Raw genomic sequence first — 288,358 nt, forward strand, 5'->3', positions numbered from 1 at the left:
GGATAAATGAAGCATGGTCTGGATGAATGATACTTGGTTGGACAAATGAAACAAGGTCTGGATGAATGGTACTTGGTTCATTATCTTGGTTGGACAAATGAAACAAGGTCTGGATGAATGGTACTTGGTTGATTAGCTTGGTTGGATAAATGAAGCAAGGTCTGGATGAATGGTACTTGGTTGATTAGCTTGGTTGGATAAATGAAGCATGGTCTGGATGAATTGTACTTGGTTGGATAAATGAAACAAGGTCTGGATGAATGGTACTTGGTTGATTAGCTTGGTTGGATAAATGAAGCATGGTCTGGATGAATGGTACTTGGTTGGATAAATGAAACAAGGTCTGGATGAATGGTACTTGGTTGATTAGCTTGGTTGGATAAATGAAGCATGGTCTGGATGAATGGTACTTGGCTGGATAAATGAAACAAGGTCTGGATGAATGGTACTTGGTTGATTAGCTTGGTTGGATAAATGAAGCAAGGTCTGGATGAATGGTACTTGGTTGATTAGCTTGGTTGGATAAATGAAGCATGGTCTGGATGAATGATACTTGGTTGGACAAATGAAACAAGGTCTGGATGAATGGTACTTGGATGATTAGCTTGGTTGGATAAATGAAGCAAGGTCTGGATGAATGGTACTTGGTTGATTAGCTTGGTTGGACAAATGAAACAAGGTCTGGATGAATGGTACTTGGTTGGACAAATGAAACAAGGTCTGGATGAATGGTACTTGGTTCATTAGCTTGGTTGGACAAATGAAGCAAGGTCTGGATGAATGGTACTTGGTTGATTATCTTGGTTGGACAAATGAAGCAAGGTCTGGATGAATGGTACTTGGTTCATTAGCTTGGTTGGATAAATGAAACAAGGTCTGGATGAATGGTACTTGGTTGATTAGCTTGGTTGGATAAATGAAGCATGGTCTGGATGAATGATACTTGGTTGGACAAATGAAACAAGGTCTGGATGAATGGTACTTGGTTGATTATACTTGGTTGGATAAATGAAACAAGGTCTGGATGAATGGTACTTGGTTGATTAGCTTGGTTGGATAAATGAAACAAGGTCTGGATGAATGGTACTTGGTTGATTAGCTTGGTTGGATAAATGAAGCATGGTCTGGATGAATGGTACTTGGTTGGACAAATGAAACAAGGTCTGGATGAATGGTACTTGGTTGATTATCTTGGTTGGACAAATGAAACAAGGTCTGGATGAATGGTACTTGGTTGATTAGCTTGGTTGGATAAATGAAGCAAGGTCTGGATGAATGGTACTTGGTTGATTATCTTGGTTGGATAAATGAAGCAAGGTCTGGATGAATGGTACTTGGTTGGATAAATGAAACAAGGTCTGGATGAATGGTACTTGGTTGATTAGCTTGGTTGGATAAATGAAGCATGGTCTGGATGAATGGTACTTGGTTGGATAAATGAAACAAGGTCTGGATGAATGGTACTTGGTTGATTAGCTTGGTTGGACAAATGAAGCATGGTCTGGATGAATGATACTTGGTTTGGACAAATGAAGCAAGGTCTGGATGAATGGTACTTGGTTGATTATCTTGGTTGGACAAATGAAACAAGGTCTGGATGAATGGTACTTGGTTTTTGTGGGATAAATGAAACAAGGTCTGGATGAATGGTACTTGGTTGATTAGCTTGGTTGGACAAATGAAGCATGGTCTGGATGAATGGTACTTGGCTGGACAAATGAAACAAGGTCTGGATGAATGGTACTTGGTTGATTAGCTTGGTTGGACAAATGAAACAAGGTCTGGATGAATGGTACTTGGTTGATTAGCTTGGTTGGATAAATGAAGCATGGTCTGGATGAATGATACTTGGTTTGGACAAATGAAACAAGGTCTGGATGAATGGTACTTGGTTGATTAGCTTGGTTGGACAAATGAAACAAGGTCTGGATGAATGGTACTTGGTTGATTAGCTTGGTTGGATAAATGAAGCATGGTCTGGATGAATGGTACTTGGTTGATGACAAATGAAACAAGGTCTGGATGAATGGTACTTGGTTGATTAGCTTGGTTGGACAAATGAAACAAGGTCTGGATGAATGGTACTTGGTTGATTATACTTGGTTGGATAAATGAAACAAGGTCTGGATGAATGGTACTTGGTTGATTATACTTGGTTGGATAAATGAAACAAGGTCTGGATGAATGGTACTTGGTTGATTAGCTTGGTTGGATAAATGAAGCATGGTCTGGATGAATGATACTTGGTTGGACAAATGAAACAAGGTCTGGATGAATGGTACTTGGTTGATTATCTTGGTTGGACAAATGAAGCAAGGTCTGGATGAATGGTACTTGGTTCATTAGCTTGGTTGGATAAATGAAACAAGGTCTGGATGAATGGTACTTGGTTGATTATCTTGGTTGGACAAATGAAGCAAGGTCTGGATGAATGGTACTTGGTTGGACAAATGAAACAAGGTCTGGATGAATGGTACTTGGTTGATTAACTTGGTTGGATAAATGAAGCATGGTCTGGATGAATGGTACTTGGTTGGACAAATGAAACAAGGTCTGGATGAATGGTACTTGGTTGATTAGCTTGGTTGGATAAATGAAGCAAGGTCTGGATGAATGGTACTTGGCTGGATAAATGAAACAAGGTCTGGATGAATGGTACTTGGTTGATTAGCTTGGTTGGATAAATGAAGCAAGGTCTGGATGAATGGTACTTGGTTGATTAGCTTGGTTGGATAAATGAAGCATGGTCTGGATGAATGATACTTGGTTGGACAAATGAAACAAGGTCTGGATGAATGGTACTTGGTTCATTAGCTTGGTTGGATAAATGAAGCAAGGTCTGGATGAATGGTACTTGGTTGATTAGCTTGGTTGGATAAATGAAGCATGGTCTGGATGAATGGTACTTGGTTGGATAAATGAAACAAGGTCTGGATGAATGGTACTTGGTTGATTAGCTTGGTTGGACAAATGAAACAAGGTCTGGATGAATGGTACTTGGTTGATTATACTTGGTTGGATAAATGAAACAAGGTCTGGATGAATGGTACTTGGTTGATTAGACTTGGTTGGATAAATGAAACAAGGTCTGGATGAATGGTACTTGGTTGATTATCTTGGTTGGACAAATGAAGCATGGTCTGGATGAATGATACTTGGTTGGACAAATGAAACAAGGTCTGGATGAATGGTACTTGGTTGATTATACTTGGTTGGATAAATGAAACAAGGTCTGGATGAATGGTACTTGGTTGATTAGCTTGGTTGGATAAATGAAGCAAGGTCTGGATGAATGGTACTTGGTTGATTAGCTTGGTTGGATAAATGAAGCAAGGTCTGGATGAATGGTACTTGGTTGGATAAATGAAACAAGGTCTGGATGAATGGTACTTGGTTGATTAGCTTGGTTGGATAAATGAAGCAAGGTCTGGATGAATGATACTTGGTTGGATAAATGAAACAAGGTCTGGATGAATGGTACTTGGTTGATTAGCTTGGTTGGACAAATGAAGCATGGTCTGGATGAATGATACTTGGTTGGACAAATGAAACAAGGTCTGGATGAATGGTACTTGGTTGATTATCTTGGTTGGACAAATGAAGCAAGGTCTGGATGAATGGTACTTGGTTCATTAGCTTGGTTGGATAAATGAAGCAAGGTCTGGATGAATGGTACTTGGTTGGACAAATGAAACAAGGTCTGGATGAATGGTACTTGGTTCATTAGCTTGGTTGGACAAATGAAACAAGGTCTGGATGAATGGTACTTGGTTCATTAGCTTGGTTGGATAAATGAAACAAGGTCTGGATGAATGGTACTTGGTTGATTAGCTTGGTTGGATAAATGAAGCAAGGTCTGGATGAATGGTACTTGGTTGGATAAATGAAACAAGGTCTGGATGAATGGTACTTGGTTGATTAGCTTGGTTGGATAAATGAAGCATGGTCTGGATGAATGATACTTGGTTGGACAAATGAAACAAGGTCTGGATGAATGGTACTTGGTTGATTAGCTTGGTTGGACAAATGAAGCATGGTCTGGATGAATGATACTTGGTTGGACAAATGAAACAAGGTCTGGATGAATGGTACTTGGTTGATTAGCTTGGTTGGACAAATGAAGCAAGGTCTGGATGAATGGTACTTGGTTGATTAGCTTGGTTGGATAAATGAAGCAAGGTCTGGATGAATGGTACTTGGTTGGATAAATGAAACAAGGTCTGGATGAATGGTACTTGGTTGATTAGCTTGGTTGGACAAATGAAGCATGGTCTGGATGAATGATACTTGGTTGGACAAATGAAACAAGGTCTGGATGAATGGTACTTGGTTGATTAGCTTGGTTGGATAAATGAAACAAGGTCTGGATGAATGGTACTTGGTTGATTAGCTTGGTTGGACAAATGAAGCAAGGTCTGGATGAATGGTACTTGGTTGGATAAATGAAACAAGGTCTGGATGAATGGTACTTGGTTGATTAGCTTGGTTGGATAAATGAAGCATGGTCTGGATGAATGATACTTGGTTGGACAAATGAAACAAGGTCTGGATGAATGGTACTTGGTTGATTATACTTGGTTGGATAAATGAAACAAGGTCTGGATGAATGGTACTTGGTTGATTAGCTTGGTTGGATAAATGAAACAAGGTCTGGATGAATGGTACTTGGTTGATTAGCTTGGTTGGATAAATGAAGCATGGTCTGGATGAATTGTACTTGGTTGGACAAATGAAACAAGGTCTGGATGAATGGTACTTGGTTGATTAGCTTGGTTGGATAAATGAAGCATGGTCTGGATGAATGGTACTTGGTTGGATAAATGAAACAAGGTCTGGATGAATGGTACTTGGTTGATTAGCTTGGTTGGATAAATGAAGCATGGTCTGGATGAATGGTACTTGGCTGGATAAATGAAACAAGGTCTGGATGAATGGTACTTGGTTGATTAGCTTGGTTGGATAAATGAAACAAGGTCTGGATGAATGGTACTTGGTTGATTAGCTTGGTTGGATAAATGAAGCATGGTCTGGATGAATGATACTTGGTTGGACAAATGAAACAAGGTCTGGATGAATGGTACTTGGTTGATTATACTTGGTTGGATAAATGAAACAAGGTCTGGATGAATGGTACTTGGTTGATTAGCTTGGTTGGACAAATGAAGCATGGTCTGGATGAATGATACTTGGTTGGACAAATGAAACAAGGTCTGGATGAATGGTACTTGGTTCATTAGCTTGGTTGGACAAATGAAACAAGGTCTGGATTAATGGTACTTGGTTGATTATACTTGGTTGGATAAATGAAACAAGGTCTGGATGAATGGTACTTGGTTGATTATACTTGGTTGGATAAATGAAACAAGGTCTGGATGAATGGTACTTGGTTGATTATCTTGGTTGGATAAATGAAGCATGGTCTGGATGAATGATACTTGGTTGGACAAATGAAACAAGGTCTGGATGAATGGTACTTGGTTGATTATACTTGGTTGGACAAATGAAACAAGGTCTGGATGAATGGTACTTGGTTCATTAGCTTGGTTGGACAAATGAAACAAGGTCTGGATGAATGGTACTTGGTTGATTATCTTGGTTGGACAAATGAAGCAAGGTCTGGATGAATGGTACTTGGTTGGATAAATGAAACAAGGTCTGGATGAATGGTACTTGGTTGATTATACTTGGTTGGATAAATGAAACAAGGTCTGGATGAATGGTACTTGGTTGATTAGCTTGGTTGGATAAATGAAGCAAGGTCTGGATGAATGGTACTTGGTTGATTAGCTTGGTTGGATAAATGAAGCATGGTCTGGATGAATGGTACTTGGTTGGATAAATGAAACAAGGTCTGGATGAATGGTACTTGGTTGATTAGCTTGGTTGGATAAATGAAGCATGGTCTGGATGAATGGTACTTGGTTGGATAAATGAAACAAGGTCTGGGTGAATGGTACTTGGTTGATTAGCTTGGTTGGATAAATGAAGCATGGTCTGGATGAATGATACTTGGTTGGACAAATGAAACAAGGTCTGGATGAATGGTACTTGGATGATTAGCTTGGTTGGATAAATGAAGCAAGGTCTGGATGAATGGTACTTGGTTCTCTTGTTGGATAAATGAAACAAGGTCTGGATGAATGGTACTTGGTTGATTAGCTTGGTTGGACAAATGAAGCAAGGTCTGGATGAATGGTACTTGGCTGGACAAATGAAACAAGGTCTGGATGAATGGTACTTGGTTGATTATCTTGGTTGGACAAATGAAACAAGGTCTGGATGAATGGTACTTGGTTGATTAGCTTGGTTGGATAAATGAAGCATGGTCTGGATGAATGATACTTGGTTGGACAAATGAAACAAGGTCTGGATGAATGGTACTTGGTTGATTATCTTGGTTGGACAAATGAAGCAAGGTCTGGATGAATGGTACTTGGTTGATTAGCTTGGTTGGATAAATGAAGCAAGGTCTGGATGAATGGTACTTGGTTTTTTTTTTGGATAAATGAAACAAGGTCTGGATGAATGGTACTTGGTTGATTAGCTTGGTTGGACAAATGAAACAAGGTCTGGATGAATGGTACTTGGTTGATTATACTTGGTTGGACAAATGAAGCAAGGTCTGGATGAATGGTACTTGGTTCATTATACTTGGTTGGATAAATGAAACAAGGTCTGGATGAATGGTACTTGGTTGATTAGCTTGGTTGGACAAATGAAGCATGGTCTGGATGAATGTTACTTGGTTGGACAAATGAAACAAGGTCTGGATGAATGGTACTTGGTTGATTATCTTGGTTGGACAAATGAAGCAAGGTCTGGATGAATGGTACTTGGTTCATTAGCTTGGTTGGATAAATGAAACAAGGTCTGGATGAATGGTACTTGGTTGATTAGCTTGGTTGGACAAATGAAGCATGGTCTGGATGAATTGTACTTGGTTGGACAAATGAAACAAGGTCTGGATGAATGGTACTTGGTTGATTAGCTTGGTTGGATAAATGAAACAAGGTCTGGATGAATGGTACTTGGTTGGATAAATGAAACAAGGTCTGGATGAATGGTACTTGGTTGATTAGCTTGGTTGGATGAATGAAGCATGGTCTGGATGAATGGTACTTGGCTGGACAAATGAAACAAGGTCTGGATGAATGGTACTTGGTTCATTAGCTTGGTTGGATAAATGAAACAAGGTCTGGATGAATGGTACTTGGTTGATTAGCTTGGTTGGATAAATGAAGCATGGTCTGGATGAATGATACTTGGTTGGACAAATGAAACAAGGTCTGGATGAATGGTACTTGGATGATTAGCTTGGTTGGATAAATGAAGCAAGGTCTGGATGAATGGTACTTGGTTGATTAGCTTGGTTGGATAAATGAAGCATGGTCTGGATGAATGGTACTTGGTTGGATAAATGAAACAAGGTCTGGATGAATGGTACTTGGTTGATTAGCTTGGTTGGACAAATGAAACAAGGTCTGGATGAATGGTACTTGGTTGATTATACTTGGTTGGATAAATGAAACAAGGTCTGGATGAATGGTACTTGGTTGATTATACTTGGTTGGATAAATGAAACAAGGTCTGGATGAATGGTACTTGGTTGATTATCTTGGTTGGATAAATGAAGCATGGTCTGGATGAATGATACTTGGTTGGACAAATGAAACAAGGTCTGGATGAATGGTACTTGGTTGATTATACTTGGTTGGACAAATGAAACAAGGTCTGGATGAATGGTACTTGGTTCATTAGCTTGGTTGGATAAATGAAACAAGGTCTGGATGAATGGTACTTGGTTGATTAGCTTGGTTGGATAAATGAAGCATGGTCTGGATGAATGGTACTTGGTTGGATAAATGAAACAAGGTCTGGATGAATGGTACTTGGTTGATTAGCTTGGTTGGATAAATGAAGCAAGGTCTGGATGAATGGTACTTGGTTGGATAAATGAAACAAGGTCTGGATGAATGGTACTTGGTTGATTAGCTTGGTTGGATAAATGAAGCATGGTCTGGATGAATGATACTTGGTTGGACAAATGAAACAAGGTCTGGATGAATGGTACTTGGATGATTAGCTTGGTTGGATAAATGAAGCAAGGTCTGGATGAATGGTACTTGGTTGATTAGCTTGGTTGGATAAATGAAGCATGGTCTGGATGAATGATACTTGGTTGGACAAATGAAACAAGGTCTGGATGAATGGTACTTGGTTCATTAGCTTGGTTGGACAAATGAAACAAGGTCTGGATGAATGGTACTTGGTTCATTAGCTTGGTTGGATAAATGAAGCAAGGTCTGGATGAATGGTACTTGGTTGATTAGCTTGGTTGGATAAATGAAGCATGGTCTGGATGAATGGTACTTGGTTGGACAAATGAAACAAGGTCTGGATGAATGGTACTTGGTTGATTAGCTTGGTTGGATAAATGAAGCATGGTCTGGATGAATGATACCTGGTTGGACAAATGAAACAAGGTCTGGATGAATGGTACTTGGTTGATTAGCTTGGTTGGATGAATGAAGCATGGTCTGGATGAATGATACTTGGTTGGACAAATGAAGCAAGGTCTGGATGAATGGTACTTGGTTCATTAGCTTGGTTGGATAAATGAAACAAGGTCTGGATGAATGGTACTTGGTTGATTAGCTTGGTTGGATAAATGAAGCATGGTCTGGATGAATGATACTTGGTTGGATAAATGAAACAAGGTCTGGATGAATGGTACTTGGTTGATTAGCTTGGTTGGATAAATGAAGCATGGTCTGGATGAATGATACTTGGTTGGACAAATGAAACAAGGTCTGGATGAATGGTACTTGGATCATTAGCTTGGTTGGATAAATGAAACAAGGTCTGGATGAATGGTACTTGGATGATTAGCTTGGTTGGATAAATGAAGCAAGGTCTGGATGAATGGTACTTGGTTGGATAAATGAAACAAGGTCTGGATGAATGGTACTTGGTTGATTAGCTTGGTTGGATAAATGAAGCATGGTCTGGATGAATGATACTTGGTTGGACAAATGAAACAAGGTCTGGATGAATGGTACTTGGTTGATTATACTTGGTTGGATAAATGAAACAAGGTCTGGATGAATGGTACTTGGTTGATTATCTTGGTTGGACAAATGAAACAAGGTCTGGATGAATGGTACTTGGTTGATTAGCTTGGTTGGATAGATGAAGCATGGTCTGGATGAATGGTACTTGGTTGGATAAATGAAACAAGGTCTGGATGAATGGTACTTGGTTGATTATACTTGGTTGGACAAATGAAGCAAGGTCTGGATGAATGATACTTGGTTGGATGTCTGACACAAGGGGAGGATATACGAGTCATTTGCTGATGTATCAGCCATGGCTGTACATCTACACAGTGCTGAGTGTACTGTGGTCTGTGGTTCAACTGTCTCTGAGCCAGCCAATGGTAGGCGATTTCATTCATGATCTCATTCAAGGTCTGGCATGTATAAGCCCTCACACAAGCACCATTGACATTACAGCCTGTGAGGCTTCTGAGAAGAGGTGGTTGACTCACATTCTACACCGGTAGACTACAGGGCGCTTAGTATTGTGTACAGCCTGGCTGATATAAAACGCAACACTGTACATTCCCATTGAAACCAAGTGCCTTTATTGAACGACATACAGCAGAATGGAGCCTAAACCAACGACATACATCGTGACAGAGCGCCCTCCTTGGTATTTGACCTCGGATTGCAAATATGGCTTTAGCTGTAAACGTACACAAGGACTGTTCGACAAAGTTGTGGACCTGATGATGTGCAAGCAACAGGGACTATCAGAAAGAGAGAAAAGATACAAACCGAAGACTATCTACAAGACTATCAGGAACATGGTGATCCGGGACGCTGACACTATACAGCAAAGGCCTTCACGCCCCCTGCTGCTTGCGCTGATGGACCTAGTGGACATTGAAGGCGGGAACAACTTTGAGTCTATGGCATCTGTAGACAGGGCTGGTATAAAACATGTGCTGCTTGCATATGGTAACTACACCACCTTCTATATACCGAGTAAAGAGCTGACAGTTGCCAACGGCAAGAAGGTGATTCCCGTGGTCACACAGTACTCTGACAAACACACCTTTGTGCACTACGACAGCATCAGGTCAATGGTCGGAACTTACACAGTCGTCATCCCTACGACCGGGAAATGTAACAGTAAGTCGTACTTCGTGCAAGAGGTACTGTGTGTCCCGGGACTGGAGAGCCTTGAGTTGCTGAAGGTGTTTGAATTCTGGGACATGACACTCGAGGTGCCCACGCACTCCACAGCTCTCACCCCGGCCTTTCAACAAATCCAGCCTGTGCAGTTGTTGCGCACTGAGGACAAAACTTCCTCTACCCAGAACATCGACGAGGTGCTGGCCTCTCACATGGAAGTCATAAAACCCATGTGCTGCGTGCTAGGCACGGCCTCAGCCAACATGTTGAAGAGAAAGCGTGAGGCCAGTGTCGATTGGTTCACGGAACCCCAAGTGATATGTGACCTGAAGCACTTCCACTACGAGACCGGTGACACTCGTGCCGTCTACTTTAGAAGGAGCGGTAGGTTACTGGATGGCAAGCGGGTGAACCTGGTACCGGTTGTCGTTCTGAGAAAGGGTCAGGCTCAGGCTCCTGAGCTGTATGTGTCCACGACATTGAGGTTCTGCCGGGCCGTGAAGCAATTATGCGTCAAGGGCAACGGGGAGCTGGTGGGGTGTTGGAATGAAACGCTAAAGGAATTGGATAGGGAGACGTTTATCACAGGAACCGACATGTATCAGGAGATACACAATCCTGCCTTGTCAGCGTTCATCAAACGTGTTAATCCAAACAGCTGGTGCAATTATATACCCAAGCACGTGGAGAGTATGATTGTGGATCCTATCATGGTAGAGGTGGTGGAATTGGCCATTAGATTCATGGAAAACAAGATTCCAACTGCCTTCGCAGTGGCCGAGTTGCTATATTGCCCACTTGACAAAGTGCGAGAATACCTGACGTTTTGGAACGTACACTCCTCTGACAGCGCCATTCACACAAATGTGACAAAGAAGCGTATCAGTATGGTGGAGGAGCAGATGAGAATGGACTGGGTGGCCTTGGCTGAAATCGTCTCCGGTTACGTTCGAAAGAGATATGGTGAAAGTGGGAACACCGCAATGGTCTCAGCGTGTGAGGAGTTGTTCAAACATAAGACCGGGGACAACGTAGCCAAAGCACAGAGGATGTGGCACACTCTGATCAAACCTGATACAGGCAAGAACAAGGACAATGAGTTTGTACACACGTACGCCACTGCCAAGGTACTCTTTCTAAAGCTCCGCACTTATCACAACAGGATGAAGAAAGCTCAGAAACTAGGAGAAGGAGAGCGCTGTGATACAGAGAGCGGATCATGCTCCCCGCAGTCATCCACTGAAGCGCAAGATGCGTCCTCTAAGTGCAAGGCTGAGGTCGAGGATAACAGGGAAGATGATGCTACTGCAGCTGGAGTCAGTGAGAAACATGACCGTCTCTACTCTATCGTCACACAGGATTCAAGTCCGATTACGACATGGATCAAGAACATGTCGACTCTGCTGCTGAGCGAACCCTGGTTGAACGATGACCATCTCAGGAGAGAAGCTGTTTGTACCCTCCTGGGATTGGACAACACTCTGCTGGACAGGCGATATAGTGACATCCTTCGCGACTGGGTAATTACCAACCGAACCGTTGTAAATATACTCAAGACGTACGGCTTGCAGGATAGACTCAGCATAGCTCTGGTGAATTGCCTAGAGTCTACGTCCACCGACAATTGGAGAGGCAAGGTATTGTCATCTTTCCAGGGCACCCGGGATTACCCCAGGGTGACTTCGGACCAGCTGGTCTCTCCACAAAGGTCAACCAAGATCAACCCTAATGCTAAAGGCAGTAAGAGCGATATGCGTAGCAAGAGCGGTGTTGGCAAACTTGGTACGAAACAAGCACCTTCCCACCACCACCACCCCACATCGGTGAAGCGAGATCCCTCTGCCTCACAGTCAACTAAACATTCAGCCTATAAGGCATCCAGGTCCAAGAGTGGCAAGAAGGCCCGCGATGTGCCAGCACACAGTTCCCGGCGCCTCAGGTACAGTCGCGACGACGACCACCCTTGGCTGAGCGAGGCTGAGGAAGCGAACAGTGAAGATGATGACAGTCTTCAAGAGTTTGCAGAAGATGAGCATGAGACCCCGGGCGAAGATTTGGAGGATACGATGATGTACGACAACAGCCAGATGCCTGACGAATACGATTACAGTGATGACTTCATAGACGACGCATCCACAGAGGATGAATACAGCGTCGAAGATGAGGATGAGGATGACAAAGCTTTCTGTGCTCAGGTTGAAAGCAGTGCAAAGAAGGCTAAGTGTAAGACAAGTAATGTCAGTCGGCGACGCAAGTGTAGACTTGTGTATTCTTCAGAGTCCGAAGAGTCCGAAGAATACCAGTACACGCACCAGTACTCGCCTGAGCCTAGCTGTAGCAGTATAAAAGATGACGGTCTGGTGTATAAGCGAGCACTGCAATCAGACTCTGAGGATTCAATCAAGCCAGATGTGAAGCGTGTCAAACGTACAAAGGGCAAACGCAAGTTCGACAAGAGTGACGATAGACGTAGCAAGAGTGCCAAGGTGGTCAACAAAGTGCCCTTTGTCAAGGCCTTTGACAGGGAAGAGAAGACTCATGCTAAAAAGAGACAGGACAAGTCTGACACTAGGTGCAAAAGAGTAAGGCCTGCTATGAACACAGGGACCAGCAACCGAGATTCCCCTCTATACAAAAACATGCAGTCCTCCTCCTCCTCCTCCGACAGTGATGTCTACGACGAAGGGGAGGAGAAACGTGAGCTATGTATAAAGGGGGCACATCGTTCCAAGATACACTCCGCTCGCTCTCCCGTCATCAACACCGACTCTGAGCACGAAGATATAACAGTCTGCAATAAGACTCAAAGGGGCAAAGTGGCCAATACGCCCAGACAGAAACAGGGAACTAGTGAGGGCGGGAGGTCCCTCAATCAGCAGGAGATTGTCAAAACGCACGACCTCATCAACCCACCAGGAGGCTCTACATCTTCACATCGGAGTCCAGGTCTTTCACAGTCCAAGAGACGGCCCTTAAGCGGAGACGCTGCAAAGGTGACCAAGGTCACCCATCAAGCTGCATTGCCCACTGACACCCTTCAACAACAGTCATCCAATCGCGACGGTGAGAGTGAGGTGGATTGTGAGGAGCAAGGGCTACTACACAGAGAGGACACCCATCCTGTTGGGGCTATATCTGCTGCAGATGCAGATGAAGAGTATCTTGACTTCGAGTCCGACGGTAACGATAGACTAGACAACAGTCCAGAAAGGACAGGGTATAATAAGCGATCCTGAAGACCAGGAAACGGACTTTGACGAAGACAACGAATATCTTGTCTCTATGTGAGAGTTGTTATCATGTCTTTCCATACGGTGAAAAAGAAGCAGCCTGTACCCGGGCCCCAAAGTGCTTGTATGATACGATATTTAGAGGTGCTGGCTAACACTGTGTGTGTGTCTCAGTTAGAGAAACCATGCACGTCTGTAGTACTGTCATCCAAGTATTCGATTCGAGAGCACAAGGCAAACAAACCTAAGTTCTTAATACACTCGATAGGTATTTTGTTAACAAGTGATTCAGATTGCATAATGTGTGACATCTACCTTAGCTAGATGCTCTATACCTGTGTGCCTGTATGTATAGCACATCCCTGTTCTCTTACCTGTGTGCCTGTATTATAGCACTCCGTAACACAGCTATCCTATTGGGCGTTGTATAGCCATTGTATAACCCACATTGTATTATTGTGTGTATGACATAATAAAAAATAATTACATGTATCAGTATCAAGACGATCTCTTGGAATCATTCATATACCTGCACCATCAACTGTATGAGAGAAGCCCAATGAAAGCAACCGTGACAGATGAGGCTAATGCAGATATAACACACATGGATTACTTTGTATAACACAGCGTATGGTGTGTGTGGGACTACTGACAGGGTCAACAATCATACTGACATTGACAGGAGCCACAGGATAGCAATGAGGCTAATTGCGATTTAACACAGTATTATTACGTTAGAATACTTTTTTATAACCCAATTGTATAATAGTATAACCAAATAGTATAACCAAGGTTATGGTGTGTAGTATGACATATAAATAAGTACATTGTGTTTTGGTAGAAAGAACGGAAATGCCTCAGCGGCGCTGGACTAATGACAGGGTCATCAATCATACATGCGTTGACAGAAGCCACAGGATAGCAATGATGAGGCTAATGTACATGTAACACACCTTTATTACGTTAGACACATGGTACAACATCGACATGGTACATCAACAATAGTATATCACATTTGTACAGAGACATCACAACATCACACATACATTTGTACATGTCACTAGAAGTTCAATCGCTGTGCATCCTGTGGTACATCAGCATGTAAGCTACCCCGACATTGTAGGTAGAGCCTAACGCTTGGTAGGTTGACATGACATCCTCCCATGAGCACAACCTTACGCAACTATCGTCTGCAAGATACCAACTGTCATCTTCCCGCACGTAAGCTGTGTAATGTCCACAGTAGGGTGTACCACGGTGAGCTACAACTGCATACAGCTCGTACAGAGCTGCTTCTGGTTGGCCTTTCATAATGTATTTCAGATTCACAGTCTCCGGGAAAGCAAAGCGCTTCTCCACCTTCACTATGTCAGCGGTATCTCTGCCAATGTTTTTAACCCGGCATATCCTCATACACACAACCGGGGGTATTGTCAATACCTTGCCGGTGATTTCCATCTGTGTTCTATTGTGTGCATTATGCACAATTGTAGTCACACATCCTTAGCGTAATGGTAAAGACTGGTTTAGTACATCGGTACATGTACAAGGGGATGACCTACAAAACAACCACATCCTAGGGTGTCCTGTCTTTGCACTTAATAGTCTGTCACGCTGAACATCACCAAGTTTTCAAACAGCTCTCTGAGAGATCTCACCGAGCCCTGCTGGCTCAGTAGAACCACCAGGATCGTCATCCTGTAATATTCGATAGTGAACTCCTGCACAGGTCCCGGTCTCTTACACCTTGTGAACATTATGACTGGGGCCCACTTGGACTCACTCTGCGAAACTGAGTCATGTGCAAAACATACGCCGTTGTGGTTGAGTAAACTCGACCGGTCCAGGTGATCTAAGCTGGAAATCCCAGAGAGTGCAGAGTTGTTGAGAGTCACCTTCGCCAACCCCTGTGTGCAATCCAGTGTGGTCACTTGGAGCCTCGATGAGCCGAATATCTTGACTCTCATCCTGAGCACTATGTTCCTAACCAGTCCATTCATCTTGGTATCACCCATACCCTCTGCTGTCTGGTTGCCTCTGGAAGGCTTCGGGTCTCCGTACACCACGAGTTTGGCGCTGCTTCTATTACAAGCTTCTTCTTCCTCACCCAGGTGTGTCAGCCAGTTTGGTATGTCGGACAAATAATCCCTGAACGTGAAACAGTTACCGTCTATGGTCGACAAGTATGGAGTAGTCCTTTCGATGATATCGAATTGTCTCAACCACTGGATGGCATTGGTCAGCACATGCGAGGAGGACGTACCGGTGCTCAGGTTGCAAAGCCATTTGCACAGATTGGATTTGGGTAAGTGCTTTGCCACCATAGTAGTACAGAGACTGACCAAGCTCCTACATTCTTTGCCAAACATCGAGGACTGGGGCATGTTGAAGTTCCTGCTGAGATAAGGGACAATGTCGATCATCACGGCCCCCTTTACCGATCAGGACATCCCTCCATTCGGTCATGTGAGTGGGCACCAGCTCCAGGTCTACGGATGCCTTGAGTGTGAGAAAAACCTGTTGCAGGAAGGCGTGTACCGAGTTAGGTGATTCCGACTCATTCCAGTTCAACACCTGCTTGCACCCCTGGAAGAACTGGGCATATTGGAAGATGAACATGCCGTTGCGCCTAGAGCACCTACACAATCCGTCTCTGGGACCAGCGAATATGAGAGGGTGCGTTCGGGTCATGTCCTGAGACTGGACAACTACGTTGTCTGTGAAACGTGCTATCTCCTTCTCGTTGTGGCTCTTGAGAATGACCATGGTCGTGTCTATCTCCCCGTCAATCTGTTTGCCTCGCAAAATGACTGAACCATACTGCTCCTCTACGGCTAGCGGGACTGGGTCCTCGGCCAATTCTCTTTGTGGTTTTGGTTGCGGGGCATCTTGGAGACAAGCTTCAATGTCCTGCCCTTGGGCCCTGCCGCATATGACACGGGATGTCAGTTGACCTGACACAGTGTTTAGAGTGCTGTCTGCGGTATCGCTCATGAAAGACATGTTGGCATCATCGCCACTGCTGAGTATCGCATCACCAGCATCACTACAGGTCAACATTTGTACCGAGGCGTTGCTGCGTTGTAGGTCAGTGTAATCTAGGATGAGGGCCCCGGATTTTCCAATATCTCTTTCCGCGCGGTGAGCATCGGTGTTTGGTACGGGCAGCAGCTCGTCCTCCGGGTGGGATGCCTGTGTCACATCCGTAACGGCTGGTTGAAAAGGAACCTGTTGTCTTAGTCCGAGGACCCTGGAAATTCCCTCTTGTCTTGAATTGTCTACTACCTTACCTCCAGGAGCCATTTTCGACAGCCTTTCCCCTACAAGGTTGTCGTTGTCACCAGCCTTGCGTTTGTTATACTTGCTCTTATATACATCTTCCAGCGCTTTCACCTTCTTTGAGTACCAGGTGTAAGGCTGGATAAGATCAGGAGCCAACCTCATAAAGTCTATCCCGTAGTACACTTTTGAGTCGGACGTGATCACTGAAATGGTGGATCCCGTCGCCGATCCATCTGACACCAATTTAGTGAGTCCCTCGGGGACGCAGTCGTCTCCGACTATGATGTCGGTCGACCTATACTCCCCTACCTGTACGGACAACGGCATCTGTTCGGAAGGTAACCGTGCGTCACTGATATCCCCACTCAAACACTGGTATCGAGTGAGCTCCAGCAGTTGGGATGGAGACCACCTCTCTTGAGGGAACAGCGTAATGCAAAGCACTCCCATACAGATAAAGGTCCTGTCCGCTATGGCATGTCCCATCTGATGGAGGTTGTCCAGTATCCTCTTTACGTTTGGCCTTTTGTTTTTGTGTTTGGCATGAAGGGCGCGAGCGTTGATCGCTTTCATGTGGCTGAGCTCGAACGCTGAATCCCTTTCAGGGCTGTATACCCCAACCAGCTTGGAGAGATTCTCAGCGTATGTCTTTTTACAATATGTGTGATCTGAAGCCTTGTAATTTACCAGGGGCAAGCCACTGCGTAACTCCCACATCACGCAGTACCAGCTGAATATATCACTCCCGGTGGCTGAGTTCAAGCACCACAGCACTTCTGGAGCCATGTTAGTGCGGTTGCCCCTAGGCTGATCTGGGGTAGAGAAGTTGCACGATGTGCCAAAGTCGCTGATCTTGAAAGCAAAGGGTAATGGTTTCCTGTCCGGCTGGTGACAGACCAAGACGTTCCTGTACGTGAAGTCTCTGTGCTGGATCGTTCTGGATCTCAGGTACTCCAGCCCTCTTAGGGTGTCCAGTTCGACCGCGGGTACTACAGAGCTAGAGTGTTCGCGTATACGCCACATGAACTCCTGCAGCGAGAAGAGGGCTCGTTCCATGACCAGCACAGCTCTACCTCCCAACTGGTAGCCGGGAATGTCGCACCAGAAACCTCCGAATGTGCGCAGGATGTTTGGGTGTTGTATGGAGACGCCGATCATGACCTCCTCCACCTGAGAAGCGATATGCGCGTAGCGATTGAATTCCTTGTCTACGAAAGGAACGCTCCAGTTCACCATTTCCGGAAACAGGTTGGTCTTTGCGACCATGCTATCGCTGAGGGGCACGGTCACCCCGAAGCCTCCTCTACCCATCACCTTGTTTGGCGTTGTTATCAGTTCTTCTATGTCGAATTCACATTTCGAATCCCGGGGTACCGCTATGTCTGTGTACACACTCCATGGCTTGGCCTCTTCGGTAGATGTTAGAAGCTCGTATTTGCGGCCAAAGCTGTCTATGATCACCGTGGACGTCCTGGGTGTGGTCGTTTTATAGCTCGAGGGCAAGAAGCCGTCTATAACCGGTTGCGCCTGCTGAGAGATGGCTTCGACGTGCTGAGGACTACACCTGGCAAACCTGGGGAATATGGGGGTCCGGGGATTCCCGATCAGTGTATGTGTGTCTCGGATCAACTTGGTCAGCTCATGAGAGTACGGGGCTCTCGTATTGCATTGGATCACCAGGAACAGTACAACGGAGTCATACTTACAGGTCCTGATCTCTGGCTTGTAGTCTCTTTTTATGTGTACCACTAAGCGATCTCTCCCCTCGACCTGAGGTTCCTCGTGAATACCCATTACTCCTACGTTCCGGAGTTTACACTGTCCCACAGCCCTATTGAGTACCGCTACGGTGTCTTCATAGTGGGCGAAGGTGAATTCCCCCGTGTTTACCCCAAGCCACTGCAGCACGCTTGTCACATCGCTGTAATGTAAGGTCTTAACGTGATACAGATTGTAACGCTCTACCAAGTCGAGCAACCTTTCTGCGCAGCTCCTGGTGTGAAGCCTCTCCTCTGCCATTTCTGTCACACGTAAAAGCGTGTTACGATATAGCTTAGGTCTCTGTAACACATCTGGGGTAGTAAATAGGAGATGAACGGTTCGGGTCGTAGAGAGATCGTGTTCTCTGAACATGCGTCCGTGTCGCTGTTCGAGTGCCTCATAGTGGCAGGTGCGCCAGCTACAGGGTTGATGACATATACAGTGTCCAAAGACAGAGACACCCTCCAGATGACCTTGCGGGTCTTGCGGGATATGTGGCAAAGAGCTGATATGTTGTACATTCCCAGAGCTGATGTAGATTCACTACACCGCATGGAATGCAATAGCACTGGGCGTTGCGGAACGCCTATACCGGATCCGATATTGTTTGAGGCTGGCAAACTGTCCAGATACTACATATATCTGTTGTTTCGGTATTGCATTAGCTCAGCATGCCTTAAGCCATACAACCAGCAGGGATTGGGGTCTAACCGCCTGGTCCATGTATCACTGTTTGAACCCAAGAACATCTCAGCTCCCTTAGTGGATGTACCACTGGGCTGGCTCCAGAATAGAATGTGTACAACCTACCCTTCTGCTCCACCTATCCCAGAAGGCAATTTCATTAGCAGGATCCCCAATTACCTTCCCCAACAACCGCTTAAGCAGCTACCCCAAACTTTACAGCATCAGCAGTGCCCACATCAGCAGCCGCATCAGCAGCTACCCCAGACTCAGGACAATGATCGGTATCCACAGCTTCGGCAGCACGGTCTTCCGCAGCAGACATTACAACAGCAGCCACCAAATTCGGTTCGAGAGTATACGCAAGAGATGGACTACACCAAGCAAAATGATCAAGGGCTCCAGTTGCAAAGCAACAACAACCAATTGTATCCAGACCTGACAGATCAGCGATATAGAGGCAAGACACATGGCAAACCTTTCAAAGGTCCGGATCGTAAGCCAGATACTAAACCAAGAACTGTGTTTCTCAAAGGATGTTATGATTCAAACTTGGAGAGTGAGGATGAATTTTGAGTGGTTAAAACGTGTACACTTAACAAAGGGTACACATCGACACCTAGTACCATCCGGTGTGTACCAATGACATTGGTACGGACCATTTCAATTCTAATTGTCACAATAGACTATGTAGCCCTTAGTCAATGTAATACCACACAATAGACAACACTCCTTGTTAGCATGGGCTGATACCCTGTCCATGGTTGGAGACATTCGTTTACTTTACTACCACTAACAGTGGTACTGTTCACAACAGCCAGGCTAATCCCTACAGATAGCAATGGCAATGGCAGCAGCAACATCTACGGGGCAAGATGTGATGGACTGGGTAACGGTTGCAGTGTGTGGTCAGGGACAACCTTACCGTGGTCCGAGTGAGCTCGCAAATGTGGAGAGACAGCTCTCAGAGACACACATGGAGACTGACGAGGGCACCCCCATTGCCATCCAGCACAGTAGAGACAAGGTGTGTTGTGTGTGCCTGGATGTGGTGTTGAACAAAGACAATCCGAGGGAGCGGAGATTCGGAATTCTGGCCAACTGTAACCACTGTTTTTGTTTGGGGTGCATCCGCACATGGAGGAGAGTGACATTCCTCGATGCCAAACAAGTTAAATTGTGCCCAGCGTGTAGAACCAGATCGACCTTTTACATCCCAAGTGACCACTGGGTCGAAGATAAAGACGAGAAGCAGAAACTGATCCAGATATACAAGGACTACATGGCGAGTAAACCGTGCCGATACTTCGATGAAGGCCGTGGGACGTGCCGCTTCGGCTCAACCTGCTTCTACCAACACCACCGTCGGGTGGGTTCCAATCCCCAGAGTAATTTCACCAACACAATGCCGATGATCTGGAGCTGTGCGGTTCCCAGGACACCTACACCAGAGCCGGAAGAGGGGTACTTCTTGGCCTTCTTGTCTTTTCAGCAGGAGCTACACAGAGCCGGAATAGGGGTATGTGTATCCCCTTGCCCTGTCAGAGATGTTGGTCAGCATTATGGAAGAAGATTGTTGACACATTCAGAAGGCTACAGGACTGGGCTGAAGTGCTATAGCTCCACACACCCCCAGGGATGGACTGTCTTTCTCTGTGATAGGCAGTTAGATAGGCAGGTTTGATGTCCTCTTTTGTGAATGTCAATTTAGAATATACATGTTGAATACACACCTTTATATACACCACTTTTGACCGTGTGTAGTGAGTGGAGATTTGGTATATCTATCCCTATGTAGTGTACTGTCGAGTATTGCATTGACATGTAAAGAATGAATTGAAATAAATAAACTGCTCACAGTCACACCTCTGTGTAGACATCATTTTATTTTCACATATTGTCACATTACAAGGACCCGATCACACATACGCATATGCCTGAGAGCTGCGCCCTCAGTCAGCCATTATCAGGTCAGTCATTGTAGTTGTTTCTGAATCTCAACATGTTAGCTCTGTGCCCAGGGTCTCCGCCTCGACGTGAACGTTCTCTATGAGGGTGAGGTCGATGAGGGTGAGCTCTATGGCTACTGTGTCTGCCAGTGACCATGTTGGTACCAGTACACTCAGAGTGCTTGTTACCCATCCTGTGCACCGGTCTCAATCTGAATCCTCTCTCTCGCCTCCAGTTGTTGGCTCTCCACGGGACCCCCATTCGGTCCCTTGCGGAGACACGTCGCTCACAGTTGGTGACAGTGGAACCCATGTCTGTGTCACGGGGTGAAGAGTTGAAGAATATTCTCCTGACGCTCGGTCGATCCTTGACCGATAGTCTCTTCATGGTCGACGCTAGACCGCTGGGATCTGTGCCTGTACTTTTCCATGGCGTAGGTGTAACAGCGTCTGTCCGATCTACCAACAGTTTCTGCATCAGCGCTTTTCGTAGAGTATCGCAAAGGTTCCGATGGTGCTTAGCGAAAACTTCTCCGTATGCAGCCATCACCTGTTTGTTTGGGATGGCTAGGAACCTATCGAATGTGACATCCTTGAGTTTGTCACTCAGGTGACATTGATTCCATCTCTTGAGGTATACGTGTACAGCCATGACTTGCAGCTGTGGGTAGTCTACATGAACCTAGGTTGAGATGTATAAAATGGTAAGTAACAGCATCTATGGGACCTCTAGACTTTGTCCACTTTCCACTTTGTCTCTCACCATGCGGTAAGGTCTGGATGTATTACACAGGGTTGGAGGACCGATACAACGATATAACAGGATCACATACAGTATTTACACAGTTGCATGTCCAGCTCTCTGAGAGGCCAGAGCAGACACACAGAATGGAACTGACTCAGAAGTTCAAAATGGCCAACTACCTAATGAGACATAAAGATGTCTATGATAAAGTAGTGGCAGCTATACAAGACCACAAAGGTCTTGGCCTAGATGGTAAACTGACAGACAGCATTGCCATGATGAAAAGGAAGCTGAGGCCTGATATGAAACACCCCGAGAAGCTGATCCATATGATGGAGGCCTACCTGAACAATAATGTAGCCTGGGATGTTCTGGTCCACATACTCAAAAGGCACAACCCTGACTTCAAAGTGTCGGATCTCGAGGCTCACGGCCTTGAGAAACTTGTGAAGTATGATATGCGTTGGAACCCGGAGATAAAGACATCATTTCAAGACACAATGTGGAACCTCAGTGATGCTACTGTGAAACGAGTGAAACTGTTGCTGACATTGGAAATCATCAAGGGGTATGAGCCTATTCCCTACGGACGTAGTGAGAGGCTAGACGTTTGTGACCTAGCAGACATGATTGTATCCCATCACCATAAACGCACATTGGTTGTGATGAGTCTGATCTTCACCTATCTCGAGGAAATTGACCTGGTTGTGGAACTAACCTCAGCTGCGGACAGATCAACAACACAGTGATCCCGGGTGACTACACTGATTTTAATGGAGCTGCAACGACACCGCACACTGTTTAAACCATGGACAACACTGAAGGCTATTTGCTTGCAATGCGGTTCCAATGTACTGTCACGATGTATGTGCCACCTGTGTATATTAAAATGAAATAATTCTTTATATACTAATAGTGTGTGGCAAGTGGTCATTGTCAAAGCGGACATAAAAAAAAACTGTCAGTGCAGGTGTGGGGTTGTCTAAACTACTAACAATCGGTGATTTAAAAAAAAGTATATGTCTAGGGCATGAAATTTGGATTCAAGTAAGCTACACAAAGTAGTGGGCTCTCAGCTCTTCACAATAGTTGACACAATGGTTGACTACTACGACTACTACAGTACTAAGTCTTGGTGGAGTAACAACAAAGACGGGTGGCTCAAAATCAGCTTGATCGGGGCTCCATTGTTAATTGTTTTTGGGCTGGTGTTGATCACCTACTGGACCCGTAGCAGACGGCCCCGTATTTATAAACCATGTTCGAGTCCACATTCACCTTTGTACCACCCTGTGTACGTTCCCACGACTTGTTCGTTTGGCGATCACGAGGTATGATGTGACAAACATGCAGGAGGACGTACATGTCATCTGCGCTACAGATGTGTCGGTGATCGGAGCTGTGGAAAGGGGTAAGGACATCTTACGTTCGTACATATAAAAGCAGCAACTGTGACCAGTGGTCAGGTTACGGTTGTCTCACTCCCACTCTGTGTTTCACTCTACAGAACCTGAAAAGATCGTGTGACACCGGGACCCGTGGTTAGGAAGACAGCGTTCGGCCTAGCCCTTCTACACCCTGGGACTTTTCTTCTTCTTCTTCTTCTTCTCACCAACACAACTGTCGGATGTACATACAATACACTATATACAACATATATCTGTAATCATCATGTCATTGCTGTGTTTATATGTGTGAGACAAAATAAATGATGGAATACCTCACTACACATAATGCCTGTGGATGTTTATTAGCCGATGATGCATTGAGTAACCACAAACATTATACAAGTATGCAATTGGCAAAGGTGCTGATATTTCAGCAGAGGTTGGGTACATCCAAGATCATGGCTCTTGTATCCAAACAGGGGTACCTCTACTAGACCATTCATCCAGACATGGGGTATATATATATGAAGGAGTAACGCATTACCACATATACATTCACAGTCACACATATGAAGGAGTAACCCCTTTACCACATATACATTCACGGTGACAAACAACATCAGCCTGTATAATGGAGTATCGTAATACATTGGAGCGGTTCAAGGATGACATAGCAGAGAGGCATACAGTGATCGGAGGTACCGTTGAACAAGTCCTCACGCGATACCCGGATGGTGGGGATACACTCAGGCCATATGACAGTAAGACCAATACGGTCACGCCGATGTACAAGTTAAGCGACCACTGCCTCAAGACCGAGGAACGGGTGATTCGATTCCTCGAGGTTATACGTGAGAGAGATCCCTACCTATATGGTGACCTGTCAGTGTACGGACCAAGGGGAAAGTCGGTGAGTGCAAACAACTGTACTGTGAAGTCAAGGCCTGGATATGTTGATCATGACTCGCTCTTAACTTAAGGTACTCTATGTGTCTGTGTGTCTGTTTCAGTCAGGACGGATCCTCCCGAATATAACCTCACAACCAAGGTGCGACGCGCACTTGGTGATAGAGTCTACGATTTACTGTCTATGCCTGCGATGTGTTCCTACATCCAGAGGATCACTAGTATCATGCCCGCAATAGAATTACTGATTGATCATGGTCAACTGCTTCCTGAAGAAGAATCAGAGTTCCGTGTACACCGAAAAGATCAAATGGCATTGATTAATACACTGGAACAACTGTTCAGGGGCAATACACCCTTCACTACGGTCCCTGAGGCCAATAGGAGTTTCATCTCCTTGGTAGTGTTTTCGTTTAACATGCATGTGTTTGATATGCCAACAATGTCTATGGAAGATGTCTTTGTGTTATGTAGTGCCTGACTAGTAGAGCTGAGTCCTTTACCAAACCAACCAAGATCTGTGTACTACAAACGAAATAAACACCTGTGAGTGGAAAGAGTGAAACACCTGTGTCTCCTTGTTCATTTCAAGGCCAGAGGGTTACATCCATACAATTATTCCATTGTCAAAGGCAGTCTAACAGTGGTAAGTGGTCTGATATGCCAGCCTATCTTGGGTCCATCCTCGCTCATATATCCAAGCATGGGTATGTGTGCATCTACTACACCATTCAGACCATTCAGAGAAGATGTTATTGCATGTGCACGTATACCTTAGCGAGTATAGTATATCCTATACATATTGTCATATGTATGTTATCGTATGTTGTCCTCATTACTGTCCACATTAGGGCACATGTGGTGCACATTGACAAGGGCCCGTGATGTTCCAGACCTTATCAAATGACAAGCTTTATAAGTAAGAGACTAGAGTAAGAGACTAGATGTATTTCAGTCAGATAGGTATGATAGACTTTATTGTATACAGCATAACACACTTCGTACAGACAGACCACAGTCACCTCACATCCTCTGCTGTCCATATAGAACAGCATGTAAAACATCATCATCACGGCCTCAAGGTTCCATTTCATTAGAGGCGTCACAGTCAAAGCGGACTATGCCACCGCCGTCGTGTACAGAGAACCCATAGTTGGGTCCGGGTCTAGGCCTCTCCAGGTTCCACAATTCCCAGACATATTTCATGGTCTTAGCCATTAATCCGCAATTCAACTCTGTCCAGTACCTAGACCGGGTCTTTGTTGGGATCTTTGTGATATCAGCCAGCTTCATACCCATAGTGTGATAGTCACACTCCCGAGGAGATCCTGCTCCCCACAGTAGCATCTTCACCTCTTTGCACCAAGACGAAAATGACTGGTAGTTGGTCACCACTCCGGTCAGCAATCTCTTCATCCCTAGTCCCATAGGAACGATGTTATAATCGGTCCCACATAGAATCATGAAAACCAGCTTTTCCGTTCGGTCTGTCTCGTCTCGGAGTACATCTCCTTTCACGCGCATGTAAAAGTGGGGCCCTGATCGGTTCAACCTCAAGAAACGTCCGTAACTGCCCCTCGGTATCATCCCGTTCATGTACGCTTTACTCAACCGCTTGAGGCAATTCATTACATGTTTCTGTTCTTTCATCAGGACCACCTTATATTCTGCGTCTTTGTCTAGGTAGAGGTCGGGGACTTGGTGTCCCTCGACACAGGAGATCGTCCTCTTCTTGCCGGTAGACGGGGGGTTATCCGATTCGGATCTCGATAGCGGACTCTCGTCAGATGTGGGGCACAGGGTTTCGAAGATATAACAGGCTGTTTCGGCACAGAGACGGCCGTTGTTTACAGCCAGGGCCAAACCGTGCAATCTGTTCCGGGCGGTTGACTCAAAGAACCTATACAGAAAGGTGCAGTAGAGAGATCCCCTGATCCCGCCTAGGTAAAGGTACCTAGCTAGTTTCTCTTTAAAGTTGACATTGCCGTGATCATCCAGAATGACCTCCAAAGCGTCGTGTTGTTTTCGAGGCGCCGGGAGCAGGTATTCTTCCTCGGCTGAGATGTCGGAAAGCACTCGGAACCTATTCTCGCTCGAACCCAGCTCCCCAAACGCCATGTTTCTTTGGGTGCTGTGTTCGGGAATGGCAAACAGCAGCTCTCCAAAGGTTGACATGTGCATGTCTCGATCCTCGTGGTAGCTCTTGTTGTCTAGCCTCATGGTAATGCCCTCGCGGCCGCAAGCCGTCAGCACGGCCACCACATCTGAATCTCCGGTGCACACGGTCACACTACCCTTCAGAATGTTTGCCAACTCCACGAGCAGCGTGTCGGCCTCTGTGGTGGTACACCGTAGACACGCGTCCCGCAATACAGACACTTGTATAGTCTCGGGGTCCGCGAAGGTCGCCACAAAGACGCCCTCGAGTCCCTCGGGTCTGTCTATCGAGCCGTCTGCGGGATCTACGGCGGAGAGTTGACACTCTGCGGGATTCAGATCTTCGAAACGGTCGAGCATGTTTGCGAATAACATGTCGTCCTGGCACTCCCGGTACTCCAGGTACTTCTGGTGGAAAGACACCAGGTTATCGACCGAGGTTCCCTTTAGGAGCTCGCCCTCGGAGGAGTCTCCCTTGGCACCGGTCACTAGAAACAAGTCGTTTTTCATACCCATGTCGGCCAACAGCTTCATCATGGTGTATTCTATGGCGCACAGATTACGCTTACAGAACTCTATGTAAGGTACAGGGGTTCGGTTGAGTCTGAGCTCCCTCACGGATGGTTTCTGGGCCACGGAGCCGTCCTTTACGAGCACTACACACAGGCTGGCTGCAGTCTCAGAGATGTAGCAAAGTGCCAGAGTTCTGGCCATGTTCACTATGGACGCCTGATAATCACCCTCGATGTAGTCACTTTCCTTCACTTTGTGGATTACCATGAGATGGTCTATCTGAGTCCAATCCTGTCGCTTGCAGGGTCTGTCGATCAATTCGAACGGTGCCAGGTGAGGGTTTGCGAGCATTGCGTGGATAGCCTTGTGTTTCAACCCCATTTCGGTTCAAAGCGTTATCCGATCGAGTAACAGCCAAATGGAGTAGGTCTATAGTCTGTGCACACGGACAGTCTAACCTGGCCCACATTTAAGCCCAGTGCACACCTTGGTTGGATGTGGTTATGCACCCTTTGACAAATGCTCTAGGCTAGGGGCCCGGGGTTGGTCAAATGAGCCCTAGTTGGGCTACACGCTCTACGTGTGGAGACGTTAGTCCTGGTTCGGTAAGTGTTTTCCTTGGTGCTTGGTTGCTGCTGTGGTGTTGTGGCGTAGGGAGAGTCCTGCTAAAGGACTATACAAAGAGAACATGTAAAATGTACACCGCATGTACGTTTTTTATTCCTCTTAGCCGTGATCTTCCTTGTCGTGATCTTGGTCGATGTCAACACGAGAGACATCATCCGAAACCCAGGTCAATGGCCCATCTACAGTCTTCCTGTTTTTCATTTTTTCCTGGTTGAACATTATGTTCCTATAACACAGGTCTTTAGGGTCTACCCAGGATACCCGTCTACTTGCCGAGGAGGCCAGCTGAGTTTCGACTCTCATGTTCACACACATAAGGGCTAGACAATTAAGCACCTGGGTGCAGAAACAGTTGAGCCACGGGAACTTGCTGCGTATACTTTTAGATATCGTGGGCCTTAAACAACTCCGTATGGTAACCTGGTTGGTCCCCGGTCTGATTATCACAAGGTATGCGGCTGACCGCTCTGCCATGCTCGGGTACGTGAGCGAGAACATCACCCAGGTCAGCCACAGCTGAGTGTTGTATCGCCACAGGGTAGTCTGGTCGATAATGTCGTTGTTCCTGGTCTTGAGCTCCAGCAGCGCTATGTTGTCATTTACTGTGTCGTGGGCAACAAGGTCCACCTCGGTGTAGGAGCCCCATGTGTCACGGATGGCCTTGCAGCCTCGCGTACAGCCGTTGTGATACGTGTAGGATCCGGGTTCACCGAACATATCGGGCGTGGGCAAACCGGCAACCTTGAGGCCTGCGCAAATGGGAGTCAGGCACAGGGCCTCGAGCTGTGTGAGAATGAGGCGAGACACGGGCCCCACGTCACTTATCTTCTTCTTTCCGTTGAACACGTCCCTTGCACTGTGCGTCTACCGCAACGCCTATACCTGTGGACATACGGCTCCTGTCCCACAGGCGTCTGCAGGCATCTGGGGTCAGGGCTTTAGACCTCACCAGTTGCAGCAGGTCTTCCGTGAACTTGGTGCCCTTGGACTCGGGAGCATTCAGGTTTCTTACATACTCAGGCACCCACTGGAGCGAGCTCTCCGGGTTGGCGTTCAGGTCCTTTACAACCCTGGTGAACAGATCCATGCTTATCATGTTGTGACCGGATGACCACTTCCTGCAGTACACCATGGAGTGTATGGTTTTGGTGATACCCTGAACCTTGTACCAACGGTGGTCGCCTGTAGACTTCGCACATCGTTCACCTCCTGAGCCTAAGAACTCGATCACGGGGTCTTGGAGCTTCATTGTATTAAATGTTCAAGGATTGGTAGGCTGATACTATAACCGGATCCCATTGATAAACAAAACCACAGAAAAGAGGACCGTTCGGGTACTCCCAATCTTGCAACGTGAGTAAATAAGGAAGGACAAAGAGAACCCGGGTAACCTAGGAACCCAGGGAGGAGGCCAGCGATTCCCTAAACAGATATGAATCGCAAGAAACCAAGCCTTGGAGGCTTCGAGTCATTGATATCCAAGAGCAAAGATCTGTTTAACAGCAGAATGTCAGCGATACCTAACGGCCCCATGCTGAGCAAGGTCCGTTTCAGGGGGCAAGCTGGGAGGTGCCATTGCAGTCATCACCTCTCTCATCGTGGGATTTCTCACCATTCCCAACAACGTTCTCTACTTCATTGACAACAGGCACGTTACCAGGACCACGGGCCGGCTGGACTCAGCCGCAACGCAGTCGCCTCCTTCCGAAGGCAGACCCGAATACCAGCACGCTTACATCCACGCGGGGATAGCCCTCATCACGCTCGGTTGCCTGGCCATGGTGGTGAGCATAGTGCTCAGCTACTTCGCAGCCAAGAGCAAAAGGAAACTGGACGACTCCGAGGGCTCCTACGGGGGTCCGGAGTCTACCAATAGCACCAGGACCGTGCTGACGTGCCTGATCATGATGAACATTGAGCTGTTCATGGCCGTGATCGCAGGCTGCATGGAGTTGCTGTACCGACCTCTGATCAGCAACCAGCAGAGGTTGCATAACATGGAGTGCGCTATCGCCGTGTTCAATATCATAATCTACCTCATGTACGTGGTGACCATGGTGCTGACATCTACCATCCTAAAGGGGAAGCACGAAAGGATCCCGGTTGATTGTCAGAGAGACATCCCGGATGTGGTGACCATACCCTCCTCAGCTCGAGACTACATGAGCAGCAGAAACGTCAACCCTTACAATTCGCAGTCCAGCTTCATGTAAGGACCTCCATCCATCGTCTCTGTAATCTCCACCTCTGTCTGAGCTGAGAACCGAGGGGATGGTAGCGCTAGACCTTACCCAGACCGTTTGGTATGGCTATAGTAGTGATATTTTCATGGAACCCAGAGTATGTTGAGCGTTGTGCACGGTGTTGTACGTTGTGTTTACAGCCCCAGTCCCCGGTGTAAAGATGTGCATCGCCCGAAACACAAAGCTGTCTACAAGACCCGGAGCTTCAGAAGGAATGCAAAACAATCTTGACACTGTCCCTCATGGATAGACCCTAGGTCTCCTTACAATGTAAAATCAGTTGTGTAGCTTAACACATGTTGTCCCTATTGTGCCTTTGTTACTTGGTTGTTGGCGATGAACATTACGTGTCCCACTAGTGGACTACCCTCCCGTGTGCATTTCAACCTGAAATATATATGTGATTTTTTGTGGTGTAAATGTGAGTAAATGACAGTGAATAAATGACAAGGAACAAATCGTCTTAGCCTCTGGTGTATCCTTTATTGACACAGGTTCATCACTTCAACATAACAATACTATGCATAGGAACATAGACAACATTCACAGGTGTAGGTAGGGATGATATGAAAGCGTACATGAGCTGGGTACATATTACCGAGTCACGCCACTTCTTTATTCCAACCGGACAAGCGTGGCAGAAAGAATAGTGGTAGACTGTGTAAAGACCTTCACTATAGGGCTATGCGTGCAGTGTGTACGGACATATATATTTACATGCGAATGGCACACATTAATACATCTCACACCACACTACATTACCCATATACACACACACACACACACACACACACACACACGGATCCCATAGACGCTACAGTATAATAATCATAGAACCGAGTCATTAGGTTTCGAACAGCATACATGATGTCTCACGAGGCCAATATCGATACACACAGACCTAAACCCAGACCGATTACCAAGAAACGGTGCTTGGGGCACAACGATCACAACCTCTCTACCGAGACAGCCCAATCCTCCATGACATCCCAATGCAATGCCCTGTGTGACGTGCAAAATGAGTGCTCAAATCACGAAAGTCCTCCACGACGCAGACGCCCGGAGCGGACGTTACCAGGTACCGGGCGAGGATGAAGTGGAGACAACCGTGAATGAGAAGAACAACAAGAAGCAACAAGACCAACACCGCAGTGTACATTTCAGCAAGCCCATAGCCCAGGTACCGGGCGAGGATGAAGTGGAGACAACCGTGAATGAGAAGAACAACAAGAAGCAACAAGACCAACACGGCAGTGTACATTTCAGCAAGCCCATAGCCCAGGTACCGGGCGAGGATGAAGTGGAGACAACCGTGAATGAGAAGAACAACAAGAAGCAACAAGACCAACACCGCAGTGTACATTTCAGCAAGCCCATAGCCCAGGTACCGGGCGAGGATGAAGTGGAGACAACCGTGAATGAGAAGAACAACAAGAAGCAACAAGACCAACACGGCAGTGTACATTTCAGCAAGCCCATAGCCCAGGTACCGGGCGAGGATGAAGTGGAGACAACCGTGAATGAGAAGAACAACAAGAAGCAACAAGACCAACACCGCAGTGTACATTTCAGCAAGCCCATAGCCCAGGTACCGGGCGAGGATGAAGTGGAGACAACCGTGAATGAGAAGAACAACAAGAAGCAACAAGACCAACACCGCAGTGTACATTTCAGCAAGCCCATAGCCCAGGTACCGGGCGAGGATGAAGTGGAGACAACCGTGAATGAGAAGAACAACAAGAAGCAACAAGACCAACACCGCAGTGTACATTTCAGCAAGCCCATAGCCCAGGTACAGTTCGTGTCCATGTCGGAAGACTCCAGGGAGGCACGCTCATCATATTGGTGGCGGGTTGCAGTCAATACCAAACTGCTCCGAAGGAGGATACGTCAGTTAGAGCCGTCAATATCTAGATGTCTAGACGAAAATCACCGGGACCGCATGAGGAACTATATACGGGTTAGGCTCGAGAGCGATTGTCACTGAGCGCTCCTCTGGGGGAAACCTTATCTGGGCACAGCAAACTCTGCCCAGTCGATCACTGTGACAACAACTCGCTCTGCGCTCTCATCAAACCCACCTCGGATAACCCAAGCAGGCCTTCCTATACACTCCTACATCGCCACCAGTAATCTACACCAGGATCACCCACCGAATCGACTAACGCAATGGCCTCGTGGTACAACTGTCTCCTGTTGAAGAACAGGACCCTGACAGATCACGAGAAGGAAACCCTGGACCGTGTCAATGTGAAATCCCTCAGCCGTGATGGAGTCAATGCAATGATAGGACCCAAGGACAGTCCCTTCACAAGACCCATGTACCTAGAGTTGACACACTACCACCATCTCGACTCTCTGTTAGCCATGCTTGCGAGCTACGTCGACCCGTCAGTGAAAAGCTTGTCTGACTACCCCGTGAGACACGTGCAATTTGCAGCACCGCAGCAACTCCTAGTCCAACCTTCACAAGACTCAAAGTAAATAAGATGACAGGGGCAACAGTCATCGTTGGAAACAACCAACACCACAAGATTTCCTGGACCCTGGATCTAGCACCAGCTGAGGCCGATCACTAATACCAACCCCAGTTCCATACCCTCCTCAGCTCGAGACTACATGAGCAGCAGAAACGTCAACCCTTACAATTCGCAGTCCAGCTTCATGTAAGGACCTCCATCCATCGTCTCTGTAATCTCCACCTCTGTCTGAGCTGAGAACCGAGGGGATGGTAGCGCTAGACCTTACCCAGACCGTTTGGTATGGCTATAGTAGTGATATTTTCATGGAACCCAGAGTATGTTGAGCGTTGTGCACGGTGTTGTACGTTGTGTTTACAGCCCCAGTCCCCGGTGTAAAGATGTGCATCGCCCAAACACAAAGCTGTCTACAAGACCCGGAGCTTCAGAAGGAATGCAAAACAATCTTGACACTGTCCCTCATGGATAGACCCTAGGTCTCCTTACAATGTAAAATCAGTTGTGTAGCTTAACACATGTTGTCCCTATTGTGCCTTTGTTACTTGGTTGTTGGCGATGAACATTACGTGTCCCACTAGTGGACTACCCTCCCGTGTGCATTTCAACCTGAAATATATATGTGATTTTTTGTGGTGTAAATGTGAGTAAATGACAGTGAATAAATGACAAGGAACAAATCGTCTTAGCCTCTGGTGTATCCTTTATTGACACAGGTTCATCACTTCAACATAACAATACTATGCATAGGAACATAGACAACATTCACAGGTGTAGGTAGGGATGATATGAAAGCGTACATGAGCTGGGTACATATTGCCGACTCACGCCACTTCTTTATTCCAACCGGACAAGCGTGGCAGATAGAATAGTGGTAGACTGTGTAAAGACCTTCACTATAGGGCTATGCGTGCAGTGTGTACGGACATATATATTTACATGCGAATGGCACACATTAATACATCTCACACCACACTACATTACCCATATACACACACACACGGATCCCATAGACGCTACAGTATAATAATCATAGAACCGAGTCATTAGGTTTCGAACAGCATACATGATGTCTCACGAGGCGAATATCGATACACACAGACCTAAACCCAGACCGATTACCAAGAAACGGTACTTGGGGCACAACGATCACAACCTCTCTACTGAGACAGCCCAATCCTCCATGACATCCCAATGCAATGCCCTGTGTGACGTGCTAAACGAGTGCTCAAATCACGAAACTCGTCCACGACGCAGACGCAGAGGCGGAAGCAGACGCAGACGCAGAGGCGGAAGCAGACGCAGACGCAGACGCAGACGCAGACGTTACCCGGTACCGGGCGAGGATCAAGTGGAGACAACCGTGAATGAGAAGAACAACAAGAAGCAACAAGACCAACATCGCAGGGTACAGTTCAGCAACCCCATAGCCCAGGTACAGTTCGTGTCCATGTCGGAAGACTCCAGGGAGGCACGCTCATCATATTGGACGCGGGTTGCAGTTAATGCCAAACGGTTCCAAATGAGGTTACTTCAGGTAGAGCCGTCAATATGTAGATGTCTAGACGAAAATCACCGGGACCGCATGAGGAACTATATACGGGTTAGGCTCGAGAGCGATTGTCACTGAGCGCTCCTCTTGGGAAACCTTATCTGGGCACAGCAAACTCTGCCCAGTCGATCACTGTGACATCAACTCGCTCTGCGCTCTCAGGGGCAACAGTCATCGTTGGAAACAACCAACACCACAAGATTTCCTGGACCCTGGATTTAGCACCAGCTGAGGCCGATCACTAATACCAACCCCAGTTCCCCGTACAGCATGTTGTATGTCAATGACACCGAATAAACGTAAACAACTAAACATGTCATTGAACACGTCTGTGTCTCTCATTTCATTGGTTATGTTTATTTATCCTTTAGATCTGTCTCTCCGTTATTGCTATCATATCCGAACTAGCATATTCATTACACTTGTATCAGATCATTGCAGCCGCTATTGCCTATGCATGAATAGGTAAGGACACTATAGGAACGCTATGGGGAGACGATGAGAATGCACACACAAGCACACCTAGATAAACGTGCTCACGATCATTGCAAGGCTCAGTGAAGCCTAATCTAGGTTCCATTCAACTGTCCAAGGACAGCGTGTTAGAGTGAAGTTATTAGAAAAGCATCGTTGCAGCCGCTATTGCCTATGCCTGAATAGGTAAAGACACTGTAGGAACGCTAGGGAGACAATGAGAATGCACACACACAAGCACACCTAGGTAAATGTGCTCATGATCATTGCAAGGCTCAGTGAAGCCTAATCTAGGTTCCATTCAACTGTCCAAGGACAGCGTGTTAGAAAAGCTATTAGTTAAGCATCGTTGCAGCCGCTATTGCCTATGCCTGAATAGGTAAAGACACTGTAGGAACGCTAGGGGGAGACAATGAGAATGCACACACACAAGCACACCTAGGTAAATGTGCTCATGATCATTGCAAGGCTCAGTGAAGCCTAATCTAGGTTCCACTCAACTGTCCAAGGACAGCGTGTTAGAAAAGCTATTAGTTATTAGAAAAGCACAGTCCACAAGCCGGTGAAGCCCCCCTGGCGGTTATGCGTTGTGTTTGCATGTGTTTTCGTTCACCCTGTATGTTGTATGACCACTAGATGTCGGCATTGTACCGCTGTAAAATGATAGGTCTTTGATAACCCTCCCGTTGTCCTGTCCGGGTCAAAAAGACCCAGGCTACGTGTTAGAGTGAATGGCTTTGTAACCCCTAGCGTTGCCCTGTCTTGTCCGGGGTCAAAAAGACCCAGGCTACGTGTCAGTGCCTATGTGTTAGAGGGAGTGGCTGTATATCCCGTGCCGCTGTCCTGTCCTGTCCTGTCCTGTCCTGTCCTGTCCTTTCTTGTCCGGGGTCAAAACGACCCAGCCTACGTGTCAGTGCCTATGTGTTAGAGCGTGTGGCTGTATATCTCCTCCCGCTGTCCTGTCCGGGTCAAACAAAAATAAAAATAAAAATAAAAAGACCCAGGCTACGTGTCAGTGCCTATGTGTTAGAGCGAGTGGCTGTATGACCCCTAGCGTTGTCCTCTCGTGTCCTGGCTGGGGTGAAAACGACCCAGGCTACGTGTTAGAGTGTTAGAGCGAGTGTGTGCTGTGCTGTGAACGGGACCCTTGCAAATGAAATTAAATCAACTTTTATTGGTCACATTGTAGGTACAGACATTACAGTGAAATTTTTAACTTGGTAAAAGAATCTGGTGATGTCCTTGTAATATTGTAGGTGTGTGTCACTAGTCGAGGACAATGCTGGAAACCCAAGATAACCATTTCCTCGACAAGTGAATATATGTCATCTGCTCTTCGGCTTGCTGACAATTGAACATCTCCGCACGTGTTTCATTCTGACAGTCTGTCAACTTGTATACTTGCGGTACAACATTTTGGGTTTTCGTGAAATCACAAGGTATGCCTAGGCTCGAACGGATCCCCATCATGGCGTGTTGTTTGGGGCCAACAGAAAAGCCTTGAAATATCCAGGCGACTTTCTTCATCAGAACTGTCTGTTCCTCATCTGAGAGATCTGTCATGTGGACACCGCTACACACGGATGAGATGTCGCATGGCATTTGCCGATATGTCCGATAATATGTCAACAAATGGTCTCGGACGTGGCTGTGACGTAACGTCCATGTCCCACATGTCGTAGTACAAAGCACAAGTACAAGACTCGCTGTCGTCGAAACCGGTCAACGTTGCAGCACAGGGACACCATCCCACAGCTTCACGGTGTATCTTCTGCACATGGTCCCGGTGTGTCACCATGATGTGTGACACTGCACCGTGGTAAAACCACAAGAGCAGAGCCTGTCCTACGACCCGAACGAGCCACAGCTCATACCTCAACAGACTATATTTGGGTTCGACAAATAGTCTCACCTCCAGTTTGTTGTTGGGCATGACCGAGAGGCTTTTCACCGTGTAGCCGAAGTATGGGTATGTTGTTCACTACTCGATTGAACGCAGAATAGATGTCGTTGAAGTTGATGGTGCTCAGATTCAGTCGAGTCGACCCTCCGATGCCCAGACCGATCACGGTGCCGACGACGGTGGTGGTGGTGGTGGTGGTATTGTCGGTAGTAGTAGTTACGTGACTGGAGTCCGACGTGTGTATGTCAAACACTGCAGTGATGCAGCGAGAATCGCCCTTTGCCTTTTCTGTGTTCTGGAAAGTCGACATAGCTTCGATGGATGGATGTTGTTTGTCTGTGAGACACGAACCTGTTATATTGTGGATTCAATGACCACTCCCATAAAAATAATAAATTATATTATATTCATTTATTTAATTTTTGTTTGGTTAATGTTAGAGCCTAGGTGTTACAGCGAGTGGCTCGCTGTATATCTCCTCCCGCTGTCCTGTCCTGTCCTGTCCTGTCCTGTCCGGGTCAAAAGGACCCAGGCTACGTGTCAGTGCCTATGTGTTTGAGCTAGTGGCTGTTTAACCCCTAGCGTTGTCCTGTCCTGTCCTGTCCTGACCGGGCCAAATCCAATGGTGCTCGGTGCCCTGTGACAACAATCGGGGCGTCGGAGGGGCCGCAGCAGCGGCAAAAAGTAACAGGCCGGTTGCTGAGGTGCCGGAGGACATGAGGCCCGGGCCTACTAGGCAGGCCGTAGGCCAAGCCCGCGACATCCTCTCCACGTTTCGCTTGTTTTTCACACCCGAGATAGAAGACATCATCCTGGAGATGACCAATCTGGAGGGCGTTCGAAAATACGGAGCCCGAGGCGACGGCGACGACGACGACGACGACCACCGCCACTACGCCGACGACCACGAAAACCACGAAAACCACGAAGACCGTGACCGCGGCGGCGGCGGCCGCTGGAAAGCGATGGACTCCACAGACCTGAGAGCCTACGTAGGGCTGCTCATCCTAGCCGGCGTGTACAGGTCCCGAGGCGAAGCGGCCTCTAGTCTCTGGGACGCCGAGAGCGGAAGGACCATTTTCCGCGCAACCATGCCGCTCAAAGTCTTTCACGCTTACTCGAGACTCCTTCGCTTCGACGACCGTCAGACCAGAGCCGAGAGACGCGCAGCAGGCGGCGGTGACAAACTTGCGGCCGTGAGAGAGGTCTGGGACAAGTGGGTCGAGAGGCTGCCGCTCCTCTACAACCCCGGGCCCGACGTGACGGTGGACGAGCAACTGGTCCCTTTCAGAGGTGTGCCGGGGCCAACAACACCGTACAAGAGCACAACAACAACACTGAACACAACACTGAACACAACACAACACAACACAACACGCTAAAGCTAATCTCTTGTCTTTCCTCTCCTCTCTCTCTCTCTCTGTCTCTCTCTCTGTCTCTCTCTCTCTCTCCTCCAGGCCGATGTCCTTTCCGCCAGTATATCCCAAGCAAGCCGGCCAAATACGGCATCAAGACATGGGTGGCCTGCGACTCCAAATCCAGCTACGCCTGGAAGATGCAGGTCTACACCGGCAAGGCCACATGCGGAGGCCCCGAGAAGAACCAGGGGATGAGGGTCGTGCTCGATTTGACGCAGGGACTCAGGGGTCACAACGTCACCTGCGACAATTTCTTCACCTCATACGAGCTCGCGCGCCAGCTCCTGACCAGGAACGTCACCGTGGTCGGCACAGTCAGAAAGAACAAGCCAGAGCTCCCGCAGGCGCTGCTCGCCTCAAAGGACAGGCTCCTCTTCTCCTCCAAGTTCGCCTTCACGTCCACCACCGCTCTAGTGTCCTACCTGGCAAAGAAAAACAAGAACGTCTTACTCCTGAGCACGCTGCACACCGAGGCTCACGTTAGCCGTCGCCAGGACAAGAAGCCGGCCATCGTCCTAGACTACAACAGCAACAAGGGAGGTGTGGACAACCTAGACAAGGTGATTGGAACCTACAGCTGCAGGAGGATGACCGCGCGCTGGCCCCTGGTCATCTTCCACAACATCCTTGACGTGTCCTCTTACAACGCTTTTGTCATATGGCGAGAGCTCAACCCCACTTGGATGCCTGGCAAGCGAAACAAGAGGAGGGTGTTCCTCGAGCAGCTGGGAAAGGCACTAGTGACTCCGTTCATACAAAGAAGGGCCCGTCTCCCTCACACCGAAGCCTCTGCGGCGCTCGTCAAAGCTGTTCAGAGGGCTACGTATCGTGATCAGCCCGGGCAGGATCACGCCCCCGCAGCACCGGACCACGCAGCACCGGCCCAAGCACCCAACCCCGCACAACCCAGTAAGAGGAAGAGGTGTCAGGTCTGCCCCACAAAGAAGGACTGTAAAACACACATGGTGTGCACCAGGTGTAACAAATACATCTGCAAAGGCTGCTCGCACCCATACTGTCCCACATGTTCCAACTGGGCCTTTAGTGAGAGGGGGACAGTTCGACCCGGAGGGCACGGCGTGTGTACAGAATACCAGGACAACGGGAGGGTTAAAGAAGTATGGTTTCAAGTGTCTCCTGAAGGTGGTCAGTGAGTAGGTGTGTCCAAAGTTTTGACTGGTAGTGTGTGTATGTGTATATATGTGTATGTATATGTGTATGTATATATATATATATATATATATATATATATATATATATATATATATATATATACACACACACACTACCGTTCAAAAGTTTGGGGTCACTTTGAAATGTCCTTGTTTTCGAAAGAAAAGCAATTTTTTTGTCCATTAAAATAACATCAAATTGATCAGAAATACAGTGTAGACATTGTTAATGTTGTAAATGGCTATTGTAGCTGGATACGGCAGATTTTTAATGGAATATCTACATAGGCGTACAGAGGCCTGTTATCAGCAACCGTCAGTCATGTGTTCCAATGGCACGTTGTGTTTGCTAATCCAAGTTTATCATTTTAAAACGCTAATTGATCATTAGAAAACCCTTTTGCAATTATGTTAGCACAGCTGAAAACTGTTGTGCTGATTAAAGAAGCAATAAAACTGGCCTTCTTGAGACTAGTTGAGTATCTAGAGCATCAGCAATTGTGGGTTCGATTACAGGTTCAAAATGGCCAGAAACAAAGAACCTTCTTCTGAAACTCGTCAGTATATTCTTGTTCTGAGAAATGACGGCTATTCCATGCGAGAAATTGCCAAAAAACGGAATCTCGTACACGGTGGCCAGCATTCAAAAGTGACCAAAACATCAGCCAGGAAGCATAGGAACTGAGAAGTGGTCTGTGGTCACCACCTGCAGAACCACTCCTTTATTGGGGGTGTCTTGCTAACTGCCTATAATTTCCACCTGTTGTCTATTCCATTTGCACAACAGCATGTGGAATTTATTGTCAATCTGTGTTGCTTCCTAAGTGGACAGTTTGATTTCACAGAAGTGTGATTGACTTGGAGTTACATTGAGTTGTTTAAGTGTTCCCTTTATTTTTTTGAACAGTGTATTAATGCCAAATATTTGATGGTCCGACCGCATTCTGTACCTTTTTTTTTTTTTTTTTTTACTTTTGGTGCCAGCGAGAATGACATAAGAAAGTAGTCAAGATGACTAGCTTGATAGAGCTTCCGCCATTTATATCTCACTAGGTCAGGATATTTAAGCCTCCAAAAATCCACTACTTCCAATATATCCATGACATTTGTGATTTCCTTACACGAGTCAATACTTTGTAGAGCACCTTTAGCAGTGATTACAGCTGTGAGTCTTTCTGGGTAAGTCTCTAAGAGCCTTCCACCCATTGATCCCATTATTATTTTCAAAATTCTTCAAGCTCTGTCAAATTGGTTGTTGATCATTGCTAGACAGCCATTTTCAGGTCTTGCCATGGATTTTCAAGTAGATTTAAATCAAAACTATAAAATCGGCCACTCAGGAACATTCACTGCCTCCTTGGTAAGCAACTCCAGTGTAGCCTTGGCCTTGTGTTTTAGGTTATTGTCCTGCTGAAAGGGTTTGTGAAACCCTGCCTTAGACCACTTCAGCTGGGTTACAACCTGAACAATGTTTAAAATGTTGATGCACCCCCCCCCCCCCATAATCCGTAGTGTATACCTTTTTTTCTAATCAAGATGAAGAACCCAAAAATACAAATTTCTCACAATTTGGTAGGGGAAACTGTATCAAGAGATGACCTACCTTTTCACAATGTAGTTACAATACAATAATATGTTAAATCCACAGTCGATCCTTTATTAAAAGGCTTTACATTTGTCAATCCATTTTGTAGATTAATCAAGGCCTAGATTCAATTCAGACGGCGTAATTGAAATTTAAAGGCCACATTTGCAGAGACTGCATTCATGGCAAGTGTTATATATGTCGGCTCAATCAGAAATTATATAATTATCGCACTATAACGTGGATCTTCTGTCGTCCGAATTGAATCCAGCCCTAAGTGGGGCAATGCCCCTGTTGTCCCTATGAAAGGGCCAACCCAGCAAAGTTTTCCACAGATTGCTGGGGCATGCTTGGCATTTAAATGCATTATTAATGGAAACAATTGTCATTTAACACACAGCGCTTTGTTCAAGTTAAGGCAGCTTACGTAGCTGTGATTAGATATAAGTGTCATGCTCTACAGAACTACAGAGAGCGAGTAGTGTCTGTAAAACATGAACATTGTCCCATTTGACCTACGTTGACACCTGACATACTGTATTAATTCCTCAAACACTTTCTTAGCTATCAGTTCTACACAAATACAGTGGTATCACATTCTTTATCTACAATAGCAACACAAGTTTGCTGTATCCAATCAATGAAATAGAAGGCATAAAGTCTTGTCAATGTCCGTATCGTTTGCTGCAAATCATAAATTGCTTAATCCCAGGAGCCTGGGAATATTTTGGCAAGAAAAACAAACTTCAATTGAAAGAGACCAGAAGTGAAACCAAAATGTCAAGCTGACACCCAAGAATGGTGAAACACAGACTCTGAAAAAGATGGGATTACCAACATATCTACAGTACCCCCGTGCTTCATGAATATTGATCTTTATTATTATTGTAAATCAGACGTAACTCTCAAAGTTCTCTGGCCCTCTTTGGAAGCGTGGCCTGGGCAGAGGCGGGATGTGTTCCACTGGTTACACTCAAGTTAAAAATACATGTCATCCACGCAATCATCTCAAAGAGAACTTTCATAGGTCTGCAATAAAATGGTGATTATCTCACAGGATCTCTTCAAGGTGAAGCTACCGCTGAGACTTGAAGTAGCATAAATTGGTTATCATCATAATTGAGAAACGTGTAAATGGGAGAAATGCACCACAGACTTTAATAGTTGGGGTGGGTTTTATGGGATTCACTGGCATAGTCATGAGCTAATGGATGCTAAATGAATTTTAAAAAACAATGAGTAATAATACTTAATATAAAAAAGAAATGTTGATAATGCGTAGTATTTTTCGGTAAAAACCAACGAATTTGGTAGCAAATAATGAGGTTAAGAGCAAAAACGGAAAACGGAAAAGGAAGGACAAAAACTATGACAAAGATACACACTCACATTCTCACATAGAAACCATACACTCTCAGGTACACATATAGACACTTCCTGGATGAAGGATGACAGTTTCCTGTGTGGAAGGACTCGGTGATGTGGCACGCTGTGATTGGCCGTGGGGGGACTGAAGGTCAAATAATGGTTGATTGAACATTGCCCCATATCCCTCTCGTCCATCCATCTCTCTTTCTCCCTCCCTCTGTCTAGTCTTCTCCTGCTTTCATTCCTCTGACAGATCCCTCATTCCGCATCTGAAAAAAGCAGAGGATAAACCATACATTATATCCCTGCAATGTAAAAATGCATCCAAATCACAAATTTTCCAGACATTCCACGAGAGCAACATCATTTTTGTTAAAATATGATTTTAAGCCTTAGCAAAACACATTAAGTGTATATTCTTATATGACAACTGCTGCAATAGCTTATACAGTATGTGCCGAGCGGCTAGGGTCAACTTGTCGTATCTGGTGTGTCGTGTGATCTTAGGCATGCTCCCACTAATTCCCCTATTTTCTCTCTCTGTCTACACCCTTCCCGGAGGGTCTGAGACCCTAGGACCGCGGCTGAGGACACCCTGGCACGATTATTGCTGGCTGTGCCTTTCTCCAGTCCACCTGATCGTGCTGCTGATCTGACAGCAGCTGTGGACTGCCTGGCCTGACTACACTGGACATGCTCGTAAGATAGCCTTGGCTTGGAAAGGTTTTTTCGCCTGGTCACATACAGCTGATGTGTTGTGCATTGAAGTCCACAAGTGAAGGAAAGAGAAGGAATACAACGTGGCTGTTATGAGAGTGAACTCTGTTTACACGTGATCAGGGGTGTATTCATTCCGCCGATTCTGTTGAAAAACGTTTCTTAAAAGGAACAAAACGCGGATAAACATAGCTGAATTTGTCCAATAGAAACTCTCGTTTGCAACTGTTGGACTATTGATTACACCCTATATCAGCTAGATGCAGGCAAGAGTGTGCAAGGGGGTATTGAATGTCACTGTCTGTCACCTCAAATTTGTCTCTCGACCTGTGTATACCTACATTGTAAACTTTCATTCATAGGCTAGGTTGTAGCAACCTCATGATGGGTATAGGGAAAATGTGAGTATCATGTAGTAGCCTAAACCTATCGCTGTTAAGTTGAACTTGGTGAATGGAATTTGAATGAGAGTCATCCAATATGCTGTAATAGAAATAAGGCCATGGTCATGAAAAAAAATGTGTCCTCCCTCATCTTAAACGGCACTGACCGCCACTGTGGTTGACATAGGCCCTACGCGCACTGCACACACACAGACGGGGTATTCCCGTGCCGTTGTTGCCTCTTTGGAAAGTTGGTTTATTTTTGGTCAATTGCACATTACTGTTTGAATAAAGCTAATTGTGAACCAAAAACTAACGTGACCAGGCTAAAAAAAAAATATCACTGGCACCCTTGAGACCAATAAAAAATGTTGTGTCGCACTGCCAAGTCAAACAGTCGCAAATGTGACTGTTTGGTCGCAGTATCAAACCCTGATGTTTGACATTTGCCAGCAAGAGCTTCCCTCTCGGGTTAAAGCAACAACTAAAAAATCCAATGACTGGTTTGTATTAACCTTGGACTGCCTCTCCGACCTCAATGTTGCAATTTACAAATGTGATTGTCCTTGTAACAGAGTGAACAGTGTCCTAACAAGACAGCAACTTTTCTGAGCAAGGAAAAATCATGCATCAGCATCATTATTATGTTAAGTGCATTCATAAAGTATACAGACCCCTTGACTTTTTCCACATTTTGTTGATTGGTGGAGTGCTGCAGAGATGGTTATCCTTCTGGAAGGTTCTCCCATCTCCACAGAGGAACTCTGGAGCTCTGTCAGAGTGACCATCGGGTTCTTAGTCACCTCCATGACCAAGGTCCTTCTTCCCCGATTGCTCAGTTTGGCCAGGCAGCCAGCTCTAGGAAGAGTCTTGGTGGTTCCAAACTTCTTCCATTTAAAAATGATGGAGGCCACTGTGTTCTTGGGGACCTTCAATGCTGCAGAAATGTTTTCGTACCCTTCCCCAGATCTGTGCCTTGACACAATCCTATCTCGGAGCTCTAAGGACAATTCCTTCAACCTCATGGCTTGGTTTTTACTCTGACATGCACTGTCAACTGTGGGACCTTATATAGACAGGTGTGTGCCTTCCCAAATCATGTCCAATCAATTGAATTCACCACAGGTGGACTCCAATCATGTTGTAAAAAACATCTCAAGGATGATCAATGGAAACAGTTTACCTAGTTAGCAACATTTCCCATGTTAAGTTAACTGTAGCCATTCTAACAAGTTTAAAAATGGGGCACTCAGATTTGTATATCAATTTTTTTAATTATGATACAGTGAGGGAAAAAAGTATTTGATCCCCTGCTGATTTTGTACGTTTGCCCACTGACAATGAAATGATCCGTCTATAATTTTAATGGTAGGTTTATTTGAACAGTGAGAGACAGAATAACAACAAAAAAATCCAGAAAAACGCATGTCCTTGTTATACATTTATTTGCATTTTAATGAGGAAAATAAGTATTTGACCCCTCTGCAAAACATGACTTAGTACTTGGTGGCAAAACCCTTGTTGGCAATCACAGAGGTCAGACGTTTCTTGTAGTTGGCCACCAGGTTTGCACACATCTCAGGAGGGATTTTGTCCCACTCCTCTTTGCAGATCTTCTCCAAGTCATTAAGGTTTCGAGGCTGACATTTGGCAACTCGAACCTTCAGCTCCCTCCACAGATTTTCTATGGGATTAAGGTCTGGAGACTGGCTAGGCCACTCCAGGACCTTAATGTGCTTCTTCTTGAGCCACTCCTTTGTTGCCTTGGCCGTGTGTTTTGGGTCATTGTCATGCTGGAATACCCATCCACGACTCATTTTCAATGCCCTGGCTGAGGGAAGGAGGTTCTCACCCAAGATTTGACGGTACGTGGCCCCGTCCATCGTCCCTTTGATGCAGTGAAGTTGTCCTGTCCCCTTAGCAGAAAAACACCCCCAAAGCATAATGTTTCCACCTCCATGTTTGACAGTGGGGATGGTGTTCTTGGGGTCATTCCTCCTCCTCCAAACACGGCGAGTTGAGTTGATGCCAAAGAGCTCAATGTTGGTGTCATCTGACCACAACACTTTCACCCAGTTCTCCTCTGAATCATTCAGATGTTCATTGGCAAACTTCAGACGGGCATTTATATGTGCTTTCTTGAGCAGGGGGACCTTGCGGGCGCTGCAGGATTTCAGTCCTTCACGGCATAGTGTGTTACCAATTGTTTTCTTGGTGACTATGGTCCCAGCTGCCTTGAGATCATTGACAAGATCCTCCCATGTAGTTCTGGGCTGATTCCTCACCGTTCTCATGATCATTGCAACTCCACAAGGTGAGATCTTGCATGGAGCCCCAGGCCGAGGGAGATTGACAGTTCTTTTGTGTTTCTTCCATTTGTGAATAATCGCACCAACTGTTGTCACCTTCTCACCAAGCTGCTTGGCGATGGTCTTGTAGCCCATTCCAGCCTTGTGTAGGTCTACAATCTTGTCCCTGACATCCTTGGAGAGCTCTTTGGTCTTGGCCATGGTGGAGAGTTTGGAATCTGATTGATTGATTGCTTCTGTGGACAGGTGTCTTTTATACAGGTAACAAACTGAGATTAGGAGCACTCCCTTTAAGAGTGTGTACCTAATCTCAGCTCGTTACCTGTTTAAAAGACACCTGGGAGCCAGAAATCTTTCTGATTGAGAGGGGGTCAAATACTTATTTCCCTCATTAAAATGCAAATCAATTTATAACATTTTTGACATGCGTTTTTCTGGATTTCTTTGTTATTCTGTCTCTCACTGTTAAAATAAACCTACCATTAAAATTATAGACTGATCATTTCCCCTTTACCCCAACAAACATTGAGCTTTATATCTGGTTGAAAAGTGGAGATTCTAAGCTATAACTTGCATATCAACAAATTTGAGCGCAGTATAGCTAGTTACAACAGAGATATCCCTGATCAGCTGTTTAGAGAAAATCAGCCCTGAAGTTTGTCGTTTGTTTTCAGTGCGGTGCATTTGCATTCTGCATGTCGCAACGCATGTGCTACTGTAGAAGACATTATGTCTGTTATTTGGTGTAACTTGTAGCTTGCTTGCTACTCATTTAAAAAGGTTGACAAGACAACATACTATCGAGCTGGTTAATGTGTTTCTGGGTGAGCTGGCAAGCAAAACAGCTAGTTAGCTACACTATATATACAAAAAGTATGTGGACACCCCTTCAAATTAGTGAATTTGGCTATTTCAGCCACACCCGTTGCTGACAAGTGTATAAAATCGAGCACACAGCCATGCAAATCGCCATAGACAAACATTGGCAGTAGAATGACCTTACTGAAGAGCTCAGTGACTTTCAACGTGGCACCGTCCTAGGATGCCACCTTTTCAACAAGTCAGTTCGTAAAATGTATGCCCTGCTAAAGCTGCCCCAGTCAACTGCAAGTGCTGTTATTGTGAAGTGGAAACGTGTAGGAGCAACAAAGGCTCAGCTGCGACTAGGAACAACAACGGCTCAGCCGCAAAGTGGTAGGCCACACAAGCTCACAGAACAGGACCGCCGAGTGCTGAAGCGTGTAGGGAGTAAAAATCGTCTGTCCTCGCTTGCAACACTCACTAACAAGTTCCAAGCTGCCTCTGGAAGCAACGTCACCACCAGAACTGTTTCCATTGAAATGGGTTTCCATTGCCGAGCAGCAGCACACAAGCCTAAAATCACCATGCGCAATGCCAAGCGTCGGCTGGAGTGGTGTAAAGCGCGCCGCCATTGGATTCCGGAGCAGTGGAAACGCGTTGTCTGGAGTGATGAATCACGCTTCCCCATCTGGCAGGCCGAATCTGGGTTTGGCAGATGCCAGAAGAACACTACCTGCCCCAATTCATAGTGCCAACTGTAAAGTTTGGAGGAGGAATAATGGCCTTGGGCTGTTTTTCATGGTTAGGGCTAGACCCCTAAATTCCAGTGAAGGGAAAACAACGCTACAGCATACAATGACATTCTAGACGATGCTTCCAACTTTGTGGCAACAGTTTGGGGAAGGCCCTTTCTTATTTCAGCATGACAATGCCCCCATTCACAAAGCGAGGTCATACAGAAATAGTTTGCTGAGATCGGTGTGGAAGAACTTGACTGGCCTGCACAGAGCCCTGACCGCAACCCCATCGAAAACCTTTGGGATTAATTGGAATGCCCACTGCAAGCCAAGCCTTTCTCCTTCTGAGGCAAGGGGGAATGTTTTACTAGCACACCACAAGTTCCTGCCCGGGTCCTGCCTCCATTTGGAGCCATTTCCTTCGCAGTCGTGTGATTCGCTAAAATGAAATGATGATTAAAATACTTTACTCAGTAAGGTCACACAATAGAATTCTATGGTCACTCCTACTAAGGCCAACTTTTAATGGTTGATATCCCAGGCTTTGGAGCGGTTTCTGTTTTCTTCCTACAAATTTGGCTAGCTTTTGAACGGTTGGCGGCATCAGCTATTATGACACCATTCCTGAAAGCTAAGACTCTCAGGAACACGTACAGGATACGTTAGAAGGGAATGTGACGAAACCACAATTGAAAGCAATGCAGATATTTTCTACACACACACAATTATTACCCGATTATCTTCCCTGATGTTTTCCTGAACTTTCCAATGCATTTCAGTCACTCTGTGAAGCAAGTATAAATTGTTGCCTTTTCCATATTCCAATCCTTCGACATATTTTCGTATTAGCCTTTATAAACAGAAACTTGGTTGCAGTTTCTATCTGTGCTAGAATGGTTAAAAGGGCCATAAAATGGGGAAAAAATATTAGATAGCGGTATGGCCCAGAATTTCCACAACTTGAACTGGTGTAACCTACTCATTCAAGGGTTTTTCTTTATTTTTACTATTTTCTACATTGTAGAATAATAGTGCAGACATGAAAACTATGAAATAACACATATGGAATCATGTAGTAACCAAAACAAGTGTTAAACAAATCAAATTATATTATATATTTGAGATTCTTCAAATAGCCACCCTTTGCCTTGATGACAGCTTTGCACACTCTTGGCATTTCATTCCAAGAAAAACCCTGGAATGAGTAGGCGTGTCCAAACTTTTGACTGGTAGTGTATGTAGAAGCCCCTTTTCTGGCCTGCAATTTCTTCTCACCCCAAAACATCTGTGTGGCCCTCGGTTGTATTTCGAAATCCCAATGTGGCCATCAAGCCAGAGAGTTTGCCCACCCCTGATATAGCCTCAAAACATTGTTGAAACTATAATTTTTATGTCATGGATGGTCAGTCCTTGCATCCCATAGCTAATTTGAGAGTGGTTACATTTCTCTAGCCAAAACAGTGGCGGGTGACCGCTTTATTGTTTAAACTGCAGATTTAATTACTCTGTCAAGTGACAAATGAAGTAATTAACTTCAAGTAAGTAGACCACAGAACCTACTTCATTGAGTTGGTTCCATTTCTCTCATCACTGTCACTGTAACAGCTGGCAGCTCACGTGTGCTCCGGTCAGTTGTTGCATTATGGGAGTTGTGGTTTCAGGTAGTTATTTTTCAGTACTTTGTAAATGTAATGTTTAGCTTATATAAATGAACAAAAATATAAAACGCAACATGTAAAGTGTTGGCTACATGTTAAATGAGCTGATATAAAATAAATGTGAAAACATGATCTTATGTGAAATAAATGCGACACATGGGGATGCAAATATGAAACTACATGTGACAACATGATCTCATGTGAAGTGTTTGCAAATTATTTCCTATGTGAACTTTCCCATGTGAAGTGTTCCAAAAACACGTTTTCACATGTAGTTTCATGTTATCACATGTTGCTTCGTCCGGGTTTGGCCGTCATTGTAAATAAGAATTTGTTCTTAACTGACTTGCCTAGTTAAATAAAGGTTAAAAGATACAAAATAAAATATTGCTCCACACCACCACAAGGGTGAGTTAGAGCGCTGATTATGCTTTTGGGTCCGAAGGCACTACTGTGTCTCTACCTGAATGAATGCTGACAATGACTAGGCGATATAAACCAAATAGAAACTGATAATTGTGCACGACTTCAAAATTGAATTTGAATTAGCTGAATGCTGAGGATGAAGAAGAGGGTAATTGAATTTAGAACAATAGTGTAAGAATTGCTATTCCTCTGTCTTGTATGGACACCCGAAAAAACACTTATTTTTTTGTTTCTACTTGGTCAGAGGAAGCTGTAACTGGACTGTAGCGTATTACTTACTAAAACGGTTGTTACACTAAGGTTTTAATTCTAAGTGAAACTAAAATGTTCTGTTATATTCCATGATATTCTTAAAATATATGTTGACTGAATATAAGCAGCAAGTGATGTCTGCAAAATAAACAAGTTGATGGCGCAGTCATATAGAGTGCCTTCAAAAAGTATTCAGACCCATTGTCTTTTTGCAGCATTGAAGGTCCCCAAGAACACAGTGGCCTCCATCACCCTTAAATGGAAGAAGTTTGGAACCACCAAGACTCTTCCTAGAGCTGGCCGCCCGGCCAAACTGAGCAATCGGGGGAGAAGGGCCTTGGTCAGGGAGGTGACTAAGAACCCGATGGTCACTCTGACAGAGCTCTAGAGTTCATCTGTGGAGATGGGAGAACCTTCCAGAAGGACAACCATCTCTGCAGCACTCCACCAATCAGGCCTTTATGGTAGAGTAGCCAGACGGAAGCCACTCTTCAGTAAAAGGCACATGACTGCCCGCTTGGAGTTTGCCAACAGGCACCTAAAAGACTCTCAGACCATGAGAAACAAGATTCTCTGGTCTGATGAAACCAAGATTGAACTTGTTGGCCTGAATGCCAACTGTCACGTCTGGAGGAAACCTGGCACCATCCCTACGGTGAAGCGTGATAGTGGCAGCATCATGCTGTGGGGATGTTTTTCAGCGGCAGGGACTGGGATTGAGGCAGATGAAAGGAGCAATGTACAGAGAGATCCTTAATGAAAACCTGCTCCAGAGCGCTCAGGACCTCCGACTGGGGCGAAGGTTCACCTTCCAACAGGACAACGACCATTAGCACATAGCCAAGACAACGCAGTGGCTTCGGGACAAGTCTCTGAATGTCCTTGAGTGGCCCAGCCAGAGCCCGGACTTAAACCTGATCTAACATCTCTGGAGAGACCTGAAAATAGCTGTGTAGAGAGGAATGGGAGAAACTCCCCAAATACAGGTGTGCCAAGCTTGTAGCATCATACCCAAGAAGACTTGAGGCTGTAATCGCTGCCAAAGGTGCTTCAACAAAGTACTGAGTAAACGATCTGAATTCGTATGTAAATGTAATATCAGTTTTTATTTTTTTATAAACTTGCAAAAATATCTAAAAACCTGTTTTTGCTTTGTCATTATGGGGTATCGTGTGTAGATTGATGAGGAAGAAAAAAACATTTTAGAATAAGGCTGTTACGTAACAAAATGTGAAAAAGTTGGCCAATATTCATTCAATATCTGGGTTTGTGAATGCGTACCTGGTCCAGCTCTCTACGTGTCTCCTCCTCCATCCGGCGGATGTCATCCATAGTCAGGTTCACCCAACGGTCTAGCCAGCAGAAGAGCTGCCGATGGAAGTTCGTGAAGAGGCGCTTCTCTTGCTGCTCCAGGAGGGGGAGGGATGGAGGGCAGAAGAGGGGATATGAGAGTGTGGTGAGAGAGAGAGATATATTCTTATGTAGCTCTTTTTCTAATTGTCATTGCACTGATCTGAAAGAAGTGACTAGGTAAAAACCAGCCTAATGACAACCTTCACCTTATTGTCTTCCCCTGTCAAGTTCTTTCCAATCAGTGCAGATGAAAGGGAGGAGACAATGAGAGGATGTGTTTTTAAGCACTGCAGGGGTTCTCAACCTTGCTTACACAATTAGAATTCTCTTATTGACCAATACTAAATCTAGTAGTGCATGTTACAAATATATATATTTTCCAATCTGCTTTATATATATTTTTTAAAGATCATGGGAATGTACTCCCACAAAGAGATCATGCAGGACAATTGATTTTTTGCCGGGATCTTTGAAGGCTTTCTCTCTGTGGGAGGGAACTGCAGTTTACAGCAGCTCAGAACCAGTTCAAGTGAAACTGAAAAAGTTCTTATACCAAATATAAAACCACACATTTAAAAATACATGTTGTTCTTGAAGAAAAACTGAATTATTCAAGCAAAAGTCTCGCTCCCCGACTAAATGGTGGGTAAATAGACTGGAGCAGTTATTCTGAAAATCCTAACGTGTCTTTCTATTGTGAACACGTGTTTTTCATTACTTTTTGACAGTTCATACAAATGTGAAAAGGCTCTGTGTTCACCTCAACAGTTTAATACTGTATCTTTATTATGATTGGGGTGTTATGCCCAAACCCAGCCAGAAGTTTGCTCTTAATCCAATTCTCAGACATTCACCTGCATTTATCTTGCTCCATGTTATACCAGCACTGATGTACAGTGGGGAGAACAACTATTTGATACACTGCCGATTTTGCAGGTTTTCCTACTTACAAAGCATGTAGAGGTCTGTAATATTTATCATAGGTACACTTCAACTGTGAGAGACGGAATCTAAAACAAAAATCCAGAAAATCACATTGTATGATTTTTAAGTAATTAATTTGCATTTTATTGCATGACATAAGTATTTGATCACCTACCAACCAGTAAGAATTCCGTCTCTCACAGACCTGTTAGTTTTTCTTTAAGAAGCCCTCCTGTTCTCCACTCATTACCTGTATTAACTGCACCTGTTTGAACTCGTTACCTGTATAAAAGACACCTGTCCACACACTCAATCAAACAGACTCCAACCTCTCCACAATGGCCAAGACCAGAGAGCTGTGTAAGGACATCAGGGATACAATTGTAGACCTGCACAAGGCTGGGATGGGCTACAGGACAATAGGCAAGCAGCTTGGGGAGAAGGCAAAAACTGTTGGTGCAATTATTAGAAAATGGAAGAAGTTCAAGATGATGGTCAATCACCCTCGGTTTGGGGTCCATGCAAGATCTCACCTCGTGGGGCATCAATGATCATGAGGAAGGTGAGGGATCAGCCCAGAACTACACGGCAGGACCTGGTCAATGACCTGAAGAGAGCTGGGACCACAGTCTCAAAGAAAACCATTAGTAACACACTACGCCGTCATGGATTAAAATCCTGCAGCGCACGCAAGGTCCCCCTGCTCAAGCCAGCGCATGTCCAGGCCCGTCTGAAGTTTGCCAATGACCATCTGGATGATCCAGAGGAGGAATGGGAGAAGGTCATGTGGTCTGATGAGACAAAAATAGAGCTTTTTGGTCTAAACTCCACTCGCCGTGTTTGGAGGAAGAAGAAGGATGAGTACAACCCCAAGAACACCATCCCAACCGTGAAGCATGGAGGTGGAAACATCATTCTTTGGGGATGCTTTTCTGCAAAGGGGACAGGACGACTGCACCGTATTGAGGGGAGGATGGATGGGGCCATGTATCGCGAGATCTTGGCCAACAACCTCCTTCCCTCAGTAAGAGCATTGAAGATGGGTCGTGGCTGGGTCTTCCAGCATGACAACGACCTGAAACACACAGCCAGGGCAACTAAGGAGTGGCTCCGTAAGAAGCATCTCAAGGTCCTGGATTGGCCTAGCCAGTCTCCAGACCTGAACCCAATAGAAAATCTTTGGAGGGAGCTGATAGTCCGTATTGCCCAGCGACAGCCCCGAAACCTGAAGGATCTGGAGAAGATCTGTATGGAGGAGTGGGCCAAAATCCCTGCTGCAGTGTGTGCAAACCTGGTCAAGACCTACAGGAAACGTATGATCTCTGTAATTGCAAACAAAGGTTTCTGTACCAAATATTAACTTCTGCTTTTCTGATGTATCAAATACTTATGTCATGCAATAAAATGCTAATTAATTACTTAAAAATCATACAATGTGATTTTCTGGATTTTTGTTTTAGATTCCATCTCTCACAGTTGAAGTGTACCTATGATAAAAATTACAGACCTCTACATGCTTTGTAAGTAGGAAAACCTGCAAAATCGGCAGTGTATCAAATACTTGTTCTCCCCACTGTATGTGCCGTTTGGAATGTTGAGTGAAATACAGTTGAAATTCTGTTATCACATAAATTGTGTGAATTTGAACAATTTAACCCATTAACAAATTTGGGAAATGTTTGTATTGTACAGCATTATACAATACAACCCTCCTCCCCAGGTTGAAAATCAATCAAACACGACTACTGCAGAGAGTAGAGCAGAGGTGTAAATGTGGATACTCTTTCTTAACCCTGTAACTTTGTGGTATTTAGGCAGTGACATGGTCAAATAAAATCATAGAGAAAGGAGGTTTGGGTTACTGCTGTCAGGTAGACTCACCTCACACAAATAGATCGTTAATATACACTCTGAACTACAAGACACAGGATCATTAGAATTAAACAATACATTTAACAATAAATATGTGCGTATACACACAGTGAGGGAAAAAAGTATGTAATCCCCTGCTGATTTTGTATGTTTGCCCACTGACAAAGACATGAGTCTATAATTTTTAATGGTAGGTTTATTTGAACAGTGAGAGACAGAACAACAACAACAAAATCCGTAAACACGCATTTCAAAAATGTTATCAATTGATTTGTATTTTAATGAGGGAAAGAAGTATTTGACCCCTATGCAAAACATGACTTAGTACTTGGTGGCAAAACCCTTGTTGGCAATCACAGAGGTCAGACGTTTCTTGCAGTTGGCCACCAGGTTTGCACACATCTCAGGAGGGATTTTGTCCCACTCCTCTTTGCAGATCTTCTCCAAGTCATTAAGGTTTCGAGGCTGACGTTTGGCAACTCGAACCTTCAGCTCCCTCCACAGATTTTCTATGGGATTAAGGTCTGGAGACTGGCTAGGCCACTCCAGGACCTTAATGTGCTTCTTCTTGAGCCACTCCTATGTTGCCTTGGCCGTGTGTTTTGGGTCATTGTCATGCTGGAATACCCATCCACGACCCATTTTCAATGCCCTGGCTGAGGGAAAGAGGTTCTCACCCAAGATTTGACGGTACATGGCCCCGTCCATCGTCCCTTTGATGCGGTGAAGTTGTCCTGTCCCCTTAGCAGAAAAACACCCCCAAAGCATGTTTGACGGTGGGGATGGTGTTCTTGGGGTCATAGGCAGCATTCCTCCTCCTCCAAAGACGGCGAGTTGAGTTGATGCCAAAGAGCTCGATTTTGGTCTCATCTGACCACAACACTTTCACCCAGTTCTCCTCTGAATCATTCAGATGTTCATTGGCAAACTTCAGACGGCCCTGTATATGTGCTTTCTTGAGCAGGGGGACCTTGCGGGCGCTGCAGGATTTCAGTTCTTCACGGCGTAGTGTGTTACCAATTGTTTTCTTGGTGACTATTGTCCCAGCTGCCTTGAGACCATTGACAAGATCCTTCCGTGTAGTTCTGGGCTGATTCCTCACCGTTCTCATGATCATTGCAACTCCACGAGGTGAGATCTTGCATGGAGCCCCAGGCTGAGGGAGATTGACAGTTTTTGTGTTTCTTCCATTTGCGAATAATCGCACCAACTGTTGTCACCTTCTCACCAAGCTGCTTGGCGATGGTCTTGTAGCCCATTCCAGCCTTGTGTAGGTCTACAATCTTGTCCCTGACATCCTTGGAGAGCTCTTTGGTCTTGGCCATGGTGGAGAGTTTGGAATCTGATTGATTGATTGCTTCTGTGGACAGGTGTCTTTTATACAGATAACAAGCTGAGATTAGGAGCACTCCCTTTAAGAGTGTGCTCCTAATCTCAGCTCGTTACCTGTATAAAAGACACCGGGGAGCCAGAAATCTTTCTGATTGAGAGGGGGTCAAATACTTATTTCCCTCATTAAAATGCAAATCAATTTATAACATTTTTGACATGCGTTTTTTCGGATTTCTTTGTCTCACTGTTCAAATAAACCTACCATTAAAATTATAGACTGATCATTCCTTTGTCAGTGGGCAAACGTACAAAATCAGCAGGGGATCAAATACTTTTTTCCCCTCACTGTATTTTAAATAATCCATCCACCTTGCGGATCTGTTTGGACAATTTGCACATTCGGATCAAAATTAATGTTAATTAATATCATCACCCCTTTTGAGTTTCTTTGCCCATGGGAGAAGTATATTTTGCCCCACCCCCGTCCTTTTTCCACACAACTTCATCTAAAATTGTTGAATGGGTTTCAAAATCAAATTCAATTTTTTTTGGCCACATGCGCCGAATACAACAGGTGCAGACATTACAGTAAAATGCTTACTTACAGCCCTTAACCAACAGTGCATTTATTTTTAATAAAAAAGTAAAATAAAACAACAAAAAAGAGCAGAAGTAAAATAAAATAACAGTAGGGAGGCTATATATACAGGGGGGTACCGGTGCAGAGTCAATGTGCGGGGGCACCGGCTAGTTGAGGTAGTTGAAGTAATATGTACATGTGGGTAGAGTTAAAGTGACTATGCATAAATAATTAACAGAGTAGCAGCAGCGTAAAATGATGGGGTGGGGGTCAGTGCAAATAGTCCGGGTAGCCTATGATTAGCTGTTCAGGAGTCTTATAGCTTGGGGGTAGAAGCTGTTGAGAAGTCTTTTGGACCTAGACTTGGCACTCCAGTACCGTTTGCCGTGCGGTAGCAGAGAGAACAGTCTATGACTAGGGTGGCTGGAGTCTGACAATTTTGAAGGCCTTCCTCTGACACCGCCTGGTATAGAGGTCCTGGATGGCAGGAAGCTTGGCCTCAGTGATGTACTGGGCCGTACGCATTACCCTCTGTAGTGCCTTGCGGTCGGAGGCCGAGCAGTTGCCATACCAGGCGGTGATGCAACCAGTCAGGATGCTCTCGATGGTGCAGCTGTAGAATTTTTTGAGGATCTGAGGACCCATGCCGAATCTTTTCAGTCTCCTGAGGGGGAATAGGCTTTGTCGTGCCCTCTTCACGACTGTCTTGGTGTGTTTGGACCATGATAGTTCGTTGGTGATGTGGACACCAAGGAACTTGAAGCTCTCAACCTGTTCCATTACAGCCCTGTCGATGAGAATGGGGGCGTGCTCAGTCCTCTTTTTTTTCCCCCTGTAGTCCACAATCATCTCCTTTGTCTTGGTCACGTTGAGGGAGAGGTTGTTATCCTGGCACCACACGGCCAGGTCTCTGACCTCCTCCCTATAGGCTGTCTCATCGTTGTCGGTGATCAGGCCTACCACTGTTGTGTCGTCGAAGGAATATAATATCTATTGCAGATTCTTACCTTTTGATGTGGCTTGGCAACGCAAGATTCTTGCTGCGCAGCTCAAATTTAGCATGCATTACACAAACTATTCAACTTTGCCAACAACTTTTAATGGCGTTGCCAAGCCACATCAAAAGGTAAGAATCTGCAATAGATATTATATTCCTTCTCTTTGAGCCATGTAAATATTTTTCTTATTTTCTTATTATCTGCTAAACCATTACAATTATAACTGGCTAAGAATGTGTTTGTTTCATATGATTGTGTTTTGCTTTTCATGTTCTGTGTTTGCATTTCATGCAGTGTAATTTTATGTGTATAGTGTAATTATTGTTTATTGACTTGTTCTTGCACAGGGCTCATCTTCAAAAGAAACCGTGGTCTCAGCATGACTCCCTGGCTAAATAAAGGTTAAATATATACTCCCAGTGACCAACATCTTCAGTCACAATTTGCTTTTATTTCATGTAACGATTTTCATGATATTGATCAAACCATGGTTCAGATAGTGGCTAACATTAGTATTCAGCTAACTAGTACCCAACAGTCTATTATTTTCTTTAGCATGCTACCTAGCAATGCGTAATAAAAATAACACTATGATAACGTTACTGTACTAGGCTAATGAAGCCAAATAATAATAATAATAATACTAATAATAATATAATAATGAAGCTAATGTTGTTAGCTAGCTAGCAGTAGCTGATATGTGCTATTGTTTTGTAATTGAGTTTACGGATGAGAAAATAAACATTTTAATTGTCTGTCTATGCTTGTGAATTGTTGCATTATTGACGAGTGAAATATGTTTTAGTTGCATTATTCAACAGTGTAAAATGTTTTCCATTCAAAGTTGTTGGCAAAGTTGAATAGTTTGTTTAATGCATGCTAAATTTGAGCTGCGCAGCAAGAATCTTGATTTGCCAAGCCACATCAAAAGGTAAGAAAAGGTTGTAATGTCAATAGAAACGTTTAAAATCTGGGGACCTGTGAAGAAGACGGTGCAGCAACAAGTCTAGTGAATGTAATGATGATCTTAACTCTTCTGAGCTCTTACCTTGTGAATAAAGTTCTCCACTCGTCCCTGCAGCCCCCACCAGCGGAAATGCACCGTTACAAGCTTATAGGCAGTCATATAGGGACAGTTACTGTTGTGGAGCTCCTTCTACACAGGAAAATAGAGAGTGAATAGACACAAACAAGGGGAGGAATGAGAGGGGCAAAGGATACCCAGGTTTAACATGTGAATCACATTTCTATTCAAAGCTAGATTGGGGAAACAAATATGCTTATTTTACTTTGAAAATGTCACGCTGCTTTTATGATACATAAAATCTATGGTCCCATATGGTAAATTAAAGTGTGATTTCAGACATGCCTTCCATCCTGGTCCCAGGGGTCCTCTTCCAGTTTTCTCAGAATGGAAGATGGATGGGTCTTCCTCTGGCTTATAGTCCTACATATGAAAACAGAGAAAATGTATTTAATATGTATACATTTTATATACAGACTACAGTATCCATAGAATTAGGAATTAGACTACTAGAATGGACATGAACCTTCTTAAATGTTATAAAAAGTCAACAATTTTGGTCAGGGAGTTTGTCAACCATGGTTTGCCAGTGCTGTGATAAGATATTTGTGACCGACTGGCTTGATTCGGTCTTATGTAGTAAAATTTTAATATTATTATTATTTTTATTTTATTTTTTACATTGGATAAAAGTACAGACTCAGAGCTAGATAATGGTATATCATACACTACAGTTGAGGAACAATGGGAAAGTAATTCTGCTTTGAAAGTTGATAAACTTTGAATGTTTTGGTACCTAAGGGAGAGCTCCTCTTTGTCTACACCCATTCAGCATCGTTCACAGCCTCTTAAGCTTTAGCCCCACCCATCTCTTTAAGGGTTGATCTGAGCGTTCTGTCCTAACAACAGCTGTCAAGCACCCAAGCTAACTGGCTAACGTTGGCTAGCTACTTCCAGACACAAATGAGAGAACAGCTCACACTGACCATTTTACTTGCCCTAGCAGAGCTGGTTAGGCTGTTATCCAGAGCGTTGGTGACTGCAACTGTGCTGCTTGCAACAATTTAATTACACTTTTTTGCCAACGTTTACTGACACCGGCCATATTCAATGGGTGTTGAGCATTCGTAAATTTGTCAGTTATTCTGCACTCTGGCACACTCAGACGAGAGTGCTCTGAAATCGAAGTAGATAGCCAGAGTGAATTCACCAGCTACGTCTATCAACAGCTGTCGTGTCGCAGTGACATCATGAACATTCTATTGAAATGGATACTTGCATAGTAAAGTATTTTGTTAAGACATGTGCTAGCTAGCTAAACAATGAACCATAATCCCAACTCATGACGTTACTACCCTGCATGAATCTGCAGGTAGCTAACCAACCAGGTTCAATGTCAGCTAGCTAACATTAGGCTATAACTAGCAAAGCAAATGGCTCTGAGATACGAATAATATTACTACACAGATCATACGCGTAACGCTAGCTAACAGTACACTTTAACTTGAAATGAAAACGACTTTCTGACAAAATTAGAAACGTGTATTATCTGAAAATGTAGCTAGCTACACTATCTTACCCGTATACATGGCTGGACGCTTCTCCCTCTCTGTCACGGATGCCATGGTTGCCCTTAGTTTGAAGATGTAATCCGGAGACAGGTGTTTTCTCCATCGCCTTAGCTATCATACTCTAATTCCACTGATTTTAGAAGTCAGTCCTCCAGAAAGTGGAGAGCAACACTTACGCAGTTCTACTACGCGATATATTTAAAAAATAAAAGCTGCATTAGACAGGATTACCTACACATACTGACCAGCTCAAATAGACAGAAGCGTGTGTACTCCGTTTTACTCTATGGCCCCCACAAGCCCCACAGAACTCGTCTGAAGGTAACCCATTCAAATAAATGGAAGTATGGAGGTACTTTAGTGCAAACAAAAATAAGGGGTTATATATGTGTCCAAAAAATATATACAGTTGAAGTCGGAAGTTTACAAACACTCGTTTTTCAACCACAAATGTCTTGTTAACAAACTATAGTTTTGGCAAGTCAGTAAGGACATCTACTTTGTGCATAACACAAGTAATTTTTCCAACAATTGTTTAGACAGATTATTTCACTTATAATTCACTGTATCACAATTCCAGTGGGTCAGAAGTTTACATACACTCAGTTGACTGTGCCTTTAAACAGCTTGGAAAATTCCAGAAAATGATGTAATTGCTTTAGAAGCTTCTGATAGGCTAATTGATATAATTTGAGTCAATTGGAGGTGTACCTGTGGATGTATTTCAAGGTCTAACTTCAAACTCAGTGCCTCTTTGCTTGACATCATGGGAAAATCCAAAGAAATCAGCCAAGACCTCAGAAAAAAAAAACTGTAGACCTCCACAAGTCTGGTTCATCCTTGGGAGCAATTTCCAAACACCTGAAGGTACCACGTTCATCTGTACAAACAATAGTACGCAAGTATAAACACCATGGGACCACGCAGCCGTCATCCCGCTCAGGAAGGAGACGCGTTCTGTCTCCTACAGATGAACGTACTTTGGTGCGAAAAGTGCAAATCAATCCCAGAACAGCAAAGGACCTTGTGAAGATGCTGGAGGAAACAGGTACAAAAGTATCTATATCCACAGTAAAACAAATCCTATATCGACATAACCTGAAAGGCCGCTCAACAAGGAAGAAGCCACTGCTCCAAAACCCCCATAAAAAAGCCAGACTACGGTTTGCAACTGCACATGGGGACAAAGATTGTACTGTTTGGCCATAATGACCATTATAATTATTATTTTCTTATTATTATTATTTATAATGACCATCGTTATGTTTGGAGGAAAAAGGGGGCAGCTTGCAAGCCGAAGAACACCATCCCAACCGTGAAGCACAGGGGTGGCAGCATCATGCTGTGGGGGTGCTTTGCTGCAGGAGGGACTGGTGCATTTCACAAAATAGATGGCATCTTGAGGAAGGAAAATTATGTGGATATATTGAAGCAACATCTCTAGACATCGGTCAGGAAGTTAAAGCTTGGCCGCAAATGGGTCTTCCAAATGGACAATGACCACAAGCATACTTCCAAAGTTGTGGCAAAATGGCTTAAGGACAACAAAGTCAAGGTATTGGAGTGGCCATCACAAAGCCTTGACCTCAATCCTATAGAACATTTGTGGGCAGAACTGAAGCGTGTGCGAGCAAGGAGGCCTACAAACCTGACTCAGTTACACCAGCTCTGTCAGGAGGAATGGGCCAAAATTCACACAACTTATTGTGGGAAGCTTGTGGAAGGCTACCCGAAACGTTTGACCCAAGTTAAACTATTTAAAGGCAATGCTACCAAATACTAATTGGAGTGTATGTAAACTTCTGACCCACTGGGAATGTGATGAAAGAAATAAAAGCTGAAATAAAATCACTCTGTACTATTATTCTGACATTTCACATTCTTAAAATAAATTGGTGATCCTAACTGACCTAAAACAGGGAATTTTTACTAGGATTAAATGTCAGGAATTGTGAAAAACTGAGTTTAAATGTATTTGGCTAAGGTGTATGTAAACTTCCGACTGCAACAATAAAATGTCCTTTCTTATATCTCCTAGGACAGACACTTCAAAACCTTATGATTTATTTTTTCACTGTCTTTTTTGCCATTTATGAATGTGTTATTAAAAGCGTTTCTATGGACTATAGGACCAAATTCATTTTTTTCCCAAATAATTGTTAATTATTTTTTGATACCTAAAATTCATGGTATTTGACTGTTATGGTGACCGTATTACCGCCACACTGGCGGTCACGAGTCATGATGGCAGTCAAATTCCACATGACCATTTAGTCACGGTAATTAGGCTTTTCCAAGCTCTGATGCTGCTGATGGTCATCAGTAGCCTACCAAACTTGCTAACTGCCTGGTACTCAGCACTATTGTCCCTCTAATCACTCTGACATCAATAGAAAATATGTTCGAAAATCTAATCAAACACTTAATGAGAGCCCATGAGCTCATGTTGCATAACATTTTTATAGGCAATGCAATTGCGTGAGAAAACAGAGTGATGTCCTCTATTAAAAAGAGGATCCCATCAGCTTTCTATAGACTAGGCCTACTATATTTATTTCTCAACTTTCCTAATATTAAGCACATTGCTTCTCTTTACAACATGAGTATAGCCTACCTGACTGGCATGAAAATGAACCACAGGAAAAGCGTCCTCCATTCACTATTTAAGTGCATAGATGACAAGTATTTTTTCCCCCTGCCACTGTTGAGACAGGTGCATGATAACGGTCCATTCTAAATCAAAACAAATTTTACATATTATTTAGTAAAGACAAGATTAAATCAAGAACAGTCTGATGGGTGACAATATTAGCCTATCACTTGTGAATGATATTTATCACTTGTGAATGATTCCCAGCTTGTGTGCAGTAAGGAAAGAAACAGTGCATGCCTGTTTTTTGCAACTTTTTCAAATCATAGTCCCAAACTCATGTAGCCTAGCCCATAGGCCTATACAGAATACGGAAAGTATTCAGACTCTTTCCCTTTTTCCACATTTTGTTACGTTACAGCCTTATTGTAAAATTGATTGAATTAAAAATATTCCTCATCAATCTACACACAATACCCCATAATAGAAAAGCGAAAACAGATTTTTAGAAATGTGTGAAAATGTATTTATTTACATTAGTATTCAGACACTTTGCTATGAGACTCGAAATTGAGCTCAGGTGCATCCTGTTTCCATTGATCATCCTTGAGATGTTTCTACAACTTGATTGGAGTCCACCTGTGGTAAACTCAATTAATTGGACATGATTTGGAAAGGCACACACCTGTCTATATAAGGTCCCACAGTTGACAGTGCATGTCAGAGCAAAAACAAAGCCATAAGGTCGAAGGAATTGTCCGTAGAGCTCCAAGACATGATTGTGTCGAGGCACAGATCTGGGGAAGGGTACCAAAAACAGTTTGCAGCATTAAAGGTTCCCAAGAACACCGTGGCCTCCATTATTCTTAAATGGAAGAAGTTTGGAACCACCAAGACTCTTCCTAGAGCTGGCCGCCCGGCCAAACTGAGCAATCGGGGGAGACGGGCCTTGGTCACTGACAGAGCTCCTCTGTGGAGATGGGAGAACCTTCCAGAAGGACAACCATCTCTGCAGCACTCCACCAAATCAGGCTTTTATGGTAGAGTGGCCAGATGGAAGCCACTCCTCAGTAAAAAAGCACATGACAGCCCACTTGGAGTTTGCCAAAAAGTACCTTAAGGACTGAGACCATGAGAAAGAAGATTCTCTGGTCTGGTGAAACCAAGATTTAACTCTTTGGCCTGAATTCCGTCACGTCTGGAGGAAACCTGGTGCCATTCCTATGGTGAAGCATGGTGGTGGCAGCATCATGCTGTGGCAATGTCTTTCAGCGGTAGGGACTGGGAGACTAGTCAGGATCGAGGGAAAAATGAACGGAGCAAAGTACAGAGAGATCCTTGATGAAAACCTGCTTCAGAGCGCTCAGGACCTCAGGAAGGTTCACCTTCCAACAGGACAACGACCCTAAGCACAGCCAAGACAACGCAGGAGTGGCTTCGGGACAAGTCTCTGAATGTCCTTGAGTGGCCCAGCCAGAGCCCGGACTTGAATCCGATCGAACATCTCTGGAGAGACCTGAAAATAGCTGTGCAGCGACACTCCCCATCCAACCTGACAGATCTTGAGAGGATCTGCAGAGAAGAATGGAAAAAAACTCCCCAAATACAGGTGTGCCACTCTTGTAGCATCATACCCAAGGCTGTAATCGCTGCCAAAGGTGCTTCAACAAAGTACTGAGTAAAGAGTCTGAATACTTACGTAAATGTTATATTTCCGTATACATTTGCAAAAATGTCTAAAAACCTGTTTTTGCTTTGTCATTGTGGGGTATTGTGTGTAGATTGATGTGGGAAAAAAAACAATTTAAATCTTTTAGAATAAGGCTGTAACGTAACAAAATGTGGAAAAGGTCAAGGGGTCTGAATACTTTCCGAAGGCACTGTATGTTTTGATAAGGTTTGGATGACAACTAAAGTGGCCAAATAACTTCTTAAAATTTAGCACATTAATTCGCTTTACAACGGGTGTACAGCCTAAGTGGCATACATACGCAGCGCATGAGTTTCAAGTTTGGGGAAGATACCTTTCACCATAAAAATGTGCCTTCATAATAAAAGCATTACATGCTAATCACATTTGCGGTCACTTTTGAAAATTGTGTTTTTAAGCAAATTGACTGCCTTTTGGAACATTCGCGGTTACAGCCTACTGCCGTATGCGCTTATAATGTGAAGAAATATCCTAATAATTTATCAACATTTTAAGCTAAACGTTCTATATCTGTTGCGCCAGCCTCATTGCTTAAAAACATTTTTTTTTTTTTTTTTATGCTAGTGGTTGTATTAATTTGGGATCTATCGCATCCCACAACTGTCCCAGACTATGTTTGGAATATTTATTTATAATAATAATAATAATAATAATAATAATATTCCATTTAGCAGACGCTTTTATCCAAAGCGACTTACAGTCATGTGCGCATACATTTTTACGTATGGGTGGTCCCGGGGATCGAACCCACTACCCTGGCGTTACAAGCGCCATGCTCTACCAATTGAGCTACAGAGGACCACAAACACTAAGTTGACTGTGCCTTTAAACAGCTTGGAACATTCCAGAAAAAGTCATGTTTTAGAAGCTTCTGATAGGCTAATTGACATCATTTGAGTCAACTGGAGGTGCACCCGCGGATGCATCCCAAGGCCCACCCCCAAACTCAGCGCCTCCCTGCTTGACATCATGGGAAAATCAAAAGAAATCAGCCAAGACCCCAGAAAAAGATTTGTAGACCTCCACAAGTCTGGTTCATCCCTGGGAGCAACCTCCAAACGCCCGAAGGTACCACGTTCATCTGCACAAACCATAGCACGCAAGTACAAACACCATGGAACCACGCAGCCGCCACACCGCTCAAGAAGGAGACGCGCTCCGTCTCCCAGAGACGAACGCACTTTGGTGCGAAAAGTGCAAATCAATCCCAGAACAACAGCAAAGGACCCTGTGAAGATGCTGGAGGAAACAGGCACAAAAGCATCCACAGCCACAGCAAAAGTAGTCCTATATCGACACAACCTGAAAGGCCGCTCAGCAAGGGAGAAGCCACCGCTCCAAAACCGCCACAAAAAGCCAGACCACGGTTCGCAACTGCACATGGGGACAAAGACCGCACTTCCCGGAGAAAAGTCCTCTGATCCGATGAAGCAAAAATAGAACTGCTTGGCCACAACGACCATCGCCATGCTTGGAGGAAAAAGGGGGTTGCCTGCAAGCCGAAGAACACCATCCCAACCGCGAAGCACGGGGCGGCAGCATCACGCTGTGGGGGTCCTCCGCTGCAGGAGGGACTGGTGCACCCCACAAAACAGACGGCATCATGAGGAAGGAAAACCACGTGGATATATATTGAAGCAACATCTCAAGACATCAGCCAGGAAGTCAAAGCCCGGTCGCAAATTGGTCCGGGTTGGTATTTCTCGCACAGAATAGGTCAACTTTTGTACTATGGGGGATAGTAGATTGACATAGGCTAGTGCTTTTGCTGTTCGTTAGGCCTACTCATCTTGTTGGCTGACGAAAAGTAAATGTGGACAGTTCTTCCAATATCCTCAATATGCGCCTCGGAATTGGATAAGGACGCGCGCAGTTGCATCCCCGATGTGTCGGTCTTCACTTGTAGCCTGTGAGAAAGACCCGATCATGTGACAGGCATTGGTTAATAAGAATTGAGCTATCTGAAAGAGCCATGTGAGTGAGAGGTGCTTTGGAGCACACAGCCGGGAGAAGGGAATTATAATTATTATATTCAGCCCATGGACACCAATGGCCACTGGCTGCAAAAGGCATGGATTTTTTTAGGGGGCATTACGGCCACACAAAGGGGATGCCGCCAGGAAATTCTAGGCATTATCAAGTGCTTGTCAAATTGTGAATGAGAGACTGATGAAGTGTGTGCAGGCTGCGCAAATAACTAGGAGCTCATGCCTTTCATGTTACTTTTTTCAAATCATTAGTCGCATCATGCAGCCTTAATGTATTACAAATCCAAACATATAGCCCAATGTTTGTATCACAACTAAAGTTGCATAAATAACTCTAAATTAAGAATATAGGAGGACCTGTTTCTTTGTTAACCGCTCAACACAGAATAGCCGCTTGTGCGCACTCCCTCAAATCGTTTGTGGAGAAAATATCCTTTCCATTTTATTCAGCTATGTTCAATTGTATAAACTCTTCTGAAATAGACTACATTTTCTTCATATCTTAATAAATAATAAATAAACAATGGATTTATTGTGATGGTGTAGGCTACATTACATGGATTTATTAGACTTTTTAAAACGTAGATGTTCCAAAAGGTCTGCATCAGTGGCTTGTAGGCTATGCGTGGAATGTAGCCTACACCATGCTAAATGTGTTTTTGTTAATTAACAGTCAATTACCGTGAGACCGGCAGTTATTATCTTGACAATCACTGTCTTGACAGAATTTCATGACCGCCACAGCCCTAGGTATGAACATCTTAAAACAATTAAATATGCCGTATGGTTTCCTATGCGTTCTTGAGTTCAGCTCTCCGACGTTCGCAACCCGGAACGGCTTTGTTCACAAACATTCTGATTTGGTCTATTGTATCATATAATAGAACTCACAGCTTTCCAGTAAAAAAATAATGTATGGTCAGTTTACATATATTTTAGAGGCTATTTATACAGAACATTTGCTTAAAACCCGTATAAACTGTATTTATGATTATATGACAATATTTTAGGTTGACTATAATTCTATTACACAATTTCTGATACATCACATGCCATACTTTTATTGTCCTGCACAATTAAATCAGGAAATGCGTCACCTATACCTCTGATGCCATTCATTCCAATTAGACTGGTTTGGATTTCTCCCTGACCACAATGGCTGCCATTTTCAACTAATTTCCGGGGGCATTTTGTTGCCCTCGTCATCGTAATTGAAAACGTTTAAATTAATTTTACAGAGCATTTTTACCCTGAGCCCTGGTTAAATTCCTGACCTGGATCAGGGGATATACAGTCAGGTCCAAAAGTATTAGCACCTTTGATAAAGAAGAGCAAAAAGACAATAAAATAAATACAAATATTGAACTATATTGTATACCCAAACAATTGGTGGAGTTATAATGTTATATGATGTACTGTTAATTTTTTTGTTTTATATGTAATGTAAGTGCCTTAATGTGTTTGGACCCACCCAAGGAAGAGTAGCTGCTGCCTTGGCAGCAGCTAATGGGGAAATCTTATAAATAGACAAACAAAGGTAACCTACTTTTTGAAGTTATTTGTTTGACAATCAGATGAAAACATCATGACTGGTTGTATTCATGCAACATTAAAAAGGTAATACATTTTTCAGTACATTTTTAAAACCCATTAAAAAAGGAGGTCCAGTGAAGAAAATGTACCCCCCTATGTAAATCAAAGGCCCGTCCAAATGATTCGTTATGGTGCCTGCCCTGAACCCCATTGAAAACCTGTGGTTTGAATTGAAGAGGGCAACCCATAAGCACAGGCGAAGTATATCAAGGATCTGGAAAGATTTTGTATGGAAGAATGGTCTAAGATCACTCCAATGTCATTATATATTTTTTTAAGGCTCAGTGCTGTTATCCTTGCAAAGTTAGGCAATGAAAGGTATTTAAAAACAGGGATGCCAATAATTTTGATTACTAGTTAAACAAACTCTTTATCTGAGCAACTGTATTAGTACAAAATAATAATGATTTATTTGATAGTCTTTTTTGCTCATCTTTATCAAGGGTGCCAGTAATTTTGAACCTGAGTGTATATGGTTGTGAGGGAAGCTGAGGGGGGGGGACTGGTGTAACTATCTTTACTTTCAACAGCAAGGTCTGAAACAAAGCTCCAGGACAGGAATTTCAGAGGAGCAGACGGCCCTCTAGTTTAGTCGTGATAACCCTGAAAAACAGCAACGGTTACAGCCAAGTTGGCCACTACGCACTCGAATGGTAAGACAACGTGCCCCTGACACATTAATATTGCACCTCTTCAGGTCTGCTGGAGTTCAAATGAGACATTTTTCAGTATAATTTTGCTGCCCAAACTCACATTGTTTCCACTTCCATCAACTAGGCATGTAAAACAACAGTTTACTGTTAAGTTCGGAATCACCTCTTCAATGTTGGGTGATTTTCTTCATCTCACTTTAGCCTAAATGAAATGACATACATTTTTTAATGATACCTAAACTTTTAAGTTTAATCTTTACTGCTGATTGATTTACAGGTACAAGAACAAGGGCTTTGAATGTGGATGGGTTGACAGGTTTTCATAACATGATTGACTTATATGAAATATAAATATTTTATAACTTTGACAGCAGATCCCAGGTTGAAGATCCCTGCAGCTATACATTGTTCATTCACAAAATCATGATAACAAAAACAAACAGAACAATAGATTTTACGTTTTTTGGGTAAGATGAGGTAAGACAGTGGTCCTAGCCTCATTGTCATTTTTCAACAATTAAGGAAGTTACAAATCAGCAACAGGACACTATGGATTTAAAAATACATTTTCAACAGAAATATTTCATTTTCTCTAGAGGGGGTCTCTAATAGGTACTTACCACATCATCAACTTGTGATCGGTCAGCGATGTCAATTGGCACAACCTCAGCCTCCTCCCATTCCTCTGGGGAAAGACCATGGGGCTTCAAAGAGAAAGTAAGGGGGATTTATACTGTTAATACGATTCCACTGGTGTAATACAGATTAGACTGAAAGTGACAGAAATACATGACATATACCTTGATAAATGCCACAGCTATAGATGGCCAATGCCAGAGAGTTTGTCTTATTATCTCTGCATAAATTAATGTAGAATATCTTGGTAAAGGCATTGCACATACATTGTAAATCGAGAAAATTCTGAATGGCAGAATGATCTTTAGTTTTGGTATTGCCCAATCCAAATACTGTGTTAAGTCTGCATTAAGGTAATAATTACTTGAAAAAAATGTTGAGAAATTCTCACATTTTCTGTGGTCCCCATGTCTGGTTTGTGCCAGGTTTCAATCTTAATGAAAAAGTCATCCTTCATGTATTCATTCTGCGAAAAGAAAAATAAGTAAAAAAATGTCTGCATAATGTGTACACGCACACTGTAAACAGAAATAAGGTATTATAAATGAAAAACACTTACGGTCACAACTGATCCCAGATTTAGAGCAAGATGAACAAGGTAGATGGGGGGAGAGAGAGACATAAAAGAAATAGGAAGGTAGGTGATAATAGAACATTAAGGAAGTTACTCATTAAACTTTACCACTACAGTATAATTAGCCACACTTCAAAGTCCAAGCTATAAATCAATTACAAGTTATTTTTTAAAGCTAGATACACCAAAGTTGGTGAACATATTCTGACTATATTGCTGTGCTTCTAACAATGAAGTTAGATTGGATGGTGCCCATCTCTCCCATTTCTTTGGGATTGAGGTATATAGGATGTCCTGAAACATGTCTTAGACATAAAACAACTTTTTTATGTCAGATGATGTCTGACAAGATGTGAAATAAACATTAACATGTAGCCTATTTGATGCATCATCATGTTCTGTTAAAACATCCACCCCTTCATTACGTGCCTCACCATCTTGTGGATTTGGCACATTTTTGGGCTGCATTTCTGACTCAATAATGTATTTCCTATAATATTTAGATCATTTGGTTTTCCACGGAGTAAAAATCTGACGCACTTTCCAAATTCCGCAGTTTTCTGCAAGTTCCCAATCACTTAACATTTTGTCCTAAAATGCAGTGGCAGAACACAGTTTCTCAGGAGCCCCCGCAAGGTCGGAGTTCTCCCCTCCCACATAAATATCAAAAAATGGAATGTGTCAACCAGACAGCCACTCACAAAGTATAGGCTACTGATCTCTGTCCATGGTGCTGAAATTGCAACATGTCTATGCGGCTGCCTATCGAATCGATGATAGGCTTTTTGTGGTGCCAGGGCATGTAGCCTATAGTTTTGCTTTAGCTAGTGGATAAATGTTTATTGGTAGACCCTATTTGGTGGTCACTTTCTCATGTTTAGCCTAACATTTCACGAAGCTATACACGGTGTCGCAAGGCTGCCATTTAGACTGCTGGCTGGTGGCAATAATGTTATTAATTGATCAATAATTAAAGTTGGAAATTCAAACATTGCAGATTGTAAAATACATTTGCAATATTTTGGGGGGGAATATACAACTGTCCTTTCTAGCCTACCTGAACCTGCATGACATGAGCCGTCCTCGAGCGCTCTCCCAGCTTGGATAAAAAGTTGCGCGTGAAACTATATTAAGGCCAAATAATACAGTCAGTCCACCCTCAAAACACTAATTTACTATGGATAATTTCATTATGCAGTGTAGCCAACCATCTATAGCTACAAGGGTTTCCGTCAGCCGGTAAACTTTCAAAGCCGATAAATAAAATTGGCAACGGCCAATTCTCCCCAAAAAATTAAATTAATTCCATTGCGAAATTATGCATTTTAGCCCATTCATTGATTGAAAAACCAGTGCATTTGGAATGTATTCAGACCCCTTAACTTTTTCCACATTTTGTTATGTTACAGCCTTACTCTAAAATTGATTAAATCATTTCCCCCCCCTCAATCTACACACAATACTCCACAATGACAAAGTGAAAACAGGTTTAGACATTTTTGCAAATGTATTAAAAATTTAAAATAAGTACCTTATTTACTTAAGTATTCAGACTCATTGTTATGAGACTCGAAATTGAGCTCAGTTGCATCCTGTTTCCATTGATCATCCTTGAGATGTCTCTACAACTTGATTGGAGTCCACCTGTGGTATATTCAATTGATTGGACATGATTTGAAAAAGCACACACCTGTGTATGTAAAGGTCCCACAGTTGACAGTGCATGTCAGAGCAAAAACCAAGCCATGAGGTCAAAGGAATTGTCCGTAGAGCTCAGAGACAGGATTGTGTCGAGGCACAGATCTGGGGAAGGGTACCAAAACATTTCTGCAGCATTGAAGGTCCCCAAGAACACAGTGGCCTCCATCATTTTTAAATGGAAGAAGTTTGGAACCACCAAGACTCTTCCTAGTGCTGGCCGCCCGGCCAAACTGAGCAATCAGGGGAGAAGGGCCTTGGTCAGGGAGGTGACCAAGAACCAGATGGTCACTCTGACAGAGCTCCAGAGTTCCTCTGTGGAGATGGGAGAACCTTCCAGAAGGACAACCGTCTCTACAGCACTCCACCAATCAGGCCTTTATGGAAGTAGCCAGACGAAAGCCACTTCAATAAAAGGCAAATGACAGCCCGCTTGGAGTTTGCCAAAAGGCACTTAAAGGACTCTGGCCATGAGAAACAAGATTATCTAGTCTGATGAAACCAAGATTGAACTCTTTGGCCTGAATGCCAAGCGTCACGTCTGGAGAAAACCTGCCGCCATCCCTACGGTGAAGCATGGTGGTGGCAGCATCATGCTGCGGGGGTGTTTTCAATTGCAGGGACTGGGAGATTAGTCAGGATAGAGGGAAAGATGAACGGAGCAAAGTACAGAGAGATCCTTGATGAAAACCTGCTCCAGAGCGCTCAGGAGCTCAGACTGGGGCGAAGGTTCACCTTCCAACAGGACAATCACCCTAAGCACACAGCCAAGACAATGCAGGAGTGGCTTCGGGACAAGTCTCTGAATGTCCTTGAGTGGCCCAGCCAGAGCCCGGACTTGAACCCGATCGAACATGTCCCCATCCAACCTGACAGAGCTTGAGAGGATCTGCAGAGAAGAATCGGAGAAACTCCCCAAATACAAGTGTGCCAAGCTTGTAGCGTCATACCCAAGAAGACTCGAGGCTGTAATCGCTGCCAAAGGTGCTTCCACAAAGTATTGAGTAAAGGGTCTGAATACTTATGTAAATGTAATATTTCTAAAAAACAGTTTTTGCTTTGTCATTATGGGGTATTGTGTGTAGATCCATGAGAAAAAAATACAATTTAATCCATTTTAGAATAAGGCTGTAACGTAAGAGAATGTGGAAAATGTCAAGGGGTCTGAATACTTTACGAATGCACTGTAGCTTAGGCTTACATTAGGCCTAGGCCTATACGCATCATACCTTTGAAGTACATCCTTTGAGTCTCTATCCCTTTTCCTTTCTTCCTATGCCATCCAAATGTACGTCTAACCTATTGGTAAAGTTTGAGGTTGTTAGCCAGCTAGGTAACATGACTGAACAAGATTGTTTGATATCAAACCAATAACTAGCGGGCGGGATTTGTTTAAAACCACCCACGATCTGGTTTATGAAATTATATTAAAATGTGCAAACGTATGCGCGAAATAACAAAAGTTAGCTCCGATAATATGGGTCATAACTTTGGGCTAGAGACAAGCCTTTGTCTTCGTCGTAAAGGTGCAAGCATGACTGTCACGAAGCTGTGTTTCGTTTTTCCTCTATGGCACTGTATTGACTTTGTTCAAGCTGTGCGCTGTTCCAATAATTCAACAAATATTACAAACAGAAGACTCATCAGGGTGTGTACCTCCGCTCGCCATCACAGCTAAAATACATTTCAAAAACTGATAGAGGATTAGATGCACAGGAAGAGAGAGTGGAGAGAAGCAGGTGAGTGATGGCTGTTAGGGGATATACAGTAGCTGGCTGATCACAGATCAGATCGCATGAAAGCATAGTGGACTTGCTGCGGTTACTGAAAAATGGAACTGACTTTATAAACGTTTTATAACAGTGGGTAGGACCGAGAAATTAAGTTGTATCATATGAAACGGTATTACGGTTTTCTAAGACTGAGTATGATGCTTGTGCCATTTAGCAGGTGGGAGTAGAGGGGGAGGAGGTGGGAGGAGAGGGGAAGGAGGTGGGAGGAGAGGGAGAGGAAGTGGGAGGAGAGGGGGAGGAGGTGGGAGGAGAGGGAGAGGAGGTGGGAGGAGAGGGAGAGGAGGTGGGAGGAGAGGGAGAGGAGGTGGGAGGAGAGGGAGAGGAGAGGGGGAGGAGGTGGGAGGAGACGGGAGGAGAGGGAGAGGAGACTGGGTGCTCCAGGGGAGGGAGGACAGCGGAATGCATTTGGGAGAATTCTGTAAGACTCTGCAGCAATGGTATTATTTCGCAGATGAAGCCACATTTCTGAGATGAGTAGGGTTGGGCAATAATACGATAGCATCATCTATCGAAGATGATTGACAGCCATCGTTGATAATGACGACATAGTGATGTGACAGACCATGGTTTAGCCTATTTGAACTTGACTGGTGCCACGCAGTAGACCTAAAGAACAGTTTCGAAGTGCACAGCAGGGCAGCACACAAGTTACATTCCGAGTAATTTGCTTATTCCCATTTGCTATAGCCTATTTCAATAAATAGGCCTGTTATATACAGAATGCAAGGGAAAATCCCTCCATGCGAAGTTGAAAACCAAATGGCCAACAGCCCATCCTCCTACTAGGTCTATCATCAAAGCTTTAAGACAAGTTAAAGTTATGAACAGTAGCTTATTTCCAAAATATTCTAGCCTAAGGTGTTATCCTAAAGTTGACGCTTAAAAATAATAATGAGAATGAAAGTATGTAGCCTAAGCCTACATAACCTATTCTCAAATATATTTATGAAAAATAGAACAAAGAATATTAGTTATTTACTATTATTTTATGAGGCAAAAGGCAAATTGTATTATCCAGTTCTGAAGCTGGTAGAGTGCTTCTCTATCTAGCCCATGATGTAGAGTGCCTTCTGAAAGTATTCATACCCCTTGACTTATTCCAAATTTTGTTGTGTTATAGCCTGAATTCAAAATGGATTACATTATTTGTTTTCTCATCCGTCTACACAAAATACCCCATAATGACGAAGTGAAAATAAATGTTTCAGAATTGTTTGCAAATGTATTTAAAATGAAATACAGAAATCTCATTTACATACAGTACCAGTCAAAAGTTTGGACACACCTATTCATTCAAGGGTTTTTCTTTATTTTTACTATTTTCTACATTGTAGAATAATAGTGAAGACATCAAAACTATTAAACACATAATAACAATCACGTAGTAACCAAAAAAAGTGTTAAAAAAATCAAAATAAATGTTATATTTGAGATTCTTCAAAGTAGCCACCTTTTCCCTTGATGACAGCTTTGCACACTCTTGACATTTTCTCAACCAGCTTCACCTTGACTGCTTTTCCAAGTCTTGAATGAGTTCCCACATATGCTGAGAAATTGTTGGCTGCTTTTCCTTCACTCTGCGGTCCAACTCATCCCAAACCATCTCAATTGGGTTGAGGTCGGGTGATTGTGGAGGCCAGGTCATCTGATGCAGCACTCCATCACATCTCCTTCTTGGTCAAATAGCCCTTACACAGCCTGGAGGTGTGTTGGGTCATTGTCCTGTTGAAAAACAAATGATAGTCCCACTAAGCCCAAACCAGATGGGATGGCGTATCGCTGCAGAATGCTGTGGTAGCCATGCTGATTAAGTGTGCCTTGAATTCTAAATAAATCACAGACAGTGTCACCAGCAAAGCACCCCCACACCTCCTCCTCCATACTTCACGATGGGTACCACACATGCAGAGATCATCCGTTCCCCTACTCTGCGTCTTACAAAGACACGGAACCAAAAGGACAAATAGACCAAAGGACAAATTTCCACCGGTCTAATGTCCATTACTCGTGTTTCTTGGCCCAAGTAAGTCTCTTCTTATTATTGATGTCCTTTAGTAGTGGTTTATTTGCAACAATTCGACCATGAAGGCCTGATTCACACAGTCTCCTCTGAACAGTTGATGTTGAGATGTGTCTATTACTTGAACTCTGTGAAGCATTTATTTGGGCTGCAATTTCTGAGGCTAGTAACTCTAATGAACTTATCCTCTGCAGCAGAGGTAACTCTGGGTCTTCCTTTCCTGTAGCGGTCCTCATGAGAGCCAGTTTCATCATAGCGCTTGATTGGTTTTGCGACTGCACTTGAAGAAACTTTCAAAGTACTTGAAATGTTCCGGATTGACTGACCTTCACGTCTTAATGTAATGATGTACTGTCGTTTCTCTTTGCTTAATTGAGCTGTTCTTGCCATAATATGGACTTGGTCTTTTACCAAAAACGGCTATATTCTGTATACCAACCCTACCTTGTCACAACACAACTGATTGGTTAAAACGCATTAAGGAAAGAAATTCCACAAGGCACACCTGTTAATTGAAATGGATTCCAGGTGACTACCTCATGAAGCTTGTTAAGAGAATGCCAAGAGTTTGCAAAGCGGTTTTCTTTCCTCTCCGGCAAATAAGTTAGGAAGGACGCCTGTATCTTTGTAGTGATTGGGTGTATTGATACACCATCCAAAGTGTAATTAATAACTTCACCATGCTCAAATGGATATTCAATGTCTGCTTTTTTACTTATTTTTACCCATCTACCAATAGGTGCCCCTTCTTTGCGAGGTATTGGAAAACCTCTCTGGTCTTTGTGGTTGAAATGCACTGCTCGAGTGAGGGACATTACAGATAATAGTATGTAGGTTGTAATTCAAAAATCATGTTAAACACTTTTATTGCACACAGTGTGTCCATGCAACTTATTATGGGACTTGTTAAGCACATTTTTACTCCTGAACTTATTTGCCATAACAAAGGTGTTGGATACTTATTGACTCAATACATTTTAGCTTTTCATTTAATTATTTGTTTAAAAAAACTGAGTAACATAATTCCACTTAGACATTATGGGGTATTGTGTGTAGGCCAGTGACAATCAATTTTAAATTCAGGCTGTAACAACAAAATGTGGAAAAAGTAAAAGGTGTGTGAATACTTTCTGAAGGCACTGTATAACATAACTCACCAGACTGTCACTGCTCCATCATGTGTGTGCCACACAGACACTAGTCCTGCATCGGGTCGGATACCCACAGTTCCCCGCGGGTGATCAGCAAAAAAAAAAAAACTTCCGCTGGTGGGTGGGCTTGCCGTTCAGAACAATTACATTGCGGGCCGGAATCATTTTAAATCAAGATAATGCACTTTTTTTAAACCCAGGAGCTTGTTGCGTTTCGAATTCCTTTCTGTGAGCGGCAAGGCAGACATTAGGCTACCAGCCACGCACGCATTGAGTGTGTGTGGAGCTGGGAAATGTCCCTTATTTATGTGGTGCCAAAACTACTTTGTCCACGCGGCGAGCTTATGGTCCCTCTCCCCACGTGAGAATACGACACGTTGCCAAGTTAACTTTCCCTGGATAGCCTAGATCACGTGAAAATTCCTAACGTAGGCCTAATCAGAGAAATAAAAATATATCTATCTATCTATCTATCTATATATATATCTATATATATCTATATATATCTATATATATATACAGTGGGGAGAACAAGTATTTGATACACTGCCGATTTTGCAGGTTTTCCTACTTACAAAGCATGTAGAGGTCTGTAATTTTTATCATAGGTACACTTCAACTGTGAGAGACAGAATCTAAAACAAAAATCCAGAAAATCACATTGTATGATTTTTAAGTAATTAATTTGCATTTTATTGCATGACATAAGTATTTGATCACCTACCAACCAGTAAGAATTCCGGCTCTCACAGACTTGCTAGTTTTTCTTTAAGAAGCCCTCCTGTTCTCCACTCATTACCTGTATTAACTGCACCTGTTTGAACTCGTTACATGTATAAAAGACACCTGTCCACACACTCAATCAAACAGACTACAACCTCTCCACAATGGCCAAGACCAGAGAGCTGTGTAAGGACATCAGGGATAAAATTGTAGACCTGCACAAGGCTGGGATGGGCTACAGGACAATAGGCAAGCAGCTTGGTGAGAAGGCAACAACTGTTGGCGCAATTATTAGAAAATTGAAGAAGTTCAAGATGACGGTCTTTCACCCTCGGTCTGGGGCTCCATGCAAGATCTCACCTTGTGGGGCATCAATGATCATGAGGAAGGTGAGGGATCAGCCCAGAACTACACGGCAGGACCTGGTCAATGACCAGAAGAGAGCTGGGACCACACTCTCAAAGAAAACCATTAGTAACACACTACGCCGTCATGGATTCAAATCCTGCAGCGCACGCAAGGTCCCCCTGCTCAAGCAAGCGCATGTCCAGACCCGTCTGAAGTTTGCCAATGACCATCTGGATGATCCAGAGGAGGAATGGGAGAAGGTCATGTGGTCTGATGAGACAAAAATAGAGCTTTTTGGTCTAAACTCCACTCGCCGTGTTTGGAGGAAGAAGAAGGATGAGTACAAACCCAAGAACACCATCCCAACCGTGAAGGATGGAGGTGGAAAAATCATTCTTTGGGGATGCTTTTCTGCAAAGGGGACAGGACGACTGCACCGTATTGAGGGGAGGATGGATGGGGCCATGTATCGCGAGACCTTGGCCAACAACCTCCTTCCCTCAGTAAGAGCATTGAAGATGGGTCGTGGCTGGGTCTTCCAGCATGACAACGACCCGAAACACACAGCCAGGGCAACTAAGGAGTGGCTCCGTAAGAAGCATCTCAAGGTCCTGGAGTGGCCTAGCCAGTCTCCAGACCTGAACCCAATAGAAAATCTTTGGAGAGAGCTGAAAGTCTGTATTGCCCAGCGACAGCCCCGAAACCTGAAGGATCTGGAGAAGGTCTGTATGGAGGAGTGGGCCAAAATCCCTGCTGCAGTGTGTGCAAACCTGGTCAAGACCTACAGGAAACGTATGATCTCTGTAATTGCAAACAAAGGTTTCTGTACCAAATATTAAGTTCTGCTTTTCTGATGTATCAAATACTTATGTCATGCAATAAAATGCAAATTAATTACTTAAAAATCATACAATGTGATTTTCTGGATTTTTGTTTTAGATTCAGTCTCTCACAGTTGAAGTGTACCTATGATAAAAATTAGACCTCTACATGCTTTGTAAGTAGGAAAACCTGCAAAATCGTCAGTGTATCAATTACTTGTTCTCCCCACTGTGTATATATATATATATATATATATATATATATATATATATATATATATATATATATATATATAGATAAGGGAATATAGGCTACAACACCATCGTGGAAACAGGTGCTGCGCGAGTGAAATCCCCAGTTTGGAAGGACAACAACGCAGTAGATGGACACAGCCTGCACAAAGTGCAAGCAGGTAGGTTTGCTTTCGACTATATTCGATTCAGGGAATAGTTTATTCAAGTTTGAATTAAGCCTAAACTATTTGATTATCTAAACAATATTGAATGTAAGGGTAGGCCTATTGTTTTGTTATGTCAGTTATAGGCTTTCATTAGGTAAGAAGGCTAATTAGAAGGCTATTTTTCTCAAAGCGATTTGAGTGATGCATCACATTGTGAAAAGATATCGTTCTTAATTCATGGCATGGTTTCCTTTAATCCAAATGTTGAATAGACAGGCAGACAAGTTAATTTATGCAAGAAATAAGAATAGTAATAGCATAATAATAATAATAATGATAATGATTATTATTATTATTATTATTATTATTATAGTGAGGGAAAAAAGTATTTGATCCCCTGCTGATTTTGTACTTTTGCCCACAGACGAAGACATGATCAGTCTATAATTTTAATGATACGTTTATTTGAACAGTGAGAGACAGAATAACAACAAAAAAATCCAGAAAAACGCATGTACAATTTTTTATGAATTGATTTGCATTTTAATGAGGGAAATAAGTATTTGACCCCTCTGCAAAACATGACTTAGTACTTGGTGGCAAAACCCTTGTTGGCAATCACAGAGGTCAGACGTTTTTTGTAGTTGGCCACCAGGTTTGCACACATCTCAGGAGGGATTTTGTCCCACTCCTCTGTGCAGATCTTCTCCAAGTCATTAAGGTTTCCAGGCTGACGTTTGGCAACTCGAACCTTCAGCTCCCTCCACAGATTTTCTATGGGATTAAGGTCTGGAGACTGGCTAGGCCACTCCAGGACCTTAATGTGCTTCTTCTTGAGCCACTCCTTTGTTGACTTGGCCGTGTGTTTTGGGTCATTGTCATGCTGGAATACCCATCCACGACCCATTTTCAATGCCCTGGCTGAGGGAAGGAGGTTCTCACCCAAGATTTGACGGTACATGGCCCCGTCCATCGTCCCTTTGATGCGGTGAAGTTGTCCTGTCCCCTTAGCAGAAAAACACCCCCAAAGCATAATGTTTCCACCTCCATGTTTGACGGTGGGGATGGTGTTCTTGGGGTCATAGGCAGCATTCCTCCTCCTCCAAACACGGCGAATTGAGTTGATGCCAAAGAGATCGATTTTGGTCTCATCTGACCACAACACTTTCACCCAGTTCTCCTTTGAATCATTCAGATGTTCATTGGCAAACTTCAGACGGGCCTGTATATGTGCTTTCTTGAGCAGGGGGACCTTGCAGGCACTGCAGGATTTCAGTCCTTCACGGCGTAGTGTGTTACCAATTGTTTTCTTGGTGACTATGGTCCAAGCTGCCTTGAGATCATTGACAAGATCCTCCCGTGTAGTTCTGGGCTGATTCCTCACCGCTCTCATGATCATTGCAACTCCACGAGGTGAGATCTTGCATGGAGCCCCAGGCCGACGGAGATTGACAGTCTTTTGTGTTTCTTCCATTTACGAATAATCGCACCAACTGTTGTCACCTTCTCACCAAGCTGCTTGGCGATGGTCTTGTAGCCCATTCCAGCCTTGTGCAGCCATGGTGGAGAGTTTGGAATCTGATTGATGGATTGCTTCTGTGGACAGGTGTCTTTTATACAGGTAACAAACTGAGATTAGGAGCACTCCCTTTAAGAGTGTGCTCCTAATCTCAGCTCGTTACCTGTATAAAAGACACCTGGGAGCCAGAAATCTTTCTGATTGAGAGGGGGTCAAATACTTATTTCCCTCATTAAAGTGCAAATCAATTTATAACATTTTTGACATGCGTTTTTCTGGATTTTGTTGTTGTTATTATGTCTCTCACTGTTCAAATAAACCTACCATTAAAATTATAGACTGATCATTTCTTTGTCAGTGGGCAAACGTACAAAACCAGCAGGGGATCAAATACTTTTTTCCCTCACTGTATAAAGCCTACTACTCTGGAGTCATAAAAACAATTAAACAAATTGATGTTAAATGGCGGGTAACAGATTAGCTCTCGGAACAATTCTATGAGTCAGGTTGCGAAGAAAAATCTGTCCTGATGTCTGGTATGGGGCGGAGCTCGGAATTGATGTGGGCGGCATTGAACAGGTGCGGCTCCAAAACACTGACCAGTGCAGGACTCCAACACATACACCTGTTCCAAGCTCCTCCACCATAAAGAATATTTAAAAAAAATGCCTGCACTTAGCCTCTGCCCAGGTTCTCATAAACATTATGTTTAGTCATGATTCGTCCAGTTGTAGCATAAGATTTTGCGCTATAGCCCAACTTTTGTTACAGCAGTTTGTTTTTCACCAATTCTTTAGGTTACGATACCATCTTATATCACAATGTTTTATGGGTACATAATCACAATAGGACAGAGGTTGACATTGCACAACCCAGATGACTGCAATTCTTCTAGAACAAATGGTGACCACAGAATCCCGGAAAACCAAATGCTATAAACATTATTCAAGAGATAACTTGAGCTGGAAACTCAAATCAAACCCCTCACACACACACAGTCCTGAATACTCACTGGTGCGACAATAGGGGTAGGCATTCCAAGCTTTCTCGTGAAAGACCAGGGCTCCCTCTGGAGCAAACATCTGGATGAAACTGGGTACCTTGCTGTAAGGGTGAGAGGATGGAATGGATTCATTCATACAACATACACAGTTATGAGTTAGTGTTTCAACATAAAATGTCCTCCCAGTAGGGTACTTATACTTTCCACACAGGTGGAAAAAAATCAACACAATCAGAAAATAAAAATAAATAAATGGTAGCTAATAGTAAAAGTAATTGAAAGTTCTACATACTCAACTAGCTAGCTACCCTCTGATCTGACTGAAGCAATTTTCCAGTGACGATTGTTTGTTCTGTATTGGGATTTCCATCAAAACATTTTTATGCAAAGTCCTCTTGTACCCAAAAATGCTTCAACTGCGAAGCATGTATTGGGGACCAGCGTTTATCACAGTTTGAGGTGTTGAAAGTCCAGCTCACCCTTTTATGATGTGGTTTACTAGGTCTACAAGTTGACAAAAACAGCTACTTATAATAGGTTGTGTTCAATACACTGCAAATGTTACAAAAGGAGGGAACTAATCAGTTATCTCTGATTACAGATTTGCATTTTGACATTCAGAGATCAATCATTCAGTGTGAAGTAGAGGTGCTGTAAAATTCCATCGGCAGACAGGCAAAATGTGTGAATGTGTAATTACACTTTTTTAACCCGGCGCTTGGTAGAGACCACCGTTTTTTAAATAAAACGTAAACAAATGCCCGGCACTTGACGTGGTTGGATAGAATTGTTAAGCCAAGTGATATAAAGGTAACTGCCAAAATAAAGGAAACACTTGAGTAAATGAGGGATACAAAAGTATATTGAAAGCAGGTGCTTCCACACAGGTGTGGTTCGTGAGTCAATTAAGCAATTAACATCCCATCATGATTAGGGTCATGTATAAAAATGCCCAGTTGCCCATTATTTTGGCAACCATGGCTAGAAGAGATCGCCGCGACTTTGAAAGAGGGGTCTCAAAGGATGTGTGTGTGTGTGTGTGTGTCTCAGTCACCAGATCCTAACCCAATTGAACACTTAGCCTGCAACAATTCCACCACCAAAACACCAAATTATGGAATTTCTCCTGTTGCATCCCTCCAATCGAGTTTCAGACACTTGTAGAATCTATGCCATAGGGCATTGAAGCTGTTCTGGCGGCTCGTGGTGGCCAAATTCCCTATTAAGACACTTTATGTTGCGTTTCCTTTATTTGGGCAGTTACCTGTATAATGTGCATGATGCAGTGGAAATTGTGATCTATATATTTTAAATGGAATTGGCAATCAAGTCATGTGGTGCTTTGTTGTGTTGGCCTACCACGATAGCCAAGAAAAGCTGAATAAATTACAGTGAATTCACGTAGTGATGCCCTGTGATCCCAGAGCTTGGTCATTTCCAATAAATAGTGTAGGTGGGGCTCTGTCTATGAGTTTGTTTGAAGTGGTTACCACTTTTAAATGATATATCCCTTAACCTCATCATGTGCATTTTCCACTTCCAATCTGTGAAATGTTGGCTAGAGAGACGGGAGTGGGCAAGTTTAACCATTTATTCGAAAACATTCACATGTACGCTTTTCAACCATTCAACAAGTGTATTGAAACCTAATTAATCTTGAAACGTTACATTTCCAATTCCAAGACTGTTATCTAATAACCGTATTTCACTAGTCTATTACGTCAACTACTTCTAAACAAATGTATTTTGTAAATGACGCTGCTAGCTTAGATTATCCAAAATGATCATTGTACAATGCCAAAACAGAACTGTTTCACTCCATTTTTGTTGCTCTGACTGTAAAAATGCATAGGTTAGCCTAATGTGTTATTGCTTACCTAATAGATTGCTACACTTCCAAAAAAACAAACATTAAATCCCTACCTGTTGAGTAGTATTTACCTCCCTAGCAGAACGCATCTCGCAGCGTTATTTACACTTTGAAGTAGACTAATAGTGAAGTAGGCTCATTGCATGTAATAGAAAAAAATGACGGGAAATTGTGTAGGCTAGATGTACTTTTCCAGATGTACTCACCTGTGTATGTGGTAGATCTTGTGCGTGTACTGGCCTTTCTCTCCATCCTTTTCATATGGTTCATTTCGAAGCACTTCAATACCCTCTCCTCCTCCAGTGTTATTCTTGCTAGCCTCAGCAACAGAGAACAGCTGGCCGACCTGGTACTGTAAATGAGTGAAGACGTTACATACAGTGCCTTGCAAAAGTATTCATCCCTCTTGGCGTTTTTCCTATTTTGTTACATTACAACCTGTTATTGAAATTGATTTTTATTTGGATTTCAAAGAAAATATTTGTTTCAGAAAATTCTAAAAAAATAAATAACCGAAAAGTGGTGCGTGCATATGTATTCACCCCCTTTGCTATGAAGCCCCTAAATAAGATCTGGTGCAACCAATTACCAAAAAATGGAAAGAATATGGCACCACAACAAACCTGCCAAGAGAGGGCCGCCCACCAAAATTCACAGACCAGGCAAGGAGGGCATTAATCAGAGGCAACAAAGAGACCAAAGATAACCCTGAGGGAGGTGCAAAGCTCCACAGCGGAGATTGGAGTATCTGTCCATAGGACCACTTTAAGCCGTACACTCCACAGAGCTGGGCTTTACAGAAGAGTGGCCAGAAAAAAGCCATTGCTTAAAGAAAAAAATAAGCAAACACGTTTGGTGTTCGCCAAAAGGCATGTGGGAGACTCCCCAAACATATGGAAGAAGGTACTCTGTTCAGATGAGACTAAAATTGAGCTTTTTGGCCATCAAGGAAAATGCTGTGTCTGGCGCAAACCCAACACCTCTCATCACCCCGAGAACACCATCCGTTTTTCGTCGGCAGGGACTGGGAAACTGGTCAAAATTGAAGGAATGATGGATGGTGCTAAATACAGGGAAATTCTTGAGGGAAACCTGTTTCAGTCTTCCAGAGATTTGAGACTGGGACGGAGGTTCACCTTCCAGTTGGACAATGACCGTAAGCATACTGCTAAAGCAACACTTGAGTGGTTTAAGGGGAAACATTTAAATGTCTTGGAATGGCCTAGTCAAAGCCCAGACCTCAATCCAATTGAGAATATGTGGTATGACTTAAAGATTGCTGTACACCAGCAGAACCCATCTAACTTGAAGGAGCTGGACTAGTTTTAAATCCCAGTGGCTAGATGTGCCAAGCTTATAGAGACATACCCCAAGATACTTGCAGTTTCAATTGTTGCAAAAGGTGGCTCTACAAAGTATTGACTTTGGGGGGGGGGGGTGAATAGTTATTCACGCTCAAGTTCTGTTTTTTTGTCTTATTTCTTGTGTTTCACAACAACAAAAAAGTTTTGCATCTTCAAAGTGGTAGGCATGTTGTGTAAATCAAATGATACAAACCCCCCCAAAAATCTATTTTAATTCTTAGGTTGTAAGGCAACAAAATAGGAAAAATGCCAAGGGGGGTGAATACTTTCGCAAGCCACTGTAAGTATGTATGTGTAGCTAATGTAGCCAGCCTCCCACCAGCTTAATCAGTTCACAGCATAAGAAAGTCATGGAAGTTGGTATTCGATGTGGTAGATGTTGTCTTTACAATTACATTATAAAAGCAATACGCTGAACAAAAATATAAAATGCAACAATTTCAAAGATTTTACTGAGTTACAGTTCATATAAGGAGATCAGTTAACTGAAATAAATTCATTAGGCCCTAATCTATAATTTTCACATGACTGGGAATGCAGATATGCATCTGTTGGTATCCACCATTTGCCTCATGCAGCGCGCGCGACACATCTCCTTGCTTAGGGCTCCATTTTCGGCTGCTAAACGCACATTAGTTTGCAATTTCATAATGTAAAAACTGCCGCACTGGCATTTTTCAGCCCTAAATGCCCCACTGGCATTTACCTGTCTAACATCACCTCACTTGCGCTGTCGTGGGAGGGGTGGCAATATTTTAGGTGTGTCCTTAAAAACACAAGCAAAAGTAACAATTTCATGTAGCGCTAATTAAAAGTTAAGACTCCGGTCTTAACAGTAATGCAGTTAATGATGGCATGGACTTTGAGAGCAGAAGCGCAGCCTATCCAGCCATGACGCACAGTGAGTGCCCACTGAAGAGAGATCAAAATCAAATCAAATGTATTGGTCACATACACATATTTAGCAGATGTTATTGCGGGTGTAGCGAAATGCTTGTGTTCCTAGCTCCAACAGTGCAGTAGTCTAACAATTCACAAATCTAAAAGTAAAATAGAGGAATTAAGAAATATATAAATATTAGGACGAGCAATGTCGGAGTGGCATTGACTAAATACAATAGAATACAGTAAATACATCTGAGATGAGTAAAGCAGTATGTAAACATTATTCAAGTGACTAGTGTTCCATTATTAAAGTGGATTTTATGCTTGTGAATCTCGTATTTAGAAATATAAACTATTGGTTTCCCCCCCATTTCGTTTTAATGTGATTAGGAACCAAGCATAGCCTACCCTCCCCTTAATCAAGGCTGGTTTAGCAGCATCATATAGGTGTGTTTTTTTATCCTGGCCATTAGCCAACAAGCCTATGAATAAATTAGTTTTACTGAGCGTGCTTTAAAATATGAGGTTTTTGCCCTCATGCGTTTTCATTTTTCATAATTCACATACATGCATACTTCATTTCGCTTGTTTGAGTAGGCTATCATCCCCATTTTCAAAGAGGGCCCCTGGTCCGTTGCCAAAGACATGCGCGCTCCTCCGAACTATTCAAACCTCCTATAAGGCCATATCAACGGCTGATTTGAGAATCTGCCTCGCCCATAGGCAATGATACAATTGACAGGAGCCTAGTTTGTATATAGATGTGAGAATGTAATGCATAAACACATTTAGGCCTACGTGTGCACACATGCCATGGAATGAGATACAGTGGGGAGAACAACTATTTGATACACCGCCGATTTTGCAGGTTTTCCTACTTACAAAGCATGTAGAGGTCTGTCATTTTTATCATAGGTACACTTCAACTGTGAGAGACGGAATCTAAAACAAAAATCCAGAAAATCACATTGTATGATTTTTAAGTAATTAATTTGCATTTTATTGCATGACATAAGTATTTGATACATCAGAAAAGCAGAACTTAATATTTGGTACAGAAACCTTTGTTTGCAATTACAGAGATCATACGTTTCCTGTAGGTCTTGACCAGGTTTGCACACACTGCAGCAGGGATTTTGGCCCACTACTCCATACAGACCTTCTCCAGATCCTTCAGGTTTAGAGGCTGTCGCTGGGCAATACGGACTTTCAGCTCCCTCCAAATATGTTCTATTGGGTTCAGGTCTGGAGACTAGCTAGGCCACTCCAGGACCTTGAGATGCTTCTTACGGAGCCACTCCTTAGTTGCCCTGGCTGTGTGTTTCGGGTCGTTGTCATGCTGGAAGACCCAGCCACGACCCATCTTCAATGCTTTACTGAGGGGAGGAGGTTGTTGGCCAAGATCTCGCGATACATGGCCCCATCCATCCTCCCCTCAATACGGTGCAGTCGTCCTATCCCCTTTGCAGAAAAGCATCCCCAAAGTTGGATGTTTCCACCTTTTTTCCACCAAAAAGCTCTATTTTTGTCTCATCAGACCACATGACCTTCTCCCATTCCTCCTCTGGATCATCCAGATGGTCATTGGCAAACTTCAGATGGGCCTGGACATGCGCTGGCTTGAGCAGGGGGACCTTGCGTGCGCTGCAGGATTTTCATCCATGACGGCGTAGTGTGTTACTAATGGTTTTCTTTGAGACTGTGGTCCCAGCTCTCTTCAGGTCATTGACCAGGTCCTGCCGTGTAGTTCTGGGCTGATCCCTCACCTTCCTCATGATCATTGATGCCCCACAAGGTGAGATCTTGCATGGAGCCCCAGACCGAGGGTGATTGACCGTCATCTTGAACTTCTTCCATTTTCTAATAATTGCGCCAACAGTTGTTGCCTTCTCACCAAGCTGCTTGCCTATTGTCCTGTAGCCCATCCCAGCCTTGTGCAGGTCTAAAATTTTATCCCTGATGTCCTTACACAGCTCTCTGGTCTTGGCCATTGTGGAGAGGTTGTAGTCTGTTTGATTGAGTGTGTGGACAGGTGTCTTTTATACAGGTAACGAGTTCAAACAGGTGCAGTTAATACAGGTAATGAGTGGAGAACAGGAGGGCTTCTTAAAGAAAAACTAACAGGTCTGTGAGAGCCGGAATTCTTACTGGTTGGTAGGTGATCAAATACTCATGTCATGCAATAAAATGCTAATTAATTACTTTAAAATCGTACAATGTGATTTTCTGGATTTTTGTTTTAGATTCCGTATCTCACAGTTGAAGTGTACCTATGATAAAAATTGCAGACCTCTACATGCTTTGTAAGTAGGAAAACCTGCAAAATCGGCAGTGTATCAAATACTTGTTCTCCCCACTGTATGTGATTTATGATATCATGCTTCTGACTCGATAATTAGAAATATTGTTGCTGGTTTAAAAAGCAGATTGGTTTTGTTTAATTTGATAAATCTCCCGAGTGGCGCTAGTAGCTGTGCCACTAGAGATCCTGGTTCGAATCCAGGCTCTGTCGTAGCTGGCCGTGACCGGGAGACCCATGGGGTGGCACACAATTGGCCCAGCGTCGTCCAGGGTAGGGGAGGGAATGGCCGGCAGGGATGGAGCTCAGTTGGTTGAGCATGGCGTTTGCAATGCCAGGGTTGTGGGTTCGATTCCCACGGGGGGCCAGTATGAAAAATAAAATAAATAATGTATGCACTCTAACTGTAAGTCGCTCTGGATAAGAGCGTCTGCTAAATGACTAATTTTTTTTTTTAAATTTATAAAAAACCAATCAAACTTATTACGAATATTAACCATTCATGGGTTTATTGTGATAAAGTAGGCTGCTACATGGCTTGAATGCGATGCAATTTCATCTGCCATTTGTGGAAAAGTGCAAATATGATCTGTAAGATGGTTCTATAATGTTTATAAAACATGACATTTGCCAGTAGTATAATGGACACTTCCCCTTTCTCTTTATATTGGATCTGTATCCTGCTACTGTGAAAAGTTTGGATGTGCATAAAACCCTCCATAGTCTAAGATGCCTTGTCTGAATGATTCGCCCACAGGGAGCAATTACAGTGCCTGTAAATGTATTTAGACATATCCTATTTAATACACGTTGTCGTTTAGTTTTTATTAGAATTTGATTCGAATTATAGTCTTTTTAGGCAGCCTAGTGAACAGCCTAGTGAATTTAATCTTGCTTATTGACTACATTTGGCATGTCCAGACTGCAATTCACAGTAGGCCTAGCCCCGATATCAGTGCAAATGCTATAACCTATTTAACAATGTATGTCCATACTAAAGCAATGCAATTAGAAAAATGTTGACTGCAAACATGTTCAACATATATAGGCTATTTAACAAACTAGGCTACAACGAACTAACATTCGAATTAGAGTTGATGACAACGCAATACATAAAAAAACGTAAACATACAACTTGAAACAACCACATATTTAGACATGGAGCACGTTCTGATTGGCGAGTGAGGGGCAAGCCTCGACACAACCAAAACTGGTATAGTCATCAAAACCCAGCCCTTTCGCGCCACCACCAGCAACTGCGCCTATAACTGTGGTGGTGAAAATAGCAAAACTATTTCTGACACACACCCCCAAACCTATAGCACTACCACCAGCGCTTAGATTTACCACTGCATTAGGACTGTTAAAATAAAGCCCATAGAGTTTCAGGCTATTGTTTGCGGCCTGTGGAATGTTGTCCCACTCCTCTTCAATGGCTGTGCGAAGTTACTGGATATTGGCGGGAACTGGAACACGCTGTCTACACGTCGATCCAGAGCATCCCAAACATGCTCAAAGGGTGACGTCTGGTGAGTATGCAGGCCATTGAAGAACTGGGACATTTTCAGCTTCAAGGAATTGTGCATAGATCCTTGCGACGTGGGGCCATGCATTATCATGCTGAAACATTAGGTGATGGCGGTGGATGAATGGCATGACAATGGGCCTCAGGATCTCCTCACGGTATCTGTGCATTCAAATTGCCATCGATAAAATGCAATTGTGTTCATTTTCCGTAGCTTATGTCTGCCCATACCATAACCCCACCGCCACCATGGGGCACTCTGTTCACAACGTTGACATTAGTAAACCACTCGCCCACACGATGCCATCTGCCCGGTACAGTTGAAACCGGGATTTATCCATGAAGAGCACACTTCTCCAGCGTACCAGTGGCCATCGAAAGTGAGCATTTTTCCCACTGAAGTCTGTTACGACGCCAAACTGCAGTCAGGTCAAGACCCTGGCTAGGACAACGAGCATGCAAATGAGCTTGCAAACAGACAGTTTTTGACAGTTTGCGCATACATTTTTCAGTTGTGCAAACCCACAGTTTCATCAGCTATCCGGGTGGCTGGTCTCTGACGATCCCGCAGGTGAAGAAGCCGGATGTGGAGGTCCTGAGCTGGCGTGGTTACACGTGGTCTGCGGTTGTGAGGCCGGTTGGACGTACTGCCAAATTCTCTAAAATGACATTGGAGGCGGCTTATGGTAGAGAAATTAACATTTAATTATCTGGCAACATCTCTGGTGGACATTCCTGCAGTCAGCATGCCAAATGCACGCTCCATCAAAACTTGAGACATCTGTGGCATTGTGTTGTATGACAAAACTGCACATTTTAGTGGCTTTTTATTGTCCCCAGCACAAAGTGCACCTGTGTAATGATCATGCCGTTTAATCAGCTTCTTGATATGCCACACCTGTCAGGTGGATGTAAACAAATGTGTGCACAAAATTTGCGAGAAGAAAAACGTTGTGCCTATGGAAACATTTTGGGATCTTTTATTTCAGCTCATGAAATATGGGCCCAACACTTCACATGTTGCGTTTATATTTTTGTTCAGTGTATGTGTTGTTTGGCTAAACGAAATATTGAAACCATGCTCTTACCTCTTCAACTGAACAGGGCAACAGCACTTGGCTACCAAGAGATGGAGGATAAATAAAAAGGGACATACATGTCAATACAATTGGCTAAGCAGTTATTGTGGTAACATTAGCAGAGTTTACTCAACTCCACGATATGTTGAGTAAACTCGGCTATGGACCATAGTACGGTAACATCAGCTCGTGTTATGGTTGATTAGACACCCCACACGTTAGCATAGCCGCTAGCTAGCTAACTACGAAAAAGGTCAGCTAATTCAACCAGGTTCGAAATTGGCAGAGCCGTTATCGTTAGCTAGCTTGAGACAGTGGCTAGCTAACGTTAGCTATATTTATACACTTAGTAACGTTAGTTAGCTAGCTATCACCCACCATTCAACATTTCTGAAACCTGTCATCGGCTCAAGGAGTGCCATACTGTAGTGATTTAACTAGCTATTTATGTCCCAAAATTGCGAGTTACAGTAGCTAGTCTAATAGACAGCCAGTATTATCGAACACAAAAATTGGCATTGCTTAGCTAACTAGTTGAAGATGGGTGGCTAACGTTAGCTACTAACGGTAGAAGCTAGCCAGCCGCTAACATTGCCTCTAACCAAATCACTGCTTCACATTCCTCCTTGCATTCGCTATTTAATGTATTCTATGCACTAAATAACACACATTTGTATATATTGTGTTAACGATTAAGAGTCGGGATGGAAGCAATGATATAAATAGAATTCGCGTGCATAATGTACTCACTATTCCTTTATGAGTACCATCCCGAACCTGGACTGAACAACTGCTTCTTCTTCTTCTTCTTCTTCTTCTTTAAATTTGTATTGGCGGATCGCAAACGAGGCGCATACACCGTCCCCTACTGTACTGGAGTGTTAGACCGGTCACGGCCTCCCTTCTCCCTCTCCTGCTCCTGCTCCTTCTTCTTCTTCTTCAGTTGGGTATATCGGCGGTTGGCATCCGACGTTATGGTGCATTACCGCCACCTACTGTACTGTAGTGTGGGCTAGAGACCGGGAGAAACTAAATCCTACATGCTTAAAAAAGATAACAAAATATTTGAGACTATATCTAACGACATTCTACTCAATATACTCTTTAAACTAATGTCCTGTATCCCCTTTCCCCTCATACTAGATCTCATCCTCTCTCTTTCCCTCTGATACTGCCCACACTGTAGCAATACATGCTCCACGGTCTCTGTTTCCTGACAATAATCACACTTTCCTGTTGGATGCTTTCCTATCATATTTCATGTCTTATTCAACTGGCTGTGTCCCACCCTTAATCTTGTAAAAATAGCCTCCTCTCTTCTGTCCCTTCCTGCCGTCCTCCCCTCCCCGACTTTCCTCTGTACTTGAAATAAATGCCTTCCCTTATTATCTCTATTCCACTGCTCCTGCCATCTCTGCACCATCACTGTATATATCAGTCTTTTTGCCTCTGCCTTGCTCAATTGAAACTTCAACATCAACATCCCCACTACTAAGTGCTTGTTTAGCCTGTTCATCTACTGCCTTGTTCCCCTCCACCCCCACATGGGCTGGGACCCAAGTAAATCTTATCTGAATACCCATCTGTTTAATCCTGCCATGGGGTTTGTAGCACCTCATAAAGCAGGTAGTGTCTGCTACGTGAGCTAAAGGACTGGAGACTCATTAACACTGCACATGAATCAGAGCAAATAACTACTCTGTCTTGTTTGACTTCCTCCACCCATTGCAAGGCCGTATATACAGCCAGATGATCTGTAATACGTTTCCTGACTTCCACACCACATTCCTGCACTACAAATGCTGACCCAGTACATCCTGTCCTTGGATCTTTTGAACCATCTGTGAAAATGGCCACAAAATCCTGATGCACAGTTTCCAGATGTCTCTTAAAGAAATCAGATGGATCAACACCCTCCCTATCTTTCTGTAGTCTCTCCAACACTTCTAGATCAACTACTGGAGGTGGGAGTAGCCATGGTGGATTTAAAGGAATAACTACCGTTGGACTAAACTCCCTTCCATACAGTTCCATCTCCTTCGCCTGGGTATTACCCACCCACCCAAAGTTTGTGTTCTGTCTGCTCATGTTCCCAGCATGCCTGTAAAATCCCTTTCGCAGGACAAGACAATAATTAATTGCCAGCTGCTGTCTCCTAATCTGCAATGGCATATCCCCCATCTCCACCTGTAATGCAGCCACTGGGGACGTCCGAAACGCCCCACTACATATTCTGAGTCCTTGCCCCTGTATGACATCTAGCCTTTCCAGTGAGGTCCGGGCTGCCGAACCATATGCTATACTGCCATAGTCTATTACAGATCAGCTCCTGCTCCTGCTCCTTCTCCTTCTCCTTCTCTTTCTTTTCTTCTTCTTCTTCTTCTTCTTCTTCTTCTTCTTCTTCTTCTTCTTCTTCTTCTTCTTCTTCTTCTTCTTCTTCTTCTTCTTCTTCTTCTTCTTCTTCTTCTTCTTCTATGATGTAATGGCGGTCCGCAAACCAACGTTAAAGGTGCATGCCACCACCTACTGTGCTGGAGTGTGTGGTCAATCACGGTTGACAACATTTCTAAATCCTCCTACCTAACTCAGTACTTATGAGAAAACAAAAAAGAGCCCTACTAACTTCTAATAGACCCTCCCCCATCCCAAAAATCCATTCCAAGCCCCCCCAACCCCGTCCAACCTCAATGACCCTACACTTCAATCTTTTTCTCTCTTCAACATACTTACAACAATATAACAACACATGCTCCACCGTTTCATCGACCATACACTCCAGACACAAACCATTCGCATTCTTGCCAACCAGATGTAATGACGAGTTCAATGTACAATGTCCTAAGCGCAATCAAGCAAACACCACCTTCCTTCCTAATCTGACCTTTGAATCTTGGTCAACCGACCTTTCTTTGGAGGGCATATAAATGCCGGCTCTTGTGCTCAGAGTCCCATCTCTTCGGCCACACATCTATCATAATGGAGATGATCTTACATTTGGCCTCACCTCTACCCAGTGTAACATTAATATCAATTATATCTCGTTTTCAAAGCTCTTTTGGCTAACTGGTCTACAATTTCATTCCCTTCCACACCCGAATGTGCTGGGACCCAGCAGAATCTCACTACTACACCCATTCTCTCAATTCTCCATAATAACATTAATACCTCCAAAAGTAGGTCACTCCTATTAGATTTACCAGATGATAAACTATTCAATACTGTTGTGGAAAATAACCACTATTCATTATTACAAATAAGGTCTTACAGAGTTTTTGTTACATCAAGAAATGACTTTATTAAAGTTTTCAACAAAGCCGATACCAGTCTGCAGAATGGCACCCCGTTCTCCCTTCCTCACGTCACATTGTATACCATCATCCCCAACTCTTCTAGCTCAAAATCCCTCCCTCTTCAGTTTCCCGCTCTTTATCACTCCACACCCACTTCCTTTGTCCCTGAGGACGGCTGAACTATTACTCCAACCAATCACTCGCTCCCCTGTCACACTCATGTTTAGTTTAAAAATGACAAGGCCCTAAATTCTTGAATCATACACAAACCTCACCCCCTCATGCTGTAATCAATCAAGAAGATACCAAGGAGACAAAGGTCTAGCCCAAACTCTATTCAACCCTGGTGCCGCTCCCTTCACTGTGTTTGAAGAGAGAGACAAAAGGCCACAAGCTAGTTTCAGTCTCTCATCAGATAAGACAGCCATGGATTTAAGTAAGAGCAAGCACTCTGACCCTAGGGCAGATTCCCTCTCTACTCACCCACACAGTGAAATTAAATGACCCAATACAATTCCTGGCACAGTAACAAAGAATTCTAACTTTATGCTCTTGATTAACCCAGTTCTACCGCATAGTTCATTAAACTCTACAGTTCATTTATAATAATTCACCACAATACAGACAGAGAATCTGAGCATACTATAATTCATTATTTTTTCATGATTTCCAATTGCAATCTTCTCTCAATTGCAACTCCCCAACGGGCTCGGGAGAGGTCAAGTCATGCATCCTCCAAACCAACGTGTCAGAGGAAACACAATTCAACTGACGACCGAAGTCAGCCTGCAGGCACCAAGCCCACCCAAGTAAAGCCCCCCCGGCCAAACCTTCCCCAATTGTGCGGCACCCTATCGGACTCCCGGTCATGACACAGCCTGGGATCGAACCCCGGTCTGTGGTGACGCCTCAAGCACTGTGATGCAGTGACTTAGACCACTGTGCCACTCGAGAGGCCAGACATACTATAATTCTAACAGGTTATACGTCCTCCACCCACTGGAGGGAACGTCTCCCTACTAATCATTTTTTTCTTATCTAGCCATGTGTTTCCGCATACTGTTCTGGTCCCAGTTTCCCAAAAGCATCTAAAGGCTAAATCTATCTTTAGAACCTTAAATAGAGCCCCACTGTGGAGGTGTCATTATAAACTCAGCAAAAAAAGAAATGTCCCTTTTTCAGGACCCTGTCTTTCAAAGATAATTCGTAAAATTCCAAATAACTTCACAGATCTTCATTGTAAAGGGTTTAAACACGGTTTCCCATACTTGTTCAATTAACCATAAACAATTAATGAACATGCACCTGTGGAACGGTCGTTAAGACACTAACAGCTTACAGACGGTAGGCAATTAAGGTCACAGTTATGAAAACTTAGGACACTAAAGAGAACTTTCTACTGACTCTGAAAAACACCAAAAGAAAGATGCCCAGGGTCCCTGCTCATCTGCGTGAACGTGCCTTAGGCATGCTGCAAGGAGGCATGAGGAATGCAGATCTGGCCAGGGCAATAAATTGCAATGTCCGTACTGTGAGACGCCTAAGACAGCGCTACAGGGAGACAGGACGGACAGCTGATCGTCCTCGCAGTGGCAGACCACGTGTAACAACACCTGCACAGGATCGGTACATTCGAACATCACACCTGTGGGACAGGTACAGGATGGCAACAACAACTGCTCGAGTTACACCAGGAATGCACAATCCCTCCATCAGTGCTCAGACTGTCCACAATAGGCTGAGAGAGGCTGGACTGAGGGCTTGTAGGCCTGTTGTAAGGCAGGTCCTCACCAGACATCACCGGCAACAACGTCGCCTATAGGCACAAACCCACCGTCGCTGGACCAGACAGGACTGGCAAAAAGTGCTCTTTACTGACAAGTTGCGGTTTTGTCTCACCAGGGGTGATGGTCGGATTCGCGTTTATCGTCGAAGGAATGAGCGTTACACCGAGGCCTGTACTCTGGAGTGGGATCGATTTGGAGGTGGAGGGTCCATCATGGTCTGGGGCGGTGTGTCACTGAGCTGGTTGTCATTGCAGGCAATCTCAACGCTGTGCGTTAAAGGGAAGACATCCTTCTCCCTCATGTGGTACCCTTCCTGCAGGCTCATCCTGACATGACCCTCCAGCATGACAATGCCACCAGCCATACTGCTCTTTCTGTGCATGATTTCCTGCAAGACAGGAATGTCAGTGTTCTGCCATGGCCAGTTAAGAGCCCGGATCTCAATCCCATTGAGCACGTCTGGGACCTGTTGGATCGAAGGGTGAGGGCTAGGGCCATTCCCCCAGAAATGTCCGGGAATTGCAGGTGCCTTGGTGGAAGAGTGGGGTAACATCTCACAGCAAGAACAGGCAAATCTGGTGCAGTCCATGAGGAGGAGATGCACTGCAGTACTTAATGCAGCTGGTGGCCACCTCAGATACTGACTGTTACTTTTGATTTTGACCCCCCCTTTGTTCAGGGACACACTATTCCATTTATTTTAGTCACATGTCTGTGGAACTTGTTCAGTTATGTCTCAGTTGTTGAATCTTGTTATGTTCATACAAATATTTACACATGTTAGGTTTGCTGAAAATAAATGCAGTTGACAGTGAGAGGACGTTTCTTTTTTTGCTGAGTTTACCTATAAAACCTACCATCAAACAAGGACATGGTTCCAATCGTTTTTCCACCATTCATTTTTCCCATAGGGAATTTTATGTAGAAACACTTTTTTTAAAAAGCTGTGTTTTTGGGTAGCCTTACCCTGGTGTGACGTTTTGATAACCATGTAAATCCCTCTCGGAAAAAATACTAATTAGCATCAAAGTAGACATCATGCGCTTCCCGAGTGGCGCAGCGGTCTAAGGCACTGCACTGCAGTGCTCGAGGCGTCACTACAGACCCTGGTTCGAACCCAGGCTGTATCACAGCCGGCCGTGACTGGGAGACCTATGAGGCAGCGTACAATTAGCCCGCGTCGTCCAGGTTAAAGGAGGGTTTGGCCGGCTGGGATTTCCTTGTCCCATCGCGCTCTAGAGACTCCTTGTGGTGGGCAGGGTGCCTGCAAGTTGACTTCGGTCGCCAGCTGGATGGTTTTTCCTCTGACACATTGGTGCTTCTGTGTGAAGCGAGCAGTGTTGCTTGGCATGGTCGTGTTTCAGAGGACGCATGGCTCTCGACCTTCACCTCTCCCAAGTCTGTAGGGGAGTGGCATCGATGGGACTAGACTGTAACTACCAATTGGATATCGAGAAAAAGGGTTAAAAGTAAATAAAATAATAATCATCTCCACTACTTGGCCATATCTTATCCTACACCAGGCCGGCAGCTTGGGACGATGGGACACTATCGTTCAACACACCTTATAACTCTTCTGCAGTAAAATCTCATACACCCAACTACTTCTCTGCAGCTGCCACCACAACATCTATTTTCTTTGATATACAGTACGTTCCATTTCTGCAATACAGTTGATAACTATGGCTATGGACGCTAACAAACCAACCTTACTGCAGCACATATTATTCCTATCACTCTCTACTTGCCTCGGCCTACTCACAGGAAGCCTCTTAGGATCCCTCGCACTGGACCCATCTTCCTCTACTACTCTCTTCACTGCCTCAGCATACAACACTTTCTGTACTGAACTGATCCTGGCAACCTCAACCTGCCTTTCTCTCACCGGACACTTCTGATCTCCAGCAACATGGGTACCCCTACAGTTAACACACAACTTTTTCCACCGATACTACACATTATTTTGTCTCATGCCCTCCTGCACACTTCTCACATTTAGGAGTCTCCCTCCTACTCACTGCTGCAACATGACAATAAGCTTGGTACCTAAAACACCGTAAAGGGTTTGGGACAAAAGCTCTCACCGGATAACTGACGCATCCTGACTTTACTTTGTCGAGTACAGACAGTGTCTTCTCTGTTTCACCATGCTCTCCACCAGGTCTGCGTCACACCAAACGGCGGGCATCATAGACACTGGGAATCTTCAATTTCAGTTGATCATCCTCAACAAAATTATGATAGGGAAATGCAGGCTTCAGACAATCTAAAATACATGTAATGATCTAAACCTTAGCCAGCTGGTGACTAAGCCTACACGACCCAACCCTAAAGATCCTTCAAAGTCAACTCTGATCTTATTTTAATGAATACACAAGATAAATATGTTTCTACTGGTGTCTTCGCCCAAGACATTAGTGACCATTGCCAAGTTGTTTGTGTTAGAGATGTGAGAATACACAAATCTAAGCCTTGTGTCATCACAAAGAGGAACTTAAAAAACTTAAGTGGACAGGCTTTTTAACATGATCTTTATTTGAGTGACCTTGATGGTATTTCAGCTATCCCTGAACCTAATTTAGCTTTGAGCATTTTTTCAGGTGTCTTCAATACTATGCATGCTCCCTTAAAAAAACTAAGGGTTAAAGGTAGGTCGAATACCTGGTACACTCCGGAATTATCAGAAGTCATTCATAAAAGAGATTATGCTTCGGTCAAGGCCAGGAACACAGGCTTAGGCCCAGAGTGGCAAGCTTTTAAGCAACTGAGGAATCATTGTGTAAGACAAATCAGAAAGGCTAAAATTTTTTGGATTGTAATGGGAACCCGGCTAAATTCTGGAAAACTGTAAAATCCCTGAAAGGTTCTACCTCCTCTCTGCCACAACAAATTAATTCAGACACTGGCCATCATTAATGCATTTAATCATTTAATTTTATTTCAGCAGGCCCTCTTTGAAATAACTTCAAAGTCTATTCACAATGATACTGGGCTGGATGCTGATAAGGGACACTTGTTGTTGTTATCAGGAAATATTCCAAAAGTATAGAAATCAATCAATCTATCAATAACAATTTCTTTATAAAGCATTTTTTACATCAGCAGATGTCACAAAGTGCTGAACAGAAACCCAGCCTAAAACCCCAAACAGCAAACGATGCAGATGTAGAAGCGCGGTGGCTAGGAAAAACTCCCTAGAAAGGCACAAACCTAGAGAACAACCAGGCTCTGAGGGGTGGCCGGTGCCCTTCTGCCTGTTCAAATCAAAATCAAATCAAATCAAATCAAATCAAATTTTATTGGTCACATGCGCCGAATACAACAGGTGCAGACATTGCAGTGAAATGCTTACTTACAGCCCTTAACCAACAGTGCATTTATTTTAAACAAAAAAAGTAAGAATAAAAACAACAACAACAAAAAAGTGTTGAGAAAAAAGAGCAGAAGTAAAATAAAGTGACAGTAGGGAGGCTATATATACAGTAAAATAAAGTGACAGTAGGGAGGCTATATATACAGGGGGTACCGTTGCAGAGTCAATGTGCGGGGGCACCGGCTAGTTGAGGTAGTTGAGGTAATATGTACATGTGGGTAGAGTTAAAGTGACTATGCATAAATACTTAACAGAGTAGCAGCAGCGTAAAAAGGATGGGGTGGGGGGGCAGTGCAAATAGTCCGGGTAGCCATGATTAGCTGTTCAGGAGTCTTATGGCTTGGGGGTAGAAGCTGTTGAGAAGTCTTTTGGACCTAGACTTGGCACTCCGGTACCGCTTGCCGTGCGGTATCAGAGAGAACAGTCTATGACTAGGGTGGCTGGAGTCTTTGACAATTTTGAGGGCCTTCCTCTGACACCGCCTGGTATAGAGGTCCTGGATGGCAGGGAGCTTTGCCCCAGTGATGTACTGGGCCGTACGCACTACCCTCTGTAGTGCCTTGCGGTCAGAGGCCAAGCAGTTGCCATACCAGGCGGTGATGCAACCAGTCAGGATGCTCTCGATGGTGCAGCTGTAGAATTTTTTTGAGGATCTGAGGACCCATGCCAAATCTTTTTAGTCTCCTGAGGGGGAATAGGCTTTGTCGTGCCCTCTTCACGACTGTCTTGGTGTGTTTGGACCATGATAGTTCGTTGGTGATGTGGACACCAAGGAACTTGAAGCTCTCAACCTGTTCCACTACAGCCCCGTCAATGAGAATGGGGGCGTGCTCAGTCCTCTTTTTTTTTCCTGTAGTCCACAATCATCTCCTTTGTCTTGGTCACGTTGAGGGAGAGGTTGTTGTCCTGGCACCACACGGCCAGATCTCTGACCTCCTCCCTATAGGCTGTCTCATCGTTGTCGGTGATCAGGCCTACCACTGTTGTGTCGTCGGCAAACTTAATGATGGTGTTGGAGTCGTGCCTGGCCATGCAGTCATGGGTGAACAGAGAGTACAGGAGGGGACTGAGCACGCACCCTGAGGGGCCCCCCGTGTTGAGGATCAGTGTGGCAGATGTGTTGTTACCTACCCTTACCACCTGGGGGCAGCCCGTCAGGAAGTCCAGGATCCAGTTGCAGAGGGAGGTGTTTAGTCCCAGGATCCTTAGCTTAGTGATGAGCTTAGAGGGGCACTATGGTGTTGAATGCTGAGCTGTAGTCAATGAATAGCATTCTCACGTAGGTGTTCCTCTTGTCCAGGTGGGAAAGGGCAGTGTGGAGTGCGATAGAGATTGCATCATCTGTGGATCTGTTGGGGCGGTATGCAAATTGGAGTGGGTCTAGGGTTTCTGGGATTATGCTGTTGATGTGAGCCATGACCAGTCTTTCAAAGCACTTCATGGCTACAGACGTCAGTGCTACGGGTCGGTAGTCATTTAGGCAGGTTATCTTAGAGTTCTTGGGCACGGCGACTATGGTGGTCTGCTTGAAACATGTTGGTATTACAGACTCAGTCTGTTCCGGGTGGAGATTATAACAGTACGTGGCCATTAAGGGCACATTTTTCTCCAAGATGTTAAAACGTTCATAGATGACCAGCAGGGTCAAATAATAATCACAGTGGTTGTAGAGGTTGCAACAGGTCAGTACATCAGGAGTAAATGTCACTTGGCTTTTCATTGCCGGGCATTTAGAGGTTGAAATAGCAGGTGCGGTAGAGAGAGAGAGTTGAAAACAGCAGGTTGAAAACAGCAGCACGACCAAGTGGACTGGGGACAGCAAGGAGTCATCAGGCCAGGTAGTCCTGAGGCATGGTCCTAGGGCTAAGGTCCTCCGGGATGGGAGGGAGAGAGAGAGAATTAGAGGGAGCATTCTTAAATTCACACAGGACACCGGATAAGACAGGAGAATAACACCAGATATAACAGACTGACCCTAGCCCCCCGGCACATAGACTATTGCAGCATAGATACTGGAGGCTGAGACAGGGGGGGGTCGGGAGACACTGTGCTGCCACTCCATAAGGGCGGGGATAGTAGTGATCTTAATTATCGCCCCATTTCAAGGCGTCCTTGTCTAGCAAACAAATATCTGCTCCTGTGGGAGGGAGGGTACTGGGCATAGAATTTGAATTTCTGTCTGTTAAATGTACACTGTATAACATCTATGCACCAAATGTGGAGGTGGAAAGAAGGGCGTTATTCGAGACACTGGGTCCACTGTGTAAAGAACATTGTGTCGTGTATTGAGATTATGACTGTTTTGGAGGAACAAGGAATGTTGTTTATGTTAGTATCAAGAGGGAATGTTTTAGGTGTAATACCACATACCACAGACAGGAGGTGGGTTGTAGACAGGGGAGACTGGTGATTGGCCAGAAGAGGGGGCATCATTGTTTATAAATAGGGGGGAAAACGACGGAGAGGGGAGAGCAAGCAGCCATTCTGAGGCATCGCTCTCCGGGTGTCATGTCACCTGTTACTCATGCTGAAGCTTGTGATCTGAATAAACCTTATGATCAACGTTCAGTATGAGCAGACTCTTTAATTGATGGTAACACCTACGATTGACGTATACTACAAATGGAGGCTCCGCTGAGATTTTGATTGCATCGTTGTTGGTCCCTTTCCTGGATTCGCGAGGTGACTACTGTCCAAGCCGGCTTTAAAGGTGAGAGATTACTCACAAAGAAATTTGGCCATTGGTTATCCCGCTGATTCATGAGAGGGCTTTGACGGTGTACAGTTAAAAGTACTTGGGTCGTGGTCAATGTGGGGTGTTGCTGTTGATTGGGAGTCTGATAACAAATATTCTAAATTTGGTTGATGTGTAAACGCTGTTTACAACAATGGATTGTACAAATGGATTGGAGAATAATGTTGGGATACGTATGCATTTTTAGGGCACCGTTAATCTGGAAAGACCTCAACACGGGGCGACTCACAGGAGTGGGCCAGAAATCCAGGTCTTAGTTAGACTGAGTCAGGTTGATTCCTTAAGCGGGAATTATGAAGTGAATGGTTGTAGCTATGTTATACTCCTCCTCTGGTCGACGGGAAATTGGTTGGGGGTAACCTCTTGATATGAGATTCATCTTTCAAGGCAGCATAAAGTTAGACGGGGAGAATTGGACGATTATTTATTTGGCAACGGTGCAGGATATTGATTTGTGTAGTAGGCTGCAGTTGGCTAGAGGCTGAAGCTAAGGCTGGATTGTTTTGGGCCACGTGGTACATCGTTGCTCAGGCTAATCTTTGTAAGGCTAAAGTGTGAATCATGCTATAGTGTACCTTAGGCTAAGCTAAATGCTAATGCTACAGGCTAATTGTGTTGTGTGCTACATGTTAACGTATCCTTAGAGATTCCGTTGCGACGGGTGAAAGTCTCTTAAACTTGTTTATGTGTTTGTAAGTCAGGTTATATGTTTTGTGAGCGCTGTTAAATGTTGTTTGACTATAAGGGGGAAATGGGAATTACAGCTGGACTGGTATTCTGTTTGGAGAGAGAGTAGAGAATCTTCCTTTCACGGTGAAAGTGTAGTGAGGAATGATATTTGCGCATGCGTTTAATTTTGCGACACTACAGTACCAAATGTGGGAGTTGGAGTTTATGGTACGAGATTAGGGAACGTTTTGTTTACGGCACCATGAGGGGATGCTGAGACTCAAGTGAGGTTAAAATGATATTTGCGCATGTGTGATTTTACGGGGCTAAAAACTACAACATGTGGTTATGTGCTAAGCCTACAAAGCACGGCATTATGGGTAAGGGTCATAGGTCCCATGTGGGGGGTTTTTGGGGAAAAATCTCTTAGGTGTTAAACGGCTGTTGTTCGAACGGGAAACTATTTGGCGATATGTAGTAAAGTTATAAATCAAATATATGTTGACGGAGTATAATTAATTAAATTAAAAGACGATTAAAATTAAATGAAATGTTTTGGAGCGATCTATGTAATAAATGATATTTACGCATGCGTGGATTTCTGTAAAACAACACATTGGTTAAACTGCAGGGGGAGACAGAGGAACACAGACGACGGAACAAATACGCATAAAGAGATTTTAACACGAATCTTATAAGTTTAAACGGCGGTGGGTTAAGATGAAACTTGTTTTGGGACCTATTGAATTTATAAATTAAATATATGATAATGGATTATAATGGATTGAATTAAATAATTAAATAACGGATTAAAATAATGTTTTTGAGCGATCTATTTAGTTCTGAGTTTAGTCTTAGAGTGAATAATGTAGAACGAATGAATATTGAATGGTTGGAAATACTCAGTGATGGCATTAACTACTAAAATGTGATTCTGTGTCTCTGTTTTTTCCTGTCATATGAGTGGAGCGATACGATACGACAGGAGAGAGGAGGGTTAACGTGTGACTGACGTGCGTCACGTGACAAGGTGTGACGAGGCAGAGTCAGACGAGAGGATCAGATCAGGCTAGTGCACAAAATCATCCTAACAAGATATGTGATGTTATGACAATTTTACATCGGCTTGGCAAATACTATTTCATTAAAAGTTGTATTTTGGTGGCTCTGTGTATCACTGGGGTTTGATTACAGATGTGTTGGGAATCCAGGATGGATTGAGGATTCTTCTGTAAATTTATGATAATTAGGGTTATAGAGCAAGGGGTTAAAGGCTTTGTTTATGGGTATTTTAGTCTGAAGATGACTAACTTGCATTTACTTGCAGTTGATGGGTTGTGGTAATATAGCCACCACTAATTGATAAATTGGTGACATAGAATATAGGAATAAAAGAATTGTTTTAAATTATTCATAATTTTTGATTGAGGTTTTAATTGTTTTTTTATTTTTAATTAAAATGGTTTTTGAATAAGGTATTTAATTGAATTTTTTTAATATTCATATTTTATTTAATTTGATTTTTTGGGGGGTTCTTAGGGTTATATTAATAATTTAAGGGGGGAAGTCATAGCCATAGGCTATACAGTCTAAAATAACATAGGTCACAATAAAGGAATATAAAGGGCTTGATATAGGGGAAAATTGATTAAAATAGTCATTTTTTAATCAAAGTAGGGTTAGAGTAGTGTTAGGAGAGACTAATGGCAGAAGTTAGTACACCTTTCTCACATATGGATTCAGCAGAAAGACATCATCCAGCAGGGTGATTATGGCATCAGAGATGAAGACGAATCACGAGCAGAAACGACGATGAAGATGAATTCAAAACTCCAGAAGGAAGGAAAACCGGGATGTCTGGGAACTTAAGGAGATGAGGATGATGAAGATGAGAGTGATTGAGAGAGGTCATGGGTGGATATGACTCTGTGATCAGAAGGAAGTTGGCAAGAGAGAAACGAAGAAGGGTACAACGAGATTTGATCTCTGATGGAAGTTGAAGATGAAGAAAGCGATGAAGATTTGGAGATTAAAGGTGCTTTATTTTCAAGAGGAGTTTGTCCTACAAGGACTGGCACAGAAGAAAAGTAAGAAGATGATGGAAGATGATATTTCGAGGACAGAACTTAGAAGAGAACCTTTTGAAGAATACTGATATGTCAACGACGAGAACAACAGGACGAAGAAAACTCAATCAAATACAACTTATAACTGGTGGTGGAGAAGAAGAAAATAAGTGTTGGTTATGAAGAATCAGAGTGAATCAAATCAACAATCACTGTTACAGCTTTAACTGAACAATATCAAAGGCAATTGTACCAGCCAAGGGGGGACCAGATGTTCCATATCGACCGCCAGTTTCTGGACAGACACAGAATTGGAGAGGGAGAAGAACAAAGAAGAAGGAGGAATATTTCAGCTACACTTTCAGCAACTTTCAGAAGACTGGTATAATTATGGACAGATTGGGTACTTTACCTGTTCATGCAACAAGTTAGGAGGAAGAACAGAGAACATTTTTAAGGAAGATACAGGGGCAATTCAAGATCACCTGTTAGTGTCTAGAGGAGATCCGGAAGGGGGGTGCATTGCTGAGAGCCTCGATTAGAGGAGAAGAGAAAATAGCCAACAATTGAAGTAAAAACAACCGACCATTAGAAGTGATAGTGAATAGGGGAAAAACTTATCTGGGTTCAGCCTAAAGAGGTTATCCATATCCACTCTGTAAAATAAACTAATTAGGTTAGGATAGGGATTTGAGGTAGTAAAACAGTTTACTCTTCGGGAATCAATTGAGCTCTGCTATAGAAGTCAAATAGGAATTACAATAGACATACTAATATTAGGACAATATATCAAGGATATTGTGGGAAGAGATGCATGGTGTAAATTGAAGTGTTCAATCAGAGGCACACTAGACGACTGACTGTCTGGTAGAATATTTTAAGAAGTAGGGTTTTTGGGAATCATTTGCTTAAAAGATAATATCATAGGAAGGATGATAATGTATTAGATTGCCTGTTAGACAATCTGTCTGGGAAAAAAACTTAATAGGGGTGACTGTTATTTTGGGTTACATTCTTACATTAAGAGATTTGAGGTTAGGCTAAAAGGTGTTTAGTCGTTTTGCCAAGTCTGTGTAAAGGAGTCAGGAGCAGGTGGGGAATTCCCAATCACGTATTCTAAAAATTGGTGGGGAAGGAATTTTGTCAATAAATCAGTGGAAAAAGGTTTGTTTAAAGGGTAGGAGAAGATTAGATTAAAATAAGTTAGGAGAACTAGGGGTGAAGGAACTCTGAGACAGTGAGCTAAGTTCAAAGTTAGTAGTAAGAGAGAGAGAGAACAGTAATGAATGACACTTTAGAATAGGAAGATCAAGGTAATTGTGGGTACTTTTTGTTATAATCAAAAGGTTTAAAGTTTAGAGGTAGAACTGAAAGGGGGAAAAAGTGACACTAATGGTGATGGATGGAAGTACAAGTAAAGAGTTCAGAGCTTTGGGATGAGGTAGTAACAATAATGACATCACCACGTGAGTCTATTAAAACAACAGTGAGAAGTAATTTAACTCTTTCAACATTGATAGTTATTAAAGCCATAAATATAGCGCATTTGATTATAAGGGTCCAGCATCAATTATAGGGGGAAAATACTGTTATTAGAGTTAGGATAATAATAATAATAATATGCCATTTAGGATGATGACGTTTCTTTCACAGAGAGAGAGAGATAATTAGGGAGAATAAGTATTGTTAGCAGGATCAGAAGTAGAAGCTGTTGCACTTAGTCAAATAAGGGATTATTTTGTGTAAGGTTACAGATAAAGATCAGGGAGAATATGTGTACTTATCTAGTGAAAGCATAGAAATTTGTTCCGGTTAAGAATTATGGGTTAAAGGGCTATGTAATTTATAAGGTGATGCTTATAATGGAAGATTTGAAGTCTGTAAAACTTTCTACAGTCACAGAGGGAGTTAAGGATAAGTTTATTACAGTAGTCACTCCAACAGGGAATAATCGAATAGGATGTTGGTAGTTTCCCACTAGAGGGAATTAAGGGTTTTAATTCATCAACTAAATCAACAACGTTAATGGTAACTTTGGGAAGGGATTAATGATACGATGGTAATAGCAAATGTAGGAAGGATGACAACAACTTTTCTGAAATTAAAGGAGGCAGCAAGAGAGACTCAGGGGTTTAGGTTACTGACGAATAGGGTTAAAAAAGCAGAGCAGATAGTAGTAGAGAGCAATATAGATTAATCTGAAATGGAGAAGAGAGATTCATCATGGAAGCTGCAGGATGAGGTCTTTTGATTTTGATGACAGAGGGGGGGGGCATCTGATCAGTGCTGCTCGTTCCTCTGTTGTGAAAATTAGAGATAGATTAACTCATTCTGTAAGAATCAGTGAGGAATCTTGAGGGTTGATGTCTGTTGGGGATGCCAGCCCAAGACCTGTTGGACGGTTGCGCAGCCTCTAGTGGGTCTGGGTCAGGGTTATGCTTTGTCATGACTGTGGTATCGGCAACAGTCATTGACAGATAAAATAATGTAGTTGTCAGAACAGTAGGGTTTAAGTGTTCTGGGGTAAAGGGATTACCCTATGGGAATTGTTAGATGGAAAGTAAGGTCAGGTAACAGTGGAAACCTGAAGTATTCAGGTGAAACATTGAGGGCTAAAAGTTATTGTTGTTATAATAAAACATATGAGGTAAGGGGTATGTTTATGGGAATATCAGAGGGTGATGAGTATAGTATAACTTTGGATAAGTATGACTTTAAGGGTAGTAATGACAAATAATAGGTTACTTTTTATGTACCAGGTAGTAGAAAAGCAGGACTTTGATGGTTAAACGATTAGCTTTGACTGACAGTGTGACTATGGGAATTTTAGAGATATTTGGTGGGTTTGTGATGATAGAGTACATTCTGACCCTATGGAGATTTGAGAGGATTTGGTTGCAAGATCAGTTAGGCCAGTAGGGGCAGTGATGGGTCAGATTTTAGTTTCAGCTTTGATAACACTGTGTGATGTTGGTACTGACTTTTGAGAAAGTTATGAGATTGAGATAGGTTGGAGAAGTGGTGCCTGGAGACAACACTCAGATGCCGGTGATGACTGTTCCTGATCTGGATAAAGATGGACAAGTGGAACTGATGGATAAATATCCTTTTTGATTATTTGATCATTGTATTTTTATTGTTTCAAGGAAAACATTTTGTAGGCTGATTTTAATATGATTTTATAATGATTTTATGAATCAAGGGGGGATAGGTTAATGTGATTCATACATCATTGATATGTCATTTTTTATATTCTTAAATTGATGTTGAGGTTTAATTTGAAAAAGTTGTTTTGCAAAAGATACTGTTTGGTCGTTTCTTTTCTTTTCATTCCAGAAGCATTTGGGGGAACATGTGAAACAAAGACAATATGAAGGGACAATATGAATGGAGGAGATGAAACAAGGACGGTGTGGCTGATTTCATCATCAACAAGTCCATTGGAGGAGGAGAATACGGAGGAGATGAAGTGTAGTGGACTACATTCCAGTGTCTGCAATGAAATATAGACATATTTGATGTGTAATACATAATTGTGTCATATTCTTAGGTATTGATTTTAGTAGAATGATGTTTGATGTTATTGAATGCAGATGAGGATCTTAGATGCTTTTGTTTATTTCGATGGGGGTTAGGGAAAGGACGTTTAGGCAGGGAGAGATTCCTTTTCAAGTCCTATGGGTTGACCAGCTTGAGAGTGGATGTTTCTGGATAGGATTTTGTTTGCAGGGGAAACATGTGTATTTAATGGCATCATAGTTTCAAATGTCTTTACATGATTTATGAGTTTATCTGGAGTACCGCGGTGGTTGCCTGGGGCAGAGGGACCGTGAGAGAATTTTACTGTCTTGATTGATGGATGGATGGATTTGGAACAAAGGTTGCCGGACAGGTTTTTCGCTCTCACACTCCATAAAGATTTATTCATAATTCATAGTAATGTGTTCACACTTCATAAACAGTTTATTCATAATTCATAGTAATGTGTTCACACTTCATAAACAGTTATTCATATTTCATAGAAAGATATTTACACTCTAGAGGAGAATGGTTTGGTTTAAGGTTAAAGATACTCAATAAGATAAGTTGTTACTAGTCATAATCCTATTCTGTTTGGTTTCGAGACGTTTAGTTCGTCTCGAAGGGGGGAATATGTCGTGTATTGAGATTATGACTGTTTTGGAGGAACAAGGAATGTTGTTTATGTTAGTATCAAGAGGGAATGTTTTAGGTGTAATACCACATACCACAGACAGGAGGTGGGTTGTAGACAGGGGAGACTGGTGATTGGCCAGAAGAGGGGGCATCATTGTTTATAAATAGGGGGGAAAACGACGGAGAGGGGAGAGCAAGCAGCCATTCTGAGGCATCGCTCTCCGGGTGTCATGTCACCTGTTACTCATGCTGAAGCTTGTGATCTGAATAAACCTTATGATCAACGTTCAGTATGAGCAGACTCTTTAATTGATGGTAACACCTACGATTGACGTATACTACAATTGCATCATGGTGGGCGACATTAATGTTTGGTGTGACCAGATGTACACCACGGTGAGCTCACATTTCAGGTGGGACGAGTCCAGGACCACCCTGCTGAACGTGATGGCCACAAAGGGCCTGGTTGATGTGTGGAGGGAGAGGAATCCTGGCAAGAGGGAGTACTCCAGGCGGCAGGTCGTCATGGGAAAGATGCGCCAGAGCCGAATCGACCTGTGCCACGCAACGAGGGAGACGACACGCTACTTGAAAAAGTGCTGGCATGGTGTGTGGAATAGGTATGGGAGGAGGAAGAAGGGGATCCTACCAAAAGAATCCAGGTCATGTGACAAGATGGTGTAATGAACACACAGCTGTGCGAATCACCTCAAGATAAAAACGTAATATTTAATATCAGCAAGTTAGACTAAATATTAGCACTTCATATACTCGTGGGTAATAACATTCAATCTGGATAATAACACAAAATAAATCATAAGGCTAGAGAAATGTATCGACAAATATTACAACAACAAGCAACACTCAAACATGATGGAGAGAAAACGCGACTCCTCGACGGATACAGATGATTTATGCTTTTCACCACTGGGACTGGTAAGTGTGGAAAGCAATCTGTTGAAGTCGATAAATGACAAACTGGGCATACTAGAGTTGGTCAGTAAGGATGTAAAGGAGTTGAAGGCGAGTCTTGAAATGAGTGACGAAAAAGCTGCGATAATGGAGAAAGCTAAAAGGGACAATCACTAAGATAGAAACGGACGTTAAAAAGGAGAACAACTTTCTGAGAGAAGCCTTACTAGACATACAGACTAGATCGATGAGAGAAAATCTAGTACTTACGGGTATCCAAGAAAAAGAAGGAGAGGTTACCGAGAAAATAGTGGACTTCTTTCTTACGGCACTTCAAATCCCACTCGATGCTGTCGATAAAATCCAACTCGAACATGTACACTGTTTCGGACAAAGAGGACAGAGATATGAGCGTCCAATCATTGCCAAATGTACTTTCTTTAAGGATAAAGTAATGGTTAAAAGCCTAGGTAAAAGACTTGCTGGCACGAGAAAAGGCATGAATGATCAGTTCCCGCGGGAGATTGCAGAATGGCGCAAAGTTCTGTACCCAATCTTCAAGGAAAATAGATTAAAAGGGAAGCGTGTTGCTCTCGTAGTCGATAAACTGTATATTGACAACCAAATGTTCCGCGACACAAGGACTACTCCATGGTTATTCTGAAAGTTCTAATAGAGGAGTTGAATAATGGAACATCCAATACTAGCCATGGTAGAGATTGTAATAATAAAACACATTTATAGTATTTATAGTATTCTATAAAGGGACAAGGCGGCATTACAAGAAAGGATAACGAGCTAAATACTACATCTTCAAACATAACTCATTAGAACACAAAAGTACTCAATCAACATAGTGGAGATAAAAACACAGAAAACAGAAGACATAGAAGGCACAGTATGTGGGTATGTGTGGCAGTATTGTGATGGAAGGTGTGGTGTGTGTTTTTGTGTTTGAAAAAGTGTGGCGTTAAGTGAGTGAGAAAGGAAATGATTGCATATCCCAGAACCAACGTGTGTCTGTGAGCAGGGGTTGTGAGAGAGACCTTTCAATTTTGGGCAGATGAGGGATATACATTTTAAAATAAAGTATACATTGAATTTATATTTTATTGTCCTATCATGATGGAACGGTCCCCAACCCATATCCTAGACACCCACCTGAGCGACCCATACACAAAAGAGAAGTCCCCATCTGTATTATGGCCCTGTAAGTTGCCTATATGCAGCCAAAACAGAGAGATAAATGCGGTCAGAGACCTACTAGAGCAGCAACACCCCCTCAAGATTCTGAGCCTGCCTGGCAGGGTTGGTCCTACAAAGCCAGAGCCCCCTGATTGGAGAGCATAATATACATATAAATTCTCAAAGCTGCTAATGAGAACCTTGACGACCTTGTACCTAGCCGGTGGGAATTCCGGTGGGGTACCCCCACCCAGGTAGTGGCAGTGCTGGCAACATTGGCTGCAGTAACCCATGGGGAGGGGGTCACACTGGGACAATCAGAGAGGGGGCATATTATTGTGGCCCTAGTGGCACAAAATAATCAAAGGTCTGACTGCACGGAGATGCTTGGGACAATGGGTACAACGGAGGACCAGAGTGTTTGTGTTTCAGGGGAAGAGGGTGGATCTGATCTCCATCACCTAGGACTTGACATAGGTTAATCAAATCTCAAAATGTTGTCAATTTTTGCTAAATCTTGCATGCTTTCTCAAACAGCTGTAAATGTATATGCATTCATAAATCAGGTCCTTTCTTGAGTTGGTCTCTGGGATTGTCACGGATTCTGCCGAGGCTGCCCTTCCTCGTTGCTTGGGCAGGCTTCGGCGTTCGTCGTCACCGGAGAACTACCTGCTGCCGATCTATGTTCTATGTTTCTATGTTCTACCTGTTGTTGTCTGATTGTTTCACACCTGTTTCCCATCTTGTAATTACTCCGTCCCTATTTAACCCTGTGGCTCCGATTGTGCTCTGTGCGTGTTTTTTTTTCTTTTTCGGGTGTCGTTAGTGAGCGGGTTTGTTCCTCCCTGCGTGGAGGTTTTCTTGTTTCTTTACATGTTCAGTAAAGTTACGTTTTCATTGAGTTCTGTGTCCTGCGCCTGCCTTCGTCTACCGCATTTCACTGACACCATTACAGGGATGTAACAACAATTGAGCAACTGAGCTTATGGTTGATTGTGGAGGAAAGGGGTTGAGTGTGTAAGAGTATGTGCGTGTGTGTGTGTGTGTGTGTGTGTGTGTGTGTGTGTGTGTGTGTGTGTGTGTGTGTGTGTGTGTGTATGTGTGTGTGTGTATCCCACATCTGTTGCAAGGGGGTAAGGATGTTAGGGAGAATATAGGATGAAACATAATAATGATTTACTAAAATAATAATTGCTTGACAAAAATGTAATGTAATGCAATGGCAATCCGGGTTATAGGTAATAATCCGTCGCATGAACTGCCAACATTATCATGCATATTAATTAATAATGATGGAAATTAAGATATGCAAGATATTTGAATAGATATATATTTTTAATAGCTATATATATATATATATATATATATATATATATATATATATATATAGCAAATTGAGGTGAGAGCATTGGAAATGCTTTTGGCGGTTGACCTGCTTCTGTTTTGTGGGTGGCACTGTGTGCTGTTTTCGAAGGATGGGTCCTGGCCTCTCGGGGGGCCTAGGGATCCGAGGGGATGGGGGTGGTCTGCCAATCACTGGGATGACAACCCAACTTGGGTTGGGGAGGGGCTTTAGCGGGGGGAATAGTGGAGAACAATTCGAGGGTTAATCAGTAGCAATGCAAATATCATGGTACAGCTTTATGGACACTTAATCACTATGGTACTTTGTACTGGTAAATTTACAAACATGATAAATAGATTTGAAACTTGTATCTCATTATGGTAAGTGGTGAAATAAGTATAGCTGTCACGCCCTGGCTCTGGGGACTCTCGTATGTTGAGCCAGGGTGTTTATTTTGTTTAGGTTCTAGTCGTTGTCTATCTATGTTGGCCTGAGTGACTCCCAATCAGAGGCAACGAGTGTCAGCTGGTTGTCTCTGATTGGGAGCCATATTTAACTGTCTGTCTTTCACTTTGTGTTTGTGGTTTCTTGTTCTGATTTGGTTTGTGTTATACTGTAGACGTCACGTTATCGTTGTTGTTTTGATCGTGTGATCATTCTAAATAAATATATAATGTTCGCATTCAACGCTGCGCCTTGGTCTCTCCCTGACGATCGTGACAGAAGAAACCACCAAAACCAGACCAAGCAGCGTGTCCAGGAGCCATCGCTAGCAGATCTCCGTGGCAACCTCGACTGGGTCAAGCCTAGTGAGGAGCAGAGAGGGTGGACTTGGGACCAGTTGAGGAAGAGCTTCGACTGGGTCAAGCCCATTGAGGAGCTGAATGGCGGGAGTTGGAGACAGAGGAGCGAGAGTTGGGCGAGAACGATGGAGGCCTGGCCCACGGGGAGGAGAGACCCCCAGAAAATTTTTAGGGGGGGGCTCACGACGTCGGGGCAGCAGGAGGCCGCGATAGAGCGGTCCAGCGGGTTGGCAGAGGAGGCCGCCAGGTTACGGGAGTCACTGGTCACCAGGGGGAAGGAGGTTGTAGAGGCACGGCGAGAGGTACTGGCGTGTGTTGCCAGTCCGGTCCGGCCTGTTCCTGATCCCCACGTAGGGCCAGTGGTGTGTGTTCCCAGTACGGTCCGGCCTGTTCCTGCCACTCCCACCAAGTCAGTGGTGCGTTTCGTCAGCCCGGCGCGGCCCGTTCCTGCTCCCCGCACCAAGTCAGTGGTGCGCGTCGTCAGCCCGGTCCGGCCCATTCCTGCTCCCCGCACCAAGTCAGTGGTGCGCGTCGTCAGCCCGGTCCGGCCCATTCCTGCTCCCCGCACCAAGAGAGGGGTGAGCTTCGTCAGCCCGGTCCGACCCATTCCTGCTCCCCGCACCAAGGCAGTGGTGCGCTTCGTCAGCCCGGCTCGGCCCGTTCCTGCTCCCCGCACCAAGTCAGTGGTATGCTTCGTCAGTCCAGCACAACCCGTGCCTGGGTCATGTCCGGAGCCGGATCCGCCGCCGAGGCGGAGTGCCCACCCGGTCCCTCCCCTGTTGTGGTTGGTTGGCGCGGTCGGAGTCCGCGCCTTTGGGGGGGGGTACTGTCACGCCCTGGCTCTGGGGACTCTCGTATGTTGAGCCAGGGTGTTTATTTTGTTTAGGTTCTAGTCGTTGTCTATCTATGTTGGCCTGAGTGACTCCCAATCAGAGGCAACGAGTGTCAGCTGGTTGTCTCTGATTGGGAGCCATATTTAACTGTCTGTCTTTCACTTTGTGTTTGTGGTTTCTTGTTCTGATTTGGTTTGTGTTATACTGTAGACGTCACGTTATCGTTGTTGTTTTGATCGTGTGATCATTCTAAATAAATATATAATGTTCGCATTCAACGCTGCGCCTTGGTCTCTCCCTGACGATCGTGACAATAGCCAGTTATACAATATATATAATAAATTATCAACCCTGCAAGCAATTCAAGACTCTATTATTATGGTGGGAGATTATAATACTGTTTTAAACAGCTCAATTGACCGTAATGGAAATCACACTACAAACTATCACTGTCATGCTCTTAAGGAAATCATGAATGTCATGGATACATTAGAACTAGTGGATATATGGAGGCTTAAATATCCTGACCTAGTGAGATATACATGGCGGAGACTCAATCAAGCTTGTCGTCTTGACTTATTTTTTATGTCATTCTCGTTGGCACCAAAAGTTAAAAGACTGTTGATAGGGGACAGAATGCGGTCGGACCATCGTATAATTGGCATATACATTACTCTTACTGAATTTCCTCGTGGGCGAGGAGATAGCAATAAAAACTAATATATAGGCTCAGAATAAATTAGAGGAAAAAAAATAAATAAATGGAGAAACGTATTCAAAAACGATCAAGTGTAATATATTATAAAAATAAGGCAACCTGGATGGAATATTGGGACAAATGCACACAATTATTTTTGAATCTTCCACATAGAAATGCTACCAAAAAGACAAATGACGGAGTCACCCATGATTCACCAAGTGATATTTTGAAGGAGGAAGCAAAGTACTTTAAGCATATGTTTTCATTTCATTCGCCTCCATCTCCTCTAACTGAAGGTAATTGTAGGGATTTTTTTCTATTGATAATGTAAAATTAACAGCCATACAGAAAAACTAATATGAAGGTGAAATTATAGAGGAGGAACTTCTGGATGCAATTAAAGACTTTAAGTCCGGGAAAACTCAAGGGTTGGATGGCATACCAGTTGAGGTATACCAAACCTTTTTTGATATACTCAGAAGACCGTTATTAGCATGTTTTAACCACTCCTATGTAAATGGTAGATTATCAGACTCTCAAGAAGAAGGTGTGATTTAATTATTACTGAAACAGGATACAAGTGGGAAATATAAAGATACAGTCCATTAAAAAAATTGGAGACCCCTTACACTTCAGTGTTGTGATACAAAAATTCTAGCAAAATGTATAGTGCATAGAATTATAAAGGTATTGTCAGACATTATTCATTCTAATCAGACAGGTTTTTTTACATGGACGATACATTGGAGATAATATAAGGCAAGTACTGGAAATAATGGAACACTATGAAAAATCTGGGAAACAGGCCTGCTATTAATAGCTGACTTTGAAAAGGCATTTGATAAAGTACGACTGGAGTTTATATATAAATGCCTGGAGCATTTCAATTTTTGAGAATCTCTTATAAAAAGGGTTAAAATCATTTATGGTAACCCTAGGTGGAAAATAGTAAATAATGGCTATTTCTCAGAAAGTTTTAAACTCTCAAGAGGAGTAAAACAAGGTTGTCCACTTTCGGTATATCTATTTATTATGGCCATCGAGATGTTAGCTATTAAAATCAGATCCAACAATAAAATCAAGGGATTAGAAATCCAGGGTTTAAAAACAAAGGTGTCACTGTACGCTGATGATTCATGCTTTCTTTTAAATCCACAACTTGAATCCCTCCACAGCTTCATAGAGGATCTATATACATTTTCTAACCTCTCTGGATTACAACCAAATTATGAAAAATGTACTATATTACGTATTGGATCACTAAAAAATACATTTTTTACATTACCGTGTAGTTTACCAATAAAATGGTCTGATGGTGATGTGGATATACTCGAAATACATATCTCAAATGAAATAAATGATCTCACTCCAATACATTTTAATAGAAAGTTAGTAAAAATAGATAAGATCTTGCTACCATGGAAAGTTAAATACTTGTCTGTTTGTGGAAAAATCACCCTGATTAACTCTTTAGTATTATCCCAGTTTGCCTATTTGCTTATGGTCTTGCCTACGCCTAGCGAATAGTTTTTTAATTATATGATAAAAAAAGATTCAATTTTATTTGGAACGGCAAGCCAGACAAAATTCAACAGGCCTATTTATATAATGAATATGAATTCGGAGGACAGAAATTATTAAATATTAAAGCATTAGACCTATCACTAAAAGCTTCAGTCATACAAAAGTTATACTTATATCCGAACTGGTTCTCTAGCAAATTAGTAAGATTGTCTCACCATGTTCAAGAATGGCATTTTTCCCTTTATTCAGATTACAACCTCTCACTTTCAGTTATTTGAAAAGGAAATAATCTTCCAAATATCACTATTTCTAAAACAAGCCATTCAAAGTTGGTTGCAATCTCTATTTAATCCTCCAGAAACGACAGAACAAATAATGCAACAAATATTGTGGTTAAACTCAAATATACGAATTGATACACTGTATAAAATCAATGCACCAAATGTGGAGGTGGACAGAAGGGCGTTATTGCTGGTTCCACTGTGTAAAGAACATTGTATCATGGTGGGCAACTTTAATGTTTGGTGTGAACGGCTGTATGCCATGGCAAACTCACGTTTCAGGTGGGACGAGTCCAGGACCACCCTGCTGAACGTGATGGCCACAAAGGGCCTGGTTGATGTGTGGAGGGAGAGGAATCCTGCCAAGAGGGAGTACTCCAGGCGGCAGGTCGACACGGGAAAGATGCGCAAGAGCCGAATCGACCTGTGCCTCGCGACAAGGGAGACGACACGCTACTTGAAAAAGTGGAGTTTTAGTAACCATGATGCCATGGTGTGTGGAATAGGTACGGGAGGAGGAAGAAGGGGAGGCGGCCTATGGTGCTTCAACACCAGCCTTCTAGGAGGGGGGGTAAAAGTAAAAAGTGACAGAATACATAACCAGTGAAATGTCTAACCCCATGTATACGAGTGATGTATGCCTGTGGTGGGAAAAAGTTAAGGTTCGTTTGAAGGAAATTACCATGGCCTTCAGCCAGCAACTGCACTCGGCTAGGAGGCGGGAGGGAGCAGGCCTCTGAGGGCAGATGAGGCAGGAGCTGGAGAGGCCGGCCATCAATCCGGACTACACTGTGGATGAGTATGAACATTTAAAGGATAAATTAAATGTGTATGAATGGAAGGAGTGTATGGGAGCGATTGTAAGGAGCCAGGTCCAGTATGCAATGGAAGGTGAAAGGAGTACAGACTTTTTCCTGGGCCTGGAGAAGGAGAGGCAGGCCCGGTGCTATATCGAGGGGTGTCCTTGTGGAGGACTATGTGGGGGTCTTACAGGTGGTGGAGGAGTTCTACAGGAGCCTCTACACATCGGCTGGAGTGGATCAGGAGGCGGCGGACCGGGTCCTGGAGGGAGTAGGTGCCAGGCTGTCGGCGGTGGACGTGGCTTCCTGCGATGGTGACATCACGGAGGAGGAGGTAGCAGCGGCCATCGCCGGCCTCAACACCTTGAAGAGTCCTTGCGCGGACGGCCTGACGGGGGAGTTCTTCAAGGAGTTTGTGGAGCTGCTGACGCCGGTGCTTCTCCGTGTGTTCCGAGGAACATGCGGTGGTGCCCGACTTGATGACGATGGGGGTGGTGATGCTGCTGTATGTGTCGCATCCCTCCAATAGTGTTCCAGAAACTTGTAGAATCTATGTCAAGGTGCATTGAAGCTGTTCTGGCGGCACGTGGTGGCCAAACGCCCTATTAAGACACTTTATGTTGGTCTTTCCATTACTTTGGCAGTTACCTGTATGGTTCTTCATCTTTGGTAGATGGTAGATGAGATGAGAATCTAAGAGGATCTAGCTAGGCTGGTATTTGAACTAGTTGATTGGAGAAGTAGCCAAATATATTAGCTAATTTAATGTTGATAAAAAAAACGATATTCCTGTGTTCTATATTTGATAAGCTATAAAAAAAAAATTTTGATTAAAAACAATGAGCATAAAAAAAACACTTAAAACAAATAAATGATGGATCATTTTGCAACCATGATAAAAATGTATGTATTTCCCCCCCTTTTTCATTCCTTTTTTATGCACTGCTTCAGAAATATGTCTTAGCCTAGGACTCAAAGCGGTTTTCTTTCATTTCAATCTGGTCTCGAAGCATTTCGTATGATTATGTATGTAAATCCGAGACACTCCATTTAGTATGATATGTTACGTTTTGTAAGGTATGTATTAATTTGTGGATGTCCCTCACCCATTTTGTATGATATGTTACGAATTACAATTCGTATTATAAGTTACGAATTTGCAAAATGTACAATATGTTATGAATTTGAAAAACGTATGATATATTATGAATTCTAGCTAGATGGCTAGGCGACTAACGTTAGCTAGGCTAGGGTTAGGGTTAGGGGTTAAGGTTAAGTTTAGGAGTTAGCCATGTGCCATTGGAAAAATGAACTAAAACACTATCTGAAGAAGAACATGAAGAAACGCCAGAAGGATGTGCCAGGAGGGAGGGTGGGTGGACATCCATGCCCGTAATTGATTTAGGCTTATCCAAAATTGTGATGAGAATAGTTAATGCTAGAAATATAAGATGAATATACTGTATGTCAATGTAAATGTACATTCTGTCAGTATCGGTGTGTGCTAAGTTGAGGGTCTTAAATTAAAGTGATAGAACCAACATGAAGCACTAAGGACTGTCATTTTAAATTTGGGTTGCATATAATTTATCAATATTTCTTATAAAATATTTGGAAAGGTGAGGCTTCTGGAGCCATAGCTATGACCCGAAAAATGTGAGGAGAGCCACTAGATTGTAGCTTGGGCTAAACTTGCCCCAATCTCATTCTTATCAAGGTTGGTGTGAAACTGTTATAATGTGTTCTCTCTTCCCTGTGAAAGTCAATATGCATGTGCCCTAGAACAAATTCGGGAGATCTCTAGAGACATAGAGAAAATTGGAAATGCTAAAATAATTGCTTAAATTTGCTCTGCAAAACAGAGAGGCTCTTGACTATCTTTTGCAGGTCAAGGGGGCACTTGTGCAATCATTGGCGATGAATGTTGTACTTTTGTGCCAGATCACTCTTCTAATATGACTGATCTCGCCGAATATATTGCCACTGTTGCTAAGAATAATTCCCCACAACCAGAGTGGACGCATGCAACTTGGTTGGAATCCCTGTTTGGAAGTTGGGGATCCCAAGTTGCCAAATGGGCTGCAGCGGGTGTTTCTTTTCTTAGTTGGTCTAAATTATGTTATTTAACATGCTGTGCATGTGTGTGTATTTCTGATAAATTCACTCCCATTAATATACGTATAACCTTTATTATGATGATAGTATTACCATACTACATTTACATTTACATTTACGTCATTTAGCAGACGCTCTTATCCAGAGCGACTTACAAATTGGTGCATTCACCCTATAACCAGTGGGATAACCACTTTACAAAATGTATTTATTTATTTATTTTTTAAGAGGGGGGTAGAAGGATTACTTTATCCTATCCCAGGTATTCCTTAAAGAGGTGGGGTTTCAAATGTCTCCGGAAGGTGGTGAGTGACTCCGCTGTCCTGGCGTCGTGAGGGAGCTTGTTCCACCATTGGGGTGCCAGAGCAGCGAACAGTTTTGACTGGGCTGAGCGGGAACTATGCTTCCGCAGAGGAAGGGGAGCCAGCAGGCCAGAGGTGGATGAACGCAATGCCCTCGTTTGGGTGTAGGGACTGATCAGAGCCTGAAGGTACGGAGGTGCCGTTCCCCTCACAGCTCCATAGGCAAGCACCATGGTCTTGTAACAGATGCGAGCTTCAACTGGAAGCCAGTGGAGTGTGCGGAGGAGCGGGGTGACGTGAGAGAACTTGGGAAGGTTGAACACCAGACGGGCTGCGGCATTCTGGATGAGTTGTAGGGGTTTAATGGCACAGGCAGGGAGCCCAGCCAACAGCGAGTTGCAGTAATCCAGACGGGAGATGACAAGTGCCTGGATTAGGACCTGTGCCGCTTCCTGTGTAAGGCAGGGTCATACTCTCCGAATGTTGTAGAGCATGAACCTGCAGGATCGGGTCACCGCCTTGATGTTAGCGGAGAACGACAGGGTATTGTCCAGGGTCACGCCAAGGCTCTTCGCACTCTGGGAGGAGGACACAACGGAGTTGTCAACCGTGATGGCGAGATCATGGAACTGGCAGTCCTTCCCCGGGAGGAAGAGCAGCTCCGTCTTGCCAAGGTTCAGCTTGAGGTGGTGATCCGTCATCCATACTGATATGTCTGCCAGACATGCAGAGATGCGATTCGCCACCTGGTTATCAGAAGGGGGAAAGGAGAAGATTAGTTGTGTATCGTCAGCGTAGCAATGATAGGAGAGGCCATGTGAGGATATGACAGAGCCAAGTGACTTGGTGTATAGCGAGAATAGGAGAGGGCCTAGAACTGAGCCCTGGGGGACACCAGTGGTGAGAGCACGTGGTGCGGAGACAGCTTCTCGCCACGCCACTTGGTAGGAGCGACCGGTCAGGTAGGACGCAATCCAAGAGTGAGCCGCGCCGGAGATGCCCAGCTCGGAGAGGGTGGAGAGGAGGATCTGATGGTTCACAGTATCAAAGGCAGCAGACAGGTCTAGAAGGACAAGAGCAGAGGAGAGAGAGTTAGCTTTAGCTGTGCGGAGAGCCTCCGTGACACAGAGAAGAGCAGTCTCAGTTGAATGACCAGTCCTGAAACCTGACTGGTTAGGATCAAGAAGGTCATTCTGAGAGAGATAGCAAGAGAGTTGGCTAAAGACGGCACACTCAATAGTTTTGGAAAGAAAAGAAAGAAGGGATACTGGTCTGTAGTTGTTGACATCAGAGGGATCGAGTGTTGGTTTTTTGAGAAGGGGTGCAACTCTCGCTCTCTTGAAGACGGAAGGGACATAGCCAGCGGTCAAGGATGAGTTGATCAGCGAGGTGAGGTAGGGGAGAAGGTCACCGGAGATGGTCTGGAGAAGAGAGGAGGGGATGGGGTCAAGCGGGCAGGTTGTTGGGCGGCCTGCAGTCACAAGTCGCAAGATTTTATCTGGAGAGAGAGGGGAGAAAGAAGTCAAAGCATAGGGTAGGGCAGTGTGAGCAGGACCAGCAGTGTCATTAGACTTAACAAACAAGGATCGGATGTCGTCAACCTTCTTTTCAAAGTGGTTGACGAAGTCATCCACAGAGAGGGGGGGGGAGGAGGATTCAGCAGGGAGGAGAATGTGGCAAAGAGCTTCCTAGGGTTAGAGGCAGATGCTTGGAATTTAGAGTGGTAGAAAGTGGCCTTAGCAGCAGAAACAGATGAAGAAAATGTAGAGAGGAGGGAGTGAAAAGATGCCAGGTCCGCAGGGAGTCTAGTTTTCTTCCATTTCCGCTCAGCTGCCCGGAGCTCTGTTCTGTGAGCTCGCAGTGAGTCATCAAGCCACGGAGCTGGAGGGGAGGACCGAGCCGGCCGGGAGGATAGGGGACACAGAGAGTCAAAGGATGCAGAAAGGGAGGAGAGGAGGGTTGAGGAGGCAGAATCAGGAGATTGGAGGGAGAAGGATTGAGCAGAGGGAAGAGATGATAGGATGGAAGAGGAGAGAGTAGTGGGAGAGAGAGAGCGAAGGTTGCGGCGGCGCATTACCATGTGTGTAGGGGCAGAGTGAGTAGTGTAGGAGGAGAGCGAGAGAGAAAAGGATACAAAGTAGTGGTCGGAGACATGGAGGGGAGTTGCAGTGAGATTAGTAGAAGAGCAGCATCTAGTAAAGATGAGGTCAAGCGTATTGCCTGCCTTGTGAGTAGGGGGGACGGTGAGAGGGTGAGGTCAAAAGAGGAGAGGAGTGGAAAGAAGGAGGCAGAGAGAAATGAGTCAAATGTAGACGTAGGGAGGTTGAAATCCCCCAAAACTGTGAGGGGTGAGCCATCCTCAGGAAAGGAACTTATCAAGGCGTCAAGCTCATTGATGAACTCTCCAAGGGAACCTGGAGGGCGATAGATGACAAGGATATTAAGCTTAAATGGGCTAGTGACTGTGACAGCATGGAATTCAAATGAGGAGATAGACAGATGGGTTAGGGGGAAAATTGAGAATGTCCACTTGGGAGAGATGAGGATTCCTGTGCCACCACCCCTCTGACCAGATGCTCTCGGGGTATGCGAGAACACATGGTCAGACGAGGAGAGAGCAGTAGGAGTAGCAGTGTTTTCAGTGGTAATCCATGTTTCCGTCAGCGCCAGGAAGTCGAGGGACTGGAGGGTAGCATAGGCTGGGATGAAGTCAGCCTTGTTGGCAGCAGAACGGCAGTTCCAGAGGCTGCCTGACACCTGGAACTCCAGGTGTGTGGTGCGTGCAGGGACCACCAGGTTAGAGAGGCAGCAGCCACGCGGTGTGAGGCGTTTGTGTAGCCTGTGCGGAGAGGAGAGAACAGGGATAGGCAGAGGCATAGTTGACAGGCTGTAGCAGATGGCTACAATAATGCAGAGGAGATCGGAATGAAATGAACTAAACATCCGGGAAAGGAGAGAGCAGGGCCTCCCTCACCAAAACTCCCAAATATAACTCTCCCAACTTCCACCTCAGAAACTATAATTGTTTCACTGAACCACCCGAATAAAACTCTCCCAACTTCCACTTTAGAAATTAGAATTGTTGTAAACTACAGCGGTTCAATGTTTCAAAGAATAGACTCAACTTACTTTATTCAGCTAGCTAACTATGACGCCATAGCTAACTAGCATGCTAGCATCCAATAACACACAGTTTAGCACCAATACTTGGTTACAACAAACTACCAATAGTGTGTTAACACACTAAACAGATAATTCGTGTCCGTGTCTAGTTCCTTTCATAACGCAGCAATAATTAAACGTTGGCTAGCTAGCACAAAGATATTGTATTTAGCTGCTACAGTACAGCTAGCTGGTAGTGTTGGCTAGCTAGCAATGGCTGCTGTGTTGACTTTGTTTGAAAAACGGCGTCGCTGCGAACGAATGTAGCTGGCTAAAAGGATATTGTATTTAGTTGCTACCGTTGCTAATAGCTACTCTCCAGCTAGTCCAGGAGGTGAGTTAGCTAGCTAGCTAGCTTCGTGCTACACCCGGCACCGCTGAATACAATACTAACCTACAATAATTACATACAATAACTACCCACAACAACCCACGATGCCTACCTACAATACCTAACTACAATCTAAATACATAGTTTAAGCCTTACTCGACAAAGCCCAAGCTATGTATAAAGCCAAACTTACCCGACGCCAGCTGTCTGGGTGGCAGACAAGAAGACATTGGTCTTCTGCAATCAGTAGCTGTAATTAAGTACAGTAGCTACTAACTACCTAACGTTAATGCTTCAGATAATGAGGTTAGAAAAACAGCTGAATGGTAGGTAGTTAGCTGGCTTAATTACAGGTACTCTTAAGCGTGAAATAACATTGGAAACAACTATCCACAGTTGCTAAAAGTTACCAGTAGCTACCCGCTAGCTAGCTAGCTTTATTGGTCCAGGTAGTGGGTTAGCTAGCCTCGTGCTTCACCGGGCTCACTCGAATACAATACTTACCTACAATAACTACCTAAATAAACTACCTACAATACCTAACTACAATACCTACCTACAATCTAAATACATGGTTTAAGCTTTACTCAACACCATATAAGAAGCCAAGCTTACCTCCTGCTAGAGAAAACACAACCTCACCCGACGAGTGTGACACACGAGTGTGACACTAATTGGATTGTGGAATAGAGTTCCATAGAGTGTGTCTGTACCTGTGTGTGTGTCTCTTCACTATGTCATGTTTTTTTCACTGATTTTATTATTAGTTCTGCATGTATTCTTTCTGCCTGTTGTTTTCTCCAACATTTTTAGCAGCTTGAGCTATATTCAATATCAGATATCATGACATACGTAGTGATGTCACTACATGGAGGGGAGGGGGAGCTTGAGGGAGAAAAAGGGGCATCATTGGACACTGTTTCCATGCTGGCAAGCCACTTTGGAGCTTAGCTTTTCCATCTCATGTAATATGATTTACATTTCAATTGATTGTGCCTTATTGTGCTACCATGGTTCTGATTGAATAATCCCATATTGTATGATTTTAAGTTTCGACTCAACACTTTGCGCTCTTATTCCTCCAAGGCTCGAATTCAACCGTCACATCATCACAATTCATTTTAAAAAACGAGTAATATGTGCATATGTGTGGTAACATCTGGGATCCAAACAAATACTGACAATGTTCAACATGAAAATGTTAACATGATGTTAATACTTGAGTGCACATTCAGAGGCACGTAAACATGAGAGAAATGACCAGCCTGGTCGTAGACTAAACGTAACATAGTACATGTACAGTTGAAGTCGGAGGTTTACATACACCTTAGCCAAATACATTTAAACTCTGTTTTTCACAATTCCTGACATTTAATCCTAGTAAAAATTCCCTGTTTTAGGTCAGTTAGGATCACCACTTTATTTTAAGAACGTGAAACCCCCACAGCATGATGCTGCCACCCCCGGTTGGGATGGTGTTCTTCGGCTTGCTAGCAGCCCCTTTTTTCCTCCAATCATAACGATGGTCATTATGGTCAAACAGTTATATTTTTGTTTAATCAGAACAGAGGACATTTCTCCAAAAAGTACAATCTTTGTCCACATGTGCAGTTGCAAACCGTAGTCTGGCTTTTTTATGGCGGTTTTGGAGCAGTGGCTTCTTCCTTGCTGAGCGGCCTTTCAGGTTATGTTGAAATAGGACTCACTTTACTGTGGATATAGATACTTTTGTACCTGTTTCCTCCAGCATCTTCACAAGGTCCTTTGCTGTTGTTCTGGGATTGATTTGCACTTTTCGCACCAAAGTACATTTATCTCTAGGAGACAGAACGCGTCTCCTTCCTGAGCGGTATGACGGCTGCGTGATTTCTTTTGATTTCCCCATGATGTCAAGCAAAGAGGCGCTGAGTTTGAAGGTAGGCCTTGAAATACATCCACAGGTTCACCTCCAATTGAGTCAAATGATAAAAATTAGCATATCAGAAGCTTCTAAAGCCATGACATAATTTTCTGGAATTTTACAAGCTGTTTAAAGGCACAGTCAACTTAGTGTATGTAAACTTCTTACCCACTGGAATTGTGATACAGTGACTTATAAGTGAAATAATCTGTCTGTAAACAATTGTTGGAAAAATTACTTGTGTCATGCACAAAGTAGATGTCCTATCCGACTTGCCAAAACTATAGTTTGTTAACAAGAAATTTGTGGAGTGGTTGAAAAACGAGTTTTAGTGACTCCAACCTAAGTGTATGTAAACTTCCGACTTCAACTGTAAATCTGGAACACTCAAATTAGTATGATGATATGTTTGGTATGGTTACATAAGACAGACAGTTATTTCAGGCAAAAATAAAAGTAGGGCGGTTGGGTGGTCGTATAACACAAATGTCTAGCAACACAAAGGTTGTGAGTTCAAATCCCATCATGGACAACTTTAGTTAATTAGCAACTACTTAGCATGTTAACAAAGTGAAGGGCCCTTGATGAGTGGCCACTGTCCTTTACAGTCTATTATGTCTTGTCCATTTTCCTACCAGTACACCAGCAAGTTTGGACGGGATCTCTCTCCATTCTCTCTCCACGTGGACTCATGTCACAATCATGAGAGAAAAGGCTGTTGATAGCTTTGACTGGATACTGTGTACAGATTGCTGGCTCGGACTCAGGTCTCACGGTAGAAGTGGTGAAAGTCCATACTGAAAATTAATTTGCATATTTACCGAAGGGCCAGGGCCCACCAAAGGGCCAGGGCTCCAGGGGACTGGTAATTCCCCCTTTGGACACATGACCCACATCGTGATTCATGCGTAAAAAAACAACAACAACACTGCCTGTTAAATAAAAAATACACAAATTAGAATAACATATCAAATTAGAATTACAACACTTGATAACTTCTTAAGGAAATAATTGTATCCCATAAGGTAATGGTAAAATATGGGCAGCGCTCTCTCTGTGTCCTTCTCGTGGTCCGAATCACACGTAGGACTATTGATACATTTAAACCGCTTCTAATTATTAGTGTTTACATAGCCCATTTAAATCTCACCCAATGTCTCCAGTCTTTCTAGTGAGGGTGATCAGGCCTAACCAGGAAGTCAGAACAGAGGTCAGTCAGCCCTATTAAGTGAGTGATTTTCCCCCTGTACCTCAGACATTATTTAAAGATCTTTCAAACATTTCAAACATTTTGTGTATCAGGTTTACATTGGGTTTTTCAGTACATTTCTTATCAGGAGAATTTACATGTGTGCAACCAAAACTCAGATAATGTCATTTGTGTACAGCATCCTGTGAAAAACCCACTAAAACAAAACAATAAATCAGAGTATTAACCACTAACAAATATTAATCAACAGGTGGGTTGTGTGTGTGTGGTGAAAATCGCAGGTTAAAAACAAACAAAATGGCCAGGCCTTACATAATTTGGGAGTTCCCTTAACAGCTGGATCCAGGTACCTTTAACTGCTCTCCCAAGGCACTTGCCTTAGGAAGCCTTTCAAAGGGAGAGATACAGAATCGTTGATAAACATGTAAAAACAAAAACTTGGTAGCGGACATTCCATCAGTCGTATACAGAATAATACTTCAGACACATCAGATGAAACAGTGTCCCGTCAAGCTGAATAGGCACTTTCTAAAGTAAACAATCTCATAGCCCCTCTCTTGTAATCATTGTCATTTTGACCTGTTGCATTGACATACAATTATGAACACTGTCCCAGGGACATAAACTTAGTCAAAATATAAAACCTGTTGTTTAACAAATCTGCTAGGACCTTCAAAAAGTTGGTGCTGGCTCATTCTGTAGTAAAAACATTTACTTGGATCTACTTCAATTCTGGACACAGTTCCACTTAATGGCAAAATATTATTGTTTTAGATGACACTACTTACTTAAATCACTGGACACAGTTCCACGTAATGGAAGCAGATTATTGTTTTAAATAAATATAAATAATATGCTATTTAGCAGACATTTTTATCCAAAGCAACTTACAGTCATGCGTGCATACATTTTTAGGTATGGGTGGTCCCGGGGATCGAACCCACTACCCTGGCGTTACAAGCGCCATGCTCTACCAATTGAGCTACAGAGGACCACCCATGACATATTAGATGACATTACCTTCTTACTTAAATCCCTTTGATGCCACCCAAACTATAGAATTGAGAAATAAATAGTCAAAAACGTGTCTTATTCAACTATTCATACCTCTGTCCCAAATTTCCCCACTGTCTCTCTTAAAGCCTGTTTGAGTTCAGTGTGTACTAGCGGCTATCGATTGTTCCACAGGAAGCTTATCTCTAACCCAAACAACAGATGACTTAAACACAAGTGCAGTGGACCAGGCCTTGAAGAGTGAACATCCCTCTGTTCGTCATGTGACCTTATATTGAAACATTTACTTCTTCAAATTACTAAGACATTGCATTATTAGAATGCTGTCTGAAAGCATTATTACCATTCACTTTGTTACTTTCACTAGTCTCCACATTTGTTTCCTTCAACTAAAACCCTTCTGTTCTTTCCAGTAGAAAAAATTGAATTCTCAATCACTACTCCTAATACACACGGATCACTCTCAAACAATTTTCTGCTTTTACCCCTATTGAAAGGTTTAAAACAAAACAACACGACACAAACATGATAACTTTCTCCATATTGGAAGGCATTGTTTTTATTTTAGTATACCTTCAAAAAGTGACTCTATATTTTTTTATCACCAATCTCTGTTGGATATTCACTTTCTGCTTCAATATTTATTAAATGTTTATAATTTAAAGATTCATATGTAATGCTTTGGAGGGATCAAAATGTATTAACTGTGTTGGCACTGTCTATCAGTCCCCTGTAGATGGCATGGTACTCTGTCTATATTACATCTCTACTTAGCAAGTTAAACAGTTGAGTAGGTGAATACAGAAAATCATTGGTTCTATTTAACAGGGTATGAGGTATATTTCAAAATGTATTACCAGGGCATTTATAGTTTTATTGGTTAGGTGTAAGTCAAGTCCTGTACAATGCTTTAACCTTATCTTTATCAAATGATCCATAAAGGGACCACCCTGAACATTTCTCAGAATACTTTTTACACCACTTACGTGTGGGAGTGCAAATTGTTAATTATTATAATTGTTTCTATTGTTTCTTCATCAGATCTCTTGTAACCCATTATACTCAATATTATGTTACTTTATCTGTAGTAACCCATTATACATTAGTGTTACATCACAAATTCATCCGCTACACCAGTGTTCTATTCATACAGAGGTTTAAATATTCCCTCTAGTGTTCTATTTAACAGCATATTCGGGAATAATACTCCCTTCTTTAATATCTCCATAGAGAATCCCTTTATAACGTTATAAATCTTTAGCAACGACCACAGTGCAGCAGCCTGAGAGGTACACATATCATGTTCTCAAGGAAATCTCAGTGTCCGGGGGCATCAATGAACTTCATTGTTCAGCCCTTACCCATCTCAGCTGTTACCCTGTCAAACTTTTCAATTGCTTCTCCTGTCAGTGCTCACTACCTGTAGATCGATGGGCAGTGGTGGACAGAACCCCTAGATAAGGTTATAGATCTAAAACTCAGCTCACACAGAACTGGTTGGGGTATTCATTATTTTCCCTATATGACTATACTTAGGTATTCACACCCACACGACTCCATGTGCATCTATGCACCATATGTATCTTCAACGGTTCAAGCCTCCCAGAGACAATGGTCCCAGACCACATAGACAATTCAGAAATGCTACAGACTGCTACTTCCTATATATATATCGATATATCTATATATCTATCTATATATATATATATATATATATATATATATATATATATATATAAAACAACACCGTGTTCAATAACACCACGCACTATTATTAGTAGTCCCAGACTACGATTGGTGGTGGTGGACGGAACCCCTAGATAATCTTATAGATGGAAAAACTCTCTCACACAGAACTGGAAATCTCAGCTCACACAGAACTGGAAAACTCAGCTCACATTCACACTGGAGCTAGTCCCCTGACAGCTCTCATTCACTCAGTACATTATAGCTAAATTGCAATCTCTTATTATCCAAATTTCAATCAGCTTATTATCCCTATTTCAATCTTGTTATCAAAATGTCAATCAATTTATTATCCAAATTTCAATCAGCTTAATATGTCATATCTCACAATCACACAACTTTCACATCCACATTCACTTAGTACTAATCTCCATTATTACCCATGTGCATCTTCAACGATTCTCTTGTCGTTACTTGCTATGCACCATATGTATCTCCTGCACATATTTAATAAAACCACGTATTCAGAACACCTCGTATTATTTGTAGTGGCTGCAGACCACGTAGACATTTCTTATAAATGCCTACAGATAGCTGTCAGCGGGGCTTTCCATGGTGCCGTTACGCCCTCGCTCTAGTCTTCTCATAAAACCGTCTCTCTATAAGACTATGGGTACCTTTTTATGCGTTAGTCGCCTTGATTTTCCCTCACGCATCATAAAATGCACCACCGGTTTTCCTCGCAGACCCCACTGGAAAGCTCCACAGGCAGAATCAATCATCCTGTTCGTTGACGCCAAATTGTTGTGGAAATTCTTACACATGGACACTCAAAGGAAATCTTAAATGAATCATTGTTTATTGTCAGCGCGCTGGAGAGGTTCCAACAAACTTGATGCATCATAGTGAACGTCTGTCAGGAGCTCTAACAGGGCAGTCCCGTTTAGTTCCCTTATATACTGGATACAGTCATGTTACATAGGCATAGTTCATAGGGTTGGTTTAAAATTTCCTACACAATGTAGTATTTAAGAAGGGAGCCCTGCTAAACAAGATCAGCAAGCAATTACACATTAAGAAGTTAGACACAAATACTTAAATCAAGGCAGGAGCACAGAAAAAACAAAAATACAACTATAAAACACAAACACATTCCTCTGTGAAGAGATCCTCCACCAACACTGAATTGCTCAAAATAGATTTCGCACCATCTGCTCATCTGAAAGTCCCATGATGGAGATTACAGCGATTGAACTAATCCCCACTAGAAAAACAGATTATGCCAGAGATTGTTTTGTACGTGTCCTTTACCATTGTTTCATTCATTCATAATTCAATAATTTCATTGGTTCCACCTTGTCCGTACCATTTTAATACCAGCAGTCCATCAACCTTGTCCTACACACACACACACACACACACACAGCTTTAATTTTCTCTTGTACATACGTCAGATCTTAATTTGATCACCCTGTTGCAGGAGAACAGGACATTTAAAACTTGCACTGTATTTGAGGTTTAAAAATAATTTGGAAGTTTGTAATTTGCATTTTGTAATTTCGGACTTGCTTTTCCCTGCTGTTGCAAATTGGCTCAAATTAAGATCCTACATCTGTATAAGATGTAATACTGAGTGACGTCATCAGCCCTATTAATCCGTCCATGTACATGCTACTGTATGTTGTATGAGAATAGCATGCACAGGGAAATTAATGGTGGTACAATCCACAGAGAATATCAGAATCTGCTTTTCTCTTCAACTCAAATTCAAGTACATAAATTAGTTTGTAATTTTCCATGAAAATCATAGAAATGTATAGCCTATTATATACACTACATGACCAAACATCTCCTTCCAAAATCATGGGCATTAATATGGAGTTGGTCCTCCCTTTGCTGCTATAACAGCCTCCACTCTTCTGGGAAGGCTTTCCACTAGATGTTGGAACATTGCTGCGGGGACTTGCTTCCATTCAGCCACAAGAGCATTAGTGAGGTCGGGTACTGATGTTGGGCGATTAGACCTGGCTCGTAGTCGGCATTCCAATTCCCAAAGGTGTTCGATGGGGTTGAGATCTGGGCTCTGTTCAGGCCAGTCAAGTTCTTCCACACTCTCGACAAACCATTTCTGTATGGACCTCGCTTTGTGCATGGAGGCATTGTCATGCTGAATCAGGAAAGGGCCTTCCCCAAACTGTTGCACAAAGTTGGAAGCACAGAATCGTCTAGAATCTCATTGTATGCTGGAGCATTAAGATTTCCCTTCACGAGAGCTAAGGGGCCTAGCCCGAACCATGAAAAACAGCCACAGACCATGATTCCTCCTCCACCAAACTTTAAAGTTGGGCATGTAGTGTTCTACTGGCATCCGTCAAATCCAGATTTGTCCGTTGGAATTCCAGATGGTGAAGCGTGATTCATCACTCCAGAGAATGTGTTTCCACTGCTCCAGAGCCCAATGGTGGCGAGCTTTACGCCACTCCAGCCGACACTTGGCATTGCGCATGGTGATCTTAGGCTTGTGTGCGACTGCTCGGCCATGGAAGGAGCTCCCGACAAACAGTTTTTTTGCTGACGTTGCTTCCAGAAGCAGTTTGGAACTCGGTAGTGAGTGTTGGGACAGATGATTTTTACGTGCTTCAGCACTCGGCGGCTGTCCAATTCTGTGAGCTTGTGTGGCTACCACTTCGCGGCTGAGCCGTTGTTGCACCTAGACATTTCCACTTCACAATAACAGCTCTAGCAGGGCAGAAATATGACAAACTGACTTGTTGGAAAGGTGGCATCCTATGATGGTGCAACGTTGAATGTCACTGAGCTCTTCAGTAAGGCCATTCTACTGCCAGTGTTTGTCTATGGAGATTGCATGGCTGTGTGCTCGATTTTATAGGCCTGTTAGCAACGGGTGTGGCTGAAATAGTCGAATCCACTCATTTGAAGGGGTGTCCACATACTTTTGTATATATTGTGTATTTTTGGAAAAATACTTAAGGGATGAACACAGGACAAACATACAGAAGTTAAAAAGAGCTATGTGGCATACCTACAGCTCAGAACTGCCTGTTAAATAAAAAATACACAAATTAGAATAACATATCAAATTAGAATTACAACACTTGATAACTTCTTAAGGAAATAATTGTATCCCATAAGGTAATGGTAAAATATGGGCAGCGCTCTCTCTGTGTCCTTCTCGTGGTCCGAATCACACGTAGGACTATTGATACATTTAAACCGCTTCTAATTATTAGTGTTTACATAGCCCATTTAAATCTCACCCAATGTCTCCAGTCTTTCTAGTGAGGGTGATCAGGCCTAACCAGGAAGTCAGAACAGAGGTCAGTCAGCCCTATTAAGTGAGTGATTTTCCCCCTGTACCTCAGACATTATTTAAAGATCTTTCAAACATTTCAAACATTTTGTGTATCAGGTTTACATTGGGTTTTTCAGTACATTTCTTATCAGGAGAATTTACATGTGTGCAACCAAAACTCAGATAATGTCATTTGTGTACAGCATCCTGTGAAAAACCCACTAAAACAAAACAATAAATCAGAGTATTAACCACTAACAAATATTAATCAACAGGTGGGTTGTGTGTGTGTGGTGAAAATCGCAGGTTAAAAACAAACAAAATGGCCAGGCCTTACATAATTTGGGAGTTCCCTTAACAGCTGGATCCAGGTACCTTTAACTGCTCTCCCAAGGCACTTGCCTTAGGAAGCCTTTCAAAGGGAGAGATACAGAATCGTTGATAAACATGTAAAAACAAAAACTTGGTAGCGGACATTCCATCAGTCGTATACAGAATAATACTTCAGACACATCAGATGAAACAGTGTCCCATCAAGCTGAATAGGCACTTTCTAAAGTAAACAATCTCATAGCCCCTCTCTTGTAATCATTGTCATTTTGACCTGTTGCATTGACATACAATTATGAACACTGTCCCAGGGACATAAACTTAGTCAAAATATAAAACCTGTTGTTTAACAAATCTGCTAGGACCTTCAAAAAGTTGGTGCTGGCTCATTCTGTAGTAAAAACATTTACTTGGATCTACTTCAATTCTGGACACAGTTCCACTTAATGGCAAAATATTATTGTTATAGATGACACTACTTACTTAAATCACTGGACACAGTTCCACGTAATGGAAGCAGATTATTGTTTTAAATAAATATAAATAATATGCTATTTAGCAGACATTTTTATCCAAAGCAACTTACAGTCATGCGTGCATACATTTTTAGGTATGGGTGGTCCCGGGGATCGAACCCCACTACCCTGGCGTTACAAGCGCCATGCTCTACCAATTGAGCTACAGAGGACCACCCATGACATATTAGATGACATTACCTTCTTACTTAAATCCCTTTGATGCCACCCAAACTATAGAATTGAGAAATAAATAGTCAAAAACGTGTCTTATTCAACTATTCATACCTCTGTCCCAAATTTCCCCACTGTCTCTCTTAAAGCCTGTTTGAGTTCAGTGTGTACTAGCGGCTATCGATTGTTCCACAGGAAGCTTATCTCTAACCCAAACAACAGATGACTTAAACACAAGTGCAGTGGACCAGGCCTTGAAGAGTGAACATCCCTCTGTTCGTCATGTGACCTTATATTGAAACATTTACTTCTTCAAATTACTAAGACATTGCATTATTAGAATGCTGTCTGAAAGCATTATTACCATTCACTTTGTTACTTTCACTAGTCTCCACATTTGTTTCCTTCAACTAAAACCCTTCTGTTCTTTCCAGTAGAAAAAATTGAATTCTCAATCACTACTCCTAATACACACGGATCACTCTCAAACAATTTTCTGCTTTTACCCCTATTGAAAGGTTTAAAACAAAACAACACGACACAAACATGATAACTTTCTCCATATTGGAAGGCATTGTTTTTATTTTAGTATACCTTCAAAAAGTGACTCTATATTTTTTATCACCAATCTCTGTTGGATATTCACTTTCTGCTTCAATATTTATTAAATGTTTATAATTTAAAGATTCATATGTAATGCTTTGGAGGGATCAAAATGTATTAACTGTGTTGGCACTGTCTATCAGTCCCCTGTAGATGGCATGGTACTCTGTCTATATTACGTCTCTACTTAGCAAGTTAAACAGTTGAGTAGGTGAATACAGAAAATCATTGGTTCTATTTAACAGGGTATGAGGTATATTTCAAAATGTATTACCAGGGCATTTATAGTTTTATTGGTTAGGTGTAAGTCAAGTCCTGTACAATGCTTTAAGAAATGCTACAGACTGCTACTTCCTATATATATTAGTACTAATCTCCATTATTACCCATGTGCATCTTCAACGATTCTCTTGTCGTTACTTGCTATGCACCATATGTATCTCCTGCACATATTTAATAAAACCACGTATTCAGAACACCTCGTGTTATTTGTAGTGGCTGCAGACCACGTAGACATTTCTTATAAATGCCTACAGATAGCTGTCAGCGGGGCTTTCCATGGTGCCGTTACGCCCTCGCTCTAGTCTTCTCATAAAACCGTCTCTCTATAAGACTATGGGTACCTTTTTATGCGTTAGTCACCTTGATTTTCCCTCACGCTTCATAAAATGCACCACCGGTTTTCCTCGCAGACCCCCACTGGAAAGCTCCACAGGCAGAATCAATCATCCTGTTCGTTGACGCCAAATTGTTGTGGAAATTCTTACACATGGACACTCAAAGGAAATCTTAAATGAATCATTGTTTATTGTCAGCGCGCTGGAGAGGTACCAACAAACTTGATGCATCATAGTGAACGTCTGTCAGGAGCTCTAACAGGGCAGTCCCGTTTAGTTCCCTTATATACTGGATACAGTCATGTTACATAGGCATAGTTCATAGGGTTGGTTTAAAATTTCCTACACAATGTAGTATTTAAGAAGGGAGCCCTGCTAAACAAGATCAGCAAGCAATTACACATTAAGAAGTTAGACACAAATACTTAAATCAAGGCAGGAGCACAGAAAAAACAAAAATACAACTATAAAACACAAACACATTCCTCTGTGAAGAGATCCTCCACCAACACTGAATTGCTCAAAATAGATTTCGCACCATCTGCTCATCTGAAAGTCCCATGATGGAGATTACAGCGATTGAACTAATCCCCACTAGAAAAACAGATTATGCCAGAGATTGTTTTGTACGTGTCCTTTACCATTGTTTCATTCATTCATAATTCAATAATTTCATTGGTTCCACCTTGTCCGTACCATTTTAATACCAGCAGTCCATCAACCTTGTCCTACACACACACACACACACACACACACAGCTTTAATTTTCTCTTGTACATACGTCAGATCTTAATTTGATCACCCTGTTGCAGGAGAACAGGACATTTAAAACTTGCACTGTATTTGAGGTTTTAAAATAATTTGGAAGTTTGTAATTTGCATTTTGTAATTTCGGACTTGCTTTTCCCTGCTGTTGTAAATTGGCTCAAATTAAGATCCTACATCTGTATAAGATGTAATACTGAGTGACGTCATCAGCCCTATTAATCCGTCCATGTACATGCTACTGTATGTTGTATGAGAATAGCATGCACAGGGAAATTAATGGTGGTACAATCCACAGAGAATATCAGAATCTGCTTTTCTCTTCAACTCAAATTCCAGTACATAAATTAGTTTGTAATTTTCCATGAAAATCATAGAAATGTATAGCCTATTATATACACTACATGACCAAACATCTCCTTCCAAAATCATGGGCATTAATATGGAGTTGGTCCTCCCTTTGCTGCTATAACAGCCTCCACTCTTCTGGGAAGGCTTTCCACTAGATGTTGGAACATTGCTGCGGGGACTTGCTTCCATTCAGCCACAAGAGCATTAGTGAGGTCGGGTACTGATGTTGGGCGATTAGACCTGGCTCGTAGTCGGCATTCCAATTCCCAAAGGTGTTCGATGGGGTTGAGATCTGGGCTCTGTTCAGGCCAGTCAAGTTCTTCCACACTCTCGACAAACCATTTCTGTATGGACCTCGCTTTGTGCATGGAGGCATTGTCATGCTGAATCAGGAAAGGGCCTTCCCCAAACTGTTGCACAAAGTTGGAAGCACAGAATCGTCTAGAATCTCATTGTATGCTGGAGCATTAAGATTTCCCTTCACGAGAGCTAAGGGGCCTAGCCCGAACCATGAAAAACAGCCACAGACCATGATTCCTCCTCCACCAAACTTTAAAGTTGGGCATGTAGTGTTCTACTGGCATCCATCAAATCCAGATTTGTCCGTTGGAATTCCAGATGGTGAAGCGTGATTCATCACTCCAGAGAATGTGTTTCCACTGCTCCAGAGTCCAATGGCGGCGAGCTTTACGCCACTCCAGCCGACACTTGGCATTGCGCATGGTGATCTTAGGCTTGTGTGCGACTGCTCGGCCGTGGAAGGAGCTCCCGACAAACAGTTTTTTTGCTGACGTTGCTTCCAGAAGCAGTTTGGAACTCGGTAGTGAGTGTTGGGACAGATGATTTTTACGTGCTTCAGCACTCGGCGGCTGTCCAATTCTGTGAGCTTGTGTGGCTACCACTTCGCGGCTGAGCCGTTGTTGCACCTAGACATTTCCACTTCACAATAACAGCTCTAGCAGGGCAGAAATATGACAAACTGACTTGTTGGAAAGGTGGCATCCTATGATGGTGCAACGTTGAATGTCACTGAGCTCTTCAGTAAGGCCATTCTACTGCCAGTGTTTGTCTATGGAGATTGCATGGCTGTGTGCTCGATTTTATAGGCCTGTTAGCAACGGGTGTGGCTGAAATAGTCGAATCCACTCATTTGAAGGGGTGTCCACATACTTTTGTATATATTGTGTATTTTTGGAAAAATACTTAAGGGATGAACACAGGACAAACATACAGAAGTTAAAAAGAGCTATGTGGCATACCTACAGCTCAAAACTGCCTGTTAAATAAAAAATACACAAATTAGAATAACATATCAAATTAGAATTACAACACTTGATAACTTCTTAAGGAAATAATTGTATCCCATAAGGTAATGGTAAAATATGGGCAGCGCTCTCTCTGTGTCCTTCTCGTGGTCCGAATCACACGTAGGACTATTGATACATTTAAACCGCTTCTAATTATTAGTGTTTACATAGCCCATTTAAATCTCACCCAATGTCTCCAGTCTTTCTAGTGAGGGTGATCAGGCCTAACCAGGAAGTCAGAACAGAGGTCAGTCAGCCCTATTAAGTGAGTGATTTCCCCCCTGTACCTCAGACATTATTTAAAGATCTTTCAAACATTTCAAACATTTTGTGTATCAGGTTTACATTGGGTTTTTTCAGTACATTTCTTATCAGGAGAATTTACATGTGTGCAACCAAAACTCAGATAATGTCATTTGTGTACAGCATCCTGTGAAAAACCCACTAAAACAAAACAATAAATCAGAGTATTAACCACTAACAAATATTAATCAACAGGTGGGTTGTGTGTGTGTGGTGAAAATCGCAGGTTAAAAACAAACAAAATGGCCAGGCCTTACATAATTTGGGAGTTCCCTTAACAGCTGGATCCAGGTACCTTTAACTGCTCTCCCAAGGCACTTGCCTTAGGAAGCCTTTCAAAGGGAGAGATACAGAATCGTTGATAAACATGTAAAAACAAAAACTTGGTAGCGGACATTCCATCAGTCGTATACAGAATAATACTTCAGACACATCAGATGAAACAGTGTCCCGTCAAGCTGAATAGGCACTTTCTAAAGTAAACAATCTCATAGCCCCTCTCTTGTAATCATTGTCATTTTGACCTGTTGCATTGACATACAATTATGAACACTGTCCCAGGGACATAAACTTAGTCAAAATATAAAACCTGTTGTTTAACAAATCTGCTAGGACCTTCAAAAAGTTGGTGCTGGCTCATTCTGTAGTAAAAACATTTACTTGGATCTACTTCAATTCTGGACACAGTTCCACTTAATGGCAAAATATTATTGTTTTAGATGACACTACTTACTTAAATCACTGGACACAGTTCCACGTAATGGAAGCAGATTATTGTTTTAAATAAATATAAATAATATGCTATTTAGCAGACATTTTTATCCAAAGCAACTTACAGTCATGCGTGCATACATTTTTAGGTATGGGTGGTCCCGGGGATCGAACCCACTACCCTGGCGTTACAAGCGCCATGCTCTACCAATTGAGCTACAGAGGACCACCCATGACATATTAGATGACATTACCTTCTTACTTAAATCCCTTTGATGCCACCCAAACTATAGAATTGAGAAATAAATAGTCAAAAACGTGTCTTATTCAACTATTCATACCTCTGTCCCAAATTTCCCCACTGTCTCTCTTAAAGCCTGTTTGAGTTCAGTGTGTACTAGCGGCTATCGATTGTTCCACAGGAAGCTTATCTCTAACCCAAACAACAGATGACTTAAACACAAGTGCAGTGGACCAGGCCTTGAAGAGTGAACATCCCTCTGTTCGTCATGTGACCTTATATTGAAACATTTACTTCTTCAAATTACTAAGACATTGCATTATTAGAATGCTGTCTGAAAGCATTATTACCATTCACTTTGTTACTTTCACTAGTCTCCACATTTGTTTCCTTCAACTAAAACCCTTCTGTTCTTTCCAGTAGAAAAAATTGAATTCTCAATCACTACTCCTAATACACACGGATCACTCTCAAACAATTTTCTGCTTTTACCCCTATTGAAAGGTTTAAAACAAAACAACACGACACAAACATGATAACTTTCTCCATATTGGAAGGCATTGTTTTTATTTTAGTATACCTTCAAAAAGTGACTCTATATTTTTTATCACCAATCTCTGTTGGATATTCACTTTCTGCTTCAATATTTATTAAATGTTTATAATTTAAAGATTCATATGTAATGCTTTGGAGGGATCAAAATGTATTAACTGTGTTGGCACTGTCTATCAGTCCCCTGTAGATGGCATGGTACTCTGTCTATATTACGTCTCTACTTAGCAAGTTAAACAGTTGAGTAGGTGAATACAGAAAATCATTGGTTCTATTTAACAGGGTATGAGGTATATTTCAAAATGTATTACCAGGGCATTTATAGTTTTATTGGTTAGGTGTAAGTCAAGTCCTGTACAATGCTTTAACCTTATCTTTATCAAATGATCCATAAAGGGACCACCCTGAACATTTCTCAGAATACTTTTTACACCACTTACGTGTGGGAGTGCAAATTGTTAATTATTATAATTGTTTCTATTGTTTCTTCATCAGATCTCTTGTAACCCATTATACTCAATATTATGTTACTTTATCTGTAGTAACCCATTATACATTAGTGTTACATCACAAATTCATCCGCTACACCAGTGTTCTATTCATACAGAGGTTTAAATATTCCCTCTAGTGTTCTATTTAACAGCATATTCGGGAATAATACTCCCTTCTTTAATATCTCCATAGAGAATCCCTTTATAACGTTATAAATCTTTAGCAACGACCACAGTGCAGCAGCCTGAGAGGTACACATATCATGTTCTCAAGGAAATCTCAGTGTCCGGGGGCATCAATGAACTTCATTGTTCAGCCCTTACCCATCTCAGCTGTTACCCTGTCAAACTTTTCAATTGCTTCTCCTGTCAGTGCTCACTACCTGTAGATCGATGGGCAGTGGTGGACAGAACCCCTAGATAAGGTTATAGATCTAAAACTCAGCTCACACAGAACTGGTTGGGGTATTCATTATTTTCCCTATATGACTATACTTAGGTATTCACACCCACACCACTCCATGTGCATCTATGCACCATATGTATCTTCAACGGTTCAAGCCTCCCAGAGACAATGGTCCCAGACCACATAGACAATTCAGAAATGCTACAGACTGCTACTTCCTATATATATATATATATATATATATATATATATATATATATATATATATATATATATATATAAAACAACACCGTGTTCAATAACACCACGCACTATTATTAGTAGTCCCAGACTACGATTGGTGGTGGTGGACGGAACCTCTAGATAATCTTATAGATGGAAAAACTCTCTCACACAGAACTGGAAATCTCAGCTCACACAGAACTGGAAAACTCAGCTCACATTCACACTGGAGCTAGTCCCCTGACAGCTCTCATTCACTCAGTACATTATAGCTAAATTGCAATCTCTTATTATCCAAATTTCAATCAGCTTATTATCCCTATTTCAATCTTGTTATCAAAATGTCAATCAATTTATTATCCAAATTTCAATCAGCTTAATATGTCATATCTCACAATCACACAACTTTCACATCCACATTCACTTAGTACTAATCTCCATTATTACCCATGTGCATTCTCAACGATTCTCTTGTCGTTACTTGCTATGCACCATATGTATCTCCTGCACATATTTAATAAAACCACGTATTCAGAACACCTCGTGTTATTTGTAGTGGCTGCAGACCACGTAGACATTTCTTATAAATGCCTACAGATAGCTGTCAGCGGGGCTTTCCATGGTGCCGTTACGCCCTCGCTCTAGTCTTCTCATAAAACCGTCTCTCTATAAGACTATGGGTACCTTTTTATGCGTTAGTCGCCTTGATTTTCCCTCACGCTTCATAAAATGCACCACCGGTTTTCCCTGCAGACCCCCACTGGAAAGCTCCACAGGCAGAATCAATCATCCTGTTCGTTGACGCCAAATTGTTGTGGAAATTCTTACACATGGACACTCAAAGGAAATCTTAAATGAATCATTGTTTATTGTCAGCGCGCTGGAGAGGTACCAACAAACTTGATGCATCATAGTGAATGTCTGTCAGGAGCTCTAACAGGGCAGTCCCGTTTAGTTCCCTTATATACTGGATACAGTCATGTTACATAGGCATAGTTCATAGGGTTGGTTTAAAATTTCCTACACAATGTAGTATTTAAGAAGGGAGCCCTGCTAAACAAGATCAGCAAGCAATTACACATTAAGAAGTTAGACACAAATACTTAAATCAAGGCAGGAGCACAGAAAAAACAAAAATACAACTATAAAACACAAACACATTCCTCTGTGAAGAGATCCTCCACCAACACTGAATTGCTCAAAATAGATTTCGCACCATCTGCTCATCTGAAAGTCCCATGATGGAGATTACAGCGATTGAACTAATCCCCACTAGAAAAACAGATTATGCCAGAGATTGTTTTGTACGTGTCCTTTACCATTGTTTCATTCATTCATAATTCAATAATTTCATTGGTTCCACCTTGTCCGTACCATTTTAATACCAGCAGTCCATCAACCTTGTCCTACACACACACACACACACACACACACACAGCTTTAATTTTCTCTTGTACATACGTCAGATCTTAATTTGATCACCCTGTTGCAGGAGAACAGGACATTTAAAACTTGCACTGTATTTGAGGTTTTAAAATAATTTGGAAGTTTGTAATTTGCATTTTGTAATTTCGGACTTGCTTTTCCCTGCTGTTGTAAATTGGCTCAAATTAAGATCCTACATCTGTATAAGATGTAATACTGAGTGACGTCATCAGCCCTATTAATCCGTCCATGTACATGCTACTGTATGTTGTATGAGAATAGCATGCACAGGGAAATTAATGGTGGTACAATCCACAGAGAATATCAGAATCTGCTTTTCTCTTCAACTCAAATTCCAGTACATAAATTAGTTTGTAATTTTCCATGAAAATCATAGAAATGTATAGCCTATTATATACACTACATGACCAAACATCTCCTTCCAAAATCATGGGCATTAATATGGAGTTGGTCCTCCCTTTGCTGCTATAACAGCCTCCACTCTTCTGGGAAGGCTTTCCACTAGATGTTGGAACATTGCTGCGGGGACTTGCTTCCATTCAGCCACAAGAGCATTAGTGAGGTCGGGTACTGATGTTGGGCGATTAGTCCTGGCTCGTAGTCGGCATTCCAATTCCCAAAGGTGTTCGATGGGGTTGAGATCTGGGCTCTGTTCAGACCAGTCAAGTTCTTCCACACTCTCGACAAACCATTTCTGTATGGACCTCGCTTTGTGCATGGAGGCATTGTCATGCTGAATCAGGAAAGGGCCTTCCCCAAACTGTTGCACAAAGTTGGAAGCACAGAATCGTCTAGAATCTCATTGTATGCTGGAGCATTAAGATTTCCCTTCACGAGAGCTAAGGGGCCTAGCCCGAACCATGAAAAACAGCCACAGACCATGATTCCTCCTCCACCAAACTTTAAAGTTGGGCATGTAGTGTTCTACTGGCATCCGTCAAATCCAGATTTGTCCGTTGGAATTCCAGATGGTGAAGCGTGATTCATCACTCCAGAGAATGTGTTTCCACTGCTCCAGAGTCCAATGGCGGCGAGCTTTACGCCACTCCAGCCGACACTTGGCATTGCGCATGGTGATCTTAGGCTTGTGTGCGACTGCTCGGCCATGGAAGGAGCTCCCGACAAACAGTTTTTTTGCTGACGTTGCTTCCAGAAGCAGTTTGGAACTCGGTAGTGAGTGTTGGGACAGATGATTTTTACGTGCTTCAGCACTCGGCGGCTGTCCAATTCTGTGAGCTTGTGTGGCTACCACTTCGTGGCTGAGCCGTTGTTGCACCTAGACATTTCCACTTCACAATAACAGCTCTAGCAGGGCAGAAATATGACAAACTGACTTGTTGGAAAGGTGGCATCCTATGATGGTGCCACGTTGAATGTCACTGAGCTCTTCAGTAAGGCCATTCTACTGCCAATGTTTGTCTATGGAGATTGCATGGCTGTGTGCTCGATTTTATAGGCCTGTTAGCAACGGGTGTGGCTGAAATAGTCGAATCCACTCATTTGAAGGGGTGTCCACATACTTTTGTATATATTGTGTATTTTTTGAAAAATACTTAAGGGATGAACACAGGACAAACATACAGAAGTTAAAAAGAGCTATGTGGCATACCTACAGCTCAAAAGGGCACATGCTGTACATTGTTCTATACAATTTGTGATTATGAGAATATGACGACTGTAGTTGACTCTTGTGAAGGAATGTATTACCCCTTCCACTCTTCCACTCTCTCATCTTCTCTTCATTCCCGTGACATCATTTTTACAAACTCTGCAAGATAGGGAGAGAGAAAAAATAGGAGATCTGACTTGCATTGAGAGGAGGTAACTGGAGCAGCTTAGAGAGGGGTCTCCTGGCACTCAGAAAGATGAGATCAAGTCACTGGAAACTTATTGAGCATAGATGAGAAATGCAAAATGTTCGACAGCTTCAAATATTCGACATTCACAAATATTTAATTGAGCTCCGCTAGTGAGTGTGAATGGACTGTTTGAGATAAATGATGTCAAACAAGAGTTTTCCCTAGTACCTTTCTGTTTGACACGGCATCCATTCTGAATACCACTCATTGGATTTATATGTGATTGTAATTCGAAGAGTTATATGAAGTGTTTCATAAAATGGTTTAAGTATCAAACACAAATAAATATTCATATATACCTTCTTCATGTATGAAAACGGTCAATTTAAAACTATTGCTAATAAGCTGACCAGTTCTAAAATTTTTGAATTTGTGTGCGTGTGAGTGTGGCGGCATACATACGTGCATGTGTGTGTATATTTGGGGTTGTTTTCGGTGTGTGTCTGCGTGTGTATTTGTGGTTGCACGTGTGAGAGCATAAATGGATGTGAATGTTTGTGTCCTTGTCTCACCCTCAAAATCAACTGTGCCATCTCCGTTGTTGTCAGCCTCCCTGACCAGAGCCTCAATCTCTTTTCTGTTGGTATTTTCTCCCAGTAGCTTAGTCATGGCGTGCCTCAACTCATCGATGGTAATTGATCCGTCACCATCCATGTCAAACTATAACCGGGAAGGAGAGATAAAAGAGATGTCGTCTTCTATAAAGCTAAAACTAACCCACATGGAGAAGGTGGAGAGATAATTCTCCATATAAAACTATTTGAAAGGGAGATAGGAGAGAAATAACCTATCAAAGTGTGTGCATGTGTGTGCATGAATGTGTGCGTGCATACATGTGGGTACCTGGTCATCAGGGATGGTAATAGATGGAAAGAGAACAACAAATTACAAGGATAATCATCTGGATGGTTCACCTCTTTAAAAGCGTCTTTCAGCTCCTTTAGTCCAATCATACCCGCAGTCTCAGCCAGTAGTTTAGGGGCCATCAGTTCCACAAAGTCCTCAAAGTCCACTCTCCCTCCCACTGTGAGAGAGGGTGGTGGAAATCAAAATCATTACATTAATGAAATCCCATTGTCTTATACAGTCATAGGATTGGTGTTGCAGTGTAGATGACCACTGTGTTACATGTTGTGGAGTTATGTTACTGTGACAAAGATTGATAGATGTGATCTTTGGGTAGTGTAAATTGTAAAATAATGGTACATATTTCTTTCTTAATGTAACCTCCAGAGATGGGAAAACTTGTTTTTTGTTAATTTGAACATTTGCTCTGTATGACAATGTTAAAATGTGCCTTTTATTTTGGTAACACTTTACTTGACATCCAGTGTCATAACATGTTATGACACAGTCATAACCTGTCATAATATGGTCATAACACTGTCATGACCCATATATGTACACCTGTTGTGACATATATTGCGTTATTTTATGTCTGGTTATGACACCTACATAAGAGTGTCAAAACCCACATTTATTCAAATTAGTTTTTTCCCTGCCAAGAAGTTTCGTTTGAAAGTTTGTTTCTTAAATCCTTTGTTGTTCTTGTAATTAATTCTTTACAGTCAAATTTTCTTCATCATATTTTAAATACCTTATAGAAAATAGACTTTATGTCATGAAGCATTATGACCATCCTGTGTCACTTTACTTGGACTAAGAAAATACACTTTCGTAACACTGTCAAGAAGCGTTATGACCATTATAATCAAATAAGCCAGATAGGCCTATCACGTACATCAGTCATCAGTCAAAAAGAGGGTGTCTTGTCCTGCTCCTGAAGTCTGCTCCTGCATTCATCCCAGTCACCAGCAACAGAGCATTGGGGTTGGTGCAAGTCTGGCATCAATGTGTTCGCAATTACTATGATCATTGAATATGGTAATATGGACTTTTTCCACATTTTATTACGTTACAGCCTTATTCTAAAATGGATTAAATCATTTTTTCCCCTCGTCAATCTACAGTACACACAATACCTCATAATGACAAAGCAAAAATAGTTTTTTTTAATTTTTGGCATATGTATTAAAAATAAAAGACTGAAATATTACATTTGCATAAGTATTCAGACCCTTTACTCAGTACTTTGTTGAAGCACATTTGGCAGTGATTACAGCCTCCCCGATTGCTCAGTTTGCCACACCTGTATTTGGGGAGTTTATCCCATTCTTCTCAGCAGATCCTGAAGCTTTGTCAGGTTGGATGGAGAGCGTCACTGCACAGTTATTTTCAGGTCTCTCCAGAGATGTTAGATCGGGTTCAAGTCTGGGCTCTGGCTGGGCCACTCAAGGACATTCAGAGGCTTGTCCCGAAGCCACTCCTGCGTTGTCTTGGCTGTGTGCTTAGGGTCGTTGTCCTGTTGGAAGGTGAACCTTTGCCCTCGTCTGGGGTCCTGAGCAGGTTTTCATCAAGGATCTCTCTGTACTTTGCTCCGTTCATCTTTCCCTCGATCCTGACTAGATGGTGCCAGGTGGCGCTTGGCATTCAGGCCAAAGAGTTCAATCTTGGTTTCATCAGACCAGAGAATCTTGTTTCTCATGGTCTGAGAGTCCTTTAGGTGCCTTTTGGCAAACTCCAAGCGTGCTGTCATGTGCCTTTTACTGAGCAGTGGCATCCGTCTGGAGTTTTTTGGTACCCTTCCCCAGATCTGTGCCTCGAAATAATCCTGCCTCGGAGCTCTACAGACAATTCCTTCAACCTCATGGCTTGGTTTTTGCTCTGACATGCACTGTCAACTCCAATCAAGTTGTAGAAACATCTCAAGGATGATCAATGGAAACAGGATGCACCTGAGCTCAATTTCGAGTCTCATAGCAAAGGGTCTGAATACTAATGTAAAGAAGGTATTTCTGTTTAATATTTTTAATACATTTCTAAAAACCTGTTTTTGCTTTGTCATTATGGGGTATTGTGTGTAGATTGATGAGGATTTTTGAAAAATGTAATCAATTTTAGAATAAGGCTGTAAAGTAACAAAATATGGAAAAAGTCAAGGGGTCTGAATACTTTCTGAATGCACTGTAGGTGTCATAACCAGCCATAAAATAACTACCGTGGTAGGTTTCGTGGGTATTTACACTCTTATGCCATAAAATAACACAATATATGTCACAACAGGTCTAAATAGATGTGTCATGACAGTGTTATTACCATATTATGTCATGGTTATGACCATGTCGTAACGTGTTATGCCTCTGGGTGTCAAAAAGGGTAATAAAAGGTGGCAATTAAATTAACCGGGTTGACCTTAACAGGGTTGAAGTTTATTTTAAATCAGCCATAACTCCCCTTGCGACAGGGGGAATGGAAGCTTGTTGTGTGCAACAGGGAGGGGCAATTGATTGCATGCTTCATATAATTAAAAAAAGTATATAATGTCTAGCCTATCTATCCATAGGTAAGAGGGTTGATGTGTTATGCTCGACTCACTCAGTTTTCCACCACAAAACACCAGAAAAAGGCCAAAAAGAGTGGAACCAGCTCACCTGCTTTTACACTATGATTTGACTATAAGATGTTCATTGTTTCTTTTGAAAAAATAATTTAAAAATGAATCGTTTCACAATATAAAAATGAGAGATCCGTTCACGTGACAGAGGGACAAACTTAAATGAATCACTAATCACACGAAATACAGTAAATAATCATCTACAGATATGACTTTAACAAAGTAACAAGGGCTTTACAATGATAATGAAAACTTGGGGAAATTGTTGGGGAAATGCAGGTTTCAGACAATCTAAAAGACCTGTGTAATGATCTAAACCTAACCCAGCTGGTGACTAAGCCTACAAGGCCCAACCCTAAAGATCCTTCAAAGTCAACTCTGATTGATCTTATTCTAACAAATACACCAGATAAATATGTTTCTACTGGTGTCTTCAACCAATATATTAGTTACCATTGCCCAGTTGTTTGTGTTAGAGATGTGAGATTACAAAAATCTAAGCCTCGTGTCATCACAAAGAGGAACTTTAAAAACTTCAGGTGAACAAGCTTTTTTACATTATCTTTATTTTAGTGACCTTAATTGTATTTCAGCTATCCCTGAACCTGATTTAGCTGATTTAGATGCCTTCAATACTATTGTGGATAATCATGCTCCCTTCAAAAAACGAAGGGTTAAAGGTAGGTTTAATGCCTGGTACACTCCGGAATTATCAGAAGTCTTGAATCCATGGTAAATGTACAACTTTGCTCTTTTTTATCTGAGAAATGTATTTTGAATGTAAACCAATCAGGGTTTAGGCCTGGGCATAGCACTATTACAGCAACCACTTTAGTGGTTAATGATCTTGTCAATGCTTTAGACACTAAAATGAAATGTGGTGCTTTGTGTGTGGACTTCATGCTATTTTATTGAATACTGTAAGTTGTCTTTGATAGTCCTGAGCTCTGACGCCTGTTCATGGTTTCATGATTATCTTAGTGACAGAACTCCGGCCATAGTGATTGATGGGGTTAAGTCTGAATTTCTTGAAGTGCATAAAGATGTACCATGGGTTGATTTTCTAAACTTAATCTATGTGCGGATGATACTATTACGTATGCTATTGCCCCAATTGTTAATCTGGCTGTGTCAAAACTACATAAACGATTTTATAACTATGCAGGAATCCCTTGCTGAAACTTGTGCTTAATACATGCAAAACGAAATTCATGTTGTTTTTAAACTCTCGTAAGAATGTTTCAGATTAATTACATGTTCACTCATTAGATGGTTCTCCAATTGAACGCGTTCTCGCATATACATTGTAAATACTCAGGCATTTGGATTGATATGGATTTGACATTTAAAAACCATATAGATGAGCTAGTTAAGAAGCTAAGATTTAAAGTTGGCTTTTCTACAGAAACAGATCATGCCTTTCTCTAAGCAGTAGGAAACCTTTTTATCTGTTCTTGATTATGGTGATATTATTTATCAAAGTGCAGCTGCTAATACTGTTAAACCTTTGGACGCCATCTACCATAGTGCCCTTTGTTTTGTTACAGGTGACAGTTTTGATACTCATCACTGTATCAAAAGGTTGGCTGGCCTTTGTTAAAGACCCATAGATCTTTACATTACTCCCTTTTTGTTTACAAGGCCCGACTTCATAAACTTCCATCTTATCTAACTTTGCTGTTGAAGTATAGACACCTGAGTTGCCTAAGCCGTTCACAGTATTGGTTAACTCGAGGTTCCGAGGGTCTCCACCGAGCTAGGTAAATCTGCTTTTAGTTTTAATGCATCGAATCTGGAACAAAATTCAAAATGCATTTCATCTTAATGTTCTGGTGTCGTTTGGGCAGTTTAGAGTATTGATTAGGGAATTATTTGTGGAGGAATGTAGCAGTTTTTCTGGGTGATTTGTGATGTTTTACTTGTGCTTCCCATGACTGTGTTTTTGTATTTTAAGGTGTATGATATGTATATTTGTGTTGTATTGTGCAGGGCACATTTGAAAAAGAGACCTATGTCTCAATATGTCTTCCCTGGTAAAATAAAAGTAAAATAAAATAAAGAAAGAAGTGGGTTAAAATCTTCCTGTAAGTCGGAAAAACATGAGGGACGTCAAAATGCTATTTAGCAAGTCCTTATTCATATTTCAAATCTGATTTATAAAATATTCCTGTGGTATATATTAAAGGGCACTTCATTTAGTATAACAGGCTTTTAAAATTCAATATTGGTGCACAATTTCTACTAAAAATATTATAAAAATATCAAAGGGATGCAAAAGGCACTCTATTCGTGGAACGACACAGATAGGTACAGAGGGAGACGGACGGCCTGACAAAGTGACTTACAGTTCATGTTTATGTTCTGGCTGAGTTCAATAAGCTCCATCTCAGTGGGCATGTACCCCATTGTTCTCATCAAGTTCCCCAGATCTTTACAGCAGATCAGTCCGTCCTTGTCCTTATCAAACTCTGCAAAGGCCTCACGCAACTCTGGATCAGGGGAGCGAGCCAGAAAGATTTAGTGAAGATGGCAATGTTATTTGGATCATGGGGCTGGCAATACCATGGTTGTGGGTTCAAGTCCAACATCGATCTTAACTAGGGATAATGTGGGATAACTTTAAGGTAATATGATGAAAGGGTCTAATCTAAATAACTGAATGATCAATCTATCAAAGAGGGAATGCTGTCTGCAAAGTTGCAGAAATAGTATTTGACTACTCAGGCAATCACTCGTTAGAAATTCATTTAAAATCAATATATACAGTGCATTCAGAAAGTATTCAGACCCCTTGACTTTTTCCACATTGTTACGTTACAGCCTTATTCTAAAATGGATTAAATAAAAATAATCCACATCAATCTACACACAATGATGACAAAGTGAAAACAGAAATACCTCATTTACATAAGTATTCAGACCCTTTCCTATGAGACTCGAAATTGAGCTCAAGTGCATCCTGTTTCCATTATTCATCCTTGAGCTGTTTCTAGAACTACAAATTCAATTGATTGGACATGATTTGGAAAGGCACCTGTCTATATAAGGTCCCACAGTTGACAGTGCATGTCAGCGCAACAACCAAGCCATGAGGTCGAAGGAATTGACCGTAGAGCTCAGAGACAAGATTGTGTCGAGGCACAGATCTGGGGAAGGGTACCAAAACATTTCTGCAACATTCAATTCTGCAGTCCCCAAGAACACCTCCATCAGATGGAAGAAGTTTGGAACGACCAAGACTCTTCCTAGAGCTGGCGAAGGTTCACCTTCCAACAGGACAACGACCATAAGCACACAGCCAAGACAACGCTGGAGTGGCTTCGGGACAAGTCACTGAATGTCCTTGAGTGGCCCAGCAAGAGCCCGGACTTGAACCCATTGAACATCTCTAGAGAGACCTGAAAATAACTGTGCAGCGACGCTCCCAATCCAACCTGACAGAGCTTGAGAGGATCTGCAGAGAAGAATGGGAGAATCTCCCCAAATACAGGTGTGCCAAGCTTGTAGCGTCATACCCAAGAATACTTGAGGCTGTAACCGCTGCCAAAGGTGCCTCAACAAAGTACTGTGTAAAAGGTCTGAAAACTTATGTAAATTAGATATTTCCATTTTTAATACATTTGCAAACATTTCTAAAAACCTGTTTTTGTTTTGTCATTATGGGGTATTTATTGTAGATTGATGAGGGGAAAAAACAATTTAATAAATTTTAGAATAAGACTGTAACGTAACAAAATGTGGAAAAAGTCAATGCACTGTATATATAGATAGATATTTTTTTTTACAGTTAGCATTTTGGAGTGATTTGCAAAACTGTATTACAATATTTGGTAATAGTGACCCAGGCATTCAAATGCTCCAGGATGGAAATGCCTTTAGAATCTGAGTTGAGAAAGTTCAGAGTAACATAGGGAGGCAAACTTATTTTCTCAAGAAGAGAAATCTTACCTTCTATTTCATCATCTGCTAGTGATCTGGTCTGCAAAACAATTCAATAGTTATTTTATTAATTGCTCTCCTGGGGCCTCGTGAACAAGTGCCCCGCCTGGAAAACACCCTCCATTCACCTTTTATGGTAACAAAAATGACTTCATTTTCTATATCATTTTGAAATGTTGGAACTGGGCCATGTCAGTTTCTAAAATAATAATGTGCCATTTAGCAGACGCTTTTATCCAAAGCGACTTACAGTCATGCGTGCATACATTTTTACGTATGGGTGGTCCTGGGGATGGAACCCACTACCCTGGCGTTACAAGCGCCATGCTCTACCAATTGAGCTACAAAGGACAACAAAGAAAGAGCATTCGAAAATTATATCACATTTCTGTAGAGATGTGGGCAGACTGTTTTCATCTTTTGCAGTGACTTTTTCAAACAAAAAATGCCAAACACTGGCCGTGCATTCTGTATGATTGATTGCCTATTCGAACAATTTAAAAAGTAAATGCAAAATTGTTGTTCAACAGCCCACACTATTCAAAAGACACATTGTTGTTCAATATTTTGTTCATTAATAGATAATTGTGTTTCTATCTCCTGTCTTGGTATAGGCTCTGAGATTAAGACACATTGTTGTTCAATATTTTGTTCATTAATAGATAATTGTGTTTCTATCTCCTGTCTTGGTATAGGCTCTGAGATTAAATAGGCTATGATGTTGCGCTCCTAGCATGCTTGGCTATTAAATGAGTGATGGATAAATGGTAGCCTAATGTTTGTGTTTAGCTGGAATAACCCAGTCATGTCAGAAAATATTATTATGATATATATCCAATCCGTATAGCGGAAGTTCAGCGTTACAGCGTGATTGAAATTTAAAGGCAATGTTCCCGTGTTAGCAGAGACTGCATACACGGTAAACGCAGCATATGTTGGCTCAATTGTAAATTATCTTTACATTTATATCTGTTACAGAATGAATTGAGTCTGTTTTGTGTGGACCCGTCTTTGATAAATGAGGCCCCCTTCCATAGCCGTGGGAAGCAAGGGTGCTGAAGCACCCCCTGAAAAATCAGAAGAAAAAATATATTTAAAAAAAAAAACTTTTTTTCACAGAAATAGTGCACTGGGCCTTTAATAGTGCTGTATTAGCGACCGATATAGCGTGTGTAGCGCATGCAAAAATATTTGTTCAGCTCCCCCCGACAAAACAATTACAATTAAAACGCCCACTCCTAAACTACTATGGCCTCCGCCCTCTGAGGTTCTCCTACACACCAATATACTTCCTTTATCTGTACATTCTATCTTATTCTTTCATCCTCACATCTTGATCACTTCTCTTTTGCTCCTCATGAATAAAAAAATGATTCTATAAAGCATTTGCAGAGGTAACAATGTTTGAAGTGGAGGACAGATGGTGATTTATGACAATGATCTTAAGAATGATACCATCTGTCAGATGACCATCCAAAACACACTTTAGAGAGACATAAAATATTATTTTGACAGAACAGTGTAAAACAGTGACCTAAATAATGTCTCTCACAGAAGCTGGATAGACAATTTTGTGTGTGTGTGTGTGTGTGCGTGCGCGTGTGCATATAAGCAGGCAGGAGCAAACTTCAAAATTCCTGCCATAAAGAATACTTGTTTTACAAATACTTGCGTTTGGATTTTTAGAGTGTTTTGAGTTAACCCTTTTTATTATGAGTATACTATAGGTAATTTTTTTTATGTGTGTGTGCATATGTGCGCACATCTGGCTGTATGTCTGAGTCCTTTAATTACCTTTCCTTTGGTGTGATCAAGAAATCATAAAGAGTCGTAAAATATGACAAACACTTGAAACCTCACAGACTAAAACAGACAGTCAAATACATGCACAATTAACATTTCACTATCCCTATAATGAAACACACTAACCACATGCTCAGGGTTGAGGTCATTTCCAACAGTCAATTCAGGAATTGAACTTATTCACTCACAGCAAATATTTGCTGTTCATCTCGTGCAGATGTCACGCTGCTTGCTTAGCGAGAACCACTTCCTCGTGATTCGGCTCATACTAAGGCTCCAACCCAGGACCTCTGTCTCACAAACATACGTGACCGCCCTCCTGAAGCATCTTACCCTGTCACACCATTGAAAAGCTAGCTATTCGGCAGCGCAGGTGGAGACACTATAAGCTGAGCAGTGGGTTTCACAGATCCCCATCTGCTACACTAACCAATTCATGTTTAGACAGGCTCTAGACAACTGTGAGAGTTGGTTGTCAAAAACAGGTGCATAAATTAACATCTGTTAATTCAAAGGTCGAACTTATGAAAAGTTTCAGCACTGTTTTCCATAGAGCACTTCCGCAACCTACCCTGCAAATTATTTTTAATCATTATGGCTGCAGTGTGAATAAATTAAAGTGTATTTCAATGGAGAAATTCCATGTCAAATTCAAGCTATGAATTTAACTGAAATTGACTTCAACTCTGTTGCACACATAAAGCAGGCACAACATAGCACGGGTACAACAAAGGCACAGGATTGAAGGAAAAACTCAGCACTCAACACAGGCACAGCACAGGTATAACATATTTTGGACTTACAATGTTATTCCCTCCTCTAAGAAAGATGCATGCTGGTCCCAGATTCATGACCGAGAGGGTTAGGAGGAAATGTTTGTGTGTACTTTCTGTGTATGTGTCTTTCCTTTTAGTGCGTGAATACAGTTGTGTCAATAGTCTTAGTGAGTATGTGTGTACTTGAGGTCTGTGTGCTTAGGTTTGTCCCCTTTGTTTAAGTCTATGTGTTACTGTGTGAATGCTGCGTTACACCATCCTTTGGGTATCTCCAACACTAATCCGTTTAAATGTGTTGTGTGTACTGGTGACATAGAACTGAAGGTTTATGACAGATTACTTCAGTCTTCTTTATCTAGAAAAGAAGAAGAAAAATGCCATTGCTATTTACAATACAGATAGCTACACATGTTATTTCATTCTCCAACTCTGTATCATCAGGTTTTCTGGACATAACAAAGGGTGTCCCACAGGGATCAATTCTTGGTCCGGTTCTTTTCACTATTTACATTAACACTACTGGTTTATCTGTATGCAGATGGCACTGTGGTCTATGCTATTGCATAGCTGAACAGGTTCCGTCAGAGATTCAATCTGCCTTTATTGCCCTAAAGAAAGCCTTTGTTGAACAAATTGCTACTTAAAACCCCCTAAGGTTAATGTCCACGCCCCCCCGCAATACATTTAATTAGCATAAAATCCCAATAAAAATCTGTCAGTTTAAGCTAGAGACATATATATTTTTTGTTGCATTGGATGCGTCTCAATCCACCGCATCCACCTATGTCGCTCCTCTGCATCTGCTGTGAAAGGTGACAGAGCTAGAGCTGTGTTTGTCAGACCATGAGACATCTCAAAAACTTGTCTGTAGAGTCCGAACGGTTTGGCCTACAAAACTATTATGACCCCTCTGTGAAAAAATTAGACTCTCACGAACACGATGGTTTCGTTTTGCTCTATGACCCCCACAAGTGTCTTGGGACTTGTCTGAAGTCGGTACAGCCGATCTGCCAACTTCTCTCTGTAGCGATCGAACAGTTTGAGCTACACACTTCCCCTCTGTGGAAAGGTGAGACTCTCACAAACACATACAGTACCAGTCAAAGGTTTGGACACACCAACTCATTCAAGGGTTTTTCTTTATTTTTACTATTTTCTACATTGTAGAATAATAGTGAAGACATCAAAACTGTGAAATAACACATGGAATCATGTAGTAACCAAACAAGTGTGCCTTGAATTCTAAATAAATCACAGACAATGTCACCAGTAAAGCACCCCCACACCATCACACCTCCTCCTCCATGCTTCACGGTGGGAACCACACATGCGGAGATCATCCGTTCACCTACTCACACAAAGATACGGCGGTTGGAACCACAAATCTCAAATTTGGACTCATCAGACCAAAGGACAGATTTCCACCGGTCTAATGTCAATTGCTCGCATTTCTTGGCCCAACCAAGTCTCTTCTTCTTATTGGTGTCCTTTAATAGTGCTTTCTTTGCAGCAATTCGACCATGAAGGCCTGATTCACGCAGTCTCCTCTGAACAGTTGATGTTGAGATGTGTCTGTTACTTGAACTCTGTGAAGCATTTATTTGGGCTGCAATTTCTGAGGCTGGTAACTCTAATGAACTTATCCTCTGCAGCAGAGGTAACTTTGGGTCTTCCTTTCCTGTGGCGGTCCTCATGAGAGCCAGTTTCATCATAGCACTTGAGGGTTTTTGCGACTGCACTTACAAAGTTCTTGATATTTTCCAGATTAACTGACCTTCATGTCTTAAAGTAATGATGGACTGTCGTTTCTCTTTGCTTATTTGAGCTGTTCTTGCCATAATATGGACTTGCTCTTTTACCAAATAGGACTATCTTCTGTATACCATCCCTAGCTTGTCACAAGACAACTGATTGCCTCAAACACATTAAGAATGAAAGAAATTCCACAAATTTACTTTTAAGAAGGCACACCTGTTAATTGAAATGCATTCCAGGTGACTACCTCATGAAGCTGTTTGAGAGAATGCCAAGAGTGTGCAAAGCTGTCATCAAGGGGTGGCTACTTTGAAGAATCTCAAATATAAAACATATTTTGATTTTGTTTAACACTTTTCTGGTTACGACATGATTCCACATGTGTTATTTCATAGTTTTGATGTTTTCACTATTATTCTACAATGTAGAAAATAGTAAAAAATATAGAAAAACCCTTGAATGAGTAGGTGTGTCCAAACTCTTGACTGGTACTGTACATGTTGGTTGTTTTGCTCTAGGACGCCCACAGGCCTCACAAGACTCATCTGAAGGTCCCCCGGTAACAGTTACAGAAAGTTATGCAAGTATATATAGACACTGTTTAGTGCCAAAAATAAGGGGTTAAATACATGTAAAAAAATTAATAAGAAAAATATGATCTGTCTTATATCTCTCATACAGGACAGACACTTCAGAAACAAACTTCCTTTACATTTTTTGAAGGGATTATTTGTTGTTCCATGTAGTGAATCTATTATTCAATGTGTTTGTATGGGCTAATAGCAGTAAGGCCAAAAATACATTTCCATCAAATATTTTTTTGTATACATTCTTTGAATACTTCATCAAATTCCAAATCAAATCTTGCATAAACTTCCTACTTACCTCATTATTAGCCTATAGATGTACAGGCTACTGGACCCAGGCTCAGGGATGACTAATTCTGGAGATCCCTTCAATCTCCACTGAATTGGTTAGATCTGCTTTAAGTGTGGAATAATCTATAATACACTTTTAAAAAATTCAGGCGGTTGTCAGGGGACCTTTTTACTGAAGGATGTGCTTTTTATGATTGTGTTTGGCTTTTCGTTTATTGTTGTGTATAATAACATGTATTTTAATGTGCATATGAATGTGTAGTTTAATGTGTTTATTGTATTTTGATGTGTATTGTGATGCTATACAGGGTTCATCTGGAAAAGAGACCTTGGTCTCAGCATTGACTCTCTGTCAAAACAAAGGTTAAAAAAAATCATAACTGAAAAGGAATTTTGCTTTAAGCATTTTAGGAAAATTGTGTTTATTGATTTAGGTGTTTATTTACTAATATCATACATAATGTGATAAGATTCACAATTCTAATTCACATAGTGCCTTATATAGTGCAATTTGCACTATGATAAGGCTATGTATTGTAACAGAGCAATAATCAGGATTCATAGAAATTATGCAGTTTCAGTATTTCAACGCAGGTCAGCAGCAGCACCAAAGTGAAGCTAAATTATTTTGTTTCTCACCTCCCCACTTCAATCCTCAGAAGTCAACAGAATGGAACGTCCTGCCTGAAGAGTAGTCCTTTCTCCCCTCACTGTGCTCTCTTTCTGTTTTCCTCAAAAATAAATATCTTCCCCTTTTTATTTGCTCTTAATTTCTTGTTGCACTTGTTGACCAATGAGTGACTTACTTTGTCCATCCAACTGCTATGAATGATTGACGGAGGGAGCGAGAGAGAGAGAGAGAGAGAGAGAGAGAGAGAGAGAGAGAGAGAGAGAGAGAGAGAGAGAGAGAGAGAGAGAGAGAGAGAGAGAGAGAGAGAGAGAGAGAGAGAGAGAGAGAGAGAGAGAGAGAGAGAGAGAGAGAGAGAGAGAGAGAGAGAGAGGAATGGATGCAGAGATGGGATATGGAGAGTGGGAGGGACCAAACTAGAACCAGATGGGACAGGACACTGAAACACATGTAATGAGTCAATCCTGATATCAATCAATGATTAAGGGCTCTATTCAATCGTGATAGAAATGTAAAATGTTTACTGTGAACGCAGTCTCTGCTAAAGTGGGAACATTGCCTTTAAATTTCAATCACGTTGTAAAGATGAACTTCCGTGATACGGATTAAATAGAGCCCTAAATTATTTATTTAATGTGGAATAATTAAACATTCCATACAAATTCAGATGCATTGACTTGAATGAGTACAGTATTCTTAAACTAATTAAATTCTTCAACATTTAATGATCATGCTTGTGTCTGTGTGTGTGCCTTCTGGCATAGAGTACAGGATGTGTGTGTGTGCATATCCAAGCATGTATTCTGTCTGAGGCCTTTACATAACCATTCATATATGATAGTATTAACCCTGTTTATCTCTGTGTCACTTTATGTAAAACGTTAATAGCTCCAAAGGTCTTTGACCCCCCTCTCAAATCTGTTTTCGTAAGAGCATTAATCTGGGGGTCTTTATACAAATCAAATACATTCAGATTCAGCTTAATTCTCATTATCTCATGAAACAGTGCCATTAGAATGAGATTTGTTTGAGTGTTTCAATGTTTTAATGTTTATGTGAAAGGAGAAACCAGGGTGTTGCCGAAGAGAGCATGAAGTGAGTAAAGACAAGGGCGGTGGTTAGAGTAGACTGAGAATTCAATGACCTTGTGGTTAAAGTGTTCTCCCTGAGATTTGAAGGTTGGGAGTCATACCAAAGAAAAAAAAAATGGGATCAAATGCATCTCTGCTTGGCACTCAGCATAAGAAGATAGGGGGTAAGGCCATGCGATAGACTAGCATCCTCTACAGGGGTGTACTTGTACATCAAGCTGCCTCACGTTATAGAAACAGTAGATCTGCTCCTATGAACTGTTCCAGCTTGCAGCTACTTACTTAATAGACAGAAAAGAATGCCCGTCTACATTACAGAATGCAACAAATGTACCAACAAAACATTTGTGGGCTGTGGGTACACACTATGACCCATCATATCCTCATCTCATTGTTTACGTTTAAAATGTCCTGTGTAGGGAATGGGTCACATGGCAGAGATGTTAATGGAAAATTCCACCCCAAAACCATATTTTGTTATTTGTTTCATTAGTCCATTGTTGATACAGTCCCAAAACGTTTTGCATGTCAGCAATCATGTTTTCAACATATATAACTTTCAAAATACAGAAATACAGCCAGTATGATGCATTTTGCATAAACGCAGCATCAAACGATGCAAACTGCATCATATCGTCATTTTTTTCTGTATTTTGAAAGTTATATATCTTGGAACTATATCAACAATGGACTAATGAAACAAATAACAAAATATAGTTTTGGGGTGGAATTTTCCTTTAAGAAGGATTCACATTTGGGCAGCACAATTTGATTATTTTAATAAAATAATTTTGATTGCATTATTGTGTGAACTCCCAAAGAGAGAGATGGGGTTAAGAAGAGAGTGTGTGAGATGAAAAAGTTACCTTGACTGCAATTGACTGATTCCAGAAAAAGGAGTGGGACACAAATCGAGAGATTATCGAGAGAAAGAGGGGGGATTGAAAAAAAACACAAGAGATATGAGGAAAACAAACATAGGCCATTATGTTAGAGATCATGGGAATGACAGTGACAGATGTAGCTGGATTAGAGCCCAATGCATGCATTGCCATGGAGATATAAATTGCAACGTTATAATCTTGTTGTTTATGTGAAAAGTCTTCGTTTCTGATTTACATAACATTCACAGGGGTTTGGTTAAGGAGGAGAAAGCCATTCAGTACATTGAGCAAAGGTTAAAGCGAGGGCTTAAGACGTTATTCAGTGCCAAAGAGTCTCTTAATACACTAAAGTAAGAGAGGCAAAGCAAAAGGAATAGTTATCTCAAACGATTTACAAGGTATAATGCTCTAGAGAATATATACCCACATAGGCAGTATGTTATTCACTGCTAACTGGAAGGTATTGAATACATAGAGATGTCATCTTGGTCATCTTCTATCTTTCTGAAGTGCCTCCTTCAGTTTGGGTCAACGTTTGCTACGTTGGGTGACGGTTTGTACAGAATGACTGACGACTGCCGTGACGGTTTGTCTCTCTGACTTGCGTAGTTAAATGTTAAAATAAATACAAATACAAATTGTACTGTACTGTCCCCAAAATGGTGCACACCATTCTTAAACAGCCTTTGAGATACAATGCCTTCAGAAAGTATTTACACCCCTTGACTTTTCCCACATTTTGTTGTGTTACAGCCTGAATTTAAAATGGATTAAATTGAGATTTTTAGTCACTGGCCTACCACACACAATACCCCATAATATCCACTAGAAGAATTGCAAATGTGAGAATCCACGTACTACAGAAAGAGTTATTAGACGGTTAAACGTTTTCAAAATCTTATCAAAAGTGGTGCCAATAACTCTAGTTCCAAAAGTAGACAAGATTCTAAGAATACAGCATGTACTGCTTTTGTAAATCTGAGGGATGATTTTATTCATGACTGACCAGTAATTCAATGCAGGACATTACATGAAATGCATGACAACCAAGCTGGTTCAATGAGATCCTACTAAGCAACAAACCTCTGATACTGATAAAACTGTTCAAAATCTAATCTAATCAATTTTTATTTGTCACATGCGCCGTATACAACAGGTGGAGACCTTACCGTGAAATGCTTACTTACAAGCCCTTAACGAACAATGCAGTTTTCAGAAAAATAAGAGTTCCGAAAAATATTTACTAAAAAAAAGAAAGTCAAAAATAAAAGCAAAAATAAAAGAACAATGACGAGGCTATATACAGGGGGTACCGGTACCGAGTCAATGTGCGGGGATACAGGTTAGTCAAGCTAATTGAGGTAATATGTACAGTACCAGTCAAAAGTTTGGACACACCTACTCATTCAAGAGTTTTCCTTTATTTTTACTATTTTCTAAATTGTAGAATAATAGTGAAGACAACAAAACTATGAAATAACACATATGGAATCATGTAGTAACCAAAAAGTGTTAAGACACAGCGGTTGGAACCAAAAATCTCAATTTTGGACTCCAGACCAAAGGACACATTTCCAGCGGTCTAATGTCCATTGCTCGTGTTGCTTGGCCCAAGCAAGTCTCTTCTTCTTATTGGTGTCCTTTAGTAGTGGTTTCTTTGCAGAAATTCGACCATGAAGGCCTGATTCACACAGTCCTCTCTGAACAGTTGATGATGAGATGTGTCTGTGACTTGAACTCTGTGAAGCATTTATTTGGGCTGCAATTTCTGAGGCTGGTAACTCTAATGAACTTATCCTCAGCAGCAGAGGTAACTCTGGGTCTTCTATTCCTGTGGCGGTCCTCATGAGTGCCAGTTTCATCATAGCTCTTGATGGTTTTTGCGACTGCACTTGAAGAAACTTTCAAAGTTCTTGAAATGTTCCGTTTTGACTGACCTTCATGTGGTTCCCAAACTTTTTATAGTCCCGTACCCCTTCAAACATTCAACCTCCAGCTGCTAACCCCCTCTAGCACCAGGGTCAGCGCACTCTCAAATGTTTTGTTTTGCCATCATTGTAAGCCTGCCACTCACACACACTATACAATACATTTATTAAACCGTTTTTGTCACAACCCGTCTCGTGGGAAGTGACAAAGAGCTCTTATCAGACCAGGGCACAAATAATAATATAATAATATATTTGCTCTTTCTTTAGCCATCTTACATATAAAACCTTATTTCTTCATCAATAATTGTGAATAACTCACCACAGGTTAATGAGAAGGGTGTGCTTTAAAGGATGCACATAACTCTGCAATGTTGGGTTGTCACGATCGTCGTAGGGAATAGACCAAGGCGCAGCGTGATGAACGAACATGGTTCAACTTTATTATCTTTAGTGATAATAGACAACAATAAACAAAACAAGAAACGACTCGTGAAGTCCACGGTAACAATGACCAACATGGAACAAGAACCCACAAACACAAAGGGAAAACAGACAGTTTAAATATGGCTCCCAATCAGAGACAACCAACGACAGCTGACACTCGTTGCCTCTGATTGGGAGTCACTCTGGCCAACATAGAAATAAACACAACAGAAAGAACACACCCTGGCTCAACATATAGAGTCCCAGAGCCAGGGTGTGACAGTACCCCCCCCTAAAGGCGCGGACTGCGACCGCGCCTCAACTTGAACAAAACAGGGGAGGGCTGGGTGGGCATTCCTCCTCGGCGGCGGTTCTGGCTCCGGCCTTGCCCACCACCCTCCAATAAACCCCCCATAGCGCCCCTGGTCCAGTCTGGCCCCGCTGGCTGGAGCTGAACTGGACGCAGCAGGAGCGGTTAGCTTCAGCTCCGTAGTGGAGCAGTTGACCGGTACCTTACCAGGCACCGGTGACCCAGGCACGGGTTGTGCTGGACTGACGACGCGCACCCCTGGCTTGGTGCGTGGAGGAGGAACGGGCCTTACCAGGCTGACGACGCGCACCCCTGGCTTGGTGCGTGGAGGAGGAACGGGCCTTACCAGGCTGACGACTCGCACCCCTGGCTTAGTGCGAGTAGCAGGAACAGGCCGGGCCGGGCTGGCGACGCGCACCCCTGGCTTGGTGCGTGGAGCCGGAACGGGCCGGACCGGGCTGATGATGCGCACCCCTGGCTTGGTGCGTGGAGCAGGAACAGGCCGGACCGGGCTGACGACTCGCACCCCTGGCTTGGTGCGTGGAGTAGGGACAGGCCGGACCGGGCTGGCGATGCACACCGTAGGCTTGGTGCAAGGAGCAGGGACAGGCCGGACTGGGCTGGCGACGCACACCGTAGGCTTGATGCGTGGAGCAGGGACAGGCCGGACCGGGCTTGCGACGCACACCGTAGGCTTGGTGCGTGGAGCAGGGACAGGCCGGACTGGGCTGGCGACGCACACCGTAGGCTTGGTGCGTGGAGCAGGGACAGGCCGGACCGGGCTGGCGACGCACACCGTAGGCTTGGTGCGTGGAGCAGGGACAGGCCGAACCGGGCTGTGGAGACGGATAGGAGACCTGGAGTGAAGAGCGGCCACAACCCGTCCTGGCTGAATGCCTACCCTCACACACTCTGTGTGAGGCATCCGCACAGGACGTACAGGGCTGTGTACCCGTACTGGCATAACAGCACGTGACACTGGAGCAGGATATCCGGGACCGCGGAGAGGCATTGGAGACCACGAGCGTTGAGCCGGCACACTCCGTCCTGGCTGCATACCCCCCTTCGCACGACACGTGCGGGGTGCTCGCACAGGACGTACAGGACTATGCCGGACCACTCGTGGCACAGTACGCCGCTCCGCATACCGCGGAACCTGCCCCGTCCCATGCTGCCATGCCTGAGTACGGGAAGTTGGTTCCGCTCTCCATCCAGGCTCCGCCAACCTGCCTTCTGGCCCCCCTAACCCGGTGGCCTCCTCTCCAAATCGCCCTGTGGCAGCCTCGCCGTGTGCCCCCCTCTAAAAATTTTTTGGGGTTGCCTCTCGTCCGTTCAACGATGACACTGCTGACGCCGCTGCTCCTCTCTCGCCAGGGCCTCCTCTCCTAGCCCAAGGTCCCTTGCCCCCGAGCATGTCCTCCCAGGACCACGATTTGCCCACCTGGGCCATCGCCAACCTCTCCATCTCCTTTCCCGGCGCTTCCTCCCATGTCCAGTCCAAGATCTGCCCCTGGACACGCTGCTTGGTCCTTTTATGGTGGGTTCTTCTGTCACGATCGTCGTAGGGAATAGACCAAGGCGCAGCGTGATGAACGAACATGGTTCAACTTTATTATCTTTAGTGATAATAGACAACAATAAACAAAACAAGAAACGACTCGTGAAGTCCACGGTAACAATGACCAACACGGAACAAGAACCCACAAACACAAAGGGAAAACAGACAGTTTAAATATGGCTCCCAATCAGAGACAACCAACGACAGCTGACACTCGTTGCCTCTGATTGGGAGTCACTCTGGCCAACATAGAAATAAACACAACAGAAAGAACACACCCTGGCTCAACATATAGAGTCCCAGAGCCAGGGTGTGACATGGGTTGTATTGGAGTCTCAGTCTTAAATCATTTTCCACATACAGTCTGTGCCTGTATTTAGTTTTCATGCTAGTGAGGGCCGAGGATTCACTCTCACATAGGTACGTGGTTGCAAAGGGCATCAGTGTCTTATCAGTGTGATTTGCCAAGGCAGGATACTCTGAACGCAGCCCTATCCAGAAATCTGGCAGTGGCTTCTGATTAAATTCAATTTTCACAGAACCGCTTGTTGCAATTTCGATGAGGCTCTCCTGTTCAGATATCGGTAAGTGGACGGGAGGCAGGGCATGAAAGGGTAACGAATCCAGTTGTTTGTGTCGTCCATTTCGGGAAAGTACCTGCGTAACTGCGCACACACTGATTAAGGTGCTTTGCTATATCACATTTGACATTGTCCGTAAGCTTGAGTTCATTTGCACACAAAAAATCATACAATGATGGAAAGACCTGTGTGTTGTCCTTGTTAATGCAGACAGAGAAGAGCTCCAACTTCTTAATCATAGCCTCAATTTTGTACCAAACATTGAATATAGTTGTGGAGAGTCCCTGTAATCCTAGATTCACATAATTCAGGCGAGAAAAAACATAATCCAGATAGGCCAGTCGTGTGAGAAACTTGTCTGTCATCACGCAAGCGGTCAGACAAGTGAAAATGATGGTCAGTAAAGAAAACTTTAAGCTCGTCTCTCAATTCAAAAAACATGTCAATACTTTGCCCCTTGATAACCAGCACACTTCTGTATGTTGTAAAAGCGTTACATGGTCGCTGCCCATATCATTGCATAATGCAGAAAATACACGAGAGTTCAGGGGCCTTGCTTTAACAAAGTTAACCATTTTCACTGTAGTGTCCAAAACGTCTTTCAAGCTGTCAGACATTCCCTTGGCAGCAAGAGCCTCTCAGTGGATGCTGCAGTGTACCCAAGTGGCGTCGGGAGCAACTGCTTGCACTTGCGTTCCAACCCAACTATATCTCCCTGTCATGGCTTTTGCCAGTACTTTTGACAGTACGGTACAGATACCAACATATCTTGACCACCAAAGTCCATTTGATGTCACAAAGCTGTACAGTACTTTAAAAATATCCTCTCCTGTTGTTCTGGTTTCCAGTGGTTTGCAGAAGAGGATGTCTTCCTTAATTGACCCCCCATAAATGTAACGGACACATAACAGGAGCTGTGCCCTCCACGTCTGTTGACTGATCCAGCTGTAACGCATAGAATTCACTGGCTTGTATGCGAAGAAGTAATTGTTTCAAAACATCTCACTGACGTGTCGTGAAACAGTGTTGTTTGATGAAGGCATTGTCTGTATAGTTTTTTGGGCCTTTTCCCCCAGCATTGTCCCAGCCATATCTACGGCAGCAGGAATAATTAAGTCCTCCACAATAGTATGGGGCTTGACTGTCCAAGCCACTCGGTAGCTCACCATATAAGACGCTTCTAGCCCCTTCGTATTAGTGGTATCTGTTGTTTTATACATGTCTTACTACTCGAAAGACGTCTTAATTCTTGCTCAAAAAACTCCTGTGGCTTATTTTTCAAATTGGCATGTTTTGTTTCCAAATGTATGCGCAAGATTGAAGGTTTCATCGAGTTGTGAGATAGTACTTTTGCACATATAACACACTGTGGCTGAGGAAAGGCACTACTCCCAATATAAGTGAACCCCAAACCAATGTACTTACAAAGGTCACTTAGAAATGTCCTTGTTTTCGAAAGAAAAGCAATTTTTTTGTCCATTAAAATAACATCAAATTGATCAGAAATACAGTGTAGACATTGTTAATGTTGTAAATGGCTATTGTAGCTGGAAACGGCAGATTTTTAATGGAATATCTACATAGGCGTACAGAGGCCTGTTAACAGCAACCGTCAGTTATGTGTTCCAATGGCATGTTGTGTTTGCTAATCCAAGTTTATCATTTTAAAAGTCTAATTGATCATTAGAAAACCCTTTTGCAATTTTGTTAGCACAGCTGAAAACTGTGTGCTGATTAAAGAAGCAATAAAACTTGCCTTTTACATTTACATTTACGTCATTTAGCAGACGCTCTTATCCAGAGCGACTTACAAATTGGTGCATTCACCCTATAGCCAGTGGGATAACCACTTTACAATATATATATATATATTATTTTTTTTAATTAATCTTCATTTAAAAAAAAAAATTATTTTATTTTTATTTTTTATTTTTCATTTTTATTTATTTTTTTATTTTTATTTTTTATTTTTTTGGGGGGGGTAGAAGGATTACTTTATCCTATCCCAGGTATTCCTTAAAGAGGTGGGGTTTCAAATGTCTCCGGAAGGTGGTGAGTGACTCCGCTGTCCTGGCGTCGTGAGGGAGCTTGTTCCACCATTGGGGTGCCAGAGCAGCGAACAGTTTTGACTGGGCTGAGCGGGAACTATGCTTCCGCAGAGGAAGGGGAGCCAGCAGGCCAGAGGTGGATGAACGCAATGCCCTCGTTTGGGTGTAGGGACTGATCAGAGCCTGAAGGTACGGAGGTGCCGTTCCCCTCACTGCTCCATAGGCAAGCACCATGGTCTTGTAACGGATGCGAGCTTCAACTGGAAGCCAGTGGAGTGTGCGGAGGAGGGGGGTGACGTGAGAGAACTTGGGAAGGTTGAACACCAGACGGGCTGCGGCATTCTGGATGAGTTGTAGGGGTTTAATGGCACAGGCAGGGAGCCCAGCCAACAGCGAGTTGCAGTAATCCAGACGGGAGATGACAAGTGCCTGGATTAGGACCTGTGCCGCTTCCTGTGTAAGGCAGGGTCGTACTCTCCGAATGTTGTAGAGCATGAACCTGCAGGATCGGGTCACCGCCTTGATGTTAGCGGAGAACGACAGGGTGTTGTCCAGGGTCACGCCAAGGCTCTTCGCACTCTGGGAGGAGGACACAACGGAGTTGTCAACGGTGATGGCGAGATCATGGAACGGGCAGTCCTTCCCCGGGAGGAAGAGCAGCTCCGTCTTGCCAGGGTTCAGCTTGAGGTGGTGATCCGTCATCCATACTGATATGTCTGCCAGACATGCAGAGATGCGATTCGCCACCTGGTTATCAGAAGGGGGAAAGGAGAAGATTAGTTGTGTATCGTCAGCGTAGCAATGATAGGAGAGGCCATGTGAGGATATGACAGAGCCAAGTGACTTGGTGTATAGGGAGAAAAGGAGAGGGCCTAGAACTGAGCCCTGGGGGACACCAGTGGTGAGAGCACGTGGTGCGGAGACAGCTTCTCGCCACGCCACTTGGTAGGAGCGACCGGTCAGGTAGGACGCAATCCAGGAGTGAGCCGCGCCGGAGATGCTCAGCTCGGAGAGGGTGGAGAGGAGGATCTGATGGTTCACAGTATCAAAGGCAGCAGACAGGTCTAGAAGGACAAGAGCAGAGGAGAGAGAGTTAGCTTTAGCAGTGCGGAGAGCCTCCGTGACACAGAGAAGAGCAGTCTCAGTTGAATGACCAGTCCTGAAACCTGACTGGTTTGGATCAAGAAGGTCATTCTGAGAGAGATAGCAAGAGTAGTTTTGGAAAGAAAGGAAAGAAGGGATACTGGTCTGTAGTTGTTGACATCAGTGGGATCGAGTGTTGGTTTTTTGAGAAGGGGAGCAACTCTCGCTCTCTTGAAGACGGAAGGGACATAGCCAGCGGTCAAGGATGAGTTGATCAGCGAGGTGAGGTAGGGGAGAAGGTCACCAGAGATGGTCTGGAGAAGAGAGGAGGGGATGGGGTCAAGCGGGCAGGTTGTTGGGCGGCCTGCAGTCACTAGTCGCAAGATTTTATCTGGAGAGAGAGGGGAGAAAGAAGTCAAAGCATAGGGTAGGGCAGTGTGAGCAGGACCAGCAGTGTCATTAGACATAACAAACGAGGATCGGATGTCGTCAACCTTCTTTTCAAAGTGGTTGACGAAGTCATCCACAGAGAGGGAGGAGGGGGGTGGGGGGAGGATTCAGCAGTGAGGAGAATGTGGCAAAGAGCTTCCTAGGGTTAGAGGCAGATGCTTGGAATTTAGAGTGGTAGAAAGTGGCCTTAGCAGCAGAAACAGATAAAGAAAATGTAGAGAGGAGGGAGTGAAAAGATGCCAGGTCGGCAGGGAGTTTAGTTTTCTTCCATTTCCGCTCAGCTGCCCGGAGCTCTGTTCTGTGAGCTCGCAATGAATCATCAAGCCACGGAGCTGGAGGGGAGGACCGAGCCGGCCGGGAGGATAGGGGACACAGGGAGTCAAAGGATGCAGAAAGGGAGGAGAGGAGGGTTGAGGAGGCAGAATCAGGAGATTGGAGGGAGAAGGATTGAGCAGAGGGAAGAGATGATAGGATGGAAGAGGAGAGAGTAGTGGGAGAGAGAGAGCGAAGGTTGCGGCGGCGCGTTACCATCTGTGTAGGGGCAGAGTGAGTAGTGTTGGAGGAGAGCGAGAGAGAAAAGGATACAAAGTAGTGGTGGGAGACATGGAGGGGAGTTGCAGTGAGATTAGTAGAAGAGCAACATCTAGTAAAGATGAAGTCAAGCGTATTGCCTGCCTTGTGAGTAGGGGGGGACGGTGAGAGGGTGAGGTCAAAAGAGGAGAGGAGTGGAAAGAAGGAGGCAGAGAGAAATGAGTCAAATGTAGACGTAGGGAGGTTGAAATCCCCAACAACTGTGAAGGGTGAGCCATCCTCAGGAAAGGAACTTATCAAGGCGTCAAGCTCATTGATGAACTCTCCAAGGGAACCTGGAGGGCGATAGATGACAAGGATATTAAGCTTAAATGGGCTAGTGACTGTGACAGCGTGGAATTCAAATGAGGAGATAGACAGATGGGTTAGGGGGAAAATTGAGAATGACCACTTGGGAGAGATGAGGATTCCTGTGCCACCACCCCTCTGACCAGATGCTCTCGGGGTATGCGAGAACACATGGTCAGACGAGGAGAGAGCAGTAGGAGTAGCAGTGTTTTCAGTGGTAATCCATGTTTCCGTCAGCGCCAGGAAGTCGAGGGACTGGAGGGTAGCATAGGCTGGGATGAAGTCAGCCTTGTTGGCAGCAGAACGGCAGTTCCAGAGGCTGCCTGAGACCTGGAACTCCAGGTGTGTGGTGCGTGCAGGGACCACCAGGTTAGAGAGGCAGCAGCCACGCGGTGTGAGGCGTTTGTGTAGCCTGTGCGGAGAGGAGAGAACAGGGATAGGCAGAGGCATAGTTGACAGGCTGTAGCAGATGGCTACAATAATGCAGAGGAGATCGGAATGAAATGAACTAAACATCTGGGAAAGGAGAGAGCAGGGCCTCCCTCACCAAAAAAATATAACTCTCCCAACTTCCACCTCAGAAACTATAATTGTTTCACTGAACCACCCGAATAAAACTCTCCCAACTTCCACTTTAGAAATTAGAATTGTTGTAAACTACAGCGGTTCAATATTTCAAGGAATAGACTCAACTTACTTTATTCAGCTAGCTAACTATGACGCCATAGCTAACTAGCATGCTAGCATCCAATAACACACAGTTTAGCACCAATACTTGGTTACAACAAACTACCAATAGTGTGTTAACACACTAAACAGATAATTCGTGTCCGTGTCTAGTTCTTTCATAACGCAGCAATAATTAAACGTTGGCTAGCTAGCACAAAGATATTGTATTTAGCTACTACAGTACAGCTAGCTGGTAGTGTTGGCTAGCTAGCAATGGCTGCTGTGTTGACTTTGTTTGAAAAACGGCGTCGCTGCGAACGAATGTAGCTGGCTAAAAGGATATTGTATTTAGTTGCTACCGTTGCTAATAGCTACTCGACAGCTAGTCCAGGAGGTGAGTTAGCTAGCTAGCTTCGTGCTACACCTGGCACCGCCGAATACAAAAGTAACCTACAATAACTACATACAACAACTACCCACAACAGCCCACGATGCCTACCTATAATACCTAATAATATACAGCCCACGATGCCTACCTATAATACCTAACTACAATCTAAATACATAGTTTAAGCCTTACTCGACAAAGCCCAAGCTATGTATAAAGCCAAACTTACCCGACGCCAGCTGTCTGGGTGGCAGACTGCAATCAGTAGCTGTAATTAAGTACAGCAGCTACCAACCACCTAACGTTAATGCCTCGGATAATGAGGTTAGAAAAACAGCTGAATGGTAGGCAGCTAGCTGGCTCAATCACAGGTACTCTTAAGCGTGAAATAACATTGGAAACAACTAACCACAGTTGCTAAAAGTTACCAGTAGCTACCCGCTAGCTAGCTAGCTTTGTTGGTCCAAGTAGTGGGTTAGCTAGCCTCGTGCTTCGCCGGGGTCCGCCGAATACAATACTTACCTACAATAATTACCTACAATAACCTACAATAACTACCTAAGTAAACTACCTATAATACCTAACTACAATACCTTCCTACAATCTAAATACATGGTTTAAGCTTTACTCAACACCATATAAGAAGCCAAGCTTACCTCCTGCTAGAGAAAACACAACCTCTCCCGACAACCTCTCCCGAGGTTGCCTTCTTGAGACTAGTTGAGTATCTGGAGCATCAGCAATTGTGGGTTCGATTGCAGGATCAAAATGGCCAGAAACAAATAACTTTCTTCTGAAACACGTCAGTCTATTCTTGTTCTGAGAAATGAAGGCTATTCCATGCAAGAAAATGAAAAAAAGAAACTGAAGATCTCGTACAACACTGTGAACTACTCCCTTCACAGAACAGCGCAAACTGGCTCTAACCAGAATAGAAAGAGGAGTGGGAGGCCCCGGTGCACAATAGAGCAAGAGGACAAATACATTAGAGTGTCTAGTTTGAGAAACAGATGCCATACAGGTCCTCAACTGGCAGCTTCATTAAATAGTACCTGCCAAACACCAGTCTCAACGTCAACAGTGAAGAGGTGACCCCGGGATGCTGACCTAGGCAGAGTTGCAAAGAAAAAGTCCAGTGTCTGTGTTCTTTTGCCCATCTTAATCTTTTATTTTTATTTGCCAGTCTGAGATATGGCTTTTCCTTTGCAACTCTGCCTAGAAGATCAGCATCCCGGAGTCGCCCGAGGGGGTCCACCACCCTGCAACGCCCCCAACCTAACACACCCCACTCAACTTTAGGATCTTGGTGAAACATTCATTACTGGTTTTGGGTGTGTTATACCAAGGCCAGAGTGACAACCCACAGGACGGTAGTCCCCCAGGGACAGGACTGAGCAACCCAGAAGCTAGGGATTGCCTAAATAGGCATCTCCTGTGACGTGGGCATGTTTTCAATACAGACTTGTTTGTCGTATTGTATTCCATATAAGGCATCAAGTCCTTATGAAAGTTGCCAAGTATACCCTTAATCTTGTAATAAAGCAAATCTAGTGATACATAACCTGACATTTCTGACATCCATTATGACATTGTGGGGGGATAACCAACCTTCCAATTAATGGCAATGTATTTCTTAGATGCTTGGTTACACAATTTTGTCAGTTAACAGTCTCCAGCATCAACATTTACAAGCAAACAAAAACAGGGAGAAGGGAGAATCTGTAGACGTGCTGAGATAAAAGCCATACAGAATTCAGCAAGCCTTCACAAGACCATAACATATGCAAATGTATCCCTTTTGTGTATGTTACACCTCCAGCAGAGGAATTATATTTCTGAGTGCATGTTATTCAGTTACTCTGGCATATAGTACATTCTATGGATGGTCTTAAACTGCAGCAATTTATGTCTACGACTATGTTAACATGACTGGGCATTCAAAAATGGTCAGACTCCGATCACCCAAATCATAGACTGTTCTCTCTTCTACCGCACGGCAAGCGGTACCGGAGCGCCAAGTTTAGGTCCAAAAGGCTCCTTAACAGCTTCTACCCCCAAGCCATAAGACTGCTGAACAATGAATCAAATGGCCACCCGGACTATTTACATTGACCCCCGTTTGTTTTTACACTGCTGCTACTCGCTGTTTATTATCTATGCGTAGTCACTTTACCCCTACCTACATGTACAAATTACCTCGACTAACCTGTACCCCTGCACATTGACATTGACTCGGTACCCCCTGTACATAGCCTCGTTATTGTTTTATTGTGTTACTTTTTATTTTCTTTGTTACTTTAGTTGATTTAGTAAATATTTTCTTAACTCTATTTCTTGAACTGCATTGTTGGTTAAGGGCTTGCAAGTAAGCATTTCCCCTGTATTCGGTGCATGTGACAAATACAATTTGATTTGAGTTAGGGTTAGGATAAATTCATTAGAGTTACCAGCCTAAGAAATTGCAGCCCAAGTAAATTCTTCACAGAGTTCATGTCACAGACACATCTCAACATCAACTGTTCAGAGGGGACAGTGTGAAACATGCCTTCATGGTTGAATTGCTGCAAAGAAACCACTACTAAAGGACACCAATAAGAAGAAGAGACCTGCTTGGGCCAAGAAACACGAGCAATGGACATTAGACCGGTGGAAATTTGTCCTTTGGTCTGGAGTTCAAATTTGAGATTTTTGGTTCCAACCGCTGTGTCTTTGTGAGACGCGGTGTGGGTGAACGGATGATCTCCGCATGGAGGAGGAGGTGTGATGGTGTGGGGGTGCTTTGCTGGTGTCACTGTTTGTGATTTATTTAGAATTCAAGGCACACTTAACCAGCATGGCTACCACAGCATTCTGCAGCGATACGCCATCCCATCTGGTTTGGGCTTAGTGGGACTATCATTTGTTTTTCGACAGGACAATAACCCAACAAACCTCCAGGCTATGTAAGGGCTATTTTACCAAGAAGGAGAGTGATGGAGTGCTGCATCAGATTACTTGGCCTCCACAATCCCCCGACCTCAACCCAATTGAGATGGCTTGGGATGAGTCGGCCGGCAGAGTGAAGGAAAAGCAGCCAACAAGTGCGTTTGAGCCAATCAATTGTGTTGTGACAAGGTATGGGGGGTATACAGAAGATAGCCCTATATTGGAAAAGACCAAGTCCATATTATGGCAAGAACAGCTCAAATAAGCAAAGAGAAACGACAGTCCATCATTACTTTAAGACATGAGTGTCAGTCAATCCGGAAAATGTCAAGAACCTCCAGGCTGTGTAAGGGCTATTTTACCAAGAACGAGAGTGATGCATCAGATGACCTGGCCTTCACAATCCCCCGAACTCAACCCAATTGAGATGGTTTGGAATGAGTCGGACGGCAGAGTGAAGGAAAAGCAGCCAACAAGTGCTCAGCATATGTGGGAACTCCTTCAAGACTGTTGGAAAAGCGTTCCAGGTGAAGCTGGTTGAGGGAATGCCAAGAGTGTGCAAAGCTGTCATCAAGGCAAGGGGTTGCTATTTGAAGAATCTCAAATATATAAAATATATTTTGATTTGTTTAACACTTTTTGGTTACTACATGATTCCATAAGTGTTATTTCATACTTTTGATGTCTTCACTATTATTATACAATGTAGAAAATAGTCAAACTAAAGAAAAACCATGGAATGAGTAGGTGTGTCCAAACTTTTGACGGGTACTGTATGTAGCCTAAGAAACTCACTTAGATAATACCTTGGATTATACAGTGGTAGCAATACATGGTAATACCATCTACAGAAAAGACAGAAGTGCCAATGGGGGCAGTTTTGCGGTCTATATTCAGAGCCATATTCCCGTAAAGCTTAGAGAGGATCTCATGTTAAATACTGTTGAAGTAATATGGCTACAGGTTCACCTGCATCACGTAAAGCCCTTTCTTGTGGGAAGCTGCTATAGACCAAGTGCTGATAGTCAGTATCTGGATAAAATGTGTGAAATGCTTGATAATGTATGTGATATCAAAAGGCAGGTATATTTTCTGTAAGTACCAGTTTACTTACAACGCACAGAAATGAAAGAATCAACATGTACTGATCACATCTTTACTAATGCTGCAGAAATCTCCTTTAAAGCAGTATCCAAATCAAACCATTTAGTGATCACAATATAGTAGCCATATTTAGGAAAACCAAAGTTCCAAAGGCTGGGCCTAATATAGTTTATAGGAGGTCATACAATAAGTTTTGTAATGATTCCTATGTTGATGATGTAAATAATATTTGCTGGTCTGTGGTGTGTAATGAGGAGTAACCAGACACTGCAGTTGACAAATTTATGAAACCCACTGATGCCAACTACTTTTTAAATCGGTAAGATTAGCCAATTTAGGCATGACATGCCAGCAACAAATGCAGACACTAGACATACCAGTATGACTGACCAAATTATGAAGAACAAGCATTGTAATTTTTTATTCTGTAAAGGGAGTGTGGAAGAGGTGAAAAAATTATTGACAAGCCACCGGGGTCTGACAACTTGGATGGAAAATGACGGAGGATAATAGTGGACGATAATGCCACTCCTATTTGCCATATCTTCAATCTAAGCCTACAAGAAAGTGTGTGCCCTCATGCCTGGAGGGAAGCAAAACTCATTACACTACCCAATAATAGATAAGCCCCCTTTACTGGCTGAAATAGCCGACCAATCAGCCTGTTACCAACCCTTATTAAAAATGTGTAAAAAAATGTTTTGGACTAGATACAATGCTATTTTACAGTAAACAAATTGACAACAGACCTTCAGCCCGCTTAAAGGGAAGGACATTCAACATGCATGACTGATGATTGGCTGAGAGAAATTGATGATAAAAAGATTGTGGGAGTTTTTTTGTTAGACTTCAGTGCGGCTTTTGACATTATTGATCATAGTCTGCTGCTGGAAAAACTTGTGTTATGGCTTTACATTATGCTATTCTGTGGATAAAGAGTTACCAGTCTAACAGAACACAGAGGGTGTTCTTTAATTGAAGCCTCTCCAACAAAATCCAGGTAGAAATAGGAATTCCCCAGGGTAGCTGTCTAGAACCCTACCTTTTTCAAATATTTACTAATGACATGCCACTGGCTTTGAGTAAAGCCAGTGTGTCTGTGTATGTGGATGACTCAACACTATACACGTCAGCTACTACAGCAAGTGAAATTATGGCAACACTTAACAAAGAGGTGCAGTCAGTTTCAGAATCGGTGGCAAGAAATAAGTTAGTCCTAAATATTTTCAAAACTAAAATCATTGTATTTGGGTCAAAACATTCACTAAACCCTAAACCTCAACTAAATCATGTAATGAATAATATGGAAATTAAGCAAGTTGAGGTGACTAAACTGCTTGGAGTAACCTTGGATTGTAAACTGTCATGGTCAAAACATGTTGATTCAACAGTAGCTAAGATGGGGAGAAGTCTGTCCATAATAAAGCGCTGCTCTGCATTCTTAACAACACTATCAACAAGGCAGGTCCTACAGGCCCTAGTTTTGTCACACCTGGAATACTGTCCAGTCGTCTTGTCAGGTGCCACAAAGAGGGACCTCGGAAAATTACAATTGGCTCAGAACAGGGCAGCACGGCTGGCCCTTAAATGTACATGTAGAGAAAACAATAATATGCATGTCAATCTCTCATGGCTCAAAGTAGAGGAGAGATTGACATCATCACTACTTGTTTTTGTAAGAACTATTGACATGCTGAATGCACCGAGGTGTCTGTTTAAACTACTAGCACACAGTTAGGAAACACATGCATACCCCACAAGACATGCCACCAGAGGTCTCTTCTCAATCCCAAAGTCCAGAGCAGACTATGGGAGGTGCACAGTACTACATAGAGCCATGGCTACATGGAACTCTATTCCACATCAGGTAACTGATGCAAGCAGTAGAATCAGATTTAAAAAACAGATAAAAATACACCTTATGGAACAGCGGGGACTGTGAAGAGACACACACACACACACAGGCACAGACACGCGCACTCTAAACACACATACACATGGATTTTGTATTGTAGATACAGTATGTGGTAGTAGAGTAGTGGCCTGAGTGCACACACTTAATGTGTTGTGAAAAGTGTTGTGAAATGTAATGTCATGTAATATTTTTTATTGTATATAACTGCCTTAATGTTGCTGGACTCCAGGAAGAGTAGCTGCTGCCTTGGCACCAGCTAATGGGGATCCTTAATAAATACACATACAGACTAGTCTTCCCTGGCTGCCTGACCCTGCTGAAACCCGCCACCATCTGATCATCCAAAGATGAGGCAAGACAAAGAATTACCTTGGTGGGCATTTGTACATTATATTACCCAAGAATAGAATCAACGGTTCAATAATTGAAATGACCATTATTCAAAGATCCCAGAATGTAGCTTTAAGCTTAAGTTGCTGTCCTGTAGCTACGGTAGGTCTACCCATCAAATCAAGATGGAACTTTGTATCATTCACTGATATTGTTAATATACTGCAAAATTCACCTGAGCTCCGTAGAATGGTCTTCCTTGGCTGTCTGACCCGGCTGGGACACCTGTCACCATCTGATCCTGCTAAGACATGATGATCATAGTATTGTGTACCGACGATGCACCATGACAGTGAAGCCTGTAGAGCTGTTTATTACTGTGTCAATGTGAAAGGTAGGGAATTAGCTAGGGAAAATGACAAATCAAAAACAATACATTGCTATACTGACTCTAATTAAAACTCAGGTTGAAAGAAAAAAAGTCTGAATTATTGGTCTTCAATCGTTTGGCCGCTGGTTTCATCATTTGATTCAGGTCTACTGTGATTGAAAAAAACTACTTTTGGCCAGCTCCCTCTCTAATAGTACATCAACTTGCGAAAGCTAGCTAAGTTAATTTACTTCTGTTGAAATGGGACAAAATGCTACAAAACATTTCCATACAAACAACAGCTGTTAGATAGTAATAATAGCCACCTCATATCTGACAGATAGCTACAGGCTAGAGAGCTGAACTGGCTGGGGTAGCTACTAGCTAATTAATTCACCTCAGGCATGGCCTTCCTAGAGGAAGATGCCCTTGATGCTGAGCTCCACGGAGAAGACGAGGATGTATGAGATGAGATCAAGGAACCATAGAATGTTGAGAAGCCACCACGAGGCCTCTCAGCCAAGCTCTTCAACTGGAAGGTAACTACACATTAAGTGTTATTGTTATGTATTATGAGGCCTTTATACTGTTTACAGTGCATTCGGAAACTATTCAGACCCCTTGACTTTTCCAACATTTTGTTACGTTACAGCCTTATTGTAAAATTGATAAAATTGTTTTTTTTACCTCATCAATCTACACACAATACCCCATAATGACAAAGCAAAAACTGGTTTTTAGTTTGTTTTGCAAATGTAATGAAAATAAAAAACTGAAATATCACATTTACATAAGTATTCAGACCCTTTACTCAGTACTTTGTTGAAGCACCTTTGGCAGCGATTACAGCCTTGAGTCTTCTTGGGTATGACGCTACAAGCTTGGCACACCTGTATTTGGGGAGTTTCTCCCATTTTTCTCTGCAGATCCTCTCAAGGTCTGTCAGGTTGGATGGGGAGCATCGCTGCACAGCTATTTTCATGTCTCTCCAGAGATGTTTGATCGGGTTCAAGTCCGGGCCACTCAAGCACATTCAGGGACTTGTCCCGAAGCCACTCCTGTGTTGTCTTGGCTAAGTGCTTAGGGTTGTTGTCCTGTTGGAAGGTGAACCTTCGCCCCAGTCTGAGTTATTGAGCCCTCTTGAGCAGGATTTCATCAAGGACCTCTCTGTACTTTGCTCCATTCATCTTTCCCTCAATCCTGACTAGTCTCCCAGTCCCTACCGCTGAAAAACATCCCCATAGCATGATGCTGCCACCACCATGCTTCACCGTAGGGATGGTGCCAGGTTTCCTGTAGACGTGACAGTTGGCATTTAGGCCAAAGAGTTCAATCTTGGTTTCATCAGACCAGATAATCTTGTTTCTCATTGAGTCTGCGTCTCTCACATGGATTGGCAAACCATTCCATAAAAATGTAGCTCTATATGAGAAAGCCCTGTTTGCTTAGAAATGCTAAGGACAATAAGGAGGCCTGCGTCTTGTGACCGTAGTGTACATGTAGGTATGTTGAACATAATAAACGGCTCCCTATCCTCCGAATGTGTACCAAACTCACTAAAAGTGGCAGTAATAAAGCCTCTCCTGAAAAAGCCAAACCTTGACCCGGAAAATTAAAAAAACGAATCTGCCTATATCGAATCTCCCATTCCAGGAAGTAGCTATTTCAGTAGTTTAGTTGGAATAGGGTCCAGTAGGCAGATGGAAGGTTTAGAGGCCATTACTATTTTTGTGACTGTGTCGAGAGATACAGGATTTAAAAACTTGAACGTCTCAATTGATCCTAGGTCCTGGAAGTTCTGTGCAGACTCAGGACTACTGAGTTTTGGAGAAAAATGCATATTCAAAGAGGACTCCGTAATTTGCTGTCTAATGATCATGATCTTTTCGTCAAAGAAGTTCATGAATTCATCACTGCTGAAGTGAAGACCATCCTCACTTGGGGAATGCTTCTTTTTAGTTAGCATTGCAACAGTATCAAAAATACATGTAGGATTGTTTTTATTCTCCTCAATCAGGTTGGAAAAGTAGGCTGATCGGACAGCAGTGAGGGCTCTTCGATATTGTACGGTACTGTCTTTTCAAGCTAGTCAGAAGACTTCCAGTTTGGTGGAGCGCCATTTCCGTTCCAATTTTCTGGAAGCTTGCTGCAGGGCTCTGATATTTTCTGTATAGCAGGGAGCTAATGTCTTGTGACAAATGTTTTTTGTTTTTAGAGGTGCAACTGCATCTAGGGTATTACGCAAGGTTAAGTTTAGATCCTCGGTTAGGTGGTTAACTGATTTTTGTACTCTGACGTCCTTGGGTAGGTGTAGGTAGTCTGGAAGGTCATCTAGGAATCTCTGGGTTGTCCGAGAATTAATAGCGTGGCATTTGATAACCCTTTAGTTGGGGTCTGAGCAGACTATTTGTTGCGATTGCAAAGTAATAAGATGGTGGTCTGATAGTCCAGGATTATGAGGAAAAACATTTAGGACAAAACTAGATCCAGGTGTGATTGTTACAATGCATAGGTCCCGAGACCTGTTGGACAAAACCCACTGAGTCGATGATCACTCCAAAAGCCTTTTGGAGTGGGTCTGTGGACTTTTCCATTTGAATATTGAAGTCACCAATATTATCTGCCATGATTACGAGGTCCGATAGGAATTCAGGGAACTCAGGATGCCTGTAAACAGTAGCTATACAAAGTGATTGAGTAGGCTGCATAGATTTCATGACTAGAAGCTAAAAATAAAAAAACTGAGTAATTTTTTCTTCGTAAATTGAAATTTGCTGTCGTACATGTTAGCAAAACGTCCGCCTTTGCGGGATGCGCAGGGGATATAGTCACTAGTGTAACCAGGAGGAGAGGCCTTATTTAACACAGTCAATTCATCAGGCTTCAGCCATGTTTCAGTCAGGCCAATCACATCAAGGTTATGATCAGGGATTAGTTCATTGACTATGACTACCTTGAAGTGAGGGATCTAACATTAAGTAGTCCTATTTTGAGATGTGAGATATCACAATCTCTTTCATTAATGACAGGAATGGAGAAGGTCTTTATTCCGGTGAGATTGCTAAGGCGAACACTGCCATGTTTAATTTTACCTGACCTAGATCGAGGCACAGACACGGTCTCAATGGGGAAAGCTAAGCTGACTACAATGACTATGCTACTGGCAGACTCCACAAAGCTGGCAAACTGGCTAACAGCCTGCTGCCTGGCCTGCACCCTATCTCATTCTGGAGCTAGAGAAGCCCTGTCTTTGCTGATAGATAAGATGAGAGCACCCCTCCAGCTTGGATGGAGTCTGTCACTCCTCAGCAGGCCAGGTGCTGTTTGTGGGGGAGTCCCAGAAAGAGGCCAGTTATCTACAAATTCTATATTTTGGGAGGAGCAGAAAACAGTTTTCAACCAGCGATTGAGTTCTGCGAGTCTGCTGTGGAGCTTGTCACTTCCCCTAACTGGGAGGGGGCCAAAGACAATTACTCGACGCCAACACATCTTTCTAGCTAAGTTACAGTTGAAGTCAGAAGTTTACATACACTTAGGTTGGAGTCATTAAAACTTATTTTCAACAACTCCACAAATTTCTTGTTAACAAACTATAGTTTTGGCAAGTCGGTTAAGACATCTATTTTGTGCATGACATAAGTCATTTTTCCAACAATTGTTTACAGACAGATTATTTCACTTATAATTCACTGTATCACAATTCCAGTGGGTCAGAAGTTTACATACACTAAGTTGACTGTGGCTTTAAACAGCTTGGAAAATTCCAGAAAATGATGTCATGGCTTTAGAAGCTTCTGATAGGCTAATTGACATCATTTGAGTCAATTGGAGGTGTACCTGTAGATGTATTTCAAGGCCTACCGTCAAACTCAGTGCCTCTGTGCTTGACATCATGGGAAAATCAAAAGAAATCAGCCAAGACCTCAGGAAACTTTTTTGTAGACCTCCACAAGTCTGGTTCATCCTAGGGAGAATTTCCAAACGCCTGAATGTACCACGTTAATCTGTACAAACAATAATACGCAAGTATAAACACCATGGGACCACGCAGCCGTCATACCACTCAGGAAGGAGACGCGTTCTGTCTCCTAGAGATGAACATACTTTGGTGCGAAAAGTGCAAATCAATCCCAGAACAACAGCAAAGGACCTTGTGAAGATGCTGGAGGAAACAGGTACAAAAGTATCTATATCCACAGTAAAACATTTAATATTTTAGTCATTTAGCAGACGCTCTTATCCAGAGCGACTTACAGTTAGTGAGTGCATACATTTTTTCATACTGGCCCCCTGTGGGAATCGAACCCACAACCCTGGCGTTGCAAGCACCATGCTCTAACAACTGAGCTACACGGGGCCTATATCGACATAACCTGAAAGGCCGTTCAGCAAGGAAGAAGCCACTGGTCCAAAACCGCCATAAAAAAGACAGACTACGGTTTGCAACTGCACATGGGGACAAAGATCTTACTTTTTGGAGAAATGTCCTCTGGTCTGATTAAACAAAAATAGAACTGTTTGGCCATAATGACCATCGTTATGTTTGGAGGAAAAAGAGGGTACCTTGTCTCCTGAGTGGCGCAGTGGTCTAAGGCACTGCATCGCAGTGCTAACTGTGCCACTAGAGATCCTGGTTCGAATCCAGGCTCTGTCGCAGCCGGCCGCGACCGGGAGACTCATGGGCGGCGCACAATTGGCCCAGCGTCATCCAGGGTAGGGGAGGGAATGGCCGGCAGGGATGTAGCTCAGTTGATAGAGCATGGCGTTTGCAACGCCAGGGTTGTGGGTTCGATTCCCACGGGGGGCCAGTATAAAAAAATATATATATGTATTCACTAACTGTAAGTCGCTCTGGATAAGAGCGTCTGCTAAATGACGTAAATGTAAATGTAAATGTTGCAAGCCGAAGAACACCATCCCAACCGTGAAGCATGGGGGTGGCAGCATCATGCTGTGGGGGTGCTTTGCTGCAGGGGGGACTGGTGCACTTCACAAAATAGATGGCATCATGAGGAAGGAAAATTATGTGGATACATTGAAGCAACATCTCAAGACATCAGTCAGGAAGTTAAAGCTTGGTCGCAAATGGAATACCTGGGATATTATAAAAGTAATCCTTCTACCCCCCCCATATAACATATAAAAAAACATAAACAACAAAAATAAAAAAACAACAACAATATATATATAAAACAAATGACAATAAAAAAATTGACAATTATTGAAAATAATAAAACGAAAAAGCAATAAAAAAAAATAAAAAAGTAAAGTGGTTGTCCCACTGGCTATCATAAGGTGAATGCACCAATTTGTAAGTCGCTCTGGATAAGAGCGTCTGCTAAATGACGTAAATGTAAATGTAAATGGGTCTTCCAAATGTCCAAAGTTGGGGCATAATGGCTTAAGGACAACAAAGTCAAGGTATTGGAGTGGCCATCACAAAGCCCTGACCTCAATCCTATAGAAAATGTGTGGGCAGAACTGAAAAAGCGTGTGCGAGCAAGGAGGCCTACAAACCTGACTCAGTTACACCAGCTCTGTCAGGAGGAATGGGCCAAAATTCACCCAACTTATTGTGGGTAGCTTGTGGAAGGCTACCCGAAACGTTTGACCCAAGTTAAACAATTGAAAGGCAATGCTACCAAATACTAATTGAGTGTATGTAATCTTCTGACCCACTGGGAATGTGATGAAATAAATAAAAGCTGAAATAAATCATTCTCTCTACTATTATTCTGACATTTCACATTCTTAAAATAAAGTGGTGATCCTAACTGACCTAAGACAGGGAATTTTCACTAGGATTAAATGTCAGGAATTGTGAAAAACTGAGTTTAAATGTATTTGGCTAAGGTGTATGTAAACTCCCTCTGTCATTTGTCTTTGTCGGTCATTGTATATGTTGCTTGTTTTCCTGAGTGGTATCTCTCCTACTATTTCCCACTTTAAGCTATGGTGCTTTAATAAATGCAGTAGTTCTAAACCTGCGACTGCCTCCTGCCTACTCCTCTCTACACTTGTGACAGAATGAGCAACCCAAGAAAACAGGAGGCAGCAGGACATCCCGACTCGGGCCTGGAGCACCTCGGGACTGCCATGGATGAGGTGATCCAGACCGTACGCCAACTACAGGCTACACCTCCACCTTCCCAGCTCTTCACGGTTGTTCCAGCCACCCCACCACCATCTACATCACCCGGTCCGATCAGCAACATCCACCTGCCCCTCCCGGAGCGGTTTGACGGCACCCCAGCTCACTGTAGGGGGTTCCTCCTGCTGTGTGACCTCCACCTTGCACGTCATGCCGGGACGGCCTCTGAGAGGGACAAGGTGGCCTTGGTGATTTCAGTGCTGACAGACCGGGCTCTGGAGTGGGCGCACGCTGTCTGGGAGAGGGACGGTCCAGAAGTACAGTCCTATCAGCGCTTCACCCAACTCTTCCGTGCCATTTTCGACCACCCAACAGAGGGCCGAGAGGGAGGTGAGCGTCTCCTCCATCTGTGCCAGGGTTCCAGTACAGCGTCTGAGTACACTATGGATTTCCGGACAGTGGCTGCGTCCACTGGCTGTTGACGGTTTTCCGCAGCGGGCTACAGGCGGACGTCCAGACCGAGCTGGCCTGTCGCGATGAGGACCTCACGCTGGACCAGCTCATCGCCATGGCCATCCACCTGGATAATCTCCTGCGTGCCCGTCGTCGTCCATCCCAGGGGTTTCGGGTCTCTCCCAGGAACCTCCAGCGAGACTGAGCACATGGAGGTGGGCACAACGCACCTTCCCCCAGAGGAACGTCAATGCCGCCGTCAACAGGGTCTCTGCTCCTACTGTGGGGAGTTGGACCACCCCTGGAACACCTGTCCCAGAAGGAGAACCAGGCAAGGAAGCGACAGGCCGAGGAGCGCTCCTGCAACTTTCCAAGTAGGCGTGGATGTGCCTTGCTCCTCTCTGTCCACCCAGCCCGTCCTCCTCCCTGTCACCTTCCCGGACTATCCTGGTCCCCCACTGAGTCCTGCCCTAGAGGACTCAGGTGCTGCAGGCAATTTCCTAGACCGGTCAGTGGCCGGTCACAACCGTCCCCTAGGAACAGGACTGGTGAGCCAGATCACGATTCCCATTTCCCTCACAGTTGATCACAACCATCATGAACATATCACGTTCCTCATCTCAGAATCTCCTGCACACCCCGTAGTCTTAGGTCTCCCCTGGTTACAGTTGCATTACCCCAGTATATCGCGGACAAAGAAGAGGTTGTTGGGTTGGTCGCAGGAGTGTCAGGGGAGGTGTCTCTCGGTGTCCATCTGTGCCACCTCCGTGGAAAGTCCGGACCAGGCCACCCATTTCCCTATCCTGGAGGAATACCGTGACCTACAGGTGGCTTTTTCGAAGACTCGTGCCACGTGCCTGCCCCCTCATCGCCCATGGGACTGCACTATCGACCTACTGCCTGGTTCTACCCTCCTGCGGGGGCACATCTACCCTCTCTCGCATGCAGAGACCGAAGCCATGGAGGTCTACATCCTCCGTCCGTCCACCTCTCCGGCCTCTACCAGTTTATTTTTCGTGAAGAAGAAGGACTGAGGTCTCCGCCCCGTATCCATTACCGGACACTGAATAAGGCTACGGTTAAATTCAGTTATCCCCTGCCTCTCATACCCTCTGTGATCGAACAGATGCACGGTGCAAAGTACTTTACCAAATTGGATTTACGCAGTGCCAACAACCTGGTGCGCATCAGAGAGGGGGATGAATGGAAGACCGCCTTCAGCACCGGCACCGGGTACTACGAATACAGGGTAAGACCTACGGCCTGACAAATGCACCCTCGGTGTTCCAATCCTTCATTAACGAGGTGTTTAGAGACATGTTGGGTCGCTCTGTAGTGGTGTACATAGACGACATCTTGGTGTACTCCACTACACGCGAGCAAAATGTCTCTCATGTCAGGTCCGTTTTGGAGAGGCCGATAGGGCATCACCTGTACGCCAAGGCGGAGAAGTGCCTTTTCTTCCAGCAGGCGGTCTCCTTCCTGGGCTATCGGATATCCACAGCGGGAGTGGAGATGGAAGAACAGAGGGTCAGTGCAGTACGGTCATGGCCTGTTCCCTCCAACATCAAGGCGGTGCAGCGCTGCCTTGGTTTTGCCAACTATTTCAGGCGCTTCATTAGGGGTTGCAGTACAGTGGTGGCCCCTCTCACCTCCATCCTGAAGAGAGGTCCTCGACAGCTGCGCTGGACTGGGGAGGCCAATGAAGCCTTTCGTGCGCTCAAGGAATGGTTTATAAACGCACCAGTTCTGGCTCACCCTGACCCGTCTCTGCCCTTCATCGTAGAGGTGGACGCCTCCGAGGTTGGAATAGGGGCTGTTCTCTCCCAACGTACTGGATCGCCGCCTAAACTCCATCCATGCGCCTTCTACTCACGGAAGCTGTCTCCCATGGAGTAAACCTGCAACTGCCTCCTCCTCTCTACACTTGTGACAGGATTTCTCCCTAAGGATTAGCCCTCTAACTCCCTGACCTCTAACTCTGCAGTGAGATTGCCAAGATAATGGGGGGTGGTTTCAACTGTATGTTGTTATTCTAGATGATAGTGGAGTATAAGCCAATTTGAGAAAAAAAATAGTTTGATTTTTTTTTTTTGAAATCTGGATTTCCTGAATCAGGTAGTAGTAATAATTTGTCATGCAGTAAATCATTTGTCTGGATTTCCTGAATCATAAATGCCCTAATCTAAACTGTTGTTCTGATCTGTTCTCTCTCAAGGTTATGGTCTAGTGACCACAGATGGTATCTGATGGCATGGAAGATAATTCGGCCGAAAACAGTGAACCTCAACACCCCCTCTACCCAGCTGAAAATGGCATTCAATTTGGTCCATCACTTCTACTGTGAGACCTGAGTCCAAGCCAGCAACCTGTACACAGTCTAAGCTATCAACTGCCTTTTCTCTCATGCCTTTTCTCTCAGGAGTGTGACATGGGTCCACGTGGAGTGAGCATGGAGAGAGATCCCATCCAAGCTTCTCTCATGCTGCTGGTGTACTGGTAGGAAAAATGGACAAGACATAATGGACTGGAAAGGACAGTGCCGGCTCAGGTGAGAGGCTTCAACAAGGGCCATCCACTTTGAACATGTGCCAGTAAAAGGATGAACTGAAACACTATCTGAAGAAGAACATGAAGAAACGCCGGAAGGATGAGTGCCGGGACAAAGTGGGGTGGTCAACAGTGCCCGTAATTGATTTAGGCTTATCCAAAATTGTTACTTGGCGTATCAGGTTAATTGTGGAGGTCTGCACACATGCGAAATTAATAGTAATTTAGACTAAGAATGCATTGAGATACCAATCTGTCATTACCACACATGGGGGCCATGATGAGAAAAGTTAATGCTAGACAAATAAGTTCAACATAAATGTACAGTCTGCCAGTATCGGTGTGTGCTAAGTTGAGGGTCTTAAATTAAAGTGATAGAACCAATGTGAAGCACTAAGGACTATCATTCTAAATTTGGGTTGGATAATTTATCAATAGTTATAATTAGGATTTGGAAAGGAGAGGCTTTTATGCCCCTAAATTGTGAGGAGAGCCACTAGGTTATAACTTAGGCTAAACTTGCCCCAATCTCATTCTTATCAAGGTTGGTGTGAAACTGTTATAACATGCTGTAAGGCGATCTGTGCCTACCTGGCTAATAAGATTTCAGCAGCTATCATGTTTTCTGCTCCTCCAGAGGATGGTGAAACTAATGAGCTACCAACTCTGGATGAGGTCCCATTTCCCCCTGTAGATACGGACGATGAGTAATGATTGAAGGTTGTTTTCGTTTAACAAGTTGAGGGTGTGGTCATCTAAACCTTTAACCTGTTGTGGTCATCTAAACCCTTAATCTGTTTACATTAGGGGAACACTGAGCTGATGAGCCAACACCAACCTTTTGAAGGTCTTCGCAGAATTGTTAAACAACATGGTTTTACATTTTGATGAAGTTGATGTCCCAGGGACAGTTAGTGAAAAACATAGGTCAATCCAACCCGATTCTGATATGGAAACAATGGTTAACGTTGAGAGATTTAGTCACCTCTGAATCTACAGATCCCTTGTGTATGTGTGTATTTTTGATACTCACTCCCATTAATAGAAGTATAGCCTTTATTATGATTATAGTATTACCATACTAATTGGATTGTACAACCCAGAATGAAGGGTTTGAAATGATGAAGTGTCTGGGTTTTTTATGTGTTGATTTTGCTTACTTTAATATAAATATTTTGATAGAACCTCCTTTGAGGGAAGCTAAAATCTAAATGCTTACATTAAAATGGATGGACATTTTAATGTTGGTGCTTCATTATGTGACAATGGATAGGCTAAAGGGTAGCCTCCAAAATGTAGCCTATTGGAATATAATCAAATAACGAGGGGCCTATTGCAACCATCGATGGCACTAGATTAATCACCAGCTGATTTCTCGTTAAACCATCAAATATCCACTAAATTCACCGGCACATCTGATCTCAATTGCAACCATTTTTGGTCACCTCATTATCGCTCCCTAAAAGATGACGTCGGTGTTACCTTATACAGATATCTGTACACAGTGCATTCGGAAAATATTCAGACCCCTTGACTTTTTCCACATTTTGATACGTTACAGCCTTATTCTAAAATGGTTTAAACCGTTTTCCCCCCTCATCAATCTACACACAATACCCCATAATGACAAAGCGAAAACAGGTTTTTAGAAATGTATGCTAATTTATGAAAAATAAAAAACAAAAATAACTTATTTACATAAGTATTCAGACCCTTTGCTATGAGACTCGATATTGAGCTCAGGTGCATCCTGTTTCCATTGATCATCCTTGAGATGTTTCTACAACTTCATTGGAGTCAACCTGTGGTAAATTCAATTGATTGGACATGATTTGGAAAGGCACACATCTGTCTATATAAGGTCCCACAGTTGACAATGCATGTCAGAGCAAAAACCAAGCCATGAGGTCGAAGGAATTGTCCCTAGAGCGCCGAGACAGGATTGTGTCGAGGCACAGATCAGGGGAAGGATACCAAAAAATGTCTGCAGCATTGAAGGTCCCGAAGAACAGTGGCCTCCATCATTCTTAAATGGAAGAAGTTTGGAACCATCAAGAATCTTCCTAGAGCAGACCACCCCGGCCAAACTGAGCAATCAGGGGAGAAGGGCCTTGGTCTGGGAGGTGACCAAGAACCTGATGGTCACTCTGAAAGAGGTCCTGAGTTCCTCTGTGGAGATGGAAGAACCTTCCAGAAGAAGACAACCATCACAGCACTCCACCAATCAGGCCTTTATGGTAGAGTGGCCAGATGGAAGCCACTCCTCAGTAAAAGGCACATGACAGCCTGCTTGGAGTTTGCCAAAAGGCACCTAAAGGACTCTGACCATGAGAAACAAGATTCTCTGGTCTGATGAAACCAAGATTGAACACTTTGGCCTGAATGCCAAGCGTCACGCCTGGAGGAAACCTGGCACCATCCCTACGGTGAAGCATGGTGATAGCAGCATCATGCTGTGGGGATGTTTTTCAGTGGCAGGGATTGGGAGACTAGTCAGGATAGAGGGAAATATGAATGGAGCAAAGTACAGAGAGATCCTTGATGTAAACCTGCGAGCTCAGTACCTCAGACTGGGGCAAAGGTTCACCTTCCAACAGGACAATAACCCTAAGCACACAGTCAAGACAACGCAGGAGTGGCTTCGGGACACGTCTCTGAATGTCCCTGAGTGGCGCAGCCAGAGCCCAGACTTGAACGCAATCAAACATCTCTGGAGAGACTTGAAAATAGCCTTTCAGCAACGCTCCCCATCCAACCTGACAGAGCTTGAGAGGATCTGCAGAGAAGAATGGGAGAAATTCCCCAAATACAGGTGTGCCAAGCTTGTAGCATCATACCCAAGAAGACTTGAAGCTGTAATCGCTGCCAAAGATGCTTCAACAAAGTACTGAGTAAAGGGTCTGAAACACTTATGTAAAACCGGTTTTTAGTTTGTCATTATGGGGTATTGTGTGTAGATTGATGAGAGAAAGAAAACAAGTTAATACATTTTAGAATAAGGCTGTAACGTAACAAAATGTGGAAAAAGTCAAACAAGATGCTCATGTCTCCGCCTTAACAATGGGAGTTGTTGTCCTAAAGGCAGGAAGGCTTATTCTGGACAGATTTTGGCAAGAGAGCATTTTGTGTCGCCTCTTCCTCTCTGCCTTAATCCTGCTTGCAACCAAAGTCTTTCAAGCTGTGTTCGCCCTTGGGTTGGTATTGTCATTGGAACAACTTAGTCCTTCTTTAACAGACTGTGTCACGACTTCCGCCGAGGCTGCCTCCCCTCCTTGTTCGGGCAGGCTTCAGCGTTCGTCGTCACCGGCTTACTAGCCACTGCCGCTCCATTATTCATCATTCCATTTGTCTTGTCTTTTTATTACACACACCTGGTTCTTATCCCCTCATTAGTCCGCATATAAGTGTTCCCTCTGCTCCCCTTGTCCTTGTGGGTGATTGTTTATATGTGAGAGTAGTGTAGCTCGGTGGAGCTACTCGTACCTCATTATTGCCAGGGTAGATAGTTTCCCCTGTGCCTGTTTTGTTTGTCGCTATCCAGCGCTAATTGTGTATGACGGAATAAACTCTGTATTCGGTGATTACCCTCCTGCGCCTGACTCCTTCTATCACACTCATCACACTAAGAGTGATTTATCTATTTGACAAGCATTCCGTACACAAGAAATAAAGTATTTCCTAATTTACCACGGCAAATCTACTGTGGCAATTCACCCGAAACATTATGAATGGAAACTAATGTTGGTGTAGCCTACTGTTATTTTATTTGTTTCCTATTTATGTTATCCAAAAGTGTCTGGTATGGTTATTTCTTATCAAGATCAGGGGTAAAATATCCCTGGACTGTCCATATTTTAAATGTGTAACTAAATCAAGTCAATCGGGGGCATTGAGTTATCTGTACCAGAAGGGTGTGGGCCGGAATCAAACCCACGTGGGCCAGAATCAAACCCACGTCGACGCGCTAGGTCTATATGTGCACTGAAGGCAGCAGCCTTAACCACTAGACCAGGTTTCCCAAACCCGGTCCTGGGGCCCCCCGTGGTGCACGTTTTGGTTTCTTCCCTAGTACTACACAGCTGATTCAAATAACCAACTCATCATCAAGCTTTGATTATTTTAATCAGCTGTGCAGTGCTAGGGCAAAAACCAAAATGTGCACCCAGGGTGGGCCCCAGGACCGAGTTTGGGAAACCCTGCACTAGACCACCCCAGGCCACAATTGAACTCAATTTTGACAGTTCATTCGTAACCTTAGGATACACTCCACACTTGTATGCCGTAGCCTAATATAGACCAATATCTATCTTGTGTTATTAAGCTATATAAAACAATGGTTGTTGATGTGTATGGCTACATTTCAGATCAAGTTTTCTCCATTTGAATGTTGCAGTAATAGTACCTAGGCCTAGCGTTTGAGCGAGCGATAGAGAATGCTATTTTGACAGCAGGCCTGATCCCAATGACTCGACTGCCACTGCATGGAGAGAAAGGGAACTGCACATTTTCAAGGAATCACAAGGCTCATTTGAATTCCTGACGCAACAGGACATTTCTCTGTGACAAGAGTGAACAAGTTAAGATCCGACATCTGTAGTGTCGTTTTAACTCAAAAAATATTAACACCATGACCAGAGCAGTTTTAACACAAAATGGGGGTGTGGCCATTAAAACCCCAAAATAGTGTTACATTTGACTCCATAGGAATTGAATTACCTCTTGTGACATTACTGTGCAGTAGCACCTCGCATCAAATTCAAGATCCTGGCTTGCCTACAGGGCAGCACGGGGAACCGCTCCTCCCTACCTCAACTAAATGGTCAAGCCCTACACTCTGGCACAAGCACTCCATTCTGCCACCTCTGGCCACTTGGATCCTCCATCCCTGCGAGGGGCCAACTCCCACTCATCCTAATTTCAGTTCTTCTCTGTCCTGGCACCTCAGTGGTGGAACTAATGCACTGACTGTAAATCACTTTGGATTAAAAAGTCTTCTAAATGACTCAAATGTAATGTAAAATATTGAATGAGAGCATATTTGGACACTTTTATTAGCTACATATTCACATACAGTGCAGAACATGCTTCATCAGTGCTATGACTTGTTCTTACAGACTATGCTTTTCAATACCACATGATTGTGTGTATATATATATATATATATATATATATATGCATGCTCACACAAAAAAATCTATTGAGTCAAACAAAATGAAATATCTATATCACAGTATATGCCAAAAGGGGTCACCTTAAATAAACATCAGGCACAATTGAGAAAATAAAATATATAAAACAAAATAAGAAAATAAAGATATGAGTCATAAAACAGTAGTTAATTGACTTTTTTTCCTCACAGTTTCTGCAGTTACTTGTGGTCATTTACTAGTTTGTAGTGGGATTCAATAAATTTAGCACATGTTTATGAAAAGCATGTCTACATATGTTGAGCAAAAACCGTGATGATAAAGTTCTACAAAATAAGAAATATAGACTTGTTTTATTGGAGGATTCGTTTGCATCATGAGGTCACCTATCAAAAAGCTGTGATCGTCCCACAAAGTAATCTGTGTGTATGTGTTTTGCTATTAACATAGTGCAGTCCAAATGTGTGTGTGTGAGTGCACGTGTGCAGTTTAAAGCAGCAAAGACCAGTTCTGATCTTAGATGACTGTACCTTTATTCTGTTTCTAACCACTGGGCAAAACTGGTTGAATCAACGTTGTTTACACGTCATTTCAAAAACAAAAAATGAAATGTCATGATGTTGAATCAACATGAATTTTTAAAAAAAAGTCAACATAAGGAAATGTAGTCTTTTTTTCACCCAACTTTTTACCTAAATCCAATCCAATGACACTGTGATTGATTTATTTTCACATTGAATTCAGCTTAGTTGACAACTCAACCAAATGTTAATCAAAACTAAACATTGAACTGACATCTGTGCCCAGTGGGTAAGCTCCCTTTGGCTATTTGGACTGTTTCCGTTGATTCACTAGTAACACACAGTGATACTCGGACTGGATGAACATTGAGGTTGAAGAGCACAGCCCTTAAGACTAGGTTTGGGCACCTTTCCCTCATATCAAAGAAGGGTGGAGCAGAACTAGAACATGTGCACAGTGGGAGTTGTAGTTCATTGGTCAGGGCAGAAAATGTAGTCCAGGGCCTGTCTTTCTGCTGCAGCCACATTTGGATGCCAGAGGTCCACACTGAAAATCACCCGTGGTCCGTCCTCTGCCACCCCTTCACGAAAAAAACAAAAACAAGGAAACATTATAAACTAAGGCGGAGATTCAATCAAAGCCGTATTATAGAGCAGCCACTATACAGCCGACAATGCGCCTTTTAAAGGCATTTTCCCCGACGTTCACAGAGATTGCATTCATGGTAAGAATGTTGTCTCAAACATAAATTACCTTTAGAAGTCTGTTATAGTGCGTTGCTCCTTAACCCACCTCAGATTGAATGCCAGTCTTTGTACAGATAATGCACTTGTGGTTATGGAGTTAGCTTCCAAAATTGAACAGAGTGGATGGGACTGTAACCAATGCTCACACACACTGTCCGAATTCTCAGTACTGTTGTCTGCGAAACTACTGCTTACTACCATCTAGTGCTCTAAAAGGGAAAAGTCTTGTTTTATGCTCAGTTTTTTCAAGCTCAGAATGAGAAAGTGTTGGCTATATAGAAATAATAACACTCAAATTAGGAACACCTGCTCTTTCCATGACAGACTGACCAGGTGAAAGCTATGATACCTTATTGATGTCACCTGTTAAATCCACTTCAATCAGTGTAGATGAAGGGGAGGAGACAGGTTAAAGATGCCTTGTGTATGTTTGCCATTCAGACAGTGAATGGGCAAGACAAAATATTTAAGAGCCTTTGAACGGGGTAGGGCAGTAAGTGCCAGGCGCACCGGTTTGAGTCAAGAACTGCAACGCTGCTGGGTTTTTCATGTTCAACAGTTTCCCGTGTGTATCAAGAATGGTCCACCAACCAATGGACATCCAGCCAACTTGACACAAGCATTAGAGCCAACATGGGCCAGAATCCCTGTGGAATGCTTTCGGCACCTTGTAGAGTCCATGCCCTGACGAATTGAGGCTGATCTGAGGGCAAAATGGGGTGCAACTCAATATCAGGAAGGTGTTCCTAATGTTTTGGACACAGTGTCCTGTATATCAGCCTAATCAAGGTGTAGATTACATCATACATTCCATGTGCATCTAATGGTAATGTCCGCAATAGAAGCCGCTTGTGGATTTGGCAGCTCTAACGCAGTTACACCTCTGACACCGCCTAAACAAAAGCAATGAAAAGCTATGCGCTTGACGGCTAACGCAGGTTATAGCTGATATGATTGAATCCTGGCCTAAGATTATATCTTAAAAAATAAATAATGTATGCCTGGCCATTTCTGAGAACCCGAAAAACCATTGACCAATTTATGAAGGTTGGCAAACACTTTGATATTTATTATTTATTTATTTATTTGCTAGTAATATAAATTGGAACCGGTGACAAAATGTTCTATTTTTACACATCTAAAAAGTTTATTAACTAGGATCTAGTATGAGAAGTCAGACACAGCTACTGTAGAACGTAGCGTTATGACTATAACTACTGTCCCAATGAGGAGGGAAATGAGGTACAACATGAGGAGTCACACTCTCGTGACTTCGGTTGAAGGATCTAAAGTCAAACCTGACAAGACCAATGAAATCTGCGCCTTGCTGGAAGCCCTGACTTCCACAGGTGATAAGCATGAGGCTCGGATTCATTCTTTCAATTTAATACCACTCTTCACCGAGCACAGGAACTGGCTGTGCAGGGCCAAACAGGTGTTGTACCTCATTTCCCTCATTCAGTGAAGAGTAGTTATAGTCATAAATAGGGCTGTTGTGGTGACCATGTTACCGCCACACAAGCAGTCATGAGTCATGACCGCAGTAAAATTCCATGTGACTGTTGAGCCACGGTAATCTTGTTTATGCACTCTGGACATGCTTTAGTAGTACCCAACTTGCTAACTACCATCAGGTCCTAATGGCCTGGTACTCAGAGCTCTATTGTCCCTCTAACCACTCTGACATCAATGCAATCGAAAATCACATCAAACACTTTATCAAAACAGTAGGCCTGTTGTACTTTCTAAAAAACTCACCTCAATGTGATGATCAATTTGAAGAAAGAAATTCAACAGCAGGTTGAAATAGTGTAAAACATGGTTGTTGTGGATGTTGTTTCAAAGCCTAACACAACGAAATGGACAGCGCTTTCTAAGGGGATGATTAATTCAAAACACCCATACCATATTAGAGCTTATGCATATACAGTGGGGAGAACAAGTATTTGATACACTGCCGATTTTGCAGGTTTTCCTACTTACAAAGCATGTAGAGGTCTGTAATTTTTATCATAGGTACACTTCAACTGTGAGAGACGGAATCTAAAACAAAAATCCAGAAAATCACATTGTATGATTTTTAAGTAATTAATTTGCATTTTATTGCATGACATAAGTATTTGATCACCTACCAACCAGTAAGAATTCCGGCTCTCACAGACCTGTTAGTTTTTCTTTAAGAAGCCCTCCTGTTCTCCACTCATTACCTGTATTAACAGCACCTGTTTGAACTCGTTACCTGTATAAAAGACACCTGTCCACACACTCAATCAAACAGACTCCAACCTCTCCACAATGGCCAAGACCAGAGAGCTGTGTACGGACATCAGGGATAAAATTATAGACCTGCACAAGGCTGGGATGGGCTACAGGACAATAGGCAAGCATCTTGGTGAGAATGCAACAACTGTTGGAGCAATTATTAGAAAATGGAAGAAGTTCAAGATGACGGTCAATCACCCTCGGTCTGGGGCTCCATGCAAGATCTCACCTCGTGGGGCATCAATGATCATGAGGAAGGTGAGGGATCAGCCCAGAACTACACGGCAGGACCTGGTCAATGACCTGAAGAGAGCTGGGACCACAGTCTCAAAGAAAAGCATTAGTAACATACTACGCCGTCATGGATTAAAATCCTGCAGCGCACGCAAGGTCCCCCTGCTCAAGCCAGCGCATGTCCAGGCCCATCTGAAGTTTGCCAATGACCATCTGGATGATCCAGAGGAGGAATGGGAGAAGGTCATGTTGTCTGATGAGACAAAAATAGAGCTTTTTGGTCTAAACTCCACTCGCCGTGTTTGGAGGAAGAAGAAGAATGAGTACAACCCCAAGAACACCATCCCAACCGTGAAGCATGGAGGTGGAAACATCATTCTTTGGGGATGCTTTTCTGCAAAGGGGACAGGATGACTGCACCGTATTGAGGGGAGGATGGATGGGGCCATGTATCGCGAGATCTTGGCCAACAACCTCCTTCCCTCAGTAAGAGCATTGAAGATGGGTCGTGGCTGGGTCTTCCAGCATGACAACGACCGAAACACACAGCCAGGGCAACTAAGGAGTGGCTCCGTAAGAAGCATCTCAAGGTCCTGGAGTGGCCTAGCCAGTCTCCAGACCTGAACCCAATAGAAAATATTTGGAGGGAGCTGAAAGTCCGTATTGCCCAGCGACAGCCCCGAAACCTGAAGGATCTGGAGAAGGTCTGTATGGAGGAGTGGGCCAAAATCCCTGCTGCAGTGTGTGCAAACCTGGTCAAGACCTACAGGAAACGTATGATCTCTGTAATTGCAAACAAAGGTTTCTGTACCAAATATTAAGTTCTGCTTTTCTGATGTATCAAATACTTATGTCATGCAATAAAATGCAAATTAATTACTGTAAAATCATACAATGTGATTTTCTGGATTTTTGTTTTAGATTCCGTCTCTCACAATTGAAGTGTACCTATGATAAAAATTACAGACCTCTACATAATTACAGACCTCTAGGAAAACCTGCAAAATCGGCATTGTATCAAATACTTGTTCTCCCCACTGTACATAGGGTTATGAGCCCAAGCCTGAAAGACACCTGAATTAAAATTAGGATTGTGCCATTATACAATACACAGCCTACCGCATATTAGGCATGGCAGAAAAACATAAAACAAAACTGATTGAAGATGTCTTTGGTACATAATTGGTTTAGCCTTTGAGTGTGGACTGTACTATTATGTATACTGGATGGACTGGTTTCCTTATGCTATGCTCCAAAATATATATCCATGAGTCTGGGAGACATGGTATAGCCCTAGGCGATGCTGTTGGTTCATTGATTGTGCAGGGAGGCTTACAGTTAGCCTACAATTAGTGAATTTGTATTTGATTTTGAACAGCCTAGTAATAGGGATTTTTAATTGGATGACACATTACCTTTAGCTATACAGAATCTCACCACCATGCGTTTCCATTTCCTTCTCTGTCCTTTATTCCTTGCTCGAGCGCGCAGACGGGCTGTCAACAGGTTAGTGAAATATGTTTAGTTGTGAAAACATGTTACTATTGATGTTCCCGAACAGATTTCACTTGGTTTCCCAAATTAAGCACTGGGTAGCTGCAGGAACAAAGTTGATGAGCCCATGGCATATAGAGTTTGGGCGGAATATCACCTGTCAGGCAGGGAGAGCATGCTCCTCAAACAGTGGTTGATGCATAGAGTGAAATAAGTGTTCTTATATTTATTTCTTAAAGCACATGCCTTAGAATATATAAATCCGAAGTAGCCTACAAAACGGACCGGCGGGAAAGTGCGTGGCCTCCATTCGCTATTCTAGTGCATACAGATTACGTATTTTTTTCCCTGCCCATGGGCCATTCTAAATCGAAACTAATTTTACATATTAGTAAAGACAAGATTAAATAGAGAATAGTCTGATGGGTGAAAATATGATCACTTGATGAGAGAACAGCTTGCAAGCTTTTTTTTGCTACTTTCTCAAATCATCAATAGCCTGTAGTCACACCATGCAGCCTATATACGTTTTGATTTCAAAGACATTCTAAGGTTTGTATAATTCACAACTAAAGTTGCCAAATAACTCTAAATCTAGCATACAGGACCTGTTTCAAATTATTGCTTTCATGCTCAACAACCACTTCACTCGCTCCAATGGCGCAGTGGTCTAAGGCACTGCATCGCAGTGCTAGCTGTGCCACTAGAGATCCTGGTTCGAATCCAGGCTCTGTCGTAGCCGGCCGCCACCGGGAGACCCATGGGGCGGCGCACAATTGGCCCGGCGTCGTCCAGGGTAGGGGAGGGAATGGCTGGCAGGGATTTAGCTTAGTTGGTAGAGCATGGCGTTTGCAACACCAGGGTTGTGGGTTCGATTCCCACGGGGGGCCAGTATGAAAATAAATTAATAATGTATGCACTAACTGTAAGTCGCTCTGGATAAGAGCGTCTGCTAAATGACTGAAATGTAAAATATCCCTTCTATTTTATTCAGCTAAGTTCAATATTCAATTATATTCTTCTTACTATCAAATTAAATAATGGCACGGGACTTAGAAGCATATTTTGTCAGCTAAATGAACAAGCCTACAGCCTATGGCATGGAGCATAGCCAGTTAACATACTGTAGGCCTACAGCAGGCCGACTCATATTCTGTTCTTCTGAAATACATTTTCTTCATATCAAATATTTCTTTAGGCCTGACTAAAATAAATAATGGCTGTATTGTGATGGTGTACATTAAATTGATTTACTAAAATTCTGGTGTTTGATTGCAAATATGCAGATGGAGTCGAATAGAGAACACACAGAAGGTTGTTGTATAAAACACCTGTCTCCGGATTACATCTTCTAACTAAGGGCAACCTAGCCTCTTTGACCGCAGCATGGTCCGTTTATATTTAGAATAACCAAGCGTCTTAACGCTAGCTACGTATACTAAACAAGAGCTACCCAAGCAATTCCGCCGTTAGGAAGCCTGAATAGCTAGCCCGAATCTGCGAGTTAGCTAACCTGGCAAGCACGCTATGCAGCGCTTGTTAACTAGATTGGTTTTGAACGTCTACTTTGGACCATAACCGGCCACAGAGCGCACAGGAGCCGGAAGACATTCGACCCGACCAATGACCCAATCCATCTCCACGTCCCTCAGCTCAAACTCAGCAGAGGTACGGGCACCCGAGAGAGGAAGTCACCATCAGACACACAAAGCCCTCTAAAGAATGCTACACGATTGTCAAGAGAACCTGCGCCGCGGACTAGTAGGGGACAGTGTCCGCTAGTCTCACACACGAACAGATTCAAGTGAGGGCAGCCTGAGCATGCACCGAGCCGAAACATACAAGACAACAAACGTGAGTATATTGGCTTCTTAGCCTTCATTGTTTTGGTCGTGTTAGCCATCTTACTTATTGCTAGAGCAAGGTCAAGCAATCCGAAGAATAACTAATTGTTCATCATTAGGAAACATATGAGAACCATACAAACTTCCGCACTGAATGTCCAAGGGGAGAGCACGCTCTACCACTAAGGGACAGTTTAGTTGGCGCTATGTAAGACAGTCTCTTGTTGCAATTGTTTGTTTTAGTAGCGTGAATCGTTCCTGTTTACACTGAGGTTAAGAGCGGAATAATTGAAGGAATGAATCCGAGCCTTACGCTTATCACCTGTGGAAGGCGGGGCTTCCAGCGAGGCGCGGATTTCATTGGCTTTGCCAAGCGTGATTTTAGATCCGTCAACCCAAGTCGCGAGAGTGCGACTCCCCATATATGTTGTACCGAAATTGACTGACTGAAAGGGAACTGGAATCTGAGTACAGCTTGAGTTTGTTTGGAGAGTGACTGCCTTGTTATGGGAGGTGGAGTTGACTGACCATTGTGGGAGACAGTGTGCAGGAAGGAGTCATCCACCAGGAGGCAGTGTCCCTCTGACCAGCACTGAGGCTCTCCTCCCACCACCAGCTCACACTGAGGTGGGGTCTGCACTCCTAAAAAGTGGTGGTGTCAAAAGGATAGATTCATGGCAATTATATAATTACACTGATTTGCATTGTATATGGTACACTTGACTTGCATACTAACACTTTGTTAACAAACAGTGAAGTAAAACAACCTCATTTTTTGGGTTATGATGGAGTTAGATAGTTGACCTAAGCTCATGAGGCATTTATTTATCAAACGGTATATCATTATTTTCAATTATCGTTAATATTAGACTGCACATTTAATGGCCAAAATCATGCACAGAGAGCATGTAAGCAAAACTTTCCCAAATTGTCAAGAACCATACTGAGACCTAATGATATGTGGGGTGGAACATGTCTGTCTCACTCACCAAGGTGGCAGCGTAGGCAAGTATTGGTGGGGCCATATACTCCCCCTAGAGTGGCCCCAGGCACTAGCAGCCAGAACCCGGCGCCCCCCAGGGAGTTGCTGCTTATGAAGGTGCGCAAGGAGAGAAGAGTGCGGTAGGTGCAGGGACAGGAGCGGCAGTTCCCTGCTACACACACGCCTGCGCTGTACAAGGGGAACACGGCTTGGCCCTGGGAGAGACACATAGACATGTTACACATAGGCAAAACTTTGTTAAATAAATGTTACGCACACCACTGCAACATACAAACACAACTATTTCAAACCCATGTACCCACACGTGTTTGTATTGTATGTGTTTTGAACTGCTGCACTGCATGCATGTTAGCACTTATTTCTTTATGTATGACAATTTTATAGTTCTGATAATGTTTTTCCAATGCTTTTCCACTATACAAATAAGGAGAACTTAGCCATGTGGCTTTTGTAGGCTGGTATTTAGTTTAATAATTACATTTGAGTGTCATTATTTATAATCATCGATAGAGCCTAGGGGAGAGTGGGGTAAATTGAGCCAAAGGGGTACGTTTCTAGGAAACCATACACAAAATGAATCATTTGACCAAATATGTAGGAAGAGGTCATCATTTCATTGAGTCAATGAAGGAAGAAACCACATGGAAAAAAATGGTAAGCAAGTTAGGTCCAAAAAACATATTTTCACCAAGTCAAATTAATTTATTGCTAGAGGTTTCATGCATGATGCTTGTCTCTAAACCAAAGTTGTTCATTTAAAAAATGTTCTATATATCAGTTGGGGTCTCTATAAGTTTCAATATGAGGTCCTAAACCTAGCATGAAAGTGCATAATTGTAGCTGTTGTGGCCTAATATAGTCAACATTTTTGCCTTGGGGTAAGTTGTGGCAATCGGAGGAGGTGAGCTGGAACTTCGAATACCTGCGGGACAGGCTAATGGCAAGCAGATTGTCCTTTCCGGCCCTATCCCAACATACGGTCGTGGAGTTGATCGTTTTTTCTCGGCTATTTGCACTGGACTTGTGGATGAAATCGAAACTTTGACCCGAAAAAGTGTTGGATTTTATTGACAACTGATTTATTTTGTGAGTTCTCAAAAAGGGACGGCTCCCACCTGAATAGAGGAGGAGCTAGAATGCTGAGATCTAATATTGCAAATATACTAAACAAGTTATGGGATTTCAGTCCTGGCTCTATTGTTTTAAATCTTATACCATTTCAAGCCAGACCTACAGTATTTTTAAACAAGGGGTTACCTACTGAACATAGCATGTTTGCGCTAGAGACTGACCATCTGATCTGAAATCCTGCAGCTGTAGCCTTGGACTGATTCATGTAAATACCAGAAGTTTGATTTCTAAAATGATTTATTAGTAATCCTGGCTTCTCACTTGGTCTTGGTTAAATATAACTGTGCCGGACTCTGACGGGTTCTAATGTTTATACACTACCAGTCTAAAAGTTTGGACACACCTACTCATTGTGAGAGCAAAAATTACAAGATTATGTTACAATACTGTTATTGCATCAAATGGTTGTTTTCTGCAATAGAATAGGGTTCTTAGAAACTCTCATGTCTGTGTTAACACTGACAGTAGATTTACAATGCCTTAGGTGATAAAACCTACAGCAGGCATTCCATAGAATGAGTTGGTGTTTGTGTAATGAGGTACCAGGGAGAGATGGCTCGGGTATGGATAATGATGAGAGGAAGCTTGTTTTGGGGGCCAAACTCTGGTTTCTGTACAATAAGAACAGTCTTCACGGCAAATGCTATCTGGCTGGGAGATACTCCTTTCTCATATATCAAGTCTCACCTTCCATACATCTGTTATTTATCATGTAGACTAAGAGGGTGTATCTTTGCTATAAAATATATTTGTATTCTTTGTGTCGGGTCTCTCAGCCTTGTTGCTAAATTTTGAATAAAGTCATATCCTGATTGGTGATTGACCCTGTCTCTCCTCATTATTGATTAGAATTTCCACTACATCATTCAAGGATTTTTCTTTATTTTTACTATTTTTTACATTGTAGAATAATAATGAAGACATAAAAATTATGAAATAACATATGGAATCATGTAGTAACCAAAGAAGTGTTAAACAAATCAAAATATATTTTATATTTGAGATTCTTCAAATAGCCACCCTTTGCCTTGATGACAGCTTTGCACACGCTTGGCATTCTCTCAACCAGCTTCATGAGGTAGTCAACTGGAATGCATTTCAATTAACAGGTGTGCCTTCTTAAAAGTTAATTTGTGGAATTTCTTTCCTTCTTAATATGTTTGAGCTAATCAGTCCATATCATGGCAAGAACAGCTCAAATAAGCAAAGAGAAACAACAGTCCATCATTACTTTAAGAAATGAAGGTCAGTCAATATGGAAAATTAAGAACTTGCCCCAGCAGGTTATGAGAGTCTCTGGTCCTATAATAGATCAAATAAAAATGTGTGATGCTTTTAATAACCATTTTGCCTCAGCTGGCCACCTATTCGAAAGACTCGTTTCTGAAAATTCCTTTAATTCCACTAGAGGGAGTCCTTTTATTAAAATAATCAACAACAAAAAAAACAGCTTGCAGAGAATGATCCACTCCTAGGCACACATTCTTTATTTTCAACCATTTTATGTACTATGTGCCTTGCTAAAAATTCATGTAAAAATCAAAGGGGCTAATTCGCTTGAGCCCTTCTTACTACAGCTCTCTGCCCCACTTATTGAATAAACATGAACCTATATTTTTAACTTAATTGTTTCTGGTATCATCCCTAAGATATGGAAAGCGGCACATGTCCTCCCCCTACACAAAAGCGGAGCCCATTTTGACTTAGATAAATTGGATGGTAGTTATCGTGCCTCAGCGAATAACTTTTAACTTCTCATTCTATTCTTAATGTGCACCAATCTGGTTTTAGACCTGGACATAGCATCATTTTAGCTGCTACGCTTGTCTTAGATTATACAGTGCCTTGCAAAAGTATTCATCCCCCTTGGCGTTTTACCTATTTTGTTGCATTACAACCTGTAATTTAAATTGATTTTTATTTAGATTTCATATAATGGACATACACAAAATAGTCCAAATTGGTGAAGTGAAATTAAAAAAGAACTTGTTTCAAATAAATAAATAACTGAAAAGTGGTGCGTGCATATGTATTCACCCCGTTTGCTATGAAGCCCCTAAATAAGATCTGGTGCAACCAATTACCTTCAGAAGTCACATAATTAGTTAAATAAAGTCCACCTGTGGGCAATCTAAGTGTCACATGATCTGTCACATGATCTCAGTATATATACACACATGTTCTGAAAGGCCCCAGAGTCTGCAACACCACTAAGCAAGAGGCACCACCAAGCAAGTGACACCATGAAGACCAAGGAGCTCTCCAAACAGGTCAGGGACAAAGTTGTGGAGAAGTACAGATCAGGGTTGGGTTATAAACAAATATCTGAAACTTTGAACATCTCACGGAGCACCATTAAATCCATTATTAAAAAATGGAAAGAATATGGCACCACAACAAACCTGCCAAGAGAGGGCCACCCACCAAAACTCACGGACCAGGCAAGGAGTGCATTAATCAGAGAGGCAACAAAGAGACCAAAGATAACCCTGAAGGAGCTGCAAAGCTCCACAGCGGAGATTGGAGTATCTGTCCAAAGGACCACTTTAAGCAGTACACTCCACAGAGCTGGGCCTTATGGAAGAGTGGCCAGGAAAAAGCCATTGTTTAAAGAAATAAATAAGCAAACACGTTTGGTGTTTGCCAAAAGGCATGTGGGAGACTCCCCAAACATATGGAAGAAGGTACTCTGGTCAGATGAGACTAAAATTTAGCTTTTTGGCCATCAAGGAAAACGCTATGTCTGGCGCAGACCCAACACCTCTCATCACCCCGAGAACACGGTGGTGGCAGCATCATGCTGTGGGGATGTTTTTCATCGGCAGGGACTGGGAAACTTGTCAGAATTGAAGGAATGATGGAGGGTGCTAAATACAGGGAAATTCTTGAGGGAAACCTGTTTCAGTCTTCCAGAGATTTAAGACTGGGACAGAGGTTCCAGCAGGACAATAACCCTAAGCATACTGCTAAAGCAACACTCACGTGGTTTAAGGATAAACATTTAAATGTCTTGGAATGGCCTAGTCAAAGCCCAGACCTCAATCCAATTGAGAATCTGTGGTATGACTTAAAGATTGCTGTACACCAGCGGAACCCATCCAACTTGAAGGAGCTGGAGCATTTTTGCCTTGAAGAATGGGAAAAAACCCAGTGGCTAGATGTGCCAAGCTTATACCCAAAGAGACTTGCAGCTGTAATTGCTGCAAAAGGTGGCTCTACAAAGTATTGACTTTGGGGGGTGAATAGTTATGCACACTCAAGTTCTGTTTTTTTGTCTTATTTCTTGTTTGTTTCACCAAAATATATATTTTGCATCTTCAAAGTGGTAGGCATGTTGTGTAAATCAAATGATACAACCCCCCCAAAAAAATCTATTTAAATTCCAGGTTGTAAGGCAACAAAATAGGAAAAATGCCAACTGGGGTGAATACTTTCGCAAGCCACTGTATGTTAAATTGCTTAGATCATAAAAAACATTGTGCTGCCTTATTTATAGACCTGTCCAAGGCCTTCGACACTGTCGACCATTACCTACTCATTCATAGGTTGTCTGAATTGGGCCTAGATCAGGCTTCTTCCAAGTGGTTTAAGAATTACTTGACAGACAGAACACAATGTGTATTTCCTGATGGTGTCAAGTCTAGTTTCCTCGGTATTATGAAAGGTGTACTGCAAGGGTCGATACTGGGACCTGTTCTTTAAATAATATTGGTATATCTGTTAAAACCTGTAACATTCATCTGTATTCAGACGATATGGTTACGTATACCATTGCCTCAACTGTTGATCAAGCTTTTTGCCATACAGAAAGCCCTTGTTGACTTAAAACTTGTACTTAATGCAGGCAAAATTAAATATGTTGTTTTCTAATTCATGCAAAAATGTCTCAGATGGATTAAACATTTATTAATTGGATGTTCTCTCATCGATCGAGTTTGCACCTATAAATATCTGGGCATTTGGATAGACAAACATTGAACGTTTAAAAAAAACATACGGATGAGATAGTTAAGATGCTGATATTTAAAGTGAGCTTTTTTTTTATTTAACAGACCATGCCTCTCCTTAAACAGCAGGAAGCAGATTGTACAGTCAACCTTCCTGCCAGTTCTCAACTATGATGACATCAGAATGCAGCCACTACTCTAAAACCCTTGGTGCAGTTTACCACAGCGCTTTACTTTATCACAGCTGACAGGTTTAATACTAAATCACTGTATCAGAAGGTTGGCTGGACAACCTTACAAAGCTCTGCTCCACAAGCTTCCAGCATACCAAACCCGTTCACAGCGTTGGTTAACTCTTGAAGTCCCTGTAGTCTTTAGTTTTCATGCCCCCCAGTTTTGGGAATGGCCTGCAAGGCTCTTTACATTTTGATTCTCTGGTGCCTATAGGGAAGTTTAGGACTCTGGTGAGGAATGTGTTAAATGACAGCTATTATTGTTTTGATTAAGTATAAAACTGTGTCTTGTATTGTTGATTGTTGTGCTGAAATTGTAAATTGTAGAAATGTATGTAAATAAAAGGTGTGCAACATGAAAATATTGTCCCATTTACAGTGTAATTTATTTGACGGTCCTTAACTAGTAGGGCTGGGATTGCCAGGGACCTTACGATACGATATGAATTGCAATTCTCTTGATTCTATACGTATTGCGGTTTGATACTGTGATTTTATATTGATTCGATGTTCCAAACTTATTGCTCACCATATGTCTGCTGCAGAGGGACAAGTGAGAGCCATGAGATAATGAGTTTTGATCAGTTATGAAAATAAAAAGAAGTGCTGAAAACGAATTGGCTCCCTATTTAAAAAGAAGATGGAGAACAAGCTATGAAGTAAAAATACTGGAGTTTTGGTGCAGGTAGAGCAAACTAGTGCAAAGATAATATTGCGATATTGTCAAAATAATAAAATATGATATATCGTCAAAAATAATATCTCGACATGTAACTGTATAGATTTTTTCCCCCCCATCACTGCTAATTAGCCCCATAGATGTCCAACGTTGAAGCAGCTTTGCTAAGGTCGCACACCAGGTCAGCCGGCTAAAGCGAATTGGCTAAAGAAATTGGGTAGCTAGTCAGTTCAGCCCCACTTTAAATCAACTTCAGGTGGATTGTGGCATAGCAAGAGTTGGAAGTTCAAACTTGCGGCACCAAAGCTTAGTAGCAGCTTGATTGCAACAGTGCAGACTGCCCCCATTTGAAGTGAATGACTTCTGCCGAATTTCTAATATGTGTGTGTAGGGTGGGACTAGTAGTGCAGGCTCAGAGGATATGGAGACATTAAAAATGTATTCCTTCTCCCTGTGTTTTGGAAGAACTGATGTGACATGACTGGATCTGTGAAAGCTATGTAAGAGAACCTTTGCTTTCACTTAATTGTCCGATCAGTGACTAAATCAAGGAAATGAGGAAGGAACAATTAAAAGGTGTTGAACAGGTACATGCTCATTGGGAGTTGTAGGCTTGTGTACCTTAGGTCCCAGGCTGGTCCAGCCCATCTTTGGATCAATGCCTCTCTGGTAGACTGCCTGGAACTCTGCAAGGATTATGGGATAGTTGGCCTCCAAGACCTCAATGTCATGTCGATGGGCGTCACGTGGGAAAAAAGGAATGCTGGGGACATCTGGGAGGAAGAAGAGATGAGGCTTTTGGATGGAGGAGCGATCATTTAATGTGGCCTGAGAAAGACAAATCACAGAGAAAGAGTCATACATTCTAGAGAAATAACTAAAACAGACATTGGTTAATACATATTTATTGTAATTGTTTTAAACTGAGGATGAAAACAAAAACATGCAAGGGATGTTTTTGTATTATTTTTCTTTTTTCTTTCTGTTCTTTAAATCCCAACCACCAGGACACCAAACATACACCGAGAGGTACCCTTCCCCAGATCTATGCCTCGACACAATCCTGTCTTAGCGCTCTACAGACAATCCCTTCGACCTCATGGCTTGGTTTTTGTTCTGACATGCACTGTCAACTGTGGGACCTTATATACAGTTAATGTCGGAAGTTTACATACACTTAGGTTGGAGTCATTAAAACTCATTTTCCAACCACTCCACACATTTCTTGTTAACAAACTAAAGTTTTGGCAAGTCGGTTAGGACATCTACCTTGTGCATGACACAAGTAATTTTTCCAACAATTGTTTACAGACAGATTATTTCACTTATAATTCACTGTATCACAATTCCAGTGGGTCAGAAGTTTACATACACTAAGTTGACACTGCCTTTAAACAGCTTGGAAAACAGCTTCTGATGCAAATCAATCCCAGAACAACAGCAAGGGACCTTGTGAAGATGCTGGAGAAAACAGGTACAAAAGTATCTATATCCACGGTAAAACGAGTCCTATTTCGACATAACCTGCAAGGCCGCTCAGCAAGGAAGAAGCCACTGCTCCAAAACCGCCATAAAAAAAGCCAGACTACGGTTTGCAACTGCACATGGGGACAAAGATTGTACTTGGTCTGGCGAAATGTCCTCTGGTCTGATGAAACAAAAATAGAACTGTTTGGCCATAATGACCATCGTTATGTTTGGAGGAAAAAGGGGGATGCTTGCAAGCCGAAGAACACCATCCCAACCGTGAAGCACGGGGGTGGAAGCATCATGCTGTGGGGGTGCTTTGCTGCAGGAGGGACTGGTGCACTTCACAAAATAGATGGCATCATGAGGAAGGAAAATTATGTGGATATATTAAAGCAACATCTCAAGACATCAGTCAGGAAGTTAAAGCTTGCTCGCAAATGTGTCTTCCAAATGGACAATGACCCCAAGCAAACTTCCAAAGTTGTCGCAAAATGGCTTAAGGACAACAAAGTCAATGTATTGGAGTGGCCATCACAAAGCCCTGACCTCAATCCTATAGGGCAGAACTGAAAAAGCATGTGCGAGCAAGGAGGCCTATAAACCTGACTCAGTTACACCAGCTCTGTCAGGAGGAATGGGCCAAAATTCACCCAACTTATTGTGGGAAGCTTGTGGAAGGCTACCTGAAAAGTTTGACCCAAGTTAAACAACTTAAAGGCAATGCTACCAAATACTAATTGAGTGTATGTAAACTTCTGACCCACTAGGAATGTGATGAAATAAATAAAAGCTGAAATAAATAATTCTCTCTACTATTATTCTGACATTTCACATTCTTAAAATAAAGTGGTGATCCTAACTGACCTAAGACAGGGAATTTATACTAGGATTAAATGTCAGTAATTGTGAAAAACTGAGTTTAAATGTATTTGGCTAAGGTGCATGTAAACTTCCGACTTCAACTGTATCTACAATACAAAATGTACAATACAGAATGTATAATACCACCATACAACAATATTACTATGTATGCGTATGTCTGTACCTTTGTGTGTGTTTCTTCACAGTCCACGCTGTTCCATAACGTGCATTTTTTACCAGTTTTTAAAATCTGATTCTACTGCTTGCATCAGTTACCTGATGTGGAATAGAGTTCCATGTACTCATGGCTCTGTGTAGTACTCTGCGCCTCCCATAGTCTGTTCTGGATTTGGGGATTGTGAAGAGACCTCTGGTGTGCATGGGTGTCCGAGCTGTGTGCTAGTAGTTTAAACAGACAGCTCGGTACATTCAGCTTGTCAACACTTCTTACAAAAACAAGTAGTGATGACGTCAATCTCTCCTCTACTTTGAGCCATGAGAGATTGACATGCATATCATTACTGTTAGCTATCCGTGTACTTTTAAGGGCCAGCTGTGCTGCCCTGTTCTGAGCCAACTGCAATTTTCCTATTTCCATCTTTGTGGCACCTGACCACACTACTGAACAGTAGTCTAGGTGAGACAAAACTAGGGCCTGTAGGACCTGCCTTGTTGATAGTGTTGTTAAGAAGGCAGAGCAGCACTTTATTATGGACAAACATCTCCCCATCTTAGCTACTGTTGTATCAATACGTTTTGACCATGACAGTCTACAATTCAGGGTTACTCCAAGAAGTTTAGTCACCTCAACTTGCTCAATTTCCACATTATTCATTACGAGATGTAGTTGAGGTTTAGGGTTTAGTGAATGATTTGTCCCAAATACAATGCTTTTAGTTTTGGAAATTGTGCGGTCAGCTCCTCAGCTGTAGGCAAGGGGTACTTATCCGGGAAAACGGCCTTGTTCACAGCACGGAGATCCACACAGGTCCGGATCCCACCTGACCTTTTGGTTGCAATGACCAAGTTTGAAATCCAGGGGGCAGCATTGACTGGCTCAATTATGTCTACCTCCAACTGTGACCCGAGATCTTTTGTGACGTCATCACGCAGTTCAAAGGGGATGCGCCGCAGGGGCTGCATGACTGGGGTCATGCAGCCCTCATTAAAATGCAAATCAATTTAGAACATTGTTGACATGCGTCTTTCTGGATTTTTTTGTTGTTATTCTGTCTCTCACTATTCAAATAAACCTACCATTAAAATTATAGACTGATCATTTATTTGTCAGTGGTCAAACGTACAAAATCAGCAGGGGATCAAATACTTTTTTTCCTCACTGTACACAAGGGGTACCAGTACCAAGTTGATGTGCAGGGGTACGAGGTAATTGAGGTAGATATGTACATATAACTAGGAATAAAGTGACAGATAATAAACAGTAACATTTATTATCTGTTGAGGGTCCTGTTGGTTCCAGACTTCGCGCATCGGTACCTCTTGCCGTGCGTGATGCAATACTTTCCATGGTAATGTAGAATGTTCATTCAAATGATGCTAACTGATGTGGCTCATGCAATGGAATTTCCTATGGCTTTCTCATCCAATGTGTTTTGAGAAGGAGAGTTACATTAAAGAGTACCCTCAAAACACCCGTCTCAACATCTACAGTGAAGAGGCGACTACAGGATGCTGACCTTCTAGGCAGAGTTGCAAAGAAAAATACAAATCTCAGACTGGCCAATAAAAATAAAAGATGGGCAGTCTGAGATTTGTATTTTTCTTTGCAACTCTGCCTAGAAGATCAACATCCCGGAGTCGCCTCTTCACTGTTGACGTTGAGACTGGTGTTTTGCGGGTACTATTTAATGAAGCTGCCAGTTGAGGACCTGTGAGGCGTTTGTTTCTCAAACTAGACACTAATGTTTTTGTCCTCTTGCTCAGTTGTGCACTGGGGCCTCCCACTCCTCTTTCTATTCTGGTTAGAGCCGGTTAGTGCTGTTCTGTGAAGGGAGTAGTACACAGCGTTGTACGAGATCTTCAGATTCTTGGCAATTTCTCAGAAGAAATAGCCTTCATTTCTCAGAACAAGAATAGACTGACGAGTTTCAGAAGAAAGTTATTTGTTTCTGGCCATTTTGAGCCTGTAATCGAACCCTCAATTGCTGATGCTCCAGATACTCAACTAGTCTCAAGAAGGCCCGTTTTATTGCTTCTTTAATCAGCACAACAGTTTTCAGCTGTGCTAACATAATTGCAAAAGGGTTTTCTAATTATCAATTAGCGTTTTAAAATGATAAACTTGGATTAGCAAACACAACGTGCCATTGGAACACAGGACTGATGGTTGCTGATAATGGGCCTCTGTACGCCTATGTAGATATTCCATTACAAACCAGCCGTTTCCAGCTACAATAGCCATTTACAACATAAAAAATGTCTACACTGTATTTCTGATTGTCACGCCCTGACTCTGGGGACTCTTATTTGTTGAGTCAGGGTGTGATTTTCTATGTTGTATTTTCTATGTTTGTGATCTAGGTTTTGTAGTTCTATGTTTGGCCGGGTGTGTTTCCCAATCAGAGGCAGCTGTCGCTCGTTGTCTCTGATTGGGGAGCATACTTAGGCAGCCTATTGGCAATTTGGTGTTGTGGGATCTTGTTCCGTGTGAGGTTTGTTGTGTGTTACCTTTGGACGTCTCGTTTCGTTGGTTTATTGTTTTGTCGTTGTTTATTAAGTTTAAAATAAACATGTATGCATATCACGCTGCGCCTTGGTCTGACCCGTCTATGAACGAATGTGACACTGATCAATTTGATGTTATTTGAATGGACCAGAAAATTGCTTTTCTTTCGAAAACAAGGACATTTCTAAGTGACCCCAAACTTTTGAACAGTAGTGTACATGTAAATACATATACATATCATTAAAAAATATATATTTCCCTTTATTACTTTCCAACCCCACCACCCCTTCCCTAATTGGAGTAAACTAGTCTCTAGCCTCTACTTCCAGCTTATACATACTATATACATTTTATGGACACAGTCAATTTAACAATAATTATACACTGCTCAAAAAAATTAAGGGAACACTAAAATAACACATCCTAGATCTGAATGAATGAAATAATCTTATTAAATACTTTTTTCTTTACATAGTTGAATGTGCTGACAACAAAATCACACAAAAATGATCAATGGAAATTTATCAACCCATGGAGGTCTGGATTTGGAGTCACACTCAAAATTAAAGTGGAAAACCACACTACAGGCTGATCCAACTTTGATGTAATGTCCTTAAAACAAGTCAAAATGAGGCTCAGTAGTGTGTGTGGCCTCCACGTGCCTGTATGACCTCCCTACAATGCCTGGGCATGCTCCTGATGAGGTGGCGGATGGTCTCCTGAGGGATCTCCTCCCAGACCTGGACTAAAGCCTCCGCCAACTCCTGGACAGTCTGTGGTGCAACGTGGCGCTGGTGGATGGAGCGAGACATGATGTCCCAGATGTGCTCAATTGGATTCAGGTCTGGGGAACGGGCGGGCCAGTCCATAGCATCAATGCCTTCCTCTTGCAGGAACTGCTGACACACTCCAGCCACATGAGGTCTAGCATTGTCTTGCATTAGGAGGAACCCAGGGCCAACCGCACCAGCATATGGTCTCACAAGGGGTCTGAGGATCTCATCTCGGTACCTAATGGCAGTCAGGCTACCTCTGGCGAGCACATGGAGGGCTGTGCGGCCCCCCAAAGAAATGCCACACCACACCATGACTGACCCACCGCCAAACCGGTTATGCTGGAGGATGTTGCAGGCAGCAGAACATTCTCCACGGCGTCTCCAGACTCTGTCACATCTGTCACATGTGCTCAGTGTGAACCTGCTTTCATCTGTGAAGAGCACAGGGCGCCAGTGGCGAATTTGCCAATCTTGGTGTTCTCTGGCAAATGCCAAACGTCCTGCACGGTGTTGAGCTGTAAGCACAACCTCCACCTGTGGACGTCGGGCCCTCATACCACCCTCATGGAGTCTGTTTCTGACCGTTTGAGCAGACACATGCACATTTGTGGCCTGCTGGAGGTCATCCTTGCACAAAGGCGGAGGTAGCGGTCCTGCTGCTGGGTTGTTGCCCTCCTACGGCCTCCTCCACGTCTCCTGATGTACTGGCCTGTCTCCTGGTAGTGCCTCCATGCTCTGGACACTACGCTGACAGACACAGCAAACCTTCTTGCCACAGCTCGCATTGATGTGCCATCCTGGATGAGCTGCACTATCTGAGCCACTTGTGTGGGTTGTAGACTCCGTCTCATGCTACCACTAGAGTGAAAGCACCGCCAGCATTCAAAAGTGACCAAAACATCAGCCAGGAAGCATAGGAACTGAGAAGTGGTCTGTGGTCACCACCTGCAGAACCACTCCTTTATTGGGGGTGTCTTGCTAATTGCCTATAATTTCCACCTGTTGTCTATTCCATTTGCACAACAGCATGTGACATTTATTGTCAATCAGTGTTGCTTCCTAAGTGGACAGTTTGATTTCACAGAAGTGTGATTGACTTGCAGTTACATTGTGTTGTTTAAGTGTTCCCTTTATTTTTTTGAGCAGTGTATTTTTGTTTGTTTTTACTCCTGAACTTCCTCTACCCTCAACCTCTCTGATCATTTTCATGATGTCCATCCAGTTTGCTTCTATATGTCATATCTTTCAAAGTGTGCTCTTTCACAAAAGCTCTCAACCTATAACCTATATACTTATTATGGACACAGTAAGTTATCTTGTTGTTATTAGTTGTTGTTAGTTGTTATTAGTCCCATCCTTCAGCTACATTCAACACCTCCCAACTATCTCTTAACACCATCCATATTGGATTTCTATTTGCCATATATTTTTCAACTGTACTGGGATGTTTCACAAAAGTTTTGAACCCTTCTATTCTCATTGTTTCTACAGATTGTAAAAGTATTATTATATTATTGATCGATTGACTATGACTTTTCAGATCACCCAGTAATGCTATCTGCAGGGTTAGCTCCAGGTAAATATTGCAATCCTTCAGCCATTCCTGGACATGTGACCAAAAATAAGCTACAAATGGACAGTACCAAAACAAACAATCTAATGATTCTGTCTCTTCGCAGCAAAATCTGCAGAGCTGGGGAGATTGTATCCCTCTTATTAATAACATTATATTGGTAGCAAGAATTTTGTATAATAATTTAAATTGAAAAATTCTGAGTTTGGAATCAGTTCATAAACACTATGCAGTGGAATCGGTACGTCAAGAATCTCTTCCCAACTATTTTGCAATCTATATGAGATGGCTGTCAATCCTTTGGTCCTTAAATGAAACTGGTATACTTTTTTATTTATCACAATTTTCTTTAACCAATCATGTTATTTAAGTTCCTTACTTTTTCCCCATTCCACTTACCTCTTCCATTTTTGCGGTAATGCTGCAATTATTTGGTTGTAATTTTGGGTAGAGAAGACATTTCCATATGTTTTTGTTAGCTGCATGTGCGACATAACTCTACCAGTCCTACCTATGATATCATTTACGAAGATTATACATTTTTCTTCAATTAAATAAATAATGTTTTTTTGTCAATTAGTATATTTGAGTTAAACCACAATATTTGTTGCATTATTTGTTCTGTTGTTTCTAGAGGATTAAATTGATATTGCAACCAACTGTCTATGGCTTGTTTTAGAAATAGTGATATTTGGGAGATGATTTCCTTTTCAAATAACTGAGAGGTAATCTGAATAAAGGGGAAAAGGCCATTCTCAAGAATGGGGTGAGACAATCTTACTAATTTGCTAGAGAACCAGTTCGGATTTAAGTATAACTTTTGTATGACTGAAGCTTTTAGTGATAGGTCTAATGCTTTAATATTTAATCATTTCTGTCTTCCGAATTCATATTCATTATATAAATAGGCCCGTTTAATTTTGTCTGGCTTGCTGTTCCAAATAAAATGGAATATTTTTTTCACATATAATTTTAAAAAACTGTTCGCTAGGCGTAGGCAAGACCATAAGCAAATAGGTAAACTGGGATAATACTAAAGAGTTAATCAGGGTGATTTTTCCACAAATTGACAGGTATTTTACCTTTCCATGGCAGCAAGATCTTATCTATTTTTGCTAACTTTCTATTAAGATTTATTGGAGTGAGATCATTTATTTCATTTGGTACAGTGGGGAAAAAAAGTATTTAGTCAGCCACCAATTGTGCAAGTTCTCCCACTTAAAAAGATGAGAGAGGCCTGTAAGTTTCATCATAGGTACACGTCAACTATGACAGACAAAATGAGGAAAAAAAATCCAGAAAATCACATTGTAGGATTTTTTATGAATTTATTTGCAAATTATGGTGGAAAATAAGTATTTGGTCAATAACAAAAGTTTCTCAATACTTTGTTATATACCCTTTGTTGGCAATGACACAGGTCAAATGTTTTCTGTAAGTGTTCACAAGGTTGTCACACACTGTTGCTGGTATTTTGTTCCATTCCTCCATGCAGATCTCCTCTAGAGCAGTGATGTTTTGGGGCTGTCGCTGGGCAACATGGACTTTCAACTCCCTCCAAAGATTTTCTATGGGGTTGAGATCTGGAGACTGGCTAGGCCACTCCAGGACCTTGAAATGCTTCTTACGAAGCCACTCCTTCGTTGCCCGGGCGGTGTGTTTGGGATCATTGTCATGCTGAAAGACCCAGCCACATTTCATCTTCAATGCCATTGCTGATGGAAGGAGGTTTTCACTCAAAATCTCACGATACATGGCCCCATTCATTCTTTCCTTTACACGGATCAGTCGTCCTGGTCCCTTTGCAGAAAAACAGCCCCAAAGCATGATGTTTCCACCCCCATGCTTCACAGTAGGTATGGTGTTCTTTGGATGCAACTCAGCATTCTTTGTCCTCCAAACACGACGAGTTGAGTTTTTACCAAAAAGTTATATTTTGGTTTCATCTGACCATATGACATTCTCCCAATCCTCTTCTGGATCATCCAAATGCACTCTAGCAAACTTCAGACGGGCCTGGACCTGTACTGGCTTAAGCAGGGGGACACGTCTGACACTGCAGGATTTGAGTCCCTGGCGGCGTAGTGTGTTACTGATGGTAGGCTTTGTTACTTTGGTCCCAGCTCTCTGCAGGTCATTCACTACGTCCCCCCGTGTGTTTCTGGGATTTTTGCTCACCGTTCTTGTGATCATTTTGACCCCACGGGGTGAGATCTTGCGTGGAGCCCCAGATCGAGGGAGATTATCAGTGGTCTTGTATGTCTTCCATTTCCTAATAATTGCTCTCACAGTTGATTTCTTCAAACCAAGCTGCTTACCTATTGCAGATTCAGTCTTCCCAGCCTGGTGCAGGTCTACAATTTTGTTTCTGGTGTCCTTTGACAGCTCTTTGGTCTTGGCCATAGTGGAGTTTGGAGTGTGACTGTTTGAGGTTGTGGACAGGTGTCTTTATACTGATAACAAGTTCAAACAGGTGCCATTAATACAGGTAACGAGTGGAGGACAGAGGAGCCTCTTAAAGAAGAAGTTACAGGTCTGTGAGAGCCAGAAATCTTGCTTGTTTGTAGGTGACCAAATACTTATTTTCCACCATAATTTGCAAATAAATTCATTAAAAATCCTACAATGTGATTTTCTGGATTTTTTTTCCTCAATTTGTCTGTCATAGTTGACGTGTACCTATGATGAAAATTACAGGCCTCTCTCATCTTCTTAAGTGGGAGAACTTGCACAATTGGTGGCTGACTAAATACTTTTTTTCCCCACTGTATATGTATTCCGAATATATTCACATCACCATCTGACCATTATATTGGTAAACTACATGGTCATGTAAAAATTGTATTTTTAGTGATCCAATATGTAATATAGTACATTTATCATAATTTGGTTGTAATCTAGAGAGGTTAGAAAATGTATCTAGATCCTCTGAGGCTGTGGAGGGATTCAAGTTGTGGATTTAAAAGAAAACATGAATCATCAGCGTACAATGACACCTTTGTTATTAAGCCCTGGATTTCTAATCCCTTGATATTATTGTAGTTCTATTGTTTCCAGTAGTTGAGTACTTGCCTTATATTATCTCCAATGTATCGTCCATGTAAAAACACCTGTCTGATTAGAATTAATAATGTCCGACAATACCTTTTTAATTCTATGCGCTATACATTTTGCATCACAACACTGGGGCCTCCAATTTTTTTAATGGACTGGATCTTTATATTTCCCACTTGTATCCTGTTTCAGTAATAATGAAATCAGACCTTCTAATTGAGTGTCTGATAATCTACCATTTACATAGGAGTGGTTAAAACATGCTAATAACGGTCTTCTGAGTATATCAAAAAAGGTTTGGTATACCTCAACTGGTATGCCATCCAACCCTGGAGTTTTCCCGGACTTAAAGTCTTTAATTGCATCCAGAAGTTACTCCTCTATAATTTCACCTTCACATTAGTCTTTCTGTATGGCTGTTAATTTTACATTATCAACAGAAAAAAAATCCCTACAATTAGCTTCAGTAAGAGGAGATGGAGGCCACTGAAACAAAAACATATGCTTAAAGTACTTTGCTTCCTCCTTCAAAATATCATTTGGTGAAACATGGGTGACTCTGTCATTTGTAACCAGTTTCAGTAAATTATTTTTGGTAGCATTTCTATGTTGAAGATTAAAAAATAATTGGGTGCATTTTTCCCCATATTCCATCCAGTTTGCTTTATTTTTTATAATATATTACACTTGATCGTTCTTGAATAAGTTTCTCAATTTCTTTATGTTTTTCCTCTAATTTATTCTGAGCCTCTATGTTACAGTTTTTATTGACATTATCTGTTCTGTTAGACCTTCTATTTCCTTTGTTAGTGTGGACTCTTTTGACCTAAATTGCTTTTGTTTTCGAGATGAGTACTGAATTGCATGGCCTCTAAAGCCACATTTAAAAGTGTCCCATACAATAAGGGGATTTGCTGTACCTGTGTTATGTCGGGAAAAAACAGTTTTAAATTCCTCTGTCCTAGTTAAAAACAAGTTATCATCCAATAGGCTTTGATTACATTTCTAATATCCTCGCCCACGTGGAAATTCAGTAAGAGTAATGTATATGCCAATTATATGATGGTCCGACCGCATTCTGTCCCCTATCAACACTTTTAAAACTTTTGTTGCCAATAAGAATGACATAAGAAAGAAGTCAAGACGACTAGCTTGATTCAGTCTCCGCCATGTATATCTCACTAGATCAGGATATTTAAGCTTCCATATATCTACTAGTTCTAATGTATCCATGACATTCATGTTTTCCTTAAGAGCATGAGGATGATAGTTTGTAGTGTGATTTCCTTTACGGTCCATTGAGCTATTTAAAACGTATTATAATCTCCCACCATAATAGACTCTTGAATTGCTTACAGGGTTGATCATTTACTATATATATTGTCAAAGTGTGGATCATAATTATTTGGTCCGTAAAGGTTAATGAGCCATATCTGTTTATGGTCCAATAACATATTTAAAATAATCCATCTACCTTGCGTATCTGTTTGGACAATTTGCACATTCGGACCGAAATTACTGTTAATTAATATCATCACCCCTTTTGAGTTTCTTTGCCCATGGGAGAAGTATATTTTGCCCCCCCCAATCCTTTTCCCATGCAACTTCATCTAGAATTGTTGAATGAGTTTCCTGTAAACAATAGATATTATATTCCTTCTCTTTGAGCCATGTAAATATTGTTCTTCTTTTGGTATTATCTGCTAAGCCATTACAATTATAACTGGCTATACTTACAGTGGAGAAAAAAAAATATTTAGTCAGCCACCAATTGTGCAAGTTCTCCCACTTAAAAAGATGAGAGAGGCCTGTAATTTTCATCATAGGTACACGTCAACTATGACAGACAAATTTCTTTCTCCAGAAAATCACATTGTAGGATTTTTTATGAATTTATTTGCAAATTATGGTGGAAAATAAGTATTTGGTCACCTACAAACAAGCAAGATTTCTGGCTCTCACAGACCTGTAACTTCTTCTTTAAGAGGCTCCTCTGTCCTCCACTCGTTACCTGAATTAATGGCACCTGTTTGAACTTGTTATCAGTATAAAAGACACCTGTCCACAACCTCAAACAGTCACACTCCAAACTCCACTATGGCCAAGACCAAAGAGCTGTCAAAGGACACCAGAAACAAAATTGTAGACCTGCACCAGGCTGGGAAGACTGAATCTGCAATAGGTAAGCAGCTTGGTTTGAAGAAATCAACTGTGGGAGCAATTATTAGGAAATGGAAGACATACAAGACCACTGATAATCTCCCTCGATCTGGGGCTCCACGCAAGATCTCACCCCGTGGGGTCAAAATGATCACAAGAACGGTGAGCAAAAATCCCAGAACCACACATGGGGACCTAGTGAATGACCTGCAGAGAGCTGGGACCAAAGTAACAAAGCCTACCATCAGTAACACACTACGCCGCCAGGGACTCAAATCCTGCAGTGCCAGACGTGTACCCCTGCTTAAGCCAGTACATGTCCAGGCCTGTCTGAAGTTTGCTAGAGTGCATTTGGATGATCCAGAAGAGGATTGGGAGAATGTCATATGGTCAGATGAAACCAAAATATAACTTTTTGGTAAAAACTCAACTCGTCGTGTTTGGAGGACAAAGAATGCTGAGTTGCATCCAAAGAACACCATACCTACTGTGAAGCATGGGGTTGGAAACATCATGCTTTGGGGCTGTTTTTCTGCAAAGGGACCAGGACGACTGATCCGTGTAAAGGAAAGAATGAATGGGGCCATGTATCGTGAGATTTTGAGTGAAAACCTCCTTCCATCAGCAAGGGCATTGAAGATGAAACGTGGCTGGGTCTTTCAGCATGACAATGATCCCAAACACACCGCCCGGGCAACGAAGGAGTGGCTTCGTCAGAAGCATTTCAAGGTCCTGGAGTGGCCTAGCCAGTCTCCAGATCTCAACCCCATAGAAAATCTTTGGAGGGAGTTGAAAGTCTGTGTTGCCCAGCGACAGCCCCAAAACATCACTGCTCTAGAGGAGATCTGCATGGAGGAATGGGCCAAAATACCAGTAACAGTGTGTGAAAACCTTGTGAAGACTTACAGAAAACGTTTGACCTGTGTCATTGCCAACAAAGGGCATATAACAAAGTATTGAGAAACTTTTGTTATTGACCAAATACTTATTTTCCACCATAATTTGCAAATAAATTCATTAAAAATCGTACAATGTGATTTTCTGGATTTTTTTCCCTCATTTTGTCTGTCATAGTTGACGTGTACCTATGATGAAAATTACAGGCCTCTCTCATCTTTTTAAGTGGGAGAACTTGCACAATTGGTGGCTGACTAAATTCTTTTTTCCCCCACTTTATTTCACCACTTACCATAATGAGATACAAGTTTCAAATGTATTTATCATAATATATGTTTGGAAATTTACCAATAAAGAATACCATGGTGATTGAGTGTCCATATAGCTGTACCATTATATTTACATTGTTACTAAGTAACCCTCCAATTGTTCTCCACTATTCCCCCAGCTAAAGCCCCTCCCCATCCCAAGTTGGGTTGTCATCCCAGTGATTGGCAGACCACCCCCGTCCCCCCGGATTCCTAGGCCCCCCGAGAGGCCAGGACCCATCCTTCGAAAACAGCACACAGTGCCACCCACAAAACAGAAGCAGGTCAACCGCCAAAAGCATTTCCAATGCTCTCGCCTCAATATATATATATATATACAATATATATATATATATATAGCTATTAAAAATATATATCTATTCAAATATCTTGCATATCTTAATTTCCATCATTATCAATTAATACAATATATATATATATATATATACAATATATATATATATATAGCTATTAAAAATATATATCTATTCAAATATCTTGCATATCTTAATTTCCATCATTATCAATTAATATGCGTAATAATGTCGGCAGTTCATGCAAAGGATTGTTACCTATAACCCGGATTGCTATTGTATTACATTACATTTTTGTCAAGCAATTATTATTTTAGCAAACAATTATTGTGGTTCATCCTATATTCTCCCTAACATCCTTACCCCCTTGCAACAGATGTGTGATACACACATACACGCACATACTCTAACACACTCAACCCCTTTCCTCCACAATCAACCATAAGCTCAGATGCTCAACGGTTGTTACATTCCAGAGCCCAACTCAAGAATGGACCTGATTTACGAATGCATATACAGTTACAGCTGTTTGAGAAAGCATGCAAGATTGAGCAAAAATTGACAAAAATTTTAGATTTGATTAACCTATGTCAAGTCCTAGGTGATTGAGATCAGATCCACCCTCTTCCCCTGAGACACAAACACACATTTTTTCCCAAGCATCTCCGTTCAGTCAGACCTTTGATTATTTTGTACCACCAGGGCCACAATAATATGCCCCCTCTCTGAATGTCCGAGTGTGACCCCCTCCCCATGGGTTACTACAGCCAGTGTTGCCAGCACTGCCACTACCTGGGTGGGGGTACCCCACTGGAATCCCCACCGGCTAGGTGCAAGATCGTCAAGGTTCTCATTAGCAGATTTGAGAATTTCCTTGTATATTATGCTCTCCCATCAGGGGGCTCTGGCTTTGTAGGACCAACCCTGCCAGGCAGGCTCAGAATCTTGAGGGGGCGGTGCTGCTCTAGTAGGTCTCTGACCGCATTTATCTTTCTGTTTCGGCTGCATATAGGCAACTTACAGCAGGGCCATAAAACAGATGGGGACTTCTCTTTGGTGTATGGGTCGCTCAGGTGGTTGTCTAGGATATAGGGTTGGGGACCGTTCCATCATGATAGGACAATAAAATAATAGATTAGATGTATACTATATTTTAAAATGTATATCCCTCATCTGCACAAAATTGAAAACTCTCTCTCACAACCCCTGCTCACAGACACACGTTGGTTCTCGGATATGCAACCATTTCCTTTTCCGGTCAAGACGTGCGGTCAAATGATGAAAACATTAGTAGCCTAAACATCCTTATAAGCGCCAACTGGCCTTGACAAATAGTGAAACTCAGCACAAAAGCAATAATGGAATTTTAATGAATGTGTCGATAACACAACAAAAAATTATCAATTATTGTCAGCTCATGCTTGTGCAATGGCATCAGTTGGATTGTATTTAGCGGTCATCCCTTGTCCTAACAGTTGATACAATTTTCGAAACTTTCACTTGCTTGACACACTTTGACATACCATAATAGTCTCCGGGTTTTCTCTTTATTGTCCCCCATCATCTTGTCATTCTTCAGCACTGTTGTGGAGTACAACGGCTGTGCGGGTGACTTATTTTTTGCAGAGGGAGGCAGCTCCTATCTCACTTTGTACATGGTGCCGGCCAGACTTGTTTTCTTTGCAAGCAACTTGTTCGTCAATGACAGTGAAGTGAAGAAATTGTCCATGGTGACATTTCTCCCCTTGCCAACGTAAGGTTCCACAAGCCTCATCACCACATTCTCCATCACTCGCTCACCTGCTGCCCGATGTGGATATTTTCCCAGGCATTGAAAGCCGTTCAGCATGTACAATTATGCACGCTCTCACTGTGTAGCCTACTCCAAGTAGGCCAGAGTAGACTGATAAGACTGCTTTGATTCGGTGGACTGATATAGGGTACATAGCATTTTAAAGCTGCAATATGTAACTTTTTGGGCGACCTTACCAAATTCACACAGAAATGTGAGTCATTCTCATTGCAAGCAAGTCTAAGAAGTGGTAGATCTGTTCTATGTGCGCTTTTTCTTATGCTTGCCATCCTTAAGTTTTGTTTTAGCATTTTTTACTTTCAGTTTTGTACACCAGCTTCAAACAGCTGAAATACAATATTTTTGGTTCTGAAAAAAAAAGATCACTGCAGTTTACATGGTATAATGATTATCTACACTATCCTTGCTTGTTTTGTCACATAAACTGAAATTAGACGAACTGTTAGAATTTTAGCAACCAGAAAATGGCGGAACGATTTCTGCATAGTGCATCTTTAATATTATAATTAGAATAGATCAATACAATAGAATGGCCCACCCTGTTCTTCATTCACAAGTGGTGATTACATAATTATGCATTGTTGCTTCCCCTCGCTTATCAACTCACCCATTATCCCCCTTTCTCCCCATCATACTTTACTTAATCTTTTTCATCTGTTGTTATATGTGTGAAATTAGTTTCGGTATAGTTTAGGTTCAGTTTCAAGGAAATGATCAGGGTGATTATCTGCTGGGCACTGCACTTTCAACTGTCGGAAGAAGGAGCGGAGCAGGCCCTACTGTCAGGTCCTACCATTCAAAAAATGACATGCCCTCCTAAAACTCCAGTTCTGTTTGTTATATTAAGATTATAATGCAGACAGTATGTTATATAGACATATAGACAAAAAATATCCGAAACTTTGAACATCCCACGGAGCACCATTAAATCCATTATAAAAAAATGGAAAGAATATTGCACCACAACAAACCTGCCAAGAGAGGGCCGCCCACCAAAACTCACAGACCAGGCAAGGAGGGCATTAATCAGAGAGGCAACAAAGACACCAAAGATAACCCTGAAGGAGCTGTAAACCTCCACAGCGGAGATTGGAGTATATGTCCATAGGACCACTTTAAGCCGTACACTCCACAGAGCTGGCTTTATGGAAGAGTGGCCAGAAAAAAGCCATTGCTTAAAGAAAAAAAATAAGCAAACACGATTGGTGTTCCCAAAAGGCATGTGGGAGATTCCCCAATCATATGGAAGAAGGTACTCTGGTCAGATGAGACTAAAATTGAGCTTTCTGGCCATCAAGGAAAACGCTATGTCTGGTGCAAACCCAACACCTCTCCTCACCCCGAGAACACCATCCCCACAGTGAAGCATGGTGGTGGCAGCATCATGATGTGGGGATGTTTTTCATCGGCAGGAACTGGGAAACTGGTCAGAATTGAAGGAATGATGGATGGCGCTAAATACAGGGAAATTCTTGAGGGAAACCTGTTTCAGTCTTCCAGAGATTTGAGACTGGGACGGAGGTTCACCTTCCAGCAGGACAATGACCCTAAGCATACTGCTAAAGCAACACTCGAGTGGTTTAATGGGAAACATTTAAATGTCTTGGAATGGCCTAGTCAAAGCCCAGACCTCAATCCAATTGAGAATCTGTGGTATGACTACAAAGTATTGACTTTCAAAATGCAGGCCATTTTTGCCAGACTTGGCACAGATACACAAACACTTGGTTTACAAACAATGGAGTAAATCAAGCACTAACACTTTACTTGGATAGTCCATCTGTAGATGCTCTACAGACTATTAGTAACATTTGAACTAACTATCTACTAACCCTAAGCCTAACCTTAACCCTTATCCTAACCCTAAACCCCTAAACCTTGCCATCTACAGATGGACTATCTGTACTATCCAAATAAAGTGTGACCAACCAACCATTATATTTTGGGTTATGATGGGGTTAGACAGTTGTATTAAGCTCATGAGGCATTTCATATTCTTCGAAAATCAATGGGTATATCAATAATTGAAATTACTGTAAGTTTCAGATTTCACATTACCTGATCCCGGAGTCCTTTATGAACGCGTCCCATGCCAGCCCAGCTGTAGCGCTTTGCATAATCCTGCAGTGCTGCATACAGCTTCCTGCCACTCGCTGTGGCCTGGGCTGGGAACAGGGCATGGCTCAGCACAGGGGTCAGGTAGCCTCGCCCCTGCTCCTCCTCCCCCGTCTCCATGGTGATGCAGGGAGTCCCCCGATCGCCATTGGCCACCTTTGATGTGTCACTGAACTCTGCTCCAGCACAGCTGCCGGCGCGGGACAACACAGAGCGCCTGGAGCCGGACTTGTGCTTTCCTGGGATGGCTCGGCCTGGGGCTGGCGGGTCGGAGCCCACCCTGTAACAATACCATAGGAAGAGGAGCAGCAGGGTCCACAGGAGCCCACTCAGAGGACGGACCCCCAGCTCAGCACAGCGGGGCAACGGGAGCAGATCCATGGGCCAGTCCATCCTATAGTGATAAACTGAAATAACAGAGGGTAAGTAAAGGAGAAGAGCAGCAGATAAGTAAGTAGAAGGAGGAAGCGAGAGAGATATCAATAGGTGCCGGTTTCCCAGACACAAATAAAGCCTTGGACTATAAGCTATGGTCAATGGAGATTTAACTCCATTTAAATAGCTTTTTAGTCCAGGCCCAGACGTAATGAAGAGATGTGCAGCACTATGGAGTAACAGGTACCAGTCAGAGAGAAGTATTTGAGCTGTTCTTCATTTCATCCAGAGAGATATTACTGTATTATGCATAGTGAAAATCCTACATGTACAGTGCATTCGGAAAGTAATCAGACCCCCTGACTTTTTTCACATTTTGTGATGTTCCAGCTTTATTCTAAAATGGATGCAATTATTATTTTTTTCTCATCAATCTACACACAATACCCCATAATGACAAAGCAAAAACAGGTTTTTAGAAATGTTTGCAAATTTATAAAAATGTAAAACATAAATACCTTATTTACATAAATATTCAGACCCTTTCCTATGAGACTCGAAATTGAGCTCAGGTGCATCTTGTTTATATTAATCATCCTTGAGATGTTTCTACAACTTGATTGGAGTCTACCTGTGGTAAATTAAATTGATTGGACATGATTTGGAAAGGCACACAAAGTTGAGAGTGCATGTCAGAGCAAAAACCAAGCCATGGGGTCGAAGGAATTGTCCGTAGAGTTCTGAGACAGGATTGTGTCGAAGGACAGAAGGGTACCAAAAATGTCTGCAGCATTGAAGATCCCCAAGAACAAAGTGGCCTCCATCATTCTTAAATGGAAGAAGTTTGGAACCACTAAGACTCTTCCAAGAGCTGGCCGCCCGGCCAAACTGAGAAATCGGGGGAGAAGGTCCTTGGTCAGGGAGGTGACAAAGAACCCGATGGTCACTCTGACAGAGCTCTAGAGTTCCTCTGTGGAGATGGGAGAACATTCCAGAAGGACAACCATCTCTGCAGCACTCCATCAATCAGGCCTTTATGGTAGAGTGGCCAGTCGGAAGCCACTCCTCAGTAAAAGGCACATGACAGCCCGCTTGGAATTTGCCGAAAGGCACCTAAAGACTCTCATACAATGAGAAACAAGATTCTCTGGTCTGATAAAACCCAGATTGAACTCTTTGCCCTGAATGCCAACCTTCACGTCTGGAGGAAACCTGGCACCATCCCTACACTGAAGCATGGTGGTGGCAACATCATGCTTTGGTAATGTTTTTCAGCGGCAGGGACTGGGAGACTAGTCAGGATCGAGGGAAAGATGAATGGAGCAAAGTACAGAGAGATCCTTGATGAAAACCTGCTCCAGAGCGCTCAGGACCTCAGACTGGGGCAAAGGTTCACCTTCCAACCCTAAGCACACAGCCAAGACAACGCAGGAGTGGCTTTGGGACAAGTCTCTGAATGTCGGGAGCCCGGACTTGAGCCCGATCGATCATCTCTGGAGAGACCTGAAAATAGCTGTGCAGCGATGCTCCCCATCCAACCTGAGAGCTTGAGAGGATCTGTCAAGACGCTGCCAAAGGTCCTTCACTTTACTTAGTAAAGGGTCTGAATATTTATGTAAATGTGATATTTGCAAACGTTTCTAAAAACCTGTTTTTGCTTTGTCATTATGGGGTATTGAATTTGAATTTATATGAATTGTAATTAATAATATATCATACGAAATGGATGATGGACATTGATACCGGTTTTGGTTTTTTCATATAAATTGCAATTCATAATATATCATACGAAATGGATGATGGACATTGTTACCAGTTTTGGTTTTTCCATTTATATTTTGAGGTAGCACGTTAGCATGTTAGCACATAGGGCGCACCGATTTGTATCACCTCATTAGTAAGTAAGTGTTACACCTGTGCTGGCTTGTCCATCTCGTTAGTCGGAAGGTGTTTCACCTGTGCTAGCCAAGGTGATATTTAAGAGTGGCTGGCCCAGTGCTCCAATTGAGCTTGAGAGATGTTGGGAGAGCTACACTTCACCACAGCTGAGGTGCGATTTCGAACTCAACTTATTTAAGTTTGAAAGAAGACTGGTTTTTTTTCTGTTTTTTTCTTCTCCATATTCTTAAGTTGTGAGTTTTTCTTTTCAGAGGCAGACCTAGTCATGGTGGGTGTCTTTTAGAACCCCTTACTAGTGGCTTTGCCAACTTTCAGTGGGCACCCACATGGCCTTTCATAACCCCTTTTGGTTGTCAAAATTATTTTTCTTTGTTAGATCCCTTTGTTGTCAGCAACATTTTCAGTTTGTCAGCTGGGAACGTAACAAAATGGGGGCTCGTCCAGGAGTTTGGTTCCCATGGGTATGATAGAGGCTCTAATCACCTACAGATATTTGAGTGTTCAAAATTACGTTTTGTGGTAGATTTTCTGTCACTGACATCCAACCAAAAGGGTTATAAAATTGGTGCAATAATTTTGAAAGTTGCAAAAACACACAGGCTTATAAAAAAAATGCCATGAACTTTAAGATGGAAGCATTTGTGGAAAACCCTACATGGGAGATGCTAGATAAATGTACAAAGGCAAATCTGCTCATCATTGCAAAGCATTATGACATCAAAGTGGAATCTGGCAATCCAAAAACAGTGGTCAAAGAGTTCATCGGTACTGTTTTGGTGAGGCTGATGAAAAGGGTGGTGGGGTGAGTCACATAGATGTGCAACTGAGGGAGTTAAAACTAAAGGCAAAGTTGGAACAACAGAAATTAGACCTTGAGCACAAGGAAATAGAACCTAAGGAGGGATTGGAGCAACATAAATTAGTTGGAGCCCAGGGAAAGACAAGATGCTTGTGCAGCCAAACCACAAGATCAGGAACGTGAACATGCCATTCGATTAAGAGATGGATCTGGAAGCACTCAGAATCCAGTCCTGCACCCTCAACAGAGTTTGATCTTGGTCGGAACAGCCGGCTTGTACCGCCTTAAACAAAAAAGAAGTGGATGTATATTTTACTCTGTTGAGCGGATTGCCACAATCCTAAACTGGCTGCGAGATTTGGTCACTGCTCTTCCAAAGTGTTCTTGTGGGAAAGGCTCAGAAAGTGTACGCCACTTTATCTCTTGACCAGAGTTCAGATTATGACACTGTTAAAGCTGCTCTCCTTCGGGCTTACGAATTGGTCCCAGAGGCATACAGACAACAGTTACACAAATTACGAAAGACATAATCACAAAGCCATGTTGAGTTCGCAAGGGAACCAGCATGTATTTTTGATCAGTGGTGTGGTTCTCAAAAGGTTAAGGACTTGGAGGATTTAAAGACACTCGTACTTCTCGAGCAGTTCAAGAATTGCTTCATGAAAGGGTTACGACCTACATTTATGAGGACAAGGATCTCACTCTTGAGAAAGCTGCAGTTCTTGCAGATGAGTTTTTGTTGACACATAAAACTACCTTCACAAACAAAGCACCCAGTAGTTATCCTTGCGCAAAAAGCAATCCAGTGAAGTCACCTCATACTACGAGTTTTCAGTCTTTTTCTACAGTGCCCAAAGATAAAGATCGGCAGAACTGGTTTTTCATATCCACCAGTTTGTCATTACTGCTGTGCGAAAGGACACATTGTCCTAGGTTGAAACAGAAAACTGAGAGAGAGAAAAATATGTTTCTTCTTGTGGGAGCCATTAAGTCTGGTTGGGATTGGTGTACGTATTTCCTAAACAAGATTTTGGAAAAGATGTGTATGAACCATTTGTTTCAGACAGGTTCGTGTCTCTGCAGAGTGGTGATGCTTTTAAGCAGCCGGTAAAGAAACTGCGAGACACTGGGGCAGCCCAATCCTTCATTTTGGAGAGTGTTTTGCCTTTGTCTTACACTTCAGCAACTGGTTACAGTGTGGTACTACAAGGCATGGAGATGGGTTGCATGGAAGTTCCTTTGTATACAGTAATGTGGAACTCGAGTCTGATCTTATTTCTGTTTACATTTTCGTTGGAGTGAGGCCTAGCCTACTGGTGAAGGGGGTCTCATTCATTTTGAGAAACGATTTGGCTGGAGGGAAGGTCGTTCCAAATCCTGTAATTTGTAAGGAACCCAGAGTAGAGGAACCTGATGGGTTATCAGAAAAGTACCCTAGAGTGTTCCCAGCGTGCTATGTGTAAATGTTGCCGGGAGCAAGTCTAATGTTGAGGATGTCAGAGATCCCACCATGGTCGATCTGTCCGAGATTTTATGGGTGATCCTGATTTCGCTAAACCTCCTGAGTAGACCTCTCCTTTGAAAACCCCAAAGGTGAGCGAGTTTGTAGGAACACTGAAGGAAGAGAGGGTCCCTACAGTTGACACTTCGATGTCTAGGAAGCAGCTGATTGCTGAACAAAGTAAAGATGTTTCCCTCTCTCCTCTTTTTGCTGAGTCCAGAGGAGGTTTGTGTGGGTTACTTTGACAGAGATGGGGTTCTAATGAGGAAGTGGCGTTCTCGCATCACTTCTGAGCAAGATGATTGGCCCAGTGTATCTCAAATTGTCGTTCCAGTTAAGCTTCGACAAGAGATGCTGAGGTTGGCTCATGATGGTAGTATGGCAGGCCATCTTGGGGTCAACAAGACATATGACCGGATTTTGCGTAATTTCTTCTGGCCTGGTCTGAAACAGGATGTAGTGGCTTACTGTAAATCCTGTCGTTTTTGCCAGCGGATGGGTAAACTGAACCAAGCTGTACCGGTTGCACCTTTGCAGCCTATTTCTGCTTTTGAAAGCCTTTCAGCAGGGTTCTGGTGAATTGTGTTGGTCCTTTGCCCAAAACAAAGAGTGGTAATCAGTTTATCTTGACCGTTACGTGCGCTGCCACTCGTTTCCCTGAGGCCATTCCTCTGAGGGAAATCACGGCTCCCAATATTGTTAAGGCCCTGGTGAAATTATTTTCAACATTTGGACTTCAGCACGTTCGAATTTCATGTCAAATGTCTTCCAGCAAGTGGGTGTTACCCATTGCCCCCTCTAGGGCCTACCACCCAGTGTCTCAAGGTGCTCTTGAGAGATTTCATCAGACTTTGAAGTCTATTTTAAGAGCTTACTGCTTTCTGCTGTTTGCAGCGTGGGAGGTTGTTCAGGAATCTCTCAGTTTTAGTCCAAATGAGCTCGTGTTTGGACATCATGTCAGAGGTCCTTTGAGTTTGCTGAGAGCGAGGTTGTTGCAGGGCAACATCTTAAACACAAAAACGAATCTGTTGGCGCACGTTAGCGCTTTTCGATACAGATCGCACCGCGCCTGTGAGTTTGCCAGTGAGAATCTGGAGAAGGCGCAAACAAAAATGAAAGTTTGGTTCGATCGAAAGGCCCGAAACCCCACTTTCGATGTGGGTGACCAAGTCCTGGTTTTGTTGCCCGTTCTGGGGTCACCGTTGCAAGCTCGCTTTTCAGGCCCTTACCCCATAGACAAAAAATGGTCATCTGGATTACATCATCGCCACACCGGAGCGCAGGGGGGAAAAACTCCTGTGTCATGTCAACATGTTGAAACCATACTTCACCTACTACGATCAGGCGGAGAAATCGGTGGAAACCGGTAGTGATATTCTGCTGCTGTCACCGTTGACTATCGTCTTCCTCAAGAGCACGAGGAAAGCCCAATACATCCTGTGCCTATTGGAAGGTTGATTAACTCAGAGATTCTAGAAAACCTTTTGGTACACTCGTCTCTGGAGGAAAAAGGCAACATTATTTCACTGCTTTTAGAATATCAGGGTTTATTCTGATGTGCCAACTCAGACAAATGTACTAGAGCATGACATTGGGGACTCTGCCCCAATCAAACAACATGCCAATCAAGTGAATCCTGAAAAGAGAAAGAAGCTCTGCAGTGAGGTGGAGTTCATGCTTGAGCACGGCACTGCACAACATGACAACGGTCAGTGGAGTTCGCCCTGTATTTTAGTATCTAAGGCGGATAGGTCTCTGCGGTTTTGTTCCATTTTTCAGAAACTCAATGCCGTTACTAAGTCGGACTCGTACCCTTTTTCCAGGGTCGACGATTGTGTTGACCTTATTGGTGCTAAAGAGATATTGGCAGGTCCCTCTAACTGAGCGCGTCATAGTTGTCTGCTTTTGTCACTCCAGATGGTTTGTTTTCCTATCTTCATCTCCCGTTCGGGTTATGAAATGCCGGAGCCATGTTTCAAAGGATCATGCACATCGTGCTACGTGGCCTAGAAAATGCTAACGCATATTTAGATGTGGTCGTATTTAGCATCACCTGGCCCCAACACCTTCAGAATATTAGGAGTCTGTTTGGGCGTTTCGCATCTACCAAACTGACAGTTAACCTGTCAAAGAGTGAAATTGCCCAAGCAACAGTGAAATATCTCGGGCTTTTTGCAAGAACTTTGCCCAGGTTGTTGCACCACTTACAGATTGACCAGTACGAAAGTCGCTTTCTGTTGTAGCCCCGACTGTCAGGAGGCATTTGAGAAGACAAATACTATTTTGGTCTGTGCACCAGTGCTAGCTGCTCTGGAGTTCCGTTGTCAGATGCCAGTAATGTAGGAGCAGGGGCTGTGCACCTACAGAAAGACGATAAGAATGTTGAGCACCCTGTGGGGTATTTTTCAAAGAAATTGGCCTCATATCAAAAACATACTCGACTATCGAGAAGGAGCCACTCGCTTTGGTACTGGCTCTTTAGCACTTCGAGGTTTATGTATCGGTCTCTACACCTCTGGTGGTCTATACCGATTATAACCCTCTCGTTTTCCTGCAAAAGACAAGTTCCACGAACCGCCGACTCCTTCACTGGAGTCTCATATTACAGGAATTTCCCCTTGAAATCAGACAAGTCCGTAGTAAGGACAACTTGGATATTCGTTTTGTTTTGGTTGTGCTTGTTCCAAAGGGATGAGAGAATGAATGTGATTTTACCCGTTTCTCAAAACGTCTGTGTTTTAGGCAACTATATATAGTTGTATTTAATTGTTGACAGCCAGTAGACACCATGTTTATATTGGAGAATGCGACACATTTAAGTTGATCATGTTGTGAGATGGAAGTTATTTTCTGTTGGTTGTGAGCAAACTTGTCCAACAAAAATATAGGATATATTTGTTGTCTTAAGGGGGAAGGTGTTCCCGGATTTGATTTTTCCATTTATATTTCGAGGTAGCACGTAGGGTGCACCGATTGGTGTCACCTTGTTAGTGAGTACAGTACCAGTCAAAAGTTTGGACACACCTACTCATTCAAGGGTTATTCTTTATTTTTAATATTTTTTACATTGTAGAATAATAGTGAAGACATCAAAACGATGAAATAACACATATGGAATAATTTAGTAATCAAAAAAGTGTTAAATCAAAATGTATTTGAGATTCTTCAAAGTAGCCACCCTTTGCCTTGATGACAGCTTTGCACACTCTTGGCATTCTCTCAACCAGCTTCATGAGGTAGTCACCTGGAATGCATTTCAATTGACAGGTGTGCCTTGTTAAAAGTTAATTTGTGGAATTTCTTTCCTTCTTAATGCGTTTTACCCAATAAGTTGTGTTGTGACAATGTAGGGGTGGTATACAGAAGATAGCCCTATATTTGGTAAAAGACCAAGTCCATATTATGGCAAGAACAGCTCAAATATGCAAAGAGAAACAACAGTCCATTACTTTAAGACATGAAGGTCAATCAATCTGGAAGATTTCAAGAACTTTTAAAGTTTAAGTGCAGTCGCAAAACTATAATGAAACTGGCTCTCATGAGGACCGCCACAGGAAAGGAAGACCCAGAGTTACCTCTGCTGCAGTGAATAAGTTCATTCGAGTTAACTGCACCTCAGTTTGCAGCCCAAATAAATGCTTCACAGAGTTCAAGTAACAGACACATCTCAACATCAACTGTTCAAAGGAGACTGCGTGAATGAGGCCTTCATGGTCGAATTGCTGCAAATAAACCACTACTAAAGGACACCAATAAGAAGAAGAGACTTGCTTGGGCCAAGAAACACGAGCAATGGACATTAGACCGGTGGAAATCTGTCCTTTGGCCAGATGAGTCCAAATTTGAGATCTTTGGTTCCAACTGCCGTGTCTTTGTGAGACGCAGAGTAGGTGAACGGATGATCTCCGCATGTGTGGTTCCCACCGTAAAGCATGGAAGAGGAGCTGTGATGGTGTGGGGTGCTTTGCTGGTGACACTGTCTGTGATGTATTTAGAATTCAAGGCACATTTAACCAGCATGGCTACCACAGCCTTCTGCAGCGATACACCATCCCATCTGGTTTGCGCTTAGTGGGACTATCATTTTGTTTTTCAACAGGACAATGATCCAAAACACACCTTCAGGCTGTGTAAGGGCTATTTGACCAAGAAGGAGAGTGATGGAATGCTGCATCAGATGACCTGGCCTCCACAATCACCCAACCTCAACCCAATTGAGATGGTTTGGGATGAGTTGGACCACAGAGTGAAAGAAAAGCAGCCAACAAGTGCTCAGCAAATGTGGAAACTCCTTCAAGACTGTTGAAAAGCATCCTCATGAAGCTGGTTGAGAGAATGCAAAGCTGTCATCAAGGCAAAGGGTGGCTACTTTGAAGAATCTAAAATCTAAAATATATTTTGATTTGTTTAACACTTTTTTTTGTGTTACTACATGATTCCATATGTGTTATTTCATAGTTTTGATGTCTTCACTATTATTCTACAATGTAGAAAATAGTAGAAATTAAGAAAAACCCTTGATTGAGTAGGTGTGTCCAGACTTTTGACTGGTACTGTACGTGTTACACCTGTGCTGGCTCGTCATCTCGTTAGTCGGAAGGTGTTCCGCCCAGGTGATATTTAAGAGTGGCTGGCCCAGTGCTCCTCTTGAGCTTGAGAGATGTTGGGAGAGCTACACTTCAGTTGAGGTGCGATTCCGAGCTCAACCTATTTAAGTTTGAAAGAAACATTCTCCCGAGTGGTGCAGTGGTCTAAGGCACTGCATCGCAGTGCTTGAGGCATCTCTACAGACCCGGGTTCGATCCCAGGCTGTTTCACAGCCGGCCGTGACCGGGAGACCCATGAGGCGGCGCACAATTGGCCCAGCGTCGTCCGTGTTAGGGGAGGTTTTGGCCAGCCGGGATTTCCTTGTCCCATCGCGCTCTAGCGACTTCTTGTGGCAGGCCGGGTGCTTGCAAGCTTGCAAGCTGACAATGTTTCCTCCAACACATTGGTGCGGCTGGCTTCTGGGTTAAGCAAGCAGTGAGTCAAGAAGCAGTGCGGCTTGGCAGGGTCGTGTTTCAGAGGATGCATGCCTCTCCCGAGTCCGTAGGGAAGTTGCAGCGATGGGACAAGACTGTAACTACCAATTGGGGAGAAAAAGAGGTAAAAGTACAAATAACATTTTTGAAAGAAGACAGATTTTTGGTGTGTCCCCTGTTTGTTTTGTTCCATGTTCTTTTTAAACCCTATCCAAAGTTGTTGTGGGTTTTTCTTTGTTTGTCTTTTCAGAGGCAAATCTAGTGGGCATCCATGGCATCTGTTTTGTTTTGGTGGTCAAAGTGATTTTTCTTTGTTAGTTCCCTTTGTTGTGAGCGACATTTTGAGTTTGTCAGCTGGGAACGTAACAACATCCACTAATTAATACATACCCTACAAAACATAACATATCATAGTAAATTGAGTATTTCGGATTTACATACAGAATAATACTAAATGCTTTGAGACCAGGTTTGAATGTAAAGCAGACACATGACATTATCAAATCACTTTGTCTTGTTACCTGACATGACAGTGAAATAGCACATTATGTAACAAAGTTGTGGTCAATTACATGTAAACCTTAAACTTAAAATGTAAACCATGCGTGATGCTTTTAATCATGTTATCTCAGCAGGCTTTTTATTTGAGATAAACCGTGGTGTAGTTGAGCCTGGTCAGTCAATCGACTGCTCTTCCCTCTGCCAGCCTCTAGCTGACTCGACGGTTAACCCATCAACTTCTATTGAATCTTTGTTTCATTTCAACAATTTACTATCTGTGACGTGCTTAAGATTGATGTAAAAAACAAAAATCTACTGGAGCTGATATGCTTGATCCATTTTTGTTGCAGCTCTCTGCCCCTCTGATTTGCTGAATCATTAACCCATATTTTTTACCTGACGATTATATCTGGTACTCTCCCCAAGGTTTGGAAGGCGGCCCATGTACTCCCCCTTCACAAAGGTGGTGACCTAAATAATTATCGGCCTATTTCTAAACTTTCTTGCCTAGCTAAACTATTAAATCCAGCTAAGATATTTCTTATTGTTGAAATGTATTCAGTCGGGTTTTAGACCAGGTCTGCTGCATCCCTAGTTATAGATGATGTGGTTAACTGTATGGATGAAAGGCAACATTGTGCTGCCCTCTTCATTGACCTGTGAAAGGCTTTCGATACTGTTGATCACTCACTGCTAATTCAGAGGGTTGATTCTGGGTCCTGTACTTTTTACTGTTTACAATGCCGACTTGTCTGTAAAACATTGTAACATGCACTTGTATGCCGATGATACTGTTGTGTATGCTATTGACCCCACGGTTGACCAGACTCTATCTGAACTACAGTTTGCCTTCATTGTATCACAGAAACTTTATTGACCTGAAATTAGTACTTAATGCAGGGAAAACTAGGTATATGTTCTCTAGAGCGCATAAAAATAAGTCTGATTTAAGCATATGTACTGGTGTCCAAATTGATCGTGTCCATGCTTACAAATATCTGGATAGATGAAAAGCTGTCTTTGAAAAAGCATATTGATGAGTTTAGAAGCTGAGAATAAAAATGAATTTTTGCCTCTCGCTAAATAGTAGAAAGCAGATTATTCAGTCGTGTTCCTGTCGGCCCTAGACTATGGCAACGTCATCTATATGAACAAAGCTGCCACTTCATTAAAGCTGTTAGATGCAGTTTATCATAGCGCAATGCGCTTTATTACGGGTGACAATTTTAGTACTCATCACTGCATTCTCTACCAGAAAGTTGGTTGGCACTCTTTGATGTCACGTAGGTTGATACATTGCTAGGTTTTCATTTATAAAGCCCTTTTACAAAAAGTCCCACTGTACCTAACATCATTACTAATCTTTAGACACAAGTTATCACAGGGCCGGTCCTTGCAGTTCTGCCGCCCTAGGCGAGACCTAAAAAATGCACCCCCCTCGTGCTCACTGGGATGTAGCCTACCATGTTGGCACAATGGAATTTGATGAATGCCCATCCATGTGGTAGGCCCACCGTTTGTAAAATAGGCTGTTGCATTGGCTTTAATAGTCCTGATTCCTGTGACTAATCAATTTGGCTATTTAACCTCTGAATATCAGCTACCCAACTTTATCAGGAGTTATCGTGAGCCTATTTTCAATGTGTTTACACAGCAGGAAATGCAGAAGTATTTTATTTTTCACTATGATCAGCTTGTCAAAAATTGAAGGATACAAACTTCAAACCATTGATCATGACAGTGGGGTGAAACTCCTGGACAACAGTTGCGATTGTCCATTCCATATTGTCCATTTTACTTTGACATGTCCTGTTTTTAGGATATGTTTGTTAAAAGGACAGCACATTTTTTATTGGATTGGGCTTCATAATAGGTTAGGCTATTTGATTGGATGTCCTTCTCATTACATTGTCATACATTTTATCTCCAGCCTGTAGGCTACAGAAAAGTCCACATACTCTTTCTACCATATTCTACAGTATATCTGCTACATGATTTGTGTTCTATTAGTTTGCGTCTCTCCAACAGCACCCTGGAGAATGGACAAGCAAAATATTTTGCGCCTTTGACAAAGTGAGCACTGTTTATCACAGGGTGGCATCAGCGCTCACCTAAAAAGCCCATTTGCCACTGGTTGAGAGACATTGTCATTGTTTTTGGGCAGAATTATGTACGTTTTTATATGTTGTTGGAGGTGCGTCTTGGTCAGTTTTGCTAAATTTTGCGCAGAATATGTTGCCCTCATCAATCTGCTGCCATAGGCCGCCGCCTAATAAGTGGGCCGGCCTTGAGTTACCAGGTGTGGTCTCAGGGATGGCTACCTCTGGAAGTTCCTTTGGTCTCTACTGAGTTAGGTAAATCAGCTTTTAGTTTTCTTGCACCTTATCTGTGGAACAATCTTCAAAATGTTCTTAAATGTGATGTTCTGGTGCTTCTAGAGCAATTCAGAAAGCTGATTGAGGACCTTGTTGCTTATGAATGTTTTTTTTTTTATAACCGTTTTTTTCTTTCTGCTTGCATTTTGTATTTATATTTTGTGTGTATTTTCTATAATTTCTGTAATTCAGGGCTCATCTGTAAAAGAGACCTTGGTATTACAGTTGAGGAATCATGTTATAATTTGTTGTCTGAGCTCACCATCTTGCACACATCCAAAAACATAGGCCTATTAGATTCAGTATCCCGCGTTTACAGGATTTACTGTATGAGCGAAGGACTTTTTTGGCTTACACAAAAAGCACCCCCTAGAACGGTACCCTCCCGTGCATTAACAAGGTATCATCGTCAGCGCACATTTCAGTAAACATATTGACAACATAGCACAACTGCGCAGATACTTCCATCACAACCTTTCACTTGTGGTTTTGTCGATGAAAATCATTGTAAGCGTTCCCGGGAGAATGTCCAAATATAGGGGGGCAAAGCATTGAGTAGCCTAGGCTATTTCTTCTGAAAATTGTCGACATCTAAATATATAGGCTATAGAAATAGGCTATATTGTGTAGATTATTCAGTTCTAGGCTACCATTAAAAGGTATCTGGTATGCGTGCATGCATGGTTCCTAATACATTTTAATTGTAGCCTAATGACTCACCACTGTCCCTCTTTTTTTCTGTGCTTCACTGTCTATCTGTCTTGATGGGCTGCGCCGATGCAACTCGATGTTTCCGCAAAGCGCCAGAGTAGAATGTCCTCCTTTACGGAAAATACCGAAGGATATATAATTTTAGACGTATTTTTTTATCGTATGGTCAATTGAAGTGAAATACATGTTTGTCTTCTAATTAGCTTGGTATAGGCAATCTGGGTTTAAATGTTGCTGGCCTGGGCTTTCTCGAGCCTGGGCTTTTAGATGTGTGTTGCTGTTTCAGCACCGTGTTTGTGTACAGCTCTTCGCCAAGAAAACCAAGTTCATGCAAATCTGCGAACATCCACCAGGGCGCATCTGTGAGCGATGACTCCCGACTTAAATTCCTCATACACACACCAACGCTTCAACCATACGGGTAGAACCAGCTACCAGCGTTCCACCCACCCGCTCGAGAGGCGGATAGACATACCATCAAGGAGGAAGGGGGAGCGGAGACAGAAGACAGCAGGATACCTTTCCACATATTTGAGAAGATTAATGGTGTAGTCACAAAACCCCCCTGCATACTCACACAAAGAGCAGGTCCGGGTGGGAGCAAATTATAAATTAAACAAATGTAAGGCGCAGCATCAGCGCTGGTATTTTACATAAGGGACTCGAAGGAACGCAGTAAAAGAGAACGTAGCTCAACCAACAATAGCCAGATTTGTGTATAAGAGGAGCGGATAATAATAGGGGAATTTCCAGGTACGTATGCTTCCCTCGCTGTTAACTATTACGCATAGGCCTAATAATAAGCGCAGGTCTCTTTTTCTTATCCATCACCTTGCACAACAAACGCTATCTGCAATGAGATCTTAAACCAAACAAAAAATACTCCGGGTTTTTCTCTGACGCAAATAGAAATTAGGCCTATTCATTTTTGATAGTCGTCCGGTGAGAGTGGTTGTCGGGCAAATAGAATGATTTGGTGGATATTTTGAAAACGAAGAGGGAACGCAATGGAAAGCAAGAAGGAATGAAACGTTCTCATGCGATGCATAACTTGACATTATAGGCTTATTCCTATCAATTTTTTTTTTTTTAATGTAGATATACGGATATATGATCTCTATTACAGTATTTTAGATCTGAGTGACCGTGACAGCACAGAAGGCATGTCATACGACCACGGATCTAAACCCCCTTGGGCCTTAGGACCCGCATAATGTAAATACGTGTTCACAATCTGAAATGTGATAGCCTTTTCGCCTTTATCTTATGTTGGTTTAGATGGTGAGACATTGATGGAAGGCAACACTAACAAACACCGATGATAATACTGCACTGCTGATAATATCACGTTGAGCAATTTTATCTTTTAAACATGTTTAATCTATATCTTGTTTGTTTATTGTTCGTAAACAATGGACCAATAAAACCGTTGGCTTATGATGGAGAAAGACAGCTGGGCTAAGCTCATGTGTATGTTATATTCTTTTGGAATCAAAAATGTAAATGACCGAGTCCCAGGTCCCAGACTGCACCTTTTAATATCTGTCTCTCTAAAGCAGGGGTGTCAAACTAATTTTGCCCAGGGGGGGTCATTTGGTCTTCAACGAGGTCCAGAGTGCAGCACTGAAATTGGTTATTTATTGCCTGTTGAAATAAAGGTAAAAAAGGAGAAAAAGGCCATTTTGTATTATATTTTTTTTTTACTACAACCAACCGCAAGCCAGATTGGACCCCCTCCGTATGTTTGACACCCCTGCTCTAAAGCTTAAACAAACGATAGTCTTAAGTTTTTAATATATGATCAGTGTAGTTGCTGGTGCTGTTGTTCTGATTTGATCAAGTAAGGCATGCATTGAGAAATGCACTCAGATTTCAAAGCATTTCCCTTTTGCTCTCTTCCTTTACTTTCTTCTCATCATTTAGGTTGTATTTGCTCTCCTTTCCTTCCTCACAATCTCTCTTTCCCTCCCCTCTTCTGTTTCCCTCCCCTCTCTCTCAGGCTGTTCTGTTACTAAACCATGGTGTCTACAGTTCTTGCTGTGACACTGTCTGTCACCATCCTCCACCTAACTACAGGTAACGTGTGTGGGTTAGTGCTGAGCGATTAACCGAAATGTTGGTTATTTTTTTGGTTTTTAAACAACTAATTGACTGACATCAGTTCAATTATTTGAATTTAATGTCATTCTGCTTTTTTCTGAGCTCAATGCAATGTGCGCTGCAGTTTCTCTAGAGATAAATCAGATCATATGCCCGAACTGTGCTTAGTAGTAGGGAGTTGTAGTTTCCAACAGGTCAGTGTTCTATATATTGTAGTTTACTGCAGAACATTTGATAATTGACTACAATGACCATAATCCATTGCGCGGCTAAACCATTGCACAGCTAAACTTGTCCGGCCTTTGTTCATTTTACGCCTGCTACTTAAGAGAGAAGAATGCGCAATAAAGAGGGGATACAGAGAGAGCAGTTTATTTGCGAGGTATCTCAACCTGAAAATACTGTACATGATCTCAGTTATTGATAGTTGGCATTCAACAGTCATAAAAGTATGGCTTATGTTTATAGAGCTGCTAGATGAGATGATGACTTGGAATTAAATAAAAGTCATCAAATAAAATACATGTAATATGCACAACAATTGAAAAAAGTATGAAAAATATATGCACTCACTAACTGTAAGTCGCTCTGGATAAGAGCGTCTGCTAAAATGACTAAAAAACTGAAATATTTTATTGAAGTAAAATAATGTGAATAACTGATGGTTAATATATACAGTGCATTCGGAAAGTGTTCAGACCCCTTACCTTTTTCCAAGTTTTGTTATGTTACAGCCTTATTCTAAAATTAATGAAAGTAATTATTTCCCTCACCAATCTACACACAATACCCCATAATGACAAAGCGAAAACATGCGAAAACATCCCAGGGACTGGGAGACTAGTCAGGATCGAGGGAAAGATGAACGGAGCAAAGTACAGCGAGATCCTTGATGAAAACCTGCTCCAGAGCGCTCAGGACCTCAGACTGAGGCGAAGGTTCACCTTCCAACAAGACAACGACCCTAAGCACACAGAAAATACAACGCAGGAGTGGCTTCGGGACAAGTCTCTGAATGTCATTGAGTGTCCCGGCCAGAGCCCGGACTTGAACCTGATCAAACATCTCTGGAGAGACCTGAAAATAGCTGTACAGTGACGCTTCCCATCCAACCTGCCAGAGCATGAGAGGATATGAAGTGAAGAATGGGAGAAATACAGGTGTGCCAAGCTTGTAGACTCAAGGCTGTAATTGCTGACAAAGGTGCTTCAACAAACAACTGAGTAAATGGTCTGAATACTTATGTAAATGTGATATTTCAGTTTTTTTATTTGCAAACATTTCTAAAAACCTGTTTTTGCTTTGTCATTATGGAGTATTGTGTGCAGATTGATGAGAAGAAAATTTTTTTTGGATCAATTTTAGAATAAGGCTGTAACGTAACAAAATGTGGGAAAAGTCAAGGGGTCTGAATACTTTCCGAAAGCACTGTAAGTGATAAACAGTCATGGGCAGTCACTACCATCATGGGACTTTTATTAATTGATTTATTCTGAGAAATCAATTGTTTTTATTTTTTAGTAATCAAACCAACCTCAAAGTTCTAATCGCTCAGCACTAGCGTGTGAGAGAGAGAGCGAGAGAGAGCGAGACGAGGCAGCAATGTTTCTTGTGACAGATGTTTCTAGAATAGTTTTTACAACTAATTTGCCAATAGTATAATTTTTTTTTTCTTTTCACAAGTCATTATATATCTCTTTCCTCTTAGGCGTGAGCTTTGTGACCCCTGACCCTGAGGCTCCTCCCACAGCAAGTCCTGGTCCCCATCCGTTGGGCGAGCTGATCCATGCAGCCCTTCTGAGTAAGGAGTACCTGGGCCATGCCCAAGTTGATACAGGTAGCATAGCTCACCAATAGCAGTTTTAGATTATTCTATCAATACTGATATTCATTAATATGCTACTACTAATTAATAATAACAATAACAGTAATACCTTTATTTGTGAAGCCCTTTTCAAATAAACCAAAACCAACTGCATAAATAGAATCACGATGGCGTCATTGGTGTAGGGTAGGTGGGGGCCACGATGAGGACCAATCCGCTCACACAAAACTGTGCATGTTTAAACCAGGGATGGGCAACTTTGATGGGGGTGGTGGCCACAAAAAATCTGAGCTTATCATGGGGGACTGTAGTGGCTCGTGGGTCTGTGTACCTACATCCATACCCACACACGCAGTCCTTTTGGGGCCCTAAGCGAAATTGTTTTACAGCTAATTTCCTGCAATTCTACACCTTTTGCCATGGGGTGTAGAGAAAATGGATACCTTTTTATAAATAATTTCATGCAATTCTACTCATTTTGCCATAGGGTGTTAGAGAAATGTTAGCATTTTTTTTATATGACATCTGACTGAGAGTGACTTGTTATCAACGTGGGCCCCCCCGGTCGGTATTTCAACCTTTATTACTACAAGTTTAGATAGCTGGCCATGACTCATGAGCTGAAATGAAAAACCCCAGAATTGTTCCGTACGCACAAAAAGCGTATTTCTCTCAAATTTTGTGCACAAATTTGTTTACATCCCTGTTAGTTAGCATTTCTCCTTTGCCAAGATAATCCATTCACGTGACAAGTGTGGCATATCAAGAAGCTGATTAAACAGCATGATCATTACACAGGTGCACCTTGTGCTGGGAATAATAAAAAGCCACAGTTGTCACACAACAAAATGCTACAGATGTCTCAAGTTTTGAGGGAGGGTGCAATTGGCATGCTGACTGCAGGAATGTCCACCAGAGCTGTTGCCAGATAACATAATGTTCATTTCTCTACCATAAGCCACCTCCAATGTTGTTTAAGAGAATTTGGCAGTACGTCCAACCATCCTCACAACCGCAGACCACGTGTATGGCGTCGTGTGGGCGAGCGGTTTGCTGATGTCAACGTTGTGAACAGAGTGCCTCGTGGTGGTGGGGTTATGGTATGGGCAGGCATAAGCTACAGACAACGAACACAATTGCATTTTATCGATTGGCAATTTGAATGCACAGAGATACTGTGACGAGATCCTGAGGCCTATTGTCGTGCCATTCATCTGCCGCCATCACCTCATGTTTCAGCATGATAATGCACGGCCCCATGTCGCAAGGATCTGTACACAATTCCTGCAAGCTAAACATTTTCCAGTTCTTCTATAGCCTGCATACTCACTAGACATGTCACCCATTGAGCATGTTTGGGATACTCTGGATCGATGTGTATGACAGTGTTCCAGTTCCCGCCAATATCCAGCAACTTCGGACAGCCATTGAAGATGAGTGGGACAACATTCTACAGGCCACAATCAACTGCCTGATCAACTCTATGCGAAGGAGATGTGACGCGCTGCATGAAGCAAATGGTGGTCACATCAGATTTCTGATCTACGCCCCTACCTTTTCTTTAAGGTATCTGTGACCACAGATGCCTATCAGTATTCCCAGTCATGTGAAATCCATAGATTAGGGCCAAAGGAATGTATTTCAATTGACTGATTTCCTTATATGAACTGTAACTCACTACAATTGTTGCATGTTGCGTTTATTTTTGTTCCGTGCATACGGACATATTCAGACCCCTTTACTTTTTCCACATTTTGTTACGTTACAGCCTTATTCTAAAATTGATTAAATTGTTTTTTTACCTCATCAATCTACACACAAAGCAAAAACAGGTTTTTATCAATTTTAGCAAATGTATTACTAATAAAAAAACTGTCTTCTTGGGTATGACGCTACAAGCTTGGCACACCTGTATTAGCGGAGTTTCTCCCATTCTTCACTTCAGATCCTCTCATGCTCTGGCAGGTTGGATGGGAAGCGTCGCTGTACAGCTATTTTCAGGTCTCTCCAGAGATGTTTGATCAGGTTCAAGTCCGGGCTCTGGCCGGGACACTAAAGGACATTCAGAGACTTGTCCCGAAGCCACTCCTGCGTTGTCTTGGCTGTGTGCTTAGGGTCGTTGTCCTGTTGGAAGGTGAACCTTCCTGAGGTCCTGAGCGCTCTGGAGCAGGTTTTCATCAAGGATCTCTCTGTACTTCGCTCTGTTCATCTTTGCCTCGATCCTGACTAGTCTCCCAATACCTGCCGCTGAAAAACATCCCTACAGCATGATGCTGTCACCACCATGCTTTACCGTAGGGAAGGTGCCATGTTTCCTCCTGACGTGACGCTTGGCATTCAGGCCAAAGAGTTCAATCTTGCTTTCATCAGAGAATCTTGTTTCTCATTGTCTGAGATTCTTTAGGTGCCTTTTGGTAAACTCCAATCAGGCTGTCATGTGCATTTTACTGAGGAGTGACTTCTGTCTGGTCATCCTACCATAAAGACCTGATTGGTGGAGTCTCCACAGAGGAACTCTAGAGCTCTGTCAGAGTGACCATCGGGTTCTTGGTCACCTCCCTGACCAAGGCCCTTCTCCGCCGATTGCTCAGTTTGGCCGGGCAGCCAGCTCTAGGAAGAGTCTTAGTGGTTCCAAACTTCTTCCATTGAAGAATGATGACAGCCACTGTGTTCTTGGGGACCTTCAATGCTGCAGAATAATTTTGGTACCCTTCCTCAGATCTGTCTCGGAGCTCTACAGACAATTCCTTTGACCTCATGGCTTTTTTTTTTCTTTCTCTGACATGCTCTGTTTTCACTTTGTCATTATGCGGTATTGTGTGTAGATTGCGGAGGGAAAAAATCAATTTAATCCATTTTAGTATAAGGCTGTAACGTAACAAAATGTGGAAAAAGTCAAGGGGTCTGAATACTTTCCGAAGGCACTGTATACACTGAGTGTACAAAACATTAAGAAGACCTTTCTAATACCCCCTTTGCCCTCAAAACAGCCTCATTGTAGAGTCCATGCCTGATGAATTGTGTCAAACGTTCCACAGGGATGCCAGCCCATGATGACTCAAAAGCTTCCCACAGTTGTGTCAAATTGGCTAGATATCCTTTGGGTACACACGGGAAACTGTTGAGTGTGAAAAACCCAGCAGCGTTGCAATACTTTACACAAACTGACAGTATCTGCGAGAGGTTAGGAGCAGATTGACATAAGGAATAGATTCGCTGCCCTGGTGCCTGATCTACCTGCGCCTTCATTGCTGGGATTGCCTGTGTCTCGACGACTGTGCTGTCTCCAAATACGCTGACTCCAGCAGCATCTCCAGCAGTGGCTCCTTTCCCTCTCTCTGGATCTGACGGGGCACCGCCTGCTGTGGGAGGTCTCAACTTATTGACGTGAGCAGTGGGAGTACGCTATCCTGCTTCTCGTGGGCCCGTGAAAGGTTCAATGGGCGAATTTCTCCATCCCCTTCTCCGGCCGTTGTATTGGGCAGTTCAATGGTAAGAAATGTCTCAGTCCCTGGAGCAAAAACGTTGTGCTATCCAGGAGCACGAGTACATCAATAAGCTGCTCCCAAACATTTTAAACCTGCATCCGAAAATGGAGTATCTTATTTCATGTGGGATTCAATGACATTATGAAGGGCAGCTCAGAACAGCTGAAGATGGATTTTAAAGAACTGATTGAGTCTCTGCTTTACACCAACAAAAGCCCCATAATATTTGGCCCTGTGCCCTCCCTAAATCATGTCATTGTACGTTTCAGCAGACTTTTAGCCCTCCATAACTGGCTACGAGACTATTGCAGCATTATAAGACGGCAGAGTTGCAAAGACAAAGCCATATCTCAGACTGGCCAATAAAAATAAAAGATTAAGATGGGCAGTCTGAGATATGGCTTTTTCTTTGCAACTCTGCCTAGATGGTCAGCATCCCGGAGTCGCCTCTTCACTGTTGACGTTGAAACTGGTGTTTTGCGGGTACTATTTCATGAAGCTGCCAGTTAAGGACCTGTGAGGCGTCTGTTTCTCAAACTAGACACACTAATGTATTTGTCCTCTTGCTCAGTTGTGCACCGGGGCCTCCCACTCCTCTTTTATATTCTGGTTAGAGACAGTTTGTGCTGTTCTGTGAAGGGTGTAGTACACAGCGTTGTATGAGATCTTCAGTTTCTTGGCAATTTCTCACATGGAATAGCCTTCATTTCTCAGAACAAGAATAGACTGAGTTTCAGAAGAAAGTTATTTGTTTCTGGCCATTTTGAGCCTGTAATCGAACCCAATTTGCTGATGCTCCAGATACTCAACTAGTCTCAAGAAGGCCAGTTTTATTGCTTCTTTAATCAGCACAACATTTTTCAGCTGTGCTAACATAATTGCAAAAGGGTTTTCTAATGATCAGTTTTAAAATGATAAACTTGGATTAGCAAACACAACGTGCCATTGGAACCCAGGACTGATGGTTACTGATAATGGGCCTCTGTACGCCTATGTAGATATTCCATAAAAAATCAGCCGTTTCCAGCTACAATAGCCATTCACAACATTAACAATGTCTACACTGTATTTCTGATCAATGTTATGTTATTTTAATGGACAAAAAAATTGCTTTTCTTTCGAAAACAAGGACATTTCTAAGTGACCCCAAACTGTTGAACGGTAGTGTATAATTTCTGGGTGATTTTAAAATATGGACCCACTCAAGAAAAAGCTTCAAACTGTAACTAGTGCCTGCAACCTGGTTCAGGTTATCAATTCAACCTACCAGGGTTGTTACATCAGCACAGGAATTAAATCATCAACATGTATTGATCACATCTTTACCAATGGTGCAGAAATTTGCTTTAAAGAAATATCCAAATCCATTGGATGTAGTGATCACAATATAGTAACCATATCTAGGAACATCAAAGTTCCAAAGGCTGGGGCTAAGATAGTGTATAAGAGGTCATACAAAACATTTAGTAGTGATTCCTATGTTGTTGATGTAAAGAATAGTTGTTGGTCTGTGGTGTGTAATGAGGAGCAACCAGACGCTGCACTTGACCCATTTATGAAATTGCTTATTCCAGTTCTAATAAGCAATCACCCATTTTTAAAAATGACAGTAAAAACGGTTAAATACCCGTGGATTGATGAGGAATTTAAAAATGGTATGGTTCAGAGGGATGAGGCAAAAGGAATGGCCAATTAGTCTGGCTGCACAACCGATTGGCAAACGTACTGTAAATTGAGAAATCATGTGACTAAACTGAATAAAAAGAAGAAGAAGAAACTACACTATGAAACAAAGATAAATGACATAAAGAATGATAGTAAAATGCTTTGGAGCACCTTAAATGAAATGTTTGCCAAAAAAGGCAAACTCGGCTGCATCATTCATTGAATCAGATGATTCATTCATCACAAAACACACTGATATTGGCAATTACTTTAATGATTTTGTAATTGGCAAGATTAGGAAATTTAGGCATGACATGCCAGCAACAAAACGCTGACAGTACACATACAAGTATAACTGATCAAATTATGAAAGACAATCATTTTAATTTTGAATTCGGTAAAGTGAGTGTGGAAGAAGTGAAAAATTAGTTGTCTATCAACAATGACAAGCCAACGGGGTCTTACAACTTGGATGGAAAATTACTGAGGATAATAGCGGATGATATTGCCACTCCTATTTGCCATATCTTCAATCCAAGCCTACTAGAAAGTATGTACCCTCAGGCCTGGAGGGAAGCAAAAGTAAATCCGCTACCCAAGAATAGTAAAGCCCCCTTTACTGGCTCAAATAGCCGACCAATCAGCCTGTTACCAATTGTCGTGGAAATTCTACACAGGGACACTCAAAGTCAATCTTAAATTAATCATTGTTTATTATTAGCATGCTGGAGAGGTCACAGTCAAACTTAGATGCATAAAGTACCGGTCTGAAGTGAGCTCTACCGGGGCAGTCCCGTTAGTTCTCTTATAGACAAGTTATATTTGCATGATTTAGCTTATTCACGTGTGCTTCATTCATGTGACTGACCAATACTGGTTCATGCATGTGACAGACCAATACCTCACGAGGCTTCTTCTCTCTAAGCTGAGACATCTTTTGTTCTCAAAACAAGGGTCTGGGCGTACTGCCAAATTGCAGATACTGATAGTGAGGATTCGTTCAATCAGTCACTTGCATGAACACAGACATTTCCATCACATAACCCTTAGTAAACTTTTGAAAAAATGTTTTGACCAGATACAATGCTATTTTACTGTAAACAAATTGACAACAGATTTACAGCACGCTGATAGGGAAGGACATTCAACAAGTACGGCAATTACACAAATGACTGATGATTGGCTGAGAGAAATTGATGATACAAATATTCTGGGAACTGTTTTGTTATACTTCAGCACTGCTTTTGACATTATCAATCATAGTCTGCTGATGGAAAAAGTTATGTGTTATGGCTTTACACCCCCTGCTATATTGTGGATAAAGAGTTAATTGTCTAACAGAACACAGAGGTTGTTCTTTAATGGAAGCCTCCAACATAATCCAGGTAGAATCAGGAATTCCCCAGGGCAGCGGTCTAGGCCCCTTACTTTTTTTTTCAGAATGGGTGGCAAGGAATAAATTGGTCCTAAATACTTAAAAAACTAAAAGCATTGTATTTGGGACAAATAATTCACTAAACCCTATACATCAACTAAATCTTGTAATAAATCATGTGGAAACTGAGCAAGTTGAGGTGGCTAAACTGCTTGGATTAACCCTGGATTGTAAACTGTCATGGTCAAAACATGTTGATACAACAGTAGCTAAGCTGGGGAGAAGTTTGTCCATAATAAAGCTCTGCTCTGCCTTTTTAACAACACTATCAACAAGGCAGGTCCTACAGGCTCTAGTTTTGTCGCACCTGGACTGCTGTTCAGTCGTGTGATCAGGTGCCACAAAGAGGGACCTCTGAAAATTACAATTGGCACAGAACAGGTCAGCATGGCTGGCCCTTAAATGTACACGATAGCTAACATTAATAATATACATGTCAATCTCTCATGGCTGAAAGTGGAAGAGAGATTTATTTAATCACTATTTGTTTTTGTAAGAAGTGTTGAAAGGCTGAATGCACCGAGGCGCCTGTTTAATAAAACCACTAGCACACAGCTCGGACAACCATGTATACCCCACAAGACATGCCACCAGAGGTCTCTTCACAATCCCCAAGTCAAGAACAGACTATGGGTATCTGACACTCAAGAAGAAGGTCTGATCTCATTATTACTGAAACAGGATACAAGTGGAAAATATAAAGATCCAGTCCATTTACAAAATTGGAGGCCCCTTACACTTCAGTGTTGTGATGCAAAAATCCTAGCAAAATGTATAGCGCATAGAATTAAAAAGGTATTGTCGGATATTATTCATTCTAATCAGACAGGTTTTTTACATGGAAGATACATTGGAGATAATATAAGGCAAGTATTGGAAACAATAGAACACTATGGAAAATATGGGAAACCAGGCCTGCTATTCATAGCAGACTTCGAAAAAGGCATTTGATAAAGTTCGACTGGGGTTTATATATAAATGCCTGGAGCATTTCAATTTTGGAGAATCTCTTATAAAATGGGTCAAAATCATGTATAGTAACCCTAGGTGTAAAATAGTAAATAATGGCTATTTCTCAGAAAGTTTTAAACTGTCAAGAGGAGTGAAACAAGGTTGTCCACTATCGGCATATCTATTTATTGTGGCCATCGAGATGTTAGCTATTAAAATCAGATCCAATAATAATATCAGAGGATTAGAAATACAGGGCTTAAAAACAAAGGTGTCATTGTACGCTGATGATTCATGTTTTCTTTTAAATCCACAACTAGAATCCCTCCACAGCCTCATAGAGGATCTAGATACATTTTCTAACCTCTCTGGATTACAACCAAATTATGACAAATGTACTATATTACGTATTGGATCACTAAAAATACAATTTTTACATTACCATGTAGTTTACCAATAAAATGGTCTGATGGTGATGTGGATATACTCGGAATACATATCCCAAAGGAAATAAATGATCTCACTTCAATACATTTTAATAGAAAGTTAGCAAAAATAGATAAGATCTTACTACCATGGAATGGAAAATACCTGTCAATTTGTGGAAAAATCACCCTGATTAACTCTTTAGTATTATCCCAATTTACCTATTTGCTTATGGTCTTGCCTACGCCTAGCGAACAGTTTTTTAAATTATATGAGAAATTCTTTTTCAATTTTATTTGGAACGGCAAGCCAGACAAAATTAAAAGAGCATATTTATATAATGAATATGAATTCGGAGGACAGAAATGATTCAATATTAAAGCATTAGACCTATCACTAAAAGCTTCAGTCATACAAAAGTTATACTTAAATCCGAACTGGTTCTCAAGCAAATTAGTAAGATTGTCTCACCCAATGTTCAAGAAAGGCCTTTTTCCCTTTATTCAGATTACAACCACTCACTTTCAGTTATTTGAAAAGGAAATAATCTCCCAAATGTCACTATTTCTAAAACAAGCCATAGAAAGTTGGTTGCAATTTCAATTTAATCCTCCAGAAAAAACAGAACAAATAATGCAACAAATATTGTGGTTAAATTCAAATATACTAATTGACAAAAAACCTTTCTTTTTTGACAGAATGTTTAAAAAAGGTATAATCTTCGTAAATGATATCATCGGTAGGACTGGTGGAGTTATGTCGCACATGCAGCTGACAAAAACATATGGAAATGTCTGCTCTACCCAAAATTACAACCAAATAATTGCAGCCTTACCGCAAAAGTGGAAGAGGAAAGTGGAAGGTGGAGAAAGTAAGGAACTTGTCTGTCGGCCTTCCATTAAAGAACATAATTGGTTAAGGAAAACTGTGATAAATAAAAAAGTATATCAGTTTCACTTAAGGACCAAAGGATTGACAGCCGTCCCATATAGATTGCAAAATAGTTGGGAAGAGATCTTTGACGTACCGATCCCATGGCATAGTGTTTATGAACTGACACGCAAAACGACACCGGATTCAAAAATTAGAATCATTCAATTTAAATTATTATATAAAATTCTTGCTACCAATAGAATGTTATTTATATGGGGGATACAATCTTCCCAGCTCTGCAGATTTTGCTGTGAAGAGATAGAATCATTAGATCATTTGTTTTGGTTCTGTCCATTTGTAGCTTGTTTTTGGACACAGGTCCAGGAATGGCTAAAGGATTGCAATATTTACCTGGAACTAACCTTGCAGATAGCATTACTGGGTGATCTGAAAAGTCATAGTCAATCAATCAATAATATAATAATACTTTTGGCAAAATTGTTTATTTTTAATTCACAATCTGTAGAAGCAATGAGAAAAGAAAGGTTCAGAACTTTTGTAAAACATCACAGTACGGTTGAAATATATATGGCAAATAGAAATCCTATATGGATGGTGTTAAGAGATAGATGGGAGGTATTGAATAGAGTTGAAGGATGGGACTAATAACAAATAACAACAAATAATAACAAAGATAGCTAATAATGTAAGCATACTGTGTCCATAATAAGTATATAGGTTGTATGTTGGGAGCTTTTGGGAAAGAGCACAGTTAGAAAGATATGGCATATAGAAGCAAACCGGATGGACATCATGAAAATGATCGGAGAGGTTGAGAGTAGAAGAAGTTCAGGAGCAATAAAAAAAAAAAAAAATTAAAATATATATAATATAATTATTGTAAAATTAACTCTGTCCATAAGGTGTAGATAGTAAGTATAGACCGGAAGTAGAGGCCTGGGCATTGTTGTTCACTAATTTACTCCAAGTAGGGAAAGGATGGTGGGGTTGAAAAGTAATAAAGGGGAGTATATATATAAAAATAAAAATAAAAAAAACATGGGGGATTGGAAGTGATGCAGACAATTACATTGATAGAAGATACAATCTATCTGCAATATTAAGCTGATCCATTCCCCCACCCCCCCAAAAAAATAAAAAATAAAAATAAGACAAATAAAAAGATAATTAAAAAAGAACAGACTATGGGAGGTGCACAGTACTACATAGAGACATGGTTATATGGAACTCTATTCCACATCAGGTAACTGATGCAAGCAGTAGAATCAGATTTAAACAACAGATAAAAATACACCTTATGGAACAGCGGAGAGTGTAAAGAGACTCTACATACACATGATAAGACACGTACTCTACATACACATGGATGATGTATTGTAATATATGTGATAGTGGGGTAGTGGCCTGAGGGAACACATTAAATGTATTTGGTAAAGTGTTATGAAATGTAAAGTCATGTAATATTTTAAACTGTATATAACTGCCTTATGTTGCTGGACCTCAGGAAGAGTAATGGGGATCCTTAATAAATACAAATACAAACCGGTGCGCCTGGCACCTACTACCATACCCAGTTCAAAGGCACTTAAATCTTGCCCATTCACCCTCTGAATGGCACACATACACAATCTATGTCTCAATTGGATCAAGGCTTAAAAATCCTTCTTTAAGGATTTAAAGGATCTCCTTCATCTACACTGATTTAAAGTGGATTTAACAAGATTTAACATCAACATGTTCTTAATGTTTTGTACACTCAGTGTATACAGAAGGTATTCATAGCCCTTTACTCATTCCGCATTTTGTTGTGTTACAGCCTGAATTCAATATGGATTAAATGAATGTTGTTTCGCATCGACCTACACACAATACCCAATAATGACAAAGTGAAAACCTCTTTTAGAAATGTTTGCAAATGTATTGAAAATGAAATGCAGAAATAAGTCATTTACATTAGTATTCACACCCCTGAGTCAATACATGTTAGAATCACCTTTGGCAGCGATTACAGCTGTGAGTCTTTCTGGGTAAGTCTCTAAGAGCTTTGCACACCTGGATTGTACAATGTGTGCACTCTGTCAAGTTGGTTGTTGATCATTGATAGACAGCCATTTTCAAGTCTTGCCAAAGATTTTCAAGCCGATTTTTAGGTCAAAACTGTAACTAGGTCACTCAAACATTCAATGCCGTCTTGGTAAGTAACTTGTCTCCCAGTGTCTGTTGGAAAGCAGACTGAACCAGGTTTTCCTCTACGATTTTGCCTGTGCTTAGCTCTATTCCATTTATTTGGAACCCTTTAAACTACCTAATTCTTGCCGGTGACAAGCATACAAATAACATGATGCAACCACCACCATGCTTGAAAATATGAGGAGTGGTACTCAGTGACGTGTTGGATTTTCCCCAAACATAATACTTTGTATTGAGGACATCAAATTCATTTATTTGCCACATTTTTGGCATTTATACTTTAGTGGCTTATTGCAAACAGGATGCATGTTTTGGAGAAAAAAATTGTAGTTACTCCACAATACTCATCTAAATGACAGAGTGTGTAAAGATGTGATCAATACATGTCGATGATTTCATTCCTATGCTGTTTGTAACTACCCTGGTTGGTTGACTGATAACCTGAACCAGGTTGCAGGCACTGGTTACAGTTTTGAAGCTTTTTCTTGAGTGGGCAGCTTGATGAAAGCCAGTCAATATTTAAATCACCCAGAAAATATACCTGTCTGTTGATATCACATACATTATCAAGCATTTTACACGTTATCTAGATACTGACTGTTACCACTTAGTGGTCTATAGCAGCTTCCCACAAGAATTGGCTTTAGTTGAAGCACATTAACCTGTAGCCATATTACTTCAACAGTATTTAACATGAGGTGTATATATATATATATAGGACAGACACTTCAAAACCGTATTCCTTATGACTGTTTGACCATTTATGAATGTGTTATTTATTGTGTTTCCATGGGCTATAGTAGTAAAGGCGAAATTCAATATTTTATCAAATACTAAAACAAATATTTTGATTTTGGTATGACCATCTTAAAACAATTCCATATGTTAGCTTAGTAGAATCCCCCCTCCACTTTGACATTATGAGGTATTGTGTATAGGCCAGTGAAAATCTCAAATTATTCAATTTTAAATTCAGACTGTAGCACAACAAAATGTGGAAAACGTCAAGGGGTGTGAATACTTTCTGGAAATTGATCCGGGCCGCCAGTTGCCCATCCCTGGTTTAAACACTCTGCCTCGATTGCAGGCACAACCACCAACCCGACTCAGGCTGTACCGCAGCTTGGGCAGACTGAGCCTGCAGCCACTGTGATGCTACCAGGGGTGCTAACCACGGCCCTGACCTCATCGCCCGCAGCCAGCCAATCAGGAGCAGGGAAAACTGTAACATCACCCACAGAGGAGGAGACGACAACCACTTTGATCACCACCACGACCATCACCACGGTGCACATGCCAGGTAAATGCATGGTGTGATTGCAAGCCTAACATTATGCAATGGGGTTGAGATATTTGTGCATTTTCAGTCAAGTGTCCTGACTTTCTCTCTCCAGTGCAGTGCAATGCCAGTCTCTCTGGGATGGAGGGCATTGTGGAGTCTCCAGATCCTCTCTCCTCATCCCCTTACTCTCCTCTGGAGTGCACCTACAGCATCACAGTGTATCCGGGTTATGGAGTGGAAATTCAGGTAAGGCACCGTTAGTCATCACCGTTACTTATGTCACACCATACCACCATTTTTTTATTTTTTATTATTTGCACACAAAGCAATGGGATGAGAGTTTAAGAAGGAAGTGAAAAGTGTAAGGGTCTGGAATGTTCCTTGATGTTGTAGGCACAAAGCGTTGATAATGAAGGGGGCTGTGCTTTTATACTGATTGGTTCTCTTGTGTCTTTACATACTTTTTTAAACATTTTAGTCATTTTAGCAGACGCTCTTATCCAGAGCGATTTACAGTTAGTGAGTGCATACATTTTCATACTGGCCCCCCGTGGGAATCAAACCCACAACCCTGGCGTTGCAAGTGCCATGCTCTACCAACTGAGCTACACAGGTCTTTCTCACTTAAACACCCACATGGACAGCCACACACAGCCCCTGAGTGCCACCCCCTTCAATTACAACCATTGGATGATCAAATCCTAATCTCGATCACCCAGAAATTAAATTCTCTCACGAAAGTTTGTCATTTCCTGTTTTACTTCTGGGGGGAATGCCTTTAACAATTGTGACTACCTTTGTACAAAGGAAGGAAGCGAAGTCTCCTCCCTCGAAATGGAAACTCTCGGCCAAACCCCTCCCTTCCGCTAATTTCACCCGTGTTTGTCATGGCCAAAAATCTAATTTTTGTTTTCATAAATTTTTACGATATAGCCAATTTTGACTTTGTGGCTGTGGAATCTAGTGGAAACCGTTTATCATCCACACACGGGCTTGAAAATCACTGCACCAGTTTAAGCACCACCTTCTCCCAATTCTGATTTGTCAGAATAATCAATGAAGAAAACCCAATACCAGGAACTACTGCAGTGTTGCCAATTTAGCAACTTTGTCAATATATTTAGTTTTCAGACCCCTCCAGCAATTGTTATTGGTAAAAGATTATAGCGACAAATTCAGCTACTTTTTAGGCTGCCTTTGGGGAGTTTTGACACTGAATGTTTCAATAGTTTTGATAGCATTTAGCTAGTCTTGCTAACACCAACCTCTCTACGTCCTTGACATGAGTCTGGAATGGCTGCTTTGATGTGTCGGCAAGACGCGGCCATAATGAAGGGGCTGTGCCCTCAGACTTCAAAGCGGCATCCTACGCTGGTTGGATATCCCCTGTTTTGAATTGATTCATAATCTATTGTTTTACATAGGACAGCTTCAGCCCTTCCGCTTCCAGGATAAGCAAACATCCACAGTAGCTAGCTAGCACAGACCGTCGGAGTTCGGACATCGTTTGCCACAAATCATTTTTTTATTGTATTATTCTTTATTTATTCAGGGAAAACCCATTGAGACCATGGTCTCATTCACAACGGGGCCCTGATAACAACAATACAACAACCAACACAATGTCAGACAAAACAGCAATCAATACAAAACCTAACATTTATGAAAAACAGTTACAGTACTCAGCTACTAGGTCCTAAATTAACACCCTAAACTGCAGAGCGACACCAGAACATCTAATTGTAATGAGTTCTGCAAATTGTTCCAGCAGTGAGGCGCATTAAAACTAAAAGCGGATTTACCTAATTTGGTGGAGACCCGAGGAACCTCAAGAGTTAACCAACCCTGTGGGTTTAGTAACGCATGTTTTTATACTTAAACAATGAAGTTAGGTAAGTCGGAAGCTTGTGTAGTGGAACAAAAAGAGAATAGTGAAATGATCTACTGGACTTTAATAAGAACCAGCCAACCTTTTAATACAAGATGCAGTGATGAGTATTAAAACTGTAACCTGTGATAACGCGAAGTGCGCTATGGTAGACGGCATCTAAAAGTTTAAGAGTAGTGGCTGCTGCATTCTGGTAAATTGTGTCCCCATAGTCAAGAACTGGCAGGAAAGTTGACTGTACAATCTGATCCTGTTGTTTAGGGAGAGGCAAGATCTATTTCTAAAAAAGAAGCCCACTTTAAATCGTAGCTTTTGAACTAGCTTATCAGTATGTTTTTTTTTTTAACGTTAAATCCTTGTCAATCCAAAAGCCAAGATATTTATAGGTGGAAACCCGATCGATGGGAGAACCATTCAATTAATAATGATGTTGTCCATCTGAATATTTGGGGGGAGAACAACATATATTTAGTCTTGATCACATTAACTACAAGTTTTAAACCAACCGGGTCATTTTGTAAGGCAGCAAAGATAGATTGCAGCTCTAACAATGCCTGGTCTACAGTTGGGGCAATGGCATACAGTGAGGGGAAAAACGTTTTTGATCCCCTGCTGATTTTGTACGTTTGCCAACTGACAAAGAAATGATCAGTCTATAATTTTAATGGTAGGTTTATTTGAACAGTGAGAGACAGAATAACAACAACAAAATCCAGAAAAACGCATGTCAAAAATGTGATAAATTGACTTGCATTTTAATGAGTGAAATAAGTATTTGACCCCCTCTCAATCAGAAAGATTTCTGGCTCCCAGGTGTCATTTATACAGGTAACAAGCTGAGATTAGGAGCACACTCTTAAAGGGAGTGCTCCTAATCTCAGCTTGTTACCTGTATGAAAGACACCTGTCCACAGAAGCAATCAATCAATCAGATTCCAAACTCTCCACCATGGCCAAGACCAAAGAGCTCTCCATGGATGTCAGGGACAATATTGTAGACCTACTCAAGGCTGGAATGGGCTACAAGACCATCGCCAAGCAGCTTGGTGAGAAGGTGACAACAGTTGGGGCGGCAGGTAGCTTAGTGGTTAAGAGCGTTGTACCAGTAACCGAAAGGTCGCTGGTTCTAATCCCCGAGGCGACTAGGTGAAAAATCTGTCTATGTGCCCTTGAGCAAGGGACTTAACCCTAATTGCTCCTGTAAGTCGCTCTGGATAAGAGCGTCTGCTAAATGACCAATTTAATTTTTTTAAAAGTTGGTGCGATTATTCGCAAATGGAAGAAACAAAAAATAACTGTCAATCTCCCTCGGCCTGGGGCTACATGCAAGTTCTCACATTGTGGAGTTGCAATGATCATGAGAACGTTGAGGAATCAGCCCAGAACTACACGGAAGGATCTTGTCAATGATCTCAAGGCAGCTGGGACCATAGTCACCAAGAAAACAATTGGTAACACACTACGCCGTGAAGGACTGAAATCCTGCAGCGCCTGCAAGGTCCCCCTGCTCAAGAAGGCACATATACAGGCCCGTCTGAAGTTTGCCAATGAACATCTGAATGATTCAGAGGAGAACTGGGTGAAAGTGTTGTGGTCAGATGAGATTGTCTGCTAAATCACTAAAATGTCAATGTAAAATATGGACAATACCAAAAGCTCAAGTTATTAGCTGGCTGGCTTTCTATGGGCTGAACAATGCTTGAAAATGTGTGTGATTATTTATGTGCCCTGGATCAGGATTTTTGCAAGTGATATCTGTTAGAAAGGACACAATGTGGGATTTCTGATGGTGTTAAGTCTAGGTTCCTGGATATTACAAAATGTGTATCATGGGGGTCGGTATTGGGACCTGTTCTCTTTTCATAAATAATGTTGGTCTATCTGTTAAAATGCAAATCAATTTATAACATTTTTTATATGCGTTCTTCTGGATGTTTTTGTTGTTATTCTGTCCCTCATTGTTCAAATAAACCTACCATTAAAATTAGAGACTGATCATTTCTTTGTCAGTGGGCAAACGTACAAAATCAGCAGGGGATCAAATACTTTTTTCCCTCACTGTATGTATTCACCCCCTTTGCTATGAAGCCCCTAAATAAGATCTGGTGCAACCAATTACCTTCAGAAGTCACATAATTAGTTAAATAAAGTCCACCTTTGCGCAATCTGAGTGTCACATGATCTGTCACATGATCTAAGTGTATATATACACACCTGTTCTGAAAGGCCCCAGAGTCTGCAACACCACTAAGCAAGGGGCACCACCAAGCAAGCGGCACCATGAAGACCAAGGAGCTCTCCAAACAGGTCAGGGTCAAAGTTGTGGTGAAGTACAGATCAGGGTTGGGTTATTAAAAAAACTCCCCAAACATATGGAAGAAGGTGCTCTGGTCAGATGAGAGTAAAATTTAGCTTTTTGGCCATCAAGGAAAACGCTATGTCTGGCGCAAACCCAACACCTCTCATCACCCCGAGAACACCATCCCCACAGTGAAGCATGGTGGTGGCAGCATCATGCTGTGGGGATGTTTTTCATCAGCAGGGACTGGGGAAACTGGTCAGAATTGAAGGAATGATACAGGGAAATTCTTGAGGGAAACCTGTTTCAGTCTTCCAGAGATTTGAGACTGGGACAGAGGTTCACCTTCCAGCAGGACAATGACCCTAAGCATACTGCTAAAGCAACACTTGAGTGGTTTAAGGGGAAACATTTAAATGTCTTGGAATGGCCTAGTCAAAGCCCAGACCTCAATCCAATTGAAAATCTGTGGTATGACTTAAAGATTGCTGTACACCAGCGGAACCCATCCAACTTGAGGAGCTGGAGCAGTTTTGCCTTGAAGAATGGACAAAAATCCCAGTGGCTAGATGTGCCAAGCTTATAGAGACATACCCCAAGAGACTTGCAGCTGTAATTGCTGCAAAAGGTTGCACTACAAAGTATTTACTGACACCGGCCATATTCAACGGGTGTTGAGCTTTCGTAAATTCGTCAGTTATTCTGCGCTCTAGCACACTCAGACGAGAGTGCTCTGAAATCGGAGTAGATAGCCAGAGCGAATTTACCAGCTACGTCTATCAACAGTTGTTGTGTCGCAGTGACATCATGAACATTCTATTGAAATGGATACTTGCATAGTGGAATCTTTTGTTAAGACATGTAGCTAGCTAGCTACCTAAACAATGAACCATAATCCCAACTCATGACGTTACTACCCTGCATGAATCTGCAGGTAGCTAACCAACCAGGTTCAATGTTAGCTAGCTAACATTAGGCTATAACTAGCAAAGCAAATGGCTCTGAGATACGAATAATATTACTACACAGATCATACGCGTAACGTTATCTAGCTAGCTAACAGTACACTTTAACTTGAAATTCAAACGACTAACTGACAAAATTAGAAACATGTAATATCTGAAAATGTAGCTAGCTAGACTATCTTACCCGTATACATGGCTGGACGCTTCTCCCTCTCTGTCACAGATGCCATTATTCCCCTTAGTTTGAAGATGTAATCCAGACACAGGTGTTTTCTCCATCTCCTTAGCCATCATACTCTAATTCCACTGATTTCAAAACTCGGTCCTCCAGAGCAACACTTATGCAGTTCTACTACGTGATGTATTTTTTTTAAAGCCGCGTTAGACAGGATTACCTACACATACTGACCAGCTCAAATAGACAGAAGCGTGGCAGACCAATCCAAACTCCTCTCTCGGCATGTCCAGCCCACTCATTATCTCAGCCAATCATCGCTAGCGGGAAGGTTGCTGTCTTTTTCTATGACTAAAGCAACTAGGCACGTAATTTAACAATTGTATTCGTACTAACAGATGGCATACACGTTTGTTATTAAGGCACATGAAAGTTCACATGTTCCAGAAGGCATTTCTGCAACAAACAAAAAAAGAATTTAGATAAAAATACAAATAAAACGTTCAAATGGCTCTCCTGCAAAGTAGTCATGCGCGACATATACCTAGTTTCCTGAAACGAGTCACATTTAAGGGTGAGCCGTTCTGCCCTGTTCTGAGCCAATTGTAATTTTCCGAAGTCCCTCTTTCTGGCACCGGACAACACGACTGAACAGTAATCCAGGTGCGACAAAACTAGGACCTGATAGTGCTGTTAAGAAGACAGAGCTGCGCTTTATTATGGACATACTTCTCCCATTTTAGCTACTGTTGTATCAACATGTTTTGACCAGGACAGTTTACAATCCAGGGTTACTCCAAGCAGTTTAGTCACCTCAACTTGCTCAATTTCCACATGATTTATATTAAGATTCAGTTGAGGTTTAGGGTTTAGTGAATTATTTGTCCCAAATAAAATGCTTTTGGTTTTTGAAATATTTAGGACTAACTTATTCCTTGCCACCCATTCTGAAACTAACTGCAGCTCTTTGTCAAGTGTTACAGTGATTTCACTTGCTGTAGTAGCTGATGATGTGTATAGTGTTGAGTCATCTGCATACATAGACACACTGGCTTTACTCAAAGCCAGAGGCATGTCATTAGTAAAGATTGAAAAGTAAGAGTCCTAGACAGATGCCCTGGGGAATTCCGGATTCTACTTGGATTATGCTGGAGAGGCTTCCATTACAGAACACCCTCTGTGTTCTGTTAGACAGGTAACTCTTTATCCACAATTTGGCAGGGGGTGTAAAGCCATAACACATGTTTTTCCATCAGCAGACTATGATCGATAATGTCAAAAGCCGCACTGAAGTCTAACAAAACAGCTCCCACAATCTTTTTATAATCAATTTCTCTCAGCCAATCATCAGTCATTTGTGTAATTGCCGTGCTTGTTGAATGTCCTTCCATATAAGCGTGCTGAAAATCTGTTGTCAATTTGTTTACTGTAAAATAGCATTGTATCTGGTCAAACACACATTTTTCCAAAACTTTATTAAGGCTGATTGGTCGGCTATTTGAGCCAGTAAAGGGGGCTTTACTCTTCTTGGGTAGTGGAATGACTTTTGCTTTCCTTCAGGCCTGAGGGCACACACTTTCTAGTAGGCTTAGATTGAAGCTATGCAAATAGGAGTGGCAATATCATCTGCTATTATCCTCAGTAATTTTCCATCCAAGTTGTCAGACTGCGGTGGCTTGTCATTGTTGATAGACAACAATCATTTTTCCATCTCTTCCACACTCACTTAACAGAATTCAAAATTACAATGCTTGTCTTTCATAATTTGATCAGTCATACTTGGATGTGTAGTGTCAGAGTTTGTTGCTGGCATGTCATGCCTAAATTTGCTAATCTTGCCAATTAAAAAAAAAATCACTAATGGGCAATATCAGTGGCTTTTCTGATGAATGAATCATCTGATTCAATGAATGATGGACCTGAGTTTGCCTTTTTGCCCAAAATGTAATTGAAGGTGCGCCAAAGCTTTTTACTATCATTCTTTATATAATTTATCTTTGTTTCATAGTATAGTTTCTTCTTCTTTTTAATCAGTTTAGTCACATGATTTCTCAATTTGCAGTACGTTTGCCAATCGGTTGTGCAGCCAGACTTATTTGCCTTTCCTTTTGCCTCATCCCTCTCAACCAAAAAATGTGTACAGTTTTTCAGTAATCTTTTAGCCAGGTTTGTAATGCCAGTAGCCTGCTGAATCTTTCACACCCACTGCCCAACGATGGTACCGGACCTGAAATAATTTGCCGCTTTTTGGAATCTTTCAGTGCTAGAATCAGTTCTTTAAAATCAATTTTCAGAAGTTCCAAGCTAGGCCTCCTGATGTCGTTTGACCCCACATGGACTACGACAGCATCAGCTCCTGGCAGCTGTCATGGAACGGTCGAAGCAGCCTTGTAATGTCCTGTACTCGTGCTCCAGGATAGCACAGAGTTTTTTCCCCAGAAACCATGATGTCTCTTACCATAGAACTGCCGATGATGACAGCTGGAGGATGTCCGGCCGTTCTTTCACTTTGAGTGATTTCGCAAACCCCATGAGGACCGAAGGACCTGATGGACCCGAGCCAGCTGTAGTATCATCATGGATGATGAATGGGCTGGAGTCTCAGACAGCCTCACGGTGGATCTGAACCCGAAGTAGAAGCCACCGGAGAGGGAGACAGAACAGAGGACGAAGGCGCAGGTACCTCCAGATCCAATCTCAAATCGGAAGCCCCCAGGGAAGAAGGTGCTGGAACCTCTGGATCCAGGGCAGCGAAGAAGTTTCTAGTCTGTGTCCGGTCCAGGCTTAACATCTCCAAGGAGGCCCCCATTGCCAGAGGAAACTGTTTTCAATTTCTACGGCTAGTGACATATCTCCATGGCTGGTTGGTAGGATCGTGAACAGGAACATCCACCAAGTCATCCAGGAGCATCCCACCAACTCCATTCTCCAGGGAAGGGAGAGGACTGAGCACGCCCCCATTCTCATCGACGGGGCTGTAGTGGAACAGATTGAGAGCTTCAAGTTCCTTGGTGTCCACATCACCAACGAACTATCATGGTCCAAACACACCAAAACAGTCGTGAAGAGGGCACGACAAAGCCTATTCCCCCTCAGGAGACTAAAAAGATTTGGCATGGGTCCTCAGATCCTCAAAAAATTCTACAGCTGCACCATCGAGAGCATCCTGACTGGTTGCATCACCGCCTGGTATGGCAACTGCTTGGCCTCCGACCGCAAGGCACTACAGAGGGTAGTGCGTACGGCCCAGTACATCACTGGGGCAAAGCTTCCTGCCATCCAGGACCTCTATACCAGGCGGTGTCAGAGGAAGGCCCTCAAAATTGTCAAAGACTCCAGCCACCCTAGTCATAGACTGTTCTCTCTGCTACCGCACGGCAAGCGGTACCGGAGTGCCAAGTCTAGGTCCAAAAGACTTCTCAACAGCTTCTACCCCCAAGCCATAAGACTCCTGAACAGCTAATCATGGCTACCCGGACTATTTGCACTGCCCCCCACCCCATCCTTTTTACGCTGCTGCTACTCTGTTAAGTATTTATGCATAGTCACTTTAACTCTACCCACATGTACATATTACCTCAACTACCTCAACTAGCCGGTGCCCCCGCACATTGACTCTGCAACGGTACCCCCCTGTATATATAGCCTCCCTACTGTCACTTTATTTTACTTCTGCTCTTTTTTTTCTCAACACTTTTTTTGTTGTTGTTTTATTTTTACTTTTTTTGTTTAAAATAAATGCACTGTTGGTTAAGGGCTGTAAGTAAGCATTTCACTGTAATGTCTGCACCTGTTGTATTCGGCGCATGTGACCAATAACATTTGATTTTATTTGATTTGGGAGGGACCCATTCTGAGAGGGATCCCTGCAGAGGACTGGCCAGTCAGCTGTGGAGAGCCGACACGGCGGCGACACTTCCACCAGGCCAGAGCGGCGTCCGCTACTGGGGTAGAAGGAAAAGAAAAAGTAGGAAGGCGTGGATTCCCCAGTAGCTTGTGTAGGTTTGCTACCTGTTTGCTAAGAGTAGCCACTTCGCCTCTGTAGTCTTCTGCAAGCAAACAGTATACATCATGTGAAATCCATTCGACATTTTGGAGAACCAGTTTTGAGTAATGTACACTACCAGTCTCCGCATTTGTAGTTCCCACCATAAAGCATGTAGGAGGAGGTGTTATGGTGTGGGAGTGCTTTGCTGGTGACACTGTCTGTGATTTATTTAGAATTCAAGGCAAACTTAACCAGCATGGCAACCACAGCATTCTGCAGCGATACGCCATCCCATCTGGTTTGGGCTTAGTGGGACTATCATTTGTTTTTCAACAGGACAATGACCCAACACACCTCCAGGCTGTGTAAGGGCTATTTTACCAAGAAGGAGAGTGATGGAGTGCTGCATCAGATGACCTGGCCTCCACAATCCCCCAACCTCAACCCAATTGAGATGGTTTGGGATGAGTCGTGCGTCAGAGTGAAGGAAAAGCAGCCAACAAGTGCTCAGCATATGTGGGAACTCCTTCAAGACTGTTGGAAAAGCATTCCAGGTGAAGCTGGTTGAGAGAATGCCAAGAGTGTGCAAAGCTGTCATCAAGGCAAAGGGTGGCTATTTGAAGAATCTCAAATATAAAATATATTTTGATTTGTTTAACACTTTTTTGGTTACTACATAATTCCACACGTGTTATGTCATAGTTTTGATGTCTTCACTATTATTCTACAATGTAAAAAAAAAAGACAAATAAAGAAAAACCATTGAATGATTAGGTGTGTCCAATCTTTTGACTGATACTGTATACATGGTGAGCAGGTAAAACATTATTTGCATTATCATCACCATTACCTATGGTTAAAGAGTGGATGTGAAATTGTGGCTTTGCTCTCTGCAGCGTCGTCAGACGCCTTGTTTCTATTTATTTTGCTCACTCGGGTTAGTGCACACAACTTCATTGTATTGTTATTGGTTAGTGGTTTCTTTTGATATTTTCCTTCTTACGGATCGACACTGGATTCAATCTGATCGTGCTTTATCGGCTATGCACCTTTTAAAGGCAATGTCCCTGCATTGGCGGAGACTGCATTCACGGTAAACGCTGCATATGTCGAATCAATCACAAATGTACTTTGACACTTGACTTTCTTGTGGTTAGCAACCAATGTTAGGCATCTTTACTCCTCAATGATTCCTAAATGAGTCACTAGATGTCCACCATCTCCCCTCTCCCCAGGTGAAGAAAGTGAACCTGTCCAAGGACGAGTCCCTGACTATCCTTGGCTATGGAGGGACAGGACCAGAACTCTTAGCCAATGAGACCCTGATGAGTGAGGGTCAGGTGATTCGAAGCTCAACCAATCAGGTGCAGATTTACTACCGTAGTCTCCGGCAGACCGATCATGGCATGTTCAGCCTACACTATCAAGGTAAATTCAGAGTCGTGTCTTTTCTTTTTCCAAGAAAAATGTTTGAGTCAATACAATGTTCTTATAAGGGTGCTGTCCACAACAAGGAGGGGAAGCACACCATAAAAATTTGAGGTGATTATTTTAGTTTAATACAAAATTAAACAAAGACAATTTTGCATGAATAAATTATCAACGTATTCCACCCAGTGAGCGCTTTGAGGGTGATGGTTTGTTCACGTCATTCTGCCTTGTTTTGTGAAATTCATCTGTAGCTCTCTCTCTTTCCTCCATCTTTCTCACTCCCTTAATCTGTCCTACATGCAACAGCCTTCCTCCTCTCCTGCTCGTTCCCTCTTTCTCCTGAGGGAGGGGGTGTGACAGTAACGGACATCCACCCCGGAGGCCAGGCCCACTTCCACTGTGACCCTGGCTTCCAGGTCAGGGGCCACGAGATAGCCACCTGCTTGAACATGACTCAACCTCATTGGAGCTCTCCTGAACCTCAGTGTGTGGGTCAGTGTCCGCTATCTACTGACTGTAGAATCTTTGACCATGTCAATATGATAGAACAATTGTCTGGCCTGCACATAAAATGTGTATCTGAAATGCACAATACTGCTTTGTTGTGGCCAGTATGGGTACTGTGAGCTCATGGGAAATTATGTTTGTCCACGGAAGGCCCCACATCTCACACGGTTGAGGGAAGTGTTGATGTTTCTGTGGCCTGACCCCAATGCCAGTGTCCACACACAGTGTGTATAACTGATGACTCTTGATTGTTCTTCCCAACTGTCAGCCGTGTCATGTGGAGGGTGGATCCGAAACGCAACCGTGGGTAGAATCTTCTCGCCGCCTCCTCCATCTGCGAGTAACCATAGCAATGGCAATAATCTGAGCTGCCATTGGCTACTGGAGGCCAGGGAGGGACACAGGCTCCACCTCCACTTTGAGAGGGTTGCGCTGGACGAGGACGATGATAAGTAAGTTAAGATGTTAAAGGGACAATCTGCGATTGCTAAATCAATTTTTTTAACTTTTAAAAACCCTTTGGTCCTTGAAGAATATAACTTATAAATGCCTCATGAGCTTAGTTCAACTGTCTTACCCTATCAGTACCCAAAATATAATCTTGTTTTTACTTCTATCTAATTGTAAACAAACACTGTATAACGTCAAAACATGTTCAAGTCTCATGGATGGTCAGTCTATGAATTTGAAAGTGGTTACATTTCTCCAGCCCCATCCCTCAGCTATTTACCAAATCAGTGGCGGGGTGGCAGCGGTGTTATTGTTTAAACTGCTTATTCAGCTAATCAGTTCCACATGAATAATGTAAAACCCATCTTAGTACAATTCTATTTTCTAACCCAGTACTGTGTATTGGTTAGATAATACCTTCCTTCTCATGGACTTTGAAAAAGTGAAGTTGCAAAAGTACAACAATAATTTGGCTGCATTATATTGTGAGTTCCCTGCTGAAAAAAACAGCATAGACCATCATAGGCTGGTCCAGTATAGATGCTGGTGACCAGCCTTTGGTGTGTTTTCAACACTGGTGACCAGCCTTCCCTGCTGAAGAAAACAGCATAGAACAGATTACATTTCATGCTGGTCTATTCTGGTCTGACCAGCTTGGTCTAGCTGGTTTTTCTGGTGACCAGCCTTCACTGTGTTTTTGCTGGTGACCTGCCTTCGCTGTGTTTTGGACACTGGTGTTAGTTTTTCAAAGCTCAAACCAAGTTTTTGAGTATTTATACCCTCCTATTAGGCGGAGTCTCTTCCTTGCACATCTAGACAGCCAATACATATCTGTTGCTAGGCAGGAAGTTAAGTGATATGTGTCATAAAACTGTTCCTTCTCACTTCATCTGACCTGACCTGACCTCGGCCCACATTCCACACTAATCCACAGCTATCCAACCTTATCAGTGACCGCAACCAAGTGATTGGTCTCCTTCCCTCACACGTCTCCTTCCCTCACTCAGTAACTTTCCAGACCCCTAGTTCTTATCCACCCTCCATTTGTATTTATTATGGATACCCATTAATAAATTAAGGTAGTTATACATTTTAAAAAAAACATTACAATAAATTTACAACAGATTTCACAACATATTAAGTGTGTGCCCTCAGGCCCCTACTTCACTACCACATATCTACAACACAAAATCCATGTGTACGTCTGTGTATAGTGCGTATATGTTATCGTGTGTTTGTATGCATGTGTTTGTGCCTATGTTTGTGTTGCTTCACAGTCCCCCATAAGGTGTATTTTTATCAGTTTTTTAAAGTCTAATTCTACTGCTTGCATGAGTTACTTGATGTGGAATAGAATTCCATGTAGTCATGGCTCTATGTAGTACTGTGCGCCTCCGATAGTCTGTTCTGGACTTGGGGACTGTGAAGAGACCTCTGGTGGCATGTCTTGTGGGGTATGCATGGGTGTCCGAGCTGTGCGCCAGTAGTTCAAACAAACAGCTCGGTGCATTCAACATGTCAATACCTCTCACAAATACAAGTAGTGATGAAGTCAATCTCTCCTCTATTTTGAGCCATAAGAGATTTACATGCATATTATTAATGTTAGCTCTCTGTGTACATCCAAGGGCCAGCCGTGCTGCCCTGTTCTGAGCCAATTGCAATTTTCCTATGTCCCTCTTTGTGGCACCTGACCACACGACTGAACAGTCGTCCAGGTTTATGTTGGAGAGGCTTCCATTAAAGAACACCCTCTGTGTTCTCTTAGACAGGTAACTCTTTATCCACAATATAGCAGGGGGTATAAAGCCATAACACATACAGTTGAAGTCGGAAGTTTACATACACCTTAGCCAAATACATTTCAACTCAGTTTTTCACAATTCCTAAGAATGCCCTAGTCTTAGGTCAGTTAGGATCACCACTTTATTTTAAGAATGTGAAATGTCGGAATGATTTATTTCAGATTGTATTTCTTTCATCGCATTCCCAGTGGGTCAGAGGTTTATATACACTCAATTAGTATTGGGTAGCATTGCCTTTAAATTGTTTAACTTGGGTCAAACGTTTCGGGTAGCCTTCCACAAGCTTCCCACAGTAAGTTGGGTGAATTTTGGCCCATTCCTCCTGACAGAGCTGGTGTAACTGAGTCAGGTTTGTAGGCCTCCTTGCTCGCACACGCTTTTTCAGTTCTGCCCACAAATTTTCTATAGGATTGAGGTCAGGGCTTTGTGATGGCCACTCCAATACCTTGACTTTGTTGTCCTTAAGCCATTTTGCCACAACTTTGGAAGTATGCTTGTGGTCATTGTCCATTTGGAAGACCCATTTGCGACCAAGCTTTAACTTCCTGACTGATGTCTTGAGATGTTGCTTCAATATATCCACATCATTTTCCTCCCTCGTGATGCCTTCTATTTTGTGAAGTGCACCAATCCCTCCTGCAGCAAAGCACCCCCACAGCATGATGCTGCCACCCCCGTGCTTCACGGTTGGGATGGTGTTCTTCGGCTTGCAAGCATCCCCCTTTTTCCTCCAAACATAACGATAGTCATTATTGCCAAACAGTTCTATTTTTGTTTCATCAGACCAGAGGACATTTCTCAAAAAAGTACGATCTTTGTCCCCATGTGCAGTTGCAAACCGTAGTCTGGCTTTTTTATGGCGGTTTTGGAGCAGTGGCTTCTTCCTTGCTGAGCGGCCTTTCAGGTTATGTCGATATAGGACTCGTTTTACTGTGGATATAGATACTTTTGTACCTGTTTCCTCCAGCATCTTCACAAGGTCCTTTGCTGTTTTTCTGGGATTGATTTGCACTTTTCGCACCAAAGTACTTTCATCTCTAGGAGACAGAACACGTCTCCTTCCTGAGCGGTATGACGGCTGCATGGTTCCATGGTGTTTATACTTGTGTACTATTGTTTGTAGAGATGAACGTGGTACCTTCAGGCGTTTGGAAATTGCTCCCAAGGATGAACCAGACTTTTCTGAGGTCTTGGGTGATTTCTTTTGATTTTCCCATGATGTCAAGCAAAGAGGCACTGAGTTTGAAGGTAGGCCTTGAAATACATCCACAGGTACACCTCCAATTGACTCAAATGGTGTCAATTAGCCTATCAGAAGCTTCTAAAGCCATGACATCATTTTCTGGAATTTTCCAAGCTGTTTAAAGGCACAGTCAACTTAGTGTATGTAAACTTCTGACCCACTGGAATTGTGATACAGTGAATTATAAGTGAAATAATCTGTCTGTAAACAATTGTTGGAAAAATTATTTGTGTCATGCACAAAGTAGATGTCTTAACCGACATGCCAAAACTATAATTTGTTAACAAGAAATTTGTGGGGCGGTTGAAAAACTAGTTTTAATGACTCCAACCTAAGTGTATGTAAACTTCCGACTTCAACTGTATGTGGTAGTAAAGTAGTGGCCTTGGCAGCAGATAATGGGGATCCATAATAAATACAAATACAAAATACCATGGTTAAACGTCTTGAAGGAACTCTTCTCTCCCATCACTCTTCTTTTCTCCCTCCATTCCCCCCTTTCTCCCCACCTTCCGCCTCTCTACTCTTCTTTCTTCCCCTCCATCCTTTCTTCTCCCTATTTGTCAGGCTGATTGTGCGCAGCGGAAACAACTCCATGGCTCCGCTGCTCTTTGACTCAGACCTGGACGACGTTCCAGAGCGTGGCATCGTGAGCGAGGGCTCCATACTCTACCTGGAGCTCACGGCCGACTCCTCTTCCATCCCGCTACTGCTAGCTCTGCGCTATGAGGGTGAGACCTTAAAATGCTCCCAGCATCAGTACACAGAGTTTCTCTTGTCTCTTTCTCACTCTTATTTGTACCTGACTGTGATATGACTGTGCAGTACAGACACTGCTGCGTACTTTAGTTTAGGGCTGTCCCCGACAAAAAACAATCTTGGTCGACCGAGAGTCATCCTATTCTTTCGACCAATCGATTGCTTGAAATGTTTATACTTATTTTCCCATATATAGACAGACACACCCTATGTGTGTGAAGAAAAAAAATACATATGCACTGAGCTTGTCTGATGGTTTAAGCAGACTGTTTGATTAAATAATTAAGACACACAAATTACTCAAGAAAGATGGTCACACTGTGTTAAAAAAAATGACAGCGAGTGCCTGTGTGACTGGTGCACATTGTCTCGCTCTCCTCACATGCATGTGACCAATAGGGCCTGACCTATAGCCTATCATAATCACATCAATAAATTGGTTATGACAAACTCCAAACACAGTAATAATCGACAGCAAAATGGATGCAGAGGAAAAAAAGAAACACGAAACGGGCAAATATTTACTGGTTGCTCAGGAGGGAAAGGGGAAGTCAGATCTTTGGAAGAGATTTGACTTAGCTGTGGAAACTACTGGAGATCAAGAAAAAGGAGGGTATAGGAGCAAGCGTTGCGTGAGTAATATGTGTGCCATATGTGTATTAGATTACAATATTATAATTTTTTCTGACCATTTGGAACACTGTAAACAACACTCAATAAATAACTCTACCAGAGAGTCTGTTCTATACAAAATAAATAATATAAAGCCTTTATTACAGCAGATTAAAATAGTTGTATGGATTCTTGAATTGCGGTTTATTTGTTGTTTAGGCTAATTATTCAAAGCTCCCTTTGTTATTTAATTTGAAAACTTAATAGCTTGATTGCATTTCAAAGCATGAATGTCTCGTTTACTGTGTGATGGCATGAACGAATGAATGATTGATTGATTGATAGAGTAGCCTATATATTGAAGTATAGGCCTATGTAAGTTAAGATATTAAGACTAAACAGGACACCCTCTTAGGCCTACAGCTCAATGGTGGTTATACAAGGCTACTATACAAGGCCTACTAATGATAACGACGTTACTTATTATTATAATGATGATCATAATAATTGTAATAATAACAATAAGAAGGAGATCAAGAAAAAGCAGGGTATAGGAGCAAGAGCTGCGTGCATATTATGTGTGACAAACAGGTGCTGTTAGATTACAATATAAATGTTCTGCCTGTTTGGAACAACACAAAATAATTCAATAATACCAGTCTGTTCTAACAAAAAAATTTTGTAAAGCCTTTATTACAGCAAATCAAAGATTAAAAACAGCCAAATCTGCTTTATCTGACATTTTACCGTTGCATGAGGCTTGGTGCTCACGGAATCAGTAGGCTATTAAACAAACACTCAAACAGGCAAGACCTGTCTTCTTTCTGTAGACATACAGTACCAGTCAAAAGTTTGGACACACCTACTCATTCCAGGGTTTTATTTTATTTTTTACTATTTTCTAGATTGTAGAATCATAGTGAATACATCAACACTGTGAAATAACTCATATGGAATCATGTAGGAACCAAAAAACTGTTAAACAAATCAAAATATATGTTATATTTTAGATTCTTCAAAGTAGCCACCCTTTGCCTTGATGACAGCTTTGCACACTCTTGGCATTCTCTTAACCAGCTTCATGAGGAATTATTTTCCAACAGTCTTGAAAAGAGTTCCCACATTTGCTAAGCACTTGTTGGCTGCTTTTCCTTCACTCTGCGGTCCAACTCATCCCAAACCATCTCAATTAGGTTGAGGTCGGGTGATTGTGGAGGCCAGGTCTTCTGATGCAGCACTCCATCACTCTACTTGGTCAAATAGCCCTTACACAGCCTGGAGGTGTGTTGGGTCATTGTCCTGCAGTGGCGGCTCCTGAAAAAATTCTCAGGGGGGGCAATTTTTCTGATGATTTAGGTGACCTACACACATTTTTAAAAAGATATGTCCAGCAACAACATGAAGACAGGGGCAGCATATAAGTCAATACCAGAAGCATTTATTGACTGATCTCAAAAGTGTTGGCTTACAAAATCAAAATAAGTTATCACAGTAAAAATAATCAAGGGTGTTCTTTCACATTCCTCAACACTGCATAAACAATATGCATTTCCATAAACAAATGAAATATCAGCTGAAAATACAGCATCTTGGTATTTGTTCAGATTGCAGGATCAACAAGAGCTTTTACCACATTTTTTGCCTCATGGTTGAATTGGAAATATGTGCACCTGAGCATAATTCACAACAAGCAAGCAGGAGCTTTTGATAGAGGCTACTGAAAACATTGATGCAAGTTATTGGTAATAAGACATTTTTATAGACTTCCATATTCTGCCCTCTTGTATAGATTTGTGAAAATGAACAGTGATAGACATTTTGCCTGAAAACAGAATTTGAAAGTAATTTCTAGAAAAGGTAAACACAGCTATCTGTATGGCTTTGTAAAAATTAACAACCATATTCTGGCCAATTGTATAGATTTGTAAATATGAACAACCATATTCTGGCCAATTGTATAGATTTGTAAAAATGAACATGAACAGATAATTTTTTTAAAAACTTTTTTTAAAATGAAAAATAACTATTTTAAACAACATCAACTGTGAACTGATTTGGGCGTGTGTGTGTTAAAGAGACAGACAGGGAGGGACAAAGAGAGAGAGAGGCTACATTACTTGTACTGAAACTGTTCTCTTCTCTGTTTCAATACAGCAAAGCGTTCAATGACTTTCTCATTGAAATCAGGCATGCTGAGGACTAGTTCCCTCTCCATGGAAAGCATGGCCAGTGCATTCAGACGTTCCTGGCCCATTGAATTTCGCAGGAATGTCTTAACTCGTGTCAAAGTTGAGAAACATCTCTCAGCTTCAGCTGTTGTCATGGGAGTAGTTATGAGGATGTTCAACAGAGTCACAGTCTCAGAGAACGTCTCCTGGAGGTTGTAGCTCATGAGAACCTGGTACAGTGCCAGTGCACCACAGCATCCCTTGAATTCAGGATTCTCATAGATCAGAGATAGTTCTGTCTTGAGCTTTGCCTTGCTCAGCATGGGGTATGCATTCACAGTGGCATTCAGAGCCTCATCAGGAAATGAATGGCAGTACCTTTTCAAACATGTCTGCTTGCAGTAAGGTAGCACTCACAAGGTGGCCAGAGAAAGAGAACCTTTCTTTGGTGTGATCCAGGATGGTGTTGCAGACCTCTTCAGACAGCCTCTGCTTCTCCTCTTCTCTCAAAGCTGTTCTGGGTCTTTTGGCTCCTGTTGCTTCTTGCAGCTGCTGTTGAGAGGAGTCCCTGAAGGCAAACAGACCAATGTGTTTGTTGGCTTTGTACAGTACTGTTGTCTATGTGATGCACAGGTATATGCAATGTATCCATGTATAGTACAAATACTTCAGTTCCACTTAAAATGGGCAGGGATGCATAAAGTCTTTAGTGTTTAAGTTAGCCTTTGTGTCTCACATAGCCTGGATGTTCAGCACAGTATACAGTGGTGCTCATAAGCTTATGATCCCATGCTAAAGTTGACTAAAAGAGAGAATAAAAAAGAAAAGAAAATTGGTGTCCTTAAAGGTTGGATTTTCCAACTTTTTTTAATTAAGTCATTAAGATCAATTTCCAAAAGATGATTATTTATTTTTTTTATTCCTCTTTTTAGTCAACTTTAGAATGTGTTCATACACTTATGAGCACCACTGTACAGTACACATAGTATATAAAATAAGCTAGATTACACCACTGGCCATATATAATGAGAATAATGTAATTTCAAACACAAATGCAGTCTCCTTTCATGCATACATTTTCAAATAAAGCTCTGCTTTGAGAAAGATCGAATGATATTGTTTAATCTTACCTTATGGCCTGCACACTGCTTGTGAAGCTGTCGAGGGCACGTTTGATAAAGACAGCATCGATGTCCTTCTTCTGTAGCTTCTGGTACAGAATGTCGACGTGGGGCATGATTTTGTGAAAAAGCCGCAGGAAAAAAATAAAATGTTCATCATGTAGCATCCTCACGTAGCCAGATGCCTCTCTCACGGTGGGCTGGTCAAATGAACCCAATGAACCCGTCCGAATGGCTTCAAAACATTCTATGAGGTCGTCTCGATTCTCGTAGACAGTGTTCACGACTCTGCTTAGTAGAAACCTGTTGAATTATTAAATGTGGTCTGGGAGGTCCTAATTGTTTCGTTGCCAATTTATCTTGATTTGTTCGCCGACAAAAAGGAACTTCTTTCAAAGAGACAATCGAGTTGCACTGAAGGCTAGCCATTTTGACAGTAGTAGTGAATTGATTGATGAGGCTACCCGCTCTTTTCTTAGTTACGTTCATGGTTATGTTACGTATGACGAAAGCGCGTAAGTGCAAGCCCTCAGAAACCCATAGAGATTGTATTGAAAGCTCTGATATTTGAAAAAAATTGATTTTACATTAGAGGCTATGAGAGACTTCTGGGCGATTTTCAACCTGACTGAAATCGCCCCAAAACGGGCGGGGACATTTGAAGCACGACTTTAGCCTGATTGGACATTTAGTGGCAGATCAGACGTCTAGATTAGAACACTGATAACTACTGTTGCCGTGATATAATTGATTAGAAAAAAACCCCTTCCTTTTCCCGTTTGGCAGTGCGTCGCCCATATCGCCCTAATGAACACACCGCCCCTGTTGTCCTGTTGAAAAACAAATGATAGTCCCACTAAGCGCAAATCAGATGGGATGGCATATCGCTGCAGAATGCTGTGGTAGCCATGCTGGTTAAGTGTGCCTTGAATTCTAAATAAATCACTGACAGTGTCACCAGCAAAGCACCCCCACACCTTCTCCTCCATGCTTCACGGTGGGAACCACACATTTTCCATTCACCTACTCTGTCTCACAAAGACACGGCAGGTGGAACCAAAAACCTCAAATTTGGACTCCAGACCAAAGGACACATTTCCACCGGTCTAATGTCAATTTCTCATGTTTCTTGGCCCAAGCAAGCCACTTCTTCTTATTGGTGTCCTTTAGTAGTGGTTTCTTTGCAGCAATTCGACCATGAAGGCCTGATTCACACAGTCTCCTCTGAACAGTTGATGTTGAGATGTGTCTGTTACTTGAACTCTGTGAAGCATTTATTTGGGCTGCAATCTGAGGTGCAGTTAACACTAATGAACTTATCCTCTGCAGCTGAGGTAACTCTGGGTCTTCCAATCCTGTGGCGGTCCTCATGAGAGCCAGTTTCATCATAGCATTTGATGGTTTTTGTTTAATAATTTTTTGGTTACTACATTATTCCATATGTGTTATTTCATAGTGATGTCTTCACTATTATTCTACAATGTAGAAAATAGTAAAAATAAAGAAAAACCCTGGAATGAGTAGGTGTGTCCAAACTTTTGACTGGTACTGTATATCATTGATTTTATAAAGCCAGGCACATTTAACAGTTATGCTATTGATTATAGATCTAATTAAGTTTGGGGTTAGCGCTCTCCTCAATTTTCTTAGGCAATTAGGCTAATCCCTATTCGCATGGGACTAGTATTACTAGAGAACGTTGGTTATGTAATTATTACCACAGAATGTCCGTTATTCCAGAGGACGATTCGGACGGGAATCGTTTTTATCCAAACTTCCCCCTGTAGTTCTTAATTTTTTTCCAATAAATTGACAGTTATGACGGACGCCTGGAGGTTTTTTTGTAGGCGTGAAGATATTTCAACAAGTCCAGGCAATAACAGTGCTACACTGATAACTTGAGCTTGGTTCCCAAGTTTCTAAACCATACGAAACCATCTTTGGTATAGTGTCGCCATAATATCTGAATTGAGGAAGTGTGATCATAATCATTAGGATATTTTAGCGATCCGCAGTAGTCGTCCTAAATGCCCCCCAGCTTTCAGATGTGAGCTAAACAGTGCACTTGCACTTGAGATGCGTTTTAAGGCTATGGATGCGAAAGTGAACTTATAATTTCCAAACGTTTAGGTCAGTTGTATGCTGCTTTGCGATCTATTAACAGCAAGCGTTAAATTAAATAGGCGCAATATTCTTTACCGATGCATTTGGCAATATTCAATTCATACGCACAAAGCATATGAACAAAACCATTCACTGAAAGTTCAGTGCATTCGGGAAGTTTTCAGACCCCTTGACTTTTTCCACATTTTGTTACATTATAGCCTTATTCTAAAATTGATTAAATTATTTTTTTCCCTCATCACTCTACACACAGTAACCCATAATGACATAGCGAAAACATGTTTTTAGAAATTTGTGCAGATAAAAAAAAAAAAAAAATGACATACCTTATTTACATAAGGTTTCAGACCCTTTGCTATGAGACTCAAAATTGAGCTCAGGTGCATCCTTTTTCTATTGATCATCCTTGAGATGTTTCTACAACTTGATTGGAGTCCACCTGTGGTAAATTCAATTGATTGGACATGATTTGGAAAGGCACACACCTGTCTGTATAAGGTCCCACAGTTGACAGTGCATGTCATAGCAAAAACCAAGCCATGAGGTCGAAAGGAATTGTCCGTAGAGCTCCAAGACAGGATTGTGTCGAGGCACAAATCTGGGGAAGGGTACCAAAACATTTCTGCAGCATTGAAGGTCCCCAAGAACACAGTGGCCTCCATCATTCTTAAATAGAAGAAGAACCCGAATCAGGCCTTTATGGTAGAGTGGCCAGACGGAAGTCACTCCTCAGTAAAAGGCACATGACAGCACGCTTGGAGTTTGCCAAAAGGCACCTAAAGGACTCTCAGACCATGAGAAACAAGATTGAACTCTTTGGCCTGAATGCTAAGCGTCACGTCTTTAGGAAAGCTGGCACCATCCCTACGGTGAAGCATTGTGGTGGCAGCATCATGCTGTGGGTTTGTTTTTCAGCTGCAGGGACTGGGAGACTAGTCAGGATCGAGGGAAAGATGAACGGAGCAAGGTACAGAAAAATCCTTGATGAAAACCTGCTCCAGAGAGCTCAGGACCTCAGACTGGGGCAAAGGTTCACCTTCCAACAGGACAACGACCCTAAGCACACAGCCAAGACAAGGCAGGAGTGGCTTCGGGACAAGTCTCAATGTCCTTGAGTGGCCCGGCCAGAGCCCGGACTTGAACCCGATCGAACATCTCTGGAGAGCCCTGAAAATAGCTGTGCAGCGACGCTACCCATCAAACCTGACAGAGCTTGAGAGGATCTCAAATCAAATCAAATCAAATTTTATTGGCCACATGCGCCGAATACAACAGTTGCAGACATTACAGTGAAATGCTTACTTACAGCCCTTAACCAACAGTGCATTTATTTTTTTACAAAAAAGTAAAAATAAAACAACAACAAAAAAAGTGTTGAGAAAAAAAGAGCAGAAGTAAAATAAAATAACAGTAGGGAGGCTATATATACAGGGGGGTACCGGTGCAGAGTCAATGTGCGGGGGCACCGGCTAGTTGAGGTAGTTGAAGTAATATGTACAAGTGGGTAGAGTTAAAGTGACTATGCATAAATAATTAACAGAGTAGCAGCAGCGTAAAAGGATGGGGTGGGGGGGCAGTGCAAATAGTAGCCATGATTAGCTGTTCAGGACTCTTATGGCTTGGGGTTAGAAGCTGTTGAGAAGTCTTTTGGACCTAGACTTGGCACTCCGGTACCGCTTGCCGTGCGGTAGCAGAGAGAACAGTCTATGTGTCAGCTTCCTGCCTCCTGTTTGTCTCCGGGCCTCTAGAGGTCATCTGTGTTCCCCTCTGCCTTAGTTCTTCCTCGTGTGTCCTAATTAGCTTGATCCAGGTCACCTGTGCCTTGTTTCCCCTTGTGTATTTTAGCTGTGTGTTTTCCCCTTGTTTCTCACTTGGTTATTGAGTCCTGGCTATGTGTCTCCTGCTTTGTTCCACCGTGTCTTTCCAAGTAAGGTTTTCTAAGTTATCTTTAGTTTGTTTTTCTCCCCTCGTGGAGTTATTTTGTTTTGCCTCCTGTTTTGTTAACATACCTCTTTCTGAGAAGAACTTTTGTTGGACTATTTGTGAATGGCGAAGAACCTTTGTTTTTGCATTAAATCTACTGGCCTGGAGTATTGCCTTGGGTGTTTCATTTGGGTCCTACTACACCTCCTCTGTGGCTGAGGGTATTACCCCCAGCTCTCCCACATCTGAGACCGGAGTTCTAGCACGGCATTGTGACAGAATAACCAAGTCAATCATGGACCCAGAAACACTCAGTTCCCAGGACCTGTTGGCGGTGATCACTCGACATGAGGCTTCTTTCCAGCGCCATGAAGCCGTTCTCAGCCGACAAGAGGAGCTGATGGCTAGACATTCTCAACTCCTGGCCGAAATGATGAGTTCCCTTCACCAGCTCTTTGAACGCCTCCTTGGTCCTCTCCCTTCCCCCAGGTCACCTCCCAGTGACGACAGGCCTTCTCGGTTGGCGGAGCCCCGACTACCACCTCCCAAGCCCTTTTCTGGGGATCCAAGCTCTTGCCAGGGTTTCCCTCACCCAATGCTCCCTCACCTTCGAGCTCCAATCCTCAAGTTTTCCCACAGACCGTTCCAAGATTGCCTACATCATTACCCTTCTTTCAGACAAGGCGCTCGCCTGGGCCTCTGCGGTGTGGCAGTCCCAGGAGGCCTGTTGTGATTCCCACGCTGCATTTGTAGAAGAGTTCAAGCGGGTGTTCGATCATCCTGTCAGTGGGCGGGAGGCTTCCAAGCGCCTACTGTCTCTCCGTCAGGGCTCCCAAGCACGGCAGATTTCGCCATTGATTTTCGGACCATAGCAGCAAGGAGCGGATGGAATGATGAAGCGCTGAGGGTCTGCTTTCAGGGAGGGTTATCTGAGCCCCTTCAAGATGAGTTAGCCACCCGAGAACCAGCTGGAGATCTCGAGTCCCTCATAGCCTTGGCCATCCGCCTGGACAATCGTCTAAGAGAGCGGAGAACGGCTCGCCGCCAGGTGTCTCAGTCCCAAGTTCCTCGGAGCAGCTCTGTTTCTCCTGTTTGGACTCCGTCATTCAGAGCTTCCCGGCTCCTGAACTGCTCCAGGATTCCCCGGAGAGCATGCAGTTAGGCCGTTCCAGGCTTTCTCCCAATGAAAGGGAACGTCGCATGAGGGAGCGTCGGTGCCTCTACTGCGGGGTTGCCGGCCACTTCCGATCCACTTGCCCCGAGCTTTCGGGAAACGCCAGTCCCCGCCCAGCTACAGGAGGGCTGTGATGGGGAGAATTAGAGCTCCTCCTACTAACGCTGTCCTGGCTATTCCAGCCACTCTGTCCTGGGAGGGCCACCAGCATCGGGTCCAGGCTATGATCGATTCCGGTGCCGCAGGTGATTTCCTGGATGTAACCTTGGCTAAGGAACTTAAGATCCCTACCCAACTACTTCCTCATCCCCAGGCAGTTACAGCCTTAGATGGCAGACCTCTGGAACCAGGAAAGGTTACAGAGGCGACTCAGTCCCTGCGACTTACCATCTCTCAACACCAGCAGGAGGAAACCTTCTATCTCATTGACTCTCCCGAGTATCCTATTATCCTGGGTCACCCTTGGCTATGCAGACATAATCCCCAGATCGACTGGCCTACTGGCACCATTCTAAGCTGGGGTCCCACTTGCCAACTCACCTGCATGCTTCAGAGTCCCTCAGCCCCTAGTACCCAGTTTCAAGAGTCTGTTGACGTCTCCCTAGTCCCCAGTGTTTACCATCGGTTCAAGGCTGTGTTCAGCAAGGCCCGGGCTACTTCCTTACCGCCTCATCGCACGTATGACTGTGCCATTGATCTACTCCTGGGTGCTGCCCTCCTAGAGGTCGGATCTTTTCCTTGTCCTCCCCCGAGCACGCAGCTATGGACACCTACATTAAGGAGTCCTTGGCAGCCGGCCTCATCCATGCCTCTACTTCCCCGGCTGGGGCGGGCTTCTTTTTGTTGAAAAGAAGGACGGGGGTCTTAGGCCTTGTATTGATTACCGGGGACTCAACAAGATCACGGTTCGGAATCGATATCCTCTTCCTCTCATGGCCACTGCTTTTGAGCTGCTTCAAGGGGCTTCCATTTTTTCTAAACTGGATCTCCGCAATGCTTACCATCTCGTGCGGATCCGGCAAGGTGACGAATGGAAGACGGCGTTCAACACGCCCACGGGCACTATGAATATCGGGTGATGCCGTTCGGGCTCACCAATGCCCCCCGCAGTATTCCAAGCCCTGATTAATGATGTTCTCCGGGATATGCTTAATCTGTTCGTCTTCGTGTACCTGGAACGATATCCTCATCTTCTCGAGGTCACTGAAGGAGCATGAGGGGCATGTTAGCCGGGTTCTCCAGAGGCTCCTTGACAATCACCTCTATGTTAAACCTGAGAAGTGTGAATTTCATGTTTGTCAGACTCAGTTTCTCGGGTTTATTGTCACTCCCGGGCACCTAGAGATGGATCCCAAGAAGGTCGAGCGGTCCGCAGCTGGCCCACACCTGCCACGGTCAAGGAGGTTCAACGGTTCATTGGCTTTTCTAACTTCTATCGGAAGTTCATCAAGAATTTCAGCTCAGTGGTAGCCCCCTTGACGACGCTTACCAAGGGAGGAGGGACCAAGGTTCACTGGGGTCCGGAAGCAGCAGGGGCCTTCGAGGATCTCAAGCGCCGCTTCACGTCTGCTCCGATTCTGGTGACTCCTGACCCAGAAAGACCTTTCGTGGTGGAGGTGGACGCCTCAGAGGTGGGGGTGGGAGCCGTCCTGTCACAGAGGGGTGAGGATGGGAGATTACACCCTTGTGCCTTCATGTCTCGCCGCCTGTCTGAGGCCGAGCGCAACTACCACGTGGGGGATCTAGAGTTGCTTGCAGTAAAACTGGCCTTGGAAGAGTGGCGCCATTGGCTTGAGGGGGCTCAGCACCCGTTCCAGGTTCTCACAGACCACAAGAACCTGGAATATCTCCAACAGGCTAAGCGGATGAACCCTCGGCAAGCACGATGGTCCCTTTTCTTTAATGGATTCCAGTTCCTCCTGTCTTACCGACCTGGCACCAAGAACGTCAAGCCGGATGCCCTGTCTCGAGCCTATTCTCCCGAGGTACAAGAGAAGCCCTTGGCATCGATTATTCCGAGGTCTAGGATCGTCGCACCTCTTCAGTGGGAACTAGAAAGAGGGGTACGAGAAGCCCTTGTCCATGAGCCCGATCCAGGCGGTGGTCCTGCCGGGTCGCCTGTACGTTCCTCTCTCTGTTCGGGCCCGCGTCTTGCAGTGGGGTCATGAGTCGCCCTTGACATGCCATCCAGGCAGTGCTCGCACACTGGAATTCCTCCGACGGGCGGTTTTGGTGGCCGTCCATCAAGAAAGGGACGTGCAGGTCTATGTTGAGGCCTGCCCGGTGTGCAACCAGGGAAAGTCGACGCGCCAGCGACTCCCAGGGACTGCTCCATCCCTTACCTATTCCTCGAAGGCCATGGTCACACCTTTCTCTGGACTTTGTTACGGGACTTCCTCCATCCCAGGGCAACACCGTCATCCTAGTGATCGTTGACCGGTTCTCTAAGGCTGCCCGGTTTATTCCCCTGCCCAAGCTGCCCTCGGCTAAGGAGACTGCTGAGCTCCTCATGAACCATGTCTTCCGGATATTTGGCATTCCCCTGGACGTGGTCTCTGACCGAGGTCCCCAATTCTCGTCCCGGTTTTGGGGGCCTTCTGCAGGCTTATTGGGGCCACAGCCAGCCTATCGTCAGGGTTCCATCCAGAGTCTAATGGCCAAACGGAACGGATTAATCAGGATCTGGAGACCACCCTGCGGTGTATGGCGGCCAGTAATCCCACGTCTTGGGCCACCTATATCATTTGGGCTGAATATGCCCACAACACCCTCCAGTCTTCAGCCACCGGATTGTCCCCCTTCGAATGCCAGTTCGGTTTACAACCCTCCATTATTTCCAGAGGAAGAGGCGCAAGTTGGTGTTCCCTCGGCCCAGCGCTTTGTCCAACGCTGTAGGCGGACCTGGAAGAAGGCCAGGTGTATCCTCCTTCGGACCTCCCAGAGATACCAAAGTCAGGCTAATCGACACCGCCGGACGGCCCCTAGTTTCCGAGCTGGTCAGAGAGTTTGGTTGGCCACTAAGAACCTGCCCCTCCGGGTCGAATCCAAGAAGCTTTCCCAGAGATACATCGGCCCTTTCCGCATTGCTAGAAAGGTTAACCCTGTTTCGTATCGTTTGGTTCTGCCTCGCTCCCTTAGAGTTAACCCCACTTTCCATGTTTCACTCCTTAAACCTGTCTTGTCTTCTCCTTTTGCCCCCCCCACGCAGACCCCCGCCACCTCCCAGGATCATTGACGGCCAGCCAGCCTACACAGTCCGCCGGATACTGGACTCCCGGAGGGTCCAGAACTCTCTGCAGTATCTGGTGGACTGGGAGGGGCTACAGGCCAGAGGAGCGCTCCTGGGTTCCAGCCAGGGACATCCTGGACCCAGGTTTGATCCGAGATTTTTCGCACCCTGGGGCCGGGGTGTTCTGGAAGGAACGTCAGGAGTCGTTCCTAGAGGAGGGGGGTCCTGTCAGCTTCCTGCCTCCTGTTTGTCTCCGGGCCTCTAGAGGTCATCTGTGTTCCCCTCTGCCTTAGTTCTTCCTCGTGTGTCCTAATTAGCTTGATCCAGGTCACCTGTGCCTTGTTTCCCCCTTGTGTATTTTAGCTGTGTGTTTTCCCCTTGTTTCTCACTTGGTTATTGAGTCCTGGCTATGTGTCTCCTGCTTTGTTCCACCGTGTCTTTCCAAGTAAGGTTTTCTAAGTTATCTTTAGTTTGTTTTTCTCCCCTCGTGGAGTTATTTTGTTTTGCCTCCTGTTTTGTTAACATACCTCTTTCTGAGAAGAACTTTTGTTGGACTATTTGTGAATGGCGAAGAACCTTTGTTTTTGCATTAAATCTACTGGCCTGGAGTATTGCCTTGGGTGTTTCATTTGGGTCCTACTACACCTCCTCTGTGGCTAAGGGGTATTACCCCCAGCTCTCCACATCTGAGACCGGAGTTCTAGCACGGCATTGTGACACTATGACTAGGGTGGCTGGAGTCTTTGACAATTTTGAGGGCCTTCCTCTGACACCGCCTGGTATAGAGGTCCTGGATGGCAGGAAGCTTGACCCCAGTGATGTACTGGGCCGTACGCACTACCCTCTGTAGTGCCTTGCGGTCGGAGGCCAAGCAGTTGCCATACCAGGCGGTGATGCAACCAGTCAGGATGCTCTCGATGGTGCAGCTGTATAATTTTTTGAGGATCTGAGGACCCATGCCAAATCTTTTCAGTCTCCTGAGGGGGAATAGGCTTTGTCGTGCCCTCTTCACGACTGTCTTGGTGTGTTTGGACCATGATAGTTCGTTGGTGATGTGGACACCAAGGAACTTGAAGCTCTCAACCTGTTCCACTACAGCCGATGAGAATGGGGGCGTGCTCAGTCCTCTTTTTTTTCCTGTAGTCCACAATCATCTCCTTTGTCTTGGTCACGTTGAGGGAGAGGTTGTTATCCTGGAACCACACGGCCAGGTCTCTGACCTCCTCCCTATAGGCTGTCTCATCATTGTCGGTGATCAGGCCTACCACTGTTGTGTCGTCGGCAAACTTAATGATGGTGTTGGAGTCGTGCCTGGCCATGCAGTCATGGGTGAACAGGGAGTACAGGAGGGGACTGAGCACGCACCCCTGAGGGCCCCCGTGTTGAGGATCAGTGTGGCAGATGTGTTGTTACCTACCCTTACCACCTGGGGGCGACCCGTCAGGAAATCCAGGATCCAGTTGCAGAGGGAGATGTTTAGTCCCAGGATCCTTAGCTTAGTGATGAGCTTTGAGGGCACTCTGGTGTTGAATGCTGAGCTGTAGTCAATGAATAGCATTCTCACGTAGGTGTTCCTCTTGTCCAGGTGGGAAAGGGCAGTGTGGAGTGCAATAGAGATTGCATCATCTGTGGATCTGTTGGGGCGGTATGCAAATTGGAGTGGGTCTAGGGTTTCTGGGATAATGCTGTTGATGTGAGCTATGACCAGCCTTTCAAAGCACTTCATGGCTACAGACATCAGTGCTACGGGTCGGTAGTCATTTAGGCAGGTTATCTTAGAGTCCTTGGGCACGGGGACTTGAAACATGTTGGTATTACAGACTCAGTCAGGGACATGTTGAAAATGTCAGTGAAGACATTTGCCAGTTGGTCAGCACATGCTCGGAGTACACGTCCTGGTAATCCGTCTGGCCATGCGGCCTTGTGAATGTTGACCTGCTTGCCTCGAAGCGATCATAGAAGTGGTTTAGCTCGTCTGGAAGTCTTGTGTCACTGGGCAGCTCGCGGCTGTGCTTCCCTTTGTAGTCTGTAATAGTTTTCAAGCCCTGCCACATCCGACGAGCGTCAGAGGCAGTGTAGTACGATTCAATCTTAGTCCTGTATTGACTCTTTGCCTGTTTGATGGTTCGTCGGAGGGCATAGCGGGATTTCTTATAAGCGTCCGGGTTAGAGTCCCGCTCCTTGAAAGCGGCAGCTCTACCCTTTAGCTCAGTGCGGATGTTTCCTGTAATCCATGGCTTCTGGTTGGGGTATGTACGCACAGTCTGTGCTAGCAAAACAGTCCTGTAGCTTAGCATCTGCGTCATCTGACCACTTTTTTATTAACCCAGTCACTGGTGCTTCCTGCTTTAGTTTTTGCTTATAAGCAGGAATCAGGAGGATATAGTTATGGTCAGATTTGCAAAATGGAGGGCGAGGGAGAGCTTTGTATGCGTCTCTGTGTGTGGAGTAAAGGTGGTCTATAGTTTTTTTTCCTCTGGTTGCACATTTAACATGCTGGTAGAAATGAGGTAGAACGGATTTAAGTTTCCCTGCATTAAAGTCCCCGGCCACTAGGAGCGCTGCATCTGGATGAGCGTTTTCCTGTTGATTTATGGCCTTATACAGCTCATTCAGTGCAATCTTAATGCCAGCATTGGTTTGTGGTGGTAAATAGACAGCTATGAAAAATATAGATGAAAACTCTCTTGGTAAATAGTGTGGTCTACAGCTTATCATAAGATACTCTACCTCAGGCGAGCAAAACCTTGAGACTTCCTTAGTATTTGATTTTGTGCACCAGCTGTTGTTTTTTTTTTTTTTTTTTTCACCTTTATTTAACCAGGTAAACCAGTTGAGAACAAGTTCTCATTTACAACTGCGACCTGGCCAAGATAAAGCAAAGCAGTGCGATAAAAACAACAACACAGAGTTACATATGGGGTAAAACAAAACAAAGTCAAAAAAAAATACAACAGAAATACATATATATACAGTGTGTGCAAATTTAGCAAGTTATGGAGGTAAGGCAATAAAATAGGCTATAGTGCAAAATAATTACAATTAGTATTAACACTGGAATGATAGATGTGCAAGAGATGATGTGCAAATAGAGATACTGGGGTACAAATGAGCAAAATAAATAACAATATAGGGATGAGGTAGTTGGGCGGGCTAATTTCAGATGGGCTGTGTACAGGTGCAGTGATCGGTAAGGTGCTCTGACAACTGATGCTTAAAGTTAGTGAGGGAGATAAGTGTCTCCAGCTTCAGAGATTTTTGCAATTTGTTCCAGTCATTGGCAGCAGAGAACTGGAAGGAATTGCGGCCAAAGGAGGTGTTGGCTTTGGGGATGACCAGTGAGATATACCCGCTGGAGCGCAGACTACGGGTGGGTGTTGCTATGGTGACCAATGAGCTAAGATAAGGCGGGGATTTGCCTAGCAGTGATTTATAGATGGCCTGGAGCCAGTGGGTTTGGCGCCGAATATGTAGTGAGGACCAGCCAACAAGAGCGTACAGGTCACAGTGGTGGGTATTATATGGGGCTTTGAAGACAAAACGGATGGCACTGTGATAGACTACATCCAATTTGCTGAGTAGAGTGTTGGAGGCTATTTTGTAAATGACATCGCCGAAGTCAAGGATCGGTAGGATAGTCAGTTTTACGAGGGCATGTTTGGCAGCATGAGTGAAGGAGGCTTTGTTGCGAAATAGGAAACCGATTCTAGATTTAACTTTGGATTGGAGATTCTTAATGTGAGTCTGGAAGGAGAGTTTACAGTCTAACCAGACACCTAGATATTTGTAGTTGTCCACATACTCTAGGTCAGACCCGTCGAGTGTAGTGATTCTAGTCGGGTGGGCGGGTGCAAGCAGCGTTCGGTTGAAGAGCATGCATTTAGTTTTACTAGTGTTTAAGAGCAGTTGGAGGCTACTGAAGGAGTGTTGTATGGAATTGAAGCTCGTTTGGAGGTTTGTTAACACAGTGTCCAATGAAGGGCCAGATGTATACAAAATGGTGTGCGTCTGCGTAGAGGTGGATCTGAGAGTCACCAGCAGCAAGAGCGACGTCATTGATATACACAGAGAAAAGAGTCGGCCCAAGAATTGAACCCTGTGGCACCCCCATAGAGACTGCCATAGGTCCAGACAACAGGCCCTCCGATTTGACACATTGAACTCTATCTGAGAAGTAGTTGGTGAACCAGGAGAGGCAGTCATTTGAGAAACCAAGGCTATTTAGTCTGCCAATAAGAATGCGGTGGTTGACAGAGTCGAAAGCCTTGGCCAGGTCAATGAAAACGGCTGCACAGTACTGTCTATTATCGATCGCGGTTATAATATCGTTTAGGACCTTGAGCGTAGCTGAAGTGCACCCATGACCAGCTCGGAAACCGGATTGCATAGCGGAGAAGGTACGGTGGGATTCGAAATGGTCGGTGATCTGTTTGTTGACTTGGCTTTCAAAAACTTTTGAAAGGCAGGGCAGGATGGATATGGGTCTGTAACAGTTTGGATCTAGAGTGTCACCCCCTTTGAAGAGGGGGATGACCGCGGCAGCTTTCCAATCTCTGGGGATCTCAGACGTTACGAAGAGAGGTTGAACAGGCTAGTAATAGGGGTTGCGACAATTTCGCGGTGGCTAGTTTTAGAAAGAAAGGGTCCAGATTGTCTAGCCCAGATGATTTGTAGGGGTCCAGATTTTGCAGCTCTTTCAGAACATCAGCTGTCTGGATTTGTGTGAAGGAGAAGCGGGGGGCATGGGCAAGTTGCAGCGGAGGGTGCAGAGCTGGTGGCCGGGGTAGTGGTAGCCAGGTGGAAAGCATGGCCAGCCGTAGCAAAATGCTTGTTGAAATTCTCGATTATTGTAGATTTATCGGTGGTGATAGTGTTTCCTAGCCTCAGTGCAGTGGGCAGCTGGGAGGAAGTGCTCTTATTTTCCATGGACTTTACAGTGTCCCAAAACTTTTTTGGAGTTAGTGCTACAGGATGCAAATTTCTGTTTGAAAAAGTTAGCCTTTGCTTTCCTAACTGCTTGTGTATATTGGTTCCTAACTTCCTGAAAAGTTGCATATCGCGGGGGCTATTTGATGCTAATGCAGTACGCCACAGGATGTTTTTGTGCTGGTCAAGGGCAGTCAAGTCTGAGGAGAACCAGGGGCTATATCTGTTCTTAGTTCTGTATTTTTGAATGGGGCATGTCTATTTAAGATTGAGAGGAAATTACTTTTAAAGAACAACCAGGCATCCTCTACTGACGGAATGAGATCTATATCCATCCAGGATACCTGGGCCAGGTCAATTAGGAAGGCCTGCTCGCTGAAGTGTTTTTGGGAGCGTTTGACAGTGATGAGGGGTGGTCGTTTGACCGCGGACCCGTTACGGACGCAGGCAATAAGGCAGTGATCGCTGAGATCCTGGTTGAAGACAGCGGAGGTGTATTTAGAGGGTAAGTTAGTCAGGATGATATCTATGAGGGTACCCATGTTTACGGATTTAGGGTTGTACCTGGTAGGTTCGTTGATAACAAATATACAAATATACACAGACCGCCACCCCTTGTCTTACCGGAGTCAGCCGTTCTATCCTGCCGATGTAGCGTATAGCCCGCTGGCTGTATGTTATCCATGTCGTCGTTCAGCCACGACTCGGTGAAACATAAGATATTACAGTTTGAATGTCCCGTTGGTAGGATAACCGTAATCTCAGGTCATCCAATTTGTTCTCCAATGATTGAAGATTGGCTAATAGGATTGATGGGAGCGGCAGTTTACTCGCTCGCCGTCGGATCCTTACAAGGCACCCCGACCTACGTCCACGATATCTCTGTCTCTTCCTCATGCGAATGACGGGGATTTGGGCCTTGTCGGGTGTCTGTAGGATATCCTTCGCGGCCGCCTCGTTGAAGAAAAAATCTTCATCCAATACGAGGTGAGTAATCGCTGTCCTGATATCCAGAAGCTCTTTTTGGTTATAAGAGACGATGGCAGAAACATTATGTACAAAATAAATTACAAATAACGCGGAAAAACACACATAATAGTACAATTGGTTAGAGGGCTGTAAAAAAAAAACGGCAGCCATCTTCTCCGGCGCCGAGTATTCTGCAGAGAAGAATGGGAGAAACTCCCCAAATACAGGTGTAATCGCTGCCAAAGGTGCTTCAACAAAGTACTGAGTAAAGGGTCTGAATACTTATGTATATGTCATATTATAGTAGTTTTTTTATATACATTTGCACACAAAAAAAACGTTTTGCTTTGTCATTATGGGGTATTGTGTGTAGATTGATGAGGGGGAAAAACGATTTCATCAATTTTAGAATAAGGCTGTAAATGTGGAAAACGTCAAGGGGTCTGAATACTTTCCGAATGCATATAGGCGCAGCACTTCATTCAATTTATTGAATCAGTTATTGTTTTCTTGCTCAAACCTATCAAACTCAGACATTTCTCTCAAAACACAGGGATGTCGATTCACACGGGACTAGTATTATCACCAAAAAACAGTAGGTTATTCTGGCTGGAATTACTCTCCTGTCATGTACAAATGTACTGACATGGTGTCACGTTCGTTGAGTGCAGGATTGGACCAAGGTGCAGCGTGGTATGCGTACATGTTTGTTTATTGAATAAACACAGAACAAAACAAAACAACAAAAGCAACGTAACGTGAAGCTCTAAAGGCTAACATCAAACAAGCCAAACACACAGAAACAAGATCCCACAACATAGGTAGGCAACATGGCTGCCTAAGTATGATCCCCAATCAGAGACAGCTGCCTCTGATTGGGAACCACACCCTGCCAACATAGAAATACAAAACATAGATCTTACACATAGATATTCACACCCTGACCAAACCAACTAAAGAAAACCGGGCTCTCAAGGCCAGGGCGTGACGTCCTCTCCCTTACTGCCTCCCCGTTGCACCCCTGGTCCGGTCTGGACCTCGGCGCGATGCTTCCCCTCTCAGTCCTCCCACGATGCACCAAGCCCTGTCTGGACCCTGGTGTGGGAGTCCCCGACCCTGGAGAGGGGTTGACGTCTGGTTCTGGAGTGGAGCCGCTGACTGGAGCTGAACTGGACCCCGGTGGAGCGGACTGGAGCAGCTGACCGGGGCTGGACTAGGCACCGGTAGAGCGGACTGCTCTGGCCCTGGACTGGAGCAGCTGACCGGAGCTGGACTAGGCACCGGTGGAGCAGACTGCTCTGGCACCAGCCGTACCGGGCTGGGGACACGCACCACTGGTCTGGTGCGAGGAACAGGCATGGGCTGCACCGGGCTGGGAACACGCACCACTGGTCTGGTGCAAGGAGCAGGAACGGGCCGTACCGCACTGGAGACACGCACCACTGGTTTGGTGCGAGGAGCAGGCACGGGCCGTACAGGACTGGATACACGCACCACTGGTTTGGTGCGGGGAGCAGGTACAGGGCATACCGGGCTGGGGATGCGCACTGGTGACACAGTGCGTAGGACCGGCGCAGGATATACTGGACCGTGGAGGCGCACTGGAGGTCTGGAGCGTAAAGCTGGCACAACCCGTCCTGGCTGGATGCCCACTATCACACGGCACGTGCGGGACGCTGGCACAGGACGCACTGGGCTGTGAAGGCACACTGGCGACACAGTGCGTATCTCCGCATAACCTGGTTCCACAATGAACACACGCTCCTTACAGCGAGTGCGGGTTGCTGGCTCTGCTAACCTCTGCTCTAACGACTGAGCTCTCTGCTGCTGGAGGGTTAATTCCTCTCTCAGCTTCTCTTGTTGCCTGGCCAGCTCCTCTCTCTGTGCAACCATTGACTCCTTCTCCCTAAGGGCCTCCTGCAGCGCCTCGTCTTGAAGGGAGCTCTCCTGCTCTATCTTCGCGATCAGCCCCCGTAAAGTGGTTGCCTCTTCTATCAGAGTGCTAATCTGCAGGTCTCTCCGAGCCTCCTGCTGCTTGGCCAACCACCCTGTGTGCCACCCCCAAAAAATGTATTGGGGTTGCCTCTCAGGCTTCCTTAGCGGTCGGCACCGTTGGCGTCGCCGTTGATCCTCTCCTACCTTGGCTTCTACCTTCGCCCAGGGTCCTTTACCTGCAAAAATCTCCTCCCAAGACCACATCTTCCCCACCTGTGTCCAGGGTGTTTGCTCCTCCTGGGCACGCTGCTTGGTCCGTTGGTGGTGGGATCTTCTGTCACGTTCGTTGAGTACAGGATTGGACCAAGGTGCAGCGTGGTATGCGTACATGTTCGTTTATTGAATAAACACCGAACAAAACAACAAACGCAACGTAACGTGAAGCTCTAAAGGCTAACATCAAACAAGCCAAACACACAGAAACAAGATCCCACAACATAGGTTGGCAACATGGCTGCCTAAGTATGATCCCCAATCAGAGACAATGATCGACAGCTGCCTCTGATTGGGAACCACACCCTGCCAACATAGAAATACAAAACATAGATCTTACACATAGATATTCACACCCTGACCAAACCAACTAAAGAAAACTGGTCTCTCAAGGCCAGGGCGTGACACATGGCAGATTCGGACCGGACTAAAATGACAGATATGGTGTTTTGTGCTAGTGCACATAATTACATTACCCGACCATCCCCTGAAAAACGAATCCCGTCCGAATAGGGCTTAAGGCAAGGGCTGTTTCCTCGTCTCTGCTGCTGCTGCCTCTGTCGTATTGTTCTCAATCCCAATATTTGGCATCAGCTACTCTTCCTGGGGTCCAGCAAAATTAAGGCAGTTTATACAATTTTAAAAACATTACAATACATTCACAGATTTCACAACACACTGTGTGCCCTTAGGCCCCTACTCCACCACTACCACATATCTACAGTACAAAATCCATGTGTATAGTGCGTATGATATCGTGTGTGTGTATGCGTGTCTGTGCCTATGTTTGTGTTGCTTCACAGTCCCGCTGTTCCAGAAGGTGTATTTCTATCTGTTTTTCAAATCTGATTCTACTGCTTGCATCAGTTACTTGATGTGGAATAGAGTTCCATGTAGTCATGGCTCTATGTAGTACTGTGCGTCTCCCATAGTCTGTTCTGGATTTGGGGACTGTGAAGAGACCTCTTGTGGCATGTCTTTTGGGGTATGCATGGGTGTCCGAGCTGTGCGCCCGTAGTTCAAACAGATAGCTCGGCGCACCCTGCATGTCAATGCCTCTCATAAACACAAGTAGTGATGAAGTCAATATCTCCTCCACCTTGAGCCAGAAGAGATTGACATGCATATTATTCATATTAGCTCTCTGTGTACAATGTCCCTAATATGCTGGTTAATTTTGCTATTATGCACATAGCATAATAAGGTGCCAATTCTACGGCGCACTGAAGATTGTTTCAGAACTGCGGACAGCGACCATATCCAACGCGGGAGAAAGCGCATTTCTTTTAAAATAATATTAGATTTATTTGTGATGCACCATTATTTTTTACATACTATAACCATATACAATTTCAGTATCACTTGTCGTAGAGTGATGGACTGTGTCATCCCTGTGGCCTCCGCAATGGAATAGTCCACTGAGACAGGTGCGAATCAGACAGGTGTGTTGTGACTGCTGGACTAAAGAAATCTCGGTCGACCAACAGCCTATCCACCAAACAATCGACCAGTCGACTAAATGGAGTCAGCCCTACTTTAGTTAATCTTATATTATGCTTTATCCGACCTCTCTCTTTCTCTCCTCATATTCACACGTGCAGACTATTTTAACTCTCTCGCTCTCTCTCACTTTCGCTCAGCCTTTGACGGGGAACACTGTTATGAGCCCTACTTGCCCCATGGGAATTTCAGCAGCAGTGACATCACCTTTCCGTTGGGCACCACAGTCACCTTCTCCTGCTCCCCAGGCTTTGTGATGGAGCAGGGCTCCGGGGTCATTGAGTGCGTGGACCCAAGCGATCCACACTGGAATGAGAGCGAGCCTGTGTGTAAAGGTAATACTATTGAATACTACCATTACATTATGATAATTTGTTTATAAAGCCACATTCATTCAATAAACCAAAAACAATAATACAAGTAATGTTACAATAACTGTTTTTCCCTGTGCCACTACCTCACTCCCTCTCTTCCCTCCCTCTATTTTGCTTTCTATCTTCCGCCCCTAACTCCCACTCTCTCTCCCCCACCCCCCTCTCAGCTTTATGTGGGGGAGAGTTGACCGATCCCTCCAGCACTGTTCTGTCCCCTGATTGGCCACAGAGCTACTCCAAGGGGCAGGACTGTGTGTGGCAGATCCATGGCAATGAGGAGAAACGCATCGAACTGGACATCCAGATGTAAGTTTGGCCTCACCAACACCCAACAGGCATCATTTTGGTCTTTGAAGCTGTGGTTGGAGCATTTGGGAGAGGGAATTGTTCTCCTTTAATTTTCCCATGCTTCTTTTGCCTCTAAAACCTCACTGCATAACGTGAGCGCTCCCTTTGCATATTTTTTTTTTACCACTACACAAGAGGTAAACTACTGGTCAAAAGCTTTGGAACACCTACTCATTCAAGGGTTTTTCTTTATTTTTACTATTTTCTACATTGTAAAATAATAGTGAAAATATCAAAAAGGTCTGAAATAACACATATGGAATCATGTAGTAACCAAAAAAAGTGTTAAACTTTGAGATTCTTCAAATAGCCACCCTTTGCCTTGATGACAGCTTTGCACACTCTTGGCATTCTCTCAACCAGCTTCACCTGGAATGCTTTTCCAACAGTCTTGAAGGAGTTCCCATATGCTGAGCACTTGCTGGCTGCTTTTCCTTCACTCTGCGGTCCAACTCATCCCAAACAATCTCAATTTGGTTGAGGTCGGGGGATTGTGGAGGCCAGGTCATCTTATGCAGCACTCCATCACTCTGCTTCTTGGTAAAATAGCCCTTACACAGCCTGGAGGTGTGTTGGGTCATTGTCCTGTTGAAAAACAAATGATAGTCCCACTAAGCCCAAACCAGATGGGATGGCGTATCGCTGCAGAATACTGTGGTAGCCATGCTGGTTAAGTGTGCCTTGAATTATAAATAAATCACTGACAGTGTCACCAGCAAAGCACCCCACACCATAACACCTCCTCCTCTATGCTTTACGGTGGGAAATACTCATGTGGAGATCATCCGTTCACCTACACCGTGTCTCACAAAGACACAGCGGTTGGAACCAAAAATCTCCAATTTGGACTCCAGACCAAAGGACACATTTCCACCGGTCTAATGTCCATTGCTCGTGTTTCTTGGCCCAAGCAAGTCTCTTCTTCTGATTGGTGTCCTTTAGTAGTGGTTTCTTTGCAGCAATTCGACCATGAAGGCCTGATTT

The 288,358-nt window shown here is 42.9% G+C and overlaps 4 protein-coding genes and 1 long non-coding RNA gene across 12 annotated transcripts in view; 1 reads left to right on the forward strand and 4 right to left on the reverse strand.

Moving 5' to 3' along the window:
• Positions 1-40,313: 40,313 nt before the first annotated feature.
• On the reverse strand, positions 40,314-89,654 carry LOC121550254 (phosphatidylinositol transfer protein beta isoform). Of its 2 annotated transcripts, none has more exons than XM_041862432.2 (11): positions 89,562-89,654; positions 88,821-88,851; positions 81,866-82,011; positions 79,799-79,890; positions 68,298-68,305; positions 68,103-68,204; positions 67,723-67,806; positions 57,342-57,419; positions 57,021-57,128; positions 50,195-50,317; positions 40,314-41,899 (listed from the first exon to the last, which is right to left on the reverse strand). In XM_041862432.2, exons 1-11 carry the CDS (start codon positions 89,579-89,581, stop codon positions 41,852-41,854), a joined length of 840 nt encoding a protein of 279 aa, XP_041718366.1. In that variant the 5' UTR covers positions 89,582-89,654; the 3' UTR covers positions 40,314-41,851. The 2 variants fall into 2 exon arrangements, with proteins under 2 accessions (XP_041718366.1, XP_041718367.1); XM_041862433.2 differs by having other exon boundaries at positions 68,130-68,204; positions 89,562-89,650.
• Positions 89,655-127,844: 38,190 nt separating this feature from the next.
• Positions 127,845-133,789, reverse strand: LOC123482512. The gene is made up of 2 exons (XR_006657773.1): positions 133,314-133,789; positions 127,845-128,435 (listed from the first exon to the last, which is right to left on the reverse strand). It is a non-coding gene; the product is annotated as an uncharacterized LOC123482512 (long non-coding RNA).
• A 1,082-nt stretch (positions 133,790-134,871) lies between these two features.
• On the reverse strand, positions 134,872-154,667 carry cabp5b (calcium binding protein 5b). Of its 6 annotated transcripts, none has more exons than XR_005996998.2 (8): positions 154,460-154,667; positions 151,215-151,542; positions 148,618-148,648; positions 147,015-147,158; positions 142,130-142,239; positions 141,728-141,875; positions 140,966-141,124; positions 134,872-134,936 (listed from the first exon to the last, which is right to left on the reverse strand). XR_005996998.2 is itself a non-coding variant. In XM_041863321.2 (8 exons), the coding sequence occupies exons 3-8, from the start codon at positions 151,260-151,262 to the stop codon at positions 141,096-141,098; spliced, it is 510 nt and encodes a 169-aa protein (XP_041719255.1). In that variant the 5' UTR covers positions 151,263-151,542; positions 153,828-153,922; positions 154,460-154,667; the 3' UTR covers positions 140,819-141,095. The 6 variants fall into 6 exon arrangements, 5 of the variants coding, with proteins under 5 accessions (XP_041719255.1, XP_041719253.1, XP_041719252.1 ...); XM_041863321.2 differs by lacking the exon at positions 134,872-134,936 and adding an exon at positions 153,828-153,922 and having other exon boundaries at positions 140,819-141,124; XM_041863319.2 differs by lacking the exon at positions 134,872-134,936 and adding an exon at positions 153,828-153,925 and having other exon boundaries at positions 140,819-141,124.
• A 32,841-nt stretch (positions 154,668-187,508) lies between these two features.
• Positions 187,509-233,239, reverse strand: asphd1 (aspartate beta-hydroxylase domain containing 1). The gene is made up of 6 exons (XM_041862444.2): positions 232,942-233,239; positions 219,694-220,157; positions 202,345-202,551; positions 195,720-195,927; positions 195,259-195,372; positions 187,509-188,730 (listed from the first exon to the last, which is right to left on the reverse strand). Exons 2-6 carry the CDS (start codon positions 220,141-220,143, stop codon positions 188,621-188,623), a joined length of 1,089 nt encoding a protein of 362 aa, XP_041718378.1. The 5' UTR covers positions 220,144-220,157; positions 232,942-233,239; the 3' UTR covers positions 187,509-188,620.
• Positions 233,240-233,352: 113 nt separating this feature from the next.
• Positions 233,353-288,358, forward strand: part of sez6l2 (seizure related 6 homolog (mouse)-like 2) — a 78,646-nt gene continuing 23,640 nt past the window's right edge. Inside the window, exons 1-11 of one of the 2 annotated variants that reach the window (XM_041862442.2) lie at positions 233,353-233,685; positions 234,932-235,008; positions 236,741-236,869; positions 248,994-249,206; positions 249,301-249,434; positions 259,739-259,931; positions 260,241-260,426; positions 260,710-260,893; positions 264,507-264,670; positions 286,793-286,987; positions 287,194-287,332. In XM_041862442.2, coding sequence (XP_041718376.2) covers positions 234,951-235,008; positions 236,741-236,869; positions 248,994-249,206; positions 249,301-249,434; positions 259,739-259,931; positions 260,241-260,426; positions 260,710-260,893; positions 264,507-264,670; positions 286,793-286,987; positions 287,194-287,332 — 1,595 coding nt within the window. In that variant the 5' untranslated portion in view covers positions 233,353-233,685; positions 234,932-234,950. The remainder of the gene's footprint in view (positions 233,686-234,931; positions 235,009-236,740; positions 236,870-248,993; positions 249,207-249,300; positions 249,435-259,738; positions 259,932-260,240; positions 260,427-260,709; positions 260,894-264,506; positions 264,671-286,792; positions 286,988-287,193; positions 287,333-288,358) is intronic. The other variant, XM_041862443.2, reaches the window with a different exon arrangement.

This window comes from Coregonus clupeaformis, chromosome 35 (genome assembly GCF_020615455.1).
Source record: "Coregonus clupeaformis isolate EN_2021a chromosome 35, ASM2061545v1, whole genome shotgun sequence".
Lineage (NCBI taxonomy): Eukaryota > Metazoa > Chordata > Actinopteri > Salmoniformes > Salmonidae > Coregonus > Coregonus clupeaformis.

What these genes read in the sequence shown, in the direction of transcription:
- LOC121550254 (XM_041862432.2), bottom strand. Translation starts at nt 89,581, where the DNA reads ATGGTACTCATAAAGGAATA. An exon ending in ATGGTACTCATAAAGGAATA is followed by an intron (nt 88,852 to 89,561) that starts GTGAGTACATTA and finishes ATCTCTTGGTAG; the next exon opens with CCAAGTGCTGTTGCCCTGTT. An exon ending in AAGATCTACCACATACACAG is followed by an intron (nt 79,891 to 81,865) that starts GTGAGTACATCT and finishes TCACCCTTACAG; the next exon opens with CAAGGTACCCAGTTTCATCC.
- cabp5b (XM_041863316.2), bottom strand. Translation starts at nt 151,262, where the DNA reads ATGAATCTGGGACCAGCATGCATCTTTCTTAGAGGAGGGAATAACATT. An exon ending in TTAGAGGAGGGAATAACATT is followed by an intron (nt 148,649 to 151,214) that starts GTAAGTCCAAAA and finishes ATTGTTTTGCAG; the next exon opens with ACCAGATCACTAGCAGATGA. An exon ending in CCAGAACATAAACATGAACT is followed by an intron (nt 142,240 to 147,014) that starts GTAAGTCACTTT and finishes CCTCTCTCACAG; the next exon opens with TGGGAGGGAGAGTGGACTTT.
- asphd1 (XM_041862444.2), bottom strand. Translation starts at nt 220,143, where the DNA reads ATGGACTGGCCCATGGATCTGCTCCCGTTGCCCCGCTGTGCTGAGCTG. An exon ending in ATAAAGGACTCCGGGATCAG is followed by an intron (nt 202,552 to 219,693) that starts GTAATGTGAAAT and finishes TGTCTTTCTCAG; the next exon opens with GCCACATTAAATGATCGCTC. An exon ending in GCACACTGTCTCCCACAATG is followed by an intron (nt 188,731 to 195,258) that starts GTCAGTCAACTC and finishes TTTTTCGTGAAG; the next exon opens with GGGTGGCAGAGGACGGACCA.